This window comes from Amblyomma americanum, chromosome 1, assembly GCF_052857255.1.
Source record: "Amblyomma americanum isolate KBUSLIRL-KWMA chromosome 1, ASM5285725v1, whole genome shotgun sequence".
NCBI lineage: Eukaryota > Metazoa > Arthropoda > Arachnida > Ixodida > Ixodidae > Amblyomma > Amblyomma americanum.
In genome coordinates, this window is record NC_135497.1 from 122,423,815 (window position 1) to 122,659,189 (window position 235,375).

General features: G+C 47.4%; 6 protein-coding genes across 17 annotated transcripts; 3 read left to right on the top strand and 3 right to left on the bottom strand.

Moving 5' to 3' along the window:
• Positions 1–5,193: 5,193 nt before the first annotated feature.
• Positions 5,194–92,664, top strand: LOC144113570 (oxidative stress-induced growth inhibitor 1-like). 8 transcript variants are annotated; one of them, XM_077646715.1, is made up of 8 exons: positions 5,194–5,306; positions 8,426–8,651; positions 13,154–13,219; positions 46,436–46,547; positions 72,893–72,947; positions 79,058–79,194; positions 81,164–81,355; positions 88,870–92,664. In XM_077646715.1, exons 4-8 carry the CDS (start codon positions 46,494–46,496, stop codon positions 89,857–89,859), a joined length of 1,428 nt encoding a protein of 475 aa, XP_077502841.1. In that variant the 5' UTR covers positions 5,194–5,306; positions 8,426–8,651; positions 13,154–13,219; positions 46,436–46,493; the 3' UTR covers positions 89,860–92,664. The 8 variants fall into 8 exon arrangements, with proteins under 8 accessions (XP_077502841.1, XP_077502842.1, XP_077502843.1 ...); XM_077646716.1 differs by lacking the exon at positions 13,154–13,219; XM_077646717.1 differs by lacking the exons at positions 5,194–5,306; positions 8,426–8,651; positions 13,154–13,219 and adding an exon at positions 25,591–25,724.
• On the bottom strand, positions 30,508–30,954 carry LOC144113490 (la-related protein 6-like). The gene has a single exon (XM_077646585.1). The coding sequence runs from the start codon at positions 30,952–30,954 to the stop codon at positions 30,508–30,510; it is 447 nt and encodes a 148-aa protein (XP_077502711.1).
• Positions 92,665–100,811: 8,147 nt separating the features above from the next.
• On the bottom strand, positions 100,812–103,410 carry LOC144113572 (ATP-binding cassette sub-family B member 10, mitochondrial-like). The gene has a single exon (XM_077646723.1). The coding sequence runs from the start codon at positions 103,167–103,169 to the stop codon at positions 101,202–101,204; it is 1,968 nt and encodes a 655-aa protein (XP_077502849.1). The 5' UTR covers positions 103,170–103,410; the 3' UTR covers positions 100,812–101,201.
• Positions 103,411–103,567: 157 nt separating this feature from the next.
• LOC144113573 (type I phosphatidylinositol 4,5-bisphosphate 4-phosphatase-B) lies at positions 103,568–132,906 on the top strand. The gene is made up of 8 exons (XM_077646724.1): positions 103,568–103,765; positions 110,057–110,196; positions 114,739–114,845; positions 115,996–116,098; positions 122,751–122,800; positions 126,355–126,445; positions 127,454–127,508; positions 130,864–132,906. The coding sequence occupies exons 1-8, from the start codon at positions 103,675–103,677 to the stop codon at positions 130,947–130,949; spliced, it is 723 nt and encodes a 240-aa protein (XP_077502850.1). The 5' UTR covers positions 103,568–103,674; the 3' UTR covers positions 130,950–132,906.
• Positions 132,907–159,335: 26,429 nt separating this feature from the next.
• On the bottom strand, positions 159,336–188,047 carry LOC144113574 (peptide methionine sulfoxide reductase-like). Of its 3 annotated transcripts, XM_077646727.1 has the most exons (6): positions 187,948–188,047; positions 169,077–169,191; positions 167,080–167,255; positions 164,603–164,629; positions 160,761–161,015; positions 159,336–159,646 (listed from the first exon to the last, which is right to left on the bottom strand). In XM_077646727.1, the coding sequence occupies exons 2-6, from the start codon at positions 169,095–169,097 to the stop codon at positions 159,421–159,423; spliced, it is 705 nt and encodes a 234-aa protein (XP_077502853.1). In that variant the 5' UTR covers positions 169,098–169,191; positions 187,948–188,047; the 3' UTR covers positions 159,336–159,420. The 3 variants fall into 3 exon arrangements, with proteins under 3 accessions (XP_077502853.1, XP_077502851.1, XP_077502852.1); XM_077646725.1 differs by lacking the exons at positions 169,077–169,191; positions 187,948–188,047 and adding an exon at positions 184,909–185,196; XM_077646726.1 differs by lacking the exons at positions 164,603–164,629; positions 169,077–169,191; positions 187,948–188,047 and adding an exon at positions 184,909–185,177.
• LOC144113575 (protein FAM210B, mitochondrial-like) lies at positions 174,387–223,368 on the top strand. Of its 3 annotated transcripts, XM_077646729.1 has the most exons (5): positions 174,387–174,630; positions 176,309–176,382; positions 179,134–179,209; positions 220,024–220,174; positions 220,349–223,368. In XM_077646729.1, the coding sequence occupies exons 3-5, from the start codon at positions 179,182–179,184 to the stop codon at positions 220,560–220,562; spliced, it is 393 nt and encodes a 130-aa protein (XP_077502855.1). In that variant the 5' UTR covers positions 174,387–174,630; positions 176,309–176,382; positions 179,134–179,181; the 3' UTR covers positions 220,563–223,368. The 3 variants fall into 3 exon arrangements, with proteins under 3 accessions (XP_077502855.1, XP_077502856.1, XP_077502854.1); XM_077646730.1 differs by lacking the exon at positions 176,309–176,382; XM_077646728.1 differs by lacking the exons at positions 174,387–174,630; positions 176,309–176,382; positions 179,134–179,209 and adding an exon at positions 219,636–219,950.
• The last annotated feature ends 12,007 nt before the right edge of the window (positions 223,369–235,375 follow it).

Genomic DNA, 235,375 nt, shown 5'->3' on the forward strand with positions numbered 1-235,375 from the left:
ATATCTTAAACGGGTACCGAAGGCAACCACGCAGAGAAGAAAACAGGACTGGTGCTGGTCCCGTCCTCTTCCCTCTACGTCCTTGTCTTTAGTTAGCGCCGATGCGCCTCTGGTCTGGGTAGACAGTTCTGTTAATGCGCTTGTGGCGGAGAGCTTCCGTGACGTCGCCGGTCTTCGCCGAAGGGGGTCACCTCCACTCGGCGCTTGTGCTCGTCGCAGTGATTGCGTGGTCATTGCGTCGAACCTGTCTGCGATGCGCCCACTTTCTGTTCTCGGAGTGCGGCGGGTTTCCACTAGCCGTGAAAAGCCCTCCCGTAAGCCCTTGATAGCCAGCTCTGCGCTTTTCTTTCTCTTTTTTCCCTCACCTCCAGCACGAGGGAAGGGTAGCCTCGAAGAGGGGGCGCAGCCTAATTGAGGTTGCCAAGGGGAGGAGAAACGCGTTGTCTCGGCTTTTTCACCTTGGCCCATTGTCAGGTCTGGCGCCTCGTTTACTGGCCGAGCGGGGACGCCGGAGAGCCCATTCCGAGGGAGCTTAACTCCAGCGACGCCTTCCTTTTCCTGCGAGAGAGTTCGGTGACTGCGCTTGGTCGTTCATTTCCGTGGAAACAGCGCAAAGCCGGCCACTTCGTGCGTGGACGTGGCTGTGTCGCACGTGCGCGTAAGCGCCATTTGTTTGCTTTTTGCTTTTTTTTTCTCTTAAGCGTAAAATCGTTACATGACCCCACCACGGCGCCGCCAAGCGTCTGCGCTAAGTTGTGTTCATCCTCACGTGGTGTCATTACCCTTACGTGCGGCAACATCCTGGATGGTGGTTTCTGCGTGGGGATTCTTCCAATGCACGCTTAGAAATAGCGAGAAAAAAAAAAAGCCCTTACGTTAGTCAAATGTGTTTGTACTGCACTACCGGTAAATACCCGTGATCAGAAAGTTAGAATAAGCAGTTGCTTATAGAGGTATGTCTAGATTTCCAAGTAATTATTTTTTGTTTTGTGGATTCAGTCAAGAGGCGTTCGCTTCATGTGTGCCGCACCTGGCTTCACATATGACGCGTGCTTGCTTGCAACCAATACGCCGGAAGCGCGACACAACACGATATGTGTGATTTCTCAACGCGCGAGGAAGCCCAGAATGAAACGGACGCCAATGGGTGCCTGCCAGCTCACGCTGATAACTGAATGATGGACCAGAAATGCGGAGCTGTGCGTGCTGATGCTTCGATGGTGCAATTAGACGCAGAGAATGGAACCTGGCTTCCGACTTCGGGTTCTTTTATGAAGTATAATGCTGTAATCCTGATATATAGGCGAATAATAGTTATTTAGAATGGCTGCGTGTTTTCGTGGAGAAGTGTGTGTCGTTTAAAAAGTGAGTGTGCAGGCAGTAGGCTTGTGAACATGCCAAATTTACATCTGGGCTCGTATGCTCGAACCGTCCGATTCACACGACGGTCCGTTCGCCCGCGGCCCGCGCATCACGTGTTCATGCAGCCACTAAAAACTGGCCTGCGATCCGATGACGTCAAGCGGATGCGACGGACCAAAAGAGCAGACGACGCGCTGGGTGTACCACTGTTGCCAGATTATTTTAAAGCGTTGGCAACGCTGGTCAAACTGGTTTTTCCTCCCGACCCTGACTGCGATTGAATGGTGCAGGTGCGGCCCTTTGTCCAATGGCCTGAGTGGTCTTGCTAGCCGAGTCGATCGCTTCGTCACGGTAGCGAACGCAGTGCAGCTTGTCAAAACAGCGCGTTAGCTCAACGTCACTCAGCGAAATGCGGCAGCCGAAGCACGAGCGTGGCTTTTGGCCGATTCACACGACGGACTGTTCGCCCCGCGGCCGCGCGTCACGTGTTCGTGCGTCACCAAATCGAGAGGCGTGCTGTCGGCCCGCGACTGGACAACCAAGGAAGTTCAAGTGCCTCTTCCATCGCGGGAATTAGCGGCGGCCCCGCGAAGATGCGCTCGCCAGCTCTGGCAACCACCGCTCTTGCCAGTATTTCAGCTGCCGCATTTCGCTGAGTGGCGTTGAGCTGGCGCGCCTTTTTGTCAAGCTCCACTGCGTTCGCTACCATGACGAAGTGCTCGACTCGGGCTAGCAAGACGGCCCAGGCCATTGAGGAATTGGACAAAGGGCCGCACCTGCACCATTCAATCGCAGTCCATGGGTCGGGAGGAAAAACCAGTTTGACCAGCGTTGCCAAACGCTTTAAATTAATCTGGCAACAGTGGTCCACCCAGCGCGTCGTCTGCTCTTTTGGTCCGTCGCATCCGCTTGACGTCATCGGATCGCAGGGGCAGTTTTTAGTGACGCACGAACACGTGATGCGCAGGCCGCGGGCGAACGGTCCGTCGTGTGAATCGGCCTGAGGCGGACATGTCCACTTTGGTCTGCGTCCATGATTAGTTGACGCTCCAGAAGCGGAGGAGACGGCTGCGTGACGACAGCTGATCCGTCTTTCCTATCACGTTGTCGCGGCTGAAACCTCCACTTGGCATTGTATGAATAGTTGCAATGCAAAACTGAATACAGTCGCGCCCACTTACAATGAACCTGACTGTCACGCGGATTGCGTTCGTTGTACCCGAAATTCGTAGCAGGGTAGATTGCGTACAGTCCGACAAGGTATGGCGTTTATTTCTTTAAAAAAATCTGTTGTGCACGTATATTTCTTCGAAGGCAGGCTCTCCAGCGCGGTCATGTGCTCCTGGCCGAGACCCTTGCTTCGGACGAGTCGCTTTATATAATAATACCGATAATACCGTCAGCGATTGAGGCGATCGCGAGCCAACTGGGGTCGGCATCCTTGTCTTCAATCCTTGACGAAGTTGTAAGGATGCAGCGACGAAGCGACTGCAGCGCAGTGCCTTCCTCGTGTAGTATGCGCCACCCCTGTGTAAAGCGCTCGAATAGCGCATTGCATGGACTCCAAATAAAGCGACAGCTCGCTGCAGATACTGGGTCCTTGAAGCAACCTTTGCGCGGAGGTAGAGCCGCATAGACCTGCAAACTTTGTGGGAACCAGCGCTTTGCCCGAAAAACCATCGGGTGTTGTCCGATATCAGTTTCATTGAGTGGTGCGGACTGCTCGATCGCTATACAGGGCTGACGCAGACTGTTTGCCGTCTGCGCGCTGCCTGCACGTGGCAGCAGCGCAGAAGGCGGAGATCCGATTGGGTAGGGCGACGCCCGCCACGTGACAGGATGGGCCAGCAGCTAGTGTTACAAAGCTAGAGCCATAAATATTTACTACCTGTAATATCAAGCGTTCGAAAGCAAAAAACAGGCGGCGGTGTTCGACTCAAAGGGATACCGAGGACTAACTGAAGGTGCCTGTGTCGACGGATTACCGCGTTCCAATGACAATGGCTTCTTCAGCTGAAAACGGACCTTTCGTAAGGTATAGAATAGGCCAGGAAATGAAGTACAGGGTTGGTCAAAAGTTCCCACGCCACATGGTCTGCTTTTTATCGGTACATCCTGGCACTTCAGATGCCGATAAAGCCGTCAAGGTTGTGAGAGGTTATGATACTTCTACCCTTCGAGGGTGTCGTAACTGCCTGGCTATACTGCTCAAAAGCAGACCCTGTGGCCTGGGAACTTTTGACCAACCCTGTACATGTATTGCCAACACCGGCCGATCTCTCAAGAAAACTGCGAGAGCGTCAGATTTTTTTTTTAGCCCGGATCTCGGAGGTTAGTCTAGATCGCCATTCACTTCTGAGCGTTCTGAGGTGAACCAGTTTTTTTTTTCTTCGCATTTTCCCTTTACGCACGTCAAGTTTTGCTAGTTGCGCGTAACCGAATCCGTATTTTCCGGTTGTATTCGGAGCAGCACCTTCGTGCTGACGAACGCACGAACACGACACTGCGGTATACAATGCGTTTCACCTAAGACTTTACACAATTTTAAATTAGAAGAGCGCTTTTTTTTCGCCATAGCATTGTCAGCGGTGTAGTACATCAGGATACAGCTAAGACGTGGTAACTAGCAGGATGGTTAATTAATGTTGAATAGTTATCTGTTTAACTATTACCGTTAGGCTCCCTAATTACTGAGAGGCGTGTAGCCCACCGTAAGGAATATCCATATCAGTTTTTTACAATTTCGAAAACGCTATTGCCCTCGGCGCTGTTGCCCAACAAATTTTGGCTATTTAGACGAGTTACGGGCACTGGAGAGATTGCTTTGCCTGCAAGCTTCTCGAAAACGCATGCATTTTTGGCGCGATGATACTTCCAATGATAACTGAAGTGCCGTGAAAAAAAGATGTGAAGTGTGCGTGAAACAGGAAAATCAACATTTTTTTCTCATATTAATATAATTTCAGCGCGTTGATACAACGTATTGTAAAATAAAACGGACACTGTCGACTCGGGCTTTGAGCTGACAAAAATGTTATATATCACGTCGGCTGAATCATTCCGTTGCTAGAATTGCAAACTGCTCTTGTTGAAGTTCTGGGCCCCTCTTTGCGTAATCATTGAGAGTCCCTGTAGAAATGAGTCACACGAAAAAAAAATATTTTGTGTAGCGCTGATATAGTTATTCTTGAAGGTTTACAAGAACGCCCGCCTTTCTGGACGTCGAAAAAAATCGTTCTTGGATTGAACGCGTATACGCATCGAAGGTGCCAGCCGCGGTGGCTGAGTGGATATGGCGCTCAGCTGCCGGCCTGAAGGACGCGAGATCGATCCCGGCTGCGGCGGTCGAATTTCGATGGAGGCGAAATTCTAGAGGCCCGTGTACCGTGCGATGTCAGTGCACGTTAAAGAACCCCTGGTGGTCAAAATTTCCGCAGCCCTTCACTACGGCGTCTCTCATAGCCTGAGTTGCTTTGGGACGTTAACCACCATAAACCAACCTAAACCAGCATCAGAGGTGCCCTGACGTTCTTGCCGCTGTTGTGTGCGTAAGCAGAACTTGCGGAGTTTTCGTTGAATCTGTTTCTTTTTTCCCTCTTCCAATACTTTTGTTAGTTACTGTAGCTTGTTGATTTATCGATCCATTCATTTCCGCTGAGGTATTGCAAATGTGAATAATGGAGGACGCGGCCTGAGGGGTGACGCCTGCCTCGGTTCACCATGCCGGCTGATTGGCTGCGTGCTTGTGCAAGCTCGGTGCGAGATCTTGCGTCGCTGTTGCGCTACCCGGCGACATTCCCTGACACGCACGTGGCGGTGCCCAGACCCCGGCTCGGCGCGCACTGCTAGCGTGCTCGCATTCACGCTGCGAGTGGGAACTGCATCGGAGGCAAGCGGCACTCACTGCTACAGGCGCCCGTGTGTCTTCGGGAAGGGGTGACGCGGTAAATATGCGCTTCGGCGGAGTTTATTTCGAAAATACTTGTGCGTTGTGCTGCATACGTTCGTGAAATGGTTTCTGACGTCGACCTCGCACGAAGGTAACGAAATGTTAAGAAGGAGAAAAGTGGTCAGGCTCTTGGTAAAAGTTTTGTATTTCGGCTCAGGACCGGAACATGCATACCGTTTAAACGAGATGAGTGCGCCTCGCGCGCAATTAACTCTTTACGAAGACGTTAAAAAAAAAAAAAAACTCCGGCGCCAATCATTGCTTAACGGTCTCTTGAGTTTTCCCGCGGGTAATTCTGGCGTGGCCTTCAGGGCTGTATATACCGGTCATCGAGTATGCGTCGAAGTTTTTTCGGTTATGTAATTGCGGTAGCGCAACGCTCTTGGCGTAGTGGAAATGTAGAGGACGGACACCTCGCAGCGGCGAGAGTTGGCCAATTATTGCTGGCGCTGATTCAGTGTCTCAGTGGGGGGAGAGGGTGGCCGCCGTCGGATGGTCAAGGCTTTAGTTCGCGCTCCGTTTCAAGGCCGACGCGTTCGGCAGTTGCGCAAGGTGGCGAGGACTGCGTTGCGTGACGTCACTTAAGCGCCTAGCGGAGTGACGCGCATCATGCTGGCTGTGACGCGGCGGTCTGCGTCACGGTGACATGTTTGAGCGCGCCTGCGGGATTCTGGCGTCAGAGCGCTGCAGCTGTCGCTCGAATGCAGCCACGGCTTGCCGTCGTCTGGCGCTGGCTCTTGAGCGCGCGTAGGTTACGACGAGGAAGATTTCCACTCGAAGCTTCTTTTCCCTCTGAGCAATGACGGTCTACCAACGCACCGTTGCACGAATCGCACGAGACGCTTAGCGCCTCCCTCAGCAACAAGGGAAGCAGCCATTTGAAAGCTTGACTTCCGTCACTGAGGAGGAGGAGGAGGCAGAGTCTGGTTCAAGCGGAATTCAATGACGTACGCCTTTTGTGCGCACTGTGAGTTACAATGCGCCGGGCTGTACTTATGTATGCGCGAATGTGCGAAGTCAGCAGTAACTTTCGAGGCGAACAATGCAGGCAGGAAAACGGCGTGCATCCAGGCTTGCTGCGATGCTTGTCGGGGTAACCGGTGGGGGCGTTCGGAACACTGTGTGCCAGATTATTAATGTGTGTGTATTCCCCCTTTGTCATGTTTCTTTTTTATTCACAAGGTCTGGACGTTGCACACTGTACTAGGATGCCCGCCCGATACCAAGGGTGTAGCCATAAAATCCAATGATGAGAGAGCACTTAACTATGCCTTCTCAGCAACATCACTAAGTGTCGAAATTATAAACGGCAGGGTGAGCGTTATCAGCGACGATGTGCAATGAACGGTTCCGCCGGTAAAACTAGCTCCTGTTCTGATGTTTCGCTACAATGAAATAACTCCATTTCGTGCGTAATAATTCAAGACGAATTGCCCAGTGTAAGTACTCTACCTTATTTGTTCGAAAAGTTTTGTTATATTATAGTGTTGAGAAGAGAACAGCGTCGTAAAGTAAGTCCGTATTTAATGCATTTTCACGTGCTCCACTTTCTCGAACAAAAGTAAGCGCAAGCTTTGGTGATGCCGTTAGTAGAGCAGGCTGTCCTCAAGGACTAGTTTGCAGACTTCATGGGCATCTTACAGGGTACTCGCGTCACCTCGGTCTTGAGTTCACCACCCGTGAACCTGAATTCAAGGCTTGTTCGTCTACTTGCCCTTTCGGAACCCATCAGTTGAGTTTCCCCTTTCAGGTGGCGATGAGAGGAAATACCTTGTTGATGATGAAATCGGGGTTTCTTGATGACCCGGTGGTTCTACTCGCAAACATTCACATTACTCAAGGAAAGGAGAGGGTAACTATTTATTTACAACATAGGTAAAAAAAACGAGAAGAAACAAAGCAAGGAGAAAACTATTTACATGACTAAATCGTGGATCAGACGAATTCAGCCCCCGCTCAACCCAGAGCGCTTGGTTTTAAACCCTCTGTCTCCGCCCTTAGCGGGGACAGCAACCAATAAGATAACAAACGACACACCTCACCAATCAGTGGTTAGGGACAGGAAAATAAGGTTTCCGCCAACTAATCACAGATTGGGGAAAGAGGACTGGTTAAACACTTGGGAAAGGAGAGGTTTCAATCAAAATACACAAACAGCACAAACGCGACCACCCTCTCCCACGGCCCAGCCGTTACCACTTTACTGTCTCTTTCGCACACGCGACAAACATATGCCGACGAAACGATCCCTAAAGTGTTTTCAGAACACACCGCAAGAGAAGAAGACAGTCGTTACGGGAGTAGTGGGTTTCCGGTCACTCGGCTAATACTCAGCCATATCTCGTGCGCCCCCGAAACATCGTCAACCCCTTGACAACGAACACATGACGACAGCTGTACATGGTTAGTCTTCAGACGGGCTATGCCCGTGACGGCGCGGAGTGACGTCCGCCGCACGAAGGGGAGGCCAAGACGGGACGGGTCCCTTTTGTTGGCGCCTTCCGACCCCACTGGAGCGGCCTTCCTTGCGAACGCTAGACCAACGAGTTCGCGGAAAGGTCAGCGAACTCCACACCATCCTTGTGTTTTCACGTCTGACCAAGTGAAAGAGACTGAATACAAATGATTGTTCGGCTCACTGCGCAAAGTGAATCATTCGTAAGGGACAAGCCTCCGAGTTTGGCTACTAACGTTTTCTGTTCTCACCTTTTCAACCCTTTATTCCTCTCTTCCAGTGCAGGGTAGCCAAACGGACATAAATCCGGCTAACCTACTAGCCTTCCCTTCCTTTTATTTCTCTCTTGTTCGTATACCACTGTGTCACAGCGGACTGTCGAATGGGGGCATCCGTGCGCCAGCAAGCCAAGGAGATGCTATCGGGGGGGGGGGGGGGGGGGGACGTTCAGGTGGGCAAACTAGGTGAGGAAGTCTGCAGGCGTAGGCGGACCGTAGCTGGCGCGGACAAGGCTGACTGGAGATCCATGGAAGAGGTCTTAGACCAGCTGTGGACGCAGATAGGCTGATGGTGACGGCGATTGTCGTGATGATAATTAAGTGAGCGCATACAGGAAGACATCGCGTGCTTGAAGTCCGTATTGGCACGCGTCTGCGCAGGGCGACCATCGGAGACACGAGTCCTGCTGGAGGCTTGTCTGGCAGCCTCGCTCCTGGAACGTGGCATCCGCAGCGGCTCTTGTTCCCGGGCGTAGCAAGGCGGTGGGTTCCCCTCGGCAGGCAGCGTGTTCCTGGACCTGCCTGCTCTGAGCGCGCCTTCACAGTCCGCTGTCATCCGTGGCACTCCAGGGACGTCACGTTGCTCCGCCACGTCGCCACTCATTAGGTGAGGAAATGAGTCATTTGATCCGCATCGCGGATTGGTCATAGAGTGGTTATGTGGCGCTGCCATCTGTAAGAGACCGGGCTGTCAGTGCACAAGTTTTCGTCATTGGCTGCAGAGCGCAGCCAATGACGAAAACTTCTGATACTGGCAAATTGAGCGTACAACACCATGCATCGGCTAGCACGGTGACTGTACTGTTGTCCGGACAGCTCAGAATGGCAGCACTTGGAGCCAGAAAGCAAACCAGCCTATGCATTGGGGCGATTTTTCTGCTTCGTTTGAGCGCTCTCTGTCAACGACTTTATCAATCAACACTGACTTCCAGACTTGTCCGGAGAGCTCTCCGGAGAGCTCAGAGCTCTGAGCTCCACAGCGCTGCGGTTTCGGGGGCAGCGTAATTGTCTCTGAGTGTGCGCAGAGTGCGCTTTCGCACCCAAGTGACCACCTTCCGCTGTGCGCTGCGTTCCTGACATCGGGAGCAATCATTGCTGTGCGTGCTGCGTCATGCACGGTGCTCGGCAGGCGTCACTGACGCACTGCGGAACACGCCGCTCGAGCGCTCACGGTTATTGATGTCTCTACCGTTCCTTTCATATACCTCGGACTTTCACGAGGGACTAGAAGAAAATATCGCATGCACGACGTTGATGTCCGCCAGGAGCTGGATAGGCACTCCCTTGAATGGGCACGTGGCGTCCCCATGTACGGCGACCCGAAACGATCGAGTGCGTTTTCGGCTTTGGGTCGTAATGCGACAGCGAAACAGTGTGGCTCTTTCCATGTAGTCGTTCGATAAATTGTGGACTATTGCGCGCGAGCTCCACAATTGGAGACGCTAGTGCTGCCGCTCGATCCTTTGCGTAAGTGAATCGCGTGACACCGCTTTTCCGTGGCGTGAGTTGCAGCAACGGTTGCCACTGGTTCGTTTAACCTCGCGGTTTCTGTTGTTCTTTTTCCTCTTCAAGCGAGGCTTTTCCAGCTGGCACTTATTGTTATCAATATCAGCGACGAGTGCTTTTGGAGTCTTGGAAACGCCCGCTTCCTGCGGAAAGAATTGCTAATGGTGCAGGCAAGCTGGTTTTCTTCTCTTATTCGGTGTTAACGATCGAGTCGCTGTTTACTGAGCTGTATGAAGAGACCTCATTCTTGTTCTCTTTGCCGCCGCGGTGGCTCAGTGGTTATGGCGCTCGGCTGCTGGCCCGAAAGACGCGGGTGCCATCCCAGCCGCGGCTGTCGCATTTCGATGGAGGCAAAATTGTAGAGGCCCATGTACTGTGCAATGTCAGTGCACGTTAAAGAACCCCAGGTGGTTGAAATTTCCGGAGCCCTCCACTACGGCGTCCCTCATAGCCTGAGTCGCTTTGGTACGTTAAACCCCCATAAACCAAACGTAAACCATCTTCTTCTCGGCTGTTTATACGTGTTAGCGTGCTAACGCTACCTTTTATTTTCGTGTTCGGCCTTTATCAACTGGAACTTATGGCTTGCCGTTATATTCATTGTTTCGGAAGTCATCTTTGGCGAAATTTTCAGGATCGACCTTGCACTTTTCCTCATCTGGCCGAGTAAGCTAGAGGCCCTGGATGCTAATGCTTGCGTGTTTGGCACAACATAGGAAGCGAATTATTCGGGACATGCCGGGTGTATACATGCAGCCTCGGAATTTCGCTCCTATTTTTATCGTGTTTTTCTTTCCCGTTCGCGACCTTATAAGGGACACTAAAGAGAAATAGCAAACTAAGCAAGACACTACTCTAGACGAATAGATTATACGTACGTTTTTTTTTTTTGCGTCCGGAAAGGTGTCTGCGTTGCTGAGAGAATCACAAAGGAAAGTCATGAAATTTCTACAGTTCACGGGCCCTCGAACCAGGGGAATGTTACGTCAATTTGATTGCTTGTGTTCGCTGGAGGTCTCTCGCCAATCACAAGCGCCACTTCCCAGCGCTAATGCCGTTGAAAGCTTGCGGCTCTGAACTTGCTGCCTGCAACGGCTACACGCAGGCTGAGTTCACAGCATGCGGGAAGAAAGAGAGTGCCCATGTTTGTGTTTTTGTCGATCTTCTGGTTTCCGCTGTTTTTATAATGAGTCTCCTCGCCTGCTTGACTGGGCTCGCCGCGCTGCTCATATTTCGACGGTACTTGCCGACTGACGGCGAAATAACGTCGCGCAAGGAAGCGTTGAACCAGTCGTGGCCGGTGAAGAATTTACGTCATCAGATGCAGTTGCAGGAACTTGCGAGGGGTGTCGCCACATGTACTTTGCTTATGCGCGATTTTATGGCTTGTCAAAGCTTTATTTTCGGTACAGACAAATCTGCTATCACGCGATGCTAACCTCTCAGTATAGCTTGACTTACACCCGTATTATTAGTACACACGGGAGCGAGTTATGATATAGCGCTGTGATTCGCCGCTTGTTGGCAAAATAACGAGATGATCCTATAATGCGAGCCTGGAATCTACAGCGTTGTTCTTGAAGGCCAATAAAACCGAACAGAGCTCAGAGAAACGATTTACGACTGACGCTTTCGGGGAGACGAACACGAAAAGAGTGACGTTTGCCTTCAAGTGTCATAAAATTGCTCAGATGATGCCATGCGCTTATCCCAATGTGTGTGTGTGTGTGTGTGTGTGTGTGTGTGTGTGTGTGTGTGTGTGTGTGTGTGTGTGTGTGTGTGTGTGTGTGTGTGTGTGTGTGTGTGTGTGTGTGTGTGTGTGTGTGTGTGTGTGTGTGTGTGTGTGTGTGTGTGTGTGTGTGTGTGTGTGTGTGTGCGTGCGTGTGTGCGTGCGTGCGTGCGTGCGTGCGTGCGTGCGTGCGCGCGCGCGCGCGCGCGATATTTAGTTTTTTTTTTGTCCATCTATGAAAGTGTGCACACTAAGAGCGCGCTCTAAATCCGCCTGGCGTGCAACTTGGTCGACGTGTACTTAGCACAACGTGTCCGCCGTTGCAGTAAGGCCTGCATGAAACACGGAACATCGGACGAGCGGAGTTACGATAACGATTATGGGCTTTGTATTGTCAGCCAGCATCTGTTGCTTTGTCGTCAGGCAACGCAGCGGCACTCCCTGCGATAACCTGCTTGTCATCAGGCAACGACAACGCAACCGCCTTTCACACGCAAGCCCTCGCATTGCCGGCGCCGGTATACCTGCCGCTTTCTGCGGCGCTGCATGCCCAGCGGCACCGCTGCTTGATGCTACGCGCTTTTTACGGCACATTACGGTTCCGCTTGAACCGTAACAGCTTGAACGAGTCTCCTGTGTAGCGCGCTGTGGACGGGCGAGTTTCATCGGAAGTGGGTCAGTGGATTTTTACGCGTCATGGACAAGGGAGCGGCCATCAGGCACACTGTTGTGGAGGGTCTCCTGATTGGTTTCGACCGCCTTCACTCTTCTCTTGGCGTTCGTTTTTGTATTCTGTTGTAAGCGTTTTCTGTTCGGCTCACCAGGTGTTCTCTTTTTTTGCTCTCGTGTTGTCTTTGGCTAGACTGACTCACGAAGCTTCTGAGATCTGCGAAGCACTGTTGCGAGAATCCTACTGTCCTCTAACTCGACGGTTTGAGTGCAGTAGGAAGCAAACACCCCAGAGACGTGGGAGTCTCTCCTGTGTACTTCCAAGCCAGCAGACCAACGCTGGCTTATCCAGCGCGCGGTGGAGGCCGCGGCATCCCAAAGGATCCCCGCCGACCTCCTCTAAGTCAGCGCAACCGGTCCTTTGACTGGTCCCCTGTTTTTGGGCGCAATAAAAGAGTTTACCTACATACCTACCTGCGAGAATCCTACACCTTTCCTTTTTGTTGTTCAATGAATCGCAAAGCTGCAGCCACTTGGTTGCTGACGCCACGCGCCTGGAAAAAGGGGAGAGTCGGAGTATACAGGGGGTCAGAAATATACTACTGCATTAAGCAATGAATTTCCACGATGCCATTGCATGTCTAACGAGGCGCGGTTAGTTATTAGGTGGCCAGTAGAACGTGCACGGTGCGTGGGTTTTGTGAAGTTTCGTTTATAGGGGTTTAACGTCCCAAAGCGACTCAGGCTATGAGGGACGCCGTAGTGAAGGGCTCCGGAAATTTCGACCACCTGGGGTTCTTCAACGTGCGCTGACATCGCACAGTACGCGGTCCTCTAGAATTTCGCCTCCATCGAAATTCGACCTCCGCGGCCGGGATCGAACCCGCGTCTTTCGGGTCAGCAGCCGAGCGCCATAACCACTTAGCCACCGCGGCGGCGTTTTGGGAAGTGATGGGCTCAAGCAATGTGTGCAAAAGGAAAAAAAAAATATCCAGGCTCAGTTATTCCTTTTTCTCCTTAAATTTTTTTCCGTAAGCAATGAATGTTGCAGCGCTTAGACACAGGGACGTCTTCGAGCTCACCTTCGTCCCTGTTCCAAGGCGCTACTTCATTCGTAGCGAGGCATCAACTCGCCCTTGCGCCTACCCTTTAATATCGGTCAAGCGCAGCGCAGAAATGACAGGTGCAAAATTTCTCTTTCGCAGTGTCCGTCGTCTGAAATTCCCCGCCCTTTTCCGTCTGCGAGGACCACCGGATCATCGTTTCGCCTGGTAACCCTACTTTCGCCATCGTCCTAAAGGGTACTGCATGCGCCGGCGGCAGCGCGATGAGAGTAACGCTGACGTCACACGGGCGGCTGGTCTAAGGAAACACAAATCAGTCGTATCCGCTGTAAGTGAGGGTGGATACTTTCTTTTGTGGTTTATCTTACGGCGGCGTTTTTTTCCTGTTTTGGCAGATGCTGCTTTTTCGGCGAAATAGGCGCGCGATCGCGACAAAACTTTGCCCCGCCGCCGTTGCGATGGGAGGATGAGAGCGCGGCCCATAGAATCTAATGTAAGCAGAGCGTTCCAGAATAATTCTCTCATTCCACAGTGTGCCTGTGAAGGTGGCTGTTTGCTGAACGCTGGCGAGTACTTGTGAGAAAACAAAAAAAAGAAAATCAGGGGCGATCAATTGGACTGAGGCGCATGAAATGCGATAGCATTCATGTTTCACTCAACAGTCTATTCCGATTCTGGATATATTCCAATCCCGACTGTGCAACTACGCAGACAGTGTCGCATTGTTAGATCGCGGCGGGTCCTGTCAGGTGGAGGCTTCACACAGACGCCTACGCCGCCGGACAGTTTTTTCCTTCCTATTGCTATCGCATTTGAAGCGTGTTGATACATTTTCAAAACTTCGCCTAGATGAGCATTGTGATGCCGGATATATCACTCACAGCGTCTAAGCGCTCAGTCAGCTTAGTGTTTCTCCGAATCGCACAAGCTTCTCGTGCCGTCGCTGCTGCGTGCGCTACATTTGCTCACAAATACCGGCTGTCAGTCTATAAACAGTTTGGGCAGCTGTACATGGAAGTCGGTTATCAAACAGCACTATAAGCAAGCAGCGCACCGTTAACAGCTGGACGACGGCGCAGATCGTACCCCGGCCGGATCCAGTAGGCTCTGTCATGCGTCCGCGAGCACTCCCCGTGTTTGTAAACATATCAAGTTTTGCCTTGTCGATCGCAGCGCCGTAACACAGCCCAGCCAGAGGAGCAGGCGTTTTGTTAGCCGCACCCGTAGTGCTTTTCCACGCCAGTATGCAGGCATATGAGCTTCTGAGCTCCGTCGGGGCCACACGTGGCATGCGTCAGCCGACCGCGGGCGACGTCGAGAGCACTTAGGCAAGGAATGCTGTCAGCCTATCCATCATCATCATTACTACACCCACTGCAGGGCAAATTCCTCTCTCATGTCTCTCCAATTAACCCTGTCCTTTGCCAGCTGGGGTCCGTCGAACGCGCGCCTCTAATTGTTCAAAATGTGGTCCCGCGTTTGTCGTGGCTCAAGCGGCCGACGGCAGGAGTTTTTAGGCGCGCGCTGAAACAATTGAAGCGCCGCCTGGGCACGCACGCCATCGGCGCAGTCGCCAGGCCCGAGGATACGCGCTCACCGCTTTTCTGAAGTACTGACCGGCCACGAGCCATCGGCTGGCTGGTGAGCTTGTGCATGTGGCGCTGGTAGCGCTGACCGGCGGCTAGAGACGATTTTGGGGTCGTATAAGCGAAACTTAACCTGCCTAGATGGGAATTCGTCGTTGACGAACTCCCATGTAGGGAGGTTAAGCTGACCGTTGGCCAGCGGCGTGCCAACCAATCGCGCGGCGCTCCTATGTGAGGGGAGGTTTGCGAATACAGCTTCTGGTGGTCGGCGTGCTCGCTGTCGCGCAACAGCAGCAGAGAAGAGCGACAGAAGCTTTTGTGTTGTATGGTATTTATAGAAGCGAAATCTTTGGCGTAACTTTTTATTTGCTTCGCTACGTTGCGGTCTTAGAAGCCGGCAAGTCGAACCACCTCGTTAACGTAGTCAGATCGGATGTCTTGAGCCGAATCATGTCGCATCGTTTAATCCGATCGGACTTAGTACGCCGGTCGCAGTAGATTTTCAAAGGTCGTTCGTTTCTTCGAGGAAGGTTTACGAACCCCTCCTCTAGTGTCGTTCGGCTTGGAAGATGGACAGGAGGCGAGCTTGTTGATGATGACAGCAGAGCATATATTTACACCATACATATACAGAGAGTGAAACTGGAAAAAGCAGAACTGAATTTACAAAAGAACAAACTTTGCGCTACTTTACTCATCGACCCGGCAGGTTAGAGCCTAAGTAGCATCACGTTACATGCTAAGCATGGAGCCCCAGCTCAGACTGGACTGGACCGCATCCGTTTACGTGCGCTTTAAGCACTTAATTAACAAAGGACTAAGGGCGGTCATATTTAGTGGCCCGCCCTAAGCATCAATTCACCAATCAACAATAACATGCGAGATAGGGACTACCCCGTGGGTTGGGCTTAGCCTCGAACCCAGGGTCTCGTTAACGACACAGACTAAATCAAAAATAAATACGCGTATGGCGCCACACGCACCTGCTGTCTTGCGCTCGGCTTACTGAGCACTTCTCATCGTGGCGTTGGTTTTTCTTTAGCGCCTGCCGTTATTACCGAGCCCAGAGATTGAATCCGAACCGCGGCGGCCGCATTTCGCCTCTTCTCTGCTGTGTAGTGTCGGTGAACGTTCAAGAATCTGTAGCCCTGCACTGCGGCGTCCGTCGTGTTCTCGCGTGCAGCTTCGGGAAGCCAAGACCGACATACCATGCCAAGCCATGCCATACCGTAGACCATAATTTCTGCAAAGCGACAACAGCGTATTAATCGTTCACATGCTGCAAATACGAGATATCTCTGATAAGGCAGCAGGCTTTAATATACAGCAATACGTGCGAGCGATCTGCGCTCGTATATGAAATTAAAACGAAAGATGTTGTGCACTGACGCGATCGAGTGTATACCACTCTCGGAAGCGCGATTGGGAAAATGTATGGCTTGGCTCACACTGGTTGAGTGCGGTGAGGGGCTAGTTGGTACGACATTATGGAAAATATGAATAACCGCGCAAAAAGGACCGGACAAGAGAGAAGAAGCACAGAAACACACGAGACTGTGTCACACTGGTTCCGGTGAAAATGCAGTGAAACAGTGGTGGTTTTGCTGCGGCGAACGCCGATCTATTTAGTTGGACTTTCCATGGACGAATGCTGTACGCGATGAGGTTGAGAATATAGTGTCCTCTCTCAAGAACTGAACGAAGCGTTTAAAGCTGTTGTTGTCTTGGGTTATCTCTCAGAGTTCAGCGCTCGACCACTCGCGGCAAGTTTGTCAATCGCTCGCTTCTCCGTCGAATAATCTTGCCGCTGTTTGCTTCCTGAAATACGTTATGGAAACCTCCACGTGCTTGTTCCTTTCTAGCGGCACTCTAACGTTAAAGCTCGCATATGGCTGCATGCTATACCTTTTCTTTCGACGCCGAAGTGGCGGTCTTGCAGGAAATTTTCAAATTGTTGTAATTCCCTTCCTGTTTAGTAGTGGGACATTTTATGCTGACTGCAAATTATTCTGTTCGTGTTCGCATTTATTGCAGTGCCATCGCTGTTCTAATCGTCCTCTCTCGACTTTAAAATCTACTATATACTTCCGTGCTCCTGTGGGCACCCTATGTGCCGCAATGGCAGCTTTCGTGAACACGTGAACAGTGCCATGAAATTAATCAGTAAAAAGCCGCGTTAACTGTATGGTAAAAGCACGTGTTTAATTGATGTGTGTCAAATAGTGAGCTGATTTATGCATGGGCACTGATTGTTTGGTGGTGATATTTTTGTCCGTGACATAAATGTTCTTCAAATGATCGCTGCAAGCTCGAGGCACCCCTGCTTTCAAGCTGCCGTTTAATTTGCCCTTGAATGGGCCTACGTTTGCCGCTCTCTGCTGCCTCGTGCCGTCATTCGAGCTGGAGTCACCGTGCTCAGCCAAGCGGCAAATGGGCTATATCCCTGCTTTGAATTAAAGCTTACTCGTGGGGCGGATCCGTACGCGCCCCAGTCTGTCGGTCTCGCTTTGGCGCTTCAACCGCGCGCGTCTTTGTTTGCGAGCCGCCACTGGGCGCGCCGGCGGCGTTGTTTGCACTCTCGAGTCCCGTGTTGGCACAATGCGTTGTCGTTGTTTTTTTTTTGTTATTTTTTGTCGAACTACGCTCGGAGCGCTGCGGTGCACCGTGTCCCGGCCCATTCATCGATTTATCGACGTCAGCGAATATTCCTGTCGTCTGTGCGGCAGAGCTCGGAGCCACGTGCGCCAGGTTGGGTCTCGTTACTCGCTGCCGCGCAAATACAAACGCACGCACTGTATGCATGCGAAGTCCACCAGGTCGTGCCCTGCGTTCGCGCAAGCTGTCCTGTCCGGTGCGCCGAATCTGTGCAGTCTGGCTTCTGGCGGCCGTGACCCCGTCTGTATGTGCCTTGGCTCGGTGACCCCGAAACTGCGTCCTTCGCACAGTGGCACAAAAACGGCCCCTTACGCTCTTGATTTTCTTGCTTTTTTTTTGCGACACCTGTATGACGCGACAAGCATCGTGTGCGTCGCTGTATAGCTGTACGGATGAGATTGGCTGGACCAACGACGTCGCCTTAACAACGGTATGGTTGTTTCCTGCAGCACATTCGTTTTAAACGGTAATTCACGGTTATGTGGAGTACTCTTTCTTGCGCTTGTTTTTTTGCACAACTTTAACGTATTTCTGTTAATTTCGCGCGCGCACGCGTGCGTGCGTTTGTGCGTGCGGCTTTCGAGTGGTTCGTCGAGAAAAATCGCCATTTACGAGGTAAATGTCCAGAGCTGCTGTAGTTTTTACTGGGGTTGACAACTTTAAGGCCGAATAGGTTAACGCATTGATCAACGTCTAATTTCCTAATTTAATAATGTGTCTGAAGTCATCCTTCGTGCGAGGATTGTTTAGTCCTGCTCTCATAAATTCCTGTATTTCTCTTACGCATTTTCGAAGAAACGTACCGCGCAGTGATGGCGCAGGCCTGAAACTGCCGCTGGCAGTGGAGTGTGATGCGTTGTAGGGGAATCGCTTTCGGTGCTTGACAGTGTTTTCTGCAGCATAATTATAATCAGGATTCGGTGCAGCTCCGCGCGATTGAACTCAAATCGGCTCTCTGACGCATCGCTTACAATGCGCCTGGAATACTTTTCGGATATCCGTCAGTCTTAAAGAGGCGTGCGAGAGGGGCGTGTATAGGTTTGGCCGGTGCTGAAAGGAGTATATTTAAAGGGGCACTGAGGACAGCTATGTCCAATTTTTGTGCTTAGTAAAAGTCGATCCTGCGGATATTTCTTTGTATACTGATGCTTGTCCGCCGCCAGACTACGCATTTATTACTGATAAATATGCGTTTAAAAAATTTCCCGATACTCGATTCAGGCTCGTGACGTCCACACCGAGGCGGATGGACTCCGTGATCGCCGTTGGAGTGAATGGTGGCGCAGGCCAGCCTCTGGGATCCGCGTATAAAAGCCGTGTCGATGCAGCGCAGTTTGCCTGCGAAATTGGTCGGTAATGCCTACTCCTGCATTTCATTTTTTTTGCGTTTTCTAGCTTGTAAAAAAGCCCCGTTTCGAATGAAAGCATATTTGTCGTTATAATGCTGTAATATATGTCCGCACAGGTCAACTTTAATCTGTCCTCAGTGCCCCTTTAAGGTGTCATTTAGGGCTTCTTTCTATGGCAGATATGCGAGGCCTGTGATAATCGAAGACCAATCGATTTTGCAAGTTTCCCGAAACGAACACGACCTTGGGAGATACTCATCACCCGAACGTTCCTTGCATCCGCTTCGTTGCGAAATCGAAAACCGACCTGGCACCAGGATTCGGCGCATGCGCTCTGCCTGCGGCCTCTGTTCTCGATCGAGCCCTGCAACAGCACGCAAGGCTAACTGAGCACGTGGCAGCCCCGCGCATGCTTTGCCCCCCTCCCCTGTGCCGAGCTTCAGTGAACGGCATGCGTTCCGCTCTCAAGGCCGTCGCAGGGAATGCTTTGTCTTCTCGACGCCTCCTATCCGGATGCCGGCTCCCAGTCGTGTGTTTCGGAAGCCAACCGTGATTCGTGCCGAATTGATTGGCACAAACGCGTGCGTGCGTACTCGCCCGCACTCTGAGCGCGAGTTCTCAGAATTTCCGTGCTTTACCTGCCCGGGGGGCCCGTCCGCCGCAGGCACGTGCTGTGCACGACGTGCTTCTTTCTTTTTCCATTTTTGCGTTCGTTGCCTCATCGCGTTAGACAAACACAGGTGTGTCATTCGAATTTCTCGCTTTGCCAAACGCGCCGCCCTCTGGTTTCTCGCGAGGGAAGCATTAGTGGTGAGCGGTGATCATTGCTCTTGTGCACGCAGTCTGTCGGGCATCGCAGATCGCTTCGGGCTTGATCCGTCCGTTGGCTCTCTGTCGGGGAACGGTGCAGCAGGGAGGCTCTACCTTAGCCGGCATTCCGGAAAAGGATTGTCGAAAGTTGTATCTGCGTGTCGACCAAATTGTGGCGTGACTGCACGTCAACTGGTTGGCAACCAAGGCTTATCGGTGAGGTCGTTTTGCTGCGCTGCTCTTGCAAACACTGCGTCCGTGTACCCTGAAGCGAGTCCATCTGAGGTGATCTGCTAATCACCTTGCAGTGGCACGCGAACTGGCGCTCATAGTATTACTCGTAAGCTTTCACCGTCAATTCTTATCGACGTAAGACCACAACGCCGAGAGGAGTCGCTCAAGGCGGACAATAATGATGTAAAGGACGTGGGTGCTTTTGGAGTGCATTCGAAGAACGACATATCCCAAAACCGACTGCGGCTTATCGCTGATTAATGGCGCTTTGTTTGCATTCGCTCTTTGGAGGTCACTTTACTTACATCACAGGTCTTCGCCCTTTCTCTTGCAAACAGACAAGGTTCCTTTTGCATGAGCGCGAGTTCTCGCGATCCCAATCGGCACTGAAACTCCTTTGGACGTCCTGGGGACGTTCAGGATGTCCGCAGGACGTCATAGGGAGGTTAACTGCCCATTGGGGATGGTCCCCGAGTCTTCTTTCCCCTGCCATTAGTTGGCTGTATTTTTTCGTTTTTTTTGCGTGTGTGTGTGTGTTTTCACTGGCTTCAGCGGCTACTACTCTTTTGCGCGGAAAGCGTCTGTGCGTGCTTCAACGAAATCTGTGATGTTGCTGTATCACTGCGGTGCATTCCTGGCGGAGCTACTTGAGAGTCAGTAATGCCTGCTGTTGTTGTTTCAGGGATCCTACAGATGATTTCGTACATTGCCTATTTGTTTCAAGAAACCGTAGCTCAGAGCTTTAGACCGTGTTCACTGTTTTTTATGCACGTTCAGGTACATTCTTTCCCTAGTCTCTTTTAAGAAGGAAACACTACATTGAGGACACCATTTCCTACCTTCCCAAGGCAGCTTGCAGTGTTACCCATGGAATTATTGTGTGAAATAAGAAAATCTTACGGCGTGTTCCAGGTGGGAATGTAAAGGTCGTGCGCGTTACTGGGTTTGATCAGGCTGGCTGAGCAATTGCGCGACAGAATTAAGTTATTACGGGAAAATTCGCCTCCGTGTCGCAATCACTTACGTCATTGCTTGCTATATCAGACGCCTTAACAAAGTCAGCTTTCCGGATGAATTTATACATGGCACAGCGCTGAAGTTTGAAGCTTAATAAATGTTTCGATATGATAAGAATAAGCCCAACAAGTTTGCCAGATAAAGATAAGAAGAGGAAGGTCTCGTTTAGGGCATGCGTATACGAACGAAGCGAAGCTAACAGCCATTGAAAGCAAGGTGAGCGTGGGTGAATGTTTTTCATATATACATACTTAAATGGATATTGTTTTCGGAGGGAAAAATCATTCCGTAATGATCTTAGGTAGGAGTAATTGTACAGAAAGTGCATGCCCAGCTGTGCTGAACATCAACTAGTGCCATCTGTTGACCGCCAGTAGCGAACACCGCTTAACTCATGATTGCCGCGTGTCGCGTAAATTGTTCGGTTGTGCAAATTACGCCGTGATTGTAAAAATAAATTCCGCTTCTAATCAACACTTCCATTAAATATGAAAAGAAAACATTACCCTATGATCTCCCTTTTGAATGAGTGTTGGCTTTCGTACGTACTGTTATGACACTGCATGAGGTCCAAGCGTTAACTACCATCAGAGAAACCTCGAATTGTCTTCCCTGGCTGCTGCAGCACTTGGATTGTGTTGCTCTGTGTCCCTGCACCTTGCTTAAGAAGCACTATTCGCATCCAATCGGGAACCGATTGGCTGGTCTCAGCACTTTGGGACCGCGTAACGTCACGTAGTGCAGGTATAGTGACTTTTTTTAGTCGCTAGGCTCTCTAATTTCCCGGCAAGTCCCTCTGGCTGCATGCAGAGAAGGTGACAATTCGTCATTGCTCCAGTTTCATTAATGAATGCGACGGAACGAGCTGAGCAACAGCATAAGTGCGATGTACTGTCGCGATCACAATATTGCGGGACGTCGGAAAGCGTGACAGAACTGCGTTCCGCGCCATCTAACGGCGCACCCTCGCTCCTTCACCCCCTTTCAGGCATCTCTGTATCGTCACTCCTAGCACGCGCGCAGTACGTAGATCGCCGCTAGCGCCAGGTGCCGCTTCGGAATCTAGCCAGCATCTGCCTCAGCCGCTGATGAATGAAGCATTTAGCGTGTCGCTATCGCGGTGCAGCGACTCTTGATAAAGGAGAGGGAGCGTGCAATTATGTTTTCTCTGTTTTTTGTTGTGCAGGCGAGAATGTCAGTTTCCAGTGTATGCGCGCTGAACGAACAGGCCTCAAGGCTGAATGTCAGGATGACAAACTTCTTGTCGAGAATAATTTTGGCATACCAAGCACTCCCCTGAAAATGTTCACCCATCGCAGCCGTTTGCGCAGACCTGGATATCGAAGCGGCACCTGGCGCTCGTTCCGATCCTCATGCGCCGCGCTTATGGTAGGAGTGAGGCTACAGACATGCCTGAAAGGGGGAGAAGGAGCGAGGGTCCGCCGTTAGATGGCGCGGAACGCAGTTCTGCCACGCTTTCCGACGTCCCGCAATACTGTGATCGCGACAGTACGCGCTCATCCTTCATCGTCCTGCATGCAGTGACGCGCTGTACAGATGGTCAGCGTACATCTGAGCTGATGAGCCTATAGTCGGCGGCAGTTAAACTGGCACAAGATTCGGGGACTCATCGCGTTGTACCCGCTCTGTTCCTAAAGTATGCGCTCGCTTGTGTACCGAAATGGAATCGTTGGCAGCACTTCTCGGTCACTGACGGACTCATCGTTAACAGACTAGTTCGTGAGAGCTTGGTCGTGAGCGCTGTTGCATGGCTACACCTGCTGAAAGCTTTCCCACTCGCTCAGTGAAGATTCCCTAAGCGTTTGTCGGCTTTCGGTCAAGTCAGCTCCAGTGATGTCTACGAAACGGCTTGTCATTCAACGCTGTCCATTCGCAGTGTCGCTCTCTCCCCACACGTCGTCAGGAAGCTGGCGGCAGCGCCGTGCGCAGCCTCTCTGGAATTGAGTTGTGCGCAAACTGCATGGTGCGTAGCTGACCTCCGCAAGCGCTCCCTCCTTGTATGACTTCCCGTGCTTCGGGTGAGGCAACGGGTTTGTTTCTTTGTTCTGATGTTTTTTTTTCGTACTTATCGCCTGCGTGGGGTTTTGCTGCGCTCGAGCCGCCTTCTTCTTGCTGCTTACCGCCGAGCTGGCGCTTTGACGCCACTGACTCAAAGCTTCCTCAGCGAAACAAGGTTGTTGCGTTATCGCGAGGAGGAGGCTAAGCAGGTTTTGCAGGTTCCAAACCACGCTTACATGTATCTCTGTGGCTTCTGCAGATGTCCATATAGGCCCGCAATCCTGTCCGCACAGCTGTATAGCTAGTGCGCGACTCTCTGGATCGACTTGCGGCGTCGGTCAAAGCGGTCTCTAATGAAAACGGAAATTCCCCGGACCAGAGCAAGGCCACCAGCCGCCGACGGTGAGCTCGGTGCTTTTTAATGCGAGAGCGCCACAATGCGCCACACAAGCTTGGCGTGAGACACGAGTACCATTTCAATGGCCACTGAGATCTGCCGTGTAGCAGCGACACAACTCCTTCGAGTTCGATGGCGATTGAGAATCTCGAAGGCCGTCGACTCGATGGGCACTGAAACTGGCCGTGTAACAGGGGTGTTAGATGTCTCTTCCGATTTTTTTTATTCATCAGGGGCACGTCATTTGGAACTATCCTCGATGCCTTGCAGTGCCGGGGCGGTTGATTTGCTCGAGTGTGTTGCAGTGATTCGTCAAGCCCAGTGAAGGAAATAACGCAGACGAGCGCTCGTCTGCGTTGTTTCCTTCTGTCTGTCTTTCGACCGGCTGCACTGTTACACCCAATATGCATAAAGGCCACGTCAAATGCGAATCCCTTGGAGAGCTCTTTTTTGGGCCACGGTAATTCTGTACGAATCCGGTTCTGAAGTGTGCTTGAATGCTGCGGCCAAACAGGTTTTGCAAAAGCCAGCACACTCGCACCCGGGACGCAGTCTGATGCTATTTTGGAACCCCTACTGAGCGCGGGATTCAAGTGCAGCAAAGCATACTGAATCGCGTGCGGGTTTGCGTGAAAACAACAATTTATTATATCATGTAGCCTGTAGTCTGACTTTCATGCGAACAGAACGGCTTGAAGCAGATAAATGCCACATTCATACACATTTAAAAGCGTTAGCGAACTCCAAGCGAAGGCCAAGGTATGCAAAAATTGCACTTTTTTTTAAATATTAAGCGAAGAACCGAGATCTAATGTTTAAATTTACTCGCGGCATTGTTTTCGCAGTACATAAGAGTATCGGAGTGACCTTCCGCGCTGGCGTCACGTTTTTTGAAATGCGTATTACAGTGCATTTATTTTGCACCAATGATGCACCCTGAACTGGCGCTACATGCAAATGAAATTTACAATATAGCTTTGCTTCTACGACAAACGAATTCGTAATACTACAAGATCAGGTAGGAGCGCGGTTTTGACGCCTTTGCAAAGTACATCGGTGCATGGAAGGACAGAACAACGGAGAACAACGCTCTTTTTGTTACGGAGGGATTCTGTTCGGTGGTCCTCAATGAATAAGGGGGTGGGGGGGCGCTCATTGCAGGCTTAATTTGTATCCGACTGTAGAGGGAAAGCAGGTGGCGCTGCTTTTCATACACCATGGAGAGGTGCAGGGATGCCTGGAAGATGAAGTTTCGTACTTGGCCTGGCTATTGTTGGGCACGAAACTTGGATTCAGCCACGACAATAGGCCTCTTCTCACGGCAAACTCCAAAGAAATGCTGCCAATTTCCGTACCAGCCTAACACTTGTGGTAAATTTTTGATGAAATGAAAAACGCAGTATTGAAATAATTTCATCTGCGCGCAGAGGAGAGCATCGCGGCCCATCTGACGATTCAGAGGCAGAAGCCACGTTTTGGGCCCAACTCTAGCCAAGCCATATAAGAAGCCTCGTCTTTCCGGCATTCCCGCGGTGGATGAAGTGATCTTCAAGAAACTACTACCTAGACGGAAACCATGCAGCTTTCCGTTTAGGCAGTAGTGAGAAACTCTGTGAAAAATGGCCGCCGCGGTGGCTGAGTGGTTACGGCGCTCGGCTGCCGGCCCGGAAGACGCGGGTTCGATCCCGGCCGCGGCGGTCGAATTTCGATGAAGGCGAAATTCTTGAGGCCCGTGTACTGCGCGATGTCAGTGCACGTTAAAGAACCCCAGGTGGTCGAAATTTCCGGAGTCCTTCACTACGGCGTCCCTCATAGCCTCAGTCGCTTTGGGACGTGAAACCCCCATAAACCAAACCAAACTCTGTGAACCCTGGTACCCATACGGCATCCACATCCTTGCTGAGGATGGTCGTGGACGCGTCGTCTGAGTCGCTATTGCTCTGCCGCGGGTCGAGCCTGGAATATTTATTCGGTCGTGCGCCGACAAAACTGGAGCGCGGGGCCACAATTTATCATCTTACTCGGAAGACGGGCAAAACGGCGACCACGACAGTGGCATACGACTGCTTGCGAGCGACAACAACGACCTGTTGGAGGCACGAGCAGGCGCACTTGCACATGGTAGTTTTCCGAGCCCACGTGATCATTACACTGCCGCCATTTGAGGCTGTCATCACGCAGCACCCCGGTGCGCTGACCGAAACCGAAACTGACCGTGAAAATGGCTTATTACTCTCTTGCTATTTGAGTTCATTGGCATGGTTGCTAGGCCTGTATGGAGTTCTCTTCAAGGCAAAACTACTGTCACTCAACTACTACGTGCTTTAACTCCCACATTCCGTACTAGGTATGCAGTGTGCACGGTCAGCAGCTAGGCGCTTGCCTTTCACCGATAACCGCGTAGCGCTGCTTGTCGGCGGTGTCAGGGTAATACCTTGTAAACAGCGCAGCACCATAGCCGCTTTCGCCCCTGATTATGTTCCGCATAGGCAACCTCCAACGCTGACGCAAAGCGCCTGTTGCTGACAACGGCTCGGTGCAGCCCGCTGACGGGCGCGTGTGTCCAGAGGCTATCTTCTTGGGGATCTGCTTGGGCGCAATGAATGGCGCACGCTGCCGTGTTCACCTCTACTGTTGTTGAAGTTGTAAGTATGCCATTACTGCTAACTATAGACGCAACAGAGCTAGATGTGTACAGTATGGGAAAGTTTTACTGCATGCAGTGTCGCAGCAGCCAGTGTAGCGAGGGAAATGTGTAATATTTCTTGCGCGTTTCTGCCAAGGGCATAAATAGTACACACGGTTTTGTGGAACGTTTTTTTGTTGTCGCAACACTGCGATTTAGCCCCGGGACACTTCCTGATTAAATAAAAGCTGGCTCGTCACCTGCACCGGCGCCTTCTCAAACACTGAGCGGAATGCTTCCATTGCCACGCTTCTTTATCAAAACCAGTGCGATATGCGTCGTCTTTACCCGCGCAAGCCTTTTCAAACGCCGCGCCATTTGTACTGGAAGCGCTCTAAGGTCATTGTCATCATCAGCATCCATGTTTGTTTAGAAATGTCAAAATCGTGTGCACGTTTTGTTAATTTTTTTGAAGCGAAAAGCTTTACCACGCTAGTCAACACCGCGCTTCGCGCGAGCCGGCGTATGTCGGAGCACGAGTGACGTCACGCACGGTGCAGGTGCCCGCCGCCGACTCTTTCTCTCTCTCGCTCCCTATTCACAACTGCGCATGCGCCACTATAGTAGCACCGAGCCACAGGTGTCCCGCCGCTGCGCAACGCCGCGTCTTTGCTCGAAATCCAACTTTAAATTTTCAGTTTTCTCTTTCTTCTTTCCCTTCCTCCTCCATCATTTCCTTTATGGCGCGGTTCGGGTGTCCTCCGAGATATGCGCGGTGGTTACTGTGCCCTTTCCTTTCCTCAAAAACCAAACAAGTGAGCCGACGGCGTTCATAGAGTTCATTGGCGTTGACAACTTTGCAAAGGCTGTTCATTTTCACGAAAGAAAAGGCTCGCAACCAGCTCCGTGGGTCAGTGGAGACCTCAACCTCGCTTTCATGTACGTGGTGTTGGTGTCCAACTGCAAAAACCTGCTTTGATTGTGTTCCGCACACTGGATAGGCAGTGCGGCCTTCCATGCCACCCTGGAAGGTGGCTTGCAGTTAATGGTTGATCGCGAGAGATTGATCAGCAAATGAACGCTGCGGCCTAGCTATTGCTGCAGAGCCGGATGTCAGCCACAACGGTGTCAGCGCTAATGCATTCAGGCCACATCTGTCTCTCTCAGCACCGCCACATATATCAAAGCACGAATGGGGCGTCCACTTATCCAGGAGGCCAGTTATGCGCCCTTCCTTCGCTCAAAGCCATCGCCGTCTAGAACATTGTCAACGCCAACGCCAATGAACACAGTGAACGCCGACATCCTTCGCTTTGTATATTCTGGATTAGCTCAGCTAATCCACATTAATTTTTTTAGGAGTGGGCGGCAGATACTAAAATGAACGCATTCGAAAAAATTCCAACAGATACATTTAGGAACACTTACGTGTGAGAATTCGACAGCGTTATATTTAGAACTGCACAAAGTACATCAACAGATCAGTGTTAAAAATTGGCTTACTTCGCATGTCAGTGCACGTTAAAGATACCAAGGCGGTTGAAATTATTCCGGAGCCCTCCACTACGGCACCTCTTTCACTCCCTCCTTTCCCTTATGGCGCGGTTCGGGTGTCCATCGAAATGTGAGGCAACTACTGCGCCATTTGCTTTCCTCAAAAATCAGTTTTCAACTTTCTTTTCACACAATCATTACTCTTAGGCGAAAATGCGCTTGTTGATCTGTCATGTATTTTTAGGTTGCTAATGAAAGCAAATGTTTTAAACAAACTGTAGATTTGGAAAAGTTTTAATCTATTAAACGAGACTTTTTAACCTCCTCTTTGGCGCCTGACAGCCTTAGCTACTTACGTGCCATAACGCCCAACACTCTGCAATAACTAGTACGGCTGCCTGCAAAGCGGAAAAGGAAGTCCCCTATAAGTTTATGGACCTCCTTCACCCCGCGACGTCACGAAGATGCGGTGGCGCTGATGTTAGCAGCGACTTTCGCATGGTAGGCAAAACAGGTTCCGCTTGCCCGTGCCTACCGCAGCTGCCGCAGTTACCGGCGGCTGCTTCAAGCCTGTGCACTGCAGAAGCAGCATATATTGACCAGCTGCGTCACTGCTGGATCCGCGTAGTAGCATAAAAAATATTAAATTAGCCTCGATAGGTTTCTCGCGCATAAATGCCGCATTCGGAAACTGGCTAACAGGCATTGGGCCACGGTAGTAAAGCACGAAGTCTGGGAGTCGATAGGCACTGCCACTCAATGCACTTAATGCATGCAAGTTACTGCGTTCATTCACCTGAACTTCAGGATAGTAGGCTGATAATTGCTCAAGGAAAAAAAAGACATATGTAGCTGCACACGTACTTATCACCTTGAGCCGGAGTGCACGGGGCGCCGACAGGTTCACTCGCCCCCAAGGAATGCGTTTTTTTGTTAATAGCACACCATGTTTAAATGGCGCGTTTTGTGACATTTAATAGTTACTTGAAACTGTTTCTTGATATGACGACGTAATTATTTCATTCGAGTAGAAAGAAGTCTGGTAAGTTGTGTCAATCTTGCGCGGTCGCGTTGGTGTGCTTAGAATAGCGTACCTTAAGTGTGCTAAACGCCATATGCTTTTTCATTGCATCATGCATGTGTCATGTTTCATGAGGTAATACATGATCGCGAAGCTTGTTTGCAAAGAAGCAGCCGCAGGCGTGCTACTAACAGACACGTGGCGAGATTGAGAGGGGACGCGGCATGAAAAGTGTTTTCGTTGTAACTAAACTTGGTGCAAATATGAAATTCCTACGCTAGTTTCAGTCATTCCTTTTACTTATAGCTATACCTGGCGCAGTTCTGGGTAATTATAATTAACACCGTCGTCAAGTCCCCCCAAGCTAGGTCTCTAATTGAGTAGATAGTGCGCAGTTTTTTTTTATGCCAGCATGTGCATAAAGCCCTGTTCTGTATGATGACGCGATTAGTTGTTTTTCTATATGATCAGTACTTATGCATGCATAGTTACATGAAAACGTTTCTTACAAAAAATAACTAACACAATACTGCACGTGTAGGGAAAAAATCGAGAGATTTATTACGCTCCTCAACGTCTCAGGAATAGTTTGCGACAAATGGAATCATTTGATTTTCATGCGAATTACGAAGGTGAGTGATCCAGTCGCAGAAAATGTGAGAGGTCAGAAAACGAACCTTAAAGTTTATTCCCTCATTTATGGCATCTTCGCTTTCGCTTTGGTCAAAGAAATGCGGCACTGAAATCAAAGAAATTACTTCACAATTTTTGACGACCACACTTCTAAAAAGCGTAATTTATAAATTTGTACTCAATATTTTGCTATAATGTTTCGTCACGAAACTAGACTTCAGGGCTAGGAAAGGAAATAATTCTAGAAATCAAAAATTTCCACCAAATCGACCAGCTTAGCAAGAGGACAAGTCAGCCTGGCTGGTGCGTGGTCATGCGGCTAAAAACAGCGCTAAGCGAGACAGGAGATCGGGGACACGACTCTGTCCCCACTTTTCGCGCAGCGCGACACGTACGTATGTCAGCAGACGATGAGCGCATGTCTGCTCCGGCGAAACAACGCCAGCACTTCCCCTCACTAGTGTCCCGAAGTAAAATCATTCCGGCTAGTGCAGAGTGTCAAAACTTGTTTTATTCAATACCTAGCGCATAAATAAACGGCAGGAACGCTTTCTACATGTTTACTACTAACCATATATACAATACACAGTGGCAAACTATTTCTCTTTATAGGCCGCACGTGGACAACGCGAGCTCGTGTACTTCGACAAATTACTAAGTTGGAAGCATCGACCATTGCTGTGATTCGTAGAAACTGGAAACGCGCCTACAAGCCTTGAAAACCCGCGCACAACACATATCCGCGACGCCACTCCCCGACCTTTTGCCTACCACGAGCTCGCTAGCTACTGCAGCGCCACCTCGTTTGTTTACAAACATGCAGGAGGTCCATAGGTCACGGTGGACATTGCCAGCGAAAATGAGGTCAACTTATAAACTGCATCAGGAGCTTGGCGTATGTAGAGGCAGCATAGAAAGGCTCAGGACTGGTTGTAGCAGTCATGCAGGTGGAAGAAGGCGTAAAAGAAGAACCAGTGGAGATGGTCAGTCTGTGTTCTCGAGCAATACTACGAGACAGAAGACGACGCGTGCAGTGGCGCGTGGAGCAGTGCTCGCGCTTGGCCCGCCGGCCAGTGAGGTCGCCTTGCCATCACGCGTGCATCGCAGTACGTAGGAGCCTTTGCGCTCTTGCGCGTGCACTTCCAGCGCCGTGCCGCCGAGAAGGAACCCTCTTAGCCTGAGCAAGAGTTGGCGCAGAAGAGAGGAAGAAGACGGCGATATACTCTGATTGCGCCACTTTGTTCTGCACTGCAGTGTTATTAACGCGACCATTGTAGGCGGCTCTCGAAGCACTACTAACCTGACGTAGTACACTGCCGCGGGTCGCGTGAAAGTCATCTCACCTGAAGGTTAACCGTAGGTGCCGGCAGGTTTCCCTCACTGGGGCGCTGCTACAACGTTCTTCACGTGCGTCGAAACTATCAAGAAGGCCGAGACGCGCTGTCATGCACTGACCAAATCCACAGTGGGATGAATAAACGGACACTTACAACAGCTTGAACGCCATGGGTTTATTTTTTTTTCTTCGGGAATGTGCTGCTCGTTGTCAGTCCTATGGCCAGATCTCGGCCTCCGAGCAAGCGGCGGCCTCCGGGCGGCTCTGCAGGGAGCCCTTGGTGCGAGTTAGCACGCTGAGAGAGGGCGCCGACTGGCCCTACGGCAGTGGCAGGCGGCGGCGTACCTTGGTTTTCTTCGCGTTCAGCTCTAGCTGGCTGGACCAGAGTACCGCCTTCTTCACCACTTCCCAGTCCTTGGTCAGGTTCTTCAGCTTTCGGAACGACGCCATGAGTTTCAGGCTCACGAAACCCCCTCTGTTGCGCCGCACCTGGTTCTGAAGAAACTTGTTCCGATCGAGGCCCTCGTCCGAGAAGTACGACTCGAGTTCGGTCACTATTCGGTACTCGATCTCCTCCTCCTCTCTGGACTGGCCGTTGTAGCACGATAGGTAGCCGGAGTCTTGCAGGTTGGCGCACTCCTCATCGTCCCAGCGGAGGCTGCGGTTGACCCTCTCCTCCCACGCCATGCCATCGCCTTCAGCCATCGGCGCTCCTTCCGCAGCCCCGCTAGCTGAACTGTTGTCGCTGCGTCCTTCGCCAGACATTGCGAGGTGCACGTGATGATCGTTTGGCTACCTTCCTTCGAAATGGTCGAGCTGAACGTGCGCCCCGTGCTTCGAGGCGATGGTGTGGCGCCGCGTGCTCTCGCGCTCTGCTGTCCAGGTTGCCTGCGCTCAAGTTTCCCGCGCCGATTGCAGCGCTTTCGCGGCGCCACTGCACGAGCACACAGTATCTGGGGGTACGACGAGCGTCCGCTGTCTGCTGGTGCCGCACGCAGCGTGCGTCTGCGTGATGCGGCCATGTATGGAGCAAAACAAAGAAGAAAAAACGAGGGCCGCTCATTAGGGTGCGCGTTTTTCAAAATTCAAAATGTGGTATCTTTTTGTACCCGCCGCGGTGGCTCAGTGGCTAGGGCGCTCGGCTACTGATCCGGAGTTCCCGGATTCGAACCCGACCCCGCGGCGGCTGAGTGTTTATGGAGGCAAAACATGTGCTGTGCGATGTCAGTGCACGTTAAACATCCCCAGGTGGTCGAAATTATTCCGGAGCCCTCCACTACGGCACCTCTTTCTTCCTTTCTTCTTTCAGTCCCTCCTTTATCCCTTCCCTTACGGCGCGCTTCACGTGTCCGCCGATATGTGAGACAGATACTGCGCCATTTCCTTTCCTCGAAAACCAATTATTAATATTATTATTATTACTGTTTTTGTATAGCGACGAAATTTCAGCGCCACCTGAGCAGCTCACGGTGCTGTGCGTCCGCGGAAGAATCCTGGTTAACAGCGGTGGCGAAAGGCGGACGCAGCCAACACAGCTCTCTGGTTCAGTTTGCAGTGAGCGAGGCGAGCGGTGAGGTGTTTCGTCCGAAGGCGAAAACAAACTTGGATAATTATGGGTGCTCTACCTACTGCTGTGTTTACCCATCTCATGACAGCTATAAAAATACTGCAGTCGACAAGGTACCGAATATATTTAAACGCTCTTCTTGGACATCGTGCATGCTAGCTCATGCACAGAGGGTATGCTGGAAATGAGTGCACTGTGGAATTAAATTCATGAGAGTGAACTGGGAAAGGGTTTACATTGACTGGGGTGTTTCGAACGTGACATCATTGGTAGGAGCTGCTTTATGTCTTTATGTAGAGGGAAGGAATGCGCTCAGTCAGTCACAGGAAATGGTCTACGGTGGTAGTGGTGGTGGTGGTGAAAAACATTTATAAGCAATTAAATTTTTACAGAAAGGTGATTGGGGTAGGACCCTATTGGCCCTTTCCCCTCACAATACTAGGTGGAGCCCCTATTCCGGGGCCCCATTGGCAAGCAACGCCGCCCGCGTCCGTTGAACCAAGGCCTTTTGGCTCTTCAGGTCTTGACAGCCGAGCAGGGCCGCCTCCCAGTCCTCTCTGGTGGGGTTGGGGGGGATAGATGGGTTAGATTGACACGCCCTACGGTGAAGTTCTTGGAGCTAACATCTGAAGTTTGTCTTCGTTTGTTATGCTCATCTGTGGTTCAGCGTGTCAATTTTGTTTCTAGTTTTTTTTCGTGCGTGTGTGTATGCAGTGGGAGCGACGTCGTACTTCTGAGAGTACTTATGTCGTTTTTCACATTGTTTCACCTAAGCTTTTGTGTATTTATTTACATAATTTTATTTCCCTCAGTGGTTTAAAATTTTGTATCTTTATTTGTTGCATTTATGAGATAATAATAATAATTGGTTTTTGGGGAAAGGAAATGGCGCAGTATCTGTCTCATATATCTTTGGACACCTGAACCGCGCCGTAAGGGAAGGGATAAAGGAGGGAGTGAAAGAAGAAAGGAAGAAAGAGGTGCCGTAGTGGAGGGCTCCGGAATAATTTCGACCACCTGGGGATCTTTAACGTGCACTGACATCGCACAGCACACGGGCGCCTTAGCGTTTTTCCTCCATAAAAACGCAGCCGCCGTGGTCGGGTTCGAACCCGGGAACTTCGGATCAGTAGTCGAGTGCCATAACCACTGAGCCACCGCGGCGGGGTTTATGAGATCTCAAATCCTGTTCTAGACGAATAAAAAGAAAAATAGAAAGTGGTTCAAATTTCTCTCTATATATATTTCTTGGATTTCACAACATCACTAAACCCTTAATTTCGGGAATTAATCTTTTGGTTTTAATTAGGTTTATCGTCCCAATGCAACGAAGACTATAAGGGGCGCCATAGTAGGAGCTTCCAGATAATTGCAACCACTTGGAGTTCTTTAACGTACGTGCACTGACATCGCGCAGTACGCGGGCCTCTACAATTTTGCCTTCACCGAAATGCGACCGCCGCAACCAGGATCGAACACGAGTCATTTGGGTCAGCAGCTGAGCACCATAACCACTGAGCCACCGCGGCGGCCTTTCTATAGTTAAGTATTTACCAAAAGAAAAATACGACCAAAACAATTCATGTAATTGGTGCCTTCATGAAATTCCTGAAATGAAAGTCCTGTGGAAGATAATTAGCAAGAAACCCATCGTCTTTTTGTATGCTTTGAGCTATGCTTCTCTGAGAGGAATACACAAAGTAAACAAGTGTCGATCCTTTAGGATGTAGACCACTATCATCTGATATATATGTGTAGTAGGTTTGCGTTTTTCGCATTTCTAGCCGACCATTCACATAGTCGATGTCACAGTGGATGTCAATTACATAGCTGATTTCATTATTTGGGTCAGAGCCTTGTTTCTCAGGTACTTAATTAATCTCAATAAGCTCAACTGCGCTGCCAGATATTGCCGCGCCGTCGGGACTGCAACACAATCATGGCTGCTCGGAATTTGTGATCAGCCCAACTCGAAAGCAGTTGAAACGAAATGCAGCAGTGGTGTCGTCAAGGCTTTCAATGCGTTGATATCCGCAGAGAAGAAGGCGTTGACTTAGAAGGGCATCGCGGTCATTGCGCGTCTGCTATGCGGCCGGGCTGGCGCGAACGCATCGGTTATGGAGGAAGGCGCAGGGCCACCACGGCCAGCCTCGAGGGGGGCGCGCGCACTCTCCCTTCGAGAGACCGGCCGTGACTGAGAGCGTGCGGTTAACGCGGCGAGTGCCACGAGGCGGCGCTGGCGATGTGGTCGCTGCTGGCGCCACCATACCAGCGCACGGAGCCCATAGCAGCGCACCTTGGAGCTCGCTCAGCGGCGACCCTTGAGACGCTCGACCATTTCGAAAGCAACTAGCCTAACTGTTCATCTTGTCCATCTCTTAGTGCTTGCCAAAGGACTCAACGCGGATTCTATTTACTTTGTTCTCTCCCCTCCTTTTGTAAGGGTAAAATAAATGATGCTGGTGATTATCCATTAGAGAGCTTTAGAATAGGGGAACCCAGTTTGCGGAGATCCCTAGGAAATAGCCTATGAAAAAGCGCGCGCTGGTGACATTTAGTTTACTTTCACGTACAAAAACGACTCGGGCTATGAGAGATGTCGTAGTGGAGGACCCCGGATAATGTTTAACCACCTGGGGTTGTCACTACCTTGGGTTTTTACCATCTGGGGTTTTTACCATCTGGGTACCACGTGCAATGCTCACATTTTTTTCCCCTTGTCACAAGAGGCCTGTCGGAAACTAAACATCATGACAGAATTGAATTTCTGAGATTGTGCTTTACCTTATGCCGAAACAGGTTGTAGTGTGAACCAAAGCTTTCGTCACTTTCTTTACAGCAGGGAGAGACCTAACCCTGGTGTAAACAGCGTGGCGTCTCAAAGGGGAAATGCCCGATGGGCAAAATCGGCAACTTTTTCTTCTAAACTGGCTTTGCACGTGACGAGCACCTGCTGCCCATCCCGGTCACAAGGCACATGCTTTGCGGGCCAGACCGGAGACACGTGCGCCGTGGACGTATCCCAGCGCACAGAGGCGGATCTGGAGGCATCTAAGAAAGGAGTGTTGGATATTGTATGGCGCGAATGTTACGCGGTGCGGGGCCGACCGGTTGCGGGAGGGAGGGGAAGAGGCTCTTGAAGGAGCCTGGCGACGTGCAGTTCTGTCGTGTGTCATACAGTGAATTTATTTGATATCTACCTTTTCGTTTCTTGAAGTATACGGCAGAGAAAAATAAGTGAGGCAGGTTTGACGATTGTATTTCTTGGAATTTCGCCCAGTGCGTTTGTTTTGAGAAAGTTTATAAGTGGACTGCAAAAGTGTAAAACTTGGATTGAAATTTTGGTCTTCGGGAAAAGAACCTGATTTATCACGCGAGTAAATGTGGTAAATAGTTTGCTATTATCTTTTTTTTGTCCTTTCTAGAAGATTTCGGTTAACTTCAGAGGAACGTTTTATTGTAAACTTAAGAACAAACACCACACACGTCGAGTACAGTGCAGTCTACACTAAACAAACGAAGTATTTTGTTTCAGCAAAACACAGTAATTAAAAAATGTCGTGCGGGAATATTGAATGAACTTTACATCCTTACGGTGTATTTTTTTTTTACTTCGGGCTAGTATAATTGAACAAAGAAGCGCAAACAACGGTACATGGATTTGTTCGAGAACTACGTAAAGGAACCAAGAAACAATCCTACTCGTGCTCTGTGCAGCTTGTTGGGAGAGCATAATAATAATTGGTTTTTGGAGAAAGGAAATGGCGCAATATCTCTCATATACCGTTGGACACCTGAACCGCGCCGTAAGGGAAGGGATAAAGGAGGGAGTGAAAGAAGAAAGGAAGAAAGAGGTGTCGTAATGGAGGGCTCCGGAATAATTTCGACCACCTGAGGATTTTTAACATGCACTGACATTGCACAGCTCTCGGGCGCCTTAGCGTTTTGCCTCCCTCTCGAGCCGACGGAAAGAATTTCAAGGTGTGAGGAGGAGGGGTTTGAGGGCGCTGAAAGGACAACTTCAACCGCAAAGAAAAGTGGGGGGAACCTGAAAGAGCTCCAATCCATGACAAAAAAAGTCCCCGAGAGTTCCGCGGTCCTCCGATTGTTGTAAACCGGACAGCGCCCCTCTCGCGCCTTTTTCTCTGGAGCGAAAATATTGACCTGCCACGCAGCAGCATAGAAGTGGTGCGGTAGTTTCCACGATCACTGCATTGGCCTTTCTTTCAAAGCCTCGATACGCGGACGACTTATCAGTGTTCTGTCAGAGTTGAGACACCCCGTGTATCTTATCGTCGTTATAAAAGACAAAAGAAGGTTCGTTGGACACCGTAAATATGGCTGGTATTTCCCGCTCCCATTACGTGCAACCTCGGACTGGTTTAGGTGTTGCTCATCGCCACGTGACGAGATTGGACGCCTAGAGCAGTCACTTGCACTATTCCAAGATAAAAGACGCACACGGAATGATGATAATATACGTACCGCGAACATCAGCACGTTATGAGTGCAACTCCACATAACGGCACAATTCTTGGCGTTTGGTCTTTGCAAAGTTTCTGATACTTTTCAAAACCCTTTTAAGTCGAGATATCGCTGGTTTAAATGGGGGTAACCGCGTCTTGTGCTACGTTTCTTGTTTATTCCTGTTACATATGCTTTAGGGTGCGACACCAAGGATCCGAAAGTAATTTTGATATGACCACTGCGAGTTGCACTTACCACTGCAAAGTAAGAGTTGTGATCAGTGGGTATTTTGCGCATCTCTGCTGCTGGTATTTACATGACATGTTCATGTGTCGTTTTCTTCGAGCCCTTATTTCAAGACAACCGCCCCCCCCCTCCCCCTCCTCTCCTCACTCCCTTTTCACTCAATGTTTTCCTCATGCGAGGTGCGGGATCCGACGTCGCTGTTATATTATCTCGCTTGTTAAGGCTTGGAGAGCGAATTGCTGTTGCTGCTGGGTCCAATTTTTACGTCTTAAAACCCGAAATTCGTGTCGTCGAAGGGCCGAGGTCTACAGGAGGAGCCATGCACATCATTGCTGCTGTGGCTATCATAGAGTTTCTTACTATTAACTACAGGGAAAGCTGGCACGCCGCCAATGGGAGTTTGCATGGAGATTCCTCGAGACCATCTGTACCACCATGGGCGCTCTAAGCATCATGGGGCGGAGAGCTACCGACTGCAGAACCGCAACTTTCGGCCAAAAAATAACGAAAAAAACATAGTTGTTCGATAATCAAGAATGCGCTAGCATTCAAAATCCTGTCTATAAATTGCAACAAACGAGCAGAAAAGCATGTAAATGTAAATTTTGCCCAAAATAAGCGATGGCTTGCTCTCCTATTTGCCAAGCATTGCAGATAACAAAAGGCAATATTTTGTGCTTAACAAGCGCACTTTTAAAAATAAATATCTTTAAAAAATGTTGATGTTTGAACAAGTTAAGGGCTTTTTAATGGCACTTCCGAAACCAAAAATCTTTTATTGGCGTCGTGAGCTGTTGCATTTTCGCTAACATGGCTTTTTTTTTTTTTTGCCCTACGTTTGTGCCAAAGTCATCTGCGCTGTGGACGGAACGGGACATCTCAGTAACGGCAATCTATGTTCCTGAAAAAAAAAAAAAACGACTGTTCCGCACCAAGTAGCTCATCGCCCCATGATGCTTTGAGCGTCCATGGTGGCTGAGGTGCAGCGCTGCCAGCTTTCCCTCTAGTTTATGGTAAGAAACTCTATGCTTCTGCGTTAACGTGGACGCGCCGCGACAGCGCGCATCAAACGCAGGAGTTCGACTGTCGCGCACTTGACACTGGACAAGGTCAGTCCTGTTGCGCATTTGACCATGAGTGCGTGGTATGCGCAGCTGCCTGTACATCTTCCAACCCATTCATGCCTTCCCTCAGTTACCGTGCTTTTCCTTTCTTCCTCGTTCTCCGGTCGTGCATAGGCGTATGCCGGTACAGGTGGCGTCGTGGAGACAAGTGCGTGCGCTGCCAGAAGGGGCTGCCTTCGCTCGCTTGCAGGGCCGGTGTAATGTAGCCATTCTGCAACCAATTCAGTCTTCGCATTTCCCGGCCTTCACCACTGGCTGAAGCGACGCCACCGATCTCCACTCGGGACGGATGCCTCATTTATAGACCTATACCGCGTTCCCACTTTCCGAGCGGCGGCTCGCGCTCGCCGCCGCCGCTCGAGTCCGGCCGTGGTCCCGTGGCCCGCGTTCGCTCTCCGAAGCCAAGCAATAGCCGCGACGTGGCGTCACAACCAGCGGCGCGAAGGGCGGCAAATACGAAAAATGGAATGGAATCTGTTGCAGCACTGCAGGAGATTGCTGGTTTCTTGTAATCATCACGAATCACATCGCATTTCCTCCGAGTTTGCGATATTAGCTGATGGCTTCCGGCTGTCGGAGATGAAATGTCCCGTATGAAATGACAGCGCGATGACTACGCGAAATGACCTGAGCTGTTGTTCGCTTCTTTTCCCAGCGGCGGCACGCTTACCTCGTTGTAGCCGCTGGAGGTCACTAGCGGCTGCGGGGACTGGTCATACAGAATGGCCGTAACGATCGGCCCCGATGCTCTGTAAAGTTGCGCTGAATACGACGTTTGTGACGTAATTTGCTGACTGGACGGAACTATTTGATCTACTCTTGCTGAAATCCGTGGGTGATAGCGACAGCCTTGCCCCCAGACGCGGCAGTGCCGCTATTCGAAGATTTACTCAGACTCACGGCTGCACAGTCAGACTCCGAAGGGCCCCTATAATCGTACACAGCTCAAGAACGAAGCCGCTAACGCCTCTCAAAAAAGGCCGTCCAGCCAAAGGCGATTGTTATGACGTTACAGTTAATCCACGTGTAACCCTAAGTCACGCTAAATTAACCCCCCAAGTAGGGATTGGCGACTTGCGTAGCTCCCTCAGGAGGATCGGTCCTGGCGACAGTGACCTTCAGTCGGCATCCGATGATGAAGCGGCTATCACCGCGGCTCGAGTCTCTTGCTTTGCCGTGAGAGTCAGCAGCGTTCTGCTCACGGAGGCCGGGCTGGCAGCTTTTCTTCTTGAGTAGCTCGCCGAAGTCCCAGCGCATGGGCCGCCCCGAAAAGCCGTGCGAGAAGGCTACGCCACGCGTGGGCGTCGTCAGACCCTGTGCGCCGTCGCGGTGCCCATGTAACGCAGTACGACATGATACGCCAGAGCCGAACGTTCACAAAGCATACCAAGTACAGCGGCTTGAAGGCCGCGGATATATTATTTGTGCGGGTATTTTATTCACCCTCACAGGCGTTCACAGCGGCGGAGTTCTGGCGGCAGAATCGTTCCTTTTCGCGCCTGTAATTAATTTATGAGCTCTGCGCTGCACTGGTGCAGCATCGCCGCCATTTGAAGCACGGCTCCTCGCTTTGAGATTCGAACGGGCCCTGAACAGAGCGCCGCGTCGACGCACTTGTGATTCCCATCCTTTCGCTTTGCGCCGCCCGTGCGTTATATTTAGATAAGTAAGACGAGTGGAAGTGTGCCGGTTAGCTTGCTCGAGCGTCTACGCCCGGTCCACAAAAGAGCTCGGCGCCGAGTTGCACTTCGCTCGGGCGTGGACCGCGACGGCTGGCGCGCTTCGCGCCTGCCCGTCTCGTGTTTCGTGCCATTGTCTTGCCTGGCGGTGCAGTACACCCGTACCCGTGTACGGACTACGTGCATGCACTGGGGACGAGCGTAGTTTTCCATGCCTGCGCTCCTCTCTCTGCTTGCTTCGTGTCGAAACGGTGGTTTCATCCCGCCGCCGCTTGCCCGCATCTCCTATCCCCCCTCCCCCTTCCCCCTCCCTTCACGAGAAGCCTCGATCGTTTCATATTGCTTTCCGAAACGCGCTGCGTAGGATCGTGATGGTACGTGAACGTGTTTCAACCAAGAAGCAGTACTGAAAGACTGCCACTTCGTGCGCGTCTGACCTGGCAGGCTTGTGGTAAGTGCTACTATATCTCAAACGAAAGGATCATGTAGGCAGTTCTTGCGCGGCCATGTATGCGTGCAGTTTTTCACTGCAGAATTGCTGACGATGCGCGTTACCCGCTTTTTTTGTGCGACGCACTTACAAGCGCAGCGCGCTTGCGTTTGCAGCTGGGCTCAGCCCACTCAGAACATCGCCCTGTCTTGCTTGTAACGGTATGGAGTTCCGGCGCGTTCTGCGGTGAATTTCGGTGACGCCGTCTGCGATTTCATCAACGCACTCGGCTGCTTGGCTTGTGCCCTCGATAACAGGTTGCGACGCCGCTGCAGTCTCCCCGGTAAAGATTTTAGCCTCTGCACGCTAGTGTTTATTCTTTCTTTTGGACGTGACTGCATTGTAAAGTATTTCTCCATTGTCTTGGATATTTGCGTTGTCGGACAACTGCTTGTGCGCTTACGGTTCTGGTCAGTTCACTGTCCACATACTCCTTTGTTCAGAGTTCTTTGCAGCAAAAAAAGCAGAAAACTGTCAACATTAGCTGTAACGTGCCCTTTGTGTTATGGTTTTTTTTTTGTTCGCGAGGACAACACCAAACGTCCCGAGGACGTCCTCAAATGGTCAAAACGTCTCCATCCCGAACAGTGCATTGAGTACTTTTTGAGTACATCACGCATCCAAATGTCTTCAAGAGAATGTTCTCAGTTTGTACTTTAGTGGACGACTCGAGGATAAAAATAAATGTTCTACAAATGTCCTGTCACAGGACAATATTGTGGAATTTAACTCGTATAAAACCAGCTTCTCTCGAACTCTGCTTTCATTACTTATGCTGCAGGTATATTAAAAGACACTTGTGTTCTATAGCGATATAGCGAAGTAAACCATTGTAAAAAATTATATGCTTTGAGGAGGTATCTTAAGATATTTTGGCCTTTAAACCCGGTGTTATGTGCCGCATGCTTGTGATGGGGTTGGACTGATTTTTGGGCCACTCGTCTGATTGGCTTTTCCATTGAGGTGGCAGAATTCAACTCCAGGGAGAGTTATAGCTCGTCGCTGTATGAAAAGACTGCATGAAGAACAACCTGTTGGTACGAAAAAATGTGGTGAAGCAGTCAACGGTTGAGCATGGCGAAGCTTTTGCAAAATGTATTTGCTGGTATTCAAGACAAAAGAAGCAACAAAAAGAAAGCTCTTTCACAGCTGCCTAGCTCTGCACACTGCCTACAATAATTAAGCAAATAATAACCCTCATTCTCTGGGCTAAATTGTCATGACATTCTGAAAACGGACTAAGAAGGTCCCTCAGTAAATGTTTGAGGATGTCCTGAAGACATACTGAGGCCAGACGACAGACTAATTGAGGACGTCCGTAGGACAACACAATGTTCTCAAAAATTATCATCAGGGCGTCCTGAGGATGTAGTTGTGTTGTCTAGTGGCACTCGCTATGGTTGCCGCCGCGAAAAACAGTCCATGAGATATTTTCTCAGGCAACATGCCCTTTGAGTGTTTGTTGAGTGAGCTAATCTTTGCCCTTATCGCCCCTGACTTGTTGCATCCGTCACACTTTATCGGGCATTCAGCCTGTATGTTCAATTCAGCATTCTGTCATAACTGTTCATGCTGAGGACCTTGTGCTATCACCTGTGTGAATATCACACATTCAGTCGCCTAAGCGCTCTTGCATGGTCGCCTGCAACACGTCACTGTTTTAGTTAGTCTTTTGTACTGCGGTCTACCCTCACCCTATTCTCATACTTCCCAGCTCTGGTAAACACAAAGTATGAGTTGAGCTTCCCTTTTATTAAAACCTCTGCCTCAAGCTACCCACCAGTGTAACCCATTTGTATCTATTTGTATATTATTTATTTATTTCATACTGCAGATCATATTACAGATCCAAGCAGAACAAATACAGAAGTACATAGTACAGATCCAAGGGCAACAAGTAAAATTAACAACTAAAAAGAAGCATGCAGCATATCACTATGCGCTGCCAATCGTGTCGGCAAATTCCACTCTCTTATAATACGTGGGAAAAATGAAAATTTAAATGCGTCACTTCGAGCCAAGTAGGGGGGTAAGTGCACTAGGATGGGTAAGTGACCCAGGATTATGAAGATAATGATGGTGATACGTAGGGAATGAAACTAAAAATGTTATATAGGGTGCAGGATCAAGCACCAATTTGTTATTTATGAGCTGGGAAAGAAATTCGTAACAAATATTTGTTCATCTTGCCTCAAGAGGTTGGATAATCTTAGATTTCAGTAGCTTAGACCAAGAATCGAATGGTGAAAATTTGGAATAAATAAACCTTACGGCTTTCATTTCGATTCTTTCAAGTTTTTGAATATTGGTTTAGTATATGGATTTCACACTGCGCATGCATACCCAAGCTTAGGCCTGAGTAGTGAATTATATGTGAGTAGTTTAACCTGTGCAGGGACCCCTGAAAGTTTATTTCGCAAAATCGTAGCTTGCGAAAGGCGGACGAGCAGATATGTTCCACATGTGAATTCTAGGACAGATTGTTAGTTCTAGATATGTAAAGCTGGAGACATCATGTAATGGTGATTATCCAAGTTGATACCTGTTATCACTTCAACGAAACAGCCTAGGGCCAGCACCAACGCGCAGACCGATAATTTTTCCCGCGCTGTCTTGTTTCCCCAATCCTTCTTGACGCGCGCACCTAGTACACAGAAGACACAATGAAGGATCCACACCGGCGAGAACACAATTCATTTGCGAGCGGCTGTTGGCAGATGCGCGTAGCTTGAAGAGAGCAACTCAGTGCATGCTTCAAAATGGTCGTGTTATACGTATTGCCTGTCTGTCGGTCTGCATAGTACTCGTCGGTCGGGGTAAGGGCGGTGTAGGCATCACAGCGAACACGTTCAACAATTCATGAAAATAGCGAATTCGAAATGGGAACTTTTCTCAGGAACAAACTGTCACCCGCGGCAGACGTGAGTTACTATAAAATAATCATACTTAGGTAGCTAGTTAATTAAAATCAATTAATATTAAGAAACGCAGTCTGTTAGTGCCAATGTGGAGTTCGAAGCCATGGACAAGGTGATGCCCTGCCAATTTTCGGTAGGAAAAACGCCGTTCTCTGGAGGTCTGCAGCGCGAAGAAATCCGGCGCTGTTTTCCGCACAAAACTGAAACCGAGCGCATGAAGCGCGCGGGACGTTCGGTGCTCCTATAGGTGCAAACGCAGCTTACGCTGGTGGCGGGTTGCACGCCTACGGCGCCGGATTCGAATGCTCAATTATACCATGGCATGCGCGAACTCCCTGTTCGCATGAATTTTCTAAATTGTTCGCTGAATTTCCCGGTGTGCTCTCAGCAGTAGCTTTTTTTCTTTTCGTCACACCCCAACCCTAACACAAATCGCACGGACATGTCCCCAAAAACCCCACCATCTAACGCCGCGTAATGCGACCCTTGAGCTGTGGGAGGTGAACCTGACCAGCTGGCGCACGCCTCGACGACCGGGCAGCGCTCCTCATCGCCAGAAGCCTCCGGAGCCCTGGACTGAGGGCCCGCCCACATGCGCTCCGGCCACCATCCCCTTCAGTAAACGCTCGCTCACTCACTCACTCACTCACTCACTCACTCACTCACTCACTCACTCACTCCACAGAAGCAGTGAAAGGGCGAAACCAAAGAGCGTCAGCACGCTCAAACTGGCATGGGAATACGGTTTTTATGCGGCGTGGAGCGGAGGAGTAGCGTGTATGGTAGCTATTTCGGCACTAATGCAGCGTCCATAGTTGCTCCTGATTTCTTTTGTTTTCCATTATTTGCGGGTGTCATTGAACTGAAGTTAATTAAGGCTTCCAAGGAAAGTGTTTCTTTTTAGCCTCCACCTGTTGTTTCCTTCGGTTTCCTACCCTTGCATTCCCGACAGAACGTCACTTCTGTGGCTTCATCGCGGATTTCGTCGCTCGCTGCAAACCGGAAACCTTTCTCATCCACCATTCTTTATCGTACTTTTCACAATAGCCATCCGAACGCCGTGCATCTTTCATGTGACCATAGTTATCACTAGACAGAAGGAATATTTGGACACTGAAAGCAAGAAGCTTTAGGCGTTGCAAATAAAGTACTTCAGTATAGGCGCCATATTTATTCTTGAGAACTGTTCTTTCAAATGATGCGTTAGACATCAATACACATGGCAGAAAAATCTAATAAATTATTTTAGTAGTACCTGATAGTTAGGCATTTCGTGGCTTTGTTACCGCTTGTCCGGCAACGAAAGATCCATTTACTGCTAAGACCTTTGGATTCGAAGCAGAAAACTTTTTCCTGCCGCTCTGATTCAAACTAGCGACTCCCTGATTAAGAAATAGCCGAAAAGTGACGTAAACGGGGACTCCGTGATTGCTGGCGGCAAGCGGTGCAGCCTAGCAGCAGCCGAAATGAAGCTACCGCCGGCCGGACGTTGAAGGCCTCTATCACTACCGTCGCTTCGTTTACGTTTGCACCAGCGTTACGATGGATCCCGTTCCCGATTCCGACAACGAAGTTCTCGCAAACAACTGCGGCCTGCGCTTCAGCTACCTCAACCCCACACAGCGTGCGATGCTTTTGAGGGCTGAGGTGGCGGGTGTGGCAAGACAGTTCGAGCGTCGAGGATTGGGCAGCGTCAGGCAGCAAGCCAAGCGCTACTGCCGACGCTGTCGTTGTCACCGCCGAGCCACCGTTCACGACTGATGAGTATACACAGACACTAGTACGTACGGACATATTTAAATTCAGTAATAGTAGTCCTCGTGGTTATGCAGCCCAGCGTCTATAGGTACACGTTGAGCGAACACGCCGAGCAGTGCTTTTGTTTTGCTAATGTGGAGGCTCCTGCAACATTAGCTAGCCACAGGTGTTTTTCTCGTCGCAGGTGCGTGTGGAAATATGACCTTCGTCCGAGAAGCACTTAGAGGATCGCTTGGAGGTCCTCTGCACTAAATCGAGGAGCGTCAAAAACGAAACCATGCGCGCATGCAAATCGCATAGCCGCGAAGCACCATAACATATACCGAAATTCAGCTGGCCGCCTGTTCAGGTTCTTTTTCAGTCTTCCTCGCGTGATGAAAGGGCAGCAGCGGTTTCAAAGCAAAACATATATACTTCAATATCGATCAAGCGCGTAACCTTTCTCCTTTCGAAATCGTTTTTTTTTTTTGTAAAGAATAAAGTCAGTCTGCTCGGAATCTCCACGCTGTCAGCACGTCTCTTTTTATTCTGCAGCGCTACACCTTTACGCGAATTTGTCAGCCTCAGAGATATATGGTGGATTCGGTCATTTCGTCATCGCGTTTGTACTTGCGAGATTGGCTCGGGGCGACGATACCTGTTTTTTGTTTCTCGCTGTTTTCTGCGTTGCAAGAGCTTTGTTTTCGGTAAGAGTGTCTTTTTGTAGTTAGGAGCTGGTATTCTATCGATACAAGCCAACTTCAATTTCTCCTCAGTGTCGCCATAATACCAAACTTTACGCGCTTACCGGACAGGAACGGGCGCTATAGACTATATTAACAATGTGACTTTCACATATAAACGCTCGTTTGCTACGTCCGCAGCCAGAAAATCCACTGAATGAAGGAGAAACGCAAGCCTAATTCAAGGCAGCTCATTCATAGGTCTCAAAGTTATGTTATGAGCCGTGTTTGTTGTTTCCTGCAAATATGTACTGTGAGCGCGCGATGAGCATACCCTGTCTTAAAATTATGACAAAAAATTGTTGAGTTAGAGGAAATAGGCATATACCATGCCACCACCTCTCCCCTCACGCATTTTTTTTTAGCGAAAAAAAAAAGTGGCACGCTCGTGACGAACGCTGGACTTGAGCAGATGTTGACAGTTTATGGATAGTGTGTGTGTCCGGCTTGGGCTAGTTTGTGACAAGTATAGTTGCAAACAGCACGATGGGGACGACGAACTATTTTTTTATAGAGCCGAGCTTTTCTTATGGCCCTCGTTCTCGGCCGTCCGTTCTCTCTTTCGCTGCTACATAGCGCGCTGCTCGGCAGACTTCTGAGAACGACAGATCCATGTTTCTGCTACTCAGCATGCATGGAAGCGGAGCGTTGTGGCATGCAGCTCTGGTATGCTAAGCGTGGGGAGCTGAGCTGGCGGCATGCTCTCCACAAGCGTCGAACATGGCGCCCCCAAAATGTCATTTCTTTCTCTCGCTTTTAAAGAGTACAGAGGCGAATTAGCTACGGTCGACCCACAAAGATAATTTTGATCTTCGTGACGAGCAAAACTTTCGCCTGAGCTTTTGGGCTCCTTTGTACGCTAAGAGCATGAAACCAAGGCGCAAGTGCGCGATCGACGCCATCTGTGAGGCTGTCCTCACTCACTCAGGACAAAGTGATATTTCCAGAGGGATGAACTTTGTTCGCCTGGAATATTTTTGACGGTTACTGTGTCGGGAAGTTTTTTTTTATGTCGCTTTTCTTTTTATCTGCCGTTGCCTACGGTGACTTGAGCACATTCTTGCCGTACTACGGAAACAAAAACATTTCTCGCGCTAGCGCGAACAGTCGAAGGTGTCACGTTTCGTTGCTTGTGAAACCCTAAAGCGTTCAGAGCTTGCGAAAGACTCCCGGCCCCACCGTTTCTCCGAACATTCCTTTGGGGCCGGAGAAGCGAGCCAACCTTGTTAAGCAAACGCACTTGTCATCATCGTCCTCTCTCTCTCTGTCGCGCAGATACCCCCCGCGCTGACTTCTGGCAGCACGGCGGTGCAACCAGATTTTTGTCCACGGTATGGCGCGGCTGGCAGCGGATCACCAGCGCGATAGGGCTACTGCTCATGATCAGGTAAGTGATCGATTCCAGTTTCCTCATTTGGGGGGCCGGCATCTTTTCAGTTGGCGCGGATTTGTAGGGTGTGTGTGTGTGGGCGGGGGGAGGAGTATCTTTCTGTGTGGCGGCAATAATGGGACGGTTCGATTCTTTCGACTCGACTAGACTATATAGTGAAGATTGCTCACTTCCTTGCAATTAGCAAAAAGTACGGCACAGGTGTGTGTCATCGAACTTGCGCCACAGATATGGAGTCCCTTCATTTTTCATTGCTCACCTGTAGTGGTGCCTCAGTGGCAGAGGTGTTGTACTCCAAGGCATTAGGTCGCGGGATGGAATCCTGGCCGCGGCAGTCGCATTTTGATGAAGGCGAAATACGAAAACGCCCTTGTGCTGTGTGTGCATGTTCAGAAGCCCAAGGTCATCGAAATAAGTCCGGCGTCTCTTACCGCCCATGTGCAGCTTCGCCATTAAATCCCATGCCATTTTCTCAATTGCTCCAGCGTCCGGCGTTCTAAATGCCATCGCCGTCGTCAGTCACTCTTCGGACTGCCGTGCGTATGCAGTTAACGCCAGTGTCTCAACCGCACTTCACGTCTTGGAAACACTTTGCGCTATTCGGAAAATAAATATGCCTTTGTGGTACGAGTGACGCCGCTGACGCGCTCCTTTGCCGGGGTGCCGAACCAATTCATGCCTCCTAGTGAGGACTGGACGGCGACTCGGAACTGTCCCCGAAGTCTCCGAAGGGCTGGGCTGCTTACTTTCATGATATTGTCGACCTTCAGAGCCACCTTCGTCTTGCTCGATCACATAATCGCTAATTCTAGAAATGAATCTTTCAAAGCATAGTCGATCCTTCAAAATTACTGGCTCGGCAACTTAGTGACTCAAGTAGTTAACATAGTACACTCAGTTTCTCCGTCGGCTTTTATTGTTTTTGATATTCAGCTCTCTGAAAACGATCAAAATGGCAGCCAGTTTCATTGAATGTGCACACGCATGCCATTCGTATTCCCATATGTTCTACCAGTGCAGTCTTTGCCCGTCAAATGGCGGATTGAAGCGCAGCTCACCTTCTTTCCTCCTTCTTCTTCCTCTTAAATCATGGCACATACCCTCATGGTGGGATTGGCCAAGGTGTAGTGGCATTAAAACCTTCTTTTCTCCTCTCTGTCGTTGTCTTCTTTTGTTCTACTTTTTTTTCGTCGACTCTATTTTACCGTTCCTAGCGGCATAAAGGCAGCGATGAACACGACTCCCACTACCCGTCCTAGCTCTTCTGTTGTCCTTTAGAATCAATGAAGATTATTTCCCATGCACAAAGGAGTTGTGGTAGTGGGTTCTCCGTGACAGCTTTTTAACGCGCGGTGCTTCGACTAGGAATGACCCAGCGCACGATGACGTGACGTGAGCCGCTCGCTCAAGCAGTGGGCACTGCATGCCTGGTCTATTCCGGCGCCGTCCAGAAGAAGAACCGTGCCACTATAAAAAAAAATCACAGGGAATCTGGCACATTGTCAGTGTCTTCACGGCCGTCTGTGCGTACTTTTTTCAGCTGTCAGAAGAACTGCCCGGAACACAGGATCAGGTGTCAGATCTTTGCGAATCTTCTGCATGCGTCATGAGCGCTTCTTTATAAGGGGCCAAACCTTCTGCATAGGTTGTCAGGCCTTTCAGATCTTTCGTGACAAGCGGGCGAAGGCGTTCATGTTCCCCTCGCGTGTTGCGAGTTTCCGGCGCAGAGGCAAGCGCTGACAGCGTTCCAGCAATCTTGCAATGCAAGCTGTGAAAGTTTGGAGCGTGGCTGGCTTCGATCGGTCGTCACTGTATTGGCAGCATTCTTGTCGAGCATGAAAAAGAGGAGGAAAGATGAATTGCTCGTCACCCGCAAACAAACGCTGCATACAAATGCTGCAACGTGGGTTGCTGCGTAAATGTGATGGGGTTTGTAATTATTGGTTTTCTTTGTTGACTCCAGTGTTTGCTTTCTTCGTGTTCTCTCCTAAGCGGCGGGTGGCAACGAAAGAAGGTCATTTATTACGGGCAGGTCTACAAACGTTCTACCTTATTCGTAACGTTCGGGTAAAAAAAACAAAACAAAAGACGTCATACCGAGGGCTCAGATACACGAAAACGTTTTCACTGCGTGAGAAACCTTCGCGACCATACAAGCACGGCGTTTCATGACACGTACTTGAATTTTGTTGGTATTTTCGCGGCCGATTACGAAAAGCGCGCCTGGAAATGTCAGTACTACGATTTCTGCACAATGTAATGCTCGTCGAGTCGTTTCATGAACTCTTATTTCATCTTTCTTTTCTCATTTTATTATTTTTTTTTGGGGGGGGGGGGGGTAGAATTTCGCGCGATAACAGTGCCTGTTGCATGACACGAAGTGCCGCCTATGTCGTTACGGCGCCTCATCTATTTTTACAATGCCAGCCGCATCGCCCGCTTCGCAATGGGAGCCGCCGGTACGCTTCACTTCAGTTAGTTGCCGTGGTATGGCGCTACCCAGATGGTAAAACTGCTTGTGTCATGCTTACGTATAGGCGCGCGCTGATGGCATTCTGGTTATCGCTCTGCCCCACTCCTACACCATGTGTCTGTCAGATTCTGGCTTCCTACCGTTCTTGTGTAGCTCTCGCTGCATCCGCGGCGCGGCGCTTCTTCCAGCGCAAGCGGCTGCAGCTTTGCTCGCTGTTTGCAGAGGTGGGCTGAGGCATTCGCTCCGCTGATCACTTGACGATTGCGGCTGGCATATTTGAGGCGCTGCTTGAAGTAAACCTGAGATTTGGGCGAGTTGGTAAGCATTCACGGTGGGTGAACAGCGCAGCAAAGGCAGGCCTTTGTCCCGCCTTTGTTGCGCTGTTCTTTTACCATGGCTATTTGAATACTTTGCTTAAGGCGAAACATCTATAGGCTCATGACTATAGGGCCGATTTGGACCAAAGTCGATGTCCAGATTAATGTCACTACGGCAAACACGATGGTGACCTCTAAATTTGGCCCGGGCCGCTTCCAAATTTGACCCACCCACCCTCGAAATATGACTTAGAAGCAGACATTCACCCAGATGATTAGGATTCATTCGAGTAAAGATATTAGAAAATTCGTAAACAATTGCGTACTCCTTAATCAACATCTCTACCACACATCAGCGACATAAGCAGCAACACCGCGCAAACGGTTTTCGCCTCACCGCACTTTCGGTCAAAAGTGCCCCCCCCCTCTGATTTCACATTTCCGCCAAGCAGTTTCAGTACTTCTCCCGGAATGTTTCAGCGTTGTAGCTAAAAGACATACACGATTCGAACAATCGCCACAATCTTTAGTAGCTATGCCAACGCCGCTGCACCCCACTCTCTGTGGCCCCTTTTAAAACCAGCGCCTGCAGTGGCTCCACGATGAGCAACGCCACGCACGGCGCACTGACGGGCAGCCTGATTACTCAACTATGAGGGATGCAGAGCGCCGCCTCTCGAAGAAAGCGACAACGTTTCAAAACTGTCTTCGTCCGTTTTCCGTCGTCAGGCGCCACTCAGATGGTAATCTCCCCCACGGACATAGAGCAGGCGCGAAGGCTAGCCGACGGGGGAGAGTAGGAAAGGAGGATAGGAGAGGGCCTTGGACGGTAGGATTGGCCCTACTCGGCAGGCATTGTAAAAATAGAGGTGGTGCTGGTCGTTACAAGGTCCGGTTGTTTCGGCACGATTGCCTTCTGGAGCAGCGTATACCGGTTGATTGCCTCTGTGCAGATTTCACGTAAAGGGGGCATGATGATCGTGTGATAATTCGGGCGATAAGCCTTGCACTGAGCGGCTTCTCTCGCCGCGTATCGGGGTCGGAGTTGTGTTCACGCTACAAAAGGCACTCTGCGATATGGCTGCCGCGACGCTCGCGGTCGCAAATTCTGTTTGCAGCGTCGCGTTTTTACTCCCGAGATTCCTAGCGCTGCATCCGGGCAGCGCCAACGCCCGCGAGCTTCAGGCTGTCGCGCACAGCGAGAGCCGGCGAACTTTGTCCGACCCAAACCAAGTCTAATCTGACCAGTCGATAAGGAGGCCCGTGCTTTCACGTCGATTGCGAGAACAAATCCCCAGGTTTGAATGGCGTGATCGATTAGGCGTCGCGATGCGATCCGATGCGCGGAGCGCTTCCGCTGTCGCCCGTCCTTGGCGTGTGATTAGATTGCGTTGGGTTGATGACGCCGCCTTAGCATTTCATGGGGCGGATATCGCTGTTTGAGCACTGGGGTTCGTGAGCGGATAGCCGGGCGCTTGTCACTGCGCGCTGTGCCTTCAGAACGGTCGCCAGACAGGCCGGTCCATCTGTGCATGCGCCGACGGCGAATGACGGTGAGCTGAGGTCAGGCTTGTTTCCTTCTGACGTGGTACAGTATGTAGCCATACCGTGGCACGTGGTATTTAACTTGCCTATGCCGGACCAGTGGTGTTCTGCAGCGGCAGCGTAGCAAAAGGCTTTCTCCGGGGTTTGTGGTGTTAAAAGTGTTCGTCGCCACCATGCACTAATCCCGTGTTTCTCCTGAGCATAGCAAGCACGTGATCCAGGTCGCCCTGGGCTGCAGGGGTGGGCAAGAAGGCGGCCGGCGCCTTCTGGAATACGTGCCGTCCGTGGTCACGTGATGTAGGTGGGATTGGCCCTTGATTCCGTACAGTCATGTCTGTCACTTTTAAAGTGCGTCCTTCCAACCCCCGTCCCTCTTCTCCCGGCCATCTGTGTATATCGTTTTCATGTTGTTCTTCGGCAGCACTGGCTAATTTTCTTTATTATATGTCAGTTTATGCACACTTAAGGCCCCGTTCCTTTTTGTTTTTGTAGCATCCCAGACTCTGAATGAATGAATGAATGAATGAATGAATGAATGAATGAATGAATGTTTTATCCCTTTTGTCCCCTAAAGAGGGAATGAATTGTTCGCAATTGTAGTTCTATACGTAGTTCTATTTGTAGTTCTTGTTTTTATTTTTGCTAGCATTTATGGCATTTCAGTGTTGCTTGTTTTATCCCTTTTGTCCCATAAAAAGGGAATCAATTGTATGTTTCTGATGCCTGTCTGCTGACTGCATACGGAGCAAAGGCCTTTGTCAGGCTTCTTGCCTTTTGCATTTGCTCCGGTTTCTGTAAATCAGAATGAGACAAATGAATGAATGAATGAATGAATGAATGAATGAATGAATGAATGAATGAATGAATGAATGAAATAGAGGTTAAGTAAGTGCGACTGAGTGGATTAATGAGCTAAATAGGGAGGTATGTGATAAGGGAGTGAGAACTGCTTAGAGTGTTGCCTTCGGTCGTTGTCCTTTTATGTGGGCGTCGAGATCAGAGTGCTTGCGTGTGGCTCAGGTTCACACTGAAGCGGTACGTAAGTTCACCAAGACACTTCTAGTTCATTGTGTGCGGAGCAAAATATATCATGGTCGTTTACGGTTTGTCAGATTTTTCTCTCCGGAGATATCTGTTCTCCCTGACCTGTGGCGCCTATGCGGGTCATTGTCATTGTTCAGTTTCCTGCTCTTTACGAGAAAAAAAAAAAAGAAGCGCAGTGAAAACATGAGGGTGCACCTTTTTGAAGTGCTCGTGCGTGTAATCCTCCCGAGCGCTGCTCTTTGCGCTCTTGTTAAGAGAGGTTTTACCGGTGAGGAACTTTGTCCTTGTGGTGTAATACCCTGCACACTTTCTTATCGTTGCCTCTCGATGCGACCGCGTGTTTTTCTGTTTTTTCCTCGACCGTCTCTTGAGCGGGAGAGGCTAGGCCACTATCTCTCGCCAATTCGCGTGCTCCTGTCCCATACTTCGGCGCGTAGAGCCACTTTGAAAGAGAGAGAGAGTTCTTGTCAGGCTTTGACGTGCCTTGAACACATCGCAGTCGCGCTCGCCTGGTGTCCCCATTCGGGCACCACTCGCCGATCGCGATTGCCAAGTCACTTCATTCTCAGCGGTGCGATGGCTGACGCTCCCATAGGAAGGAGAGAATGAACAGCGGGCGACCCCACGTGGTATCGAAGCGCGCGAGTGCCGCTTTTTTCGGAAGACCGCGCGTCGACCTTCGCCAGGCGTGTGTCGCAACGGCCGGGACCCCGGCGCTCCACGGATAGGCATCTTCCTTTCCTCCTCGTCCGTCTGACGTGCACGTGGCGCGTGAATGGGAGGTGACGGGCGCTGAGGCCGACACGAATCTTGCGCGCGGTCATCTGAATGGGAGAGACAGCGGGATCTCCTGACGCAGCAGCATTTTTCCGCTCTGGCGTGTCTGCCGGCTTGCTCAGTCTGCTTATCGGCCAAGCAGATAAATTTCTTTTTTCATCTCTATCTTTCGAAGCTTTTCTTTCTTTTTTTTGCTTTTAAGGCACTGAGCGAGCTGCTCAGGATGAAATGAAGTACAGCCGGAGCTTCCGCCCTGACAGAACTCAACTGTAGCTGCGTTTGTGTCGGCTACCTGCGATAGCTTAAATTCAGACGTGATCTGGGCTTTCTCTTAAACAGCACTGGTTTGCAGGTGCACGAACATGTTTTACGTACACGCAACAGGTGTTTTCTCGCTGTCTGCTTGGAGACGCGGTCTGACATTGAGCGGTGCGCTGTCCAGGACGCACAAGGGAGTGCAGAGCACACCCGCAGTTCGTGACCGTTTGCTCAGATTGGGAACATGTTAAGCTTTTTAGTGGCTTCCCGGCTCTGAAAAAAAAATTTTCTGGCACCTGTGCGTTGCCTCGTAGCCTGCCCAAATTTCCAAACAGCAGGTTGGATTTTCAGATGCATACAGACCTCCCCATCGCGCACATGTCAACGCACCTGCTATCTCGAATGTTGCGAACAGGTGCAGAGAGCTCGCGCTACCGCTTTCCACCTTGCGCCAGGTGTACGCAAGTCCAGCCCAGGGAGCGCTGATTCGGTGACGCTAGTTTGTCGCGCATTAGTTTATACTTGCGAGAGGTTTGGGTCGCTAACTGTTGCCGTGGTTATATAGATACAGCTTCTCATGAGCCGTGCGATCGCGTCCTGCAGTTTTGTCATAGGTTTCCGTCGCCTTTTGTTCCTCTGAAGGCATCGGGAGCGCTGTAGTCATACGCAAAACTGGCTGGCTCAGTAGGTAGCATTTTGAACGCAACGTTCGCGGTGTTGTCGCTCGTGTGCCATTAGCCTCCTGCGTGTAAAGGGGAAGAATAGTGAGGCATAGGTTCAGCCGGAAAGACATGCTGCGATCTTCAGTTTGTCATGGATTCAGGGCGGCAGTCACAACTTTCTGCATCAATTTACTTCGATTATTTCACGCACAAGTTACGACATGAACCACCTCCTTCCCTGCTTGCCTCCACCTCCACTGCCACTACCACCGGTGCACTGAAGTAAAAAAAGTCGTCATTTTTAGTGCACTAACCACTTCTATGTCTAAAGCCCTCAGGGCCTGAAGGTATGAAACTAAATAAACAAATAACTAAATAAATGAGCGAACAAATGAATATGTTCGTCGTGTTGGCTTCAGTATGCTGGCATTAACCTCCAGCCCGTGTGGTTAGACAAACACACGGCTGCCACATTGTAAGAAGCATCCGTTCAAAGTGACGTCACATTGGCTTCACCAGTCGCACCGAGAGCGCGGGAAATGTGCACACTGGCCCGATTAAAAGCTCCTTTTCTCGCGACGAAGTGCACGTAAATGCGCAGCACGAGACGCAGCGAGCACTGTGCCTTACCCTAAACTCCGCATCGATTGGACAACGTGCGAGAATCTCCCTTTCAGCGGACTGCGCTCCGGCCGGTTAGCACCGCGAGGAACGCGCATGCACGAAAGGTGAGAACCGTCGCGCGGCCATTGTGTAAGCGACGCGTTCCTTGGTAGGTTGTTTCCGTGAGACTGCGAACACTTGAGGAGACGCGCTCCCGACGATCGAAACAGCTGGCCGTGTTTCGCTGGTCGCTGATTTCGCAACGCGTGGGTGTTCGTGTCGTTTGATAAAGCTGCCCCCGTTTACCTGGCATGCGGCTCAAAATAAAGACGGGAGAAGAACTCATCCTAAGCAACCGCGCTTTCTTTTTTTTATTGCGAAAGCAATACTGCTCGAGGTTTCCGCTCTTGGCCGTCGTCCCGGAGAATCCACCATTGACCTTTAGTGTGACCAATTTGTGACGTCATACCAGCTGTGGAAAAGCGGGGCCCCCAATTCGGCTCGTCGCGATCGTCCCAGCAAATCCTCCATGCTGCAGCTGCGCGCCGCTGCCGCGAGGGGCGCCCGCTGTACTTTTCTGTAAAGGGCTTCACCCTACAGTGGAAGGCAGCGGGGCTGACTTACCCAAGGCATTGGGGTTTAGGGATAGTGAAGGGAAAGTGGATTTTAAGAGGTTAGAAGTAACCAAGCGAAGGTTATCTGATTGGTGGCTAAAAGCAAGACAGGAGTAAAATTTCACAAGACATGGCTAGGTGGCTTGAGCCACCACCCGATGTAAAGGGTTCAGCCGTATCCATCCATCCATCCATCGTCATGCCAGCTGTGGAAAAGCGCCCCCCCCCCCCCCCCAACTCGGCTTGTCGCAGTCGTCCCAGTGAATCCTCCACGGTATGTCGGATGATGTGTATAAGGTGAAGCTGCAACGATGTGCTGCAGCTAAGAAGCGGCGGCATGCGTAAGAAACGGATGAAGAGCGGGAACAACGTTTAGCTAAACGGCGTGCATATTGTAGTCGTTATGGAGAGCGCGAAAGAGACGCAACAACGACAGAACGAAGCGAGCAAGAGACATCGCGCTCAAGAGAGCCCAGAAGAACGCGCCGCAAGACTCGAGAAGCGTCGTAACGCAGATGCGGCTTTATATAAGAAGTGCCACGTCCCTTAGTGACTCTTCAACGGCGGAAGAGACCGCTTTGAATTCTCGAGAGCGTCGGAATGAGACGCTGCGTAGACGACGTGCCGAGGAAACGAAGCTTTCGCAATTCGACTTGGGTTAGCCATAGCTAAACCACAAACAATTTTTTTATGATACCCTTAGCTGAACACGTTTCGCAAAATAGGCCTGTGCGGCCGCGTGCCACAGACGCGCATTTGAGAGCTTGAAATCGGGTGAGGCAGGACCGCTCCGCTAGCTTCACCGATGATCACAAAATCGACGCGTCATTTGCCCTGCTCATTACTACTCGTGTACTCAGGGTCCTTTATTCATTATTGCGTGGTTGTTTTTTCGACCTTTAAATTCTGTTTGCATAGACGAATTGATTAAATGCAAACAAAACAAAATTTCGGAGATTTTTTTTTTCTTACTGCCTTTGCAAAACGCGGGCGAATCTTTACAATTTGTAGCGTAGTTTGGCAGGAATCCAGTTTTATTTTCGCCAACAATTCGTTGATTTATCTTTTTTTACTCTCCCTCCTCCTCTGCCTCGAAAATGCACAGCCAGCATTTCTATCGGCACGGCTGGTCGCAACTATGCGAAAGCGTAGGGCTCTGGAACGCTGACGAGCACTACGCGGGACGAGAGCAGCAGCTTTTGACTGTGCAGGGCGCGCGCGAGCTCTGCCTTTCTCCTTGGGCAGCCAGGCGGGGAGGGGGGGGGGGGGGGGGGGGGGGGGGGGGGGCGTGTCTAGGAGACGCACTCGAGCTGAACTATCGCTAGCGCTGACGATTCGGCCCCCTGAGGTACGACTTTTGTGTGCCGGGGCCCGCTCGTGCGTTGCCAAATAATTGCCCGCTTTGTGCGGATCAGGCCGTCGTCAAAGCGCATGTTGTACCCCCGCATTATTACGGTGACTGAAACAGCCCAGTGAACGCTGTTACAGCTGGCGGTGTCTTTTGTTATTTTTGTTCTCCTTTCTATTGGGCGAAAGAGCGGTTCGTGTATCACTATATTGTTTTCAGCATCGGCCATGCATTCGCGGGCCCCGAAGGCGAAAAAAAGTTAATACATTATACGGGGGTGCGAACGGATAGTAATGGGGACGCATGCTGTTAGTGGGTTTCAGGGCCCTTGCCGAACAGCACTGCGGCGCTGAGTGAAGGAATACAGGGTTCACGTCTAGCATGCGTATAATGTTTGGACGACCGCGGAGAAAGATACGCTCATGAGCACCATAGCTTAAATGTCGCGCGTGCAAATAGTGAACGTGGATTGATGGTTTAAACAAAAATACGTCTCAGGAGGTGGAGTCGGTTGTCTTAAGCAAATTTCGAAGACCCGCCGTGGATGGACCTCATGCGCCTGCACAGATCATTACAAAGTGTAGACCACTCCTGAAACTTCTGCCCGTATTCTGACGTCATTTGCTTTGTGCTGCTGACCGCTGCCTTGCAGACTGGGAAACAGGATCTGAAAAAAAGAAATGGGAGCTCAAGAGATGGACGAGTTTTATTTACGAGAGGCATGAGACGAGGATTCAGCGTGGCAGTCAGAATAGAGACAGGAATTCTGATAAGCCGTTGTGCAATGTTCGAACATGATGTCGCGGACTGCCGCAGAACTGCGCCTCTGACACTCAGGGCGGAAGTGCCACTTGTTGGGTTCCCATATTTTACGCAATAAAGTTGCGCATAAACTGAGGAACGCAAGGAATATAATATAGTTATGTGAAAGCTGTATCTTAAGTAAAAGTATCATATCATCTACTGAAAAATGATAGGCGCATGCTATCATTAGCGCAGTAAATAATGCTGTCGTTCTAACTACGTCAGCGTAGATCTTCCCCGATAAGTTCGACGACACAAGTTATCACGCGAGCAGGTATACGCCTGCCTGCCGGCGCCATATCTTTGCGTTGCCAGGCTGATACATGCATCGTCATCGGTCTTTGCAAGCGTACTAATGAGGACTGCTCGTCATTGCACCGGGAGTGAATGATAGGACGTGTCGGGCAGGGTAGTAGTCTGAGCTCCTGGACACACGGTGACAAACTAACGTGCACATGGCTTTGTTTCTGCATGCCACTGGCGATGAGCGAAACGCGATAATGCGAGTCATGGCGATCGGCGTAGCAGATTCCGCGCCTCGATGATCGAGCTGCTCGCGCGCTTCGCGATGCGGTCGAAGACGTGCGAATATAGCGCGCATTACTTCTCGCCCCTCTGCTTATAACAATGCTTGAGAACGTGTTCGGCACGCCACTACGCGGCACAGAATGCATACTGTTGGATGGGGGTTCGGAGTCGCTCCCGACGGAACCACGGGTCAGGAACGACGCTTGCTCCGAACACCGCCACTACCACCAGGACAGGACTGCCGACGAGTTAAAGGAGTTGGATGATAGGAGGAAGGATACAAGTGGATTTATTTACATTATTTACATAGAGGTCGAAAGGAACTTCTTTCCGAAGAGAGCACCTTAAAAGGAGGCTTAAGGAGCCTTGAAAGGGAGCATGATTAAGGGAGCACACAAATGGGAACACGACTGAGCATTACATGGGAGCACGATTTTCACTGCACTCGCTGTCCAGTTTCCCTAGATTCCCCAGGTTGAGGACGTCTCCGCCAGGGTGGGAGTGGCTTAAACTTGAATTATCGCACACAAACACACACCAACGCACATAGGGACACGCCCTCGTCACGTGTCGAGCCAGGGAGAGAGGAGGATGCCCTTGTGTCCACGTCGACAGCGGAGGGAGATGATCTCGTAGCCAGCCGAAAGATTCCACGCACCGCCGACACCTGTTCTTTAGATGCCAATCGACGCCCCGGACAATAACGCACGGTCGGGTCTAGTAGCCAAAAGGAGTCGCTTCGTCATTTGCCATTCCTGCGAAGATTAGCGGACGACGACCGCCAGCTCGCTGCCGTATTCCGGGAATGAGGCCACATTGGTCCCCTCAGCTTAGTCACGGCCATTGGGGATTAGCTGCCGCTCGATCCCTGCGGCGGCCTCTCTGCTTCGCCAAGAGTCCAAACAGTGCAGCCGCACTAGGTGCTGTCAGGTGCTCGGCGCTCGCTGCGGCGGCTTTCCGCGGGGGCCCGTTGTACGATCGTTTCGGAGAGCCTTCCGCCAGGTCCGCTTCGCGAGCGGGCCTGGCGGATCCGCCTCGTTCGGCGAACGGATGGAAAGTTGGTCAACTTCGACTTTCTGGCGGACGAGCGGGTCCGGCCGGCGATCGGATTGCAGCTATTGGCTGCTTTTCCCGTGACGTCAGTGACGTCTCGAGCCCCTCTGCCTCGGTTCTGCCTTGCCGGGGCAAGATGGCCGTCCGTCGACTGAACTGGGGAGCGAGGCCTGGGCAGTGGCAGCGATGTCGCGAAGCGTAGTATATTGGCCACATCTTGATATTACCAGTGTTCAGAGCGACTGCAAACTTCGCCGCGTTCAGCAGTGGCGAGCGACAGTTCCACTAGTTGAATTCTGTAATCGTCTACGCTGACGGAGTTGACAGAGCGCCTCTTCAAACCGATGCAAGACCTGTGCAGTGGCGGTGTCACGAAGTGCTTATTTCGAGCTGTTTGTGGTTGTTGCAAGCGTTTGTAATTCCTGCGAGGATCATCACGGACAGCGGCGAGTAACAGCTGCTCACGGTGAATTTCTCGTGCGTGCATGAGCTGCATTGCACAGTGACAAGTGTCCGCGTAGTGAACGTGATTGCGATCGGAGCGAGTGCTTTTACATCCACCTGGGCGACGCTCTCGGTACTTGGGTCTCGAACGTGGGAGCGATTCGTATCGCGTGGACCGGAACCATGCCGAAGAAGCTTAGTGCTGGCTTCCAGCAGGTGAGCCTTGCTGACGACGCTGCCAACACAGACGGGCGGGCGCCCGATTGTAACAATACACTTCAGGCGGTCTGCTCGCACTGTCTCCTTTCATTCTTGGTAGGTCCTTTTTTTTAAAGGTTGCCAGGCCGCAAGGTTCGTTCCTGTACGCTGCAGTGCGGCATTCCCAATTGCTGCAGGTCTTTGGAAGGCGAGCAGAGCTTTCAGGGCCATGAGGTGCTAGAAATGATCAATGAACAAACCGGGTAACCTGGCAACTTCAGAAAGGGTCAGTGCAGGCAACCTGCTATTTTAGCTGTGTCCATCGCAGCGCTGTAACACACTAGCCCAGCGAGAGGAGCAAGCATTTTTTGGGCGCAGCCATAGTTTTTTACCACGCCACCTGCCTGCGTTTCTAAGCATTACGTTCCTCTCTGCGTCGAAGCCGCGTGTGGCGTGCTACGTCGAGAGCACCAAGGCAAGGAATGGTATCAACCAAACCTGCGTCTCAGATCGTGTCGTAGAGGAGCCTTCCAGTAGTGGAGCCTTAGTGGTCTCGCGATTGTAGCGGCCCAAGCGGCCGACGGCAGCAGTTTCGAGGCTCCCAGTGGGACAACTGCAGCGATGCCTGAGCACTGCAGGTTGTCTACCTGTAGTCGCAAAGGAAAACTGATGGTTTTGTGCGAGAATGCGTCTAGCACAGCAGCGTGTAGAGAAAGCGTGAAACAAATATCTCCTGAGTGCACACCAGCTTGCTTGATGATGCAGATTGTTGACGTATATAACGCTGCAGCTTTGTGCACTTATGCGTGGCGTGGAAAGATGACCACAATGCGCAAAGGACAAAAAAAGTGCCTTTTCGGAAATCGTCATTACACGGGCTGACACGGGCGCTTCAGTTTCTGTTATTGTAGCGTGAGCTACACTGGCCGAGGTTGAGGAGTTTCGCGTGGTTCCTGGAGAGCCGTGCCGCGCATGCGCGAAGAGCAGTGATGTCACACGGCGCACACCTGGCGCGCCGGAGCCGCCGCGCGCGCCTCGCCGGTCTGTATTCCAGAGGAGTGACGTCATATCCGCGGCAGACGCACTGGCGCCAGCGCGTGCCCAGCTGTGCGCCTCCGTTGCGCAGTAGCCAAGTCTGACGCTGCGCCGGAGCCGCTTGATAGCGCCTGTCATTCTGTGCGCATGCGCAGAGGTATCAGTGGGGGTGCACATATAGCGGGGCGTTTGCCAGTGTGGTACAGCCATGGAGAACGAGAGCGAAATTGCTGCTCAGCGGCAATTGATGCTCAGCGGCTCAGCGTAGCTCACGCTACGTATATCCTGGCATAGCCGAGCTAAGCCACTGCTAAATTTTTTTATTCAGTTTATCGTTCATCCAGTGTCCGAAAAAGAAAAAAAAAGCAGTTCAGCAGTCATTCTGATTGTCTGGTATATTGAAAAGTAGAATGTGACGCGTGGCAACTTCCAACCTCAGTCTGCTAATTTGATCCTCGGACAACGCGCACATTCGGCCAATGATGTTTTCTAGCATTATCGTATTACATTAGCGAGACACCGTGTGGGCGGTATAAAGTATTTTTTTTTGCTTTTTTCACTCTATTATGCATGCTCGCGTGCCGCTCCGCACAATATTTATATGCGTATGCCGCGCATTGCATATATTGTATTTGCAGCCTTTTGTAACGTTTCGTCATTACTCGTGCGCTTTATGCGCCCAGGCTCAGCGCCTGTTTCGTCGTAATGTGTCCCTTGTGCACACATAATGACCCTGTTGACGAATCCGCCGTCGCAGCACATAAGCTGGCCTGTGGTGTTATTGCTAGAGCACTCGGATCATTCCTTCTTATTCAGCACTTGCAGGCCACGAATGCATGAATTAATGATATATAATTGCCCGCGGGTATCTGGGCGTTGGTTCTCGCGTAGTGACCTCGCAGGACTGGCGTTGCAGCCGTATTGCGTTAGCTCCCGCAAGCGCGCGACTGAAAGCGGGTCGTTTAGAAGGGCGTGCATGTTTGGGCGTAGGAGAGTCGGAGCTTCTTGATTTCATTCCGAACGAAGAGCAATTTGTCGTGCGCGTGGATCGTTCCTTGCAGACCTTGCGGACGATTACGCCGGTGAACAGGGAGCACCGTCGAACGTGTTGTTTCATGCGCTGTCCGCGTGGCTGAGCGGTTCGTGCCCCCGTTGCGCGCTCTCGCATTTCTGTCCGCCGAATCTTTTGCGAGGTCCGCGCGGCCGCTCTCGCGCCAAGGATCATTGAGTCGTTTGTCATCGGCGCGTCTTCACATGCCCGCGCACGGGCCTCGTTCAAGGTCGACGCGGCGGTTGCCCTGAGGTCGCTATCCGACGGAGGAGGAGCGCGCGTCTTTTTATATCGCCTCTCGCGCATCTTGCCTTTGTTTTATCAGCGGCCGGCGGCTGTTCCGGGCGTAGTTTTCCGCACCTTCGGCTTCGGGCCGCTCTCGTCAGTTCCACTGGTCTCACCCGCAGTCCCTCCCGTGGGCCCTGCGGAAAAAAAGGCGCTTGTGAAACTGACGCTTGACTTATACTACGTACGGCGGTCCGTCCTTGCGCTCTTCTCTTCACGTGTGCCGCCGCGCGTGCCGGTGTCTCCGAGGGAGAGGAGGAAGCGCTAGGACGGCGGCGCGCTGAATGGCAGAGCGGTGCTGTCGTCGCCTGCTCACCGGCCGGCTCGCACCGCGGACTCGCTGCTCTTCTTCGCACTGATGGTGTGCGCGTGAAACCGCGCTGGTGCACAGCCGCTACACGCCGAGCTCTTCCCCTGGACGGATTGGACACTCGCAGGTAAACTGGGCGAAAGCCTTAATAGCGAACCAGCGTGGCGTGTTTGGGCCTGCTTATTTCGACTGTATACCGACCGGCCGGGAAGCGGAGAGGGGGCTTTTGCCTTCAGGAAATCGAGCGTTCCTCTTCTGTCCTATACTCATTCATTTTCATGCCGAGAGTATATAGCTTGAACACTATATAGTGCGGCTAGTCGCGCAGAGTGTGACGACGACAGCAGGGTATGTGACAGCTGTGTGAAGGTTGTTTTTCCATGAATGATTTCCATACAAATTCTCGTTTTCGCAAGCGTCACACCTGAGCGTGTTATAACGAGGGAAAGCGGACTGTGATTGGTTCCAACGTCGCGTCGATTTGAGAGCCTGCACTCTTCTTTCTGCCAATAGGCAGTACGCTACTGCGTTCTGATTTTGTTGCGTCTGACAGTATTTATCGTGACTTCTGTGGTGATAAATGGAGCGATGCAGGCGATAACGGCGTTAGCGAAACGAAGCGTCTCTGTCCCCGTTTTAGAAGCTGGGCTACCGAACTGGCATACTTGATCACATTTGTCTGGAACAGTGCGCCGCGCAGCGACGAATACACGAATTCTGACAACGGTTTGTATGGCTAGATGGGCAGATGCACGTGTCTTTAAAACTTTATGGCTGAAATGTATGTGGGCCGCGGTCACATTATATTTGCTTCGCAACACAACGCCCGTGCTCCCGAGACGTGTGATAGGTTGTGCACACAACTAGTGGTCGATTCAACAGCTTCTTTCTTCATTGCGGCTACGGGTGCTGTTCAGGAGCCTTTACAGTGCGACATGCTTAAGTATGTGTCATCAGGCCTCGTACTTGCTGCCTTCAGCATGGCTTCGCAACAAGTGCGCCCTGTCTTTCTCGCGCTTTTTATTATCTTTACCTCTCATAAATGCGTGCCTGGTAGCGAAAAATGTGGAGGGGATTTCAGGGGTGCATTCTTCCTTTTTTCGTCCGTGCATCGAGGACTTGGGCTTTCTCGCTGCGCGTTGGCGGCATGCGTGCGCTGACTGTGGCTCAAATTGCGAGGCATATCGCAATCTTCCACTGCGAATGGTTGTCCTTGAGTATTATTGCGTCGTAACTTGTTGGCAGAGAGATATCATAACGACGCTGTTAATAACACACAGCGCTAGCCGTGTGTTTACTTACGGCACTATTCGGCATGATGTACGTGGTGGGCGTGTGATTTTTTTTTTGTTGCCTAAAAGCGTTTTGATTTCTGCCGTATGTCCGGGCTGTAGTGAACTAGAATAATGTATTCTAGTTCACTATATTTCGGCTCAGCCCGAAACTTGCGCATTTAATGGCGCTGAAAAACAGTTCGCGGAGCCCTGTGCATGGACCTTCTCCCGCAGAATACAGTGGCCCCTCTGGATATTTTGCGGCATATGTGTATAGTACATGGCTGGGTCTTTCACTTTTTTAGGTAACATATGAGAGTCAGCATGTAATGGAGACAGCCGCTTTCCTATTTCTGTTTTATAAATGGTGCCGACATCAGTGTGAAATAGTACCGATGTGTGGAAACTATGCACCATCGCTACATGCACGGAAGAACGGCGCCTGTGCGCATTTATTCGCTGCTGTATAAGAGTATGCTGTCGGATATACAGCAGTCCAGCAAAGTGAAACAACTACATTATCTCGCATCACGTTCGGGGCCACTGTGGCCGGTACAATTATATATTTGCTGTGTCGTCTCAGGTATAAGCACAGTCAGTACAATGACCTGCATTGTGTGTGACACTGATTGAGAAACGTATGTCGCGTGTCGGTTCGTTGGATGGATGGATAAGGCTGAACCCTTTAAATCGGGCGGTGGCTCAAGCCACCTAGCCATGACTTATGAAGTTTTACTTTTGTCTTGATTTTAGCCACCAATCAGATAACATTCGCTTGGTTACTTCAACCCGCTTAAAATCCACTTTCCCTTCGCTGTCCTTAAACCCCAATGCCTTGGATAAATCAGCCCCGCTGCTTTCCACTGCATGGTGAAGCCCTTTACAGAAAAGTATCAAGTGTTCAGCCGTTTCCTCCTCCTCTTCGCACGCAACGCACAACGTGTCTATCTCGTGGTACCTGACTCTATACGTCTTAGTCCACAAAACTCCAGTCCTGGCCTCAAACAACAAAGTGCTTCCCCTACAATTATCATAGATATTTTCTTTGGCAATTTCCTGTTTAAAGGTCCGGTATGTTCCCAGTGCCGATTTCTTCAGCATCCCTGTTTTCCACAGAGCTCTCTCTGTTTCTTTAACCTTTTTCTTAACCGATAATTGCTGATTTGCCCCCTTACTGCTGTCCAGATATTTGCTCGTCAATTTTCTAGTTCGCTTTCTCCATTTTGTGTCTACATTCCTTATGTACAGGTATCTGAAAACTTTCCTACCCACTGCTTTTCCCCCATTTCTCTCAATCGCTCCTCAAATGCTATCTTACTGCTAGCTTCTCTGCTCTCGAACGACGCCCATCCCATATCACCCCGTACCCCCTGATTTGGTGCATTGCCATGTGCTCCCAAAGCTAGCCTCCCTACGCCGCGTTGTTTGATTTCTAACCTTGCTTGAACATCCGGTCTCATGCACAGGACAGCATTACCGAAAGTCAAGCTAGGAAACATCACCCCTTTCCAGATCCCTCTTACCACTTCATACCCATTGTAATTCCATAGTGCTCTACTTTCATGACAGCTGCATTCCTACAAGCTTTATTCTTTACATATTTTTTTCATGCTCTGTCAGATACTCAGTACCTTTATTTATCCACACCCCAAGGTACTTGTACTCATCCACTACTTCTATCGTGAACTCCTGTATTATATGCTCGCCGCCCTCATCATTAAATATCATGACTGCAGATTTTTCCTTACTAAACTTGAAACCTAACCTATCTCCCTCTGTACCACAAATGTATATCAACTTCTGCAAGTCTTCCTTTGTGTCAGCCATTGTCACTATATCATCCGCGCACATTAGTCTCGGTAATGACTGTTTAATCCATTCTACTTGCTTGAAAAAAGAAAGTCCGCTCCTCTATAGCTTGGTCTCCAACCCTTGCAGGTACAACATGAACAACAAAGGGGACAGAGGACATCCTTGCCTAAGCCCCCGCTGTATCTCTATAGGCCCTGATACATTTTTCTCCCATTTTATAAACACTCTGCTACCTTTGTATATATCTTTTAAAAGATTAATTACTCCATCTTCCACATCCAGTGAGCCCAGTATGTCCCACAGATACTCTCGGATAACGTTGTCGTAGGCTCCCCTAATATCCAGAAATGCTAGCCATAGGGGCCTCTGTTCCTTTTCAGCAATCTCTATACACTGCGTCAATGAAAACTTATGTTTATACTGCAGTACCATCTCGATCTTGAGCGTTCACGTGATCAGTTCAACTGCGTGAAGAACGGGTTTTTTCGATTTCTGACGCTTGTATGATTTAACTTAAACGCTTCAAAAGCCGGCTGAATACTCTGGTTGGCAGTTAATGACTGATAGCTCCGCCTGGGACTCTTACAATACTGAACGGTAATTTGCTCGCACTCTGCATGGGACGTACCACCTGCGGTCGAGTATTTATATAGAAGCATGCCAATTAATTTTCTCGTTTCGATCCGTACGTGGCAGAAGCGCTGGAAGGCGTCGCAAGAATAGAGAGTTACACATTCGCGCGTGGTACACAATTTTGATCCCGGCAACAGCTCTCTTTCGGGCTCGAGCGCTACGAAATTGCAATGCTTTCTTTGTTTCAGGTGAATTTAGCATTGTTCATGTCGCAAACAAGTTGATTTTTTTTTTTTGCCGTATAGCGAACGCGGTGAACAATATTTCACCAGAAAGTGAACTCCGTTAGCACATCTTCCGCCATCTGTTAGCCACCGTCCGGATAATGTCTGCCACATTCAAGGCTGCGAGACCAATTACGATTGTTGATTAACTGGACGTTCGCTGCTGTGCAAGCTATCTAGAGATTAAGGACGCTTCGCTTTTTGGCGTTTTTATCCTTACGTCGTTATTATGTTTTTCAGAGTTTTGGCTCGCGTGGCAGCCGTTCGCGAAGCCCGCTTACGCTGATGCCAACAGTGCGGCAGTCGATTACGGTGTACAAACTACTCTTTTGGACGCTGTACCTGCGTCTCCTGGCACGGAACTCGTGCTCGGTGATTAAATCGTCGACCAACTACCTTGTTTGCTGCTGCGAAGCGTTCTGTTGCGTGCTTCTACATTGACGGTTACGGTCCGGAAGGCAGTTATAGACGTCGGCAAATACGTTCTCGTCAGAAACGCTCTCCTTGCCTACTGCGGACAGCGCTTCTGGCCTCCCAGAAAGTTCCCGGGAGGTGCATAATCGGCAATGTTTTTTCCCCCTTTCTGAGTGGTGTTTGTGGGTGTACAGTCCGTTGTACAGCGTGTTATGGCTCGTTTGTGTCCACTTTTAGTACATGCCGTTGCCGAAAAGTTTAGCGCTATTTTGAGAAGTAGAATGCGGGAAGGTGTGTCGGTTTTCTTCCGCCCTGTGCAAGGGATATCCTGGTAATTGGTGCACCACGCAATTACTCGCTTCCGGAGTGAAACTCGCATACCGACCGCTGCTCGTCTTCCTGTCCTCATTCCTTCTGAGCCTTACCACTCCCTGCGACGTGACAGGCGGGAAAGAACGGCACCCGTACGAAGCGGAACAGGTGCCGCCCCTGTTTCCGCGAGCTTCCACCACGCTCCTGGCACGGCACGCGGCTTGTACGCGCCAGCTGACGCGCGGCGTTGCGTCAGTTATCGCCCAGGCTATGCAACAAGTGCTCCGCGAACCTGCTGGCGCGCGCGTCGGTTTTCTTGGCACGCCTGCGCTTCCTACAGGGCCGTATCGGAGCGCGCCTCCGTCACGCGATGCCAGTATTCCGAGAACTATTCTTGAAGTCTGTCCGTGGCGCTGTTCCCGTCGTGCTCTCTTCAAAATCCTTTTTTTGCTGGCCCCTTGTCAGCTAGAGATTTGATTACGCGTCGCCCTCTCGGGGAAAATGAGGGGCGGGGGGGTAGCACGCACTGACACACGCAGTCTAGGCTGGGCGGACGGAACCTCATTTCTCTCCCTTTGCGTTATCTCTCCTGATGCGACAACTAGCCCGTTAGCACCGCGGAGCACTTCACGCAGTTTAGTGATTCTCGGCGCGTGCACTGCACGTTCTATTGTTCGGGGCTTGAATTGGATAGCGCTAGTCCATTGTTTCCGTCGCTCTTACTGCCAGCGAGCGGCTTGCTCAAACGAGTAGACAGTCGGGCTAATGATAAAGAGGGCGGTTTAGTTCATCCTGCTCCAGCGATTCCACTTAGAGCGGGTAGATTCGAGGATGGCTTCGGGGCATTCTAGAACTCCCGCGTAGCGATATAGCCTATATAGATAACGAGGAACAGCCACTGATTATGCTACGAAAGAGTTATATTTCAATGTTCGATGAATACGTTATTCCGAATTAACCGGCCACAAATATATCTCTGGTGTTCGAGAAATTCTGCCTCCGAAAGTGCGAGAGCGTTGGCGTTGAGTGGATTTGAACAACAACAAAAAAAAGACCTGTATGCCCCCGTACCCAACTCTCCACTCTTCGCACCCGAGCGAGAAATTTATTTCGAAAGCGCAGTAAAACTCGACTCTTTAAAAACCTAAAGGCATAGTAAATACAACTTTAACACGTATTCCGTCCACAAATCTGCTCCTGGCGCTCAGAGAAACCGGCCCACAGCCATAACGCGCGCGCATTGCTCGCTAGGTGTAATTTAGGCGTCAGGAAAATATTTGTGATTTTGCTCTGAAAAACAACGGAGGATGCTTTCCTCGAGTCTTTAGTGATTGCGCAACATTGTTAGTCTTCGTTATCACGATTGCCCTGAAGTTGCCGAGCTACCGGGGCAATTTCCAGAGCTCTTGACAATCGCCGCAATTGTAACTTCCCTTTTATCACCAATGGCGCAAGAATCGCGGAGCGATGCTAAATTCTACTCGACCCTATTGTACCACGGAGAGATAGCGCGGCGCAATAACGTCCGCCGCGAACAGATAAGAGGAGAATATTACTCTGTCGTGACTTGCAAAATGCGCCTTGCACTAAGTGTGAAACTGAGAACCGAACAGGCATCGCGTTTCTTTTTGCACCTTTGCGCCTTCGAAGTCGCGGGTTGGTCGATTCGGTCATTCCGGCTCCTATAGGTGGCGCGGCGGCTGTACGACATGGCGGACGAGGCGGTGATGGCGCCGATGCCATAGCGTGCGTCTAGTAAAGTGCGGCAAACACTTTGAACTATAATTTTTTGCGCGTTCACTTTCTTGTTCTTTCGGCACTCACCCGAAAGCGGAAAGAAACTACTTTAATGACCCAGACAACCGCCGCGGTGGCTGAATGGTTATGGCGCTCGGCTGCTGACCTGAAAGACGCGGGTGCGATCCCGGCCGCGGCGGTCGAATTTCGATTAAGGCGAAATTCTAGAGGCCCGTGTACTGTGCGGTGTCAGTGCACGTTAAAGAACCCCAGGTAGTCGAAATTTCCGGAGCCCTTCACTACGGCGTCTCTCATAGCCTGAGTCGCTTTGGGACGTTAAACCCGCATAAACCACACCTTAACTAATGACCCAGACAGTCTGACGCTATATTTGGTGCCTACACGAGTGCGGCCCTTACTCGCATAAATACCGTATGTGTATTGATAGCGCGCTGATCTTATAAGGACACATTTGAAAAGAAAATCGGAGAATGCCCTTTTATGCCCTGAGGCAATAAACATCGCTTTAAAAAATTAAAACAGAGATAAAAATCAACTTTTTAATGTTGGGCTGCATCAAACAAGCCAGAAAGATCAAAATCCTTGAGCCTGTAATTTCGACTCGTGATTGGCTGCTTGTTTAGGTAAACAAAATTTTACCAGTGGTCTACATTTTCTCATGGAGGAATTCTGTTCGGTGCTCCTGAATGTGGGCGGAGCTTTATTGCAGACTTAATTCTACCGTACGTTGGCCGCATATATGCTGTAATAGAAGACAATGTAGCTGTTGTTTGAAGGGGCAGCCAAGGGGTCATTCGAGCTTTATAATAGTCGAAATTAGCGCTCAAAATGTGTTTTTGACTAACGGGGGAAAACGCTTTGATCGAGTGAGCAGACGACAGTTGCCCAGAAACGTTTGCAATTAGTCATCCACTTTACTCATTACATCCGATGAATGAAGGTACAATTGTGGAGTTCTTGTCATTCATATCGCCATTTAGCAGTCAAATTGTGGCCAGAAAGCCGTGTTTAATCTAGACCAGAATGAACTAATGCTTGATGAAAAAGCATGGTTTGCTGCAAACGTCAGCCTTAAAATATAACCAGTATACTCCATATCAGCTTAGTGTTTAAGCACTGCACTGCTGCTTTCATGCAGCTGTAATAGGCTACGCTGGTCGCATGATCAAAACAGCGATTACGAATGCATTGACGACACGGTGTCGCGGCGTGAGAGTGTGTCGCTGAGGAACAGGCGGGTCATTGGGCTGAAACTCGTTACCAACCTGCAGAATGCACTTAACCACTGCATTTTGAACTGTTTACGTATTTGGCAGAAACGACATGTTTGCAGTTTGGAATATTCACACGTCGTAGAATAACAGAATATGCTCATTTTTGACGCATATCTTACGCTGCAAACCACTACGATTGCACGCGCCGCGCAGAGCGATCACCTGTTCGCCGCTTCAGGAAGAGGCCGCGTGGCGCCACCACCGTCGCTGGAACGACCGAATACCGGGGCATTCGCGGCGCCCGCGAATCTCAAAATCTCTGGAGGGTAAGGAGGAGTGTTATCCTCGCCCCTGATGATCGTAGCAGGTTCACAGACGCCATGCGTCCCCACGGCTGTGCTGCTCACAAGCAGACCCTGTGGGCTGGAGACTTTTAACCGACCCCGTACGCTGCGTGCCTAAAGATGCATGTGCTCCTTTATGCCCCCGTCCTCTTCACTACTGCAGTCCAGCTGCCTTGCTTTCCTCGTCCTGCTCGTGGGTACGAAACCAGTGCTTCGTGCGGCCGCGCAATCTAAAGCGCACTCGTGTGCGTCGTCGCAAAGCCCGGCACGTTCACCTCGCCGCTATATGCGACGTCGTCTCGTCGTGAAAGACGAGATGTGGGCCGGCTGCGCGGTGCTGAGACCCTGCGCAGCCGCCCTCTGCTCAGGGCGATGATCTCCGGGGTGGAAGGGGGCAGAGCATCTTGGCTTGTGCCGCCGTTAGGGGCTCACGGAGGCTGCACGTTTCTAAACGTGAAATGTGTATTTTTTTCTTACTGGGTCGCCACGATCTTTCAGCCCTTCTCTTACAAATTTTTTTAGACTGTCCTTAGACTTCTGTCTATAAAGTCTATAGACTGTCTATAAACAAATTCTAGAGAAGGCTATAGGCTATACAAATGCTATAGACAGTCTATAGATTATAGATTTATGGCCATATACTTTTAGTAGACTTGTCTATAGACAGTCTATAGACTATGAATAGACAAAAAGAAGTATCAATAGGAAAGCAATAGTCTATAAGAAGTTTATAGACTGTCTATAGAACATCTTCATAAGGGTTATTACGATCCATCTAGCCCTTATTTGTAACGCTGTGGATATAGATTTGTCACACTTTCGAAGTTGTCGTGTAGCATTTGTGTTGAATTGTTCCGCTGTCTGAAGGCATCGGAAGCAAAACCAATCAGCTCTCATTAATCCGTAGGGCTGCAAACCGAACTAGCGCGATGAACGAAAACGAAAAAACAAAACAGGTGGCTATGTAATTGCCACATGCGTGGCGAAGTCCAGCGCGTGATTATGATGGCACTCTTCGCGCTGTCCAGTGAATCGTTATTGAATCGGGGGCTTTCGTGTTGTCCTTGTTAGAAAAGTACAGTAGGCTGCTGACTGGACAGCGCGCAACCGGTTCCCATTCTCCTTAGCCAGATCTGGTAGGAAAAGTTGGAACTTTGGCTCTGGACCGCCTCGTAATTATTGGACACATTTCCGTACCGTCCGTCGCAGGAAAAAAAAAAGGCCACTGTGGTGTTTAGGCAGCTGTTAAGTATTGCCTGTTGCGGAAAAGGACAACATCTATAACGTTTGTATTACACTATAAGCTTTTTGCCAAGGGCCGGGTAGCGCCGAAGCAGTGCGCAAGAGAGAGATAAAACAATATTCTTAGCCGTCAGCCGGCCAGTTTTTGGCCTGCTGGCGGTTGGTACTGTTTGTTTGCGTTCTTCACTACGGCGAGTATGAGCGCGGCAAGAAAGTGAAAACGCAGTGTGCTGAGTTATCAGTTACGGTGGTTATTAGCTGCGGCCGTGCTGACGAATGCTTGCAGGGCTGCGTCAGTGATCTGCGTGCATTCACCCCATTTGCCACTCGATGGGAGAGAGGGGGCGGGGGGGGGGGGGGGTGCGGAAAGTCGCGTGAGTGCAGGTTCGATGTGAATGAGTTGGCTGTTGAACGAAGCAATCAGCGAACAGGCGAGCTGCGTCCGACTAGCCGACCTCATTCCAGCAGTTTCGTTTCCGGCACGCGCGTCAATTTCCCTGGCTGCATTTGCCTTCTGTCGAGAGTATTGTATTCTTCTGCAGCGATAACTCTACGCGGGGTTTATGGCTAATGCTTTCATTTGGGCTAGTTGGTTGTAGCAGTGGAACATATTGACTAGCGCAAACACAGACAGGGACCAAAGTAAGAGACAGGACACACGCTGGTTATGGCGTTGTCGGTTGACGGATTTTTGTGCGCTAAATCCTCGCACTGCGCTGTGAGGAACGCACAGTGGAATGCTCCGGATTTATTTCGACACTCCGGCATTTTTGCTTTTTGTCTCCGTCAAAATGCGGCTGCCGCGGCCGAGGGTCAAACTCGTGTGCGAGGCGGCGGCTGTGTGCGTTTTACCTTTGCCTTTCACGCTGCATGTGACAGCTGCAATGCGGAGTGCAAACCATAGTTGCGTGCTGGTTGCGCCGTGTTAATGGATATTCGTGTCCGTCTAATTTTTGCGAGTTTGTAGCTTCGGGCACAGGGATGGTTTGTATCGACCACTCTAATGGAAGGGGTGCGATACGTCCTAGCTTCCTCAGTGCCATTTCTTGGACTGTTTTCGTCGACAAAAGGGGGGTTGAGGTTGTTTTTCTATCGAAAATTCTCGCTTTCCCTCCCTGTTTAAATCGACGTTGTTCAGGCAGCGCAAATAGCAATGTCTTTTTACTGTGCGTCCCATATCTCCCTCACTCGGTCTTTCAGCTGCGCGGCTAAGTGCCGTTAACGGAATAGAGGCGCAAAATCAGCGTTGATTTTATATTGTGGCGCCCATGAGAAGGCGATGCCGAGTCTATTTGGTCGGCATCGCTGAGTGCGTAGAAGAGGAGGAGAACGAGGTGGTTGGTTGCGTCCCGTGCCTGGCAAGTGGACCCCAAGGGGCAGGAATTATTTACCTCAAAAACTCTCTCTGCCCCCCAATTCTTTGCCAATCCTCCTATGTGGGCATGTGCCATACTATGTGGACAACAACAAGTGGACCCCAGCTGGTTTCAGTCGCCCGTCGCGGTCTGAATTAAACGCTCGGACGTAACAATATTATTTACGGAACCTGTGGGTCAGTTTAGCGCAGCAGTTTTGCGAAACCACTGGATCTTGGTAACTGAATCTCATTTACCCGTGCCCTGCCTGGCAGCACGAAGCGCGTGAGGCTGCCTTTCAGCCTTCGCCCTCACAAGACGGGATGTGCGCGCTGTGCTGCTGTACTGTACCTTCTGTTTAGGCGCTTGCGGTACCACAAACTCACGACTCATTGCTTCTTTTTTTTCCAGGAAATTAGAGAAGTACCTGCAAACATGGCCATCTACAAGGATGTGGTAGTTATTGGTAAGCCTTTTTGTGTATTCTTTGCTCTGTCTTTCGGTATCGGTGCGCTACACGTCCACGCGCACGCGATGTTCAGTGACTGGCGCGGTAGCGTATTTACATGTTCAGGGGTAGCGAAGACACGGAAGCGTAAATGGGTGCTTCCTACTACCGGGCAGAAGCGACGACGCAGAGAGCAGCGAAGCAAATGCACGAATTTATATGACACGCGAGAGCTTTGGGGCAGGATTTCGCACTTCTACGAAAGGTTTGGGGTGACGCGTATACACTCTCCTGTTTCGAGGTGGCACGGAGCTGATGCTTTCGGCATGGGCACCCAGCTTGCCACCGCTGGGGCCAACTTTCAGACACTGCGAAGATAAGGAGGCGCGTTGTTCGGGGAACTCAGAGCTGTACAGTCACTGTAGCGCTATTTGATGGTTGTCGCGTTCATTTCGGCTAAAACGGGCCAATAATCTGGGATTTTTTTTTTAAATGACGCTGCAGGGTAGAGGAATCATTCGGCTAACTAAGCTCGTATATTGTTTTCAGCCTTCCTGCCGAAATAATCCGCGTTAGAGCAGTTTAATTCGAGTAGGTTAGGCAAGTGATCTGCACATGGTTCGAGCCCGCTGCAGCGATAACGTTCTATTGAGCCGGTTTTGCTACACCGGCATTAGTGGCAATCATGTACCAAAGATTAGCTATAAGATATCCCAATGAATAAATAAGGCGCTTTATTCAGGAGAAGAATGACTCGAAGGTCCATGTAAATGCAGCGCGCTTTTGTCCGATTGTAGCTAGGGGTTCGCCAGTTGTAGTGTGAAAGCTTGAAACGGCCATTTTCCCCTTTGCTGGCATTTGCTCGTTTTTGAATTTATTTCCTTGGTACACCATACTGTCACTTACCCTGCGCTGCATATGTGCACAGCGCTGATGCTGCATGACTAATTTCGTCACCAAGACACTATAGTGTTTCGCGAGCGTTTTCGTCGTTTTGTGACAGTCAAATTTACGTTTACTGTAAACATGTTAGCAGCGACTTTTTAAAGGATGACGGACACCAAAATTTGGTTGTGTGTTCTTTCCTTGTAATAATACGCTATACATTAGTAAACATAAACCGCCGCTTAGAATTCGCCTATGCCCTGTAAATAATTTAGTTTAATTTTCCCTTGCATTTGTTTCGGCTTCAGCAGCTGAGCAGTGCCTGTGACGTCAAAGTTTAGGTCGCGTGATACGTGCAAGAACAGCCGTATTTTAGCCGCTTGCTCATTCGTTTTCACCTTCGCTTTTGCAGCAGGCTTGGCGTAAGGGTCGTAATGAATTCAAACGAATGTGCAGCCATTCTGTCACATTTTTAAGCCTCACGTGAAGCTAATATTGCACGTCATATACCGTTCGTCTGTTGAAGACGAAATATGAGGAAAAATTCAGTCAAATTTACTGCGACCAGGCGAATTCCACGTGGTCATTCATACGCACCGTTGCAAAGAAGAGAATACATAATAAAAAAATTGGCACCTATACTGATTTAAGGATCTAAACAGGAATTGAGAGAGATGGTATAAAAGTTGGTGCCATTTTCACCGAGAAGCGAGCTGGAATAAGCCATAAAATTACGTAAACAATATAGTTACTATATAGGCTGCCGTAAAAGCCTGGAGCCATAGTTTCGCGTTTGTTTTCCCTACGCCGCTAATGGCCAAAAGCGGTCACATGGTTCAAAATCATCCATGCATTGCGGAAAAGCCAGTACTTCCGCATCATTTAGCACTAAACTGCTGCTGAAAGTTCGTTGGTTCATCCACTCTTCTCGTGCTTTGCGGCATTTCATTTCGTCCCAATGTACATGTTTATTGAAAACTCGTTTTTGTATAAAAAAACGCAATTTTATAACATTTTTTTTCCAATTGTTAAAAAGAAAGCACATGTGATTTGTAGTATTTACAGCAGATTGCGCCACCCATCCACATATATTTTTTTCGCAACTCATTTAGATGTGTGTCTTGGTGTAGGCGCTCCGTTACTAAGAAGCTGTGTTACTCACTGAAGGACCATTTTAGGGTTGAAGAAAGCAAGCTCGGCAGCCGAAAATAAGCGGTTTGAGCCTGCACCCTCTAACTACTGAACCAAGTATGCCTCCTGCATGCAAGCGTTGCGGCTTCTTCATAACTTGGATGCTCTAGCTGTCGTAGGGATTGTGAACTCTGAAGCGCTGCAGACGACGGACGAAAGGAGGACGTGACACACAGTGCGCTGAGCCTATCCAGTAACTCTAGTAAAAACAGTGCAGCGAGGCACACAAGTAAAAGCTTAAGTCACAGAGTTCCGGTTATTTTAGTAAAAGCTAAAAGCGAGACTCTAGCGACGCCCTTCGAGAATTCCAGCAACTGCGCCTGGTGACGTCAATTCTTCGCCGGCCACGATTGGCTTATCGCTTTCGCATGCGACACGAAGTAGGAAAGCAGCGCGGCGAGTGCTGCGATGGCCGAGCATGACCGGCTTTTCGAAGCGTCGCCTGTTTCTTATGCCATTCGCTCGGCCCGCGTAAAGCTGACGTGTGCAGTGGATGCAGTAACTTCGCAAGTGAAGGCAAAACACAATGGACAGTCATGAACTGGGCTTCGTGATAATAATGTGTGATTGATGACTAGTCCTTTCGTAGCGGGTGGACACCAAGGGGCAACAGTATGGTGGCGCCCTCTGTTAGTAAATATTGTAACAAAGGACCGTCTGATTAGCGTATGCCAAGCGGTTTCATTTTTTTTTTTTCGCAGTAGAGCTCGCAGGGATACACGGTAAATATGTAGCACCGCCCGCGTTTCGAGGGTGGAGGAAATCGGGGACTTTCTTTGCGAATCACTTAGCAAAGCAGACACCTTTTCATGCAGCAAAAACTTTATTTCCGTTGCCCCAGCTCAGGTGCTTCCCATAGCGATGGCAGATGCCGGGGCTAGCAAAAATCTTTTCCTTCCTATTCACTATTAATTTAAACTACTACTTGGTGTGTAGCTTGTCCCGCTGCCTTCATTGAACTGATAACTCTGATCGATACATCTGTCTAGAATCAGTGTAGATGACTGAACACGCTAGATGGGCGAGATAGGTCTGTTGCTACCGATGCTTACAATTCTGGGTGTTTTACCTAAGACTGTCTGCAATTTTTTTTAAATACGCTTTTAGTTTAGAATATCACTTTTTCAGCATATCATTGTCAACTGTGTAGTGCATTGGAATATTGAATAGTTAATTTTTAACTATTACTGTTAAGTTTTTTATTTATTGAGAGGCTTGTAGCGCACTGTAATATTCACGTCAGTTTTTGTAAATACGAAAATTCCATTCTTGTCCCCTATGCAGTGCAGGCCGTTTTGGGGCCGCACATGGCCGAAACCGGAACCGCGGAACCAGAAAGAGTGCTAGCTAGCCACGCGTACAAGCGCACGGCGCGCCTGTCACGTGCTCTTTGCCCGCTCACCATGCCGCTCACCGCTCCCAGTCGGGCGCTGCGAAAGGAGCACCGCTACAGTCCACTGTAGCACCGCTGTGTGATGTTCGCTCGTCGGTGTGGCTGTAGTAGGATACAACTTAAAAAAAAAAAACAGCAGTTAGGAATAGTGGTTCATGGTCCGCGGCGTTTTGTATTACTCTGCTGGCCAGTCACAACAGTGAATAAAATCAGCTCTTTAATGTTTGAATGTATCAAAAAACCAGAGACATCAAAATTCTTGAGCTTATAATTTCGTGGTAAGCTTCCTATTTAGGGAACGAGAAAAGCATTTACAACTTTTGTGACTGAGGAATTCTGTTTGGTGGTTCAGAACGTGGACGCAGCTTCACTGCAGACTTAAGTTGTATCCGACCATAGCACTCGATCTGATTGCGTGGTTTTGGTTTCGGCCGTGTGGAACCCCAAAATGGCCTGCACTGCAATGGCGACAAGAATGTAATTTTCGTATTTCCGAAAACTGATGCGGATATTACTTACAGTGGGCTACAAGCCTCTCACTAAATAAAGAGCCTACCGGCTGTGGAGCTTGCCGACACATCGTCACCAATTTCTGCACTCCATCGACCCACAACGCAGATCAAGACTGTCAGCCAGACTTGCTCGCCATCTGCATTTACGACCGCCTTACAGTTCCCTTTAGGTCAAGCGAACAGTCGAGTGTTGCGACAGCTGCGGCATAGTAGAAACAGTGGAACATATTTTGTTAGAATGGCAAGTGCATGCTGAGGAGTGTGCAAATTATGAACATCTAATGGAATCACCCACTCAAGCGCCTCTAACACTCGACTATGTATTAGGACCTTCAGCCTGCCATAGGCAGCAGAGACATGCTACGAATTTTTATTTGATTATTTAAATGACATTGGTCTCCTAGACAAACTGCAATCCCTCCTTTCAGCACTCTCACTGCGCATCCCCTATGCTCTGAACTTTGTCATCCCATTTCCTACACCTCTCTCATTTCACTTTCTCTCCCCGAATCCCTTCCCCATGCAGAGTAGCAAGTCAGCGAATTTGAACACCAGCTGAATTCTCTGCTTTTTGATTATAGAGGTTCTCTTTCTTTTTCTCGAGCCTAACGGTAATAGTTAAAAATTTAGTTACTCAACCAATTACAAAAATAAAAAGTTAATTATTATTCATCCTGCTTGTTAGCACATCTTAACACTATTCTGATGCACTTCACAGCTGACGATGCTATGCCGAAAAAAGCACTCTAACTTAAAAAGCCGATATTTAAAGAAAGAGAGAGAGAGAAAGACGAACCAAAAGGCAGGCCTTAGGTGGAACACCCTGTATGCTCGCACGGTGTGTTGCCAAAGCTGTACAGTGGGGCCCACTATTTGCAGCTGAGGTCGAAGCATTTGACTGAAAATGATTGTTCAGAGTAGTGCCCTAATAGTTCATGACATAATGGGCGATAATATGCTTAATTCATTTCAATGACTTATCTTAGTGTAGTATAGGTGACCTTGTTTGCTTGAAGTTAATTTCTCCAGAACTAGATGGTGTACTGCCGTTTCTTCCCATTCAATGTCACTCTGACACAAATTTCATTCTGGTGGAGTGACCAATTTATTTTGGTGTGGGAAGTAGAAAAATCTAAAAAGCCATTCTTGATACGCTTATGCATTAAATCTATAAATGGCAGCTTGAGAACATATGAAGAAGTGGGTATCACTGCACAGCATTGCCAATGCCTACATAGTCTTCATTAAAGGAACACTGAGTGCAGCTCCATCCAACTTTTGTTCTTGGAAAAAATGGATTCTGTGGCTCTTTCTGAATGTATGTCCAGCAGCAAAGGACTCATTTATTGCCAAGAAAATTGGATTTTAAAATTTTTCCACCTCTCGATTCAAACTCGTGATGTCAAAACCAAGAACGACACCGTAGTCACTGTTTAGAAGCGATTCGCACGCAAGAAACTGTCTTGACGCACCACAGTTTGCATGCGAAAAGAGCTGGTGATGCGTGCAGCGTGGCGTCACCTGCATTTCAATTTTTTTTACCTTTCTAGCTTATAAAAGTTCCATTTTCAGTGAAAGTAGCAGCTTTGTCATTAGAACATGGTAATGTATTGATACAATCCAACTTTAATTCAATTCAAGTCGTCACAGTGGCTCAGTGGTAATGGCGCTCAGCTGCTGACCCAAAAGACGTGGATTCGATCCCGGTCACAGCAGTCGAATTTCGATGCAGGCGAAATTCTAGAGGCCCGTGTACTGTACGATGTCAGTGCACATTAAAGAACCCCTGGTGATCGAAATTTCCAGAACCCTTCACTACGGTGCTCCTCGTAGCCTGAGTCGCTTTGGGATGTTAACCCCCCCATAAACCGAACCAAACCAACTTCAATTTATCTTCAGTGTCCCTTTGAGGACTTGGCAACTTTGAATCTTTGTTGCATGACATCAAATTTGCATGGCGTCAATAGAGCTATTTTGGGAATAGCCGACTAGGCTGCATGAGGCCTTATTCAGTGATGTCTAATGATGATTAAGTTTGGATTTTGACTATTTGTCTATATCACACCAAGCAGCAATGATTTGCAGGGAACCTTTGCTGCAGCCCTTTTGGCTGCAGTATGTGACACTATTCTGTATGGTCCATCCAGGCAATGGGCCATCTGGCATCACTATGTCATACTTCCTGGCTGGCAACTGGCCATACTATGCACCGGGCACCTGCCACCCAAACCCATACCTGCATGCGAGGCTGGAAGATAACAGAAGTCTTCCCCTTGTTGAACAGGTGAGTGGCATCCAAGAACCTCTTGACTTGTTGCTTATACCATTACACAGGTGTCTTTCTATAATCACAGCTACAATGAACTAGAATGTTGCAACAAATCACCTGTTAAATGACCAGTAGATTTACATGTGCAAATGACTAATGCAGCATCAGTATCTAACTGTCACTTCCATGTGACCATGGCTGAAAGGGTCTTTTGCATGTCACCTTAGCAGCATGCAGGAGATCCAGTACTGCTGTGGAAAAAATTGGTGGCTTCATAATTTTTAAATACAGCTAGAAGCTGTGCATAGTGTGAAGTATTATGTTTGTTATGTACATTCTCATAAAAAAAAAGTTTATGGTCATAAAAAGAAAAAAATGTACTTGGGTTTATGCCTAACTGGAAAGGCATGCATGAGATTATGATTTGTTTTTATGCAAATATAATTACTACAAGCCTTGTAAATAGCCGCCGCGGTGGCTGAGTGGTTATGGCGCTCGGCTGTTGGCCCGATAGACGCGGGTTCGATCCCGGCCGCGGCGGTGGAATTTCGATGGAGGCGAAATTCTAGAGGCCCGTGTACTGTGCAATGTCAGTGCACGTTAAAGAACCCCAGGTGGTCGAAATTTCCGGAGCCCTTCACTACGGCGTCTCTCATAGTCTGAGTCGCTTTGGGACGTTAAACCCCCATAAACCAAACCAAACAAGCCTTGTAATCGCCCATGAGATAATGGATAAAATAGGACTGCAAAAGTAGATGCTGTGGTGGTAGCACATAGTAGTATGCTTTTAACATCAAGGGGTCACTTGTGAAAGACAATGCCACTGCTGTCTTGAGTGCCATAATGGTGCTATGGAGCAGTTGAAAGTAATGACACCACAGCGAGCTGTTTCAGCAGAGTGGCATATACTGGTGTGAGACACCATGCAATACGAGAAAAGCTGTGGAGCAGGTGAGGAAGAACTCACTTTTTCCTCTCGTCTACCTTCTCCCTTTAATCTTGAAACCCAGCAAACATCCGTGGCGTGAGCTTTCCAGACATTGTCACATATGGGCTGCTTGCTCTAAGTGGCAAGTGAGAGTTGTGCGAGATGTGGAAGCATCAAGCTTTGTGTATTCTTGATTATTTTACATGGGCTCCCTTTGTCCATCAAATTGATTGAATCACACAACTGAACTGACCAATCACTCAGTTGACTATTTTTTTTCACTTACTGGTATACACTAAAAAGAGTGGGAGTGGTCACAACTGGTAGTATGTATGCAAATAAGATTTCTGTGGAATGTTTTCACTGCTATCTTTATATTAAGTAGGGAAGAAATTTTAGTAACTTGCAGTTTGTGTCTTTCCATTAAGGTCAAGGCAGGAAAAGGGAGGGGGGGGGGCACTCTCCTTAGGTATAAAAATGGTTAAATGAATCCCATCTTATCTGTCTGCATGGGTAAAGTGTGCCCTGCTTCCCAACCCCAGTCATCGCATTGGTCTGTGCTTCTTGCATCCTACACGATGCTGGCGTTAAGTTTGGCACTACACACACTGTTGGTTTTTATCAGCTGCACCAACAGGTGCAGAAGCTGCGGTATTTTCCAGTGTATAAGGTGCAGTTTTTTCTCAAATTTTTCTCATGATGCAACACCCATGCTCATGTTATTTTCAGCTGCATTTTCTGGCTGTGCTGCTTAAATATGGCCAAACTGAGTACATTCAGGAGACTGAGCATTTTTTTTCTCGATTCAGACCCAATAATTCTATATGTAGCACATGCAATGCAGTATGATTTCAGTGACATGCATCGCAAATGTGACCTTTTTTTTTTTTTGCAGCTGTTGGTCTTGCTTGGAGCACTAAAACTTTCAAACGTTGACAACTGCAGTTGAAAAATACTGGCAGTATGCTTTGTAATAGTCGATCCTGGAAGCATTTTTCATGCATATTATTGTGCTGCAACTACAGATTTTGCCTCCAATATTATTGCATTTTCCAGGACCTCTCCTTGTTGAGCTCGGGCCTTGAGGGACGTTCATGCAACCCGGTGTCACTGCTTCTGGACACTCTCTGCCACCCGGATGCTGATCTCGGCTCTGATGAGCCTTCTGCTCTTACCTGGGTTCATGATCCATCCAAGGCACTTGATCATATTGTCCTTGGCAATGGTCTGCCTGGAGGCAGCTGGCAGGTAACTGCTCTTAAGCTGGGAAATGTGTGTATAGTGGCATCAATATTAATTCTGCCTGCTTTTCCCTGGAATCATATAGAGGTGGAGTGTCTTATGAGGCTAATTCTGAAAATGAGTTTTGTGTTCTGGCATTTTTGTAGCTTAAGAACATTACCCTGCATTGATTGACTGCTAGCTGGTTTCCTACATGAATATATGCCTTGCTTGCTCAGAATGAGGTTTAGGTGACTGCTGTCCATGTGGAGCTTAGCTATACCAACAGGAAACACACATATTGCCGACAGAACCATGCTGCAAAAATGGACGTAATATATTGGTATTGCTAGGTATACCTTGAATCACAAAGTTGAGAGCCTATTTTCCAGGAAGGTAGGCATTGCTGTCAGCTTGCATTACCTTTCAGGATGACAGTTCTCAAGTGTGGCAGGCACAGCTGTTCTGAAGAGACTCTGATGAGAGCATATAGCCATTCCTTATCTGAGCTCCAGCTAATCGTTTGTAATGGCCATCTCTATACAAGCATACAGCTAGAGTAGAACTTCTATAACTTCCAATATGCTTTGCTGACCTCTTGCTTTTTTTTTTTCAAGTTGAATAGGATGAGACCTTCTATATCTATTGAGCTTATCAGGAGTGCAACTTAACAAAAGTGCCAAATTTACCACGTTCTGTCAGATGCATATATGAGCACTGTTAATAAACCAGGATTAATGAGCCCACAAGGACACATTTACTAAGCACTTTGGAAAGAAAAACATTTTGAATTCCACTGAAAACCTATAGCCAACAATCAGTTTTTGCAGATTTTAGTCATTTTCAAGAGTAGCTGTGCAGTGTTTTTGCTAATGGCTGCTAACAACTCTCATGCACTTGAATAACTGCTATGGTGCTTAAAGAGCATAACGTTTTTGTGGGTCACATGCAAGGTCATCCATAACTCACCACTGCTCTTGCCAGGCTGGAAAAATGTGCACATGTACAAATGCACATTCATGTACTAACACACTCAATATGAGCTGTACTGCACAAGGTGTGGTGGGAGCTCAGTCTTCTGAGCAGTGTGAGGCCAGCGTTGCAGGAAATTGGTGGGGTTAGCCATCAATGCAATGCACAAAGTTAGGTGCTCTGTGCGAAAGTGCATTGATTTACTGAAATGCAGGAACCCCAGTTGTTTCACATCAGATGCATTGTATGTAACTATATTGAGCACAGCTAGTAGTACACGCAAACACAGGATAGATGTCTCTGCTCTGTTAAATAAACTAAACGTTGAACATGTTACAATTTGTTTAAAGAATTTTCTTGTTTTAAGAATCTGTGGTCCAATAGGGGATATGCAAAATTCCGCAAGTGCTCTTTCTCGCATAACAATGTTGCCCAAGACAAGATGGCTGGCCATGCGCTTCCAGCTGAACCAAAGCAAGAAGGACTAGTTTTTTGTTTGATTCTTCCAGAATATGTTTCATACATTCTATCCACACCCTTAGTGCCTGTCCTGTACCGCTCAGTTTTTTTGTAGAGAAGTCTGCCATCTTGTCTTCGGCAACATCGTTATGTGGGAAAGCACACTTGTGGAAATTTGCATATCCCCTATTGAGCAGTGTTGTTGAATGTAGCATTCCAGAAGAAAAATTTGGCAGAGACACTTAAGACAGATTACATGTGAGAATGCGAAAGCATGTATTAAAGTGCTGAGTCATGTTATGTTGCAGAATGACTGAGTCATGACTATGACCACGAGGCATGACCATGCATAATGTTTGTACATACTCTACACGCCTTACATTACATCACTTGTAAATTGCTGAGTTATGCTACATTGCAGAATGATTGAGCAATGAAGCATGACTATGACTACAAAGAAAAAAGGTTAGTACTGCGCGAATTAGAACAGGAGAACAGGAACAAACACCACAACACAGGCGCAGACTTCCAACAGTTGGAAGTCTGCGCCTGTGTTGTCATGTTTGTTCCTGTTCTCCTGTCGTGTCTAATTCGCGCAGTACTAACCTTTTTTCTGCAGCAGACCACCTAGCCCGCAAGAACATTCTACTTATGACTACGAGGCATGATTATGCATAATATTTGTACATCTCTGTGCACCTTACATTATGTTACTTGTGAAGTGCTGTGTCACACTACGTTGCATAAGTAAAATGTTGGGTCATGCATCATGACTATGACTACATGTCATGATGACACATACTTTGTAAAACTCTATACACCTTACTTTACATTACTGGTAAAGTTTTGAGTCATGCTGCATTGCAGAATGATTGAGTCATGACTATAACTATGTGTCATGACTTTTATATAGTATGTTACATTTCATCATCCTTGACTATACGTGTTCACTGCATGAGTTGTGATATCGTACACTGGCATACTGCATCATCCGAATTTCGCGCCATGGACGGCGATGGGTGCCGGCTTTTGAGCTAATGGGACATATAATGCTTTTACATTAATAGGCATTAATTGTCCCATTCACTACTTCATCTCAAAACACCTGGATGCCTGTGCAGTTCTTCTATTCATGGCCAAAAAATTATTGAAAGAGGTATTGTACTGCGACAGGACAGCATCAGTGAAAGTGTGAATTTGTGGAGAGGTTGTATTATTTTTGAAATACTATTGAATGCCCTATCTAATCATGTTTAACTGCACAAAGAAACGAAGACAGAGAAGAAGAAGGCACAACACGAGCGCAGACTATCACCTGATTTTTTATTCAAGGAAAAAGCCTATATATGTATCTTCATCCTGCGGAAAAACATGCTAAAAAACCGACAACGCAAACACTATCACACGCTATCTTGGCACATGTAACGTGATGCCACTGTGATCACAACCTAAGAGCAATCTCCGCATCGTCAGAGACAAGATACAAAACAAACAGCAAACTCACGAGCACCCTCCTGTCAAGCTAACACTCCATACCGCCTGCTTGCGCTAAAAAAACTGCGCAAAAAAGGTATCTCCCTATCAATCAGGCCTACAGATGGTGATGCTACACAGTCATCTGATTCTTTCTTGATCAGGTACGCTTCCACCAACTCCCTGCAAACCTGATCCCTGTGTTTAAACAAGACGCTGGTCTTGTTCAATCGTGGAAAACAATCTTTGCACCCTTTGCAGGGCAAGACGAGATTAGAGGAAGCTGCGCCATTCGACCTGCGATGCTCTGCTAACTGCTTGTTAATACATCGGCCCGTCTCGCCGATGTACTTCTTCCCACACAAGAGGGGGACTTCATACACGACTCCAGTTTTACACTCTGTGAGCCTGGTTTTCTGTCTGTGCGCTATCGAGCACTCAGCTGCAGCACGATTGCTCTCAGGCTCGAGCTTCTTTCGCACAGCACCACAAATCCTTGCAAGCTTATTCTTTGCCGTGAAAATCACGTCCGCCTCGTATCTCGCCCCCACTTTTTTGAGCCGGTGTGAAATTCCATGGACGTATGGAATGCCCACCACTTGTCTACGTCCACCGTCCTCTTTTTTACTAGCATGGGCACTCCCCACCTTGACTAGGATCCTTTTGGAGATCTGAGCCAACACCTGCTCAGGATACCCGGCTTCCTTCAGCCTCTCTACCTGCCCCAGGAAGCTAGCCTCCACTCTGTGGGTACAGGATTTCCCAAGGGACGCTTTTAAGCATGAAGTCGCGATACCCGCCTTGACGAGTTTGGAATGCCCCGAACTGAAGTTCAAGAGAGGTTTTTTCGTCCTAGGGTGATATTCCCAACACACTCTGTTCTCTAGATAATAGATCCTGAGGTCTAAAAACTGTAGGGTAGCTGAGCTGGGTAGTTCGAAGGTGAATCTCAGGCCGCTACCTGTATCTTTGAAGATTTTGACGACGTCCGGAACTGCCCTGGGAGAGTTCGACTTAAGAATGATTAAAAAATCATCGACGTAACGGAAAACTTTTAGCGCAAGGTCAGCAAGATTTTGCACCAGCTCCTGATCCATCCTGCTCAAGTAAATATCGCTCAAAACAGGTGCCACACGGGAGCCGACGAACACACCTGATTTTTGGACGTATACCTTTCCGCCCCACCCAACAACGGTTGACTCTAGGTAAAATGATAGCAGCTCCAGGAAACTTTCTATGGAAACCCCCGCACCCCGCCACGAACACCAACTCGCCATTGTCTTTTACAATGCAGTCTTTCACTCTCTTCATGAGCTGAGCATGGGGTAGCAAATAAAATAAGTCCTCCACATTGATGCTGAAGGCAGAAAACTTTTTCTTATCCAGCCCAGACAGGTACTTAACCACACTTGCAGAATTGTTCACCAAGAAAGGATCCGAGAGCTTGTGTGAGCTCAAGTGTCGCTGTAGAAATCCCGACATGACATGCTGCCAAGTGTTGCGCTCGGATATGATTACCCTGAACGGAACGTCCGGCTTGTGGGTTTTTGCCGTGAAGAACAAGTCCAGAACATTACCTTTACTATTGTTGGTGGGAGCAGCCAGTCCGTCAAGGCTCATCTCCTGCAACAAACCAATGGCTTTCTTTTTAATGGCAGCGGGCTTCACAGCTAATTCCTTGAAGTTCTTTTCCACCGCCTCATCTGCTTTTTGGGCGAACATCCCTTCTGGAGCGAGGACAAAGAACCCTTCCTTGTCTGAGAGGAAAGGCCTCAGGCCCTCAGCGACCAAATAGTTCACCAACCCTTCCATTCGCCTTGGTGTCTTCTCTCTTCTATGTTCCATCACAATTGCAGGGCACTCCTTCACGCATCTTGGTTTGTCTACGTCGGGGACAACCCTGGATACCGAACGCGAGAGCGACAACAGCTCTAGCGGTGTCATGGCAGGTTCAAAGCAGAACTTTGGACCCAGTTCTAGGGTGCGTCGGTGCCGCTCCTCGATAACATTTGGGCCAAGGACAGTAACCTCCCCTCTGGTTGCTGAAGCCTTCTTCCTGGTAGGCAGCGTGGGGCGGATGGTATTCCACAGGACCTCGGTAAGACGGTCCGCTGTCTTGTGCCAGTCCTCACAAATCCGATGCTGAAGTCGCTCATCCTTTACCAGGCCACAGTGAACACGAAGGCATAGCTTGTAAAACCTTGCCTGTCTCCACCACTCCGACCTAAGGATACGGCAGAACCGTTTGGTGTGACCAGGGGACGGCTGAAGCCACCCGCATAGCCCCTGGATGTCAGGAGGACAAACTTGCTGTCTTGCATGCCATGAAGCCGTCCTTGCTCGGCACGTGCACATAGCTATTAAGGCTGTCAGCACCGCTGGGTTATGAAGATTAAATGCTACACATGGAAAAGAGCCCATTGAACAAGAAATGTAGTTAATAAGAACGAAAAACTGGGCGAGTTGGTAGGGAGGCGAGTTGTTCTTCACAGCAAAAACCCACAAGCCGGACGTTCCGTTCAAGACAATCATATCCGAGCGCAACACTTGGCAGCATGTCGTGTCGGGACTTCTACAGCGACACTTGAGCTCACTCAAGCTCTCGGATCCTTTCTTGGTGAACAATTCTGCAAGTGTGGTTAAGTACCTGTCTGGGCTGGATAAAAAAAAGTACTCTGCCTTCAGCATCGATGTGGAGGACTTATTTTATTCGCTACCCCATGCTCAGCTCATGAAGAGAGTGAAAGACTGCATTGTAAAAGACAATGGCGAGTTGGTGTTTGTGGCGGGTTGCGGGGTTTCGATAGTTTCCTGGAGCTGCTATCTTTTTACCTAGAGTCAACCATTGTTGGGTGGGGCGGAAATGTGTACGTCCAAAAATCGGGTGTGTGCATCGGCTCCCGTGTGGCACCCGTTTTGAGCGATATTTACTTGAGCAGGATGGATCAGGAAGTGGCGCAAAATCTTGCTGACCTTGCGCTAAATGTTTTCCGTTATGTCGATGATTTTTTAATCATTCTTAAGTTGAACTCTCCCAGGGCAGTTCCGTACGTCGTCAAAATCTTCAAAGAAACAGGTAGCGGCCTGATATTCACCTTCGAACTATCCAGCTCAGCTACCGTACAGTTTTTAGACCTCAGGATCCATTACCTAGAGAACAGAGTGTGTTGGGAATATCACCCTAGGCCGAAAAAAACCTCTCTTGAACTTCAGTTCGGGGCATTCCAAACTCGTCAAGGCGGGTATCGCGACTTCATGCTTAAAAGCGTCCCTTGGGAAATCCTGTACCCATAGAGTGGAGGCTAGCTTCCTGGGGCAGGTAGAGAGGCTGAAGGAAGCCGGGTATCATGAGCAGGTGTTGGCTCAGATCTTCGAAAGGATCCTGGTCAAGGTGGGGAGTGCCCATGCTAGTAAAAAAGAGGACGGTGGACGTAGACAAGTGGTGGGCATTCCATACGTCCATGGAATTTCACACCGGCTCAAAAAAGTGGGAGCGAGATATGGGGCAGACGTGATTTTCACGGCAAAGAATAAGCTTGCAAGGATTTGTGGTGCTGTGCGAAAGAAGCTCGAGCCTGAGAGCAATCGTGCTGCAGCTGAGTGCTCGATAGCGCACAGACAGAAAACCAGGCTCACAGAGTGTAAAACTGGAGTCGTGTATGAAGTCCCCCTCTTGTGTGGGAAGAAGTACATCGGCGAGACGGGCCGATGTATTAACAAGCAGTTAGCAGAGCATCGCAGGTCGTTGAAGGGCGCAGCTTCCTCTAATCTCGCCTTGCACTGCAAAGGGTGCAAAGATTGTATTCCACAATTGACGAAGACCAGCGTCTTGTTTAAACACAGGGATCAGGTTTGCAGGGAGTTGGTGGAAGCGTATCTGATCAAGAAAGAATCAGATGACTGTGTGGCATCACCATCTGTAGGCCTGATTGATAGGGAGATACCTTTTTTGCGCAGTTTTTTTAGTGCAAGCAGGCGGTATGGAGTGTTAGCTTGACAGGAGGGTGCCCGCGAGTTTTCTGTTTGTTTGTTTTGTATCTTGTCTCTGACAATGCGGAGATTGCTTTTAGGTTGTGATCACAGTGGCATCACGTTACATGTGCCAAGATAGTGTGTGATAGTGTTTGCGTTGTCGGTTTTTTAGCATGTTTTTCCGCGGGATGAAGATACATATATAGGCTTTTTCCTTGAATAAAAATCAGTTGATAGTCTGCGCTCGTGTCATGCCTTCTTCTTCTCTGTCTTCATTTCTTTGCGCAGTTAAACATGATTCCCTACCAACTCGCCCAGTTTTCCATTCTTATTGCCCTATCCAAGCGGTTTAAAGCTAATACAAAAAAATTGGTTATACATTTGAAGTCTTATCTATTAGGGTTCTGTAAGAAAGTGGGCTTGATATGGATAAATGCTGACCATTCATCAAGAAAGGTGTTTGCATCATATTCATATCAGAAGGAGGATGTCTTATTTTCTTATTAATGTGGGCTGGTATGGTGCTGTTTTGCAGAAACAGGCATCTGGAAAAAAGTGAGCTGAGGCTCATAAAAAGATGATGCTTCTGCAGTGAAAAACCTGTTCAATCTCTGTGCATATGTGCGCTCATTTTATTTACTCACTCCTTGTATTACTTGGTGCAGAGGATGGATGGCGGCATCTTGACCATAAGCCTAGGCTCGTGGATGGAGCTGCCAGACCTGACTTTCAAAGAGTGGGACTCCTCAAAGCCACAGCCCCCGCAGGACTCCCCCAATTGCCAGAACCGTGTGTCAGTTCAGCGAGTGGCCCAGTACTACCGGGACTATGTTGACCTCAAGGGTCTGCAGCACTACTTTCAGAATTTTGCCTGCGTGCAGTCAGTCCGGCCTATTGATGACCCTGAAGAGGACCACCTGTGGGAAGTTAAAGGCATGAACAAACAGACTGGGACCTCTTTCTGCTACATCACGCCACATGTTGTGCTGGCAGCTGGCCACTATGATGCACCGAGGAAGCTTGGTGTGCCAGGCGAGGATCTGCCTTTTGTGTCCCATGATCTGGGCCAGCTGGAAGTTCTGTTGCGTGACACCAAGAGTTCCATCACAAAATTGGCTGTAGTAGGAAGTGGACTCTCAGCAGCAGATGCTGTGATTGCAGCACGTTTCCATGGCGTAGATGTTTGTCATGTGTTCCGCAAAAAAGTGGACGACCCGGAGCTGGTGTTTAACCAGCTGCCACGGTCTATGTATCCGGAGTACCACAAGGTACACCAGATGATGTCCTCAGCTGAGCATTACCCAGGATACAAAGCATACGCGCACTGCCAGGTACGCTGCATCCATGCTGATGGTCGAATGGAACTGGACTCTGGCACAGAAATTCAAGACATCTCCCACGTATTGGTGCTTATTGGGTCCCACCCCAACCTTGACTTTCTTCCTTCGGCAGGTCAACAGCTGGGCCTTGTAGCAGGACTGCTGGTGGACTGCAGGGCCAACCCAATTCAGATTGACCCCTACACTCATGAAACTGTGGCCCTCAAAGGTGTCTATGCTCTTGGGCCTCTTGTTGGGGACAATTTTGTACGCTTTCTCCAAGGTGGTTCTCTGGCTGTCACAGCACACATTTGGAGGGGCCTGGGTGGCACATAGGTATTTTTAGCCTACAGAAAGAAGGATCCCAAAAAGGGCCGCCACACAAGGCCCCCAGAGCTACCAAGCTGCTGCAAATTGGGCTACGGCACGTCACTACACACTTTTGTGTATGACCATGTAAATGGGCCCACAACCATGTGTTGGCTCTGCCCAAATGGGCACAGCCCATTCATGGTGCAAACAGTACTTGACCAATGTAGAAACTAGTCTGTACATTTCATCTACTAGGTCTGCTGCTGTTTTTTGGCAGTTTTTGCTAAAAGGCCACTTGAACTCTTTTTTTTCATTCTTGTGCTTTGTCCAGTGTGCTTGTCTACAACTAGCCTAAACACAGTGCATCATTCTGCTTTTTTAGTGGGACATTTGAAAACAGTGGTAGGTGGTCAGCTGGACAGATTTAGGTGTCACTGGTAATCGCTACAGTTCTGTTACAGTTCTGTGCTGACAGTTCAGGCAAAAGCTTGCACTGTGACACATGTGTGAAGAAATCTAGGTAGCTATGTTTTAAATAGCGCCATGTCAGACAAGGGTACACCAATTTGACTGCTGGCTAGTTGTTTGTCCTCACTTCCATGTTTATTTATTTTATCATCTTTATTATTTTCTCTGTATGGGTCTACTTCATGGTTTCTTTAAAAACTTTTGCAGTATGTCTACGAGTGTGTATTCTTAAATGAGCCACTGGTCTCATATTGCAACAAAAAAAAAAAAACACTGCAGAACAGACAGTCTTAATAATGTGACCTATAAAGCAGTGCTAATTTTCTATAAACACATGTGCAGAGGAAATGGTTTACATGTACACACACACACACCCACACACACACACACACGTTAGAGTTGTCACTGACAGCTTGGACAGTTTATATTTAATTTGTGCACTAGCCTGTACAAGAAATCCAGTGTAAAATTATCTGCAGTCAGTCCTGAAAGACACGTTAGACGCATTTGTGCCTCTTTGCCATCCTTAGTGCTGGTGAAATGTATGGTAAGAGAATTGTCGGAACTTTCATATGATGTGGATGCTTGCACTCGCAAAGTGAATTTATGCTCTGAACAAAAATGAGCGTTGACTGTTTCCTTGAAAATCCATGTTGAGTGACTACATTTGAGATATTGTCCTGGCATGGCTGGCGGCTAATGCTTGTCTCACCTGCTCAATGTATATGATGTAGTTGCACTATGATGCCAATTCCAATATCACTTGTGTCATACTGAAGTACTTCACTGGTCAAATTGCTGTATCTTCTAACTAAGCAACAGTGGAAAGAGCAGCATAGCGTCAAGGAAAACTGTGATATAACTTACAATATCATTTTTATAATATTTCAGTCTGCTGGAAACTGCTGCGTGCAATGTTGTGTGGCAGCAGTAGTGCTGATGCATGTGCTGTGCAGGTAAAACAACCATGAAGGGGCACACATTTTCTTCATGCAATGATTATCCACAGATGCAGTAGTAAATGAGAGTTCCTCTGTTGAGCTGTTATGCCTGAAATTATTTTAAGTTGCTTTTTATATAACATGAAGCGGCTGTTTCTTCTGGGTACATAGCTCGGGAGCTGTGAAGAGTAAAACATACTTCCCTTGAACTAAAGGACTGAAGCAAGCTGAAAACAAAAGTTCATAATGGATATCACAGTTTAAATGTTTTGGTAATGCACATATGTGCACATACTAAACAGCTAGCAACAGACCCTTTTTCGAAATGTTAAACAAGCTTCCACTCATGGCCGCAGCAAATACTTGCTGCACAGCCAATACCTACAGCAGCAAGTACATAAACAGCTCAAGTGTTTTATCATGCACAAGATGTTATGGTTCCCATGATAATATGGTGCATAAGCATTGAAGGTTAGTGTGGAGATTCAGCTCTTTGTCTGTTCACATTTGAATGGGAAAAGGGCCTGTTACAAATAAACACTTTGTGCTACATCTGTACTGTGAACAGTATGACTCATGACAGCTCCGATACTTCTAGTTGCTCATCTGTAACAGCCTGCAATTCAACTTTTTGGTGTCTTGCATTCCTGTGCAGATATCAAAAAGGCTACGGTGAATCTAATGTAGCTTCACAATTTAGATCGCTGTGTGACATCTTGCTGTGTTTGGGGAAGCATTTGCATGGTCATAGTAGAGCAACAACGGTCTTTAACCTATGTAAAGTCTTGAGCTGTGCTACAGTAATGCCCCAAAATGCCATTAACACATAACTGCACTAGTGTATTGCACTGTACTGCAGTTGTAGCATCTCCAGCAAGCCTCTGTAAAGGTGCAACACCACAATTTCTCACTACCAGAAGTGCTTGACATGTGAAGGGATGTGAATGTCACTATGAACAATGTAGAAAAATATCATCATAGACATGACCCTTCGTTCTTGTGCAGTCCTGCTCATGGTTACCAAAACAGTGTTGGTGGTCACAGGTGAATATTTTATGAAGAAAAAAATGGAAGCTTTAATCATTCAAATCATGCTCAGTTACAGTGTGTTGTCACTGGGGCCACGCTATGCAGTTGAATGAAAAAAGAAACCTGACAAATTTCTCACAGCCTCATTTGTCACGTTCTGCTTCAATACACAAATTTACGAAACTTTGAAGTGAATTTCGATTGTGGCTTTGTTATATACGAATAAAATACACTATTGTTACACAATAAGTTGTACGAGGCGTTATGTATACCTTCTGGTCGCACTTCAGGGCTTTTATTTGATATGAAAGAAAAAAAAACCCTTGGCAGCTCTATCTGCTATGATGTGAACTACTGCATGTGATGTATAATAAAGTGCATGTTATTTTAACCACATGGTTTTGAGTATCTTGGCTTAACCAACAGGCAAAGCTGTTAGCTAAGCTAAAATTGCTTATCCAAGTCACAGAAATGGCTTCACAGTAAATGCCACTTGCAACTCTCCTTCCAAGACTTTTGTTATGTCCGAGATGATGTTGCCAATAATCTTGAGAGCACGAAGGTATATTCAAGGCACTTTTCTCGTGAAAAAATGCATCAAAGTTCACTTGAAATGCACTAAAGAAGTTCCGAGGCTCTTAATTCAAGGCAAATCCAAATGAATTCAAATCAAATGACTGAAGAGTTGCTTTACTTTTGATGCAACATGTTTAGTGCTAGCCTTAAATGGCTTGAATTTATGTTCACGCTACTAGCATAGCAAGAATGAACATGCTATCGTGTAAATTACCCAAGTCAGTCAAAGCAGTGCTGACTACTAGATTTGAGCATTTGCCTCCTTGTAGCCATGAAGCCAGTAAATTAATTTGAATCTCATCTGCTACTTGCCAGACACAACTCAGCAAAGACTTTGTCCAACTGCTTTATGAACCAGAACACTATTCAACTTGATCGACTGCAGCTGGCGTTAATGATTTGAATGTGTTTTAGGAGGTGAACCAGATGGATCCATTGGACCTCTTTGACTGGAAAAAGAGGAAGGCACAACATAAAGCTAGTTTCCTCCAGGATGTTGAGTGCACACCGAATGGAGGGGGGCTCACACAACGTCTTGTTTTGAAACGTTGACTGTTTTTTGATAAAACACAACAGCTTCAAGCTGCTGAAACTACAGTGAGCTGTCTTTACTTCACAGCTGCGTGGCACTGCTTTCCCTCTGCAGATGCACTTTCATGTCTGAATGCTGCCCAGAGAACACTGAAGAAATAAATGACAGTGCACAATCCAAGGCCCACTTTCAGAGCCACGACCTTGCAAGGCCTTATCAAAAGCCCCTATTTCCTGGCATACCTCATAACACTTGTTAGCCACTGAGGTGTATGTGGGTGTTTTCGGGCTCAGCAACAAATTTTGTTGATGCTATTTACCATTGAGAAAGTACCATGTTCAGCTATCACTGTGAAATGGTTTTAGAGGGGCACCACAAAAATTTAGTAGTGCCCTGATAACCTTTTTCATTTGTAAGAGCTGGGTCTAAGGAGTAATGAGAAATACCTCAGGAACCACTGGTTTACCAGCAATGTTGTCATGGTAAGCACCTTGGGAGGTAAGTTACAATGAATGATTTCCTAGATATATGCAAAGTGCAATCATCACCAGCAGCATAAATATCCCAACTACTGGACAAAGGTCTTAGCCATGTCCCTCCAATTAACCCTGTCTTGTGCCAGCAGTGGCGACCTTATCTTTGCAAGCTTCATAATCTCGCCCACCCTCCTGACTCTCTCCAGCCCCCTGCAGTTAGGGGGGTTTCAGGGGGCCTCGGACCACCCCAACAATATTGGCAAAGGATCTGAGACCCCCAATGCTAGAATGTACAGACATCATGAATCCGAAGCAAGCACCCATTTTTTATTCTTGTCAGTGGTGGTCGAAACATTTCTCATCTATCATTTCAAAAATCTCCCTGTGATTTTTAGTAAGAATCATTAACATGTTTGCTAAAACCCGAGATGGAGAAAAATACAAAGCTGGCAGCAGTACACAAACGGTGTAAGAAAAAGGGAAACCTATACCCCCGCACCACGAGTCAGTCCACAGCTGGCTGCTCAGCTCCAAGGCTACGCATCAACGAGCACACTGGTCTGTGACAAACAGAGCAAACAATGACCTTTAAAAACGATTAAAAACGATGTGTAAAACAGGCCACCAGCTGCTTTCTCTCTCTCTCCTTTTGTTCCCCCTCTGTATCTGTGCTCGAATCATTAGAGACCCCTCTGCGATGAAGCCAGACTTTAAGCAATGGCCCCCTGCTATGCTTGCCTTCTCTTGAAATCAACTACATTACCCTAAGGGACCATCAGTTATCACCCGTTGGCATTACATTTCATGCTCATTCTCATTTATTCTTGATTTTAACTAGGATGTCATCAACTTGTGTTTGTTCCCCGACTCACTCTGCTCTCGTTCCGTCTCTTAACGTTATACCTATCATTTTTCTTTCCATACCTTGCTGTACTGTCCTCAATTTAAGTTCCACTCTTTTTATTACCCTCTTACTTTCTGCTCCATAGACTAGTGCTGGTAAGGTAAATGTATTACAGTCGTGCCTAATTAATACGACCCCCATTAATATGGCCGACTCAAATTATGGACAGTTTTCCTGGACACCAGACTTTTTCAATGTATTTGCACCTCGTTAATATAGAAACTCACTGTCCAGACAATGGACAGGCGGAAAATGCACAGTGCCCAATAGGGCCCATGTATTTTTGTCTCATTAATATGAACGATAATGAGAACAAAATCTCTACTGCCTCAACGAGGTGTTTCAGTTTCTGCGTTTTTAAGCAGGACTCCAGGGGAATGCAGTAAAAGAAGGTGAATGGCTGATTGAAACCCTTTTATTTGCTGGTTTCATGCTTTACAGCGCAAATTTGCCCTATCAATGCGCCTCACTATTTTCCATATGCATGAATGACTGTGATGAAAACTCTTTCTCTGGCTTATACCACGTAGAAAGTTGCATTTCAGCAGTTGTCATCTGACTGAGTACTGATATGTAGTAGTGGTTCGTGAGATGTGAACAGTCGCAGTAGTAGTTAGGTCATTTATCTATGGGAGGCCATCAAGCATATCATAGACTACTGGCACATCATGCTGTACCTAATTGTTTTAAGCATGGTGATGACCAGGATAATGGACTTGTAGCTTGTACTTGTACCAGTATGCACAGAAGCAGGCCTTGATTATAGCATGTTTTCTTTTTTTTTTCGCAATTTGTTATTACGGTTGACTCGCAATATGGATGCCTTTGCTCGGGAACCAAAGTGTTCATACTAACGAGGCACGACTTTATATACCTTCCTCTTGAGGGATACTGGTTACTAACCTGCTCTTCATGATCCGAGATTATCTGCGAAATGAACTTCACCCCATTCTTATTCTTCTAGTTATTTCATTCTTGTGGTCCGTATCTTCTGTCACTACTTGCCCTAAAGCAGATATACCCTCCTGCTACGTCCAATACTTCACTGGCTATTGTACACTGTTACTGCCACCTGAGGCTGCTGGACATTTCTTTAGTTTTCTGCATATCAATTTTAACGCGAGAGCCCCCATGTCAGAAAAAATTGTCTGGCATCGGCTTTAGCGTTGGTGACCTTTTGAAGCCTTCAGCAACCTACGTGGGCCACATAGGTCATGTGACCTTGTGACGCCATCACAACCTGCCAACTGGATTGTGAGCAAACTGGCCACCGTGGCAGGTGGCAGTTCAATTAATGATTGGTCGCGAGAGGTTCCTCGGGAAGAGCAACCTTGGTCACACAAGACCCACCGGTGGCACACCGACTGCCAGTGCAGGGCAGTGGCGCATCGCTTGACCACTGCACCACTGTGCCAGGACTCGGGAGTGGTATGAAGACTCCCAGGGATCTATGAATGTAAAGTCGAGAATTACCAATTCCACACATATGGGCATTAACCAATCAAGGCTATCGTATCATACCCTTAAGGCAGAGCTTAAGTGTCCTCTCCAGTTTTTTAAACTCACCATTCTACTTTCCATGCCTAGGTCTTCAATAATGTGCTGCAGATTGTTCCTTGAGTTAGTTAGCAAAGCACTGCCATCAGAAATTCAGAGGTTACCAAGGTATTCTTCAATAACTTTTATCCCCTACTCTTCCCAATCCAGCTTTCTGAATATGTCCTGTTAACATGTGGTGAATACTAGGTTACTGTATCCAAAACCAAAGTAATTTTGAACAGACTTCCAGAAAAAGAAGCAACACATGATGAGTTCTAAATATTACTCCTATCAGGGCCAAGCAATCATGGCAGATCCAGATAATGAGAGAGGAATTAGCAAGCAAACAAGAATTGAGTGGAATGCATGTGGCCGTCAGTCCCAAATTATGAACAACAGCTGACACACCATTGAAAAGGAAAGTATATAACCAATTTATCTGGTAACCATGGGGCTGAAACTTGCAGGCTAAAAAATGAGGCTGAGAACAGTGCAGTGAGAGATGGAAAGAAATTGGTCAGAGTAACATTAACAGACAAAGAAAGGCAGTGTGAGAGAAAGCAAACAAGAATTGATATATTTCCTGAAATGAAGGACATGGGCTTGACATTATAATCCATCTCAGTATAGTTCCTTGCAGTGCTGCCACAGCTATGAAGTGTGCACACACAGCGTTCTTGCGCTGTAAATGTGGTACCAATCTAGAAGTTTTCTCCATGATTGCATAATGACAATATGTATAAGTGGCATTTAAAGGGACACTAGGGTTCTATGTTTGCAAAGAAAATGACGTTTTATGCAGTGTAACAAATTTCTCAAGATAACTTTTTAGTTCAAGAGCAGTAACATCAAAAAATAGTTCTCTACCATGATTGCATAATGACAATATGTATAAGTGGCATTTAAAGGGACACTAGGGTTCTATGTTTGCAAAGAAAATGACGTTTTATGCAGTGTAACAAATTTCTCAAGATAACTTTTTAGTTCAAGAGCAGTAACATCAAAAAATAGTTCTCTACATGTGGTGAATACTAGGTTACTGTATCCAAAACCAAAGTAATTTTGAACAGACTTCCAGAAAAAGAAGCAACACATGATGAGTTCTAAATATTACTCCTATCAGGGCCAAGCAATCATGGCAGATCCAGATAATGAGAGAGGAATTAGCAAGCAAACAAGAATTGAGTGGAATGCATGTGGCCGTCAGTCCCAAATTATGAACAACAGCTGACACACCATTGAAAAGGAAAGTATATAACCAATTTATCTGGTAACCATGGGGCTGAAACTTGCAGGCTAAAAAATGAGGCTGAGAACAGTGCAGTGAGAGATGGAAAGAAATTGGTCAGAGTAACATTAACAGACAAAGAAAGGCAGTGTGAGAGAAAGCAAACAAGAATTGATATATTTCCTGAAATGAAGGACATGGGCTTGACATTATAATCCATCTCAGTATAGTTCCTTGCAGTGCTGCCACAGCTATGAAGTGTGCACACGCAGCGTTCTTGCGCTGTAAATGTGGTACCAATCTAGAAGTTTTCTCCATGATTGCATAATGACAATATGTATAAGTGGCATTTAAAGGGACACTAGGGTTCTATGTTTGCAAAGAAAATGACGTTTTATGCAGTGTAACAAATTTCTCAAGATAACTTTTTAGTTCAAGAGCAGTAACATCAAAAAATAGTTCTCTACCTTCTGCATATTCCAATAAATAACCGGATGCGAAATTTGGAGGTAAGGGGTTGGATCCCAGCAGCGGCATGCAGTTGTTTTTTGTTCTGCTTTCTTATCAATTATCCTCAAGCCATGAAATAATAATGCTTAAATTCCAAGTAAACACCACAAATTGAAAAAAAAAGAAAAACATCCACTATGCTCCTTGGTTTTGGTGACCGTTGGCTTCTGTCAAATGTCACAAAAATCTCGTCATTTAAGTTCAGTATATAGCCATCATCAAAGGAAAATTTCGCACTCTTCGATTAAAGAACCAGTTAATACGTGAAGCACTGTGGGGGCCTGCAGGAGGGTAGTTCACTGACTTCTGAAAAAATGGAATTCACTGTACTGTCGGCACTGGCTTTAATGGTACATATGGCTTACAGTTTAAAACCTAGACTATGCCACACACCTAGGTGCACAGACACACTTTCAAGGCCTCTGCACTCCCCTGATTGGTAGAAGAAGCCTGTAACTTCAACAATGCTGCAAGAAAGTGCCAAGATGGAGTATAGGTTGCAGAACTGAGCACCAGGGATCTAGTGTGTGTTAGGGCAGAAGCCAAGAGTAGGAAAACTTAATTTAGGGCAGCCAAGAGTTGGAGTGATAATCTTGGGAAATATGTAAGTAATGCGGCTCTAGCTGGCTAACACAAAACAGCTGGTAATAAATTGGAAGCCATCTGACAGGCATTTTTCCTGCAGTGGCCTCAAATTGGCTGATGATGATAATGGCAGGACACTTTTTTTTTTTTGTCTAAACTATGTTATGACTCTTGTAATGCAACATTTTAGCAATGTCCCATTACAAGAATTTTTAAAGCATGGATGCTGATGCAGTTGCAGGCCTGCAAGTTAATTTTCCTCCTGTGCTCTGCATTCTAGTGCAGAAGTGCTCTTCATTCTTGCTTGTTTTTATTGCATTGCAAAGGAAGCATATCTTGAAGTGCCCTGTAGTCCACTGACATACTCACTTTCTTGCAGTGCTCCCTCCTGCTTCACTCATGATCTTTCAAAAAAATGCATTCATACACACTCCAGCTGCTTCAGCCTCTTCCCACCCGTTTTCTGTGCACTATACGAGTGGGCTAAAAAATTTGCAATTCTGCAAAGGTCTATGGGGGTACTACAATATTATTTACAGTGCTTTTTATTACCTCACAGCATGCTTGAAGACACGTGCAGACATGAGGGAAGCAAGCAAGTTTTGTTTTGCTCATTTCCATGCTTTCTACTATGTGTAGGAGAAGAGTAGTAAAGATGACTAGGGCTATATGCCTCGCTTAGTACAAATACTTTAAAAACTATATTGAAAACCTGTCTGATGGACCTTGAAGAAGAATGGTGACGATCCTAAAACTTGCTGCCACAGCACCTTGTTGGCATACACACCGATTGAGAAAACCTGTTTGGCAACTTCTAGCCACATGTAAAATAATTCAAGAGAAGTTATCAACCCTGTAACACCCTGCATACCACGTGTGATCGACTGCTTGTATATATCAACAGTTCCAATTCCTGCATGCAAAAAAAGGTGAGGTTCTCCAGTACAGTACTCACTCGCATAATGAATGCATTCTCATAAAAACGCATCCTTGGATTAGTCATTAAAATCTTGGAACATTTTAATTGTCCACTGCAAGTTTAACCCGCATAATAAATGCTGCTCCCAAATTCGCACGTTTCGTTGTCAAGAGAGTGCATTCAGTATGGGAGTTTATACAGTATTACAAATACAATATTCTCCAGTATATTTCTCAAAGTAAGGTCAAAGTGTCCCTTTCCAGAGTGCAGAAGACACGCTAAAAGGTCATTCAATGCAAAAGCTGAGCCTCGAGGCAAGACAATCTGGAATTTCAATGGGCACACTGCTACATCAGGAGGCGACGAAATTTTAAATTTCGCTTTTCACTTGATATATATCTGCCGGCGTACGTCTGCAATGTTTTATTGGTTTAGGCTGTTCAGAAATTAGCCCAATGTGCCGTTTTCATCATACATTATTATTTCTGTCAATAAATCTGTTTTGTTTTTTTCCATTTCTGCATTGTAGAGGCCAGAAACAACTAAAGACTTGCATCCCACGTTTTACAGGACATTACAACATGAATAAAAAGAACCAATTCATTTCAAAAAGCCACTTCACAATTTTCTTACTTTTGCTCGCCAGAAACTGCAGCAGAGCAGCTGAGATTGCATTAAATGCAAATAGCCACTGGTGCACAAAATGTAACAATAACACTTTAGCTAAATATTCCTATCAGATTCCTAAATATTTACTTTCTGTTATGGCGATAGGATCTCCTTCTGCAAGAGTAGCTCCCAATACACCCATTTTAGTGTTAAATATTGGTATATGAGCTGCTGATGTTAACAAATAAACCAACATGAGCTCGACTACATCAGTTTTACATTGCATATTTCACTAAAAAAAAAAGCCAAGACTTCATACATACAAAATAATATTTGCCAAAAAAAAAGCAAAATTTTCTTCTCAAATAAGCACCCATAAAAGTCTGCCAAATTTTTAAAAAACAAAAACTGAAAAGTCGGTAATGTAGTTCGGGATGCTCATTAGTTTAACGATTCCCCAGATAATACGCCTTAACATTTACTGTCTATATGTACCATTTTCGTGCTCAAATCTACAGCATTCACATCAGTGAAAGCAAGAACAATTTGCTCCAAAAAGTGTTATGCTGCAGATCACAGCCTCTTGCATTGATACCACTATACTTGAAAACTACTCACCAATGCACCAAAGTTGTTAAACAATGAACAAATTGCTGCAACTCTAGTATGTAAATCTCTTTTATTGAACTATTAATGCAGTACTATTTGTAAACTAGTCATTTTTGTGATTTGCTGTTCCCAAAAGCAGTCAAAGGCCATAACATTTAATGATTTCTTTATACCAACCACATCTATAATACCAAATGGCAAATGTTATAATGCAAGCCTACAAGTAAGTGACATGGGCTCTTCTGAATCTTGTGTTCAGAAGACATAAAAACTAGCACAAAATAATACATCCGCCACTGAAAAGGCAGTCAACATTCTTGTGGCATTAAACGTTTCTATCTTTTACCACCAGCTGTCTAACAGCTTGCAAGCTTGTTTTTTGTACACTGTCTATTACATCAAACTTGTATCACAGCCTTTAAACACCATTATTCACAACTTTTACCCGGACGTGATCTCATCATGTATCTGGTGTTCGACCAGCTTCCGAAAGAGTCCATCAGTAATTTCCATCAGCTGATCATACGTTCCAGACTCGACAATGGTGCCTGCCTTCAATACAACAATCCTATCGGCCCGGCGAATTGTGGACAGTCTGTGGGCAATAGTCAGCACAGTGCGTCCCATCATAAGCTTTTTCAATGCCTCCTGCACTGCCCGTTCACTGACAGCATCTAAGGAACTAGTTGCTTCATCCAGAATTAAGATGCTGGGGTCTCTCAGAATAGCTCGAGCAATGGCAATACGCTGCTTCTGGCCTCCAGATAATAAAACTCCTCGTTCCCCAACCATAGTATTAAAGCCGTCAGGAAGGCCTTGGATGAATTCCAATGCATTGGCTTCACTTGCTGCTCTCATCACATCATCTTTTGTACTCCTCTCTAGACTTTTGGCGCCATAAAGAATGTTGTCAAAAATGGTTGTAGCAAAAAGTGTTGGCTCCTGGCTAACAATCCCAACATGTAGCCTCAAAAAGCTTGGGTCCAGCTTTCTTATATCAATACCATCCAGCATGACAACACCATGGCTTGGGTCATACAACCGAAGCAGCAGAGAAGCCAATGTAGACTTTCCTTGCCCACTGGGACCTACAATTGCCAAAACTGACCCTGCAGGCACTGAAAGGTTCAAATTCTTGAGAACTGTGATATCTGGTCTAGAGGGGTATGCAAATGTGACGTTGCTAAACTCTACCTGTCCCTGAAGGTTGGGAAGGATGAGGCCACCCGAGTTTGGCAGTGCTGGAACACGATCAGCAATTTCCCACACTTTTCTTGAGGCACCCAAAGCTTTGGTTGTTTCAGTGAAGAAGCCACCCAGACCCCCAATCGACACACCTACATAGGCTGCATACAGCAAGAAAGAGGACAAGTTCCCTACAGTCAGTCTGCCATCCGACATCAGGACACCGCCATAATAGAGAACAGCCAACACAATCATGTTTCCTGTGGCGCCAGTGCAACCAAAGAAGACTGCCTTCAGCCAAGTCTCGGAGTTTACCATTTCTAGCAGACGAGAAAGCCCTTCAGCATATCTGTTCTTTTCATAACTTTCTTTGGCAAAAGCACGCACAGTTCGGATATTTGACAGCTGCTCCTCTGCAATGGCACTGGACTGGGCAAGTCGCGTCTGTACATCCGCTGCGACCTGCCTCAGTCTGCGGGCGAAAGCAAATGACATGAGGGCCACTGGTGGTACAATGCTCAGGCCTACCAAGGACAACTGCGGAGATGTGTAGAGCATCATACCTACACCACCAAGCACCGCGACGGCAGAGCGCAGGCCGTCTGACATATTCTGCGTTAAAGACATTCCCACCAGAGCAGTGTCACTTGACAGCCTAGTGATGAGATCACCCGTGCGGTTACGGTCAAAAAAGGCTACCTCCTGCTGCATCAACGAGGCGTGAGCTTGCTTGCGGAGCGCGTTGATTATCCGCTGCGCTGAAGTGTTCATAAGATACACACGACCGAAGTTCGCGACACCACCGATGACAACAACGCCCGTCAGAAGCCTGCAAATCCAACTGAGGTTCTCGCGAAGTTCTTCGTGATTAGGCGCAGTGTAGATCACGTCAATCACTTTACCGATGCAGAATGGGAAAGCAATCATAACAGAGCTGGATACAAAAAGCAATATAACAGCAGCACCAAGGCGAAAGCGTTCGGGCTTTGCTTGCCGCAACAGTCTCTTCAGTTCGCTGCTGTCTGTGTGCCGGCTGCCTGAACAAGTTCGGCATAGTACGGCAGAAACAACAGGTTTCGGCGGAGGTGTGCACAAGCGCAGGACATTTCTGCTGCTGCAGCGGACGGCACCATTCACGGTTGACAAACACTTGGGCAACAAGTGCTTCCGCACCCTCACTTGACGAAAAAGTGGAGAGCCCACACCCAGTATGTAAGCATGCATGATGTCCGTTTGTGTATAAATGTGACCTTGCGCAGACACGAGGGTGCAAAGCAGCTAATATGGCTCAGCTTCTGCGCTCATTTCGCAGGGAGATACACATTAACAACCTTCTACAGAAACACATCGTGAAGCGTACGCGGTTGATGCGGCTCTTCGGATTCCAAGCTCACCGCCTACCGCAAACGAGTATGCGTGCGAAATGAGTTCACGTGCTCCATGGTCGTCTACTCGCGAAGATTTCACGGCTAACCATCTCTCGGCAAAACAAAAACAATGTTCTTAACAACTTCAACTATAATATAAATTATTAAAAGTGCTTACTTTTTTAAAAAAAAGTTTATTTTATTATATTAGATGAATTATATTGGCACTTTTTTCTTCATTTGGCGCCACCTATCATTATCGTCCTTGGGTTGCAGCCGCTCGCGACACTGCCCAGCGGACCATCGGTGCACGTCCTCGCTGGAGGCTGAGATTTGTGTCACATGTTTGTTGTCTTTGCGGAATGGATCTGAGGGACGAGTCAGCTGAGCGAACGCCACTGCTGCAGGAGCAGTCGGATTCATCATTTCCTAGTTACAATGTCCAGGCGAGGGGTACGTAAATTTAGTTAGAAATTCGAGCTCGCGCATCAATTGCAGACGCAAATCAGTGTAATCAGACCCACAGACCACCACTGTCGACTTTCAGTATGCCACCCATTGACGTGAAATTTCCGCACGTAGTTGCGTAGCCTTAAGACTATTGCTCTTGCATTTTCGGGCGTATAGCAAAGTTCAAGCGGTGCTGTCGAATGAGGTTGTTAGTGAGGCTTGGCGTTGCTGTTGCAGGCTGCATTCGAGACAACTTCAGTCGCGCGGCTTCATTTTCTTGAGCCTTATCAAATTTCTCGCATGGTCTCAACTGCGTATGCCATACCCAGCTGCGACCAAGAGAACCTGAAGGCGCAGCATGTGGTTGTGGGCTTTTACTAGAATTAGCTCAAAGCTTCGCAGCTACCGCCGGTGCGGCGAACTTTGCGCGCAAAGCACGTCCGGCATAGCTCGGGCAGTGACGTGCAGCCCCTTCTCGTATTGTCGGAATCATCTGTCAGGAAGACCGTGTGCAAATGAGTACAATGCAGGCTGGTCTTGTTTCGTCGTTTTCTTTGTGGACGTTATTTCTGCCTTCTTGCTCCGTGCTTTGCATAAACCAATCATTATTGCCTGACAAGCTGATGGGGAAGGCTGCGTTGGCGTTAAGCGGGAAATCTAGATATCGACAGGTCTACGCTGGACAGCCTCGTGATTAAATTCTTGCGGCTTTGGGTACTCGTGTGACAAAATTGTATGGTAGGTTTTGGTAATGGTGTTTAACACGACACGCGGTTTGTTCCCCGGTATTTGCAAAACATGCCTTAAATTCTGTTCGAGGTTGAAATGAGTCGGAAATTTCCTGTAGTCACGAAGCCCCCTCATGATCATTCAGCTTTGAAATTCGTATTGCCTTCATACATCACCTGGCTATCTGCTTTGCATAATGTGCTTTCACCTGTCATGTGAATGGATTTTTTTCCAGCATACATTGTGTACTTTGGGCTAGCAAACAAAGCTGGGTTTATTTTGTTGTTAAAACACTATCTTTTATCAGTCCTGTTTACACTTAGTCAACACAGCCTTCAGTATTAGTCAAGAATCTCCAAACAATTTATCAGCATCGCATCCTGGTTATTCGCTTATGAAATCAGAAAGTGTTTTTACAGGTGCAGGGGCACTGAGCTGTCTCCACTTCAATGGCGTTGATCATAAGAAATGAATTCCCCGGCTTGTGCTTAACAATTTCGTGCATTAGGTCTTAATGTTCCTCAACACATGGCAATTTTTTTCAGAAGGATATTTTATTTGACTACCATTGCTGTTTTGTTTCTGGTTTGCACACTTCATTTTGCTGTGAATGCACTGTCACAAGGCTTCTCAAAATATGATGGCGCAGTTTTTCAGAGTTCTACCTGGGCTTCATGCAAGTGTTGGAAACCCGGTCTTTTCGAATTAAGGCTTCCATACATTGAGGTGTTACGTGCAGTATGAATGACAAGTGGGGCTGACACATCACTCTCTTGGTGCTTGTGGCCGAACGCTGGGTGCAGAACTGAATCGTGCATTATGGAGAAACAGAACGGATGCCTGACAGAGCCCTAAGAGGCTTAAATATATACTGACCCAAAATTATGCAGCAGCACTTTTTGATGCAGGAGAGAGTTGGACTGCTATTGCTAGCATATACAAGCTTTTTTGTAAAAAATATATGAAACACATTTCTTCTACAGTTTTTTATCGTACCACCACACCTGGAGACTGGCTTTGAAACTGCAAATATGATGTTACAACACCTCTGCAGCTCCTACACAATTCAAATTGCTGTTTGGGGGTCGTCGATAGGTTAGATTTATTTGTGGGCGCGCTTTGTCTAACTCTCCATTTTCCTCTAGTTAGTCTTCATCCTGAAGCATATGGCACAGAAAAAAAAAAAAAAATGCTGAGATACTGTTGGGTTCAAGGCTTTGTTCGTCGAGACCTTTGCATCCGTTTCTGAGAGTTGGAAAGTTCTGAAGACTACGGATTTGTGCTACGCAGCCGTCACAGCCAACGTGGATGCCTTTGAAAGGCGACTTAATTCTTTGGAGCACTTCCTCTACAAAATCTATCCAACTGGATCAGCTGTGTTGAGAACCCTCAGCGTCCTGCTCAAAAGACAATGCCACAAGCCTGATGTGCCCTTCATCTTCTCAAGGAAAGCAAACCAGATAGGGCTAACAATGTGTTTGAGAAGAGGCAGCAATGAGCGGTTGGAGTTCTCATACTCATGCAGTGTTAAGGATGCGCAGATGGTCGCAAGACCGCGTGTTCTTGATATAACACGTACAACAATGAATGAAAGTTAATTCAATACTTTTTCATTGTCAGCAGCTAGGTCTTAATCCAGAACGGCATAAAAATTTCTTATCACTCCTCTCTGGTACGTTCTGCTCAGTGTGAATGCTTAGCTGAAAGAATAAACGCACAGTAAGAATGTAAGGGCAGGCTACTCACATCACGAGCATCGCTTAGCTCACTACAATATCTAATCCAGAGCGGCATGAAGATCTGTGGGTTTTACGTTAGCTTAGTTCAGTTGCAGTGTTTACATGGATGTTATACGGGCAAATTTAGTGTTTCTTTGGTGGTACAGTGCTACACAGGGACAAAAAAGTGTAATTTTGAATTTATTTCAGTGATAGTCCACTTACTTAATATGTGCTTTAAGTTTTTAAGTCTGCACCAGTTCTCAACTTAGGGCCATATTTATTTCACTTCGCTGGGATGGCAGTCATGACGAGCAACAGTGGGGGACAAAGCAACCAGCCACAGGATACCATGCTACAATTTCTTTATTCTTTTTATTTTTTGACGCATGTCATATGTGGTGTCGAACTCACTGAGTGGTGTCGGTGCCAGTTGGCCAATGCCCTCAAACGGAATGCTACTGTGGCCGGTGCCTTGCAGCCGCAGTCGTGATTTGCGAGGAGTTATGCATCGTCAACCCAGAAAACTTTTATTAGTACTACACCTTTTCTACTAAAGTAGAGGCATAGGCATGTTCATGCTAATATATGGCAGTGTGGGTCAGATTTATGCGGATAAATGATAGCGTGACAGAGACAGCTGCTGCCAATCACAAAGGACCAGATGAAATGAAAACAAAATGGATGAGTACAAACTGTGCCCCTAGATGATATTTTGATTACCAAAGGGCCTTTTAATGCCTTGTATAAGAGCCTTATATAAGGACGTTATAATTCCCCTTTTTTTAGGGTAGGGGCATACTTCATGGCTTTACTGACCCAACAAATTAAGTTAGAACAAGCATTAAGCATGCCTGCAAAGTAAAACAGCAGATGTTATTGGCACTTAGCATTGTTATTTGAACTTGAAAACTTTAAGTAGTAAAATTTAATACCCTGACACACCAGTGTGGTTGTTTTCAGGCATATCTGCTTCTTTGTGTGGTGAAAATTCCCCTATAATGGTAGCATGACGTGATTCCTAGACAACACGGGTGCAGTGCTTTAGGCTCGTATAGGTGTGCATGTGGTCCATGCATGTACTTGCCTGTGAGAAAATTTGAGAAAACAAAGCCTGGTTTGCCAGCTTCCCGGAGTCTGATTAAGCGGATTAAGTGCAGCTCAGACAGCGTACTACTCGACAGGTTTGTCTACAGATTTGCACACGTCTGCTCAGGCTAGGCGATGTCAACACTGCTTTGAAGTATTTCCTTGAATTAAGGCCACACCTGCATTGTACACGAATTTTTGCTACACAGGGACACTGTCTTTTGCACGTGGGAACAGCGGGAAATTTGTTCAAGCCAAGTAAAGCAAGTTTGCTGAACTCAAGTAAAGCAAGTTTGCTGAACTCACTTTGAGATGACCGCATTCTGTGATGACCTTCACTAAAGTTCATCATGAGACACTGCATCAGTGACACTAAAGGCGCGTGTCACTTATTAAAAGTGACACTGAAGTGAACTATTACAGGTGTACTCATGTCTGTGTCTGTGATTGCACATTTGAACGAAAACATCTTCGACGGAAGTCCGCCTGGTCAGGTTCTTAAGTAGTCGAGAGAAAACTGTCACCAACCAATATTTTTAACTCTACCCAACGTTTCGGGACCAACTCTGTCCCTTCTTCAGGGGTGACTAAAGTGTGCCAGCACGTTGATGGGAAGTCATGTGAGTGGATTATCGGCTGATCACAGGGAGTTTATCTTAGTCATAACCTTAGAGTGAGTCATTCATCTTATCAGGATAACAAAGGTGCGACATGATGATGTGAGTTGCAGGACTCACCCTGTACTTCGGTTGATGTGGTGGGTGGTATAAATACCCGGCCCTTATTTGTTATGATTAAAAAAAGTTGTTAATATTACTTGCTCATTGGGTGTCTAATGCTTCGTCAGTAACAACTCATCGATAACGCGTCTGGGATTTGTAGACCGCGTTTTAGGTTTGAGCAGTCCAGTGTGAGAATGCATGAGGATTAAATTTGCTGGTGTTTAGATTAAATGCTTTGGCACTTGGATTAATTTCTGTGGCACCTGGATTAAATTGAATGGCACTCAGATTAAATATTCTGGCGTTTGGATTAAATTGAGCGGGAAATACTGTAGTTTACTGTAACTTACTGTGCAGTTAAAGACTGGCTCTTAACTGTGTCCTGTTGCTTTTCTGCTTCCGTTTTCATGCTTCTCATAATGCTGTTTGTGATTAGCGAGCAGGAATAACAGTGCTGACTCGTGTATTGCATGGCAGGATTTGTGGTGAGGGGCTGTGTCATTTATAAATAGAGTTTAGTTTCTTTAATGTGCCTTGCTTTGTTCAAGCTGTGATATGGATATCTGTCTTATCCACTTTGGGAGTTTTCTTCATTTGTTTCTTAGCTCCCGAATTCCTTTAATTTTATCAATGGACTTTAGTAAAGGCAATGTTAAGCTGCATAGATGTTTCATGGGTATCTGATACTTTCAGAGTAAAACTGCAGCAATTTAAGATCAACACTAGCATTAATTGTACAAAAATTGTGATGGTACCATTGCATGCTTAGTTTCGATGTTTTGGTGGTTCATGATTTTTAAGCTTTAGTTCGATATTTGACTTTTTATATTTCATAGCTGCTCCGTACAATTGCTTGCAGGTATAAGTGAACACCCTTCTACGACGACCGTTCCATTTATCACATCCTGATTAATGCTGTCATGCGCCATGTCTGGTGCAGGTGTGTGTTGAAGGAGGTCAAATATCAGCATATCTGTTGCTTTCAGGTGTTAAAAAATAACTTAGTTCTTTTATGTGTACAAGCAATTGATACATAGTAAAACAAAGAATTCCTTGATAATTTTTACACAGATTTAAGCTGTTTCTTACAGTATGGAAATAACTATTACGAAAAATAGTTGCACTGCCATGGTGGTACCACATAGCATCTCCTTGGAGAGGCCAAGCACTGACATTTAAATATAGCCTAGCATTTGATTTACCCTTCAAATATTGCTTCAGAGTTTTCTGAGCAGCCTTTTGCTGTGTGTTCCAAAGCCTTGCACCAGTGCCTTTATGGATGTTGTGCATATGCATCTAGCGCAATACTTAAACAATTGCTTTGATTGCATTCATATTTGTCACAAAAATAAGGTCTGGGCGTGTTGGTTTGGGTGCAAGGACAGTTCCATTGGCCTTTTGGGTTGTTTTTAAGACTACAACAGCAGTAATGTTGTAGGCTCATTTAATAGTTATTGCTTTTGAGTCTTTTTAAGGGGCTTGGTCCAGTTCTTTCTAAACATGTTTGCACCACCCTGCAACTACATTTCCAACTTCAGTGAGGTGTAACTACAAAAATAAGCTTGACTCATGGAAGAGCATTCTATTGGGCTCAGGTTCCTGGAGAAGTCAGTTTATGGGTGAACACATTGCACTATGTTAGCATTGCACAGCATCGAAAAGAAGGCAGAATTTGTGTATTTTAATCAATGACATGCTAAGGTGTGGTTTTCTTTTTAGCATGATATTCTTGTCAAATCACCTTGCCGTGTTCACTTCTTACCTGATATTTTGGGACATATTGTTTCCTTTGAACGTCTGTCTAGTGGTGCAGTTTTAACAAAGATAAATGCATCATGTTCTTTACTTGATCTTCAGAGTGCTCTGCATTCACATTTTGAAGTGCATCTTTCACTGTATCGTGCATGTATTTAATGCCAGACTTTGTATTTTTTAACAGCAAGTTGTTTCTTAGTTCCATATGGAATCATGCTGTTTATGACACCCACTGTATCAGCTAGGGGTTTAATGCGGTTCTTCATTTCTTCCCCTTGAAGATGAACTTCCACCACCTTACAGTACTCAGTATGCCGCCCAAGGAAACATTGTTCCATGCCGTGTCTGTGGGAACGTCATAGACATCACCAATCGACGAGACCAACACGTGGTCAAGTGTTCTCATTGCAATGAAGCAACGGTGAGGCATTTGAGCATGGCAGTTACAACTTGAGGCCATTCCCTAGCTGTTCTGTGTTACTGGGCCTTTAGTGGCCATGCATATGTGGGAATATTTATGCTACCATATATATTTATTAATAAATTTTCTTTTTATTATATAATCTCTCAATCACCAAAGCATTGTGGAGGGGTGTGGATTCATATAACAAAGCATAAGACAAAAAGTAAGTTAAATATTGCAAATATGATTACAATATATAGCACCACCGCAATGGCTCAGTGGTTGTAATCCTCAGCTGCTGACCCGAAAGTCGCGGGCTCGATCCCTGCCGCAGTGGTCAAATTTCGATGGAGGTGAAATTCTACTGTGCGATAGCAGTGCACGTTAAAGAACCCCAAGTGGTCGAAATTTCCGGAGCCCTTCACTACGGTGTCCCTCCTAGCCTGAGTCACTTTGGAACGTTAAACCCCCTTCAACGAACAAACGAATACAATATATATTCACATATGAACATATTGTGAACAATGGAGCTGTAGCGCTCCCGAAAACGCCTTTTTTTTTTCTACTGTAGTCAGTGACCAGTGAACTTCATCAAATGTATATCAAAATTTGTAACCTTTAACTTAGTCATGGCAGTTCCTTTGAAGCAAGCTACTACCATATTGTTTTCATGACTATAGATCAGAACTTAAACCACTTAAATGTAATTTTGATAACTCGCAGCTATGAACAAAGCAATGTCCTTAAGGTCCTATTGCACAAAAGATTGTTAATGTATGTTGAAAGTATGCAGGGAACTGATACACTGTAAGCTGGAACATGATTCTGTTGTAGTGTACAACTTCATGCCGCTCTATACTTAGCAGGTTAGACACACAGTGTCAGATTGACTTCTGGCCAGTGCCTGCCATATATCTGTGGAAACAATTAATGCTGACTGTTAAGACCCTTCATCAGAAAACTGCCGATGTTTCCTCCGAGTCTCTCATACACCACCCACTGTATTCTCATCCTCTCAACATTCATGGTACTGAGCACTTAATAGATGCTGCTTTGAAAAGCTCACCAGAAATCAGCATCAGTGCAATCGATACATGGCGCCCCTATCACTATGATTTTGACAGCTGGTTGAAACCCATAACTTGCAACGTTTGAAGAGGGGTTTTTACTGTTCTTTTAAGGCAAGTGTCCCTTGAGAATGAGAGCTGGCCCACTATGATTTAACAACTGCACAGTACAATAAACGAAATAGTGTGTGCTGTGTAACACAAGATACTTTCCTTGAAATCCTCCGATGTTATGACAGGTACGCTGCATACTATATACAGGTGGTTCAAAGAATGAACTTGGTAACAGCGGCACTGGTGCATAGTTCAACTAGGACAAGTGCTGAACTTAACTCTGATGCCTCCATATACACAGGTGAACTGCAGTTGACTCTTGATAATGAGAACAAAATTGGGACCGAGGCTTTGTTCAAATTATGTGTTGTTGAATACCTTTGATGCTGAGAGGACAAGCATCAGTTTAAATAAATCATCCATTTGAATTAACAAGAATTCACTATATACGGGGTGATTTTTTTTAACCTTTACGGATTTTTATTTTTAAACTGTGAGAGATACATCGATGTGGTCTGTTCAGCTGGATTGTACAGCAATGCGGACATTATGTACCTCATATGGATAAATAATTAGGTGATTAATTTACAGAAATTACCTGATAAAGTTTGCTATTTTTTATTTTAGGTTGCAAAGTTATGTACTGCAAAATCGATGGCCGTCAACATCGAAGTTGAGCCCTGCTTTTAAATTTTCTTTATGGGCAGTGTGGTTCAAAATATTGAACGTCAAAAATACGCATTTGAAAGCTTGTTGAGTTGGCGTTCCTGCATTACCTAACCATAAAATGGCATCTCTGCGCGTGCTATCGTCGCCTAAATCAAATAAACTTCTACATCACCAAATACAGGCATGATAGTGTATTCATCAAATGCACTAACCGAGCCTGTATTTGATGCATAAGAAGTGTGGGAGAGACCATTTTATAAATGTGCTGTGCCGCAAAGCAAAGCTTTCAACAAGCTTTCAAATGCATATTTTTGACGTTTTATCTTTTGAACCACATTGCCGATCAGAAAATTCAAAAACAGGGCTCGCCTTTGACGTTGACAGCCATCAGTTTCAATTTTGCAGCATGACCTTGCCCCCATAAATAAAAAATAATAAAGTTTATCATTGAATTTTAGTTCATTAATCGTTTAATTATTAATCCATATGAGGTACATAATGTCCTCGTTGCTGCACAGCCCAGCACAACAGAGCGAACAAACACATCTGTTTTTAAAATAAAAATCTGTAAATGTTAAAAAAAAAACCAGCTATCCTATACAGTGCACACTTTACAGTAAGGATGCAGATAGGAGCTGAATAAAAATATCTAATATTCATCAACTTTCGTTTTGTGATGGTTGTATAGGTATTCTTTCAAACAAACTTTTAGTGAGCCAGCTTCGATTTGAACTGCAGAAAGGCAAATGCCAGGGGTCAAACATAAAGGTTATGCTGGGTACCTAGCCACACAGATGTAAAAGGAATCGGGAAGCTGATTATGCATAGGGCCCTTCATTTTCGGGTTTAATTTTTTCCAAAATTTGGGGACGAAAAATCAGGTCATATGTTAAGCCCGAATTCGGGCACAAATCTGGCTATTCAGCAAAAGTTCCGTAATTCAAGGTCTTTTGGTTTGTTTTTTGCTATAAAAGACAATTTGGTGTGAGCACTCGTTTTTTGTTGGGGGGACATAAAAAAAATGCTATCTGTTTTGCTAAACATTTTCGTAAGCCACAGGGAAATGCCAGGTTTCACTACAAACTTCACAATTATTTATACACTTCTTTAGTCTCGTGCATGGCCATCTACTGCACAGCACTTCCGCGTACGTGAAAGACTTGCCTACCTTTGTACTCTGCGAAAACATTAATTAAACATCAGCCATTTTAAACGCACAAGAGCCTTGGAGCAGGACGCCGTTAGTTGGTTCTTGATACAATGATACCAAAAAAACATCTGGTCAATACCTGTGCCTTGGCCACTCGCTTCTGAAAAATACTTTTCAAACTTATGTGCAAATTAAGCCATATCATGAAAAATGAGCGCCAAGAGGCTTGTACATATAGTTAATGGAAAAGGTCGCTCTGGAATAAACACAAGACATCTGCAGATTTTCATGCAATGTCTTCAGCTTAGGGTACTGGAAAACTTCATTGTACGGAAGGAACATTTTCAGAGAGAAATTGGGTTTAACTTGATTTTTGTGAAACCTGTTTTGGGGGCAGTAATCAGGTAAAACCAGATTTTACCCAAAAACGAAGAGCCCTAATTATGCGGCGCATAAGACAAGATATGCGCTGTAGACAACAGAGGTACTTTTCGAGGACAGATTCATGCACATATAGAAAGCTAGAAGAATTAATTATTAGTCTGATTGAAGCACAAAGAAAACAGCAAATTACACCTTGTAAAACTGCAACAGTTGAAAAACTGCAGGTCCGAAGACCCTTTTATGAAGTCATCCTAACAAGACTAAGAACCAGGCACGTGCATCTGATGCCACATGAGTTTCTTCTGCACTACCTGGACCAACCTAGCTGTGAGCGAGTGTGGAGAAGCTCTTTGTCTTATGCATACTAATTTCATGTCCATCTCATGAACCAAAACATTTTTGTAAGGTTCATAGCTGGCACCCTGTTTCACTTTGCATTTGTAATTGGCAATGAACATTGCGTGTAAACAGACTTTTAGTAGTCCCTTAGCTGCATTGGTTTTCTTTGTTCACTCCGGCTACATTTTGACGCTCTCAGTGACGACCTAGTCTGAGCCTCATGATTATACTTACTCTCATGTCATGCTATTTTTACTCCATCTTCTAAAGTTTAATGTTTAATAGCCTTAAATAACATGTTACCTTGTGTTTCGTGTTTGTCACGTTATGGCCTCATTTGCTGCTGCACCACCTCACCTTCACTACTACTAATGCTACCATATTGTTTTATAAATGCTACAAGTTTGTCACGGTCCACACAATCCCTAGGGTATTCCTAGGCCTGGTGCAATGCCCATTTGCGGAGAACATGTTAAATACTAATGAATGTCAGAGCCGCCACAGTGGCTCAGTGGTTATGGTGCTTGGCTGGTGAGCCACAAGATGTTGGTTTGGTCGCAGTCGCGGCGGCCGCATTTTTATGAAGGTGACATGCCAGAGTCCGGTGTACTGTGCGCTGTCAGTGCACGTTAAAGAATCCCACGTGGCCAAAATTTTCGGAGCCATTCACTAAGGCGTCCCTCATAGCCTGAGTCGCTTTGGGACGGTAAACCCCATAAACCAAAACCGTTTGTGACTCATCCGCTTCCTGCCCTTCCAGGTTGCCATATTGCAACCCTAGTACTGTAATCATAGAGTAGTAACAGCATGCTGAGAGGCCCCCTAGTCTGTCGCGAGCTCTTCAGAGTACTTTTTATTGTGAAATTGATTTTTATTCGGCCTGATTCTACATTTTAGCCCATTCGGCATGCACCTCCTGGCAAAAAGTACGTACGGTGCCCTTGCAACTGCTTGCTGATCTGCAATGTAACATCCCAACGGATAGGCTGCCCGAGAGCCAATTGGTGAGTCATTGTATTGACATATAGATGATCTTATGAAACCACGCTGGGCACTGCCATCTTAAATGCTGAATCATTGATCTTTCTGCATGTTGTATTGCGAACATAGCATGTTCAGCCGTGTGTTCAAAATGGCAGCATTGCAAGTTACACATTGCAGTAAACCCATTCTATGCTTCATTGAGTCCACGGGACATGATTAAAGTGTTATGGTTGGTTTCTCTGAATCTTGTGCTGGCATCCAAAGTGAGTCAGGTGACCCTTGTTTGCATAAAAGAGTGTGGGCTGCTGTAGAAGTAAAAATCCATACTGCACCTATTGTATGTCAACCTTGTTGATGATTGTATATTTGAGCAATGCTGTTTTTGCAGTTTCATGGTGTAATGGCTTGCATGTCATGCAATCTTGAATTTCCAGTCTTTTCTAGTAGTATAATGGAATCTCGTTAATTCAAACTCACCTAATTCTCATTTCTGAGCTGCATATGCATGAGAAGGTCTACTACAAGCTGACAGATGCCCAATTAAGTTACCCACTTGTTCTGATTAGGCTCCCCTCAGTTTGAACAAGGTTAATTCAAATAAATTTTCTGTCCCCTTTGAGTTGGCATTTTTGAGATTCAACTGTACAATACCAGACCGATACAAATTTTGCACTAAAAGATTGCATGCCTTGTTAGCCAGTATAGAGAATTTGCATTTCCACCCTTCTACATGTTGGCTGTAAAATGCAAGTGAGATTAATATAATCTGCCTTGAATTGAATTTCTTGTTTAATTGAGTGAGTTTCATTCCTTTATCATATGGTTAGTGATAGCATGACTATTAGTATGTTAGTAGTATGGTGATTTTCAGATCTCAATTTCGCCGTTCAGGCAACTAAAAAATTTTATAAGCTGACTATGTGTCACTTTACATAACTTATGCGCTTTAGCTATTTTTCCCCATTATCATGTTCTCTACGTTTTCTCCGCTTTAGGTAATACAGTAATCAGTTCTGTTATTAAAATTACTATATTGTTTCATAACTCTACTGATGCATCAGGTAGTTGCATAATGCCGGAGTTATCAGTGATATGGCAAATGATCAAAGGCAAGTGATATGAGAAGACATAGCATTGAGCGCAGTTTTGATTTAGAACTGCTCATTTCAGCCACCGAATCATCAACTTGGCTCCAAGCACAACCAACATTCCACCAGCCTCCGTACCTGGGCTTTGTCGAGTGTCTTGTGTTCATTGCCATCAGACTTTTCTGGTGAGCCAGCATGTATACAATCTTATTCGAGGATGTTCATGTTCCATTGAAAGCTACAGATTCTCAAAATAGAGGTAACATTAAAAACAATGCTCATTGAAACACAGGCCTTACAGGTTACTTAGGTGGTATTCAAAGGCTCTGAGTATGGTGCGACATCAAAAATTTAATGCAGGACAGTTAACGAGTTTACCATATGATGTCTTTTTTTTTATTTACATGAACAGTAAAGGAGAGGTTCGTGCCGCATAGCGGCTCTGGCTACTCCTTTTCACCAACTCGTAGCAACCACTTGGTCTGACGATGTAGTTCAACATAACATAAAACAAACACAAACAGTACACAGCATATAAAACAAAGTACAAGCGTCAGTAAAAGTAACAATAATGAGAGAACAAAAACACCTTGAATGATAAGAGAACAGTACACAATACAACAACTGGCCAACATGGCCAGTAGGAGCTAGAGGATCAATTTTTTACTGAGAACAATAATTGGACTGAGTTGTCCTCGGTGTCCCTTTAAAAATTTCTGCCACGGAAAATTAGGGGCCTTAACTATAATTGTTGATATCCATGCAGCCAGATTTGCTTAAACCCTTTCAATAACAGTGCGATATATCAAATACACTTCAGGTTTCAGAAACCACGGACAAATTTCTGAACTTGGGTAATCATATTACCAGCTTAACTAATATTGGATTTCCGTGATGTATCGACAATACAGTACCGGGTATCTGTCTTCATGTATGATGTCTTCATGTATTATGTCTTCATGTTTGCTTTTTTTCATAGATTTGAGGCCTAAGGTGGCGCAGCTTCAATTGATCACTTATGATCTTTTTGATAATCATTTGCCAATAACCATGTAAACCATGTAGCCACTTTAAGGTTTTCGAGTGTCTTTGTTATAATTAAGGTCTCTAGTTTTCCCTAGCCATTTTAATTTTCTCAGTTTTCCTTCTAGCTTTTAACATAGAATCTTCTTTTCCAAACTTCTGTTAAACGCAGGGCTTGGGAAATAGCAGTTTGGCCTTCCCAAGTGCTTCGAAGCCTGCACCTTTCTTCAAATAGGGCAGAGGTACAGGCAACCTCTTAGATATTGCAGTAACAAATGAAAAGCATCATAAAATGTTTCAAGTTTTTTTTCTATATGGTCAAGTGTTCATAGACAGCTTGGTGAAAAAACAGCGCACAAGCAGACACAGACAGAAAGAAGGGGACAAGCGCTGTCTGTGTCTGCTTGTGCGCTGTTTTTTCACCAAGATGCAAAACCAACTAGCCCATTCAGCTGCTTCATAGACAGGTTTGCAGGATGATAATTGCCTTAAAACAAAGATATTGCTAGGCTGTTAATGAAATTGATCATTTCAGTGTCGCCATGGCTTTAGTCTAGTGCTAAAGTTCTAACTAAACCAGCTACACCGACAGCAGAGTTTGAAGAAATTGGAGCTTAAAACAATCCATGCAGCCAGATTTGTTTAAACCCTTTCAATAACGGTGCGGTATATCAAATACACTTCAAGTTTCAGAAACCATGGACAAACCATGGACAAGCACCAAACTGTGCTGCATGAAACTCTGAAGCAGCAAGGAAAGAAGTGGCGGCATGGCGGTCGCTGCTGTGCAAAAGGCCACGTGTTATTGTGCGGCAGAATTCGGTACACTCGACCTTGCCACACGCATGTCTGAAGTGGTCGCTCTAATAATGTTGACAACCGACGGAAACAATGCAGTGTTGTGCATAGCCCTTGGTTGTGGTCGACCTGGACATTTTGAAGTTGAGCTATATTCGTCGTTTCTTTTTCTTTTGTCATTTTCTTGAAGGCTGAGAGTTCCCACTTGCGTTATATTTTTGGCCGCGTGAAATTTGTGGAAGCATGGTCACATCAGTGACAGACTTTTTTAGTTTCAAGTAATGCCTAGCATCCATACTGGGGGCTTCCTCTTATTGCGGTATTGGGTAATCCAGAAACGAAAGTGAACGGCAGGCTGGTGGCAAACTTTTGTAGTCTGGATCCTGCTCACGGGCATGGGTCATAGCAGCTGGTGCGGGAATGTGCACTGAGCAGTGATAATATAATATCAAGCACACCACCTGACGCTGAATTAAAGCAGCCACCTTCAATTTTAATGAAGGTTTATTTGGAGTGCGCAAGGCGCCTTTTTGAAATTAAGCTTGTATGTTCATTTTGTGTGTTATGTTTCCGATGTAATACTGCATATCCTTTGTTCTTAATTCATGGAACGTAAAGAGACACGGAGGACAAAATGAAGTTGGCCTGTATCAATAGACTGCAGCATTCTCGCAACAGTGAGACCACTCTCTCTGAAAGCGGAGTTTTTATAAACTAGAAAAGGCCCAAAAAACTAAATACAGGTGGTGTCATCACCGGCCGAATTCGCAAGGTTATAAATGCATTGGCACTGAATTTTTGGGTGTGGATCCCAGAACTATGGTACACCGCCGTTCACTTCATTACAGCGGCAACCGTCTGTTTCAGTGTGGATGTCACAAGTTTGAATTGAGTGGCAGAAAATTTTTTAATTCAGTTTTTTCTATCGTAAATGGGAGTTTTGCAGCTGGACAAATGCCAACATGGCCAGAAGGAGCTAGAGGATCAATTTTTTACTGAGAACAATAATTGGACAGAGTTGTCCTCGGTGTCCCTTTAAAAACTTCTGCCACGGAAAATTAGGGGCCTTAACTATATTATTATGTTCATTTTGGTATCGTCATGCTGACAAACCAATTTGGTCGCTTATGAGGCAATAATTACCAATAACATTCACCTATCTGTAGATAGTGAACTGTGAAGTTGGCTACACAGCTTCCTTTATAGCCATGTCGCTGCACTTTTTACAGTAGTTGCATTTGTTTTCTTGTTCAACCATTCGAAGCTTACGCCACCTTTCAGGTTTCACTGCACAGTGGAGCTTTTCTGTCTCTGTGATTAGAAGTATTGATATGTTCACCATGTTTAACGTTTTTAGGCTTATGCTTTTTCTGCTTAGTCGATTAATTGTCCTTACCATTGCTGTTTAGTAGTGCAACGGGTAGCGCTTGAAGAAAGGTAAAAGAGGTAAACCAAATTGATTTCAACATCAGCAAGTGTGAGCACCGATGATAATCACACTTTTGGACATCTATAACCTGATATAACAATTACCTATAGTAACCTACAAATCTTTTGTTACAGTGAGGAATCTGGTTGCAGTAGTTTAAAAAGTTAGAGGTCAACTGCAAAAAACTTTTACTTTGGCTAGAATTGCTCTTACTATGTTTGGGAAAAACACTAATCGTGATAAGTTCCATGCTAGTTAGGAGAAGCAGTACTTTTGCTAGAAGTGTTCAAAAAGCTCTTTAACAGATGATGTGTCCATATGGCGGTGTGTCGCACAATTAGGCAACTTACCGGGTGTGACATAGGTCCGGGAAATCAAGAGCCGTCGTCAAGCTGATCCCATTGGGTGTGGACAGGTTACGGACGATATGGAGTAAAAGGCTGGAGGCTAAAATCTGGCTTGGTAGTCCTAGGTTTGGTACCGTGGCATAGTTTTTCGAAATTTCAGGTGCAATTACTATGCTGAAACGCTTTGTAGGCATAGGGAGCACAAACGCACACGCTACACATGAACACGCACACCACATGCATTTCCAAATACAGCAAACCGAAAAATGTGTGGCTATGGCGATCTGTTTTCTTTCATGTGGCATTCTGGTGGGGTCCTTGCCTGGTGTGGTCAGAGTGAACAATGTTGCATCACATGTGGCGATTGGAAGGCTGCAAAAATGAAATTTCGCAAATGCTGTACTAAAACACCATTTCTTATTGGTGAGGGGACAGGACGGAAGCAGAGGCTGCAAAACAGTGCAGTTTCCGTTGGCAGCAGCAAGCTGTCAAAGCGCCACAATTATGGGGCCAGCGGTTCCGAGTGTTCCCATTTATACATAATTTTCGGCACTTGGTAATGGCCACCCTTTTTCTAGTTTCGGTTTGAAAAGCGACAATTTTTATGAGCGATTCATGATGCACTTACCTCTATTACAAATGCCATCTCTTGTTTTTAGGATGTTGTCAGCATACTACTCGAAAATATTCTTTTACAGGCAGAGAAATTTTGTTACAGTTGGCCTTTAACTGTTAGATTTTAAGCAGCCTACTACTTACCTCATCTTAGCTAGTTGATGTCTGCCATCAGCAGCAGTACTATGCCAAAGAAAGCATTTTGTTGGACTTAAAAAGCCTATCTTTAGGGGTAAGAGGGTCTCATGAAAAAATTACATTAATGAAGTTACATTTGTGTAACCCACAGGGAACATGTAATTTTGCATGCTGACTCCAAATATGTAATAATTTGATGTAAAACAAGTCCTTGTGTACTTATGTAATATGTTAGGCGATTTTTGCCAAGCACTTTAAAAATATGTTGCTGCAAGGAACTTGCATGCCATTGAGTTCTCATGATATCAAGGAATGCAGTAAGGGTAAAATTATCAATCTGCCTGTCATAGACATTGTGTTTTAAGCTTTTCAAGATTTCGCTTCAGAAACGGTACTACAAATTTTTCTTCTTGTTTCTGAAGTGGCAACTTAAAAACCCTGTAACTCAACGTCTATGATGGGTAGGACGATTACCCTTATTACGTTAGCAAGTTCCTGCAAAGCAATATTTTTTTAGCTGTCAGCAAAAAGTTGCCTAACATATTACATAAGTGCACAAGGACTTGTGTTACATAAAATTAGATTGTATGTTTGTAATCAGCATGCAAAAATACATGTTCCCTGAAGATTTCATAATTGTAACTTCATTATTGAAAATTTTTGTTATCAGACCTGTTCCCCCCTTAAATATTATGCTCCTCGCTACTGTACATTGTTAAGTTCCTTTTTGTTGGAACCTAAAAAAATAGCATGCATGTTTTCAAAGTAAAAAGATTCAGCACTGAGAAATACGAGTCCAAAAAACAGGGCAGGACAGGCAATTTGTCTCTGCCCTTGAGACTTAAGTGACAGTGCCAGTCTTGCTTTATTGTGTCATGTGTCATTGGTTGTACAGTGGACTCTTGTTCATTTGAACTTGCTTCATTAGAACTTTATTTATTCAAACTGATTCTTTGGCTCATCACCATTGGAGGTGCATAATATTACAAAGGCTGCCCTTAATTTGCACTTTATTTTATTCGGACAGATTTTTTTGTCCCCTTCGAGTTTGAATTGTCAGAAGTCTGCTTCAATACGACCTCTCTTGTTTTTTTCGTCTTAATGTAACTTTGAAATCATATTCTTAGTTTCAAGCGGGAGGCTCATTTAAGTGTTTAATATCATGCTTTGCCAGATACTATTATTGTGCTGTGTAGTTGCGTAGTTTTGTTGCTGTTGCTGTTTAATTTTGGTATTGTGTGCATGTTGTACAGCTTAATGCACGCAAGTGCAGATAAGGTGCTGACGATTTCATGGTATCGTGGAGACGAAGTCTTCTAGCACTTTCTTTGTGTTTTTTGTGGTAATCACCATGATCAGAAGAATGGTTAACTGCTGAGTTGGTGATAGAATTACTGGGAAGTAGAGCACAACACAGGGACATGAAGAGCTTGTGCCATGTGCCTCTTCTCTTTTTCTTGGTCTTTTTTTTTTGCTGTTTTTCAGGTCGCAAGGATAATTACTGTAATTTCCGGTATGCAGTCCGCAACCAACGTATAGTCGGCAGGGCTCAATTTTGGCGGAAATTTTTTTAGTGTGCTAGCACCAGAGCCCCCACTCACCAATTTCGTTTGTTTGCCCAGTCCTTCAGTGAGTTTAAACAGCCGGATGGCATGTGGGCCGCCTAGGTCACGTGGTCTTGTGGCGTCATCACAACCTGCCCACCGGATTGCGAGCAAACTGCCCACCATGGCAGGTGGCAGGTAAATTAATGACTGATCGCGAGAGGTTACTCGGGAAGAGCAACATGGGTCTCACAAGCTCCACTGGTGGCAGCACCTGCCATCGCAGGGCTGTGGCGCATCGCCTAACAGCTGCTCCACTGCAGCAGGGGGAGTATGAGAACTCCCAGCGATCTAAGAATGTAAAGTAGAGAATGACCAATTCTGTGTATATGGGCATTAATCCCTTAATGCTATAGCGTCATGACCTCAAGGCGGAGCTTAAGTATCCCCTCCAGTTTTAGTGCACTAGCACTAAGACCCCCCTCCCACAGATTTCGCCGATAGTCAAGTTAAGCTCAGCAGAACAACCAGTGCTAGTGCACCTATGTCACATTTGGCCTAACCAAGCTAAATTGTCTGATATTTTTTATTAGATTGTTCGCACCTGGTACATAGATTGCAGGAGCGGGGTGTGGAACCCACACATAAAAATCTATGTGCAATCTCAGTGCAGGTATCACAAAATCTCATAATGGAAGAAGTCTTGGGAATTTCAAGTTACATTCTTCAATATTGAAAAAAATATACTGTATCGTCCACACCTGGAGATTGTCTGCGAAGCTCAAAATTTCAACTTTTTAACATGTGTAGCCCGCGGACTATATACCAGAAATTACAGTGCAATCATTTAGTTTATTTTTGCCTCTTTTCTCATGTCTCAGGAGGGTCTGTAGCCATATTGTCATTTCTCATTGCTCATATGTTGCTACTTCTTGCCTTACAGTTCAACACACTGAACAATGCCCTTTCTCGGTGCCCTCACTGCAGGAAAGTGTAGGTGTAGTCTTTTTCATTTCTTGTTTACAGACAATAGCATTTAGAGTAAGTGAGAAAGCTTGAAGAAATAAAGCAGTACAATGTCAATGACAATAATCGGTAGTGTTTAAGAGTGGGTACTGTTATTTTATTTCTGTGGCATTCCTAATGGTGTCATCTGAAAATTATTACTCTGGTTTTTGTGACATGCCAACAAGAATGATGTCATGCAGTACTTTGTTACATGCAAGTTCACAGGCTAGAGGCCTCTTGCACAAGAAAAAGTGTGGTTCCAAGCAGGCATCATGCAGAAACCGAATTCAGCATTGGTCCCTAATTAATTTCCTGTACATATGCCATTTTTCTTAGCCTGTATGTAGCGGGTCATCTTTGCATTAAATAGAAATGAGAACTCTGGGCCACCTTCCTCACTACATTTCATGATTTGTGGAACTCAGATGTTCCGTCCAACAAGGAAACCAAGTGTACCAAGTTTTCCAGTGTATAACTCGCAGTTTTTTTCTTGATTTTTTCACAACTCATTTTATATAGCAGTGTCTCTTATACACAGTGAAAAAATGGTGCGCCAGCGCACGCCATATTTACTGATCCCAATAATTACGTTTGAAAAAAAAAATTAATGTGTAAAGGAGAAAAAATTGAGTTTAATTAGAGTTTTGGTGCAACACGATCCGCTACAATGATCTGCTTCCGCAGGGATTGAGGTGCGCGTGCGCTCTGGCAGGTGTGTGCTCTTTGGGGCCACCGCATGCACATATACAGCTCCCCGCTGAAGTGGTTCACAGCAGAAGATCGTGCTGTGCAAAAACATTGAATTTTTGATATGTTATTTTAAGGGTAGAACCACATAATCTCGCAATAACCGGACTGAATGGGATGGTGGCTTGAAAAACTCACCACCGCTTCGTACCATGGAGGAAGGAAAGGCTAGGAGAGACCCTTGCCATAGCGTTTCTCAATATAACCTAGAAGGAAAAGTGGCGCCACCGTCTATGCGAGTTTCTTAAAAGAGCACTTCATCCACCGTGGGAATGCCGGGAAGACTACGTTTGGTATTTGGCTTAGTGTTGGGCCAGTGACACGGATTCTGCCTATGAATCGGCAGCTGTGGCGAGCATAGAGTCTCTTTTAGGGGGAAAGCTGGCGGCGCTGCATTTCACCCACCGTGGAGAGGTGCAGGATTGCCGAGAAAATGAGGTTTCGTGTTTGGCTTGGCTATTGTTGGGCATGAAATGTGATTCAGTCATAACACTGAGACTCTTCTCGCGGCAAACCTCGGAGAAATGCTATGAAATTCCCATACTAGCCTATCAACAGTTGTGTTAAATCAATTGAAATGAAAAGCGCACTGTTAAAATAATTTCACCTGTGCGCAGAGGAGAGCATCACAGCACACAGTGGCGCAGCTGCCGATTCAGAGGCTGAATCCAAGTTTGAAAAGGTCAACACTAACCAAGCCAAATAAGAAAGCTCGTCTTCCCAGCATTCCCGCATTGGATGAAGTGCTCTTTAAGAAACTTGCACAGAAGCTCTCCCTCTAGGTAATGATGCAAAACTTTATGGTGGAACAATGCTCTCCTCTGTGCGCAGATTACTTTTTTTTTTAATAGTGCATTTTTCACTCTTTTAATAAATTTAATACAAATGTTAGGCTGGTATGCAAACTTTACAGCATCTTTTCAAGGTTTGCCTCAAGAAGAGGCATTGTTACAGCTAAATCTGTGTTTCATGCCCAACAATAACCAAACCAAATACGAAACCTCATCTCCCTGGCATCCCTGTGCCTCTTCCATGGTGATGAACTGTCATTGTGCCAGCTTTACCTCTAGGCAATAATTTAGAAACTCTATGGCCCTTGCTATCTGAGCTGCATGACAAAAAGTGCGCCGGAAGTCGCGTGTTTTCGCGATGTCTACTGGTACACTTTGGCTCATCGCACAGTGGTGGCGCCTGCATCGCCTTTCTGTCAGCTGCCGATGGCCAGGGACGCCTTGATCATGGTAGGGCATACTCAAGTGCACTGAAACTACGAGCTAACTGGCGAGGCAGAGCCCTCACTTCCGGCTTTAAAAAATGTGACAATGAGCTCTCCTAAATTTTTTCTTTCTTCCATGACAGCCATATTCTTGAAAGTTTCGATTTCAGCGCCGCATCCATGTGGTTTCGCAAGTGAAAGGAACTGCGATGCAAAAATAACGCTGGGGAACCGGAACTGGGTAGCAGGGAGATGGTTCGACAGGAGAAAAAAAATTATTCAGGAATGGCGCAAACCTCTGATCGATCACTCTGATCGATGAAGCTAACAAAAAAAGGCAGGCTGAGGGAAAAAGAAGTACACTCGAGGATAGTCTGCGCATGGTAGCTGCCGCGAGCCGCCGCTGCTTAGAACCCGAGGTGGTCGAAATTTCCGGAGCCCTTCACGACGGTGTCCCTCATAGGCTAAGTAAGTCGCTTTGGGACGTTAAATCCCTATAAACCAAACCATAAATGGCACCTGCCAAATGCCTGTATTTTCGTCACACTCTCCAATGAAGAGATCCTCAGTGCATTTTTTATAGCACTTAATGAATAAGTGTGTCTTTTGTGTAATTTTTTTAGAAAATACTGCTGTTTGCAAGTGGGTGCAACTTAAAGACCAGAAAATATGGTAAATGGAACAAGATGCAGTGAACTAATAGTATCAGTTTCAGGTGTGCTCACGCTTATACAGAGCAGACCTCTTAAATTCCATATGGGCATAGAGTTATGATAGGTTGATGCATTAGATCTAAGAAGCATGTTCTGTTTACCTTCAATTTCACTGCATGCCTTGGAAGAAGAATGTCATTTGTTCGATACAAGCTGGCTTTTATTGTAGGGGTAGCTTGTTATAGCATGATCATGATCTGGGTGGCATGAGAGTGGGCTTTGTCTTCTCACATTTATTTTGCATTTGCATATTCTTGCTTTGATAAGTGATGAATTGAGTAATCACTTTTGAACAGTGGACATTTTTGTGTTGCCAACTGAAACCCTAAAGCAGAGTGCACATGGGAAGTTTAGGCCAACAAGAGCTGGAAAGTGGCAAGTGTAAGTGCCATATGAACTATCACAGGTGATTAGGTGATGGAAGGACCTTTGTCTGATTTGCCTGATGTCACACCTATGTCACATACCTTCGTTCTCTTTATTTCTGTCTTCATTTTGCCTGATGATCCGTGACACAATCGCTCAAGTTAAGACACGACCATAGCTTAATTGAAATGTGGACTTCAATTTCTTTGCAGTAGCAATAGCTCACAAACAAATTTTTACACTGTTCTGGCCACTTAAAGTTGGTAGGAGGCAGACCATTTCAGTGGAAGCGTTATACCATTTATCCAGAAGAATTTTTTTATATATGTCTTCTATTTTGAGTTCTGGTAAAAGGAGAGTGGGTGGGGGCTCAAGGATAGGGGCTTAAAAAATCTATGGCTCACATGACGAAGATATGATGGCCCAAGCATGGGGTAGGTTACATTTACTGGTGTTTACTGCTTGCCTCCTTTTAATGCCTTGTCTGTCATATGTAGGTCATCTGTAGGACCCCAGTTTGCCCGCACCAGAGGAATATTGTCACTTGTCTTGGCTCTGGTGATTTTAGCCATCACACTTGGGATCACAGTGAGTGCTCTACCACACTTTGTGTTTAGTCTAACCTCAGCAAATGTCTTCATAACTTTAAATGGCTGAAGATAATCTGGAGCTCTGCACTCTCACATCTCATTTTGTGTATTCATTGCTATTTTTTTTTTTTACTGGTAGGCTAGCTACCTGTGCTCAGTTGTTGCCTGAAACACCACCACAAATCATGCTGGCTCAACTTTTATATTTACTCATGAACTAATGTCCATCTACTAAAATTCTATTTTCTCATGTTGCTTAGTTTACTTGCTTTTTAAAAAGTGCAGGATGCATTTTGCAGCTTCTGTTGTGCAAATTCGTGTTCACATAAACTGTCTTGTTATCAAAGAGTTGCTGCTTTCGTGGCCTTGCAAGAAACCAGTGTATACTGGTGTACTACACTATTTGAAAGGCCTTATTGAATGCTTTTTAATGGCATTACTTTCGTGGGTCCACCTGAAAATTTCTGAGTTACGGCCCACCATGCCTCCCATACGCTTCATCACGTGTGGTGTCTCCTCTTTTCTGAGCTATACACTGCGGCAGCATAAGGTACTTTTTTATGGGGATGGAAGGAGATGCCATTTTCACAGTTTGAGTGAAGCGGACTGAAGCAAAAGGCATCCATAGGCTGAACAAAGAGCAGACTCTGAGCAGAGGTGGTGCCAACTAGAGTGGCAGCCACCAACCATCCACTGCATGCCCACATTGTCTTTGAACATCTACAGACTGCCAATGGCTGCAGTTTTATAATGTGCAGGTACCATGTAGCTTTGAGAATAATTTCAATCCAGGAGTGAGTACAACCAACAGGTTGCTTAGTTATCGTAGTGTTTTTTGTGGCAGTCAGCCCAAGCCTTGCATGATTTTTTTACTTGAGAATAAAAGTATTTCATTAATATGGGCACTGTGAACAAGACTGGGTCACATTTTGCTTCTTGTGTGGTGCCTTGCTTTGAGAACAACTGCCGATAACAACTGCCCAGAAGAGATGTTGTTGCTTTTCAGCTTGGGACATACAAGTATGCCGAGGAGAAAAAGGGTATTTACGTCGTGTATGCTTGTGAGTAGACTCCTTTTTCTTTTTGTTTCCCCTGTAGCTGTTTGGGCTGATTTGCTAGTCTCATTGGTGCTTGAAACTTTTCCTGTTTTATAATGAGCAGTCCCAGTTATTTTTTTAAATGGTCTTCATGGTTAATTTTTTCTTCTTGAATAGTTTGGCTTTGCCTGGTGTCACTTGCAAGATATGAATGTTAGCCTTTTAATGCCCAAATTATGAAGTGATCTGACATTTTTTTCGGGAGGGGCCCAAGGTAATTTGTATCTGTGTGTGTGTGTGTGTGTGGGGGGGGGGGGGCACAAAACAGGTATGCTTTTCTTTTTTTTTTGTTGTTGTTTGCCTTTGTATAGATTGCCCAAAGTTTCCAATGCTTGTAAAGTGTTCTTGATGTTTTAAAGTGACATGCCTTTTGAAATTTTCAAATTTTCACCCTTGCATCAAAAGATGGGGCTGTTTCTTTGACAGAAGTCTCGGAATCAAGGGTGAAAATCCAATTATATGGCTCAGTAAAACACTAGCCAATAAAGGAAAAAGTCATCACAAAGAAACAGGGACAGACTCTTGCCCATGTGAAGGGAGCAGAGCATTTTATTTGTAGATGATGGCATGTGTGAAAGTTCCTGCCTACTGTCGAGCAGAAGGAAAAAGTTACTGCTGCTTCTTGCTGAGCTCTTGCACTATCCTATTCTGATAAAGAGGTTAGCTGTCTACATAAGTGGTTTCATAAGGGATTTGTGAAGGAGATTTGTGTAGCACTAACATGTGATGCTGTGGGCTTCTAGAACACAAAGCGTGCCTGCTGCAGTATCAGAACACTTCTGGTAGTTGCTGCTTATGGCTGCGTTAAATAGCTAGAAGCCAACGTTTTGGCCCAAAAGCACTGTGTCTTACCATTAAGCACTGTAGGCTCATTGGCCATTTGCATCTTGCCTATGCTTGTGAGCCGAAGGCACCGTCCAGTGTTGCTGTTCAGTCACTGAAGACTGCGAGTAGCTTTCTCAAACTGCTGCTGCAACATACCAGCAAGCAGCAAGTACAATGGCCAGCATGCGGATTGCATTGGCGCATGCTGCTATATTCTTTTTTTTCATAATTTGCATTCCTCTTGGGTAGCATTGAAGACATGCAGGTCCCTTTGCTCTATCAGAAGCGTTTGTAGAGCAGCCACTGGCCACAAGTACACTAGAAGTCGTGTGCACCTGAGCACTACAACCTGTTTGTGTGCTTGTTCCGGCCAGTGTAAAGTTTTGGAGCTATATTGTAGCAGCAGTGTTGTGGAATCCTAAATGCATTATAACCTCATTATGATGGATCCAGTTTCAATGGATATTCGGATATAACATACAAATCAGCCATGTATGCCTGGTCCTTCCATCTCTGCGATTGGATTAATTTCGTTTCCTATGGATTCAGTTGCAACATACCTTCGGATAGAATGGACTAAATTAGCTGGCCATTAGGCCGGTTCGCGCTTCATTACAGCAGACTTTTCAGCAGCAAGCAGTGCTTCACTTCATGTGCCTTGGCTACGCAAGGCAACAGCAGCAGCAACAAAAAAATATAACGGTCTTAAAAGTATGCCAATGTAAATCAATGCTCTTTTGGCTCCTACAGCCCCGGCAGGTCAGTGAACATCTGCGCCGTGCTCTTCACAAACTCATGCTCACTTATTTGTTATTCATCAACCACGCGGGCAGGACGTCTCAAAGCAATGGTGATGAAAGCGCCGACGTAATTGCAGGGAAACCGTTGGAGGCCAGTGTAGATCAGAGGCAATAAAACTGCGCACCTTCCACGTTCGCGTGACCTCCCCGGAATTCTTAGCATGGTGAGCAGCAAACGGAACTGACACACTGCAAACATGCCTGTGGTTTTGGATACCAGTGGAACGCATTTGCCACATACTGCGCACTCACTGGAAGTTGATGATGAAGTTCATGCTCCAGAAATGCAACAGCTAATGAGTGCATCGAATAAGTGGCTATGACAGCGGACATTTCGAAATGTTGGTGGCCGAGCCGAGTTACCCACAAGTTAACGAGGCTTTCTTCAAATGGAGCTCTTTGCAACCTGGTGGGACTGCAGGACTTAAGTTCAAAGTCTTGCATTAGTGGTGCTTTGACATACATAATTCCAGGTCGCTGCAGTTGATTTTTGATGGAGGCGAAATTCTAGAGGCCCGTGTGCGGTGCGATATCAGTGCACGTTAAAGAATCCTAGGTGGTAGAAAATTCCAGAGCCCTTCACTATGGCATCCCTCATAGCCTGAGTCCCTTTTGGAACGTTAAATCTACATTAACCAAACCAAACGAAACATACATAATTATGCACACCTGAGGTGTGCAGGTACGCTGAAACTGCTTTTGGCTTCACAATTAGCACAGATAGGTCGACTCCACAGGTAGATCTGTCATCCCATCTATTCTTGTTAGTCTCTTTCAAAACAAAATAAAGAGGCTAATACACGGCAATGCACGCTACGGTTTGTCTTGCGTGGCCCGCGAGGAAAGGACGATCAGCCAGCATGGCAGCCATGACGCAAGTCGGTCAGCCCCGCCATGGTGGCTCATTTTTGGTTAGGGCGCTCGACTGCTGAGCCCAAGGACGCGTGTTAGATACCGGCCGTGGCAGCCACGTCTTGCTGGAGGCGAAATGCTAGGCACCCATGTACTGTGCAATATCAGGATTCAGTGCATGTTAAAGAACTCTAGGGGGTTGAAATTATTCTGGAGCCCTCCACTACAGCATCTCATATAGCCCATACTGCTTTGGGACATTAAACTCCATATACCATGCCAAGCCCTTCATTCCATATGTTGTCCACGAAGAGCACGCGCCGCAGAGTGAAGTTCAACTTTCATACCATAGCAGCCTATAACCGAATATGAGTGGCAGTTGTAAGCATTGCCTGCTCTCATAAAGCTGAACCTCTGGAATGGAGGTGCTTCACATGGATGTGCGGTGCATCCTCCTCACGCTTGACCTGAGCTTGACTCAGATCGCTGTACATCAACAGCTTTCAGCCATACAGCTCATTTTAAGCTACCTAGCTTCTTTCAGAAGTTAAAAATGAATTAACCAGTTCTTGTTTGTTGCTATGCATGTGGCTTGTAGATAACTGTGGTTATAACAGGCTGTTCTATGGTCATGGATCAGTCTGTTATAACAGCATTTGGATTCTGCAGACTTCTTTTACAACAGACCGAAATGTTGAGCACTATCAAGGTCAGTTGTAACGAGATTAGGTATACTGTATTATTTGGCAGTCTATAACTTGTTGAATGGGTCATTCAAATTTATTATCTTTTGTAGTATTGTGCTGTGTTGAAGTGTGCTTTTCTTTTTTCTATGCTTTCAGGTGGCCTAGTTGCATTCCTTCTGTTTCTGCTTCGTTCCCTGTATTATTTCACTATGAGGGTGTCGCACATTGAAGAGCCTGCGTGAAGTGTGCGTGTCTGAGGTGCACATGACGGAGTGTGGGAAGTCTCTTGAAAGTGGCTACATCTTATGGTCTGGTATATTTCTTCTGTAGCCTGTCCCACACCTTACTATCCCCCAACTTTGAATGCTGGAAGAATTTCTTTTCAATGCTTTTTTTTACACTACTTTTGTGCTGCAGTTGTGTACATACACGTATGTAACATTTGACTCTTCAGCAATGATAAGGGTAGCTTTCTTGTGGGCATGTTTTAGTATTCCTTTATATATGTCCTCAGAGAAGCACCCTATGGAAGCATGAATGGATGTGCTGTGAAGCCTGCTGCTTTTCTATGTAAATCCTGAGTTGCGAACTGTTTTGGAGCTGGTTGTTGGATGGGAAATAAAGCAGTGTGCTTTTCCCTTGACTCTTGAGTTTGGACGTGGGTATGACCAAATTATCTTTTGGTTCTTTGGAGAGGGCTGTAATCCAGTCTTGGTGTACACACTGCTTGTGCAAGTAGTTAACCATGTTGTTAAAGTGCATTGGAGGAATCGGAGGGCCCAAGTTTTGTTAGGATTCCTGCTGAAATTAGTTTTGGCTGTTGTCATTATTGCTAGAGGTGCCCGCTGCAATGCACTAAAGTTTCCCACGCACCACAAAATGGGTGGGTGGTTTTAAGTATGGTCCTGTCCAATTTTTTTAAGTTTAATCCTGCATGTCGAATTGTGAAGAGAGCTTGTGCTTTCATTTTTACAAGTTCTCAGGTCACCAGGTTTACTCCTCAGCCCTGCAGTGCAGTTTATATTGCATCCATCACACTCCTGATCTTTGGGGCATGAAAAGAACTTTTTTCCCGATACCTTAGAGCTTTACTGTGCCTTGTATAGCACTAGTACTATGGTTCTGCTACATTGCCCAACAACAAGCCTGGTGGCCTAGAAAGTTTCAAAAAGGGCAACTGCTTTACGAGAATATTTCCGTGTTCCTTGCAAAAGAGCTTGTTGCTTTTATCAGCTGTAAACAAGTGCTCTTAATTACTTGCCAGAGGCTGTTCAGTTGGTGTAAATAAGATGGGTAGAAGTACTAATGAAACAAGAAAAGATACTTCAGCTTTAGTTAACCAAGCTTGCTCTTGTGTGGCTGCAGCTGCTTTAATCTTATCAGTGCATCAATGTTCAGAGCAAATTATGCTCATTTGGTAGACAGAGCGAGTATTGAGCACTGTTTTGGTACCATTGCTTAGCATAGCATGAAGACTGCAAGTTGTTTTACTGGAAATGTGGCCATGGTATAGATATATGTATATGAGGTCAGTTTTCAATTTGTGTTAGATTCTTTAGTGTTATGTCTTCAGTATGTAAGGTCCGGAAGTTTTAATACATTTCTTGCTGAAATTTTGTGTGGTTTGTTCAGGTTTTAATACAGTTTATGATCTTTATCAGCAGGCTACAAAAATATGAAATGTGCATGAAGAATTGACTTGAAACTGGTGCTACAGAAATTTGAAAGGCATTCTTTCTGGAAGCATTGTGTGATGTATGTTGTCCAATGACCATGCTTATGCAGAATGTTCGTTCTGTTGACTGGAAAATTAGTGATTTTTGCAGCTTCTGCATGAACGACATGTGAAGTACCTGCTGGACAAATGTGCGAGATTTTGCGTACCTGTACCCTGAATGCATGAAACCAGTAGCAACTCTCTTGTAGTTAGAGGATTGGTAGCTTGACACTCCAGTTTAGAGAAGGATGCTCTTGTTTTTTTTTAGTAATGAGTAATGTGCATGGTTACCTGACCACGTTGTGAATGTTCAGGCCATAGGTTTACTTTGATTTGTATAGACTTGCGTGCTACTGCTGCATGACGAAAATGTGTCTCGGCCTTTTAGTGGCGATACTTGCTTTTTATTTGCTTACTCTTTCGATGTATTGAATTAGCACATATTTTTAATAAATTTACTTTAGGCTGTATGCTCAGTGGAAGTCAAAGCACGTAACTTATTCTGAATTCCCCTGTTTTTCTCACACTTTATTCTGTGGCTGCTATGTGCTGACATGGTCTGGCACAAAAAGCATGCTGTTATGCCACTTACACTAGCTTATGCTGGATGATTCCCCTTACTACAATGCCACAGGACTGTGTATGCAGAGCAGTGGTCAATAGTGGCTCAGTCTTTGTGTCACTGCTGGTTTTTGTGTGTGCATGTTTGTGTGTTCACTGTTTGTGAATGAGCTTGCTGTGTTTCAGTAGCTTTCCAAGCTGAGACTGAATTTTGCAGGGATTTTGGAAGCTTGTCAGTTTGTAGGAGGGAACAAGAGATAAAACTGCAGTCTCTCTGTTTCACCTTGACAACTCTGAGAGGGCACTGCTTGTAGCTTTAAGTTGTAGCATCCGCTGAGTTGGCTGTGTCTACCCAATTGTTCAAGGTCAGTGGTTAGATTGCAGGCACCATTTTTGGGGGGTTGGATCCTTGTTTGATGGGTAGTCTTCATTCTCTCTCATTTCGTGCTGGAAGCAGTAATGGCAACACTGGTAATTTGCTATGCATTGGTATTGGTAGCAGGATGCTGCAGAGGTCAGCCCTCTTCCTCTATCGTATTTGGTGTGTTTGCAGAGTAGTGATTGCGGGTTTCCTCAGTGATGGCTTAACAGCACAGTAATAATGGGAAGTAGACCCCCATATGGGGGTGCCATCTTTTATAATAAATTTTTCTGTCTGGTACAGGTATTTTAATTGACTTGGCTCATGGCTTCATCTGCAACATGAGTTACTGATCACAGTGGTGTTGCTTGCCACAAAATTACTGCACTAATTGATCTGTTATCGATATGATTTTCTGTGCAAAATTGATTGGCTAGAAGCAGTGTCTTAATAAGACTATGCAACGAATAAAAAGTCACTTGTAAATTTTTTCAATGCTTCGAAATGATGCTAAGAAGCATTCACACCAAGTATGAGTCTTCAGAACTGAGCCGGCAATTTATTATGAACTTTTAAAAACCGTGTGTTTTCAAAATTCGCGGGCCGATTGGTGTACTCGTAGTGACCGATTTTGGAACTAAAATCGTGGAACAAAGACGTCGCTGTACCATGACGTCGCCAGGCCACCACACGCTCTTATCGCTGGAGCCACAGCAGCCAGACGTCACGGGTACACCCGGTAGCCGTGAAAATCGTCTGCTCGTGCTGCCGCGCGACCCTCGCGCAAGCGCGAGCCAGGGCATTGCCTTCGCGCATATGGTTTCAATTTTGCTCTGCTGCCTCCTCCTGTCGGGAGTTCCGGAGCCACTCGCACGGCTCTTCGTGGGCACGCATAGAGATCAATGCCCATCGCGGCCGTAAAAGCTAGCAGTCGCACCTCGAGGTCCAGGTTTATTACTGCTAATTACCACACATGACGAGCAAAGAAACCCGACGCGCGCCGCAATTCAGGAAGGAGAAGAGACCGGAGAGATGCCGCCACGTCGCCGACGCTGCTGCTGGTGGGCTAGGAGCGACAACCGGAAGTTGCAAAATAAACGTCAGCGGATGACGTATTCATAGGCGGTGCCCAGTTCCAGCAGAGCTGTTCTCTTTATTTTTTCTGGTGCTCCTCGTGTACGAGTTGAGGGGGGAGAGGAGCGTAATTTTTAATCGTCTATATCTTCGTTGTTATTGGTGCTAGCTCAAAAATTATTGCACTGGGGTGACGAGTGATCGAATGCCTATCTCTCGTCTGTTTTATTTATTTCAATTTATTGCATAGTCCCTTTAACAAGTAAAAAAAAATCGAGGGGCACGAGCTCCACCTTAAGGGTACGACGCAATGGCGTTAATGGGTTACTGCCCATATGTATGGAATTGGTAACTCTCTACAGTGATAGATTCCTGGGAGTCCTCGTGCCGCTCCTGGTGCAGCGGTTGAGGAATGCGACCTATCTAACTGCCACGGTGGTCAGTTTGCTCACAATCTGGTGGGCAGGTTGGGATGACACCACAAGGTCTGGTGACCGAAGCTTAGGTTGCTTCGGGGATTTCAGAGGCGGGGTGTGGGGGCTCCTTTCACCCCTCTCCCTCAAGGCGCCACATTCCACCTGCGTGCTCTGGCCGCGAGGCTACACAAATGGTCGCCGGCTCCTGCTGATATTTATCCAACATGGGGTTACTTACGCTCTCGCATTAAAATTTAAGTGCGGCTAAAATGTATGCAGCTCAGTGAATAAATGTGACGACAGAAGCCCAAAATGAGATATTGGCCAAGTGTGGAAGTTTGGCCACGGCACTGAACGTGTGGCCGCAAAAATGTAAGGCTCCTTAAAGGGGCCCCGAAACACATTTTCAGTGCATTGTGTTGCCTGTTGGTTACATAGAATGAGTAATAGTGATGCTATTAGCATCGGTCGTATCGCATATACTGCGATTTTTAATATTTTAATTCGCTTGCAAAAACATTCATGGCGCTGACGGTGTCAGCATACAGTGGCGGTTTTTAGCAGTGGATATGACATCACTTAGTGGGAGCTTGATTGGACAAAGAGTAAATATACTGCAAATTGTGTTAATAACTAGAGATACGTTTTGCCAACTATTTGTGTTTTATATTACATTAACAAAACCAGCTTGTTTGCCTTAGATAAAAGTGCTGTAAAGCAAGTAAAACAAGAATACACCACTAGAGGCTCTGGTTACTTTTTGCATCGATGGATTTTACACCTCTTTAAACATCCTACGACCTAGCACTCGACACTTATGGCTACTCTCTATGTATCTGAGAGCGACTTTGCGGAATCGATCCGATCGAGCCATTACGCACTATAAGCGTTCGTTTCGGTCCCAAGGAAGGGTGCGTTCGTTTCACATTTAGCAGGCAGTGCGCATCGTCAGCTTGTGGAGGATCACTGGGCGGCGGCGCGAGATGGCGCCATGTTCCCGTCAACAGTAGGGTGCCTTAATGACAGCGCCGCCGTTCCCGGGTGGAGACAACTTAAGCGACGCCGCCATATTGAGTCACAACCGGCCTCTCCCATGTACCGCGAAATGCTCGACTGGTGGCCCAGTCGAGCGAGTCGAGTCTCTCGCTGCAAAAGGCCGTTGAAGTTAAAGCACTTTGATGCGCGCCGTTACAAACGCTAGCGCCGCTGATCCCGTGTAATTCAATATGGCGGCGCCGCTGAAGTTGTCTCCACCCCGGCGCTGGCATTGAGGCACCCTAGTCAACAGCGCGCGCCCCTTGCCCGCCGTGACCAACCAACGCGCTAGGAGCGACGGGCGATGGCGGTAAGCAGTAGTGGTACGCGCTATGCTAAATGTGTCTGCTATCGCAGGCTGTCACCGTCGCAGTATCTCGCGCTCGAGTTCGGATCCATAAATAAGGGAACGTCACTGACCAGTGTTCCCTTCTGCGCCGTCGACGTGACGATGAAGCATAGCTGGGCGTTCACATGGTTGTTGTAACCATGCAAACGGCGCTGCCAGCCTTGGCATGAACGAGTCACAGAGAAGAGGCAACCATGGAGTGCGAACTTCCGCCACGTGCTCAGATAGGCTGTTTTGATTGGTCGCACGAAGTGTCGTCATTGGGAGAGTGAAATGAGAAGCTGAGCGAAAATCGAGTTGAGGGCAACGTTTTGTTTGTTTGTATTTTGAAATTTCTTCATTGAATAACTCCCGTTCCTATGCATCGATTCTCGTAATTCTTTTTGAGTCAGCATCTGTGCGACATAAAGAATCCATCTGAAGTGTAACCGGCATCCGTTCAAGCGGTGTTTCTCAGTCCCTTTAATAGCGGAGTTAAAAGCATCGGCACGCTGCGCTCCTGTTTGCTCCCGCCTGGTCGACTGGCCTCCGCAAGCGAAGGCTCCCCCCACTCCGACCTCAGCGGGAGACAAGGAGTAGGTCATATATCAATGTCGGCCCCGCCTTGCAAATATTTTGCTTTTTGCTAACCTTTTGCATGTGACTGTATCGTGGTACCTCGTGGTAATCATCTGACCCGTGGGGGCAGCTCCCTGGACGTCGCCATATTAGTGCGAAATCATTATATGGCTCCTGAGGTGGAAAATCCGGCGTTGTAGTTGTCCACGCAGGACGGTCCTAAAACCCACCTGTCTTTTTGAGGTCATTTGTAGTGCCTACACCACGGAAGAGAAAAATTTCACGCGAAGTTGGTTTCGAACCCAGGCCGGTGCGAACAGATCAGCTTCGCTGGCCATTGCATTAGATTAGTACGCCATCGCTGCAGCCGAGTACTTCGCGTGCATGCTTTCGCATTCACAGCACGTAAGTAGCCTTTGGTTTCCTCCGTATATTCTTCTGCTCGCCGGACTGTCGTGTGCACTTTGCACTATCACGCTGACAGTGATTACGGCCCTTTGGAACAGGTAGGCCGCGGGGCGTATCGCGCGACCAGCCAGAACCGGTTTGCGGCAGCCCAGAGACGTACTACATAATGAATCATACACAGGCTGGAACAAGAAAGTGTAGTTTTCGCGTACGAAAATAAAGGCGCTAAGGAAAAGCGCGTGCGCAACGAGCAGACGACGCGGCTTCGTAGGAAGTACGTCATTCCATGCTAAAGGGGATCTAAAAGGGGCGCTCAATAAAGTTGCGTTATGCCAGGAATGACGCACGCCGTTTCACGAGTAGAAGCCGATTAATATGTAGTCACAATTTGAATTTCCATGTCTTCGCGCCTTTCCCAATATGACAGCCCTCCGCTGCTGATAGATTACAAGCGCTACATGACGCGTTGCGCGCCGATTCAGGCGAAAGCCCGGCACCGTTGGCGCCGCGAGGCGCTGAGGCAGGAATTTTAAGCATGAAATGCTTATAGTGTAGCGGTGCTGATGAAGATGAAGTTGGCGCGACCTGCCTCGTGCAAACCAGCTCTGGCTCGTGCAACACAGAACGCTTTCAGCACCGGTCTGGCCAGCAACGTCAACAGCCCGCTTCGCAGACTCACCAGCCGCGGCTATCGGGACTCCAATAAATGTGGACTTCCTACCACAATAGCTCTCGTTGGTAACCTTGAGATGACGAATCAACATCCGGGCACTCATTTCCCTCAATTTCCCGTCATCCGGGAGCCGAAACTGGATCATTCGGGCACCGAACGAGATTTACTGAGGCCAGTTCTCTCTCCAAGCCCTTGTACGGCCTCCGCGCCGTCCCCAAGGATGGCGCCACGGTCCCACACACGCACATAGAGGAAGGCAAGAAGCACGGAGGAAGGAAGACTTCCTCCATGGCAGGAAGGGAAGAAAAGCCCACGCACGTAGAAGACCACCGGACGCCGCCGGCCGAGGCGCCAGCAGTGGCAGCACTTAGAAGCGCGTTCGGCCGTTTGGAATAAAGTCTGGCAGTGTGCTGCGGCGAGCTCGTGGCGTTTTCCCCCTTGGCGGCTGATGTATGCACTCTCAGGGAGCACTCGAACGCGCTACTTCTCCTACATTCTTGTCAGGCCTGCGTCGCGTCGTGGCCTCGTATGCTTCTGCATTTCAAGCCGTCACCGTCACGCTTCCCAAGCCGAGCAATGGAGCGGTAGGGAGCGTCTTCCGGAAAGCGATCGCTTTGCGAGTTATACCAATACCACCTAGACTAGTTATCTATGTGGTATTGGTTATACGCCACAGAAGACTGCTCGGCCCTGCCTCTGCATTTCATGCTTGCATCTACTCGCGATTACGGGAGAGGCAGTAATTTTTAAAATATTGCAAATTATCGGCTCGCTTTTGAGGTCTTGTACGCGGCATGAGCGCTCGGTGGCCTGTACTCATATAGTGCAAACATTTTATAGTCCAGCCGTTGCGATAAGACGGATATTCGATCAAGGCCGCGGCGGTCGATTTTCGATGGAGACGCTAGAGGCCCGGGTGCTGTGCGATGTCTGTGCACATTAAAGGGACACAGGAGAAATTGAAGTTGGCTCGTATCGATAGAATGCCAGCTCCTGATAACAAAAATGCCGCTCTTACTGAAAACAAAGCTCTTGTGAGGTAGAAAATAGCAAGAACCAAAATTTAGGTATCGCCGCCACGGGCCAATCGCAAGTACAAGCGTGGTGACGTAATAGGACAAGAGACGCCACCTTGGAGGAATTTTTCTTCCTACATGTAACCGCAAATCTCTGAGGCTGACAAAGGAAGGTTGCGGGGTTCAATATTTAAGTAAGTTTTGTTTTAAAACCGATAGTGCACTTTTATAACACAAGGAAAGCAGACGAAAGGCAACTCCAACTGCGCTTGACCGCCGACGCGTTCGGCGGCTTCGGCGCACTCTGACCGCACTGGCTGAGACTTGGAGTATGTCTCTATTTCGCGCCGAGTGCACCAGCCGCCGCCGGCCCGGCCAGACCGATTCGGCTCCGCGGCGAGGTGCGCGTTGTGGCGTAATTCAATAGCTTCGGCAGGTGGGCGGAGCTGTTCTTTTCGAGCTCTCGGCTAATTTAATCCATTCACAGTACACATCTGAAGGTACTTGCAAGTGGGTGAGAAAGCCCGATCCAGTGGACCCGTCGGATCCAGCGGAATCCGTTGAAGCATCGTGCGTCGGCTTTAGTTTCAAGCCGCCAGTTTTAAACGCGACCGCCCTTGAGCACCCATCCGTTTTTTGTGGCAAAAAAAAAATAAATAACTTGGTCCTTGCAACCGTACGTGGGAGACCTCGACGCCGCCTGCTGCACCGTGCAACCGCGCCGTTCAAGGAGTCACAATCCGTTGGCCCCAAAGCCCCGGCCAGCTTCCGATGGGCGCGACGCGCCGACCTTGTCCTGGCCCTTCGCGACTCCGCGCACCGAGGTTATGATATTTAATTTGCAACGGCTGCTCACGGCGGAAGGGGGAAACGACCCGCCTGCGCCTAACCTAACCGTGCTTCCTCAAAAACATCGCATGCTCTGTGGGGCTGAGGTCGCGAAATGCAGGTCGGAGTTTTTGCGAGAACTACGTCGTCGGGTTCGGGATCCAACGTAACGCGGGCAAGACGCCGGTGCAAACGTAAACGAAGAGACGGTAGCGACCTTCGATAGATGCCTTCAACGTGCGGCGGAGGTAGGTTTCATTTAGGCAGCTGCTAGACCGCACCGCTAGACGCCAGAAATCACGGAGTCTGCATTTACGTCACATTTCACATTTCGCTCCCGGACAAGCGGCAACAAAGGCATGAAATGCCGAACTATAAGATTTTGCTAACAAGAAAAATTTGATTGAGTTCTCCTCAGTGTCCCTTTGGACACTGGGGGTGGCGAAACCCATGTTTCATTTTTATACAAGTTGAGCTATTTTTTTGGATGTTAGTTTTAATTTCAGGGCAACTTGTCAATTGGCAAATTGTAAGATTGTAAAATAGTTAAATTGTAAGAGGCAAAGTGTAAGATACTTTTGTGAACATATCGATGGGAATAGTCTAACCTAGGAATGCTTAGCAAAATCTTGCTTTTAAAGTATGTCGCGGCTTCGAATCGAGTAGTTCAGACAGCCATAGAAAACAAGGAGGGAATATGGTTGGGCATGTTCGTTCATCGTTACACAGGTACCATAGCGCGGTAACCGCAGAGGGCAACTACAGCCTGTCCTCGCCTGTCCTGTCCTCGCCTCATCCTCTATAGTTATCGCGGTATGCTTTCTGTGTATAGAAAGCCATCTTGGCGTTGATAAACAACTTCCCGTTGAAAAGAACACGCTTGCCTAGAAATTGTAGTTACGACTTTTCGAGCTAATAAAATGGCCGTTTTCCTGGAATAGAGCGTCCTTTCATAATAGTCATCGCACAGCATACGGGTGCCTTAGCGTTTTGCCTCCATAAAAACGCAGCCGCCGCGGTCGTGTTCGACCCCGGGAGCTCCGATCAGTAGCCGAGCGTCCTAACCACTGAGCCATCGCGGCGGGTGTAGTGGAACTAGAAACTGCTTTTTGAGGGAAGAAAATAGTTCCCGGGTTCGAACCCGACCGCGGCGGCTGCATTTTTATGGAGGAAAAACGCTATGGCGCCCGTGTGCTGTGCGATGTCAGCGCACGTTAAAGATCCCCAGGTGGACGACATTATTCCGGAGCCCTCCACTGCGGCACCTCTCTCTTCCTTTCTTCTTTCACTCCCTCCTTTATCCCTTCCCTTACGGCGCGGTTCAGGTGTCCGACGATATATGAGACAGATACTGCGCCATTTCCTTTCCCCAAAAACCAATTATTATTATTATTAAGAAAAAAGCGCAGTAATTTCACATCACGGTGGATACTTTTTTATTCGAGATGTTTCCCATTGCGCATAATGAGAAAGGGAGAGGGGGGATATGGAGGAAGAGAAAAAGGAGTGTAGAATAATTGGTTTTTGGGGAAAGGAAATGGCGCAGTATGTCTCGTATATCGGCGGACACCTGACCCTCGCCGTAAGCGAAGGATAAAGGAGGGACTGAGAGAAGAAAGGAAGAAAGAGGTGCCGTAGTGGAGGGCTGCGCAATAATTTCGACCACCAGGGGATATTTAACGTGCAGTGCATCGCACAGCACACGGGTAGACTCCGTTGATTTTGAGGAAAGGAAACGCGCCTAACTGGGTCAGTGGACCCCTTAACCGCGCTTTCGGGTACATGGTGTGCTTTTTTCATGTCATGCTTAGTAATGCTGAAACGCCAGCCATTTTTTCTGGATTCATGCTTCATGTGGTTGGTTGGTAATAACTTTATTTAGACCCATTTCAGTGGAAGAGATGAGGTTGCGTGAAGGGGGAGAGGTGTTGAGCAGGACAGCGACGGGCCCTCGAGTCGCTCTAGATGGCCGGACACTTGGGCCGCGGCGACCGTCAACGTCCAGCCCACGATGCGAAGCTGTAGCTCCACCTGTGAGTTGCGCAGAGCAGCCTCCCATCCCTCCTGTGACTCTGTCCCTTGGAAGGAGGTTTCGGTTTGTTTGGGCAAATTTGATATGTGCCTTTAGAATCCGTAGTGACAGGTAGGAGATTTCTCCCCCCCTGTATATGAGGGGATTTAATATCTGCTACAGGTCCCATTTGGACCCAAGATATCAAACTTAATTTTGTAAATATGGAGCAGTGCTTGCAGCTTGCTTCACCTCCGCCACAGGTTGGCCCGGTATAGCACTGCCTCTGGGATCGGCCAGGGACATTATAGCGCGCGTCTTTCTATCCTATCGTTCTATACTATATTTCGACTCTCCTACTTTCAGCAAGTGGCAGCGATTGTGGCTCAGCTTGAGTCAAGTGGCCAGGCCTGTGCACTTTCCTTTTCATTCTTCCTAACACATATGTATGAGGGAGAGGAGGAAAGGCGATGGAACGGTGGCGGTTTGTAATCGACGCCATAATTATTGGAATAATTGGTTTTTTGGGGAAAGGAAATGGCGCAGTATCTGTCTCATATATCTTTGGACACCTGAACCGCGCCGTAAGGGAAGGGATATAGGAGGGAGTGAAAGAAGAAAGGAAGAATAGGTGCCGTAGTGGAGGGCTCCGGAATAATTTCGACCACCTGGGGATCTGTAACGTGCACTGACATCGCACAGCACACGGGCGCCTTAGCGTTTTTCCTCCATAAAAACGCAGCCGCCGCGGTGGCGGTTTGTAATCGACGCCATAATAATTGGAATAATTGGTTTTTTTGGGGAAAGGAAATGGCGCAGTATCTGTCTCATATATCTTTGGACACCTGAACCGCGCCGTAAGGGAAGGGATATAGGAGGGAGTGAAAGAAGGAAGAATAGGTGCCGTAGTGGAGGGCTCCGGAATAATTTCGACCACCTGGGGATCTTTAACGTGCACTGACATCGCACAGCACACGGGCGCCTTAGCGTTTTTCCTCCATAAAAACGCAGCCGCCGCGACGCCATACCACCTGCTCGGTTTTGGTCAGAGAAGGGTGAGCAGGGGGTAGATTTGGCGGGAATTTCTATAATGTATTACGATGTCGAGATAGATGTGCATCTTAAAAAAATAAAATAGTTCCATAGTCCGTTGGAATTTCATGAATCGTGGCGTTTTAATTTTAGTTCCGAATTTTTCTTCGGTTTGTACAAAATTTGTTTATGTGCATATAAAAGAATAACATGGTCGCTATACCGTTGGATTTCGCCAGGCCTTGAAGACTGAAAATTGGTTTTTGGGGGAAAGGAAATGGCGCAGCATCTGTCTCACATATCGGCGGACGCCTGGAAGAAATGTGCCGCAGTAGAGGGCTCCGGAATAATTTCGGCCACCTGGGGATCTTTAACGTGCACTGACATCGCACAGCACACGGGCGCCTTTTGCGTTTCGCCTCCATCGAAACGCGGCCGTCGAGATCGGGTTGCCCCGCCGCGGTGGCTCAGTGGTTAGGGCGCTCGACTACTGATCCGGAGTTCCCGGGTTCGAACCCGACCGCGGCGGCTGCGTTTTTATGGAGGAAAAACGCTAAGGCGCCCGTGTGCTGTGCGATGTCAGTGCACGTTAAAGATCCCCAGGTGGTCGAAATTATTCCGGAGCCCTCCACTACGGACCTATTTGTTCCTCTCTTCTTTCACTTTGGTGAGCCTCTGTGCATTCCTCGAACACACGGGCTTGACGTCCCGTCTGTTCTCCGTCAGGTAGTTACACGCAGTGACGGAACGCTCCGCGAGTGCTTCCTTGAACGATTAATGACTGGACGCCCCATTCCAGTTGTAACCTACACAGGGCTGTGCGCGTGTGTGATTTAATTCCTCTAAAATGAACTAATCACGCGCACAACCTGGACACATTACTTATTGTGTAAATAGTTTGTACATATTACTTCTCCCCCTGTCCTCTATTCCTGTCCCCTCACCTCTTTCATTTCATTTCTCCATTCTGCCTGCTGTCCTTTATTTCCGCTGCCCCAGCTCAGGTGCTTCAGTATCGATGGCAGATGCCGGGGCTAGCAAAAATCTTTTCCTTCCTTTTTACTATTATTTTTAATAAAACCACTACCACCACCACCACCACTCCCTCCTTTATCCCTTCCCTTACGGCGCGGTTCAGGTGTCCAACGATATATGGGACAGATACTGCGCCATTTCCTTTCCCCAAAAACCAATTATTATTATTATTATTATTATTATTATTATTATTATTATTATTATTATTATTATTATTATTCGAGATCGTGTTCGAACCCGGGAACTACGGGTCAGTAGCCGAGCGCCTAACCACTGCGTCACCGCAGCGTGGCCTTGGTATGCTATCTGGGCCGAAAAATATTTGCTTTTGAATCGAAATACTAAATGGCGTTTTAAGAGAATGCAGGAGTGGACGCTTCATGCACATACGACGATAGGGTGTGGGGCAGCTATTGGCGCCGCTTGTTTGCTTCTGGTTAGGAGAAAAATCCTCTGTGTTTTCCGTGCCTTCACTCCAGCTTTTTCGTGTTTTTATTTACTCTGATAAAAAGAGTTTGCGCGTGGCAAAAGAAATGAAGGTTAATGGGTATGAATTGAGGCTTCGTCTTTCGAGGGGGTAGGGTTCGGCCGAAAATCGCAACCTAACCAGCGCTCCTTAGTGTGTTTGCGATGATGGCTTCGTGAAAACTGCGCCGATGAAGTCTGAGTGGAAAGCGGTGCAAACGCTGACCAAGTCGGAATGGTTTAAAAGTGGCGAGAGATTTGCCTACGGTTGTAGGAACAGCCCGTTTGTTGCGCGTGTCGTGCACTGTTTGCGTGCCATGTTTATAATAATAATAATAATAATAATAATAATAATAATTGGTTTTTTGTGGAAAGGAAATAGCGTTTTATCTGCATCATGTATCGGCGGATACCTGAAGCGCGCCTTAAGGGAAGGGATAAAGGAGGGAGTGAAGGAAGAAAGAGGTGCCGTAGTGGAGGGCTTCGGAATAATTTCTACCACCTGGGGATCTTTAACGTGCAGTGTATCGCACAGCACACGGGTAGACTCCGTTGATTGTGAGGAAAGGAAAGGCGCCTAACTGGCTACCTGGGTCAGTGGACCCCTTAACCGCGCTTTCGGGTACATGGTGTGCTTTTATCCGTTGCATATTGCAATCACTCAGTTCAGCCCTTGGGCGCGGCCGGGCAGCCACCAAACCACGTGACGTGACGTCACGACAGCAGGAGGAAAAGCTGGGCCCCAACTCGCGCGGTCGCGCGCGGCCGCAGCCACCACCTGACTCCCGCTCCTCCCGCTAGGGGCGCTGCGCCGGCGCGTGACGTCACGGAGGAAAAGCTGGGCCCCAACTGGCGCGGTCGCGCGCGGCCGCAGCCACCACCTGACTCCCGCTCCTCCCGCTAGGGGCGCTGCGCCGGCGCGTGACGTCACGGAGGAAAAGCTGAGCCCCAACTCGCGCGGTCGCGCGCGGCCGCAGCCACCACCTGACTCCCGCTCCTCCCGCTAGGGGCGCTGCGCCGGCGCGTGACGTCACGGAGGAAAAGCTGGGCCCCAACTGGCGCGGTCGCGCGCGGCCGCAGCCACCACCTGACTCCCGCTCCTCCCGCTAGGGGCGCTGCGCTATGATTGACGTCACGGCATATGTATAAAAGAGCTGCGCTCCTTCGCCGGGACAGTCTTATACCCAGAAGGGTAGCGGATCGGGCTAGTTGGTGCAGATTTGACATTTTCAGAAGCGCTAAAACACCGAGGACGCAGAGGAAACAGACAGGGACGAGCGCTACTTCCAACTGTTTATTTCGTAAAACCGCAAGTGCTTTAAACAGTTCTCGAACGCTTTTATGACACGGCAGTAAACTACACGTGCGAGAATACACAGTATAGCTACCGAGACTAAAAGAACCAAGGAGATAAGTGCACGATTACGTTGATACCCTGAGGAAGGCAAGTTCTTTTTTTGACAATGAAATGGACGGTGAGCTTACACAAGTGCTACCCAGCACTTGCGGTTTTACGAAATAAACAGTTGGAAGTAGCGCTCGTCCCTGTCTGTTTCCTCTGCGTCCTCGGTGTTTTAGCGCTTCTGAAAATGTCAAGTCTTATACCCCTGTCACACGGGCATTTCGAGGGCCCTCGAACCGATAGTCTATCGACTCAAAGGCGATCGAGCGCTGCTACACGGGCAGTTTCAATGGCGATCGAGTCAAAAGCCTATCGAGTCAACGGAGCAGCACGGAACTCCATCGAGATATGCAACGCATTCTTGGCTTAACCAAGCTAAACCTGGCCATTTTTTTTTTCATATCATGCTTACCAATGCTGAAACGCTAGCCATTTTTTCTGGATTTCATGCTTCATGTGGTCGGTTGGTAATAACTTAGATCCATTTCAATGGATCAGATGAGGTTGGGTAGAGGGGGACAGGTGTTAAAGGGACGCTGAGGAGAAATTGAAGTTGGCTTGTATCGATAGAATACCAGCTCCTGATCACAAAAACGCCACTCTTACTGAAAACAAAGCTCTTGTAAGGTAAAAAATAGCAAGAACCAAAATACAGGTATCGCCGCCACAGGCCAATCTTGCAAGTACAAGCGTGATGACGTCATAGGACAAGAAACGCCATCTTGGAAGAATTTTCCTTCCTACATGGGGATCGAGAATCTCTGAGGCTGACAAAGGAGGGTTGCGCGGTTCAATATTGAAGTAAGTTTTGTTTTAAAATCGATAGTGCACTTTTATCACACAAGGAAGACAGACAACCTGAATGTTGGAAGCAAAGAAAACGGATGCTTGGCGGCGCCACGGGCGGCCAGGAGAGTTTCGATTTGTTATGGCGCTTCGCGTCTATGAGCTTTGCGTGCCCCGTGGTTTTGTTTTTGACGCGCCTCGATTTCCAAGCGCCGAACAGCACAGAAACTTCAAGTGCTGCTTCAAGTGCTATTTAACCTTTGAAGGAGCCTGTTAAGGCTGATCAGATGATAGCCACGGTCGATGAAAAACTATGATGGCACGATGGTGGGTGATCGTAGAAGGCAGTTCGCAGTATAAAGAGCGTGCACTTGTGTCTTCGCACGCTCGCCCGGCGAAACATTCCTGGCTGTGCCAGTCAACTTCAAGCTACTTAAAGGAAATCGTTTATTAGGGATGGGAGACAAGGTACAAGGCAGTTAAGAATAATTGCTGATGGCCTAGCTCTGTTAGGCCAGGATATACGTAGCGAGAGCATGGAAACTTCTGCATCGGAAGAGTGCATTCACTAGATGCGCCTTTATTGTCACAACTTGAGCCGTCGTGGCGCAGTGGTAGCGTCTCCGCCTATAACGCGAAAGGCCCTGGTTCGATTCTGAGCCTCGACACAGGATTTTTTTTCAATTCAGTGAGTAGGGGAAAGGGTTGACGGTTAAGCGCAGGCTCTGTTAAGGCGCGCTTATACTCTGGCGTAACGCGCGCGCGCGCGCTGCACGGCGACGTCACGTCGGCCAAAGCGAGAGCCTCTATACTCTTTAACTGCGCTTGACCGCCGACGCGTTCGGCGCACTCAGACCGCACTGGCGGAGACTTGGAGCGAAAAAGAGATATTTCGCGCCGAGTGCGCCAGCCGCCGCCGGCCAGATCGATTCGGCTCCGCGGCGAGGTGCGCGTTGTGACGTAATTCAATAGCTTCGGCAGGTGGGCGGAATTGTTCTTTTCGAGCTCTCGGCTAATTTAATACATTCAGAATACACATCTGAGGGTACATGCAAGTGGGTGAGAGAGCCCGATCCGGTGGACCCGTTGGATCCAGCGGAAGCCGTTGAAGCGTCGTGCGCCGGCTTTAGTTTCAAGCCGCCAACTTTAAACGCGAGCGCCCTTGAGCACCCATCCGTTTTTTTGTGGCAAAAAAAATAAATAAATAACCTGGCTCTCGCAACCGCGGGAGACATCGACGCCGCCTGCTGCCCCATGCAACCGCGCCGTTCAAGGAGTCACAATCCGTTGGCCCCAAAGCCCCAGCCAGCTTCCGATGGGCGCGACGCGCGGACCTTGTCCTGGCCCTTCGCGACTCCGCGCACCGAGGTTACGATATTTAATTTGCAACGGCTGCTCACGGCGGAAGGGGGAAACGACCCGCCTGCGCCTAACCTAACCGTGCTTCCTCAAAAGCATCGCATGCTCTGTGAGGCTGAGGTCGCTGAAATGCAGGCCGGAGTTTTTGCGAGAACTTCGTCGTCGGGTTCGGGAACGGGACCCATCGTAAAGCTGGCAAGACGCCGGTGCAAACGTAAATGAAGAGACGGTAGCGACCTCTGATAGATGCCTTCAACGTGCGGCGGCGGTAGCTTTCATTTCGGCAGCTGCTAGACCGCACCGCTAGACGCCAGAAATCACGGAGTCTGCGTTTACGTCACGTTTCACGTCACTCCGTCCTATGACGCCGTAAGGGTTCACCGTGACGTCATAAGAGTTCTCGAATTTGAATCGGAGCGGCGGGAAAAACTTTTCAACTTCGAATCCAAATTTCTTTGAAATAAATGCATCTCTCGCTCCCGGAAAAGCGGCAACAAAGCCATGAAATGCCGAACTATCAGATTTTGCTAACAAAAAAAAATTTGATAGAGTTCTCGTCAGTGTCCCTTTAATGGACCCCAGGTGGTCGAAATTTCCGGAGCCCTTCATTCATATAGCCTGAGTTGCTTTGGGACGTTAAACCTTATTAAACCTTTTTACAGCGAACCTCAAGCACTCTTTTTAGAGACGCATAAGTCAACTCGTTGGCTACGCACGTCCTTGAATCGTGTCAGAATGATGGATCTATGGAATGCCGTTCACTGAGGCTTCACGGCGAACTCTCGGATGCCGGAGTAGAGGGTGCATCTGTGGAAAAGAAATTTAAATCGATTTTCGTCGCTTTTCGGGGCGCACATGGCTCTTGAGTTTTGCAAAGAGTGACATCGACGAACGATCTAGGCATTGCGCTTGTTTATTTATAATGTCCACACCTGGTCAGGGACCCTTTGAATAGAGGATGAAACTTTTGAAAATGCGTGCATTATGGAACGGCCAGTGACCGTTCATGCCGCTTACAAATCCTCAGAAGTGAGCCGATGATTTACAATTTTTTTATATATTCCCATTTGCGCGCCTCGCGGTGACATCCGGTGCCGGCCTCTCGTGGGAAATCAACCCGGGCAAAAGAGCATACAACTACGTAAAAGATTTCCTCTCAAACAGGCAAGCAATCGTCAACGTTGGAGACTTAGCTACAGACACGATAGAACTAGGTAGCAGGGGCACCCGCAAGGGGCAGTACTATCGCCGCTCCTATTCAGTTTAGCCTTGCTAGAGATCCCACAACGACTAAAACAGATACCAAACCTACATCACATCATATACGCAGGCGATATTACGCTATGGATAAAGGAAGGAAGCGACACAGATGTATAGAAGAAGCGTTACAAGCAGGTGCCAACATAGTTATTAACCGAAGTTAAAAAAAGCTGGGCTGGTCTGCTCTCCTTCCAAATCCGAGCTGCTCATCATCCCCCCCCATGAGTAGGGAAAGTCATCAAATCAAAATCAATCTTGACATTCCAACGGTCAAGAAGTCAGGATCTTGGGAATGAGACTGCAAAGCAGTAGGCAGAACTCCACCTTCATCAGAAATATGACTGACTACGTAGACCAAACAGCTAGGCTTATCAAGAGAGTCACAAGCAAAAACAAAGGACTGGAATAAAAAGAAACGATAACGTTAGTACAAGCTTTTGCTCAGCCCCATATGCTACGCACTCCCATATCTTAGGCTCACGCAAAAGGGAAGAAATAGGATAGACGCTGTGATACGCAGGGCATACAAAACGGCTTTGAGACTACCACCCAACAGCATGGCTCATGGGTCTAGGCGAAATAAATACGGCGGAAGAATTCGTTGAGGCACAGTTGACAGGGCACGTAACACGACGCTCAAAACTGCAGCCAGCAGAAAAATCCTAGAAAGTGGCAACGTAAAATGCAGGCAAAACTCGCCTCAAATAATGGATCTCGATGAGGAAATAAGGGGATGTAGCATAATACCAGCCCTCCAAAAAGACATGCACCCCTCGTACATCAGCAGAAGAAAAGCCCGCGCGGCAAATATGTGCAATAAACTTGAAGGTGACAAGTCAGTGCTGTATTTCGACACTGCCGTGTACAGGCACAAACAGGCATATGTTATGGTTATAGCTGACCACAAAGGAGAACGAATAGCAGCTGCGACCATCAGCGAAAAGCCCGGAAGAAGCAGAAGAAGCAGCAATAGCATACGCCATGTGCGTAACAGTCTCACAGGAAAAGATCATAATAAGATACTCAAAAACTGCGATAGATAACTTCATAAAAAGCACAGTACACCCCCGGCCGCAAAACTAATTAGCAAATACCGCCCAGAAACTCGAATCAAACTAATATGGACCCCCGCAGGCTCAGACCTCCCAGGAAACGAAAAGGGCAACAACGTAGCCCGAGAACCAACTATCAGAGCAAGACCAGGCGCGTTCCCAAACTATGGTCACGGGACCAGATCAGCGAGGGACCATCTACTCACCTTTAATGAAGTTACGACTTTCTATCAAAGGAGCAGAATATGGAACACCACCCTCCCAGCTCCACGCTCACGCACGAGCAGACAGACAGACAGAAAAACTTTATTGAGCAAGTGAGTTTTAGACCCAGCTGGGTCCCTGGGCCACTGCGCGGTCCCGCACTGCATCAAGTAGGTCATGCCGGGACATGACGTCGGCAGCCCGAGTCACCGCAGCAAGCTGCGATGTCGGGTCTGCAGACAAAAGCAGGACCTCTCAGTCCTCCCAGCTCGAGATGGCGTGCTGTCCCCGCGGGGGAGGGTCAGCAGGGCAGCCGAAAAGGATATGGGAGAGTGTGGCGTGGGGGTCACCGCATAGGGAGCATGCAGGGTATGTGCCACAATAGTGGGATAAAAGCTGAGGGGATGACAGAGAGCGGGTCTGGAGGCGTCTGAAGAGGATCTGTTGGGAGTGCGTAAGAGAGGGGTGGGGAGGAGGGTAAGTCCGACGGTCCAAACGGGGTATTTGCGTGAGCTCCGCAAAGGTGTGCGCCCGCTCCCTCGAGAATCCTGGATCGAGACGGTCCTGACCCCGGCAAATCAAACCTCGGGCCAATTTATCGGCAGCCTCGTTTCCAGGGTTCCCAGAGTGAGCCGGCACCCACTGAAGCTCTACCCTGCGTGGTAAATTTTGGGTAGGGGTGTTCAACAATTGAAAGGCAGGGGTGTGAATCCTGCCCCTGGCAAAGTTGGACAGAGCCGTTTTGTAGTCGCTGAAGATGTACTGGGCGTCCGAATGTGCAAGGGCTAGGGCGATGGCGGTCTCCTCTGCATCCTCAGGCGTAGAGCCCGATGGAAGACGGTGAGTTAGGGGGTGAGGTAGGGTTGGATTGTAGGCAACTGGTACCGCTTAATGCGCTGTACATGCGGCGTCTACCCAAACGGCATCGTGGGCTTGCCCATAATACTTATGGAGGGCATTAGCGCGAGCTACGCGGCGAGGGATGGGATATTGGGGATGGACGTTTCGAGGAAGGGGCTTCACAACGAGAGGTGGTGTATGGATGTGTCGAGGGATGGCTATAAGGGTTGACTGGTTAGAGGGTATGTTGATGCGAAGGGAAGAGAGTATATGGCGGCCAGTGGCGCTCGTGGCAAGTCTAAGGTACTGCGTCTGAAGGTGCGCGTCAACTAGTTCCTGAATGGTGTTATGCATGCCTAGTGCAAGAAGTTTGGCTGTGCTAGTGCTACGAGGTAGGTTTAGGGCTGCCTTAGTCGCAAGGCGGATCATTGCGTTCACGCGTTCGGTTTCCGTGCGGTTCAGTTTGAGATATGGGGTTGCGTATAGACCTCCTTCACCCCGCGACGTTCCGAAGATGCGGTGGCGCTGATGTCAGCAGCGACTTTCGCATGGTAGGCAAAACAGCTACGGCCAGCCCGTGCCTACCGTAGCTGCTGCGGCTACCGGCGGCTGCATATCATGCCTGCGCACTGCAGACGCAGCATGTATTGATCAGCTGCGTCACTGTTCTATCCACGTAGTAGCATAAAAGGAAATTTAAATTAGCCCCGATAGGCTTCTCGCGATAAATACCGCATTAGTAAACTGGCTAACGGGGAATGGGCCGCGGTACTAAAGCGCGAAGTCTGGGAGTCGAACGGCACTGCCACTCAATGTACTTAATAGCATGTAAGTTACTGCGTTCATTCACCTGAAAATCAGCATAGTACGCTTATAACTGCGCAAGGAAAAAAAAAAGCACGTATGTAGCTGCGCACGCATTTATCACCTTGAGCCGGTGTGCACGGGGCCCCCGCCGGCAGGTTCACTCGCCCCCAAGGAATGTGTTCTTTTGTTAATAGCACAGCATGTTTTAATGGCACGTTATATGGCATTTGATATTTACTAGAAAGTGTTTCTTAATATGACAGACGTATTTATTTGATTCGAGTAGAAAGAAGTCTGGTAAGTTCATGCGCGGTCACGCTGGCGTGCTTAGAATAGCGTACCTCAAGTGTGCTAAAAGCCACATGCTTTTTCATTGCATCATGCATGTGTCATGTATCATGATGCAGTCCATGACCGCGAAGCTTGTTTGGAAAGAAGCACCCGCAGGCGCGCTACTAACAGACGTGTCGAGATTGAGAGGGGGCGCGGCAATGAAAAGTATTTTCGTTATTTATGCACGCGATATCAATCTAAATTTGGTGCAAATATGAAATTGCTACGCTAGTTTCAGTAATGCCTTTTATTTTTAGCTATACCTGGTGCAGTTCTTGGGTAATTGTAATTAACACCCTCGTCAAGTCACCTCAAGGTCTTAACTAATTGAGTAGAAAGTGCGCAAATTTTTTATGCCAGCATGTTCACAAAGCCCTGTTCTGTATATGACGCTCTTACTTCTTTTTTTAGATGATCATGTACTTATGCATGCATAGTTACGTGAAAACGTTTCTTACAAAAATAACGAACATAATACTGCACGTGTAGGAAAAAAATCGAGAGATAAATGACACTCCTCAACGTCTCAGGAATCGTTTGCGACAAATAGAATCATTCTATTTTCATGCGTTAAGAAAATTACGAAGGTGTGAGTGATGCCAATCGCAAAACATGTTAAAGGTCAGAAAACGAACCGTATAATTAACGTTTATTTCCTCGTTTTTGGCCTTTTCGCTTGCGCTTTGGTCCAAGAAATGCGGCCCTGAACTCAAAGAAAGCCTCAAAGGCATTACCTCACAATTTTCGACGACACTGCATCTCGAAAGCGTACTTTATAAATTTATGCTGAATATTTTGCTATAATTTTTCGTCACGAAACAGAACACCCCAGGGCTAAGAAAGAAAATAATTCCAGAAATCAAAAATGTTCACCAAATCGACCAGTTTAACAAGGGGAGAAGTCGGCCTGGCTGGTGCGTGATCCTGCGGATAAAAACAGCGCTTAAGCGGGACAGCTAGACGAGAATAAGGAGACGACGCTGTCCCCACTTTTCGCACAGCACGACACCTACGTATGTCAGCAGACGGTGAGCGCACGTCTGCTCCGCCGAAAAATCGCCAGCACATCCTCTCACTACTGTCCCGAAGCAAAATCATTCTGGCTAGAGCAGAGTGTCAAAATCTTCCTATTTTATTCAATGCCTAGCGTAAAATTCAACGGCAGAAACGCTTTCTGTTTACTACTAACCATATATACAATACACAGTGGCGAACTATTTCTCTGAATGCGCCGCACGTGGCCAACGCGAGCTCGTGTACTTCAAGAAATTACTAAGCTGTATAAACATCAACCATTGCTGTGATTCGCAGAAACTGAAAACGCGCCTACAAGCCTTGAAAACCTGCGCTCAGCACCTCTCCGCGACGACACTCCCTGGCCTTTTGCCTACCACGAGCCCGCTAGCGACTGCAGCGCCACCTCGTTTGTTTACAAACATGCAGGAGGTCTATAGAATGCGGCTAAGCGTAAATGCGCGAGCAAGCAACCACTCTCGGCAGCTCCAAACACACACATTCTCGTGTCCAGCAATACCAGCAAAATGCAAAAGCTGTGAGAGTACGCTAACCTGAGCCACATCATGTGGGCCTGCAGTATACAACTCTTTCAGGCAAATAACCACAGAGGAGCAGTGTGAGACCACGCTGCGCTTGCAGCTCGGACCTGTGGCAACAAAAGTTGCTTACACACAGAGCTGACCAGGTCGCTGAGATCCAAGAGATCAGGGCCACCAAGCGACAGTAGCCCACCTGCGCCAGAAGAGAGTCTTCCTCTCGCGGGAATCCTGCCACGCGACGTCATGTGGGCTGTCTGACGTCAGTTGTGAAGCTCGCCGAAAACCGTAACGATGTCCATAGACAAAGCTGGTGACTGTGGGCGGGAGAGCGAACGGACAAAAAAAAAGCAAACCGGACAGAGTAACGTGTTCGTGGGCGGAGCGTAGTCTTAACTTTTTTTTTTGTTTCCTGGCTCTCTATGTTGCATGATTCGAGAGAAAAAAAAGTAGGCGGTCGTTTTTAGTCGCTGATATCTTGGGTGCTACATAAGCTAGACCGAGCATTTTTGGCGGGATGATGAGTAATCATCAATCTTTCGCTTTTATTACTCTCGGCGCAAACCGTTTTAGGAACCCTTAACGGTGTGGAGACATCAATTCGTTCGCAGTGCGTGTTTGTTTTGGGACGGTGCGTGCGACAATAGTAAACATAGATCCTAACGTGGAATTCTTCAGCTCGTAATAAATAATTTGTAGTTAATATTTTTTTACACTCTGTAGTTTCGGTTTCAGTTGCCAGACGATGGTTGCGGTGTCACAAGTGAGTATGAAATCACGTGAGACGTATAAAAACTGCAACATAGCCACTGCTTTGTCGTTTTAAGTAGCTCGAACTCTTTCGCTTAGCTCCTCATAAGCCGGAATGGCAGCAAGCGAACAAAATTGTTAGTGGCTATTTATTAATAAAATAACAATGGAAGGAAAAGATATTGCTAGCCGCGGCATCTCCCATCTAAACCTGAAGCGCCTGAGCTGCGACTAGCAGGAATAAAAGGACAGGGAGAGAGAAAGAAAGTGGCGAGCTATAGAGTCACTAAATTAAACTTTTTATTCAGTGACTCTAGGGAGCTATAGTAAGCAAGGATAAGGGTAGGGGGTAATATACACTATTGCAGTTTTTGCAAGCCACACGTGACCTCGTACACACTTGTGACGTCGCAATTTCGTATTCGACTGCTGAAACCAAAACTGCGTAGTAAAAAACTGGCAGTGGCTTAGCTCGGCTATGCCAGGATATACGTAGCGAGAGGTACTACGTTTCCCTGGCTGAGATTGTTGTGGTCACTGTATGTTTAGCAATGAGAGACATATAGGCTCCATCTCGGCGGTTATGCGCCCTCTATTACGCTCGGTAGTCTGGCAGTTCCGTTTGGCAAGCCGTTCTTCTCTCTGTTCGGGCGTCTCCGCTGCTCTCTTCGCCTTACGCTCATTCTCGCTTTGTTGAGTAGCCAAGTGCCAGGCGACAACCTCAGGATCGGAAGAGTTAATCTTCTCTTGTCTATACCGCCGTTTAGCAGCGACTGGGCTCTCCTTCTCTGCATCCATGTCAAACGTTGTGATACAGCCGCGCATTATATCTCCGCCTTTTATACGCAATGCTGCGCATTCGACGCGCGGTTCGGGTGATAGAGCGGCGAGGCGGCGACGAAGCGTGTCTCCGACGGTAGAGCGCGGGCGCGCGGCCGCGGCGACGGCGAAGCGCACGCTGCACCTGCTGCTCCTCCCCAGTTGCCATGGTAACGGCGCGTGCGCACAACTGACCTCTCCCAGCCACCGCGAAATGCTCGACTGGTAGCCCAGTGTAGCTCTCGCTGCAATAATAATCTCAGTTTACAAGCTATAGGTGCTCAGCGCGGGCGAATGCCACGTGGTGATTCCTGTTTACTAATATGTTGCGCATAATTAAAAAACACTACGAATATTTTGGTGCGTCTACCACTTTAAGGCTGTAGTTATCATGTGCCTTCTGCCACACTTTTCACGCTGCATTATGGGTTGCAGGATTCCGGAAGCCAGCTTCTCTGCAAAGCAACAAGGGATTTCCCAGAGATGTGTACACCTCTGTTTTTTTGACGGCACCCCCTTAATTCGCAACGATTTTTTAATTTTTGCTATCTTTGTCATAGGTATTGAAGTCATAAACGTTGCTAGTCCTACGCGATACATCAAGGACAAAAAATTAAAAATCCTACCGTCTGTACTCAACTCCACCCCTGGAAATTTATACACTCCCAGTAATTTCAATTCCTGGGAAACCCCCTGAAATCAACATCTTCATCGTGGCGGCGCTGCTCGTCCTGCAGGCCCGTCCTCTGGCCGCTTCTCGTCGCCTACATCCGGCACGTCCAAGGGACACGTGGTACTTTTCTGCCTCAGCCACTACATTGCGACCATCAAAAGGGCGACTAGTAGGCTCAAATGAGCTGAAAAATAAAAAAAGTTCATTCTCTCTATCTCTCTTCATTGCAAGCCTCATGCCCTGCATGCACGTGACGAGCAGCAGCTTGGCACAGCTGAGCATCACCCCTCGCGACTGGTATGCGCGGCGTGTTGCACCTGCCAAGCAATATTTCGGCAGAGGCGTACTTAAAGGGGCCATGACATGGTTGTTCTTCATATTGCAGTTTTGCACTTGAGTTATAAATAATAATACAAGAGCCAATGATTCAGTTTCCAATCTCAAGGGTGCCCTGGACGCGCTGCATAATCCAAAAAACGCCATCGAAATTGAGTCCGGGAAACATCTGGAAAGACGCGTGACATTTCTACGACTCCAGAAGTCTCCAGCGCTGCACCTAATATTTCTGCCCTAGTACAGGTACGTCGGGCCGCCATCGTGAGGGAGTTTCCGCTGTGTAGCTGACTTAGATTTCTGCAACCCGTCCCGTATGGCCGCTATTAGCTGTCTTCATTACTATAGTCGGATACAGCTCAATAACGAAGCGGCTTTTCCCCGTTAAAGAACCCCCCTTTCAGCCAATGGCATCGGCCGATTCTCATGAACCTGCTAGCGTGACAATGCAGGGAGGAGACTATCCGCTTTCATCTGTCACTCCCTGCATTGTCATGCTAGCAGGTTCATGAGAATCGGCCGATGCCATTGGCTGAAAGGGGGGTTCTTTGACGGGGAAAAGCCGCTTCGTTCTTGAGCTGTATCCGACTGTATGCCTCTCAAAAGGGTCATGGGTTTCAAAGCAGTGGAAAGCGCGAGCTGCAGGAATGCATTTTTTCGCTTTCACCTAATGGGTGTTTTTTATTGGGGTTGCTTTTTATATTTTCAACAACTTGTCTTCACCGGAAAGATTTTACTGAAGTGAAGCCTGTTTAAAAACCTCCTGTTCTCATGCCACACACTGAAAAAGTCTTTTAAGGGTGCGAATGGCAGCGTGCCAGCTAATGCCGATTGTATGCATGTCCGTAATACCGAGTATATAGCAACTGATCACGGTCCGAAGAATGTACAACGCACGCCCGCTACTGGATGTCCGATGTATGCCGAGTTAGATCCCGAATAGGAACTGCAGGCACCCCTGGGCCTGTCCCCACCAAAAAGACTGCCAAATGAACGTCGCACGTGCAGTAGTGGGCAAAAGTGAGAGCCTTTCGGTTCTCACGCCATGCTTGCATTTGAGTTTTGTGAGAATATCGGCTTTACAGACGTAAAACTTGCCGCGAGAGCGCGGTGTTCAGTGTGAGTGGCGCCGAACCACAGGCGAGCGCTGTGGTATCGTTCGCGCGGCACACGTGCTCATTCATTCATTCATTCATTCATTCATTCATTCATTCATTCATTCATTCATTCATTCATGCATTGATCAGCCTGGATTGACAAGGACCACCTGAGGGGGAAGTGGGAAATTTAGGTGAGGTTTAGGACCCCGGACTCCGAAACGAAGTCGAGCAGGGCACTGAGCTTGCGCTTGGCGTCACCACTGGCGGACTGTGGACCGTCCAGTCTTCGTATGTCTGAACGTGGAGGACAGATGTGTAGCGGGCGTACAGGCTCGCCATGCCGGGGCAGATCCAGCTGAGGTGACGTATATTGACATTGCAGTCAGCAAGGCAGTTGGGGTAGCCGATTCTGCTTTCCCGCCATCGACTCAGGATGCCCGGTGTGGACGCTGCACCGGCTCGCGCCTTGTGAGCGAGAACCTGGGCCGGGCGAGGGACGCCAGAAGGGATAGGAAGGGTAATGTCGAGGACAAGATCCCGCAACAAACCCTTCCGTTCATGTTTAATGCAGATGATGGCGGAGTCAGGTATAACTGGTATAATGGTGGGGGTGTGGAAGCGGACGCTGGAGCGCAGCTGGAGGAAGACCGCCGGCGCCTCCTCGAAGTGAGCCCTTCCAACTCGGCACTTGTGATCGTCCTTCCACAGTCATGCGGGCGCTGCCGATAGATGGTTCCACGGTATATCCTCGCGCCGCATGCTCACAATGGCAGCTTGGAAAAGTGCTCACCATGGCTGGAATTAGTTGCATCTGTGCCGATTAAAGCAGAATTCTTACCTGGGTTTGTTGGCTGGGGTTGCAGAGTGGACACCATTGCAAGGGAAGACATAGCCAAAGCCTTTAAAGGCTCGGGAGAGGCCTTGTGCTGCTGCCGTTGCTGGTGATTGTTTGATTTGGTTTATGAGGTTTAAAGCGAATCAGGCTATGAGGTACGCCGTAGAGAAGGGGTCCGGTTAATTTGGACCACCTAGACTCCTTCAACTTGCACTGACATCGCACAGCATTGGACCACCGTGCACGGGACAAGCATTTCCCCCCCATCGAAATGCGACCGCTGCGGACGGGATCGAACCCGCGCCTTTCGGGTCAGTAGCCGAGTACCACAACCACTGAGCCACCGCGGCGGCTGATAGTGATTATACTGGAAGCTGTGCACAGAGTCTCGGGGCAAAATAATTTTGTCATTACGATTCCAACAAGCAAAAGTGAACGGTGCCCCGCGTCGAAGTTACAGACTCTGTATTGTGCGTCGCGTGACACCGCGGCCTTGAACCGCACTGCATTGGGTCAGCGGTGCACGCGGTTAGCCCTGTAATACGCAGACAATGAAAACACCGGACAAAAGTTGAGCTTTCAGAATTTCATCGTTAATGGCCTCTAAATGATATAATTAAGTGTAAAAAAACATGGGCATTTATTAAGGAAAACGTGTTCACCATGCAATTTAGCAAATTTCTGAACGTTTAAGGAGTAAGATTGCGCGCACACACTCAAACACGTGCAGTAAATAAATTTAACAATAAAATTTCGGTTTATTGGTTAGAATGAACTTATAACAGGCTTCCCACATATCTCGCAGTCGTCACGAAATTTTCTATGATAAATACTGTATTTTACATACATTTAAAAGCATGAGGGTTACAGGGTTATAACTCCACTCTGCCCGTCTATTGGGCGCGCCATTTTACCGCTTCGCGAAAGCACACGCGCACGCTATGGGATACTGGAGAAAACGCAAAAAGTTTTGCGTTTGCACGACTTGGTAAGAAAAATTTATTGGCCAGAAGACAAGAGTGGCTAGAGCTTCAGTGGCGGGCACCAATGGGAGTAACGGCGGTCTCCTCAGCGGGCGCCGCCCCTGCGAATAAGCGTGCGCACGGCGTTGATCTGGTCGGCCGAGAGGCCCAGCCGGCCGCTCTCGGCGTCGAAGGCAGCCAGGGTGCCGAAGCCGCCCACGTAGCCGTTGAGTCGCGTCGCCACGTGGCTCCGAGACACGTCCTTCATGCCCGACTGGACCAGGCTCGCGTACAACGCCGTCTTGCGCTGCAGCCGGTACTTCTGGTGGTGTCTGCGCGACATTGCACACGGGCCTCAGCACGGCGCTCGCACACTGCAGAGCACCGTGGTGCAGAATTGAATGTGAAACCTTTCGGAATGGGCACTTGCGATGTTTGTATCCATAAGACATTTAAGCCTCGCACAATTGCACTGCGTCGAACATCCGCGGTCTGCTACGAATGTGCTGGACAGGTCCCAGCCAAACCGGCCGTTTTGTCAGGAGCGCAGTATGCGCGAGCGCAGGTAAGCGGTCCCTGCGAGCAAAAGATGGTATATCTTGTGTCTGTTGCTCTGATTGTGGGTGCATCTCAGTACTGTGAATAGGGTGTTCTTGGGGACTGTGCTTTTAACAAAATTTTAGCTGTGATCGTGTGACTATCCTTACCGCGCTCTCTTCGAGATCCCGTATATTTTCTTTTTCGCTTCTTTTGGCCATCCAAGCCATAATGTGCCTTCCCGCTGTTTGCCTCCTTGCGAAGGCCGGAACCCTCGGCGGACTCCGGCCGCCTCTCAAGTGGCGCGCAGGTCGTTCTCACGATGTCCATCAAATACGTAGCGAGGCTAATACACGGTGGTGAGCCTCGTGTATTACCGTCCCTGCGGATGGCGAGGTAATTCTCCCATTCCTTCGCCTCAGTCGTATCGTCGCGGCATTTCTAAGCGCCTTTTGATGTCGAGAACCTGCTGCTTGTCAATTTTACGACGCCGAGAGCGAATAAGCTTTGGCTGAAGCGTATCCTCGCCGCATTTCGAAACGCGACGTCGTAAAAACAACAAGCAGCAGGTTCTTGACATCAGAAGACGATTTGGAATGTGGCGAGGCAAGAAAGGAAAGAGCTTTCTATAGGCGCTGCGCAGGGACGCTAATGCAGAGGCTCAACGCCGTGCGCGTGTTTGACAAAAATCGTTGGAAGAGGTAGCCGCAAGTTCGTTGTGGTTTGCGGCTTTAGCAGGGTTCCCAGCTAAGAATCGTGCTTGAGCTGCGCGGAAGTGTGCAACGTTTTGTGTCTGAGGACCCGTACGCTCGGACCAAGGGTAGGCGCCTTCTAAAGGAGCAAAAAAAAAGCGCATCGGGAGCAGTGGCGAACACTCGTGCACGTGAGAGGCTCGGCAGTCAGACCTACTCTTCGGCCGTGTAGAACTGCTCCAGCTTGAGGATCTTGGTGACGATGGGATTGCGGAAGTTCTTGCGGTGCTCCTCGAGTGACTGCTTCGCCTCAGTTTCCTGAACGTCGTCGTGGCAGAAAATGGCTGACATGTACTCCTTGGTGCCTCGCTGCCTGGTCGGATCGTGGTGCACCCAGAACAGCTTGAGCAGCTCCTTGAAGTTGGTCTCCCGGGGATCGTACTCGACGCGCGTCACCTCGGTGTGATCGGCCCTGCGAATGACGCACAAGCAGAGGCGCAATTTCGTATGTTCATGTTTGGTTCGAATAGCGTATGTTTAGGGCCCTTTTTGGTTTTATTTTTTTGAGAATTCTGGGGATCATCCCCCTTCATCTACCACTGCTTGCTTTTATGCGTTGCATATTGCAATCACTCAGTTCAGCCCTTGGGCGCGGCCGGGCAGCCACCAAACCACGTGACGTGACGTCACGACAGTCGGAGGAAAAGCTGGGCCCCAACTCGCGCGGTCGCGCGCGGCCGCAGCCACCACCTGACTCCCGCTCCTCCCGCTAGGGGCGCTGCGCCGGCGCGTGACGTCACGGAGGAAAAGCTGGGCCCCAACTGGCGTGGTGGCGCGCGGCCGCAGCCACCACCTGACTCCCGCTCCTCCCGCTAGGGGCGCTGCGCTATGATTGACGTCACGGCATATGTATAAAAGAGCTGCGCTCCTTCGCCGGGACAGTCTTATACCCCTGTCACACGGGCATTTCGAGCGCCCTCGAACCGATAGTCTATCGACTAAAAGGCGATCGAGCGCTGCTACACGGGCAGTTTCAATGGCGATCGAGTCAATAGCCTATCGAGTCAACGGAGCAGCACGGAACTCCATCGAGATAAGCAACGCATTCTTGGCTTAACCAAGCTAAGCCTGGCCATTTTTTTCACACTAGCAGGGCCATGAGAATCGGCCGACGCCATTGGCTCGAAGGAGGTCCTTTGACGGGGAAAAGCCGCTGCGTTCTGGAGTTGCGCCAGACTAAAGTACAATTATTTCGTCGCGTGCACGAACAATCTCCTACGCAGCACTTCCGCGTGCGTGCAAGACTTGCCTGCCTTGTACACTACGAAAACAGTCATTCAGCATCACAGCGGCCTTTTAAACGCGCAGGAGCCCTGGAACAGGACTTCGATCGTTGTTAGCCTGGATAGAGCATGATACAATGACGCCGACTAAATGTCTGAGTACTTGTGTTTTGGCTTCTCGCTTCTATAAATTTACAGACTAATTTACAGACGAAGCTTTCCTCAGATTAAGCCACTTCACGAAACAGGCATAAAAAAGGTTTAAGGTGTAGTGGTGGACGAAAACACTGGCCTGGAATAAGCGCAGGATATCCTCTATATTTTGTCCGGTGTCTTCAGCTTTGTGCCCTGAATAATGCGCTCACTGGAAGGCGAATTTTTGGATGGAAATCGGGTTTAACCCGATTTTGAAGAGGTCTGTTGGAGTGCAAAAATTGGGTAAAATCTGGTTGAACCTGAAAAAGAAGGGCCATATATGTATATTCTAACTGATCTGAGCAGGCATCAGTCGCGTTCGGCACCCTATCCCCATTCTGACATCTCTGTATGCACACGGTTCCGACGTATATGAGGGTGGTCGCTGGTTCGATCCCCTTCAAATTTTATGCGTGGCGTCCACGTAACGAGAGCCAAGAGTTAAAAAAAACTAATACGTACTTTGCGAAAATTAAGCAGAACTCCAAGAGTACTGCTGACAGTAAGCGTCAGTAGTTTTGCTTCATATCACTATAAGTAATATAATTTTATCCCACTGGCGTTACGAGAAAAGCTTCCATTGGAAAGTTTCAGAGCCAAACAGAACCTTGATCAATTCGTTTTCTGGAAAGGTTGCTTTCTTCTGAATACTACTGATTTAACGCTGTGAATGGAACGCGCAGAACTCCAGAGACGCAAGCGCTACGTAATTCCAACCAATCCAAACAGGCAGCGCGATCGTCCTGCGTGCTTGCAGCACTCCGTGGTGTTCAACATGACGACGCGCAGGGCATTCTCAGATACACCCGCAGAAGTCAAAAGGGGTTCTTAGTACATCGGTGCCCTCCAAACCAAGTATAAAATATGACGATTATTTGATTTTAATGGCGAAAGGTAAGCGTGGCCAAAAGGCGCCATGTTTGACATGTTTTTGGTCTGCTCGTTGTTGGGTCAGAAACCCCACCTTCCAAAATATATCACCCGAGCTAAAGCGGAGCACTAAGCCAGAGGAAAGCTTGTACACATTCGACAACCGGTGTGTACGCGACGGCACTGGAGGTCGAACCCTGCACCTTCCGCATACGAGGAGGGAAGTTGTCACACATGTGTTTGAAGCCAGCATGTTTGCAACATTTCAAATCGTGCATGTTTTATCCCATGCGCGCACAATTGGAAGGTTGTCGCTGTCATTGTAAGTATTGTGTGCAGGTCTTTCAGGACCAATGCCAGACTTCTTGCAATGGGTGTGTGTTGTGCGTATACAGGATGTTCACAGCACATTGAGGATCACAGCCGATGTTTACTCCTTTGCGCGCGAAACATCACGGGGGTAGAGCGAACCTCGCGGTGGGCGTTCGGTCTTAACCTGCGAGCTCAGGTTGGTCAGCCAGGCGCTCTTTGTTATTCTGAACGCAGTGCTGAATGCGAAACTAACCTTCACGAAAATTACTGAGTGTTTCCCCAGGTGTTAAATAACTTTTGGGGACGTTTAGTACGTGTCGGTATGGCTCTAAAATAAGTCAGTTTGCTAACCGGCCTGATCACATAGATGCACGCACGCGCGCGCATCAACAGAAGCCTGTAAGTACCGTGACGAACAAGTACATATACATCCATGTACGATAAGGCACTCAATTTCCTAAAGCTAGTTGGTTTTTCACGGCACCACGACCGCGAGGTGGAAACACTTTTATCACTTTCACTTTCAGGGAAGTATGCTGGTTTAAATGCCGTTGGTTTATGGTTTATGGGGTTTAACGTCCCAAAGCGACTCAGGCTATGAGGGACGCCATGGCGAAGGGCTGCGGAAATTTCGACCACCTGTGGTTCTTTAACGTGCACTGACATCGCACAGTACACAGGACTCTAGAATTTCGCCTCCACCGAAATTCGACCGCCGCGGCCGGGATAGAACCCGTGTCTTTTGGGCCAGCAGCCGAGAGCCATAACCACTGAGCCACCCGCGGCGGCTTTAAATGCCGTTGGAACAGAAAAAGTTTGCATACCGAAAATGCCTCGAAAAAAAACAAACTTAATTTTCTCGAAGCATAGGCGTGCACCATACAACTGGGAGATGCAGTCAGCACTTGCGTCTGCGACCACTTAAGTGCTCCTTTTAGCTGCCGGTGGCATGCCTAAGCTGCGAGAAAATCCACTGCAACGACTGTTATATGAGGTACTTCTACAGGGAACAATGGCTGTGCGTAACAGAAAACGGAAGCTCTGCCACGAAGCCGAGTGGTATTATGGTGATTGTACCCGCCATAACGGTAGAGACAGGGCAAGTGGTTTGTCGAGGACGCGGCCAGATTTGTGAAGAAATCGGCGTATGCGTCGGCTTACAAAGCTAGACAGAGGTGATTGCCACCTTGTCTTCGAAACAAGCACCGATGGCGCAGTGGCAAAGGGCATCTCGCTTCTGATTTTTATGACCGCAGGCTTGATTTCTGAGATCGACGATAGCATTTCAACCAGCAGAAGACATTCTGAAATGTCGCATAGCCTCCTAAAGGTTCAGGATCTCTCCGCATCCGAAGCCGTGCCAGGCAAAAAAAAAAAAAAAATCTCCACAAACGCTTACTCGTCCTCCTCTTCCTCCCCGGGGCTCCTGCATTATGGCAGACAACAGAGAAGCACGTTACCGGCCTGAGTATAACTACCACGACAGCACTATATAGTCACATATTACTACGCCGTGCGCAGCCACTTGTTCGGAGAAGAAGAGGAGGAATAACGTATAGCTGTGTCTCGTGCAGCACATCAAGCGGGGTGGCTGTTTTAATCTTTTAATCACCACTTCACTGTTAAGATTTGTAGATGATTACCTGGTTGTCGTTCGGAAGAGCAATGGAAGCCTTCATCGGGCAGCAGAAAGCACAGTCTCTACCTTCGCGAAGTGTCTTAAGCCACTGTCGTTTACTCACGAGGTTCCCGTACAGGGCACCATCCGTTTTTTTTTTTTTAAATCCAAAACTCGTTTCCCTAAGTCGTCTTTGCTGGATGTATGAGCCTATAGAGGGAACTAGAGTCACTAGAGGGAACGAGTCCCTCTTACCCTTCTCCTCGGCACGTACGAAGTCGGTTAAGAGAGGGGTGGTAAAAACTTGCCTATCTAATGCAGTCGACAAGTCGTGTACGTGCCTAATGACGACAAGTTTCGATTATCAGGTAGATCACCTTCAGGTAGCAGGCTACCCGAGGCATCTCGTAATAGCGATAACAGAAGGCTTGCACAGGCAGGAGAAAAACAGGAGGTTGACAGATAAAGGCGAAGGTCTGAACGAAATCGTTATGATGCCATATATTCAAAAGCTTTCCCATGCCCTCAAAAAGGTTGCACAAAAAATTAAAGTTTGCACGTCGGCACCAGAAAGATTGCCCCGCATGTGCAAGGCCACTTGCCCGTACGTCATTGATTGGAATCCCTGCTCGATAGGGCATAAGAATCTGCCTCGTACTGACAACGTAGTCTACAAGATACCGCATTCGCGTGACAAGATGTATACAGGGCAGACAGGCCGTTGCCTTAATAAGCGCCTCAGTGAATACCACAGAAATGTTAGAGATGAGGGATCTAATAATTTGGCTCGTAATTTCCGTGTTCACAAGTGCGCACCTGAGTTTGAAGAATGTTCGCTGATAGGCAAACATGGCAATCAAAAAACGAGAGAGATAATTGACGGAAAGTGAGAGTAGCGCAAAACGGAACAAAGGGACAGAGAAAGACAGACACAACACAGGATCACCGTTACCGACTCGCCCAAGTTTCTACCCTTGAGATAATTGACGCAGCGGCAATTGAAAAAGCGGGGATGGAGAATTGTGTTAGCAGTCCTTCTGTATAATTATCAAAAAAAGACAGCTTTCTTGGATTCAGGGCCGCGGGCGATATTGTAAAAACGTGCTCACTAGTTGTTTTTGTTTTTGTGTGCTTTTGTTGCTTTTACGTTTTGACACATCATGCGCTGTTGAGAAGATAATCGTTGGCACGCTTCTATCCTCGTACCCTGCTTGTCACTTTAAAATGCGGTAAGCGGCAAACAAAAATCGTTTAGTGGAAGTTTAGCGCTCATGTTGTGCCCCTTCCGCCTTGTGCGCTATGGAACCTCATGTTGATTACCTACCAGCCCGAGCCCTAACCCTTCTAAGCTATGCCGTGTTAACTAGCAAGCTGACTATCTAAAATGTAATAGCTAAATTTTTAGCGATTAGATTTAGGCGCCTCACTGTATAGAGACTTTTAGCTCGCCGTCAGAAATAGTCGTATCAGTTTAGTAAAATTGTTGCTGGGCTGTTTGGTGCATATTTCAAAAGGCACTAGCGTCTTGTCCCGTGTTTCTTTCTATTGCTCATCCTGTGCTGCGTAAACTTATCACTTAGCAGCGCTGGCTTTTAGATTTCCGAAAGTGCGATCCTCGTAAGAGCATGCATAGCAGGAAATTCGAGCGACAAAATCCAAAACTGCAAAAAGAGCGCGGGACACGCGCGCTGCCGGGTGATGCGCCCTTGTACATGTGTGGCTGCGCACACTTTTGCCAGCCGGCTTTGGTTTTCCACGCCCGGAGAGCGAACAGTCCTTACGATGAAGCGCCAACGATGATCACAGTTTCGAAAATCGTAAAATTATAGCTACTACAATGACGAGCTACAAAATTTCTAATTACAATGACGCGCCGCACTGTAATATAGCTCGACTCGTCTTCGCTATTCCTGACGTCCTTCACCGATGACAATAAGTGATGCCCACAGAAAACGCTTATTCAAATAATAATAATAACAACATTTTTATTATTACTAACATCGTTCAGTGAAATATACTGTATAATGTTCTCTCCTATAAAAAGTTCCCAGGATAACGGATTTGTTTGCTGTTCGTGTTGTATTCTTACAGCTATAGCTTCCTCTCGGGCGAGGGGAAATAAGTTCTCACCCCTTCGAAGGTGCCAGGTAATGCTAAGAGGGTCTGAAAATGCCTTGGCCTGGGAACTTTTAAGGGTGGTGCATGCCGCCAAGGCGGTGTTCACAGATCAGAAAAGAGGCACACACGAGCCCACTCACAGCGAGCGGTAGGTGATGGACTCTTTCTTGGCGGCTGCGGCGAACCCGACGGTAGTACGCAGCACCCCCTTGGCGGCGCCGAACATCGCCTCGGGTGCCCAGAAGCAGCCCATGCCGAATGTGGCCTTCTCGAACGGCACTTCGGGCTCGTACAGGCGCTTCGTCGATGGTTGAATCTGCGGCAGCGTACGTCGCAGTTGACAAGTAAACGAGTTCAACTACATTTGTTTGATCGTCAATTTTTAAAGACAGCATCCCACACAGGAATCCTGTAAATCACTAAACAGGCTTGTCTGTAATGGTTTAGAACCAATAAGTAGAATGAATTTTAAGCGTCCAGAAGGCGGTAAGTTGAAACCTACCGAATCCAGCTATCTGAGGTTCAGGCCCTCGACAGTTTACGTAAACGTCTTTACATGCATGCCATTATTTGCAGGAAAGTAAAGGGTGATCAATAGGAATGGAATAACTGCTCGAGTAATTTTGTGTGCAAAGAAATTATGACGTCACTGCGCTCAATGCAGACATAGCGGCGCACTGATGAGCGATAAACTGGGCTTTTTCGCATAGTTACATCAAATTGAAAATGTGTAACTTTTGTGGCAATTGATGAAGGAATAGCTGTGGGAGGGTTAGGTTATATGTGACACAGCGGTCGACTCGGTTGTTAGCACAAGCTTCCATGGCATACCTGTCGCCAGTCGATGCACCGTCGCATGTTATGCCCAAATAGCCGTTAGCAAATTTAAAGCACCTCTACAAGCAGCACCTCTACAACCAGCCCCTCATCCGGCAATCACATTCAAAGGTGCACTTGTGCATCAACAATCTTTTTGACTGTTTATTCTTCATGAAGTAATCTACCTCCTAAATACCTCCTAAGTACCGTTGCACCTAGCAGATCGCTTCGGATGCACGGCACAAAAATTGATATATTGTCAACTATTAAGTTGCGTCATTTTTGTCTTTCCCGACGATCTGTTCGTGAACGGCTTCTCGTTTCCTGTCGTCAAGGGGTAGCGTTTTATTCTCATTAATGCAACGTATAGAAGCCATCCATCCTAATGAAACTTCTAGAACTAAGCCACGATCGATGTATGCCTGGTGGTTATTAGAAGGGCGTGGTCGTGTACGTGCTCCGGAAAGTGAAGTAATTTCGACTATAATTCACCGGTCATTAATATACTATATTGATCGCATAGTAGCTATAACAGCATCGTTAGCAGAAGCAACAAAAATTGCTTCTTTAAATGAAATGCCATACAAATTTGGTACACATCGCATGATACTCCTGAGTTTACACCTTGCATGCCCAGCTTTCTTGGACATCAGCAACTAATGCCATCGAATAGCCACCAATAGCGAACACAGCGCAGCTCAGTGATGATATTTTAAACGCGTCATTATTAGAAAACTACAGAGTCTGAAGAGTTTCTGCGCGAACATGACGATTATAATGGCTGACTATTGCGCCTCGCTGCAAAATATGACCTATAAAATGCTTCCTGCGATCACACCAATTATTTCCGACGGCCATAGAAAATAATTAAAATGCACCGAAAATTGTAAATTCCCGCGGTGATTTTCAGTTCAGCGCCACTTGGCGCGTGGTGGCAGCCGTGCAAACTAGAAGCGTTCCTCCAGAATTCCTGGGCTTGACGATATCAAAGAATGGACCGCTCGGAACGGTACTCTGTAATTGTACTTGCATCGAAGCTCGCAAGTTTAGTAAGAAATACTACAATCTGATCAGGCTTTGCGCTGAGTGACACCAACAAGTCGTTAGCTGAAGTTACTTTCATCAAAAAATACCAAAAAGAAAGAGAAACTGCGGTCTGCGTGCATCATGCACTTGCTATTGTTCTGACGTCCCTATACTACAGTCTGCACGAAATGTAAGTAATGATTAAAATTTAATTTGACTAAGTTTTGCGGAAGCTGTTATAATATATATAACTAAAGGGAAGTCTCTAAAAATGATAACCGGTATTACTTACTGCCCCCGAGCCGCTCCCCATTTTAGGGACCGCGGAAATCGCCGCTCAGATTATGACATCACCGATCAGATCACTTGTTGCTTCCTTGACAAGGCGTCGTAATGTTACCTGCGTGCTAAAACATTTTTTTCATAAGCATTTGTTACCAACTAGTGCATCGAAAAGCAGTCTATATACGAAAAGCTGATCTGCTTCGGCTTTTGTTTCCAACGCACTTTTAATGCGAAAGCATTACAAGTCCCATTATGAAAAAAAGCCGCGCGCGCGTGTGCGTGCGTGTGTGCGTGCGTGTGCGTGTGCGTGTGTGTGTGTGTGTGTGTGTGTGTGTGTGTGTGTGTGTGTGTGTGTGTGTGTGTGTGTGTGTGTGTGTGTGTGTGTGTGTGTGTGTGTGCGCGCGCGCGCGCTCGCCCATGCGTGTGTGTGTATTCGCAGATGGCACAGAGAATAAATTCTAGTGATGTCAAGAAAGGTGACGGCATCAAGCAGCCGTATGACGCACACTGAAAGCCAAGAGTGCACCGCCACCTCAGACATTCCTGTACATGTCCTACCTCAATGCGGCGCCAGTTTTCCGGACATTCGTACCGAAATTGTGACGCAGCCGTTTGTCACACCGCGTTCCAGGTAGTGTCGTACGATTTCTCGTATAGCTTGCATGTGCTAGTCAAGTTGGAGGCTAGCTTGCGACAGGGATTCCAACCGACGACATATGCACCTTCAATTGTATGCCTTCCTAGACTCTCGTATCCAAACTGTGATGCAACCGTTCGTTGTACAGTGTTCCGGGTGGTGCCATATACGCGCGTGGACAGACAGACAGACAGAAAAACTTTATTTCTGCAAGTGAGTTTTAGACCCTGCTGGGTCCCTGGGCCACTGCGCGTTCCCGCACTGTGTCATGTAGGTCATGTCGGGACATGGACACCACCCGGAACGCTCTTGTGGCTTTCATTAACTCGCAGAAAAGAATTTTAATGCATGTACTAATATTACGCGTAAACAATAAACCCAGAGACAGTAATGCTTTTGCATACCCACACGTAAACCGACTTAGCTGTCCATGCCGAATTTTTTATGCCGTTTCCTTCTATGTTCTACGCCGAAGCGCGTTAATTAGTGCTATATTTTGTGCGTCTGCGATGTCGGCGGAAAATTTTTCACGCAGGCCCATGTTATGCTAACTTTCACATGTGGGCCTGTGGGCTGGGCTTTATTTTCAAATGGGGTCGGCTTCATATTTCCTTCCAGTTTGAGCAATTGATGCAGAAGGCAGTGTTGCGACTTTTGCAGGTGGTACCGCATGAATTCAGGTGCCCCCGATTTGCTACAGCGTCTGGTCCCGTGAAATTTTACTGGAAGAACATGTTACCTCGCAGAATACAACGAAGTTTTGCAGTGGCAAAGAGTAAAGATAAGATGCTCCTCCGCGGTGCTCACGCGTGCGTATATTGGAGGGCTCCAGATTACCTTCAATCACCTGGGATTGACATCGCACAAAACATGAGCGTTTTTCGCCTCTCGTCTCTTATTTATTTATTTATTTACTCACAGCGCCATAGTGGCATTACAGTGGGGGGGGGGGGGGGGTAGGTTGTACAAAGCAAAAAAGAATTATTACAAGGGCAGTCACAATGACAATGCAAACACTTCATTGTCAGTAAATATTAACAAGAAATGAAGACAAAGCATTCCATTCTCGAACAGTGTGAGGAAAACACGACATCTTGAACATATCGGTCCCTGACCTGAATTCGCGCACTTTATGGTTATGATCAACCCGCTCGGATCTGTAGTGTGGATGAAAAATGTACTTCTCCCTAGGAATAGCACTCCTATTGTAATATATATTATTAAAAATTTAAGCCTTAGCTTTCTCCTTCTTACTTCAAGGGGTTCCCATTCTAATTCCTGTTTTATGACACACACACTAATGTATTTACTATAATTCCCAGAAACATGGCGGGCCGCTAAGTTCTGGACTCTAATTTTTGTCTGTCGGTCTTTGTCGGCGGGTCCCATACAGTACAAGCATATTCTAGAGCGGACCTAATATACGTTTTTCAATAGTAAACCCCTAGAGTCTTGCGGAAACATTCTCGTGTTACGGCGCAAAAAATCCAACATTTTGCAATTTTTCCCAGCAACATAATAAGTCGATGCCAACATAGTTTAGAGGTGATGTACACACCTAAATACTTATATTCGAGAACAGTTTCCAATAAGTGGCCGTTTATGTTATAGACGCAATTGGGTACATTCTTTTTCTTCGTGAAACACATGTGCACTGTTTTTTGCAAATGTTTATTCATGTGCCACTGTTCGCACCACCGGTGCAATGCATTTAGGTCTTCCTGCAAAGCAAGTGAATCCTGGGAATTTTTCACTTCTCTGTAGACTACAGAGTCATCAGCGAATAGTCGCATGTAGGAAGCAATATTCTCTGATATGTCATTAATAAACACAAGAAAAATCAACGGTCCCAAAACTGACCCTTGTGATACGCCTGACGTGACGAAAGTTACATTTGATTTGGCTCCGTTTATTGTGACATACTGACACCTTAAACTTAAATATTCCCTAATCCATTCAACAACCTTCTCATTCACATTTAAACAACGCAACTTGTGGACTAAGAAACCATGATCTACTACGTCAAAAGCCTTTTTAAAATCAATGAATATGGAGTGAATGATGCTACAACGATCCAAAGCTTCGCATACCTCATGAACAAACTCTGTTAGTTGCGTAACACAGCATGTTTCCTGCCCGAAGCCGTGCTGATTTGGATTTAATAAGGGATTGAGATTATTCATTATGTTCATATATAGGATGTGTTCTAGAGTTTTACAGGCGTTGCTTATTAAGGATATAGGACGGTAATTAGAGACTAATTCCCGAGGCCCGGTCTTATGAATAGGGACCACGCAGGCAACCTTCCAGACTGTAGGAAGAGAGCTGGTGAGCAAAGATTTCTTGAATAGGAGAGCTAAAAAAGGAGATACAGATTCGGCACACATCTTTAAAAGGCCACTGGACAAACCACCAGGGCCTCCAGCTTTGGACACATCTAGTCGTTGAAGTAATGCAGTAATTCCCCTTTCATCTGTTTCTATGGACGCCATAGGATTAAGCTGAACTGGTTGATAAGGGATGTCACAAGTTGTGCTTGGCAGAAATAACGAACTGAAAAAATCATTAAAGGAGTTTGCCTTTTCAAGACTGCCATCTATCAGGTGGCCATTGTGCGCTATGAATGGAATGCTTACCTTAATCTTTACCATTGCGCTTAACGTATCGCCAAAATTCATTTGGGTTCTTTTTGAACCTTGACGAGGAAGAGTCAAGGAAGCCCTTTTTAGCTTTTGCAAGAGCCATCTGTAGAGCATTGTTAGCCGCCTTCAAGTTTGAACCTTGACGAGGAAGAGTCAAGGAAGCCCTTTTTAGCTTTTGCAAGAGCCATCTGTAGAGCATTGTTAGCCGCCTTCAAGTTTGTTTTCGTCAAGGTGCTGCGATTACTTTTATAGCTTTTAGACGCTCTTTGGCGTTTGTTATGAAGGCGTCGTAAATCGGCATTGAATCATGGCTTATTCTTCCAACGCCTTGGTGACTGCACCCATGACGGAACAAACCTTTCCTGTAAATCTAACATTTTGTTTTTGAAACTAAGCCACAGTTCATTAACACTGCAAGTTTCTTACAAGGTCTCGTAAAGAGGAAAATAAGCTTCCAACGCTGAGTCTATTCCTGCATTATTAGCTTTCGAGTAATCATACATATTTCGATCAAGATGCAGCCATGCACCGTGGCGTCATAACTGCGGCTTCTAGCACAGCCATTGCTTATGCTGCGTAATCGAAGATATATACCGACACCCTTCTCGTTTTTGGGGGAGGCGGGAATCATTCAGCGCACGTGGTGAACTCGCGGCTGGGACTGCTGATGGGCACTTCGCAAAATGCTGGAAATTTCCAAAAAAAGAACTGGAAAGAATACTATACCAAGTATTTCAGGGAAGCCCGGCACTAAATTTTTAAAATACTTTTTCTGAGGTAAAGGGACGCTTTTTGAGGCATCGAAATACTAGTGTTGGCGGAAACCAGAAAGGAGATGAACCATGTTAAGTAGTGAACTGATTACAGTTACATATAGACGCCTGGTTGCAATTAGAGATGTGTAGCTAGCCACTAGTAACAGTCATATGAGCATTTAGAATTTCGAAAACGCGATTGCCGTCACCACTGTGGCTCAACAAATATTTATCATTTCTCGTGCAATTTGAAAACCGCGCGCCTTCTTTGCGCGCGCAGTGACGTCCATCAAACCGCGTCACCACATCTTCTGGGACTGTCCGACATATCGCCCACCAATGTCGCTTCAGAGGCTCGGGCACGCGGGCCCGTGGGAGACCTTGCTGCTGAGCTCCGACTTGGAAACACAACTACAGGCCGTGACAAGAGCCCAAGAGGTCGCCACCAGTCTCCACTGGCGGCCACCCAGAAAGATCAACTAATCCACTTGTTACTCAAGCTGATAATGATAGTTTTCAATTCCAAATTGCTCAAACCTTTAGTTTTGTAACGTCGGCCGCGATTGCATCATCACTGTTTTCCCCAAAACTCACATATTTTATTGGCTAGTGTTTTGCGGAAGCTTTATATTGTTATACTGTCTATTCGATTAGGTAGGAATGCTCTGCCGTGCCCTTTCTGCTCTCTCTTACAGAGATACGACGCTCATGGGTTTTTGCGATAATAGTCGAAGGGAAATTATGTGTGCGCACCCAGAGCCGGTGTCAAACAATGCAGTGTCATTTGTTGTTGCAAAAGTGTTTCATCACACTCAGGTTCGGGGCCGAACTGCAGTTAATCAAGGGAAAACAGCGCAAACACACAGGCGCAGGCCTCCTGATGAAAACGCAGAGCTCGGTTTCGTACACAAAAGAAACTGCGGAACCCATGACGACGTAATCACTTGCGGGTTCCATTTGATCGTTTGTTTGGCGGGGCGATGACCCAAGGCGCGGGTATTACCCGGAGACCAGTCGCTGAGCACGCTCGGTGTTTCCGCCTCCGGCATTTTTTATGCCGTTGTGTTAGCGGAGGATGAGAGGGGCGAGGGAAGCGCCGCGCACATGTCGTCGCCCCCCCTCCTTGGTATTCAAAGCGCCCTGTCAACACGTCACCGCTTAAAGACACCGAAGAGGCATTGTTCCCTGGAGAGAAGCCGAACAAAAGCCAATACAGCTGCGATGTTCTGCGTCCGACGTTCCCGCAAAACGGAACAGCTTGGCCGCGCGGCTATCTCTCTCCGCAGGGGGCTGCGCGCGCATTCGGCGTATAATCGGTGCTAGTTGCGATCGCGCTGAGAGGGCCAGCGAGATTAGATCGGCTCCCATCAGCAACCGCGTTTCTTTTGTTCGCGATGCGGACGACGCAGGGATTTGTGCGTGCGTTGCGCTGGGCGAAGCAGACGCGGAGGTGACAGCTCGAGTGCGCTCGCTCGTTCTGCTCGCAAACAGCTGCATGCCGACGACTCGAGAGCAGAAGGTCAGAAGGTGCGTACACATGCAACTCTGTCTCCCGGCGCGTGCCACCAGGCAGTATACGGGCGGCCAACTGCTAGGCTGCTGAGTGCGCGTCAGTCCACGTTGAACGTGCGTTATACCTACGATGCTGAGCGGAGAACCTCCGTATTTCAGCGGCCCGCTCAGCGCCGCTCAGTAGCCGGCTCCGACATCAGTTATTTTGACTTCGAATCGACGCGGAAGTGATGTGTAGAGATCATGTATATGTACCGTAAAATGCGCGGAAAACACACTAATTTAACCCCGAGAGCACCAGCTGCAGGTCAAGAAAACAATACACGTGAGACTGCCGAAACGTGTAAGAACAGTTACCTCGGAAGTTCTTGTCGCTTGTTTGCTGAGCGCTGCATTTTTCCCGCAGTCAGGGCCAACAACGTGAATGAGCTCAATACTAAACTGAGGATCAACCGCGCGTATTGAAACCTCCGAGAGAGGTCATTAAGCTATACTCATCCAAAGAGTAGCTTGTTTATTATTGTACCTGACATATTATGACGCTGCACTTGTGAGCTCAAACTGAATGCAGCCTCAGGCTTAGTCGCTCGGCCAAATGCGAGGAGCAAAGTGAAGGTATGGACAGAACAGTTAATTGCCTGTGCACATTCTGCCGTCATGCATGCAAGCTATTCGCTCTACTTGAGCACCCTTGCGCTGTGCTGTCATTCGAGCGTTCAGAAATCTCTTCTTGCTTATAAGGTCTGTCCGTCCGCAGTCAGCCATTCAATGACATAAGCAACTGCAAAAAGTCAGACTGTAAGCGGGGACGACACCTTAATTCTCTTCACATCTTACACTTTCAAGCCTTTCATCCAACGTTGTGGCTTTTTAGTCGATGGCACCTGCTGCGTTTATACGAAAATTTTAGCTGAACAAACAGTCCTTGAGGTGAGATATGCTCAGAGCCGTTCGTTTTCGGGTAAAACCCGTTTTTACCGGATTCTTGCACTCTGGAGAGGTGCGTCTTCGTCTTCTAGCGAATGCGTTTTCTATAGACGACGTAGTTTTCCAGCGTACAAAAGTAAAGTTATGAAAATTAGTGGATATCTAGCGCTTATTCCAGAGGGATAGTGTAAGTTAACTGATGATTTAAACCTCTTTTACCGCTTGTTACTCATGACGCGGCCTGATTTGAGGATAAGTTCGAAAAGCAGTTTTAGAAACGAGACGTCAGAACATGGGTGCTGATCAAACGTCTTACTGGTAGTGGTATAATTGCATCAAGTGCTACCACGACGTCCTGCTCAGATTCCCTTGCTTGCTTCTAAAATGGCCGCTTTGATGCTGAATGAATACTTTTCAGTGTACAAATAAAGGCAGGCATGTCTTTCATTGACGCGAAAGCGTTGCGCAGGAGATGGTAATATACACGACGAAATAAGTGTAATAAATGAGAAGAAAAAGAAATATCTGCTCTGGAAACGGAATTTTAGTGGAGCCAGCCGTTTCCATACCATTTGTGAAATAATGAGCAAAAGAGAGCATTTTTAGTTTGTCCCACTCAAAAACGATGGCTCATAGTAATCTGCTTTTGCTCTTTAAAAAAATCCGAGAAAAGAAACCAAGTTACGGACTTTTCTTGCTGAATAACCTGATTTGAACCCAGATTTGAGATAACAAAAATTATCGCCCGATTTTCACCCTCCCTCAGGTCAGAAAAAAATATAAGAACAACAACATCCCATCAGCGATCTGTCATATCATCGCAAGCAGCCGAAATAAAGGGTAAGAGAACAAATTTTTCATAGTGTATGTTTCTTGTGTGTCTTGCGTCACCCGTGGCCATGTTACTAGCTTAAAAAAAAAAAATGTCCTGGGCTCATCACTCCGTCTGGCTCACTGCTCCCTCGATTATACTTTCCCTTTCCTTTGGTAGCTGTTCTGTCACCCATCTTGCACATATCCTTTTCTGCCGTATAGTTTCAGCTATAGAATATAATCTATTTGCTTTATCTAACCCCACGCTACTTTTATTCTAGCTCTCATCTGTCATTTTGCTTTCCATTGCTTGCTGCATTGTTCTAAGCCTGATTTCTCACCATTTTGTTAGCCTTCAAGTTTCGACCCCATAGGTGTGTACTGGCAGGATGCGCCGGTTAAGTAGTTTTCTTTTCAGGGGCATAGGTAACTTGTTGTTCATAATTTGTGTGTGACAGCCAAGTGCACTTTACGCAACTCTTATTCGTCGGCTAACTTCTCGTTTATGATCTGCACTTGCCATGCATGCATATATATATATATATATATATATATATATATATATATATATATATATATATATATATATATATATATATATATATATATATATATATATATATATATATATATATATATACGTATTCCTCGGCTATTTCCGGTGCCTCACGAGCTGAGGTGAGATAATGCTTGTTTGCGAAATCATAACTTTGTTTTGCTCATATTACCACACTTACTCAAAGGTAACGTGCTTTTTTTTTTTACTGAAAATAGAAGAGAAGAGTCGCCCCTCGCGTTTTTTTGAGGTACTTTTGTTCGTAAACGTCTACGCAACTTTCAGTGCACTGCAGCCTTGTTCCTCGCGTTACAGTCGCATGTATTTCTTTCTTCTGTTTCGCGCCACCAAAGTCGACCTCCCTCGCGTTACATTTGTGTTCGCGTTACTTTCGGGTAAATACGGTAACTGCGTTAACTGTAGTAACTGATGCAACCGGGCGTTGCATCAATCGCCCGCCCATGATCTCAACCATTCTCTGTAACTGACTCCCCGAGTTGATTAGTAGGACAGTATCGTCAGCAAATCGGAGGGGCTCAGGTATTCCAGTTTGTAACTGTACCTTACTCGTCCTAAATGAGCGCCCTGAATGTTGTTACTGCGTACAAGTAGTACTGAATAATCTTCAGCGTAATCTTACCGTCTTATCTTTTATGCTTTCGCGCTAAAAAATCCGATTTCGCAAGTATTTTATTTGCGAAGTGGGCTGGCTATGATGACACCTGTATGTTTTTTTTCCTAGCTTAATAAAAGCTCAATTTTCGGTGACTTGTCTTTGGGATTACAGCTCAGTACTCAATCAATATAGGCCAACTGCTATTTATTACCAGTGTGCCTTTAAGACAAAAAAAAAGGCCCCTCAGTTTCAACCCCTGGATTTTGGGATACACTGCATTCTGGAACGAAAAGCGCTGTGGCACTCTTTCTAGTTCCGTAATCCAGGCCCAAAGAATGGAGGTTGTCTATACTACGTCTCGCGACTTGTCGACGGTGTAGTGAAGGCTACGAGTGCGAGGTGACGACTCCCATATGTGTGAGGTATGAGATTTAAGTAAGGGTGTGAGAATATTAAAATTTTCGATTACGAATATGAAGAAAAAATCGCTTCGAATATCGGATCGAATACCTGTTCAGTACAAAAAAAAATTCAGCAAATGATAAACAAGCAATTGTGGTTGTCCCCCCCCCCCCTTTCTTTTTCAACATAGTATACGGTCTTTGCCACTGAAATAAGCAAAACTATACTGATCCGGCATCGTATAAAAACATGATAAGCACAGAAATGTACACTACTTGATTAGACAGCATAACAGTATCCAACCTGTAATGTGGTCATGCATAGTGAAATTCATAAAATGACAAGACTGGCAACAAAAAATAACACGATGTCTAGTAAAACCTAATTCGCAGTTCAAGGGAGCGGAAGAAATGCCCGAAGGTTATCCGAAGGTTGATTTAGAAAATGCCCCGCGCATGCCCCCCCCCCCCCCCTAAAAAAAAATGCGATACAGCCTTACGAGGCTGCTCCATCGCGCAAACACAGCCCGTGACGAGCGCTCAGTTTCGGCGTGCTGGAAGAACAACGCGAACGTAAGCGAGGGCGGAAAGCCGCACACTGGCGTCGGAACGGCGAGACAGCTTCTGAAGAGGAAAGAGAAACGACCAGCGACGCGGCCAGTCGGCGTCCGAAAGCGGCGCATAGCTGTGACTGGACTATCGGATCGGAGAATGCGCGGGCCGACAGCTACCGTCGCCACGGGCGAACGGCGACGTTCAGAAACCGAAACTACGCGGCCAGGCCATTCCTTAACCTAGCGACAGAAGCCCTCCTATCGTTGTCACGCCGCTATACGCCGGTATGTCATGCAGGTATGCGATCGCTGGCGAGTATTCGGGAATTTTCGAATATTCGAAAATTCTCCAATATTAATTTCTCGAACACGAACCGAATATCAAGCGTATTCGATTCGTATTCGAAATTCAGAATATTCTCACAGCCCTAGCTTTAAGCCATGAGGTTTTAAATGAATTAAAAGCTCAATATGTGACAGCTAAGAAAAGTGGTCGTAATTAGACGCTCTGATTTAGATGGGTTCGTCTTTTTTTTTCTGCATTTCACCTTTTTTTCCTTTTCTTTTGTGTGTGTGTGGGGGGGAGGGGCACTAACTTTTTTGTGCCACCGCAGCATTCAGGGGATTTTTTTTTTTACTTCTCTGTTTCAGAGACGGTGAAGACTTCCGCTCGGCGCATTCTCCACCTTGCCGCTTTCCATGGGTTCTCACGCAGCCTCCAGCTCAGGTAATAAGCAGGAGGAATGTATAGACGGTCGAAGTCACTCCTAGGAAGATTGGCTCGTATGTTTAAATATTTCCCGACGCAAGTGTAAGTTACGCAAAGCGTACGGATTGACGCAGAAAAAAAATAGGACGCAATTCTTACATTAGCGCAGCAAAGGAACAGCGATCGCTCGAGGCGTAGAGAATCGATTAGAAACAGCAAAGCTTATGCCTTTGGTGAAGCATTCCAGATATTCTATGCAAAATCGCTTACTATTCACGGCAAGTGGTGTGATGTAAGTCCTACAACTTTTTCCGTGAAGCTGCTAATGGCCCGTTTGAGCGTCCGAGCCGGTAGTGTTGCTGTAAAAGAGATCACGTGAACATTCCATGCACGTACCTCACGCTACCTTTTTCGTCTTCAGGTGGAGCGCGAACGCTCCTCCCTCTCCCCTGATCACGTGACCACGCGTAGCTGCTCCTTGCGATCAAATCCCCCCCCCCCCCCCCCCCCCTAGGCCGTCCCTGCGGTCTGCATGGAACGGGGTGCGCATTCGTAAGACGCCGCTAAATGCTTCCAAAAACACTACGGAGAGGAAGCCATACAGCGGGTACACATCTGGACATTGCCGCGAAGGAAGGCATTAAGCGGGAGTGGGGTAGAGGTGAAAGGGAGACGTTTACGATACTCGGTGACGGTTAATAAGAGCGTAGCTGTTTTAAACTCGCCGCACGATTATGATACTCGGTAAACGTAATCGCTAAAGCACCACCAATGCCGAAGCGCAGCGCCAATGTCGACAAGATCCAGCTGCGAAAGCAGTTTAAATAATATAATTTGTATATTAAAAAAAAACTACATCCAAACGCTGAAGTCACACACACCAGGCGCGCTGTAATAACGCATTACCGAATATCGTAATCGTGCTGCGGGTTTATTATTATTATTTCACCTAGTGCCACATTTGAGAACTGTGGGGGAGTTCCGGCCGGGCGCCCGGGGATCAACCCTTCTGGTCCGTCATGACTTTGGCAGACGCTTCTGCATCCCGGTATATGCGCAGATATCAGAATGCCCCAATCATCGCAGTAATAGCAAAATCTATGCGAAACCGGATGCCTCGTGAGCAGCAGAAGCAGCTTCCTCTCGAGTTTTGTCGACGAATACTCCATTTTAATTCAAGCTACAGATAGCCAAATATACGAACTTTTTTTTTCAACTAAGAACCCTTACAGCGCCACCATTTATGGGTTTTGGAGATGAAGCTTTCAGACACTGCCCAACGCGCGGAGGCTGGACCGAGAGACTTGCGTAGCGTCGAGCGCGTTAGCCAAAACACCTTCAACAAGCTGCCATGTATTAATAGCCCAGCGTCTATAGCACGTGTCTTCAAGGTGACAAACAGGCTTCGACGAACGTGTGACTACTATTACTTCTTCCCCCGCAGAGTGTGACGCTGGAATAACTAATCTTCCGGCATTGCCGCTTGGCATAATTTTACCGTACCCTTTCGCTCACTGTCACCTTTCATGGCACAGGTTGACGCTGGCGTGGAATCGCAAGACGTTTTCAAGGAATTGTTTCAGAACAAACCATACGTGGGCATTAATTCTTCGCTGTTTGCGGCTGCACTCGTGCTAAGCGCATAAGTCGATTGGCCTCGGCGTGCCGAGCGACAGCACTCCACTCGGCTGCAGTGGCCTTGGCCCATCACATCCAGTATACATCAAGAGACGTTTGAAATGGAGGGCTCTTCGCATAAGTTTCGTCCGTTGCGTATTTCTTGAGAATGACTGCACAGAACCGGCGTCATGGTGGCGTCGAAGACTTTGTGCGAGAAGGCAAGTCTTCTACAGCCACCTGGCGCTTCTGTTGGTCTCTTTCCAAACAAGGTCGAATCAAGTTTGTGTTACGAAATTTACACACGGTACGTGTCCTCTCGCAGCCTGAGTGCGGTAAGAACAACGGTGTAAGCAAGCGTTTCTTTTACTTCTTTTGTCTGGCGACCTTCACAACCAGCGTGTGATCACGATATGGTATCGAACACTGAAACAAGTATTTGACTGCCAGTTTAGGTAAGGGCGCAGCGAATAACGTTTTGTGACCGAGTGTGGTTTGGTCCAGGCACACTGCTTGTATACGCGACAGTGGGTGTATAATGATGATGATGATTATGGATTTTTATGGCGCAAGGGCGGCTATGGCCAAAGAGCGCCATGTCACAAGGTATTTTTTCTTTTTCTCAAGGTGGGGTCAGAGACCCATTTCCCAAGCATTTCACCCTAAATAAGCCGAGCACCAGACCAGGGGAAAGCTTGTACCCATTGTATCACCGGTGGGTACCCGGCGGCACTGGGGATCGAGCCCCGCACCTCCCGCATACGAGGCGGATGCTCAACCACTTGGCCACCGCTGCGGTCTAGTGGGTGTATAACCATCGCAGCTAACCCAAAAGCGTTGCAGGAACTTCGGAAGGCAGATAATTTTTTTTTCTCAGCGAAATAGAATAACCGCGCTTCTTTTGCACATGCACATTACCTCGCACGTCGTAGACAATATCCTTGACGAAAGGCCCCTTCCTCTTTCTTCGGTTCCGTCAAGGTCGCATCGTTTTGGCGTCATTATTAATTGAGACAGTAAGCAATAATACTAACTTTTGAAGAAAAAAAATTAAATAAGGGTAGACATAAACTTAGTTATAGTTCGTGCTCACTGCGCGTGTACAGTAATCGCAGGCATGTGATGAGCTTTGAAGTGGAAAGACACATTAAAAAAAAAAATGGGACAAGTCCAGCTTTTCACTTTGCGTGCACTCAAGATGCCCCGGAATCGATGGGGGTTAGAGTCAGACGTGCACTATGCTACAAATATGGAAAGTTGGACCTCGGGTATTTGTGGTGTACGCGGAATCCAGGTTGCAAAAGAAATGACAGAACTCCTGAGGCGTAACGTATGGAGACTGCTTTCTTCCGCAGTCCTGGCTTCAGTTATTACGTGGCGTACGCGAAGCGGAACGTAAACAAGCTGCGAAATAAACAGATGCCTTCATTTGAACACCAGACATGCGAGAAATGCGCCATTGCAGTTTCCTCGTTCCGTGTATCAGCTGCACGAGTGCCTCTCAGTAGCCGATCCGCGGCGCATCCTTTTCGGCTTTCTTCGTTTTTGAGTGTCCACGCCAGTATCATTTTTTTCCCCGTCTGTAACTCCAGTCTGGTACTTCAAAATTATTTTTAAGATTAAAGATCACATTTCTGGTCACTGAATCTCCCAAATTCGCGCATACAAAGGGGCCGAGCAAACGTGCATGTAATGCTGCAGCTTTATTCAGACAGAAAAGGTATAAAGAAGGTCCGTTTAAGAGGCTGACAAAAAGGAACAGACAAGTACCAGTCCCCTTTCATATCAACTTCATACCACGACATAACTTGCTCCTTACCCTTTTTAAATTTGATTAAGTACTCTGGTTGCCTTGTCTTCATAAAATCAGTGAAAAGTCTATCTCGTCCCTTGATTCGTTTTAAAAGTATGTTGTCAACCCATGGTTTCCGGCATTTCTTGCTTCGTGCAGTCTCTTTTAAAGAAAAAAAACTTTGTAATAAATTTATTTGCTTATGGCAGCAAAACAGTTGAACGCCTCAACAGGATCCGTCAAGTTGTATATCTCGGACCAGTTCGTTTCGCTTACCAATGCTTCAAAATCAGCAATCGTGTCCTTATATACCACTCTATACTATAATCGTGTGTCATGTTTGTGTTCTCGACATATTTTTGTTCCAGGTGCAAAAAACACGAAAATCGTCATATGACCATTTCAGATATCAAGCCGACCGATTCTAAAGTAACCTTTAGCGTCATGAAGCCCAAATCAAGCAAGCAAGCTTTCAAATGCATTTGTCACCGTAATCAGAGCATTCATCACATTTTCGTAGCCAGAGGAAAAGAATATAGATCCAAAAACGCTTGCGTGGTGCGTTATAAAGAAAGCGGATTAATATTTTCTGTACATTAATATAGCCCTAGCACCTGTAACATGGAAGCATGCAGGTAGCAGGCTATTCAGAGACAGTATGTACTTTTTTTTTTCTTCTATGTGATCAGTGACACCAGTGGGTGGTGCGCTAGTGAGTTGAATATGCGGTATATGTGTCTTGAAAGCTTGTGAGTGCTATATATAGTTTCGAAATGACGCTGTAATACGCCACTTTAATTAAGGCTGCGATTTGGGCAAGTTGGTAGCGATTCGTAGCTTAAACAACAAAGAGATACAGTACGAAACAAGGAGCCCTCAGTACAGCGCTGGCTCACAACTCTCTTTTTCATTATTTGGAGAAACGCCACTTATATAGCCTGCTTATTCTAACTAGCAAATCACTAAAGCACAAAGAAAAAGACAACTCATCACGCACATGAACCCGAAAAAGCATTCTTCCCCTTGGTACATGCGCATGAGTGGTGTTACATGGATTTGCCGGATAAATAGTTAACAGCGCGTGAGCACTGTATGCGCCTTCGTCATTTTCATCTACCTGGTTGCGCCTTCCTCTTTCACCTGCGCGTACTGGGTTGTTCTCTAGGGGCGCGTCTCTGGCAGCGGGTTGGAATAAACCTGGTCCGTGAAATCTTGCCTTACAATATCTTTATCACAGGGTGTTACTGGTTTATGAGGGTTTACCGTCCCAAAGCGACTCAGGCTATCAGGGGCTCCGGAAATTTCTGCCACCTGGGGTTTCTTAACGTGCACTGACATCGCACAGCACACGGGCCTCTAAGATTTCGCCTCCATCGAAATTCGACCGCCGCGGCCGGGATCGAACCCACGTCTTTCGGGTTAGCAGCCGAGCGCCATAACAACGGAGCCACCGTGGCGGCTATCACAGAGTGTTACTGACGAATTACTTATTCAAGCGTCTTTGTTGCTCTGGATATTTATAAAATTTCACGTATTAGCTGGTCTTTATGCATGCCGAGAACGACAGTGTTAGAAAATTGAGGAGTGCGATCACCTTTTCTGCAATTAACAGCAAAATAAGACAATGAATAACTGAGACGGGAATAATTATGCCGAATAACAAAAAAGCCACTTGCGAGTCAGCGCTTGTACAGCGCGCTCTTTGTTTCATCCAGTGTCTCTGCGCTGTTTAAGCATTCGATACGCAACTTTTTCTGGACGCATACCCGAGCAAACGCGTATACATATATAACCCGTACTGCCTTATTCTCTTACTGCCTTTCGCGCTGTCTGCTAAAATGAACTAGCTTGATGCGCCTAGCTTAATTTAACGCAGATGGCAGACACAGAGCTATTGTAGAACGTATAAAAGAGATAGATGAGCGCATATGGGCACTCTATCGCTACAGTGTTGGCTCCGTAGAGAGCGCGCTGACATCACCAACGACGCCGCTAAAAAGAGCAAGGACGCACGGTAGAAGCCGTTTGCCTTTGACAATGTGTGGCGAGGAATATCATGGGCGCAGATATCAAGAATGTTCGACTGCGTTAGTCGATACCCTGTAACACGTGGGAAGACATATGGCTTCTGTCGCAGGGAATCAACGAGTCCGGTGCAAGATGCTAGGAACACAGGCTGGCCTTCGTGCCAGCAACCTGCCCCGAGGGTAAAACTTGACACAACCGCAAGTGACGGTGCGTAACAGTGCTGCCACGCAAGTACGCACGTCGCGGGCCCAAGATCTGCTTGGGGGAGGCGGCCACTTACGGAGGTGCGGAAGTTGATGATTCGGTCGTACCACTTGCACGTGCTCATGTAGAGCTCCGTGGCTAGGGCCGCCAGCAACCCCATCGCTCCTGGCGGTAGGCTCGTCTCTGATGTCTCGCTGCTAAACTTCTGTCGCACGTCGCCGCCGCTGCCGTCGCTGCAACCGCTCGACCGACTGTGCCAGCTCCCTTCGACTTGCGCGACCACTTCTATTGTGTTGCTCCGCACCAGCCGTGCAGTGCGCGCGCGCGCACCGATGCGTTTGACCTTGTCGAGCTCGTCAAAACGAACCGCGCAGCCAGCGTTCACGCATGGGTCTCATGCGGGAAAGGGGTTGCTGTTAGAGTGCGCGAGGGCAGCTGGCGCTGTGCCGTAATTTTCGCTGGCAGTCGGCTTGCTCAGCGTGCCACTGCCCGGAAAATTTCGTCGTTCGCTCCAAAGGGAAGCTGCCTATCACGAGCTTCTAGAGGCGCAGGCATCTGCCCGTACACTTGCCTTTGCAAATACTCAAGAGACGTCCTAACAAGGTAATCTTATTTCTCTTAGAGTACAGTGCCGTTTATGACGGTTCGCAAGAGGGACACTGAAGCATGTGTTGCATTGCGTGCGATGCCGCCCCGAAAGAGTATTTTTCGTAACTCGCAACAAGAGCGGAGAAATTGAAGGTCTACAACTTTGATGAGATATTCGTGGTGGCATACTCTACCTGTCATATCATGATGACTACAGCCACGCTCAAGGGATGTGTTCAGGGCCCCTTTATGTAACTACAAACAACAGTCTGCACTCAACAAGAATGCGGGAAACACGACGGACGGTCAAGGAATAAATTTAATGTTCAGGGAAACATTACTTTTTTTTCCTCCAATGCAACCACTAGCACGCGCGCGTCGTACAGTAAAACTAGCTTTCTACCGCCATTTGTGAGACTCGTGCAGCCCGCATGTCTTTACCAGTAAAAATTCTTACAAAGCGTGCGCGCGCTCCATTGCAAGGGTCCTACAGCATTTCTTTCTGGCTTCCATACCACGACACCATGAAAGGCGGCTCAGTCACACTCACACTCACGGCCACTCGCACTCAAATCCACTCACACTCACACTCATGTCCACTCACACTCACAACCACTCACACTCGCACTCATGACCACTCACTCTCACTCGAAACCGCTCACTCACACTCACGTTCACGTTCATTCACTGTTTCCTTGTTTGCTGAAAACGGAGGGGATGAGAGATTTACTGACGCGGACGACTGCGCTCGTGGCTTCCTTGGCACAGCCTTGGTCGCACCGAAGTGGTGGTGAGCCGCGCCAGGGTCTGTTGAGCTCTTTATTCAATTTTCACAGTTTCGATGCTCTAAGGAGAAGGTAACTTATCACGCATCCACCATGTCCCGAACGAATGTTACGCACGTTATGCTCCAGCGCTTGCTGCTGAGACGATGAGTGCCTGTTTAGCTTCAACCAAGATGCTTAGACACGTTTTTCAACGGTCGGTATCTAAGTAACAATAATGGTTTTGCTTGACATTGGTAGTGGACGGTGTCTAAGTACCAATATTGGGTTTGTCCTGACAGTGACGTGCCCGTGAGTCTACATGAACACATTGGAGGGCTGTTTCACTCCATTCCCTGTCGAAACTTGGCTTCACTCCAGCAATATAATGTTCCACATTTCATTTCGGGAGGGATAGGTACACCCTCAAAAGTCTTCCAGAAGCAGCCTGACTCCCGTCCTTTTGAAACGCCAACCCGCACCCCAACTTGCAAATGAGTGGTTGACTTCAACACGCCACCTCGCCAAGCTTTCGCACTGCCGTATTTTTTGGCATCACCTGGAATTCATAATCTTGGATATAACTACCCATATTTGGGCAAACTGCACTTTTTTCGTGCTCTAGCTTCTCGGCGGACATATCACAACTGCCCCTTTCTTTCGACCCCTCGTGACTATGACATTTGGCTGCTGAGCCAAAGGACGCGGGATTGAATCCAGGGCACGGCAGCTTCTATTGCAGCGATGTGCAAAAGGCACCCATTTGCTGTGCGATGTCAGCGCACGTAAAGGAACCCCAGGCGGACTAATTCTTCCGGAGCCCCGCGCTACGGCGTCTCTTAGCTCACGGGTAGCTGCCGTCCATTAAAGCCCACATGTACCAGCATACCATACCGGACACATTTTATGTCGTCCAGAAGCCGCCCCGTCATTTTTCCTAATTTTTCCTATTAAAAAAAAAACAGCCGCCTAATGAGCAGTCAAGTCCAGCAATACCGGACGAAAATACTGAAAATTCCGAAATTGTAGCATACTTTTACGTTAATATTAAAGGTAGTGGTCCATTCTTCTGATATGATAGCAAATCTTTCTCTTAAAGTGTTTCCATCGGTCGCATCTAACAGTTAAGAAGTTAAGACTCTCATAAAAAACGAATGGGGAAAGCTTTTGGCGATAGCAAAAGCGTTAATAGAAAAAAAAAATTCAAGACTGCCGTCGGGTGATCTGTAGATATATTGATTGTTATAGTGAAATCTTACATTACATGAAAAAATTGCGTTCATAAATGGTTTTCCGCTCAAAGATGCTTTTGTTCAGAATCGCTGGGTGTGACAGCTTAACTTTTGCGCGATCCTTCCTAGTGCGGGGCATCCGCGACACTTTCTCGCTTAATTTCAGTTTGCTTAAAGCTCGATCATCGCCTTCTGGGCCAAGCATTTCGTCCAAATGAGAGATGCCCGAGAAAGTGAATGCACAGCCTGGTAATTTTTCGTGTGCGCTGAACCATGCTTCGTACGTGCGCTTAAAAACGCGGTGTCCTTTGCTGGGCACCTACAGCTGACGGCAGACGGCTTCCGTAACGACCTGTAGAACCGGTAATGATTTCCCATATTTAAGTGAAAAGACAAAACTACCCGGTAAGCATGAGCTCCAGGAACAAACCTTATTCCACGGTGCTCACACGTTCGCATTTGACAGGGAGGAAGCGTTATTTCAAATTAACCGCAACGCGTTCTGAGAAACGAAAAAAGACAAGTGCGTACTTGCGCTCATCGTGACGTTCGGGTCTGTCTTCCTCGTCGTAGGAATACGCGGCGTAGGTTGTCTGCTCTTCGTTGTTCTTTCTGCCAAGAGAACTCCCGCGCTATTTTTTTTTCTTGTCTGCGCACTCTGGAGATTTAAAATTAAACGCGATGCCTATAGTACGAAGATGGAAACAACTCTGTTGCAGGTCGTCTTATCGTCTCGCGTAAGTGGGAGTATCATTCATGGCTTGCTTAACCGGAAGTCAGATTACTGAGCGAAAAATAATTACCAGATAAGAGATGGCGTTCAATTAGGAAGTTGCAGAGCTCCAAAGAAGAAGAAATGCCAGTTCGCGACAATATTGAATTATTTCGTATTTGGAGAGAACGGAAGTGAATACATATGGCAGTCAAGTGTTTTCAGGCTTGCGCTGTAAAAAAAAAACACCTTCAAGGGTGCTGTTATGCGCTCATAACTCCCACTATTACACCTAACAAAAGTGGCGTAAGGTTGACTGAAACACCCGAACAATGGATGTTGCAGTTACCGTTGCAGCATGAAGCACTGTCGATTGTTTTGAATGTGCTGGTTTGGAGGTGTTTGTCTGTGCGCAGTGCAAAAATTTGCACCCTCAAGGGCGTAGCACTAATGAGAACACCCTTTCCACGCCCTTAATTTTTCTTGTTTTCTTGGAAAAGGGCGCGTTAAGCACGCCGACACCGTTAATGCGCCCATGGATGCCTTAAATGTGCATGGGTGCCAGGGTGCTCTCAGCCTTTATGAACAACTTTGTAGTTGTTCGTCAAGTGCATTTTTTTAATATGATGTGACTTATTAGGGTTTCGCATTAAATGACAGTTGCAGGTTTGGGGCGCCCAGGTATGACTACGATTTGCTTCTCCCATAATTTGCAAATTCAATTAATTTGAGCTCAAATTCTAAGCACCACTGACTCCAAATGAGGGCTCGATGAAATGGCATGTATAAATGCGGAGGAAGTATATATGCGCGTCATAGTGGAGTGGGTGTAGGGCGCGCGGCTGTGGTGTTGTTGAATTTTGTTACTTGAGTAGTGTGATGACCCCCATAATGCGCAGGTCCACACGGGACGGAGAGGCAAAGAGACACCGTATGGCTCAGTTTAAACAAACAGGTATATTCAATAATTACACATGATTAAGATTATACATCAGAGGCTGGGGCGTCCGAGCTTACGTGCCGACGACTTCATGGGGGCGATGGAGTGGCTCCGGAGTTGGGCTCGAGCGGTTGCTGGCAGAAGCTGCACGCCGTCGGGCTTCGGCGCTGAAGGCCCTCTTCGCGAACGATGTCGTCCTGAACGTGTATGCAGTAGAATTTCAATAGTCGTCCGTTTCTTCGAGGATGGTTCACAAACCCTTCCTCTAGTGTCGTTCGGCTTGGAAGATGAACAGGAGGCGAGCTTGTAGATGATGACAGCAGAGCATATTTTTACAACATACATATACAGAGAGTTAAACTGGAAAAAGCAGAACTGAATTTACAAAAGAACAAACTTTGCACTACTTTACTCATCGACCGGGCAGGTTAGTGCCTAAGTAGCATCACATTACATGCTAAGCATGGAGCCCCAGCTCAGACTGGACTGCATCCGTTTACATGCGCTTTTAAGCACTTGATTAACAAAGGACTAAGGGCGGTCATTTTCAGTGGCTCGCCCAAAGCATCAATTCTCCAATCAAAAATAACATGCGAGATGGGGACAACGCCTTGGGTTGGGCTTAGCCTCGAACCCAGAGTCTTGTTAACAACACAAACTAAATAAACAAAAACGCCGCAACTCTCTCTCAAGTGAGAGTATCCACAGGCTCTCCCTTCGGAGCTAATCCTTGCCCCATGCATGCATACCGCCACCCACCATCGGTCCGCGTCGCCCGTCAGCAACAGAGGAGGGGGCGAAAGGGCCCACGATGCTGCCGGGCTACCGACGGCGGGACACAGCTAATAAGCATGAAGGGGTTCGTCTGTCGCTCCGGGAAACCAGATTAAGGGTCGCCCCTGTCTTCCCACATTCTTGGCGAGTCTTGCCTGTCCGCCATGACAGGTGTCCGTCACGGCCCTCCTGGGAATGCGCTTTTGTTCACGAGGCACGGCGGGAAGCTGTGGGTGCCTTCCCGGCGATAGCCCACGTCGAAAGGGGGGGGGGGGAGGGGGTCCGTGCGTCAAGCGACAATTTTCGTTCCCCGTATGTACTCGGGGGCTCTCGGTTTCCGCGTGTGCCGGCGTCCTGCTTTCTGCGAAGGTATGCAGCTGGAAAAGAGGGGCGGCCTTAAGCCCCAACTCGATGCACACACAAGGAATGTACCTCGTAGCACACAAGGAATGTCACACTCGCTCACCCTCCAGAAGAATGTTCTCCGAACATTTGAGTCCCTGCAGCTCCCCTTGTCTTTCTGAATCGCCTCGCACAGTGCGTCCGACAAAACACTTTTCGCTGCACTCAACACCACTGCACAACACCATATGCCTCCGCTGTCATAACTGGCGTCTCCAGGGGCAGCACTGATCTTCTTTTACAGATAAACATGAAACTCAGCACCCAAGCCTCTCCTTTCTAGTCCAAACTGGACGAAATAAATTTACCACAGTTATAAAGGAGCTCCCACTTCTAGCACGATCACGGCACAGACAAAAATATAGATAACGAAAGGAAGTAGGGCAGGTTCTGCATGCGCTCCGCATGCTCTCCTGTGAAGGTGTTACTTAATGACAGAAAGGTTTAACTACCAACTCCGATAACTTAACACATAAGCACATAGCAATGTTATGAGCTGTGGCATTACACAATTCTAACCAGTTCAAAACTCCGCTCTGTTTCAAAGCTCCGCTCCGACTTAGCTTTCCGATTTCGCAGCGGATATCGGCCTTCATGAGTCATACTAAGTAAGTCTGTGCCCCTTTGTCTGCTTTGGGACTCGCGAGGGCTCGTGGCAGGAGCCTCTCCTGGCGTTATCTGCGCGGCAACCTCGCGCGCTTCTTCTTCTAGCAATGCATGAAGTAAATCCGGTGGCATTCTGGCCGTCACCTCTGGCGCCTGCCGAACAAATGCAGGAGAGGGCGTTTCTTGCGAACTATCTGCGCGCTCCGCTTCACTTCTGTCCCCATCAAAATCCGCGCTTTCCCTTTCCTCATTTCGTGAATACTGAACCGGTGCCGACTTGAGGCGATTTGCGTGTATCCTTATCAAGCGCCGGTTCACGTCTCGGACTCTGAAGTTTACCGGAGAAAGCTTCTCGACAACCTCGCACGGTCCTCTCCACTTCGTCTGGAACTTACGAGCTAGCCCAATCTGCCTTTGGCAGTTTTCAATGTACACGCTGTCCCCCACATTAAACGGCGCGTCTCTAGCACTGCGATCGTGCACCTCCTTCCTGCGCTTCGCCGCTTTCTTTAAGGCCTCCTTTGCGATGTCCCTCGCCACTTGCAAGCGCGATTCTAGCTCCACCTTATAGTCGTCCAGTGAAGCGTATGGGACACGACGGGGGCCCTCTGGCACTTCACTAGGCTGGTCCTTGTCTCGGCCGTAGAGAAGAAAGAATGGCGATTCGCCCGTGCTCTCGTGTGCTGCGGAATTGTAGGCAAACATTGCATACGGGAGCCACAAGTCCCAGTCCCGCTGGTCGCGCGAAACAAAATGCGACAGGAACCCGGCCACGGTTTGGTTCAGTCGCTCCACCGCGCCGTTGCAAGCCGGATGGTACGGTGTTGTCTGCTTCTTAGCGATCTTAAGCAGCTCGCAAACTCTCCTCATTAGCTGCGACACGAAGTTCGTTCCCCGATCTGTCAAGAGTTGCCTCGGGGGTCCATGTCAGAGCACGATCTGTTCGACAAATGCTCTTGCAACCGTGTCTGCCTTCTGATCTGGGAGTGCTACCGCTTCCGCGTATTTTGAAAGGTGATCGACAAATACTAAAATGTACTTGTTTCCGGAAGTGGTCGTGGGCAATGGGCCCATTATGTCCATACCTGTCCGCTCGAAGGGAGCCGAAACCTCAGAGAACGGCTGAATTGGAGCTGGTCTTCGTCCCTTGGGTGTTTTTCTTTCGAGACAGGAATGACACTTCGCACAGTAGTCTCTAACATCCTGTCGCATGCCACTCCAAAAGTACAAACGCTCCACACGCCTGCGTGTCTTCGCTACGCCAAAATGACCGGCGCATGGCGCATCGTGAAACGCGCGAAGAACCCTTTCTGTCCACGACCGAGGTATGACGACTCTCTCCCAAGCGGTTTTCTCTAATCTCCCTTTCCTGGTTGGCCTCGTGCGCCGACACAGGGTGCCGTCTTTGTCAATGAAATAACCTAGCTGTTCGGGGTGAGACGGTGCGCCCTCTAAGCTTTCGATTATTCGCTTCAGGTCAGGATCTTTGCACTGCTCTGTGCGTAATTCGGCGGGGTCGACTACGGGGACAAACTCATCTATAGCTGCCACGGCAGCTGTGCGGCTGAGTGCATCAGCATTCAGATGTGTCTTTCCTGACTTGTGCTCAACTTCAAAGCAGTATTCCTGCAGGTGTAGATTCCATCTAGCGAGTCGCGAGCTAGGGTCCCTGACACTCATCACCCATTTCAGAGGATGGCAGTCTGTGACTAGCTTGAATTTGCGGCCGTAAAGGTAGCATCTGAAGTGCTTTACTGCCCAGACAACGGCGAGGCACTCCCTTTCCGTAGCTCCGTACTTTTGCTCTGTGGGGCTCAGCTGTCGGCTAGCAAAAGCAACGGGATGTTCTTTGCCCTCGATAACCTGAGATAGCACGGCACCAACTGCGAACTTTGACGCATCTGTGGCCATAACGAAGGGCAAACTAAAATCCGGGTGGCGCAACAGCGGTGCACTCATTAGCTTCCTTTTCAGGGCCCCAAAAGCATTCTCCGCGTTTTCGTCCCAGCGAAAGGCGACATTTTTGGCTGTTAAGGCGGTGAGCGGCTTAGCGAGCTTGGCGAACTCCTCTATGTGCCTTCGGTAGTAACCGATCAGGCCGAGAAACTGCCGGACCTGGCGGACGCTAGTCGGGGATGGAAAATCCGAGACACACCTTAGTTTCTCAGGGTCCGGTCGCACGCCGTCAGCTGAAACAACGTGCCCGAGGTATTTCACCTCGTTTTTGAGTAATTGGCACTTAGAGGGCTTCAGCTTGAGACCCTCTGCTCTTAGTCGCACCAAAACCTGCTCAATATCGCGCAAATGGTTATCCAAACTGTCACTGTATATGATAATGTCATCCATATACACGAAGCACAGCCTCCCCAGAAGACCTGCCAGGATAACATCAGCGGTTCTCTGCCAGACAGCAGGGCTGTTGGCCAGACCCATCGGCATTCTTTTCCATTCATAGTGCCCTGAGGGCGTGTTGAATGCCGTTTTCTCGGCATCTGCCGGATCCATTGCTATCTGCCAGAATCCCGCCGCCATGTCCACTACCGTGAAGTACCTGGCAGAGCCCAGCTGAGAAAGCGTCTCCTGTATATTGGGGATGGGGTATGGATCGATGCGAGTTACGGCATTTAGTTTGCGGTAGTCCACTACCAATCGATACGAGCCATCTGGCTTTTCCACCAATAGTGCTGGTGCTCCCCAGGGTGACTTTGAGTGTTTGACAATGCCGCGATCAATCAGGTCCTGCACCTGCCGCTCCATCTCCTCACGTTGGGAGTAAGGAATCCTGTACGCACGCTGGTAAACGGGCGATGAAGTGCCGGTTTCTATCCTGTGCTTTATAACGCCACAGCAGCCCAAATCCAGGTTGGACGCGGCGAATACCTCCGAGTAGTCGTTCAGCAAACCAGCCAGAGCCTCCCTCTCCCTGGATTTTACGTGAGAAAGATCGAACGACACCTTTGGAGCAGCCGAAGGACTAGCATGCTCTACAGTTGCGAGTACCGTATCGGTGGGCTCACGTTGCTCTATCGCAGAGGTGAAGAAAGCCAATGTTTTGTTCTTGGGAAGGCTCAGTGGCTGCTGGCTACAGTTAACCACCCGTAGGGGCACTCTGTGGGCGTCATTAACTGTCACGAGGCACGCGGCTGCCTTCAGGCCATTGCTGAGAGAGTCGACCGGCTCAAGCACTCCCACGGCGCCGCTCTCTACATCTGAAGGCACAAACGCGTACAAAATGTGCTCCGACCAAGGAAGGACGACCGCCTCCTCGACCAGCCGGACGGCAACCCGCGAATATACCTTCTCCAATGATCCCACTGTTTGACGGGTGTCAATATCGGTAATGCGAATCTCAGCCCCTCTCCTGTTCAAAAACGGAACTTTTGAGCCGCCCGCATTAACCTCTTCCTCAGAGAATGAGACTACTACCTTCCCTTTTCTCAAAAAATCCTGCCCTAATATACCTGACACTCCGTTTGGCAGAGACACCGTGTCCGGGCATACGTAGCAGGGGTGCTCCAATGCAATTCCGCCGAGAGAGAAGTGTAACCGGTAGAGTCCACTTATGCCAAGAGGATCCCCCGTTATGCCTACAAATTTGGTTGCCATACCACCCGACGCTTCCAACACCTCGCGGTCCCCCTTCCTTCGAAGCGTGTTAAAACTGCTCTCCTTAAGCAATGTCACCTTTGACCCCGTATCTATCAACAATTCCACGCAGCAACCATTTAACTTGCAACGCACAATAGGGCATGCCTCGTCGGCCACACAAACTACCACCACCTCATCATCCACTGCTCCCTCCCCACGCTCCTCAGGCTGGGGAGGACTAACTAGTTTTTTGACTCGGTATCTGGAGCCCCGCTGTAGGCTTGCTTAGGGCGTGTCTCGCCTGCTTCTTTTTGTGGCTCCCCACGGCGCACGTTTTGGCAGAACCTGGCGATGTGTCCGCGACCCTGGCAAGCGAAGCATACGATTTCTTTAAAATCTCGCATACCGCGCCTGTAGCTTTGTGGCGGTCTCCGGTTTCCCGCGAATGGGCGCTGTTGAGCGCGCGCTTCAACCTGGCGTTCTACCTGCTGAGATAGCAGCTGTTCTAAGCGATCTAACCGCTCTGTCAAGAGAGCAACCTCAGGGTTGAGCACCGCTCTCTCTATGACGCGTACTCTCGCTGCGGCTGTCGTTAACGCCTCATTTTGTTCCTCATCCAATGCGGCCTCCACGGCTTGGTCGAAATTGCTCGGCTTGCGCGAGAGCACGAACCGGCGCACGGGGTCTTGCAGACCAGCCACGAACAAAGCGGTCATTTCCTCTTTAAGTATATCCTCCGCGTATTTCTTCTTAAGCTGGTCTCCTTCCTCCTCCCTGCTTAACGTATCGTGCGCTAGGCGCTGAAGCCGCGACGCAAATGTTCGCACGTCCTCCCCTACCATCTGTCCGGCGTCACGGAACCTCTGTACCCGCACGTGACGTGGTTCAGTGTCGAAATGCTCAAACGCGAGCTTCTTAAATTCCGCAAATGATTTTGTGGATTTTACTTTTTCGTCTCGCCATGCAAAATCATGAGCAGCTCCTGCCATCTTACACCTCGCCATTCCCAGCATTTGAGCATCGGACCATCCCCCCATTTTCCCAATCTCTTCTAGCATGGAAAAGAAATCGCAGATTGGAACCCCTGTCTTATCTCCCGTAAACGTCGGAATGACGCTTCCTAATGCCAGCATGCTTGCTCCGAGCGACGGCTGTGGAGTGGGAGCTCCCTCAGATAAAGACATTTTTTTTTTCAAGCCCTCCGGTGCCTCAAGCCTCTCAAATGGGGGTAAAAGTCCCACAATCAGTCCCGTGATTCCCTTTTGATTACAATTTTGAAGTCATGAATGTCGCAGCATTCAGAGGACATTTGCTTTTGACACCCCACTTCTGACACCAGTGTGATGACCCCCATAATGCGCAGGTCCACACGGGACGGAGAGGCAGAGACACCGTATGGCTCAGTTTAAACAAACAGGTATATTCAATAATTACACATGATTAAGATTATACATCAGAGGCTGGGGCGTCCGAGCTTACGTGCCGACGACTTCATGGGGGCGATGGAGTGGCTCCGGAGTTGGGCTCGAGCGGTTGCTGGCAGAAGCTGCACGCCGTCGGGCTTCGGCGCTGAAGGCCCTCTTCGCGAACGATGTCGTCCTGAACGTGTATGCAGTAGAATTTCAATAGTCGTCCGTTTCTTCGAGGATGGTTCACAAACCCTTCCTCTAGTGTCGTTCGGCTTGGAAGATGAACAGGAGGCGAGCTTGTAGATGATGACAGCAGAGCATATTTTTACAACATACATATACAGAGAGTTAAACTGGAAAAAGCAGAACTGAATTTACAAAAGAACAAACTTTGCACTACTTTACTCATCGACCGGGCAGGTTAGTGCCTAAGTAGCATCACATTACATGCCAAGCATGGAGCCCCAGCTCAGACTGGACTGCATCCGTTTACATGCGCTTTTAAGCACTTGATTAACAAAAGACTAAGGGCGGTCATTTTCAGTGGCTCGCCCAAAGCATCAATTCTCCAATCAAAAATAACATGCGAGATGGGGACAACCCCTTGGGTTGGGCTTAGCCTCGAACCCAGAGTCTTGTTAACAACACAAACTAAATAAACAAAAACGCCGCAACTCTCTCTCAAGTCAGAGTATCCACAGGCTCTCCCTTCGGAGCTAATCCTTGCCCCATGCATGCATACCGCCACCCACCATCGGTCCGCGTCGCCCGTCAGCAACAGAGGAGGGGGCGAAAGGGCCCACGATGCTGCCGGGCTACCGACGGCGGGACACAGCTAATAAGCATGAAGGGGTTCGTCTGTCGCTCCGGGAAACCAGATTAAGGGTCGCCCCTGTCTTCCCACATTCTTGGCGAGTCTTGCCTGTCCGCCATGACAGGTGTCCGTCACGGCCCTCCTGGGAATGCGCTTTTGTTCACGAGGCACGGCGGGAAGCTGTGGGTGCCTTCCCGGCGATAGCCCACGTCGAAAGGGGGGGGGGGGGGGTGGGGAGGGGGTCCGTGCGTCAAGCGACAATTTTCGTTCCCCGTATGTACTCGGGGGCTCTCGGTTTCCGCGTGTGCCGGCGTCCTGCTTTCTGCGAAGGTATGCAGCTGGAAAAGAGGGGCGGCCTTAAGCCCCAACTCGATGCACACACAAGGAATGTACCTCGTAGCACACAAGGAATGTCACAGTAGCTTTGTATTATACTTATTGCAATGGCGCTTCAACCTGCATGTGCTCTTCGGGCATAACTCCGTGGCGCACGCCAGCGCCCTGTGCGAGCGAGTTTGCTGAAGCTTTGACTCCGTGGGCCAGTTTGTTTTGTCTTCATTTTTCGAATATATTAAAAAAAATCGCGCCGTAAACATCATGCTAACATCAGATATGTGACTCCATCGCAAAAACGCGCAGGCCTCGCGGCGGGACATAAGCGGAGAACCGGTGACTGCAATGAGCTTGACGACTCTCACGGCACAGTGGGCGGCACGCAAAGAGTGGGCTGTGCGCGGTAATTTCAGTTCTCCGCATTCAACGGATGTGCAGCTTTTCCGCACCATTGAAAATCGACATTTTCAGCGCGAATCGGCCAGTGAGGTTCATTTGTGATTTGCTATGTCCGTTTGTAGGCAAATTTTGCTTCCTAAAAACGGGATATCAGCTAACTGTGCTCCTAAGTGAGCTTCCAAGGGGAACAGCTATTCCTCTGGTATATCTATTACTGCGTTATAAACCGTTTCGTTATAGGGCGGTTTGACTTTGTTATAAGCACAAGCACACACCCCATTTGTACGCGTCTCCGTGGTAACCAATGGGGCTTGCCAGTTGAGAAAACAACGTAATTTACTTAACAGTTGTGCAACGTACTGCTCAAAAAGAAAGCCAAAAGCATCTGACACCCTCACCCTACCTTGTGCCCAGTGGAGCTGCAATGGTGTGTTCCGTTGCACCCTGAATGCATTAAAGGTCTCAATATGTTCACTGCACCCTTTTCAGAAAAAAATCCACGAAAAGCGTGAAAAAAAAGCGTTTTCAGCAAGCTGCAACTTTTCAATGCCTTAGCTATTGCCGTCTTCGCAAAAAGTGATCGTCGTGGGATGTTCGAAGCATCGGGGCCATAGTAGAGAAAAGGAAAGAGTTGAGGGGCGGAATGTGCAGGGGAGGGGGTAACTAATTCAATATTAGTTAACCAGCCTTCTAGTTTTAGTTAGCACTGCCGGTTTGTAGACGACACGAGCGGGCATCCACACTAATGGTGAATTCCAATCGCAGGCCCGGAGTGCTGTTCACGCTCTGTGATACAGCGCCTGAATCCGGCGCAGAGCGCGCGACCTGAAATTGCGATTGGAGTACACTTGCTCTGGCCAGAGCATGCAGGGCGCCGCTGAATAAGAACGTCACGCAAACTTCCGGTCGGATCCGCCAATTTCGGCGGAGCAGTCCCGACTGCTCCACGAAGCAATCTCGGCTCGGCAACCGCTCCCTGTCTACGATTGGAAGACGCGATCCGTGCCTCAGATCTGCGTTTGGAATACAGTTGCTCCGAAAAGAGCAGGAAACGTTGCTCCAGAAGTGCTACAACTCTGCGATTGGAAGTCACCATAAGAGGGTTCGCAGTTGCGCCGCGAGGTGGCGACTGCTCGATCTCGCGGCCAATACACGCCAGCAGCGGCGCCCGATGAAAACGTACGCCCTCCCCCCCGCATTAATCGCACTGTCTCTGACTTTTTAATGCCTGAGCAGCACTACTACAGTATTCGCAAAATCAGTCCGATGGTGTCAGTTTGAGCCCACGGAGTGGAATGTAGAAAGGAGGGTGATACAGAGCGGAGAGAAGAGTGGACAATCAATCAGTGGGAGGAGGCGCGGCGGCCAATCAGAGACGCAGAGAGGGTGGGAGGACCCGCTCCACAACACGTCAACGGCGCCCGAATTTTCAATTCTCCTACGCACTCTGAAGCCGTTCGAACGTTTGAGTGCAGTGGGGCCGTGCGGGTGCCCAAGGACCTGCGCGTCCTAAACTCCCCTGTGTCTAATAAAGTTTCCACCATCACCACCGGGCGCAAGAAAAGAAGCCCCCCTCCCCCCCCCCCCCCCCCTTCTTTTCTTTTCTCCGTCGTGAGATGCGCGCATCTTGCGCCCCGAAAAGCGCTCGCTGCCAAGGAACAGGGCGGATGGCGGTTTTATTTCATTTGGCAATAAACGAGGCGTTCCAGGTAAACGAGCCTCCGAAGAGTTTAGTGTTTGCATTGAGCGCGGGATATACGATAAGCGAATTTGCATCTGTTGTGCTCAAGTAGCACCACTGTTGTGTACTTGGATTTTCGCGCTATCTTTTAGAGCTTGGAGAAAAAATGACTCGGACGGTACTTTTCTGCGAGCAAGAAGTTAATATTTAAAAAGCTAGCTAGTTAGTCTAAACTAATTAATCGACTGTGCAGAGCGAAAAAGAAAGTTATGCAGGGCTTAATCATGGTTATACCAAAGGTCGAGCGAATTAAAGCATTTTGGCAATGACCCGGACCAGATTTGGAGGTCGTCATCGTGTCGGGAACACTCACTTATGGTTGCACGCTCAATATGGTTGGACGCTCGTTATGGTTGTTCCAAATCGGCCGAGGTCAAATTTGGCCCGGGTCAAATTTAGAGACTACCATCGTATCGAGCACATTGAAATTAGCCTGAAAATAGATTTTGGTCCAAATCAATGCAGGTCAAATTTCGGGTGTGGGATGGGCAACATTTCGGAAACGACCCGGGTCTAATTTGGAGACACCATCGCATTGGCCATAGTCAAAATATGCTTGTCATATGACTTAAAGCTGTTGCTATGAGAGCAGGAAGTTGGGCTAGTTGGTCGATATGCATACTGAAGAAGTTGGCGTGGAAAAACGAGGACAAGCGAGACAAACGTCTTTGTCTCGCTTGTCCTCGTTTTTTTTTTTGCGCCAACTTCTTCAGTCTCTTGCTGTGAAATCGCTAAGTGCGAAGGTCACTTCAATGTCATATACGCACACCGGACTGAAACTCAATTTTTGCCTTGAATAGATGCTGCAGAGTAGGCCACACGACCCTCAGCAGTACTGAACCCATTTTACGCGCCTATAGGACACTCCTTCAATTGTTAAAAACGTGGTTACATTTAGCTGGAAACCTGTTCTATTTACATGGAGGGAGAGAGAGAGAGAAACGTAGGGCAAAAGTTCATCCCTTTACTCAACAAAACATTGGCTAGTTCGAGCACATACAGTAAACACACAACTGTAAAATACAAGCATTTGCGATAGACATGGTTGTACAGACAGATGCATATCAGAATAAAATGCCTATTAAAACAGACAGGAATGTCAGCAAAACGGTCCGGCATGGAATGTTACTAGCAAGACGGATATATCTCTTTCAGACACTCATTGAGTTCTGCTATCGAGAAAAATCTGAAAATTTGCATGTGTATTAGGCGATACTGGTAAAATATTCTCCAAACTGTTTTGCTAGCCTAATTCTCGAACATTGGTGTAAAGACCAATCTATCAAGCCCTGGCAAACCATTCCTGTATTGATAACAGAGTTCATTACCTCCTACATATATCCGATTTCGTTCATATTGGTCAGAATAATGTGAATGCAGTGCGCGCAGCGCTTTAATGGTAGCTTGCTATATTCGTATAAATATGTTTTGGCGCTGTACGCGCGGTGTTTCGCTGTAAAAACTGTGGAGTGGCGCAAAGTTGTTCAACTAACTTCAAACTTTTGCCACCGCTTTCGAGATCGCATTGTTTTTTCTGCGATAATAGTCAAGCCAAGCAACGCAAGCACACGACAGACGACTTTCACCGCACCTTCGGCATCTCGTTCGGACCCCGCCGCCGATGCCACTGTTACTTCTTGTTTGTTAGTTTTTTTCACGCGGGAGAAAAAAAAGGTACTGGGGTAGAGTCACTTGGGAGAAGCGAGCGCGTGCCGAAACTGGTTTGCCGGTGTCCGGAACCTTTTTCGATCAGAACACCGCGTCGCTCCGTTGCTGCCGCGGTTTTCGGCTCCGTCGCCGCCGCGCCGCAGAGGAGGCCGGCTGTGAGAATGTGGCACGGATGTCGCTGTGGAGGCAAAGCGTCGGAAGCGGCAAGCGGAGAGTGAAGACGACAGGCAGCATCGTCTAGCAGCTGAAGCTGCGTACAGGAGACGCAGTCGCCAGGAGGACTCTAATGCTGACGCATACACCGCCGCATGAATCGCGCTGATCGCCTGCGATTTTTTTTTTACTGTGCGTGAAGCCAAGGGTCAGTGCGCCAGGTTCAACGCGCGACGGTGCCAGTGGCGTTATCATAACGTTGCGCTCAAGTTACACGCGTCTGCATTTGCGCTCTCTCACGAAAGCTCCGCACTTCAAGCGTATACAGAGCGCTGCTGCGCTGAGAAACATTTTCTCAAAGTTTGCCGTTAGGTGCCTTATTTTGCTCATCATAAACAATTTCAATCTGAAATGCTTTACCTGTCCTCAATGGTTAAAAAGTTCATTATACGACATCAGTTAGCCGGTGAATTGCATAAAAAGAAGGCTTCTCATCTCGCGGTTATGTCGCTTACGCTTACTTACACACATACATACTCAACTGTTTTACTTTAACACGCGAAATTTACCGATCAAGAGTCGATTTCAGTTTCACGCAATTCCCATTGTTACGCTGAAGGGCGGGTCGCCTTTATTTGTTGTTTTCTCCTCTCCAGAGTACCGTCAGGCCTATGCTAACTTTTGTCTCTGTAGATTCCCCGGCAGCTATTTTCAAAGTGGCATTTCATTATATTTTACTTGCCCAACAGTTACACAGCCAGCTGATGTGGCGGGTACTGAGAAATCGGATGAAAGCGATCAAATGTATTTTTAAGCGAAATTTATTGCCCCAGGGCATCAATGATGGGTGAAGGTGTGATGAAAGATGTAGTAGTGATTAAATGAATGGAAAAAGGCTAGCTGATTTGATGAAGTCCAGTAGAGAACGATGGTACGGCCCCTGCGTCCAGACAATATATGAAGCAGGGTTGCTTGGTGAAAGACCCGCTACCTTCAGGTGCCGGATCCTTGTCGGCTTGAGAGCTGGGCAGCCCCACAGTAAGTGATGAATGTCGGCTTCAATGTCCTCGTGTTTGCATATCGGACATCCTGGCCGAGCAAACAAATCTCGGTACTGAGGCCACTTCCGAGCGACGGCTGGTGTGAGGGCAACCGGACCCGGATCCTCCTAAGCGCAACCTCCTCTGCACGGGTAAGACAGCGGGGGAGGGTTACCGCACACGGAAGGATGAGAGCACATGTGCGGCGCCGGAGGAGTTCCTTTCTTGATGAAAGGAGGGTAAAGTTGTCCAAATGAAGAAGCCGAGGCAGTGATGAGTCTGGATTCACAAGGCGGGTCGCTAAATCTGCCTGGCTTTGAGAGGTAAGCAGATCCCGTGGGACCCACGCAATACGTACTGGCTGCGGGATGCGTGCCGCGAGCCGATGGATGTCCTGACATATCGTTGGACAGCGGCTAACACGTCGTAGGAACCGGACAACTTGAAGGGCGTCAGTGCGGATGAGAACGCGGGCCGCAGGGAGCATAGTTATGGCGGCCACGGAGCAGAGTGCTTCTTGAACTGCAACGAGCTCAGCACAATAGGACGAAGGGGGTTCCGTAAGCTGAAACCTAGAGGTTTGATTCAGGGCAGGTCTGCACGGGCAGTATATTGTTATTGTTGCTTGTATGCTTGCGTCTACGTAGAAAACAATGGATCCTTCAGGCAGGTAAGTATCTTGTTCCTCAAATTTCTGGCGAAGCAACGATGCCGAATTAGCAGATGTTGGTCGGCGATTATCTGTTGGCTTGTTGTCACTGAGCTGTACAAACTTCCATGGGGGAAGAACTGGAGTTGGAGGCAGAAGAATGGAGAGTGACGTTGCATAATTCCTCAGTGCATGCGTGGAGTGTGATAGACATGGCCTTAAGGCTGCGCGCATCACGGCGCTGCTGCACCAGCTCATCAATGGTATTGAGCTGCGCATTCTATTGTAAAGCTATGACAGGTGTGATGCGTGGAAGGCACGTAATGGTCCTCATAGCCTCTCGGTTCACGGCTTCAAGGCGATCCCATTGGGCTCTTGTAAGATGCTGAAACTGGGCTAGATAAACAATACGTGGCTGCAGAACTGCCCTCACCAATTGCCGTGCAACGAACGAGCCTGCGCCACCCGTTCTAGGAGCCATTCTAATCAAACCCAAAATCTGAATAGCTTGCCTTTTTGCCTGCCATGCAGCCATGCAGTCGCTGATCCTGATTGGTGAATCATTAAGCCAAGGATTTTTGCACTCGGACTTTCCTGTAGTGGGGCGCCTGATAGACAGAGACGGATTGGACTTGCAGCAAGTTTACGGCGTTCCCAGCAGTTGGCGACCGACGTGTATGTTGTTTTATGCACGGATAGCTGAAGTCCGATGGGTGGTGCGTAATTAGAGGTAACATCCAAGGCAGATTGAAGGTCAGCCTCCTGCGTACGGAGATCTTGGTGAGTACTCCACACCATGATGTCATCAGCGTACTGAAGAAATTTTATATCACGGATGTCATGTAAGCGCCCAGCCAGCGGGATGAAAGCAATATTAAATAACGTCGGCGACAATACTGACCCCTGGGGCACGCCGCAGAGAGGAACAAATGATCCAACCGCTTCGCCGCTGAGGCGTATTGCAAATTTTCTGCCTTCCAAAAATGATTTGACAAAACAACGCACTCTCAGAGGGAGATGAAGCATGTGAATGGAGTTCAGAATGGCTGCATGACTGATGTTGTCATTTGCTTTTTCAACGTCCATTGCTAAAACGGCACGCACATTGCAGCAGCGGGTAGATGACAAAACTGCAGATGCCAACACAGCCAATCCGTCCTCTGTACCAATATATGGGCGAAAGCCGATTTGTGCTGGGTGATAAAAACCGTGCTGCCCTAGCCACCATGAGAATCGTGTGGCTAGCATTTTCTCCGCCAGCTTGCACAGCGTAGGAGTTAAGGAGTTAGGTCGTAAGTTTCCAAGGTCCGTCGGAGGCTTTCCTGGTTTCGGGATAGGAATCATGACAGCCGATTTCCAGCTCTCGGGCACGACGCCATTTAGCCATACTTTGTTTATGGTGTCTAGCAGTTGAGGGAGTGCAGCGCTACTCAGGTTCTTGTACACCTCGTACTAAATATTGTCCGGGCCGGGCGTTGTTTCCGTTTCGCATCATCTATTGTAGCCAGCAACTCAGGCATAGAGAACGGACACGCAATTCCATCTGCGTCGACATCAGACGGCATTTGATATACATGCGCTGAGATGCCTGCCATATTTAAACTAGCGGCTGAAGAAGGCACAACATCGTATTTTGGGGAAAACTTTCGCGTTGCTTCTTTGGCGAAATCATCTGGCGAAAAGTTAGCCGCAAAGCATGCGGTCGCTGCTGCGTCAGTCGAACGGCGACCGCGTTCCATTGTACGCAATGTTCGCCAGAGAGAGGCACTCGAGGATTTTGCAGAAAGTTGTTCGCACCACGCATGCCACTGCCGTCGATAAAGGTCGCGTTCATATATGCGTGCCTTAGCTGCAAGATAGTGCAATCGCGTACGTGCCTGCGACGAAGTAGGTTCTCGCGTAGAAGCCAGCTCGGCTTCACGGCGTGTCGCCCATAAGTTAAGAAGGCCGAGGTCTGGTGCCGGTCGACCAACATCAGTCCAGGTGGTAGTTGTAGCACTGTTGAGCGCTGTTTGTATGCGCTCAACAAGGATTGTCGAAGAATCTGAAGAGAAATTGTCCAGACAGGAGCGAAAACTGTCCCAGTTGATCACAGAACATTTGTAGCGTAAAGGTCGTAAATGTTAGGTGTGAAGACCGATGATGTGATAGGGCGATGATCACTTCCCCAGCAGTCTGGCTCCATGTGCCAGGAGGGAGTACCTGGACCCGACCACCACGTCAAGTCTGGAGCATAGGAAGCACTGCGAGTTTGACGCACTGGCCGTGTTGCTGTCCCAGGATGGTTGAGCAGCACAAACTGGGCATCCGTGAAGGCGTCCCGCACACGCCTGCCACGAGAGCTCGAAGTGGGGTACCCCCAATCCTGGTGAGGGGCGTTAAAGTCGCCTCCGACTAAAATCGGACACCCGGGATACTGCCGACGGACACTTATTAACCAGCCAAGATTAATATGGGAGGAAGCGCCACCGGCTGGTCTAACGTAAAATGAAACGACCACAACGGTTCCCTTCTTAAATTTCGCGGCCACTGCCACTACCTCTTGATATGACGTGCACCAGTTTTCGAGAGCAAGGCGTACATGCGGAAAACGTGAGTCCACATACACCGCTGCCTTTCCCGGGGGAGCAGCAGTTTGTACACGATGATCTATCATTGACGGAGACATGTAGGCACTGAAGCCTGGAATCGATGTCAAGGCGTTTGTTTCCTGTAGCAGCATGGCCCATACATGGAGCTTGTGAATTCGTAGTCGCGTCTTGAGCTCTCCCACCTTCGTGGAAATGCCTCTGCAGTTCCACTGCAGCACACCAGCACGACTGGAACTTGCCATTTCTAGTTACTAGCCCAAGCGCTGTAGCATCACGGACGTCAGGTTGGACAACTGGTTGACCATAAACCGGAGCAAAGAAGTCGCAGAGTTGTCCAGTGGCATTGCGTTAATCTGGGAAGAGGCGGCTGGAAATGACACTAGTGGGCGGCAGGAAGAAGATGTTGCTGCGCCATTGATAGATGTGGCGGATGATTCCACTGCCCGTCTACGTCAAGCGAGCAGTTCACGGTGTTGCCGGAGCTTCGTGACCTCCGCTAAAAGACGTGCGATTTGTTCGTAGACTGCGGCCATATCGTCCTGCGGTAGTTCAGGCACACTGAGCTGTTTTGTTGGCTGTTTTCGGAGGCGTTATTTTCGCACAGTATCGTTAGAAGTCTGTTGAGCTGAAGGATCATGCGAAGTGTGCTCAGGGAGCTCCGGCCACTCGTGGTCATCCCACTGGAGAGCTGCGAACCAATTGGATGTCTGCAATGAAGTTATATTGTCATGTATCGGCCAATGCTTAGGCATGCATTCGACGACGAGCCTTTTGTGTTGCCTTTTGTTTTGTCGGACAGCTTGGAGATGTTATCTCGTGGTCGTCGGATTTGCAAAGGCCGTATCGATAAGCCACTTTCCCTTCCGATGTACCTTCACCGGCAACAGTGAAGGGGCAGGATTTGCCCATATGCCAGTACGGAAGCAGTTATAGCAATATACCGCACTCGGTTTATATGGCCGAGGCCGTAAAATATAGCCATAATAGTACAGACGGGCTTGTAGTGTCAGAGGGCTTTGCAAGGTGACTATGCAAGAGCGCCCCTTTCCCATGCGTCGAGCCTGGATGACATGGTGCGTGGGACAGTACAGCTCATTCTGGAGTGCAGTTTGATCCTCAGTGATATCGACGCTGTAGACGACGCAGCGCTGCAAGTCGGAGCCTTCAGCTAAATACACTTGTACTGGCACTGAGATTTCGCTTGTCAGTGAAATACTGGTGAGCGTTTGCAGCCGTTCTACGGCAGTCAGAGTCGGAAGCCACACTGCAATGGTGTTGGACTTTGTCCTGGCTGTGAAGCCCCGAAAACTTTGGTTCCGAGGCACGCGTCCAAGTTAGCTTGTAAAATCTTGTTTGGTATATCCGCAAGGCTTTTGTTGGCCAGTGATTTAATGGTGACTTTGTAAGAAGACGATCCGGGTGTAGGCTCCACCGAGTTCTCGATCGTAAGAGAAGTGCGCTTGCCTTGGGAGCCATCACTTGCCGAAGATGGAATCGGTTGGCTGTCGTTTGAGGGACGCTTGTGAGTTGCGCGAGGGCACTTTTGCACGGGTAGAGGTGCCGATAAGGCCATTGGAATGCCTGTTCATCATGCCGTGCGGTTTGAGGTCCATCCGGAAGTGTAGAGTTGATGGCCATTGGCCCTGGAAGCAGATCACTTACGAGCAGTTCGGCATTTCGGGAAGGCCTCCTAGGAGGGGTGCATCTGCCGATGAACCGGGAGCACAAAGCTGGACCTGGCGTCGTGGATCAGGTATGGGCAACGCAGAAGCCCCGAACCTACGCCGAAAACAATTCACATAATTAACGAAAATGTTCGCGGAAAATTGCGCAAAAACATTTTTCATTTGCACGGGTTCACACTAACAGAATGTACATAGGTGTACGCATTGGATGGCTAAAAAAGGTATTATTGGTAACATAATTTTGGAATGCGTAATGAACGGAAAAAGAAACCAACAACAAAAAAGAAGACTGCAAGAAGCCCATGAACCAGAAAAAAACGTGTTAATGACGGACCTTCTCACGTTCTAAGGCTAGTTAGTTCTAAAATGAAAAGACTACCTTTTTCGAATTTAAGCACTCCTGCTTGCTGCCCAGTCAGCAGTTAAGGAGGAGGCAAAGTGCGCACTCTGCTTTCTGTAGCGTAGCCCAAGATTCTGGGATTCAGCCCCAAAGGAGACACAGGCTTGAGTGTCAGACTGTAGACTTAGTGGGCGTCTTGTGTTGTTACACACTAAAGGGCAACGTAGACGCGTTCCATACTGCGAACTGAACCAACAGCTCCTGTATTTCTCAATATGCCTGCCATATCAGCCGAAAATGGCGCATCAAGCCTTCTCCTGTTTCTCTCTCCCGTTCTTCCTCGCTTGCAAGCTTACCTGACTATCCCAGCTCAGGCCGGTGGCCGTGGCTACCGCGTTTCGATGGAGGCGAAACGTAAAAGGCGATCGTGTGCTGTGCAGTGTCAGTGCACGTTAAGGGACACTTAAGGACAGCTTCATCCAAATGTGCGATAGTATAGAATCCTTACCACAGCAAAAAGCCGGCGGCGACCGTCCGGTGTCGTCCAGAGGAGTCGTCACTGACTGGCGGGCAATGACGTCATGAGTGACGTTTCTTGAGCGGCGAAATTCCATTGGCTGGAGGGACGGGAGGTCACCAGACAGGAGAATGCCCATTGGCTGGAGAGAAGCGACCTCAATAGACCAGATTTGTGTGTGTGTGAAGCCTCCACCTGCCAAAGGTGGCAGGTGGTGAACGGGAAGAGCAACCTGGGTCTCATAAACCACCACCACCGGTTGGCCCGGTATATGCACTACCTCCGGGATCGGCCTTGTCTTTAGCGCGTCTTTACTACCCTGTCTTTCTCTCCCATCTTTCAACTCTCGTACTATCTGCACTTGGTAGCGATTGTGGCTCGGCTTGAGCCAGTGAGCAGGCCTGTGCACTTTCCTTTTCTTTCTTCCTGGCAACAAGAGACAGACAGACAGCCAATACATAATGAAAATTTAATAGATGCCCCTGTGTTTTTGTCGTTGTTCGCAGTAAAAATCGATTCCCTAGCTCTTCCTGGTTATGCTGACGTTTGTTCAGCAGCAAAAGACGCATTCGCCGTCGACAAAAATGGATTTAAAAATCTTCCCGGAAGTTGATTCAAACTCTTGACGTACTTACTGAAAAGGACGGATTTTCATCGTTTTGAAGTGAATGGCGGTGTAGGGTGGCCTCTTAGATTCGCGCGAGAAAATGGTGTAGAGCAGGGGTGACAAAACTGCGGCTCCTCGCGGGTACAAGTGCGGCTCGCGACTCTCTGGCATCTGTACACCCCTCCCATTTCTGCCTCTAAAGACAGCTTCCTTTGTGTTCTAGAAAAGAGGCGCATGCATGCAGCTGTTGCCAGTTGGCGCCATCCCGCGGAGAATACGCGAAATGATGCATGTTGCAAGAAATAAAAAAATTGCCACGCTTCCCTAAGAAGATTATTTTTTTATGGCTTTGGACATGCCTGTCTGGCCGCCCCTCGTGTAGACGCATGCATTTTAATTGCGAAATTGGCCGGTGATGGCGACCCCCGTATTTCGTTTTTTTTTTCTAGTTTAAAGGGACACTGAAGACAACGCTACCAAGTTTTTTTTGTTAGTAAAATCACATAGTTCGGCATTCTGTGGCTTTGTTGCCGCTTGACCGCCAGCGAAAGGTGCATTTGAAAAGCTGAAAAACTTTTCCCCGCCGCTACGATTCAAACTCGGAACTCTCTGATGACGAAATAGGACAAGAGTGACGTAAAGCAGCGGAAACGGAAACGAGGACTCCGTGATTGCTGGTGCCGAGCTTTGCGCTCCCGCCTAGCAGCAGCCAAAATGAAAACCACTGCCGGCCGGACGTTGAAGACCGTCGTCGCTTCGTTTACGTTTGTACCAACGTTATGATGGATCCTGTTCCCGAATCCGACAATAAAGTTCTCGCAAAGAACTGCGGCCTGCATTCAGTGACCTCAACTCCACACAGCATGCGATGCTTTCGAGGGCTGAGGCGGCGGGTCTGGCAAGAAAGTCCTAGTGCCGAGGAGTCGGCAGCGTCGCTGACACCGCCGAGCTAGCGTCACGATTGATGTGTAGCGACTGGTACGTGCGGGCATACTTAAATTCTGCAATAATAGTACTCGAAGGGCTGGTTATGCAGCCCGGCCGGCGCCTTGGTACGTTGACGATGCGAACACGCCGAGCGGTACGTTTGCTAACGTGGAGTCACGTTGAACATTGGCTATACGCAGCTCTTTTTCCTTGTCGCAGTTGCGTGCCCTTGCACGAACTTCATCTGAGGACCACTTAGAGAGGCACTCAGAGGTCCTCTGCTGCTCCGCCCTTTCAAATGGAGGCGCATAACGAAACCATGCGGGCACGCAGAACACATAGCCGCGAAGCACCCCAAAACATGCCGAAACTGAGCTGGCTGCCTGTTGCGCCGCCAAATGCAGGTTTTCTCTGACTTCCAACATACAGGTTGTCTTTTTTTCCGTCTTCCTTGCGTGACAAAAATGCACTAGTGTTTTAAAAACAAAACTTGTATACTTCAATATCGATCAAACACGTAACCTTCATGCACCTTTGTCAGCCTCAGAGATATGCGGCAGTTATTACTATTTCATCTCTACGCTTGTATTTGCGACATTGGACTGTGGCGGCGATACCTGTACTTTAGCTCTTGCTATTTTCTTCCTTACAAGAGCTTTGTTTTCAGAAAGAGTGGTGTTTTTGTGTTCAGGAGCTGGTATTCTATCGATACAAGCCAACTTCAATTTCTCCTCAATGTCCCTTTAAAAATGCTTCGTTTTCATTGTTTGAGCGGCTTCCTTGTGATTGTGATTGGAACACGGCACCCTAGTGATACAGGCTAGGTTATCCTATAGGTGGTCGAAATTATTCCGAAGCCCTCCACAACGGTACCTCTTTCTAGCTTCTTTCACTCCTTTTCACTGCCTAATTCATCCCTTCTTTCACGGCGCGGTTGAGGTGTACACCGAGAAGTGAGACAGTTACTGCGCTCTTTCTTTTCCTGAAAACCGGTTTTCATTTTTTAATGCATCAGCATCTGTGCTCCAATTTTCTTCGAACAAAAGTGGCCGTCGTGTGAAGCCTCCGAGGAGAGGAGGCAAAGTGGAGAGAGAAAATAGAGGATGTAGGGAGAGGGCAGGGTAAAGTGGAGAAAGAGCGCGTCGGTGGGATGCAATGGGTGGCGCGAGGGAAACCGCAGTCGCCGATCAGTCGATGGGTGGGGAGAGTGGTGATGGGATACAGCTGTCTTACTGTGATTGACGAATTGGATCGAGAGGAGAGGGGGTATCCCGTGTCAAACGATGACTGATGGACCCACCCGCCACCGCCAGGGGTGAACACTAATACTAACACATACCCTGCAGCATGAATCGCATTGATCGTCTGTGACTTTTTTTTTTCAGGCGGTCACGTGGGTGGATAGATGAATAGATGTTAGGAGCATCCCCTTTGAAACGGAGTGGTGGCAGGTGCCACCATGCTCTGTATTTTTTATGTATTTCTCTAAACAATATGTCAAACTTTGAGTTTGGTTTTATGGGGTTTAACGTCACAAAGCGACTCAGGATATGAGACGCCGTAGTGGAGGACTCCGAATAATTTCGACCACCTGGGGTTCTTTAACGTGCACTGATATCGCACAGTACACGGGCCTCTAGCATTTAGGCTCCATTGAAATGCATCCGCCGTGTCAGTGATCGAACCCGCGTGTTTCGGGTCAGCAGCCGAGCATCGTAACCACTGAGTCACCGCAGCGGCTTGTCAAAATTTAAGGTACTATCTAGAAATTCGCCCTTTTACAGCGAGAGACAGCGATGGCTTAGATGTAGAGCATCTATACCTCACGTGCAAGAGGACCGTGGTTCGAATTCCGGTGCCGCGCAATTATCCACTGGATTAAAAAAAGAAATCCGCGCGTCGATGGAATTGCATAACCAGTCATAGGGTGCGGCCGATCTCGGTGAAGCCGCCTACACTCCCTCACCAGAACAGGATTTGACCACCCTCAGTCCCCAGCGGCTGCAAAACATCTGACCGAGGCGGCGGTCAGACCTGTGACGCAGCGGATTGTGCTAAGAATCTTTGGCTCCGGACAGGACGCCATTAGAAACTGAACTTAACAACGTTGAACGAGGCGACAAGATAGTATAGGTTTGGTTTATGGTATGATTTATGGCGGTTCAACGTCCCAAAGCGACTCAGGCTATGAGGGACGCCGTAGTGCAGGGCTCCGGAAATTTCGACCACCTGGGGTTCTTTAACGTGCACTGACATCGCACAGTACACGGGCCTCTAGAGTTTCGCCTCTATCGAAATTCGACCGCCGCGGCCGGGATCGAACCCGCGTCTTTCAGGCCAGCAGCCGAGCGCCATAACCACTCAGCCACCGCGGCGGCTGACAAGAGAGTATAGTTTCTATTGCATTGCACCACGTCCAGTCGTTGTCTCGTTTCGTCCTTGTCACCATTCAGCTCATTCAAGCAACAGAGCAAAGTTTAACGCTAGAACCTTATCCCGTGAGGCTAGTCTTGCAGTGCTGTTCGAGGAATTAGAGGGAATTAAATGGGAAGTCATAGCGATTAGTGAGGTTAGGAGGACAGATGAGGCTTCATCATCTGCCTGACTACGCCCACTGCAGGACAAAGACCTCTCACTCCGGTACCTCTCCAGTTGACCCTGTCCCGCAAACTTCTTATCTCATCCGCCCACCTAACTTTCTGCCGCCCCCTGCTACACTTGCCATAGTCCGATACCATCAGCTATCTTGCCTTCGCATTACATGCCCCGTCCAAGTTCATATTCTTCTTGATTTCGACTAGGATGTCCCTGATCCACTCTGCCCTCTTCCTGTCTTTCAACGGTACACCTATCATTCTCCTTTCCATGGCTCGCTGCGTTGCCCTGAATTTAAGTTTCACTCATTTCGCTGGGCCTCCGTGGTGGTGGCTCAGCGGTTAGGGCGCTCGGCTAATGAGCCGGAGTTCCTGGGTTCGAACCCGGCCGCGCCGCCGCGTTTCGATGGAGTCGAAACGCAAAAGGCGCGCGGGTGCTGTGCGATATCAGTGCACGTTAAAGCTCTCCAGGTGGTCGAAATTATTCCGGAGCCCTCCACTACGGCTGCTCTTTTGTCCTTATCTTCTTTTACTCCCTCTTTCATCCCTTCCTTTACGGCGCGGTTCAGCTAGGTGTCCACCGAGATGTGAGACTATTACTGCGCAATTTCCTCTCCTCAAAAACCAAGTTTCCACCTTTTTGCCCCATAGGTGAGTACAGCGGTAAGATACAACTGTTATATGCTTTTTTCTTGAGGGATATTGGTACTGCCAATCGTGATCTGTGAGAACTTGCCAAATGCGCCAAATGCGGATTGGTTTGATGGCGAAACTGCTGTTCGTTGAGTAGGGTCGAACGTCGTTCCGCTCCTGCTGTTGCTTCAAGGAAGCCTCGGTGCTGAAGCAATTCTTGGTGCTGCTGACTCCTCGGCGTCTTCTGGCCTGTCGTCAACTACTGGTGAGGCCGTTCCGCGAGTGGGGGATTTGGCCCGGTCTTTCCCCTTTTGAGTGCGTCATGCCTAATTAGGCTTAGCACAATGGCTATGTCATCTACGGGCACAGGTCCGGTAACCTGGTTCGCCAGTTTGCGGGCTGAAAATATGCCGCTAAAGTCTTTTTCCCAAAACGGTGTGAAGGACATCCCTGTGGCGCTGGTGCCTGTAGGAGATAGATTTATTAAAATAAAAAGTTCACGTCTGATCCAGGAGCAATTGAAGGCTGCGACCGCCCGCTATCTTGAAATTGCTGAAGTCCGACCTTTTGGAAAAAGAGGAATTCTGTGCAGATCACCTGATTTGGATTGCATTGCATACTTGCTGCAGTGCACTTCTTTCGCCTCACTCCCAGTGAAAGCGTTTATTCCTGAGCAACTTGCCTGCGTAAAAGGAATAATACGCGGTGTGGTGGTGGTGAAAAGCCTTTATTTAATGAAAGAGGTGAGGCTCTTTAAAGAGCCCCGCAATGAGTGGAGTCCTTATTCCGGGACCCCATTGGTCGAAGCCGCCAGTTTAGCCCTCTTGACCAAAGCCTTTTGGGACTGAAGGTCCGAACAGCCAAGCACGGCCGCCTCCCATTCCTCTCTGGTAGGTTTGGGGTGGGGGGAGAGAGCTGAGTTGCGCTGGCAAGCCCAAACCATGTGGTAGGTGTCAGCCACCTCCCCACAGTGTTTGCACCTGCCAGTAAACGCGGGATCTAAGTGTTTTAGTACTGCCGGCACAGCATTGTGTACGTGAATAATCGGAGTAGAACGCGTTCGTTTGCTTTCCCCAGTCCCTTTGCAGGGGCCGGGTAGAGGCGATGCCTATCCTTATAATAGGATGTGATAGCTTTGAAGGAGAGTAAGTAGCTACCTTCAGGTTCCAGGTGCTCAGGAGCCAATGGGAACGCCCGGTGAATGAGTGCTCGGGCCGCCGCGTCTGCAGCTTCGTTTCCTGCTAGGCCCTGATGGCCCGGAGTCCAAACCAGGCAGCGGGGTGTAGGATCGGTATCCCGGCTGCAGTTCCTTAGTATTCGTTGGATCCCTCCGCTACACCAGGGGAAATTCTTGTAGATTTCCACGAGGCCGGTGTTGGCATCCTCTCAGTTTACCGCTGCAACAGAGAGGCTGGAGGCTCTCGTATTCCAACTGAGTCAGTTATAGCAACTTTTGCGGGGTCCTCTTGCCCATGTGAAATCAGTCTGGCCCGTTGTCTACCGTGTTGACCCACTGCAGCCCCGTCCATTACAATGTAAGAACTGCTGGCGTTTTGGTCACAGTGGGAAATCTTGCAAGTCGGCAACGCGCTGCCGCGTTTGCGGCGGTGATCATGCTTCCGACGTCTGCACTTGAGTCATTTAGCTGTTGCCTTTGCCACTCTAATCACACAGCTGACGATCCCATCTGCCCGAAGCGTGCCGATGAGCAGTCTGTCTTGGACATTATTCAACGCGAACGGTGCTCACGCGCAGATGCTTATGCCCTTCTTGACAGACGACAGAACTCGTACGCAAATGTTGTCCGCACGACCGCTGCCGATGTGGAGACAATCTTAACAAAGTCGGTCGTCGCTGCGGTAGAGAAGGCCGTTGCTGGAGTACTTGGCCGCATGATCAATACGTTCAGTGATGCATTATCTCAGGTAATTTCCGCGCAGGCTGTTTCATCGGAGTTGGGTAACCTAACCTGGTCTACCGTTTCTCCATCCAATGTATCTGCTGACAATATTCAACCAATCACCCCTTCTGCCTCCACGTCTGTGAGTGTAAATGTCACTGACCCAGTGTTTGCGTCCTTCTCTTCTCGTATTTGTTACTGCTGCGCTGCAATTTTTCCAGTCCCTCTCTAACGCTTGTGAGTCAGATGTTGAAATGACAACTCAATCTCAGAAGCGTCGTGCTTCCTCTTCTCCTTCTGAATCAGACCATCTGCATGTCAAGACCAAGAAAGGTTCGTCAGAAACTGCAAAGAAAACAGACGTGTTGAAAGAGGCTGTTGCTGCCTCATTTTTAATGCAGTAATCATGGCGGGTATTTCTGTTCTGCAGTGGAATTGTCGATCTATCGCATCTTCTTTCCACGATTTACAGCAGCTTATTCATTTTTCTCCAGACATTATTTTACTACAAGAATCGTGGCTCTCCCCAAATCGTCCTTTTGCATTTCAAAGCTACTTTGTTTTTAGAGCTGATCGCCCAAACGGCAGGGGTGGAGGCTTGGTAACATTGATTTCATCAAAACTGTACCATCGTGCTAAAGTGTCTCATACATTAATGCAACCTGATTGTGAGATTCTTGCAGTTGACATCCTTGTGCCGCAGTGTGCCCCTGTTACAGCTGCGAATATCTACTTCCCCGCCGGTGTCCGCAGCACGGACGGGCTAGATGCTTTACTGCGCAACAGCAAAAATGTAGTTCTGGCTGGGGACTTCAATTCGCACCATGTTATATGGGGTGTCAGGACAGACTACAGCGGGCAGTTACTTTGGTCTTGGATGTCAGCAAATGGTGTGTGCTGTTATAACAGTCGCGCCATAACTTACATGAGGGCAAATTCTCGGTCAGCTATTGATTTAACTTTAGCTGTCAATGGTATTGGCGTATCTTCGTGGTCTACAATTGACCACGGTGCATCAAGTGACCACTTTCCAATCACTTTCACTATTGCATGCAGCCCGCTTAGGGCGACTGGTTACGCACATAAATTTGTCAGTCCTACACTATTCAAGAGACTTCTAGGTGAGGCCTTCTCGTCGGTTGTTCCCTCGGATAACTCTGACCGCGGTCCTCAAGTTTTAACTTCCTTGTTAGACGCCACTCGGCGATCAGTCTTTACGGTTCAGTCAACCGTTAAAAATAAGACTCCTTCGAACTGGTGGAACGAAGCATGCGAAAAAGCTTATCGTCAGAGGAAAGCCGCATGAAAGAGCCTAGCGCATAACCAGTGCCCTAAGAACTGGATCAATTACAAATTATTTGCAGCATCTTTTTAAAAGAACCATATCTAAGGCTACCAAAATCTGAACACCTATTTGTCCAACCCAGTCAATCAGAAATCTCTCCATAGATACATGGAACGTACTAACGTGCTTCCCTCTTCTCATATCGCTCTATCCACAGTGCTGCCCCCTCGGGATGAAAAACAACAAATGGAGTCCATAGCTCAGGGCCTCGCTGTGCGTTTTCATGCTCGCACTGCCTTTCCTTCGACCCCATTCTATTGGAGTGCAGATTTTACTGAGGTCTCTGTATCTGATTTAACGTCTATAGTAAATTGTCTGCAGCCTGCTGCCCCTGGGGTTGACGGAGTGACTGTTGGCATGCTGAAGATACTAATGCAAGACTTTGCCCTGGACCTCTTACAGATAGTCAACTCGTCTTTGGGAAAAGCCTGAATTCCACAAAATTGGAAAACAGCGAAAATAATTTTATTGCTAAAAGACCAGACAAAGAGTTATGAGCTCAACAATATTCGGCCGATTGCTCTCACGTCAAATTTGGTTAAGCTTGTAGAACGGGTAGTCTTCAGCCGCCTCATGTTCTGTCCCTTCGAGGCTTCAGTGAGTCTCAGATTGGTTTTCGCAGTGGGTGCTCAATTTGGACCGCGCACATAGACTTGGAGAGCCGTATTAGGGTTGCTATTATGGTAAAAGAGGTATCTGTTCTGGTTACTTTATATATTGCTAAGGCGTATGACAGCGTTGAACACAACATTTTGCTTCAAAAACTAGCTGGTGTACAACCTTCTTCGTACCTCTTTGCGTGGATAAAGGAGTTCTTAAGGACCAGATCTTTCTTTTGCTCTAATTGTATGCTAAATTCTAACACATACGCCGTCTAGACGTGTCCCACAAGGCTCCGTTCTTTCGCCGTTGTTGTTTAACATACTAATGCGTGATATCCCTATTCACCCGGAGGTCAAAGTTTGTGTATGCTGATGATATTGCTTTTTTCGCTTCTGCCAAAAATATTCATATCTTGTATCAATTGTTGCAGGAGTATTTAAATGCTCTTGAACTTTGGCTTGACAGCCTGATGTTAACTTTAAATGTCAACAAGTGTGCCGCCCTTGTCTTTCCACCGTCATCCCCTCTTTACATTTCTTTGTCGTATCATTCTATCCCAATGCCGCAAGCTGATTCAGTTAAATATTTGGGTATACTATATGACCCGCAGTTAGACTGGCGGCCCCATATTAAAAGCATGGTGCTCAAAGGTGAGCGTGCCCTTGGCCGGTTGGTTAGGATCAGCAACAAAAATTTGGTATGCGTTGTGACACTTTGCTCTTTCTTTATAAGGCCTATGTGCGGCCAATACTTGAATTCGGATCTGTTCTCTTTTCTGGGTGCCCAAAATACAAGCTTGAACCCCTGTTTGTTATGGAACGCCGCGCTCTGCGCCTTTCCTTAGGTCTGCCTAAATCAGCGGCGAATGCTGTGCTGTACTTGGAGGCGCGGCTACCCGATCTTAATTCGAGGTTTCAGCTTCTTACTGTGCGGACGTTTTTAAGGTCTCTGGAGCGTGTTCCTAGATTGGATAACCCCAATTTCACAACGAACCCATCTCTATTCTTTTGTACTTCTTGGCCTAGGTACAAGCTTCCTCAGGTTGTGTTCACTAATTCCCTGCTGTCAAAAATTTCCGTATCAATAAATTCTGTAGTACCAGTTATCCCCCGCCGCGCTGACCCTGTGATCTCCTTTGATGACACCCTCCCAGGGAATGCGAAAGATCTGCCTCCCAGTGTATTAAAAGGACTTATTGAGGAGTATCTGGATAATTTTCCTGACCATATTGCCGTTTTTACAGACGCTTCCCAGCAAAATGAAAAGGCAGCCCTTGGCATTTACTCAATGGCTTTTGATTGGAGTTATTCATTTCGGGCCCCTGACTACACCCCTATTTTTGTCGCCGAGTTTCTGGCCATTGAAGTGGCCTTAATCAGGATTCCCTGCAATATCTCTCAGGTTATTATACTTTCAGATAGCCTTTACGTCTTGACAGCACTCGAAAAATCGAGGGATACCCCTATGAGCCGTTCCCTTCGATTTTTTTTCTTCCACCACATATTACAGAAGTTCATTTTCACTAGGTCCCTGGGTACTGTGGTATTGTTTCTAATGAGAGGGCTGATTTTTTAGCTAAGACCGGCCTTGGGGGACCTATTGTCCCATTCGTACCCAATACTGCGTTCTTGACTGCAGCACGCTTCCAAAGGTTCCAGCGCCTCCACTACTTGAGCCATGAGCCTCTCCTTGCTGTAGCGGATTTTCAACACCTGGCATTTCCTTGGAGAGTGCGGATGCGCACTTCGAGGAAATGTGAAGTGTCCATGACCCTATTGCGTTGCAGAATACCGCGACTAAATCTCTATTTATGTCGATCAGGGTTATCGTTGACCAACCTTTGTGAGTCTTGTGGCGAAATAGAGTCAATAGATCACTTTTTCCTCTTTTGCCGGCGGCTCGCTTCACTCCGTAGAACATACTTGGAGATCCCCCTCGCTCGACTGGGGCTTCCTCTATCTATTCCGATCCTACTCTCCTTTGGGGCAAGCGTCAAGGGATATGCCTTGAAACCTGTGTGCGATTTTATTCACGGGTATATAATTGCATCAGGTCGATTCTTATGCTAAAATGTGAATTCACGGCTTTTTCATTTCCCTTTTTTTCACCTTTTTTTTGCTCCAAATTTGCGCCTTCTTCACAAAAGTATCCAATTATTCCTCTCCTTACCCATGTGTGCATTTGTATCAACAATGTACCCTGGCCAATCCCCCACCGTGGGTACGTGCCATTCAGCCAGAGGCCATCATCATCATGCGCTCCACCTCATGCTTATTCCAGTTCTTACACTCTCGTGATCTAGATCTGCGGTCACTATTTGCCCTAAGTAGACGTATTCCCTTACCACTTCCAGCGCCTCGCTATCAATAAGAACACAGAAGAACGCATCTCGCTGTGCGAAATCGCCTACAAGATAGGATTTGTTGACTTTAAGAATTGATTTGATGTACGGGTATAACGTGCCGCTCAAATGCTTGGCAGGAGGTACTACATCGAGAAAATCGGAAAGTGCTTCAACACTAGATTGAGGGAACAGGCCAACACGTGTTACCAGATAACGCACCTCGACAATTTGACTTCCCACTGTCATCATTGCAAAGAGTGCAAACCTCACCAAGACACCACCACCCCAGGTCACACAAAAACCGAGAAAAGGTACAGACCTCACCTGAACTACACGGCCGTCGTAGGTACGCGAAAGCAAAAATCGAGAGAGAAATTATCGAGGCATTCAAGATAAGGACCGCCGGGACAGAAAATTGCGTCAGCACACCGTCAGCAGCCCCCGAAGATAGCGAAATGGAATGGTTGATGTTTCATTGTTTCATGTTCCACTCTTTCCTGCCATTTTGATTTTGAATAAAAGCGCCATATCATATGCAATAAAATCAGATGAAAGTACTCGCTTCGTCTGTCTGCCATTATGTGCATGTTACGTGTTTTCTGTATCAGTTGAGCGCGATATCCACGACGAATGATGAGCACCTCCATGGACGAGGACATGAGAAAGTTTTTTTTCCTCCATGAGCAGTGCACTTCGAACAAAACCGAAACTAGAGATCGCTCGGATAACATAATGCGCAAAAAATCACTTACTCTTTAGATGTCTGTCAATTTAATACAATTTTTAGTGTCAAAAGAAGGCAGCATAGTCTTACTCGCGATGAATTCGATAATACGAAGCCACGCATTTTTTTTCACACTACGCGCTGCGCGTTTGATTCCGTTGCAGCTGCGACAAGATCAAGATCGAATGCCAGTTCAGGCCAGTCCGTGTGCCAGTCATGTGCGCGCGAGTAGGGTGGCTAGCGCGAGCGTGTTTAGTTCGCCGAGTAGCGGAAAGGCGATAGCGAGTCGGTTGGTTCTGCATTGGAGTTGTTGACATGTTGTCCGTGGCGTCGTTTTGTGCGCAACAGCGTATATTGGTATCTTGCTCTCAAGCACTGCGCTCAAGTTGCTCTGTGTTCAGATCAACGAGCTCGAAACACATAGGAAAGCCTTTGCTCTTGCATGTTCCAGCGCCGTTCTCTAGCGCCCTGTCCGCACTCCACAGGTGTTCAGCCCGTAAGTGCATAGTGTTTATGCGTCAGTTTGCAGTTCAGTTTATCCATGCGCTCACTGCGCATTTTTTATGCAGTGTCGCAAGGTGACACGGGCCAAAAGTCGGCGCCGGTGTCGAGAAGAGAGAAGTGGAAGCATGCGATCAAGGAGTACGGCAGCGCAATGGTGGCGTTCCACGTCGTATTGTCAATCACATCCTTTGGCATCTGCTACGTATTAGTTTCAAGGTAAGGTCCAACGCTGTGCAGCTTCTGGGTGTTCATTGATGTGGACTTGGTAGCGAGAAGAGTTAACGTTGCGCGTATGAAATCGGTCGTTACGTCAGACGAAAAATTGAGCTGTTTTGTTGTTAGTAGCACTTCACTTTATTGTGCTTCAGACGCATGCCTCTTCCATTTCAGTGGCATCGACATGACGGCAATTGCAGAGAGGCTGGGCTTCAACATGGACTCCGAGTGGGTTAATTCGAAGGTGGCTGGTGGCAGTGGTACACTTGTAATTGCGTACGCCGTGCACAAACTGTTTACCCCAGTGCGCATGGGCATCACTTTAACTGCTGCACCTATTCTTGTCCGGTGGTTGCGGCGTAATGGCATTTTCGGCTTCAGATATTAATTAAATGCCATGTTGTAGTACTGCTACATCACACTTCTCTAGTATCAGGTAACCTGCTATTAAAGTCTGAATTTGTTGATGAGCCTGAACCATTCTTGGTCAACTACTGTACCTGGAAGTGCCCATTTTAATCGAGCAAGTTTAAACTGAAGGACTGTTGATTCCTGCAGCGTGCAAAAGTGGTGGCATCTGTATGGTGCATGTCATTGATGCAACATGTTTTCTTATGTATTCACAATTCTTATAAAGTTCATGCGTGTGTGGCCACAATTTTTCATTCGATCCTTTCCTGGCCTACAGTCACTGGGTTGATAGTCAAAATCAGGTATTGGTCAGTGGTGTGCATGCTCTGTGGAAGTTTGTCAGCACTATTAACACAAGTTTTGGTTAAGACACAAGATGGTTGTAAGTATAAACGTAACAGAGGATGAAGTGATGGCGTTAAATGAAACTAATGCTGATAGATGACATTTGCATTTTACTGAGGTTTGACTCCATCACATACATTTTCATACTGTGCAGACTAACATCATGAGAGCAAAGGTTCATTATTAAGCATTGTATTTAACAGACTGTTGGGTTACCAAAGTGACAGAGGTAAAATTCACATGCACAGACAGTCTGCAGGCTTTGACAGCTGTTGTATCATACATGAGCCTTCAGATCTGTGAACCTGGAAGTTTGGCAGCGATGGCACCAGCAGAGTGAAGCAGGTGAGCAGGACAAAGTGTTAAAGCTGAAGACAACAGCAAGGTCCAAGACAGTTTACTTCTTGCAGTGGCAGGTGCCCTGCTGTGGAGATGGCTATGCACTTTCTGTTGCACTTCGTACACTTAAGATACCTGCCTAACAGAGTATCTGTGCACTGCTTTGCAGACTTGACATGCTTGGAAAGCATTCACATGAGCATAGAGTTGTCTGTGCAGCTTGTATTGTGAAACCTACCATGAGTGAAATAACTCTTGCTGCTGTAGTTCACAAGCTGCTTGTTTTAACAGTTCTGGAGCCAAAATATGGAACGATCAAATCACAAACCTGTCTCAAACAGATCCATTAGCCTTGCTCCTATTGGTTGATATGCCCGCCGGTCCGTGCTGACCAAAAGGAGTGGGGCTGTTTTGAGATAGTGATCCCCAGATGTAACTAAGGGAATCCATGCAGCTGTTAAATGCTTGCAAAAATTAATAGTGGTGTGAAAAACTTATTTCTGCTTTTCATGAACAATTTTTCCATTCGTTTGAAAACTCGACAGCCACAAAAATTATGGAAAACCATAGCAACAGCATATCTTCACTCCAGTTGCATGCAGAATTCTGTTGTGCTAGGATGTAAACCAACGAGGAAAAAAAAAAAAAAACGCGTGGCAAAAAGGGTATTGGAGTTTATTTGCTGTTTGTCACATATGCTTGCTTTAACACTAAAGGCTTACATACAACAGGTTAAACAACACACTGAACTCGAATATTTTCATGAATTGCTGTGTTCAGGACCGCAAAGATAAGATATGATCCTTAGTGCAACAGTAGTAAGCACATATACGACAACCATTTAATGCAGCTCAATGTTTCACAAAAGGTTGTTTACTTGTACCACAGTTAATACTGTGTCCTTTCCTTTTACTAGCCTTTCTTTGTCCTCCGACTGAATATGGAACAACAGCCTTGTCAAAGAATATCATCATGTCTCATTATTTGAAATACCCATGCTGTTATGGTCCAGCTGGCCATTTGCTACTAGGTTTTTGTTGGTGGACGTCAATAGCATTTTCACTAAAGCAGTGTGAAAGCATGTTTTATTATCACAATTGGTTTCTCAGGTTCATGAGAGAGGTGGGGAGTCCCTCTTTCCCTCTATTTTCATGCTGCATCAGGCAAGCTGTTAGGAAGTTGTTGGCTGGTTTGGCCCCATCTACAACTCAAACAGTAAACTACATGACACTGGCCTTATCTTATCGCTTACCTCCTGCCTTCATCTCCACTGTGACACTTCCTTCAAGAAGCAGATGGTGGCATACACTGACACAGCAACCTTGGATACATTTGTACTCGGTACTGCTTCATATGCGATTTATAAAGCCCACACTCGTACTGTCAACTCCCTACTACTACCACTTAGGGAAATTCTCCCCGATTTTCAAACCATAATCTCATTCCATTCGCTCAAATAACCCTCACATTGGCATACACAGTCTACGCACACTCCATGAATGCCATCTGCTCCCTTCGAAATCATATACTCCTTGAAGACGTCCACAGTGACCTCTCTGAAGCCCTTCATACCCTCTCTCGCACCGCAGTTGCACTTAGATGGATCCCTGTTTATGCTTGGACCACAGGCAATGACCTGGCCTGCCAGCTTGCCTGTGACATTCTCATTCACATACCTGTGATCCCCTGGTCGAACTGTCTGATCTACGAGTCCGCATTGTCAGGGCCTTACCTCCTTTCGGACATTCTTTATACTCAATCCTAAACTTACCGGTGCCCAGACTGACATCCTCCACAACCTTCACACCAACGTCCATCTCACCCCAGCCTGCCCGCACTTTTTCCACCTGCAGTATGACTCCTGCTGCCACAACTGCCCCTTGCTGCATGCTAATCTGGAACACCATTTGGGTGCACAGTAGCCCTCCAAACATCAACTCCCCCCCCCCCCCTTCACATGCGCACACGCATGCACGCACACACCTGGAGTGCCTGCCTGGCATTGGACCATTTTGATGACCACAGGGGCCTCTTGCTTTATGTCCATAATCTTCCGAGTGCCTAACCTGTCGCTTGTAAATAAAGTGACTATCTTTCCATCTGTCTTGTCTGGTCAAAGTACCGCTTTTGCAGTCTTCACACTGTATTCCCTGGCATAGAGCTGGTACTGTGTCCTGTTATACAATAGGTAATGCTAGAATTAAATTTAGCATTTCACTCGGCTGTAAACATGCAGTGAGTAGTAATAGAGAGATTGTGTCTTTCTGCCCGATGCCCATCCTGATTTGGGTTTTATTGCTTTCCCAATGGGGATTACTGTGTGCTGAATGATGTCTCAGAATGACTCAAGATTTAAGGATTTCATGAAGTTCATTCTTGCAACTAGTGTATATTGGGCAATCAAGCCATAGCGTATTTTTGTCTTGCAGCTTTTTGCCTTTATCATGCTTGTTACAATGCCGGAACAGACATTCCCATTTGTGGGCATCTTTGTCAAACTGCAGAACAGAAGATTTTGCTGAAAGTGAAAAATAATAATTGGTCATGAGGAAAGGAAAGGTGCAGCAACTGTCTCACTCCTGGTCACCTGAACCTTGCCATGAGAAAGGTGGAAAAGAGAGGTGTAAGGAAGGACTCCATAATTTCAACCACCTGGGGTCTTTTATTTGTGTAGTACAGTTTGCAACAGTTTGGGTGGAATAACTTCACTACACCATTATCATTTACAGTGAAGAGTGAAGGTTTCTTTCCTTCTCTGGCAGAAATGTACCCTATTCACTGCGAGGCAAAGTAGCAAGTCCAGCACTTCATGCACTTTTCTATTTCCACACACTGAAATGTGCAAAACTTCTGGACAACCGCACAAAAGAATGAAGCACAGCAAACAGTCACAAGCTCATACTGGGCATTACTGAGCCAAATGAGTGACCTCCAGTATAAAGTTTGTGGAACATGCCCACCTGCCACTGCCATTAATGGCTGTTGCACCTGTCATGCACTCCACTGTGGTACTTCTATCTTCCCCTCCAGAAACCATAATGAATGCTAGTGGTGTTCAGCACTGTGTTACGATGGCAGTAGCGCTGGAAAAAGAGCCTGGCAGTCCGAATGTAGGAAGCACGTGCCCCTCTTTTTAAAGGGGCCCCGAAACACATTTTAAGTGCATTGTTTTGCCTGTTGGTTGCATAGAATGAGTTATAGTGATGCTATTAGCATCGGTCGTACCGCGTATACTGTGGTTTTTAATATTTTAATTAGCTCGCAAAAACAAATTCGTGGCGCTGACGGTGTCACCATACAGTGGCGGTTTTTAGCAGTGGATATGACATCACCTCGCGCTAGCTTGATGATTGGACAAAGAGTAAATATACTGCGAATTGGGTTAATAACTAGAGGTACGTTTTGTCAAGTTTTTGTCTTTTATATTACATTAACAAAACCAGCTTGTTTGCCCTAGATAAAAGCACTGTAAATCAAGTAAAACAAAAACACGCCACCAGAGGCACTGGCTACTTTTTTGCGTCGAAGGACTTTGCGCCTCTATGTAAACATCCTACGACCTAGCACTCAACACTTATGGCTACTCTCTATGTATCTGAGAGCGGCTTTGTGCAATCGATCCGATCGAGCCATTGCACTCTACAAGCGTTCATTTCGGTCCCATGGAAGGATCCGTTCGTTTCACATTTAGCAGGCAGTGCGCATCGTCAGTTTGTGGAGAATCACCGGGCGGTGGCGCCAGATGGCGCCACGTTCCCGTCAACAGCGCGCGCTCCTTGCTCGCCGTGGCCAACCAGTGCGCTAGGAGCGACTGTAGAGTGACGGGCGATGGTTGGCGGTAAGCAGTAGCGGTACGCGCTATGCTAAATGTGTCTGATATCTTGCGCAGGCTGTCACACCGTCGCAGTATCTCGCGCTCAAGTTCGGATCCATAAGTAAGGGAACGTCACTGATCAGTGTTCCCTTCTGCGCCGTCGACGTGACGGTGAAGCATCGCTGGGTCAGCTGGGCGTTCACATGGTTGTTGTAACCATACAAACGGCGCTGCCAGCCTTGGCATGAACGAGTTACAGAGAACAGGCAACCATGGAGTGCAAACTTCCGCCACGTGATAAGATAGGCTGTTTTGATTGGTCGACCTCGGTGTCGTCATTGGGAGAGTGAAATGGGAATGGGAAGCTGTGCGAAAATCGAGTTGAGGGCAGCATTTTGTTTGCTTGTATTTTGAAATTTCTTTATTGAATAACTCCTGTTCCTATGCATCGATTCTCGTAATTCTTTTTGAGTCAGCATCTGTGTGACATAAAGAATCCATCTGAAGCGTAACCGGCATCCGTTCAAGCAGTGTTTCGCAGCCCTTTTAAGGGCCTGGTCAAGCTGTGCCATTGGTGCAGTGCTTTGTTTTGCTTCTATGCCTCCGAGTTAAGAGTCTGCCTCATCAACATTTCGCAAAGAATGAAATGAAACCACCGAAAAAAAAAAGCTGTTTAGCTGCATCGACGTGGCCTGGCAAGCATAAGACTGCTAAACATTTGTATTGTACTTCAAGTTAACCTGCCTTAAGCCTTCTACTGCTACACCTTAGATAACTTCGAGCATAGCCTCCTCGAGTAAGCTTGTTGTGTGTTTTAGGCTAATTCCTGAATTCACTGGCGTTAAATAAATATTACAGACAGGTCGCTCCACCTGTACAGAGCTTGGATAAATATAAAAGACTTGCATGTTAAAGTTTTGACTTTCATTACAGCACGTCTTAGCACATGTGCACATGTGTGACTTTTAGCACATGCATCATCACAATTTTCGGAAGGGAATCCCCTACGCTCTCACTTTATCTCAGCTGTGCGACTATAAACATGGCAGATCAGTGGTCTTTTTTATATGAAGGAATTAATTTTGATAAATTCCAACTCTAATGCGACTGACAGCACTAAAGGTGTGAAAATACTTGGAAAAGGGTGAGCAGGAATTGGGAAAAATACCTTCGTAATAAAAGGGCGAGTAGTCGATTGGCTAACAAGACCCCCAGTCTTGCTTGACCACTTATCTGCGGACTGACGAAATGCACTCTCACAAGAGCATTGAAAAAATTTTGGGAACATATTGGGGGATGGTTGGCGGAGGTGCTTACGTGTTTTATATTTATTAAAATGCTTTACGTGGCTACACAAAAAGATCAATTTCTGTATGTGCTTACTGGGTGTAGAGACTCATCAGGAGTGTGTTTTCTCTAATAAATAAATATGGCCACCTGTGAAGGACATACATTTCACATCATCACACTTAATGACAAGTGAGGAATACTCTGACACTTCAGTACAAGTAAACTTGCAAGATGGTCAATTTTAGCCACTAACATAATTATCCTGGCTAGAAAGGAATTATTTTTATGTGCACAAAAAGACAATCTAACCAAAAGGATGAACACTCTTTGTTGCTGCAAGAAATGTAACATTTGGTGTCAAGTGCAAGTGTCAAACATATTAAGAAATTCGACTCGCATCATGACATATGTTTGTCTCCCGTAAATGAAAACTGTCACTTCACTTTTTGCCACCAATTTTTCCATTTTAAATCTCGACACCAGTTGTCAAATGGGTGCAGCTCTGTAGAAATGTGCCATAAACACGCATGGAGTTGACGGCATTTTCAGCATGTTTGATGCGACGTCAGCCTGAAAAACGATGAGTCATTGCTCCAACCTGTTAATCAGGTCCTAGATTTATGGATGTCAGATATTATGGTGTGGAAAAGCTCAGCAATTTTTCTGTTTACCTTGAAATACGTTCATAAAAGCTTAACTGCGATGAATAACAGAAAAAAATATCCACGAACATAAATACAGCCATAGTCCTTCAGTGTTCTATTGAAGGACTGTGATGCAGCTTACTGTACCCATTCAAAGTACACTTGTGAATATATTGAGGCAGAACAACTAAGTGCAGTTGCCTCGCACAACTTGGCTTAGAATTTCATGCCCCATTACTTCACTTGACGAATAAGCCTAGGCACTGTCTCGTACTGGTAATTTTGAAAGTACATATTTACTTTAACCAAAGTACTGAATATACATTCCAATTATCAACATTGTTATCATGAATGACTTAATTTTGGAAATTTTGGAAGACCTAATTTTTGTGAATGACCTGGAATTCATGAAAAATAGGTCCCATGAACAATTTGCCGCGCAACACGAAGGAAATTGGGCTATCCAAATGCTGCGGAACCTTTGGCACATATATAATTCACTGAAAGGTTCTTGTGCTATGGCAGTGTGGTTGCAGCCATTAACATGTTTAAATGATGACAAAAGCACAAACTGATGGTAAACTGTGAAGGGCTTCAACACATTTTTACGCTGCCAAGCAAAGTAGACAATGTATGAATGTATGCATCATGTCTTTATGACTCTAGGTAGTTGTGTGTACACCGTAATAAACCATGGCAGACACATTAAAGCTTCCTGCAGGGCCAATTGGTGGTGCATGCTAAAAAAATTTTACGAGCAACAAAAAGAAAAAAATGGCTGCCCCACTGTCGTGACTTGTCCTTTGGTTCCATCCCTGTTGCTATAGGAATTTTTTTTAGCATCCACGCATGGGCTCCATCACAGCGCTGTGTGACATTAGCAGCATAGCAGCAAATAGAATGGTTTGTTGTGGTTGCCTTGTGTTAACATCAAGATCGTCCGACTGCAAGAGTCCTGTACAATTTTCTGGAACGAAGACTCAATTTTGGTTGTGGCAATTGCCTGTAGAGGCTATGGCTGCATTTTTAATTCATTCCAGCCATATCACAAAATCTAGAGTCCGCAGATTATTTTGAAATTTCAGCAGGGAATTGCAACAAATCAAGCTCGCAATATTTTGCAAATTAATTCTGAACATGTGCATAATATGTCAAAGATAACTTATTAAAAAACAGTCAGTTTGAAACTGAGTAAGAGGGGCTCATATGCACATAAAAGAAAATACCACTAAATACAGCCGAGGGCAAGGTTAGCACAAATGGACATTCCATCAGAAGAAAGGTTAGTGGGTAGTTTATTCTAATCAAAGTAATAAGTTTTCTCACAAATTTTTTGCAGTTAGGGCATGAAACTCATGTTATCACATATGTAATATCAGCGTACAACTTCACAAGGACAAAAAGCATTCATGGCTGATGTGTGGCTATTCGTGTGTGGCACAAATGTGGTTCAGGTGAAGCTTGCAGTGTAACAATGAGTGATAAAAAAAAGTCTAGCAAGCAAAGACACGAGATGATGTGGTGTGAGGAGAATGAAAGCGAACGATACGATCATTTTAGTGATGTAATGCTAAAGAAGTTTGAGCACCATAATGCAATAAGGCAAGCAACAAAGTTCTGAATAGCTTTGAAGTTAGTCACTCTGGAGGGGTAAGATCGGTGAAGCATATTCTAAATGAGGGCAGACAAAAGTTAGACAAGCAAGTTTTTTATCCCTGGAGATGGCTCCATCTTCAGTAGACAAGTAAACATGAACAAACCTATTTCGTAGATAGAGATATCTTGCAGCCTTCACGTTGTGTTCTCGAGCTTAGACACAAAAGGTTCGACGATCAAGCAGTGCTCACTCTGTTCACTCTGGCAAAGGAAAAGTTGATCTGGAAAAATTAAGTCAGCTAAAAGCTTCTTTCAGGTAGAGCTACCAAATATATTAAGAGGCAATACCTACAAGTTTTGGAGCTCGGTCTTGCCCAATGATACTTCATCTACTTCCTTCATCATCAATGGTGATACCATCAGTGACCCAAATGTAATTTCCAATGCCTTCAACACTTATTTCCAGTTCATTTTTGTCCGTGATAACAAGGAATTCTCCACTCTTAGGAATGTTTGCTCAACTTCCTCAATAGACGATATTACCATAAGTTACACTGGTATCCTTAATCTCGTTCTAAATCTAGACAAAAAAATCCCCAGGTCCTAATGGCATATCGAACACATCTTTAGTTCATTATTCTTTGTGGACATCCTGATACCCTACAATACTATTCCAGAAACCTCAACCGCTGTTGTCTCGTCATATTGGAAATTACCCTGGGTGATCTCTCTATACAAGTCAGGTGACAAAAAAAATTCAGAGGGCACTTAAGGCTGCTTACGTGCTGTGGAGGTGAAAGTATGAGCGTTCGACCTCGACGCAAATTGCGCACTGTGAAATTAAACAGAGACACGCCTCCGAACACTGATTCCACAAACGCTGAACCAACAAAGATCTGAGTGAAACACTCGGACACTCGGTTTGAATACCTGTCGCGAGCTAGCCTCCAACCTAAGAAATGTATGTCATGTGGAATGAGAAACCGTGTAACAGAACCTGCAACGGTGTACAACGAACAGTTGCATCACAATATTAATAAGAAAATTGGTTTTTCGGAAAGGAAATGGCACACTAACTCTCTCACATCTCGGTGGACAGCTCAACTATGCATTAAGGGAAGAGGTAAAGATTCTGGGAAGGCGCATATGTCGTCAATTCGAATCCCTGCCACAAGCTAGCCTCCAACTTGACAAGAATATATGCAGAGAGCAATCGTATGGCTCCACCGGAACGCTGTACGACGAACGGTTGCTCACACTTTTGGTACGAATGTAGTCGGGAACACTGGCACAACATTGAGGTCAGCCAGTGGTGGGGGTGGGGTGGGGGGGGGGGTATATAAGACGGATCAAATTTATACGACTGTCTGAAAGTGTGGTGCTCGGCTTGCTGTGTGCATCCTACAGCCGTTTGATGACACCACCCTATTTTTCTTGCCACCGCTGGGATTTTCTGTACCATCTGCGAGTACACACACTTACACTAATACAGTAACACACTAACACACACCGCTGGTTTTTCTCGCAATGGTGCTATCACCTTGAAACAGCTGTTATCAAGCTATACACACATCTCATGCAAATTACTGAAGTATATTATTTACAAGCACATCATGTGTCTTTCTTGAGCATAATAACTTATCAAACATGCAGTGTGGATTTAAGAGGGGATTCGGTGCAGTAACCTAACTAAACGAGTTTCCTCACAATATCTGTTCTCAGTTGGATGCTAGAGAGAAGGTTGATGCCACATTTCTTGATTTTACAAAAGCATTCGGCACTGTGGTTCATTCTAAACGTATAGGTAAATTGCATGTTGTTCTCAATAACCCCAAGTTAGTTGATTTGAGTTGAGTTAGACAGTCTTCTTTCTTTCCAGTCAGAATTTGTCCATTTCAGTTCAGCTGAATCTTCCATGGTTGACGTCACGTCTAGTGTCCCTCAGGGCTCTCTACGAGGGCTGCTTCCTTTTCTCATTTATACTAATAATCTCCCTAAAATACGTATTTACACTGTCGACTGTGTACAATACAGCTGCATTAACACCCACAAGGATCGTGAACGCCTTAACGCCGTTTTTGCTCTTGGTGCGAGACATGGCAGATAACTTTTGCAAAACTGTCATGTCGTTCAGTAATAATGCCTCCTCTTCAGTTTTCAGTTATTCATTCAAGAATTCACTACTCCAAAGGGCTTTGCAATTCAAATACCTTGGTTTCATTTTTACTTCAAACATGTCATGGGCTAGCCACATTGACTACATCTGCAGTAACGTGTTAAAAAAGCTTGCTTACTTACATCGAACTCTATCGGTTGCTCCTCAGGACACTAAGTTCATATAAGTCAATCATCCACCAAATCTTTGAATACCCAGCTGTGGTCTGGAAGTCCATACAAGAAAATTGAAACCGAAATTGAGGCAGTTCAAGGAAAGGCTATCCATTTTGTTTTTCATCAGTTTGATTCCAAATTTTTGCCATCATCTGCCCTCTCCTTGTGAAACTGGGTACCCTTTGTGAATGCCGTGACGTAGATTCATTCAAATATTTGCACTTCTATGTCCATTCCATTTTTCAACCTACTGATAATAAATACATAGTTTTTGCTAAGCCTAGTGCAATAAGAAGTAATCATGCACTTAACATCACACCTCATTATCCATACATTAACATATTTAAATATACTGTCGAACCTCATAATGAAACGGTTTATAACAAAATAATGAACATAACGAAGGAATGAAAGCTCAGTCAACACGGGCTATAACGAAGCTGCACTATAACGAAGTAATCGCCAGGCCCCTTCAACATTGTTATAATAAAGTTCAACTGTAACTTCTTTCCTCGCTCCATCAAACTAGGAAATGGACTTCCTGGTGCGACTCGCTCGCTACCATTGATTTAGTGAGCGTTTTTCCAGTAGCGCGCCCTTTTAGTGGCTGCCAGTCGTAACTATAAATTTGCCCACCGAAAAAGAAATGCGATAGTAAGTGGCCATTGTAAATCTCTTTGCAATAGCCTTTTGGGTTTACTTTAGGGAATAGTTAGGAGCAGTGCTGGCTTCGCTCAGCCAGAATAGGTGTGCGTCACAAATAAGCAGACATGCCTGTAAGGCACGCAGCAAATGCTGTTCAAGGAGCCTTGAGAACCAGTCTAAGTGTTCTCACTTGAGACCGGAGCATGCGAGGATCACGTGAACATCCATAAGCATAGGAAGTGTTAGCACTGCACTGAATTATTATCCCGCAGCACGTCCCGTCGTTGATTGAGAGAACGCTGCTCATGGAAGAACACATGCCCAAGAAACTCGTTATGCCATTTTACAGGTCATGCGCTACAAAATGGCAGACGAGAAGGTTATGCGCATGCACAGAACGCTGCTGAAAAAAGGCCCATTCTTACTGGAAATTGAGAAAAAAAAGTCCAGGGTATAGTCATTTTCCCTCCTTTCTGCATGCTGTGTACAGCACTAGCCATCTTTCTTGTTTTCTTGTATTTTAGTTATCTTGCTTGTATGCTGTGTGTGTTTTATTCTTTTCTGCCAATATTTCAGCCAGAAATCTAGCGTTTGGCTCTTTTTCACTATTCTTTGCTGGCTCCCTATATAGACTTTCCGCTACATTTCTTACACAAATGCTGTTGTGTGTTGTGAACTGTCTATTTTTGTTACCAGCATTTTTGGACTGCTTATTGTACTCACTCCTCGGGCTGCAGTACTTGTAAACAAAGAAACAAACAAACAAGCAAACAAATTTTATGGTTTATGGGCGTTTAATGTACCAAAGCGACTCAGGCTATAAGGGACGCCGTAATGAAAGGCTCCAGAAATTCCGACTGCCTGGGGGTTCTTTAACGTGCACCGACATCACACAGTACACGGGCCTCTAGAATTTTGCCTCCATTGAAATTCGAGGCCGGGATTGAACCCGTGTCTTTCGGGTCAGCAGCTGAGCGCCATAACCACTAAGCCATCGCGGTGACAAACAAGCAAATTGATTGGGTAAATGGCAACATTAGCCACATTAGTGTCAAGTGCAATCCAAGATATTTGTAAAATGAAGTGGTTTCTCTGAAAATGAAGTTTATTGTGTAGAGAATGTAGTACAGAAGACTATATTGCTCCACAGGCACACTTCCAATCTAATTCTCTCCAATTCTGTCATCTATTTAGCCGAATGGAGCAGTTCACTCCACGAAGGCACTGAATGAATCCTGCATCCTGAATTACAGTCACACAAAAGCAGACGTTTATATGAAGAACTGGAATGCATGAAATCTAAACCGGAAGGCAACTATGAAGTGCTAGCGCATCTTTACATGAACACAGGCTAAGTTAACTTCTGCAACTTGACTTTAAACAAAGTTGCCTTGCAGGGAAGATTTCGGGGCCGTTGATTTCTAAATATCCCCAAAGCCTGCATGTGCAACAGAAATTTGTTAAGAACACAAGTTTTCTGTCAGCTGACGACCTCTGCTCTAAGATAACCTGCAGGAAATTCTAGAGGCACTCCTAGTGTCGAGGCCAGCGTGCTGCGCTCGTTCCGACATCAGGAGGACATTGTTAGGCGGTGCCTGCATGCAGTGTGGCACGGTTTGCAACTTGGAGATAGGGTCTGTTACTTTTGCCCCATGTAGTACATGGCCTTGAATTTAGCTGCATATACATAGATACGCAATCATGCCATGACTGTGAGGCCAAAAAGAAGAAGCAAAACTCAGAAGGTCCAGAACACTGCACTGCTATAAGATGTTTTCATGCTCCAGAGCTGTCCAAAAATTTGTAAACAAACTTGCCCGCTATGTGCCTATGTGAGCACTGAGATAACAGAGACCAAACTACTCCAGGGAGAGTAGGCATTAGAAGCATGTCTCAATAACTTGCAAAAACGTTAGAAAAAAAGAACGCGTGGGACACACCTTTGTTTTTGACAAACGTGGCACCCATGAAAGAAATATATGGAAAAAAAAAATGTTTCAACACAAGAGCTCCGAGCCATCATCTAAGCGGATGGGTAACTCCAATCTTTCTCTGTTGGACAGTAAAGTTATTTCAATCAATGAACTGAACACGGAAATGAGCAAGAATTAACATTGTCTCTGCTGACTAAGAATTTTGGAAGATTTTTACTTGTTCTTTTAGTCAAAAGCTGGAATGCTAAAAGCAGTGATGGCGACACAGGGTATGTCGTCTGATACAGTCTGGCTTATTTCAACATTTACGATTCATGAACATCAAGTTTTGCTCCTGAAATAGCACACCAATAATCGGAGTAATTAAATATGATTAAGTGTTATACTTTTGCAAATTCTACCAATGGTAGCGAGTGTTATAAATAAAGCCAGTCAGCCAGTGTTATAAATAAAGGCATGCTATCATGCTGCCAAAACACACGACAGTCATATTCAGTAGAAGTTGGCTCACAGTTGAGCTTTCTGGACAGTTTTATTTACATCTATAATTGCTCAGTGATGTCTTCTAGCAATGCATAGCATATAAGAGAATGTCATACGCTTGTAACCTTGTACAGCCCAGGTTTGCTTTCAGAGGACGAAAAAAATCTCGTTGCAAAACTTCCATTCCACTAGCAAAATTTGCTCACTGTGACCAGAGCACTACTCAGGGTAAGGCAGTGGGATGCCTCAGAGATTGTCTTATTTAAAGCTTGATTCATTATTTCAAGCTGATGTAATATTCTTACTTTTCAAAGGCATTCCACCGCGCACCCCATTTACAACATATCTGTAAACTCTCTTTTCTCAGCCTCGACCCACTAATGTTATCTTGGATTAAATGCTTCCTCCCCAATTGCTTGTTCACTATCATAGGAGAGCGTCCCTCATCCGCAAAGACCAGTTCTTGGCGCACTTCTTTTTCACATCTACATTAACGACTTCACCCTCTGGCATTTCATCATCAATACACCTCTTTGCAGATACACCTTTACCACTGAATTTCTTCTCAGACTGACCAGATCATTCTTCAGTATGGCTTACTTTTAATAGATGTACCATAGGTGTACCGAGTGGCTGATTCAAATACAAATTTCTAAATGCATGTTTATGCACCTTTCTCGCAAGCACTGTAATATCACCCACGTGTACTCATTAAACTCAGTCAATACTATTTCACAAGTGCAAACATATTGTTACCTCGGTGTCTCAATTGCACGAATTGAAACTGGTCGGAACATATCATGAAACTGGTCACTGACAGCTCAAAAGCACTAGGCTTAATCAGAATATGGTTATCACCCCCTCCAACCGTAAACTGGCATATGAAACTTTTGTTTGAACTAAACTAGAACACACATCTGCCATTTGGTGTCCACATCAGACTTATCTAATTAATTGACTGGAATCTGTCCAGAACCACACGGTGCGCTTTATATCTTCAAAGTAAGACTTCAAAATCAGTATGAATAATATCAGATCACCACTCAAGCTTCCCACATTGGTTTCTTGACGCAAAATATGACTATGCCTGTTCGACAAGTTATTCTACCATTTCCACCATCTGCGCCAATCACTTCTTCACCCACCAACATGTTCGTCATGACGTTTGCTCAATGCTATGAGTATCAGCACCTGCATGGATCAACTTCTGATTTTTACCCACAATTCAGGAATAGAGTGAACTAATGGATTCAATTGCCACTGAATGTGATCCTGTTACTGCCTCAGTTAGAATAGAATTATGGAAATTTCTCTTCACATCTCAAGTGTTGATACACTGCAGCAAGTCATTTCTACTTCTCTTGCTCTG

Coding starts and splice junctions, on each gene's coding strand:
- LOC144113490 (XM_077646585.1), bottom strand. CDS start 30,954: ATGTCTGGCGAAGGACGCAGCGACAACAGTTCAGCTAGCGGGGCTGCG.
- LOC144113570 (XM_077646715.1), top strand. CDS start 46,494: ATGGCGCGGCTGGCAGCGGATCACCAGCGCGATAGGGCTACTGCTCAT. Junction 72,948..79,057: donor CAAGGATGTGGTAGTTATTG/GTAAGCCTTTTT, acceptor TGGTCCATCCAG/GCAATGGGCCATCTGGCATC. Junction 79,195..81,163: donor GTCTTCCCCTTGTTGAACAG/GTGAGTGGCATC, acceptor TGCATTTTCCAG/GACCTCTCCTTGTTGAGCTC.
- LOC144113572 (XM_077646723.1), bottom strand. CDS start 103,169: ATGCATGCTTACATACTGGGTGTGGGCTCTCCACTTTTTCGTCAAGTG.
- LOC144113573 (XM_077646724.1), top strand. CDS start 103,675: ATGGATCTGAGGGACGAGTCAGCTGAGCGAACGCCACTGCTGCAGGAG. Junction 103,766..110,056: donor TTACAATGTCCAGGCGAGGG/GTACGTAAATTT, acceptor TTCCCCTTGAAG/ATGAACTTCCACCACCTTAC. Junction 116,099..122,750: donor ATTGCCATCAGACTTTTCTG/GTGAGCCAGCAT, acceptor CTTGCCTTACAG/TTCAACACACTGAACAATGC.
- LOC144113574 (XM_077646725.1), bottom strand. CDS start 184,992: ATGGGGTTGCTGGCGGCCCTAGCCACGGAGCTCTACATGAGCACGTGC. Junction 167,256..184,908: donor TCATCAACTTCCGCACCTCC/GTAAGTGGCCGC, acceptor ACGCTGCCGCAG/ATTCAACCATCGACGAAGCG. Junction 161,016..164,602: donor GGGGAGGAAGAGGAGGACGA/GTAAGCGTTTGT, acceptor CGTCATTCGCAG/GGCCGATCACACCGAGGTGA.
- LOC144113575 (XM_077646728.1), top strand. CDS start 219,770: ATGTTGTCCGTGGCGTCGTTTTGTGCGCAACAGCGTATATTGGTATCT. Junction 219,951..220,023: donor ACTCCACAGGTGTTCAGCCC/GTAAGTGCATAG, acceptor TTTTTTATGCAG/TGTCGCAAGGTGACACGGGC. Junction 220,175..220,348: donor TGCTACGTATTAGTTTCAAG/GTAAGGTCCAAC, acceptor CTTCCATTTCAG/TGGCATCGACATGACGGCAA.